At 40.0% G+C, this 288,358-nt stretch overlaps 5 protein-coding genes across 7 annotated transcripts; 4 read left to right on the top strand and 1 right to left on the bottom strand.

Moving 5' to 3' along the window:
* Positions 1 to 7,279: 7,279 nt before the first annotated feature.
* Positions 7,280 to 14,703, top strand: SPMIP4 (sperm microtubule inner protein 4). Its single transcript, XM_058800196.1, is given in 8 exon segments — positions 7,280 to 7,287; positions 8,801 to 8,985; positions 9,095 to 9,102; positions 11,565 to 11,586; positions 11,589 to 11,684; positions 13,862 to 13,878; positions 14,314 to 14,365; positions 14,516 to 14,703. Coding segments are annotated over 8 exon segments (576 nt in total).
* A 9,603-nt stretch (positions 14,704 to 24,306) lies between these two features.
* LOC131557152 (cytochrome c) lies at positions 24,307 to 26,774 on the top strand. The gene is made up of 3 exons (XM_058804208.1): positions 24,307 to 24,435; positions 25,204 to 25,380; positions 25,529 to 26,774. The coding sequence occupies exons 2-3, from the start codon at positions 25,212 to 25,214 to the stop codon at positions 25,675 to 25,677; spliced, it is 318 nt and encodes a 105-aa protein (XP_058660191.1). The 5' UTR covers positions 24,307 to 24,435; positions 25,204 to 25,211; the 3' UTR covers positions 25,678 to 26,774.
* Positions 26,775 to 65,525: 38,751 nt separating this feature from the next.
* Positions 65,526 to 149,674, top strand: OSBPL3 (oxysterol binding protein like 3). Of its 3 annotated transcripts, XM_058817716.1 has the most exons (24): positions 65,526 to 65,641; positions 84,889 to 85,008; positions 106,000 to 106,242; positions 112,572 to 112,691; positions 112,893 to 112,946; positions 113,155 to 113,268; positions 114,013 to 114,183; positions 118,002 to 118,128; positions 118,924 to 119,027; positions 119,172 to 119,264; positions 119,872 to 120,028; positions 122,422 to 122,552; positions 125,027 to 125,134; positions 127,902 to 128,036; positions 128,788 to 128,881; positions 131,900 to 132,150; positions 133,952 to 134,089; positions 136,813 to 136,876; positions 139,900 to 139,978; positions 142,091 to 142,235; positions 143,541 to 143,685; positions 144,351 to 144,477; positions 145,020 to 145,142; positions 146,702 to 149,674. In XM_058817716.1, exons 3-24 carry the CDS (start codon positions 106,150 to 106,152, stop codon positions 146,796 to 146,798), a joined length of 2,670 nt encoding a protein of 889 aa, XP_058673699.1. In that variant the 5' UTR covers positions 65,526 to 65,641; positions 84,889 to 85,008; positions 106,000 to 106,149; the 3' UTR covers positions 146,799 to 149,674. The 3 variants fall into 3 exon arrangements, with proteins under 3 accessions (XP_058673699.1, XP_058673855.1, XP_058673778.1); XM_058817872.1 differs by lacking the exon at positions 125,027 to 125,134 and having other exon boundaries at positions 112,575 to 112,691; XM_058817795.1 differs by lacking the exon at positions 125,027 to 125,134.
* Positions 149,675 to 162,157: 12,483 nt separating this feature from the next.
* Positions 162,158 to 187,795, top strand: GSDME (gasdermin E). Its single transcript, XM_058813316.1, has 11 exons — positions 162,158 to 162,390; positions 163,839 to 163,950; positions 166,196 to 166,426; positions 167,587 to 167,779; positions 175,331 to 175,502; positions 176,486 to 176,606; positions 181,361 to 181,549; positions 183,171 to 183,298; positions 183,415 to 183,601; positions 184,968 to 185,041; positions 186,246 to 187,795. The coding sequence occupies exons 3-11, from the start codon at positions 166,216 to 166,218 to the stop codon at positions 186,474 to 186,476; spliced, it is 1,506 nt and encodes a 501-aa protein (XP_058669299.1). The 5' UTR covers positions 162,158 to 162,390; positions 163,839 to 163,950; positions 166,196 to 166,215; the 3' UTR covers positions 186,477 to 187,795.
* Positions 187,796 to 193,557: 5,762 nt separating this feature from the next.
* On the bottom strand, positions 193,558 to 247,544 carry PALS2 (protein associated with LIN7 2, MAGUK p55 family member). Its single transcript, XM_058808141.1, has 12 exons — positions 247,413 to 247,544; positions 219,463 to 219,581; positions 214,688 to 214,840; positions 206,396 to 206,548; positions 205,666 to 205,893; positions 204,367 to 204,498; positions 202,289 to 202,388; positions 201,707 to 201,775; positions 201,009 to 201,170; positions 198,295 to 198,497; positions 197,737 to 197,865; positions 193,558 to 195,450 (listed from the first exon to the last, which is right to left on the bottom strand). The coding sequence occupies exons 2-12, from the start codon at positions 219,577 to 219,579 to the stop codon at positions 195,274 to 195,276; spliced, it is 1,623 nt and encodes a 540-aa protein (XP_058664124.1). The 5' UTR covers positions 219,580 to 219,581; positions 247,413 to 247,544; the 3' UTR covers positions 193,558 to 195,273.
* Between the last annotated feature and the right edge of the window lie 40,814 nt (positions 247,545 to 288,358).

Raw genomic sequence — 288,358 nt, 5'->3', positions numbered from 1 at the left:
GGCAAAATTTTAGACAGAACTTCTAAGTGAATGCTTGACTTCCTTCAGAAATTGAGAAACAGAAAAGTTTTCTGATAGTCTATGGCACATCATATTCTTGTTTTGGTTCACCATAAACATCAAACTGCTCGGCGTCAAATGACACCAATGTATGGAAATATTCAGAGTATCCTTAGCCTCTAGCACATCTGTGAGAGTGCCTAACACAGCATTCCTTCAGTCTGAACTTAGCTACTAAAAAGTAACATTCTCACCCCTCTCTAGAGATGGAGAGGGTAAGTTTTCAAGGCATAAATTACAAATTCTGAAATCAGTGGGAATTAGATGCTAAAGCTTCCATCTGTGCTATTGCATATATTTGCTGTCCATATGCTGCTGAGAGTGCAGGTATGCATGTGTTGGCATCTGATACTCAATAACACTGCAAGATGCACATGCTGCACACATCTATCGCCTTCTTTCTTCCTCTCACTGAGGAAAAAAAATCACTCCCCTGGGGTCTCTGTTCCAGTGACTGGTCACCCACACAGTGGAGAACCTTCTCCAAATATCTATCCTGAACTTTCCCTGATGGACCTTCATGCCATTCTCTCACATCCTATTATTTCTGGTCACCAGAGAGAGGAGATCATCACCTCTGCCTCCCTTGAGGAAGATACAGACTTTGTGGAGATCACCCTTCACCTTCTCTTCTCCCAGCTGAACAAACCCAGTGACCTCAGCTGCCTCCTGTACAACATCTTGCCCTTGAGACCTTTCACCATCTTGGTCCCCTCCTCTGGACACACTCTGACAGTTTGATGTGCTTCTTCCACTAAGGCGCCCAAACCAGCTCAGAGCGCTCGAGGTGAGGCTGCACCAGGGCAGAGCAGGGCAGGAGTCACTTCCCAGTCACTTCCCTCACCTGGCTCACTGTGCTCTGCTGAGGCACCCCAGGGTACAGCTGACCCTTTCAGCTGCCAGGGCACACTGTTGACTCATCTTCAGCTTGCCATCAACCCAAACACCAGACCTCTTTCCCCAGGGCTGCTCTCCAGCCTCTCATCACCCAATCTGTTCCTATAAGCAGAGTTACCCCATCCCAGGGGAGAGTCCAGCACTTGTATTTGTTAAATAATGCTGATGGGACTTCCATCCCAGAACCATGGCAAGATGCTGTGATGCCACAGTGATAGGACAGGTGCAAGGATGAGCTTGAAACAAGAATTTTCATTGCTCTTGTGTTTGTCTTTTCTGAATATGCAATCTCTTGGATTATTTTTTGGCCAGGCACACTAGTGTAGCGCCCCTAATCAAGCAAAGTGAATCCCATTTGGAAGAAAAGAAGAGGTCCAGAAAAAAGCCATTCCTATTCCACAAGGTGGAAATTGCCCAGGTGGCATGTAGTCTATGTCTCCCCATTCCTACACTCACACTGCAAGCCAGGAGAGATTTTGGCCAACTCAGGCATAGAACCTCATGAGAAAGCAAATGAGTCATTGCAACTACATGTCCCATCTCAGAAAACCAATGTAGCAGTCAGAAAGGGAGGTTAGCAAGCTATTTCATGTTAGTAGCTACTTCATAGATACTACATCTATGATAATGACATCCATTTGCTGGTTTTGGACAACTCTCACAGTAAAATGTTACTGCAGGAGAGTTGCTCAAAGCATACACAGGTACCTAAAATCTGAAGGTGCTACTCAGGGGCCAAGGAGTGTAGCCTTTCCTCCATACTTAGTTTCTGTAAAACACAGAAAACAGGCAAGCAACAGGGCTACAGTAACCCCAATAGCATCAGTTTCACTATCTCCAAACATACCAGAGATACAGGCTAGATATTAATTAAAAGCTTAGTCTAGTGCAAATAATTACAGTGTAAAAAGCTGAAGTGGGCAAGATTCAAATGAAATATTTTCATGTTTGTGCTTCTCATAGTACTGGCACAAATTTCAGTGGAGAAAATATAAGAAGCTTAAATATACTCATGCTTATAATAGAATTTGTAAATAAAACGTCAGGAAGTATCCACAGTGAGAATTAATTAAAATGTAAGGCTTTTTCTAATGCCAGGAAAATCTTACTGACTGTGGCTGATCTTTCCACCTGCATTTCCATCCTTTTCACACTCTCATTTGCTCTCTGTTGTTGGTTTTGTTTTTTGGTGTGGAGCTGTTTTCAGACTCTTGTCAGTGAAAAGCACCATGCAGCTTGGCTGGATTCTGTGAGCCCTTTGGCATCAGGAGGACCTGAAAGTGATCCCAAGAGTGTAGAAATAACTCATTTTAGGGTAAAAAGTTGGAGCCTGTACCTATTTGAGGCATTCCCATAGGTCTTGTTGAGTGTTAGGTGTGTGTGGTAAGGAAATGTAAGAGCCAGGTTTTAACAGGGGGAAAAGCTCAGCATTCTCAGAAATTTTTAAGTCAGGCATGGGTGCTCAGCACTCCTCAAAATCCAGCCCTGCATGATGTAGATTTTGAAACACAGGATAATTTCCACACTGGAAGCATCTATGAGTTTTGATACTAGCAGTCCCCTGAGAAATCAAGACAAAAACATACCAATTTATTTGGATTTTACAAGGAAATAGAGCATAAGCTTTATAAATTTATGTGTTTCCTTTGCACAGAGGCCTTCCTACTGAACAATACCATGATGTCACTCAGCTGGCAAAAAAAAAAAAAAAGGGATGTGTGTATGAATGATGAACTTTAAGTTTAAATTTTCAGTTAACCAGATTGTGAAGTTAGAGAATACAGCAGCAAACTGAATATTCAGTCTACTGTGATCATATGAAGTGCAGCTATGCTATGAAATCAAAGGGCCATGTTCTGTAAAAAGAGATTAGCTAGTAACAGAGGACAGCAAACACAGAAATTCAGTGGCATTGTGCCACTTCAGTTCAAGTAGCTCTTCAACAAGGATCTCTGAGTTTGCTTTACAGGTTGCCTATATTTATCAACTAGTAATACTCAAAAATATTAGCCTTTCCACTTGTTAAAATCCAGATCTGACTGAAGTACATGAAGTAATCATGACACCATATGTATTTCAGTCCATTTTTCTCATACATATTTATACATATGTATTTTTAGAGGAGGCTTGCCAGGGATTATTTTCCTCATTGGTCCTGTTCAAGAGGTATTTGAGTCAATTTGGGTGCTATGGTACTTTTGCAATCCAACATTTTGCCACTTGATGGCACCAGCAAAACACTTGATCAAACTATGCGGATTTTAGATTAAGGTAGTTTGAAGCATAGATGTAAATTCTTCAAAAAGAGAAAATAAACAACCTCTTCTATCAGTATAGATGAGTATATTAGAAACCTGAGAATAATTCTGTGATGATTTCACAGTTAACTGTAGAGGGCTGTGAGGTGCATTCCTCATGACAGGCGCTCGCCTGAATGGGTCATCCAGGGACACAGGCTGAGAGATCCCAGCACCTTTCCAGGGATTTTCTTCCTTAGCAGGAAGCAACCAGGGACTGCTGTGACTCTGTGCCCTTGTGTCAGCTGTATAAGGAGGAAGGAGATTTTACAGGAGTAGGTCAAATTCTGCCCCCGTACACACTGAAAAGTACATAACCTTGGACTCTGAATGTTTGATCAGTAGATCATTAAAATGTTTTCTCTGTTATTATGCACTCACATCTTAACCTGAAATATGCTGGGTCTCTAAAAATATTTTCATTCGTCCTAGTTTAAGCATTTTATTTCCATATAATGTTCTTTTTTCTTGGTCTTTAAAAAAAGACCTTTAAATTGGAGGAAAGAATATATCCTTGAAAGGAAAAAGTAAAACCCACACACAAAAACTCTTCCACGTTCATAGTCCAAGGTCTTTCAGAGCAAATATTCTTCTTGCCATCAGAAACTATTAAATGGTGACAGCCACATGGAACCTTTCCTGAAAAATGCACTCTGAGTGGTGCTAAGCAGACCTACCTGGGAGCTATTAACACCCAGTTTATTTACCTTATAGCCTGTGAGGTCTCCTTTGAGCCATTACTGTCTTTTGTGGGAAACTAATTACAAGGTATTTCCAATAACTCTTTACACTTTCATGGACCAGCAATGCCCTTGCCTTAAAGATGAGCACTATCTATCCTTGTGCAGTTTTGCACACGGGAATCAGTCACTGACTGGCTGCAGATGGGCTTTGCTCAGTGCACTGCCAGTGGGTCACTCACACATGCCCTCCCAGTCAAAGGCACTGGACAAAAGGAGTTGCCTCTTCACTTCTATAGGTGTAATGGGTCCTCAGATTCACAACAAACAAGACCACAAAAATTAAGAAAGGTGATGAAAAACAGGTTTCAGCTTCTGCCAAGAGCCTTAGTTATACACACACGCATCAGGCTAGACCATTAGCAGCTGTCCTCCCACAGACAAGCCACAGCAATACGGCTTCCAGTAGGTTTAGTGACAGCATACAATGAATGAAAATAGTTTTGTTAAGCTTTTTGGGTTGGTGGCAGGGTTTTTTGGGGTGGTGGTGGTTTTTTTGGGGTTTTTTTTTTTTTTTTTTTTTTTTTGCTTTGTGGGTTTTAATATGGTTTTGCTGTTTATCAGGCCACAAAGTATTCACATTCCTCTGGCTGTCTCCCAGCTCCTTGACCCATGGTGGTTCCCAGATCTGCAGATTCCTGACCAAGCAGGATTTAAGGTTAGGCAAGATAAGTGATTGCCTCCCTATGCAAGAATAAAAGGCTGTAGAGAAAGGCAATTTATACACTTGAAACAATTTATTCTCTACTTGTAACTTCCTTTCTGTTAAAATTGGCAGGAGTGATGCATCTGATTCTCTTAATAATTTACAGAATACATGGGAAAGCAACAGGAAAGAGAAGCAAAATGTTCTCTGGCCTGATCTAGAAAAGAAGGTGAAGGTCATGAGGCTGCCCACGCTGCATCCCTTTCAGGCCAAAACCACACTTGAGAAAAGAAACAGATTTTTAGAGGCCCCTAGCATGTGTCAGAGAGTAGGAAAGTAGCACTAAGTGGGACACCCTCATGAAGGTCACACAGGTTCCAATGTCTCTCTTATTACTATCACTGCACAAGTGCCTCTCTCCACTTAAAGCTCTGCCATCACGAGGGAAGCTGCAGAACTACTGTGCAGAAGCCAGAGCGTCCATAAGGATATTCCCTCTCATGTGAAACTTGATTTATGCCTACTTTATAAAAAAGTGATTGAAGAGTGCTCATAGTCCACTCATTGCTAGGGAAATGGGATGGTGCTCATCTGCACAACTCCCTGGATTTTTTTCTGGGCCTTTCCAAACTGGGAGCATAAATCCTGCCACCACGAGCCTTGACTTCTTTTCACTGGACAAACTCCATATGCTCTGTAGACTGAACATAAAGGGGCAGATGATATAATACTGACCAACTTTTCTTCTGTGATAGTGGCAGACTCCACTAAAAGCAAAAGTCTAATAGAACTCCAGTGAAAACAGTGCTAAATTTTAAAAACTGCTAATATCTTGCTTACTTTCCAGAAAAAGCTCTACCTTTCCTCTTTCTCTTCTGCCTTCCATTCTGGGTGGCTTCAGGCCACAGTATGAGTATGAGTTTTAAAAATATAACAAATATTCAGAACAACCATATACCCTTAAAAATGCAAAACTTTGCTGGCTGTTACAAGCTGAGCTCAGAAACCTTCTCTAAATCATGGCAGTCATGAAAATGCATGTTCATCCTTATTTTATTGCTATCTTAAGTTTAGATGTTAAAATGAAAAGTGATATACAATGGTAGTTAAGTAGTTCTGCCATGCCAGAGCTCAAAGCAAATTGACTGTCGTTATTTATGTGTATGTGTATCAGCACTATGTCCAATTATTGCAGTGAAAAATGTAGCAAGTCACACTGCAACACAACAAAACGGAAATTGAAAACACTTCCTAGCATTTGTTTTCAATTCTCATTCTGTTACCATAATACAGCTGTAACAGAATGTAAATTGAATAGAAATACTAAGAAGTATTCTACATATCTACAGCACTGGTAGATATACAGTAGAAATAAATGGAAAATCAACTGGAACTATCTGTGGAATAAACTTTCAGAGATTGCTGGTCTGCATGGCATTTTTATAAAGTATGGCATTTCTATAAAGGCTTCCATTATGAAGACAGATGTGAACTTCGAATCAGAGTCCCAGTTTGTTATAAATGCAACAATATACAAATGGTTGCCAGAATTCAACACTTTAAGTCCTGTTATCTTTGTAGCACCACACATTAAAAGCAGATCTTTTGTTCAGCTCAGCTGAAGCATGAGTTATGCTGGCACAGCAATTTGTGAGATATCACACCTCATGTTGATTGCAGTGAGTCCCAGAGCATCACAGCACAGATTTCACAATGAAGTGCATGACTTGTGTATCTTGTATCAGAATGTGTGAATAAAATTGATCAGGCAGTTGAAGTTTATCTTTAAAACACCCATGTTAGTATGGAAAGAAATAAGCACACGACTGTATTTAAACTCTTTTTTGTGAAGGGACTTATTTCCTCTTTGTAACTCTGCAACGCTTATTTTTATAGAGATCAATTCAGTGATGGAGTGGCCCAGCTGCACCCTGAGTCACAGATGACATGGAGAGAGCTTGGGTGCAGCTCCTATGCCACAGCTATGTCATTAACCAGGCTACTGAACAAACCCCAGCCATGGGAGGATAGAGCCCCTGCAGGAACTGCTAAGGCTGAAATGAAAGAATTCCTGCAGGGCTGATTAACATCCCAACTGTTCTATGTCCTCAAGATGAGGAAGGGGAGGAGCCTTGAAGTTACCATCACCTCCTGCTTGGAAATTAATCTGGGACATCACTCTTCTCATTGAGGAAAAGAAGGGGTTTTAGCAATATGCAGGTTTTGGTACACAGCTTTTGAAAAAACATTGTGTGACAATATACAAATAATAAAGCTTTAAAAAGGGCTCTCATCTGACAACATCTCCTACCCATTTACAATAAATACCCTTTGAAGCAAGGCCTGGAAGATAAGCCTTTCTTATGAAATACACAAAATTTTGGAGCTCTAGGTGAACTACTTAGATTAGCCCAGTAGTACTTCAGGCATTTGTTTTATTTTTTATTATACCAAAAAGAACCATTAAGCAAATAATTACTTTTTCAACCTTAGATGTTTTCTGACTTGGTAAAATTGTCAAGAGACTCTTAGCTAGGCTTAGTGATTAAATTCTTGCCCTTTAAAGTTAGTGGGTTTCTTTGCTTGCCTTGAAATAAATAAGTCTCCAAGGTAAAATATAAATAATGTATTAGCATAGTATGAAGAGGTAATTTCTCTGCAAGTATAAACAGGGTATGATTTTTGTTTTGCATTAATGATAAAAGGAATTTTTTAAAAATTATTTTTGTACTAATAGCACATACCATTGTTAACTAATATAGAGCTTATTACACAAAAGTCTAAGGAGATAGATTTTTTATTCCTTCACTCTGTTTTAAAAAGACATTCCACACATTACATGTTCCTGATGTCTTTTCAGTCTTTGGCACCCGGCAACACAAAACATTCCTCATGTAATGAATAGTGTGAGTAAGAACACTGCCTGCACTGCTTACACATTGATTTGTCCCTGACGTATATTGACTGCACCGATTCAGATAAAGGGTGGGAGATGCAAATGACAGTGGGTCACTTCAGATAATTCTTCCCTTACACAGGCTTCCCAAACCACCAGACACTTTGCCTAGGTACATTTTACCTGTATCTTACCTTTCCTTAATGAAATAAAAGGGCAAGTTGTTGTTCTCAGTCATAATTGCACAGTGCATGTTCCTTGGCAATAAGCAGCAGCAACACTATAAAGCACAAAAATCTCTCTATTGAACAAAGCATGCAAAGATTAGGTTTAGAAGATTAGCACTGTTTACTTAGCACACACACTCTCCTAACAAATAGTGATCTCACTGACTTGCCTATGGGTTAACTGGGTTTTCTTGGCTGTGTTGTTCATGGCTTCTTTACCTGATGTGAGTTGAAGTGTCTAAGAGCACCTACAAAGCACAACTTCTCTCTCATAAAGCAGATTTATGAGAGAGAAGCCTCAGAAAAGTCCAGCTTGGTGAGACCTCGTTATGTCATGACACACAGTTCCAGAAACTGAATTAATCTGGCTCCTGTACAAGACCATGACTTTGCTTTACACAGCAGCTGGGGGGAGGTGTTTGCTCTCAGCAAGCTGCTGTATGCAGTGGTGCTAAAGTTAAATGAATCCAAACAGGGATTCATTTAACAGCCTGCTCTTTCTTACTGGAATAAACTGCCACATTAGTTTTCCTCAGATTTCATGATACTCCTGATTTTATTAAGTCTTAAATTTCTATCATTAAAAATTTATAGCTGAAAAGAACAGCCACAGGAACATGGGCGCTCCATGAAATGCCAGTTCTCAGTATCCCATAAAATCTCCAGCTTAGCTTTATCCTCCTTCCTCACAGAAATAAATGTCATCTTAGAGGCAAGTTTTGATTACACAAGCACAAACTCAGTTACTATTAATTGGAGCTGTGCAAGAATCTTAAATTCCCTTAAGCCACATAAAAGTAAATGAGAATCAGTATGATTGATCATGTAAAAAAGCTGCAAGGGCAGCATCATTGGGAATTCTTGCTTGCAGGGTGCGAGAAAAAGGGGATTAAAAAACTAAGATATCACCTTTTTGATTCTCACATCTCTCCCCGTTTTTGCAAAGTGTTATATTTAATCCAAAGCTCAGTGAAATGTGATATAAGGAAATTTTCTTTCTTTCTGTCCTTCTTCCTGACAACTTAAACTAACCCAAGATCATTGTGCCTGCCATTTTCCCCCTCTTACCCCTACCCTACACACATTTCTAGGTGCACCATGTTCCCAAACTTCAGATCACTTGAGGGTTGAGACACTGGGGTCAATTCAAGCAGTCATCAATCTTTCTATCCCAGTATCTCTAGCAAGACTTTTGACCTGGTTGTTCTGAGGAAGACCAGAGGCAAGAGAGAACTCCACTGGTTTACCCTTTATTCTTGAAACTTACCTAAAACCACTATGGCAGCTGGGACTCATTTCTGCTGAAGTTTAACAGAATCTGACTACACCAGTGGTCAAGGTAAGCAGTTTGGCCTAAAATAAAGCTGTATGTGCTGATAGTTGCAGTCTCAATGGAGGATGTCTCAGCACTGAGAATAAAAGCAATTTGTGGCCCCTTGTAGCCACAGAAGCCAAGAGAGCTATTAGCACAGCTCCCATTCCGCACAAAAGCTGATGGATCTCTTCGTGTGTCTGATATCTTCTGCCAGACAACTAACTCTCCACAGTTCAAAACAGGGAAAGAAAAATGAAAGAAAAAAATCATCAGTGGGACACAAAAGTAGCATTTTTTGAGCCAAAGTCATGCCTGCCACCTGCATTGGGGTCAACAGAAATACCCATGGAACAAGAGCTGAATGATTTAAAACATTTTATCACTACACAAAGAGTAGAACAAGATCCAGAGAGAAAAAACAATTCTTCCTATCCCTTATGAAGCCTGAGACGAAACCCTGGACATTCACCATTTGCAGAACACTATGAAAGTCATCATGAGGTGCTTGTTTTTAACCCCAGCAGCATCTTACCCTGAGAGTGTTTTACATCAAATATTAGAGGAAAAGGGCATGAAATTATTGTTCTTAACTGACAGGTACTATGTTTCAGAAGACTTCAAAGATCATCTTTGTGAACTGATGAGGAGCACTTGGCAGCTACTGACTGCACAGGGTTAGGGGGAATTTGGGACAGGAAAAAGCCAGCACCTCTGTGTGCCATGGCAGTGCTTGTCAGGAAAGGTTTGACAGCAACGGTTTGAAACACAAAAAGCACATGCTGGCGTGGATAAGAAGCTTTTCAGGAAAGTAAAAGCTGATAATGTTAAGTGGGAGGTCAATTTGCATTAATTAGCTGCCATTCCCAGTCAGTACAATGCTGTACTGTTATTTATATAATTAGGTATATGAGTGATTTTTAGTGAAGTATTTGTCCATCCAAAACCAAAATCCTGCCATAGAATATGTAATGCTAGTAGTAGTAATTTTTAGTCAGTTTTCACTGATCACTGGTCAATTTAAGAAACACTAATCGTGTGGAGGTGGATTTACAAAGCCTATTTTTGCACAACAGGAGGATCATCAGAGACCAAAATCTATTTCCAGCAACGTTTAACAGGTTCAGAATTATCAGCTAAGGGGACAGTTACCATGGGCACTAGGGAAATAGTTTAATTTCATTTGCTGTTCCCTCCCTATGTTTTGACTTTCTCAGAGACTGGGACACTCCAGTTCTCATGGCCGAAGGAGAAATCCCTGGTTAAATACAGATAACCCAGACAACAGCCTGGTGACTTTTACGAACAGTTGATTGTGCTTAAAAGCTTTGGGTCTTTTCCACATCTCTCCTTTAAACTCATAATATCTATTATGTAATTAATGCTGGCAGCATCACTGTGAGGTAAATAAGGGAACAAGAGGCAGAAGGACTGGAGAAAGAAAAAACAGTGACAGAAACAGGGTTGGAACTAATTCCATTGCAGTTTCATTTTTAAAAGACATCTAGAAAAACTTAGTTATTCCTGATGGTGACATTAGGAATTCAGAATGAGCATCACAATTCAATAAGTTTTAGAGTCTGCTGTTCCTGTTTGTAAAATCATGCACAGAAAATGAAATAAGAACCTTCCCTGCTGGTGTGTGAATCAACCCAGAGATCCTGCAGTTGGCAATGGCAAGGTGGCCTTCTGCAAAGGCAGCTTTTTTCTGGTATAAGATCGAGCTCTCAGCTGCCTGTCACCACCTCTTCGCCTGAGACAATTAGATTTCCAGATCTAGTGCTGCAGATGATCATGTAGAGTACTTCCACTAAGACTTCATCACACATCATTGGGTTAACTGATGCTGATAAAATAGCTTATCTGGTCTAATCTTGCTGATTTTGTACCAAAAGAGTGAGCTCTGTTTGCACATCCATCAGCCCAGTTTCCAAAGGCAAAAGAGACATTAGCAGCAGCTCACAGAAAGCACCTCTCCCACCATCACAGCTGTCTTTATAGTGAGCATTCATCTACAGCTAAAAATGCAGATCCATCTGTCATTCTGCTCCATGCACACACTGTTTACAGATGTGGCAATGGAAACAACAGGCAGTTCATTTTAAGGCAGTTTATAACTGTGACTACGACAAAAAAAGCTTACAAAGCTTTCCCTGCCTACCATATGTGACTACCATGAGAACTTGGATTCCAAGTTATTTGACCCAAGTTCAGCACAAGTACATACCTGTTGAAACTTCCAGTTGAGTACTAATACTGCAGCAAATATATTTTCCTCCCACCAGATTTAAATTTTATTAGCATTTGCTAAACAAATAACTGAGGGAGAGGAGGGTTACCACAGCTTATTTCAAGTCTTTAAAATAGTCTTCCCCATACAGCACACATATTTATTTTGCACCTTAGCTGTTTCTTCTTATCCTTTGGCTTTCCAAGTTTGAAGAAGAAAATGGTCAAATATATTATCCAAATCTAAACATTATCCAAAGATAGTGGCCCCTAACCCCATTTTAAAGAGCTCAAATATAACTTTTCTCCAATTACAACCAATATGCTACAAAACACTGAAAGGGCTCTGAAGATCACAACATACAGTCAGGTCTTCACAGGTAAGCAATTTTTATTAAATTAATTTAGTTGGGATAGCAATGTGAGACCACAAATTTTTAGGCCCTAAATTACTCAAAGACACTGATTTTTTGTCATTTAGTAACAAAGGACACATAAACTGTAAATTATCTGAGGCTTTTCAGGGGGATTGTGCATTAGTCCTTATTTTCCTAACCCATAAAAATGTGTGACAATAAAACATGTCTCTGTTTAGGAAGAGTTCCAATATATTTCCTTATATAAAAGCAGTTTGCAGATTGGCTGAACAACTAGGTGGAGAACTAATAAATACTGAATTTGCTAAGAATCTCACACTTCCACCACAAGTAATACTGGCAGGAGTATTATCAGAATCAGCTGACAGAACTAAGCCTTCTCTTTGACAATACTTAAGCACAGGGCAAAGCTCACTCCAAAGCAGAGGCAAAAGTTCAGAATACTAAATCAGTCCTGACACAGCAGGCTGACAGAATGGATTAATGGCTTCTTTGGGGTTTGCAGAAGGGGAAGTTACTGTGATTATCTGCTTACTTTTTATCTTACTCTTTTAAGTCGGCACCAACACACAACAGAAATTCAAAAGACCTTTAGCCTTGAGCAGTATGTGTAACAGTGTCCATAAAATGAGCTGGCAGCTGTCATGTGAATGGGGACAATCAGGACAGCCTGACTGAACTCACCAATTTACTATCCTTATTGCATTATGTGTTTGATAAGTGACTTATTACCATTGCAGACTATTGCTTCCTTACTAACCATACCAGTTCAAGTTTGGCAGAGTTTCTATGATTCCATTCCCATGAGTGATTTGCCTTTCTTCCTCCAGGGTGCATCAATAACACTGGCAAATTCTATTTTAATGCCAAGATTTACTCTTAAGGATGTATAAAACAGTATTGAAAAACTGTGTTTGTTGTCTTCAACACTTTTTATATTCTCTGTGACCTGTATAAAAGTGAAAAGATATTATCTGCATTAAATGTTACTCATGCAAGCAGGGCATAATGTGGTATATAAGCAGAGCAAATCAAGTTGAGAGTTGTTTTGCTAACGCCTCATTACTTGTGATGGCTTTATAGACACAGTTCTGATTGATTGCAGCTCTAAGCAATTGTAACTGACTAAGCAATTCTGCAGGTAAAACAGAAGGAGCACATTCCTGCTCTGCTGGCTTTATAGCACCTTGTCCTAGGGTGAACTACACCAGAACACACTTCCAGATTCAAACTGCATGGACTTACATAAAGCAGGGCAACTAAGTAAGATGCTGTCATTTTCTTAGTTATAGTCCCAAATGGCCCTGGATAAGAAGTTCCCAGATTGTCCTGCTTTTCTTCTATTGGATTAAAACAAATCCAAGTAAGGAAATCCCTTCTGATTTACATTTTACATTTTCGGATGCATTTACAAATTTCTGATAATTGAATCTCTGTACCTGAAATGGAAAAGATGTCTAACTTTTTTTTCAGTGTGATGAAGGAAAAAAAAATGGCTTGCTTTATGACTTCAAAGAACACTTTCAACAGTTTGTCTCTGGAAATGAAAATCCAGACCAGCACCTTACATAATTCAAAACTGAGCAGTTTTATTGCCCTCTGGCTTCCAAAGTGTGATTGGCAGAGGCCTATCCTGGGCCATGGTGATTTACCTGAACAACACTCATCTACCTAAAGCATACATATGTTGAATATCAAACACTGACATTGTTCAGCACAGTAACTGCTGAAGTTCATTCTTTGGCCATGGGACTCAAATGTACTTTATGTTTGAACAGTTCCTTTGGCTCTGCACCAGCATCTAAAGCCTCAACAATGTAAAGGATTGATAAAGGTTAACAGTATGTGAGCAGTGGATCAAATTGTGGTTGAGAAAGCTAAAAAGTCACATGCAAGTGAGCATCCTAAAAACCACCTGCAGCTGCTCCTAAAAGAACTTAAAAACACACTAATTCAAGTCACCATTTACACGATCACTCATTTGAGAAGACAGATGCTTATAGAAGAAAGAAAAAAGCACAAGACATTTATACCCATTTATATCTTATGCACCAGGGTGGAAAAGAATATTTAGTTCTCCAAAGCATAAAGAGTGACTCTGAGCTCCCTATAAGACAGAGCAGTAGTGAAGGTCTGGGCTGTTTCTCTTTACTGAGTGACCTCTAACTGTGCCTTTTCAGGGCAGTCAGGGTCAATGGTCTGCTAAAATAAGCAGTCCCTGCTAAGAGACATAGATGGCAGTATAAATCCTGCTACGTTCTTCATACAGAAACACTTCTGCTGGTCTGTCACAAGTGACACCTCCTGAGGGGTGAACTGCATGCTTACTTCAAGGTGAACATCCCCATTAATCAATTCTGCAAAACAATACTCCTTCAGAAGCCTTCACCTGTACTCAGCATTCCCACTGTTGTCACCAGCTACTAAGGCACAAAGCTGAGTGAAATAAAAAGAGCAGCCAGCCTAGGTCAGCAGTGCAAAGTGACAGAAAGCACAGACCAGAAATGGGATGTCAGCCAAGAGCAGGACACTCTGTCTCAGAGATGCTACCAGAAAGTTCCTTATCTTGATTCAAGCCCCACAATAAACCACCTTCTGAAAATCACTGATGTTGCAAAAAGAGGCATTGTAGAGGTGGCAGCTTTCAGGAAGGCCCAAATTTGAAGCCCTTCCAAAATCTGCATGTTCACTTTCCTATGAAGACTTCAAGCCCAGATATTTGGATCAACATACAATATTGAAAAACCCAGTTAGCCTAAGTAAGCCAAGCTTGCCACTGGCTGTAAAGCATGAAGAAAGTGGAATTTTGTTGCACAGACTTTGCCATCAAGAAGCATGTCTGCCTGCATGGAGACCAGAGGATGGGCCAAGAGAGATAACACTGCCTGAATGGATCCCCAGCTGTGAAGTTCCCCAGCTCCAGACAGGGCTGATGGAGCTGCAGCATTCCCTCTCTATGACAGCAGCACAAAAACATGTACATGATTCTGTAAAAGGAGAGAGAGAAAATCCTCACAGATAACACTACTGAAAAAGACACAAGAACTATGGTTTCAATAATTTTTTTATTTCTTTAATTGACAAATTTTTTTAAAAATGGAGTAACAAATAAAAAGAACTTCAATACAAATTGTCTGGCCTTTCCCAGGGAACCATAATAAATTCAAACAGTAAAGAGAAGAGCAATTAGAGTAGCCCAGGACATGTGCAGACCATTTTAGAACACTAGAAAAGCTTGAGCTAGAGGCCATGAAAATATGACTACTCTAGAGAAACACATTAGTGGGAAAAACACTAGTTTGGAAAGAGTTGGTTCATTAAAGGCCAAATGGATTAATAAATGAGCATTACAGTCGGACTGGGAATAAACTTAGGGTGGGTATGACAAGATGATTTTTAATGTTCACAGCATGGAGCTTCAGGAATAGCTGAGGATCAGAAGAGGCTGAAAGAGGAGGATCAGAATAGAGGCTGCTTCCATTTTTGAAAGGAGCCATGACACAGTTGCCAACAACAGCTGGGGACCAGCGTCACTGCCCCAGTAAGGCCCTTTGCAGGCCCTCCCAAACAGCAAACTTCCACCTGAAAAGGATCCTCTGCTACTCTGCAGAGGGTCAAATGCCAACAAAGACAGCACTGCTGCACACACACACATGGGGACAAACATGATTCTTATGAGCCATGGTGTCTCTGTGCACAGAACATTCCCAAAGTCTCCAGCTCTAAGGCTGACCGGCCTCTCCCAACACACATTCCTATATCAGACTATTGTGGCCTGTGTTTCACACTCTACTCTCTCCTTTTTCACTCATTGTCTGAGGCAGGAATGTTTTAGAGAACTGGAAAGGCCACAGAGACTATTTAAACTGAAGGGAAGTCTGGTAGAGGGAGAGTGAGATTTAGTAGTCCTGCCAGGGATTTGAAGAACCTTTAGGATGAAGTAGGAAAGCTACCAAAAACATGCAATCTGTTATTAGGAGTCAGGCCTAAGTGGCTGAAAGTCATAAATATAGTAGCCAGAGATTAATAATGAGCATTAACTTGGGGGTTATAAAAAAATTAATACAAAGAGATAAGGAAAGAATAGTCCTGCTGCCATGTTGTGGTCACAGAGCTGTTTTCAGTTCCTGAGAAGTGTGAACAAAAATCAACTAAACAAAACAGTCCCCAAATACAATATATTTAAATATCTAAAGTAATTTTGTAAATATTTTTGAAAATAAGGAAGCAGCAAAGGAAACTTTTGTGGAACACTATCTCATAATAGTATGCAAAGAATACACTTAAATTGCTATTTTCTGTGTGCTGACAGATTTATGATGCCGCTACACAGATTTCAGGAACATAATATTGGAGCAGCTTTTTCAGGAACAGCTCATATTGGTTCAATGCATATCTTAAGAAGCTGCAGCCAAGTGGGGATTAGAGAAGCAGAAACTGCACACAGACATTCATTAGGGGCTTTTAAAACTTTAAATAAATGAGGAATTATTCAGTCATTTCCTAGAGTGAACATGAAGAGGGAGCAAAATACCATTGTGCTTTTCACTGAGAATTTTTTCATTGCATTCTTTCAAGCTGTCCCATCAAGGAATCAGATATATTTCCCTCTCCCTTCAAGCAAATCACCAGAGTTCAGGAGACTGGCAGGATCATACCCCGAATACAAGGCTCAAACAGAACATTGCTTCCAGCTAATCCTTATCAACTGAACTTGCCCTTACAAAAAAGAGATACCAGCAAAGAATCATGGCACAAATCACTTATGACTTTATTCATGTGTGAGGTCCTCAGGAGGTTAGCCAGGACACAGTGCCCCAGCAGTGCACTATTTTCTGGGCAAGTATTAAGAGTACAAAGGGCTCCAAGGCTACCAAAAGGATACAACTAAAATGACATTGCAGGAGTCAGAGAACTTATTTTCCACTAGGAGAAGATACTCACTTTCTATCCCACCTTCACATATTTCAGAAACAAGGAGACTTTTAGCTGTTAAAACAGAGGTGATTTATGCATTTATTAGGACACAAGGAGAGTACAGGAGAGCATCTAGAGGACTTTGCACAAAAATAACCAAGCAGCATAATAACAGCTGAAATTTAAAAGTGAAGTATGAAGAAACTTACTGCAAAGATCTGCTCATGACAACTCAGCCATAAATGGGTTTTTAGATGGTTGTTACCTCATGGAGCAAATATTTTAAAATAAATGCAGACCTCTGCCTTTTGCTCTGCCTAGTACAGAATATTTTGTTACTTGGATATCTTGCATTTAGTTTTGTTCAGCACACTTCCTAAGTAACAAAAAGCAAAAAAGTTTGGGAATATGATAAAGGCAAAAGGATTGACATAATTTTTTTAAAAGCCTTAGAGATATGTCCTAACATCATAAGAAAAACATCATCCACCCTAGCAGTTTGGATTAAGTGTTCTCAGAACTCTGAAGCTCCATGCCTTAGGATCATAAACTCATCCTGAGTAGTTTACTGTGTCTGCAAAACATCCAGCATTCATCACTGTCAGAAACAGCACAAAACCTCTAATCTGGTCTGATAGAAAACCTGACACATACCTGAAGTCTGATGTAAAAAGAAGCAATGAAACTGGGCTATTAAAATCTGGTTCTAAAACTACCAGCCAGGTGATTACTTGGTGACCAAACTCATGAAAACTTGACACAACAGGCAGCAAAGATCCTTACAGGGAGGAAACCCGTCTGTCCACTGACAGGAACACCCCATGTGTTGCACCACCTGCAGGAGTGACTTCCTCTCTAGGAAGAAGACAATCCATGAATGTGTTGTCTTGGGACTTGGTCAGGCTTCACATTCAACAGAGGCCTCACAGCTCTGCAGAGAGCTGGGTTTACATTACAAGAATTAAGCCTGCCAAAGCACACCAATTCCCTTTCTGTCAGAGAGCGGATAGAAATTCACCAGTTTATGGCCTTATCTCTATTTATGTTATAAAAGGTTTCTCCTTTGAAAATTCTAAGGTGAGCAAAGCTTTTCTTTTTAAGATTCTCATGTGATTCTTGGGATCACACTAGTGCTCATATTTCAGGCAAGGTTTTCCTGTCTGGCCTATACCTTAAGACACAAGAACTGCATAGGCTCTGGTAGATTACATTAAATTAGCATCATTACATAAGGAGACCAACCATACAAATCTCCTTACAAAAGGACTCTTAATTTTAAGCTTTTCTTGGGGCTAAGTTGATGCTTTGGAGACTAATCTCACAATGTGTGAATTTAGGCTGTTGCAGAGGTACTTCTCACTCGACAGCTTGGATTATTCAGAAGACTATATCCTAGCTGATCATGTAAGTGAGAGGACAATAATCCTTGGCTCCCACAGATAAACAAAGCAAATGTGTTATCAATGTAACTAATTATCATCCCCTCCAAAGAGGATATTCCAGAAACTTTTTCCAACAGTTTGATTCATTACAAAGAAAAAAAATATGGAAAATGGGGTAGTTTTGACCAACTAATTGCCATCCAAAAGTTGAAATTGAGGCCAGTAAAAATTACTGTTATCGTAGCATGATTTTTGTCAGATGAATCAGACAATGTTCAAGGACATTTATTATACCTCTATTATTTTAAGCTTTCCAGTAAACTGTGGCAGGCTCCACAATAGCATGAGACTAACTCTAAAGTTAAAAACATAATGGACTGGATAAAAGAATATCCTTTCATTTGCCCTTCTGTTACTGAAGCCCTAAAGTTAATTTTGAAGCTCTATTCCAAAAGAAAAAGTTATGTCCTTAAGAAAAGCTGAATCTTTCAAATGTGAATGTCCTTCTTGGTTAACTTAATTAACTCTGTCCTTGAAATAAAGAAGTTTTTTTTTTAACCTACTTTCACTATGTGAACTGGATTATAATGATTCAGAATTATTTTCCTGATAGTAAACCAGAAGTTGATGCAGTTCCATCCTAGGACAAGTCTTGCATTCAGTCCTTTTTTGCTGTTCTGTGCTTCAGAGCAAATTACCCCAACTTAATGCACTTATGTTTCATACTCACTACTCCTCTGTACTCATTCAAACAAGATGGCTCTGTTGTGTCACTTTAATCAAACCATCATCTTATGACAGAGAAGTTGTATCCCACACATCGTATTTTAAAGCCCAAGGATATTTTTCTGTGAGCCCACAGATAAGAAGGCATCTATCAGTAGATGCAAACAGCTACTGGGGCAAGTGCTTCAGCAGGGCAACCCCATATCTCCACACAGTAAAGGCAGGTATTGAGTCAATGTGCTCAGTTTGGGGTCTGTGTTTGCTTTAAGTGACAAAGTGTGACTCTGAACCCTGGATCTCCTTATCTGCCAGGCCAGATGAATGACAGAGACTTCTACCTATCCCAGTCCTGGGTCGCTTTATCATACAATAAATGGCTGCTGAATAAATCTTCATGCCTGAGGCTTAGAACCACAGCATCACAGAATGGTCAAAGTGCTTTGCAATTTTCACACCTGTTAAACTCATCAGTAAATTTATCACTCAGTAAGCCATGGCATTATAATGGTTGTGCGATTGATTCAGCTAGGAAAGCTTGGCAATCTCCCAGCTTCCCACTCTGGCTGGATTGGCTGCTGTCTCTCCCTGTGCCTCCTGTAGTTTGTTTTTTTTACAGCTCACTGTGATGCTGAGCATCATTGCTTCACCCTCTGCCTAAGTGGAACCTACAACATCCTGGCCAGGCAATTCTCATTACTTGGAACTTAAGAGACATTCTTACGTCCCTTAGTGCCAAGTAGTTGCTTTCACAGTTTAACAAAACTCACTCTCCAAAAACTTAGGAACAGAAGCAAGAATTCCAAGTTCTGCTTTCCTCTGTCAAGACAATTCTTTCAACTGCCACTCTACGCATTGGCTGTGGAAGATATTTTTATGTCCCACTTCCAAATAATTTGTCTTTATAATATAGGAATGGGAAAATACATCAGCAGATCTTTTAAATGTGGGAATAGTTTTTTCCTGTTCAATTATGGCAATTAAGCATTGAATGCAATCTAGATACTCAAGTCAATGTTATATTTGTCATTAAAAAAAACCCCCACAATATTGTCAGAGACGACTGCACAAGGAATAAATATATTGCCACAAGAAATTACTAAAAGCAGTCCTTAAAATAAAACCAAGAATTGTTTGGTAAAATATTACACAAAAGCTTTGTCTTAAGAAGGAATACAATCACCTTTAGGAACTGCAGCATCTCAGAAACTGCCCTTGCAACTATTTAAAGCAGTAGCAAAATTGGCTTCCCTGTCTTAGACTGTACAAAACACAATAAACAGTAGAGATTAGAGGCACACCATTCATTAGGCATTTTTATTTCCTTTTGAGTCTCTAATGCTTTTCAACTTTGTTCCCTTTCTGTTTGGGTATACATGTTCCTGTCTTTCCCCAGAATAGCCTGTAAAAGACATAATAAACATAAGGCCAGCTGTATATTCCAAGTGACAGGACATGTCCCATAAATGTGTTGGAAAGTAACCCTAAACCCATATATTTGCCACTGTGGAATATTCCTTTCTGAAGGATACTAGCATAAAAAACTTTTCAAGCCCAGCCCAGAATAACTCTCATCTTTTTAAACTGGCCTATGCAAAACCCAGGAAGAGATATACCTTTCTCCCAAACACTTCCAAAAGCAAAAATCAGAAGAAAGAAGAAAAAAAACCCTTCAGGTTTTCTGAACTGCTTCAATACAATTTAGAAATCATAATGGTGCAAATCAGTCAGTACTGCTCTGTGATGGGGTAAGATTTATGACTCAGGTCATAACTCCAACTCTTTCTTAAAACCAGCTCACACCACAATGCATCCAGCACAAATCACACACTCCCCATTGCTGGCACAGTCTGCTGATAACCAGCAACAGCTCAGGGTTGTCCCACTTCCACATGGTAAGGGGATGAAAACGAGGTAGTCAAGCTGCTCAGGGATGAGGTGATGATTTCCATAAGAAATGTGTTCTAAGTTATTCGTCAAAGACCAAACCAGAAGTTTAGCCAGAGTGGAAAAAAAAAAAATCACACTTTCTCCTCAGTTCCAGTGTAGGTCTATAATTCAGGGCAACATTTTTTCTTTCATTTGCAGTGTCCCTTTTAAGGAGATCTGGATGCCTCTTTTGACATACTTTATTTGTTATTGGACTTGACACATTTGGTTTATTTTTCCTTCCTTTGGGACAGAATTACATAGAGTTACACATGGAATTCTGACTGCAAAATAACTGTAATTCCAGTGTGTAATGGCCTGAGCTAGGAAAGAGTATTCCAGGTGTAACCAGAGTGAATAACTGAAAGACTAAAATATGAGCCTTCTAGGCAAACCACACCAAGGCAAACAGTCTAATGAATGTTAATGTGTGTAAAGTATAGAGCACTGAAATTGCACCCCAAGTAATTTTCATTTACTCCAGCAATTCAAACCCACAAAACCAGAAAAGTCCTGCCTTTGTCTTCAGTGCTGCCTCTCAAAGTCCCACACCACGCTCTGCCCTACACAGAAAGCCAGATGCAGGATTTCACATATATTTCATACATAACTGCAACGGATGTTGCCGATGCCACATTTAGCAGAGAAGGCAAAAATGTCACTATTAGTTTGTCCTATCACAGAACATTTCAAAAAGCAAACACTGGGCACCTTGAACAACATCCTTTCCTGCACCTTCTACATTACTTACAGGTCAGTTCTAACCACAGTGTTGCCTCAGAATCACCCTTAGTAATGCCCAAGTGGCCTCAAACAGATATGAAAAATCCTCTCCAATTGAGATACCTCTTTTTACTGGTGAAAACACAGCCCTAAGCTACTATCTTGTTATATCAGAACCTCTGCTTCCAGTATTAATACAGTAAGGGAACCCACTAATACTCTGTTTGCATCATTTACACCTTCAGGAAAGAATATTATATCATGAGTGCATCCAGTTGTCTTGAATTAAGCTGCAGTTTTCAAAAAAAGCTTCTTTTTTCTTGGAAAAAAACTAAAAAAAATATTGCTACAGTGTCCCTCCACATCAGAAAGGTTAACTGTGAAACACAACATGCAATTCTCAGCATGGAGCATACATATTTAAAAGGCAAAATGCAACAGAAATTAAGAGAGCTACAGATGCCTGAAGTGTGTGTTCTGTGAAGAAAGGGAGAACCTCAGAATAGATGTCAGCACAAATCAGTCCACAACAAGTGCTTAAAGAGGCTTAAGAATTCACACTGGGGCAATTTCTTAGAGCAGCTTAAAAAGTGCTTTCAGCTCCCTTCTTCTTTGCAAATAGAAGAGACATGATTTTATCACGAGTCTTGTGATTTTAAGCTACATCTGGCCCTTGGAATCATCTAAGACACAGAAGCCTTACTAAATGAAATTCAGCCCCTACAATCATGATAAAAAGTCTAAAAACAAGAGTGAAAGGCACAATGAAGGTTCAAAACCAAAAACAAATACAAGAAAGAGAGGATGCCTTTAGTTTATAAAATAATTTTTTTCCAGTCAACCTCATAATTATGGGAGTCTGACATGATTTGAGGTTTGAGTTGGGCAACAACAGCAGAATTCAAGATCCTGATTTAAAGCGGTTTCATTGCACATATTTCCTCACTTTTCATGAAGTACATGAATTTATCTGTATATTGTAAGCAAAACAGTTTTACTGTGGCCAGTGAGCTGTCAATAAGATTACAGCATAAATTGTTAAAAGTTTAAGAATGCATATTTTGCATGTACCTTGTGATGAAGTGTTAAAACATGCACAAAACCTGTGTCTTGTCTAAACACCATGAGCTTTGGAAGGCAATGCACTGTCTGAACTAGGAAGTGATGATGAATGGTCTTGTGTATTATATACAAAATTCTGCCACCAGAGGAACCCGTGATGTATTTTTACAGTCCTCACTCCTTTCTGCTTCATGTTGACACTTCACATGAGCCCTGCCCCATAGGCAATTACAGGGGCACACCCATACCAGTTCCAGGACAACATAAAAGCACACACAGAAAATAAATGTTTTTCCAGTGCCAGACAATAGAAAATTCTGACAGTTTTGATGTCCATAGTTAAATCAAACAGTTCAACTCTTTTGAATACTGGACATTATTACATTGGGCTTTTCCAACAGCTCTTCCTCCTCCTGGCCAAGCAGAGTGAGATGGCAGTCATGTCTGGAATTCACCATTCAAATTCTGCTTGGAAGGCCACAATGAATATTGGCATGTCCTCTTTGAGCTTGCACCTGTGGCCCACCAGGCTGAGCCTGGGCCATGGCATTTCCAGCACCAGAGGGACTGAGCTGAGCTGCAACCTGGGGAGCAGACTTTCTGAGTTTGTCATCTCTTTTATGGCAGCAGAGTTTTATTGTTTAATATTGCTTAAGTTTTATTGTTTAATAAACAGGTTCTTTCCCACTTTTCTCCAAAGAAGTATTTTTCTGCCGGATCAGTTGGGGGGAGGTACCAATTGAATCTGCTTTCCTTGAAGAGCCCCTTTGAGGGGTTCTCTCCAAAATTTGCCCTGAAGCAGGACAAATACATCTAGTGGACTGGCGTTTGGGATGTTTCCATCCCTCTCAGTGGCAGTCCCTTCAATAACCCTTTCTTTTTTGTCAGAGCAGTGTGGCTGTGGTGTCCCCTGCAGATGGAGGATCCAGCCACACGCCTGCTCCTCTCCAGCCCCTAGTGGGGCCATGGTGGCAGGCATGGGGATTCTCCAGGGGGATTTCCCCTCACTTTGGCTACTACAACACTTCCACATCATTACTCCCTTGGCTCCCCTGGAGAAGGTTTTAAAATTCATGGACAAGCTAATGCAGGGTCTGGAGCACATGCCCTGTGAGGAAAAGCAAAAGGAGCTGTGGGTGTTTATCCTGGAGAAAAGGAGGCTCAGGGAACACATCCTCTGTGCAAGTGTCTGAAAGGAGGCTGTAGCCACGAGGGTCAGCCTCTTCTCCCAGGCAGCCAGCGACAGGAGAGGATCCAGTCTTAAATTACCCCAGGGAAGGTTCAGGTTGGACATCAGGAAGAATTTCTTCCCAGAAAGAGTGATTAGACATTGGAATGGGCTGCGTAGGGAGGGGGTGGAGTCGCTGTCCTTGGCGATATTTAGACAGGGCACTGCGCTTAGTGCTGTGGTATAAATGACAGGGCGGTGTTCATTCCATAGAACGGACTCGGCGACAGAAGCGTTTCCCGCCGTCACCGATGCGGCAATTCCGTCACCGCGCCCTTCGCTCCCGCCCTCATGGCCCGGCCGCCACAGGCCGCCCCCGCCACCCGGCCGCGACTCCCGCCGCGTCACTGCCCAGGCCCCGCCCACCGCCTCGTGCTGAGGGCACCGCGCGACCCTTGCTTCCACTTGCGCTGTGCGCATGCGCCCGCAACACTCTCACGTGGCTGCTGCGCGCCCCCTCGGCAGCAGAGGGACGTCTGACGTCACTCCGCCGCGATTGGAGGGAAGAGGGGCAGGAAGGAAGGAAGTCCGGGGGCCCGCCGGTCGCAACCTACCCCACTAGCTGCCGGCGGCGTGACGTCATTGATTGTAACCAATCAGCACTCCAGAAGCCGGCGCTTGATTGGCTGTCAGGCGGGGAGGCGGGCGGTGGGCGCGCGCAGGGGTTGGTTGCGGCGGTGCCGGGTTACATAGGGCGGAGTACAGCGTGTCCTTGGGCGCAGACGGAGCGGGAGGCGCCGGGTGTGCGGTCACCGTGTCTGAGGGCGCAGCGGGCCAGCCGGGCAGGCAGGTGCGGCCGGGCCCCGCGGGGTGGTGACGGCTGGCAGGGACGTGGGGCGGGCGGGCGTTGCTCTCGGCCTTTCTGAGGGCCGTTCTCCCCTGCCGGGGCCGCGGCCTGAGGCGGCGGCCGGGCTGCGGCGGAAGGTCACCGTGGGGCCGGGCGGCCGCGCCGCGGGCGGGGGTCTGAGGGGAGGCTCGGGGCCAAGCTGGGCGCGGGTAGAGCCGGAGCCGGGCGGTGCGGGCGCCCTTGGGCCCTCCCGCCTCCTCACGCGTGGCTGCCGGCGGGACCGCTGGGGTCATCCCGGGTCACGGTGACCGCCGGGTGCCCGCCAGCCCTCCCCGGGCAACAAAAAAAAAAAAGTAAATGTGTCTGGTGCGCTTTTTCAGCTCCAAAGGAAAAGCCTGCCAAAAGTCCTGTGCTTTTACACGAGGTCGTTCACGACTAGGAAACTCCTGTACAGTTGTACAAGTTATGTTCAATTTGTTCTTCAGAAATTGTCGCCGTACCCTTTAAACAATTCGTTTGTCCGAGGGAAGGTTTTTCCTGCCCTTCAAGCATGTTTAATCACCTTGATACCTTTTGGGTAGTCTCGTGGTTTCATAATAACCTTCAAGCCCAGGAGCTGTGGCTTGAGGTTAGACAATGTGCTGGAGAATTGCCAGGTTCACCTGCTGCGTTTGGTGGTTCAGTAAACCTGCAGGATACTTTTTAAGGTTTCAGCTCAGTTGGTGACCTTGAGGTTGCAATACTGACCTCGTGTGTGTGTTCTTGGTCTAGTATTGACAATGGGAGACGTCGAGAAAGGCAAGAAGATCTTTGTCCAGAAATGCTCCCAGTGCCACACGGTTGAAAAGGGAGGCAAGCACAAGACTGGACCCAACTTGAACGGCCTGTTTGGACGCAAGACTGGGCAAGCCGAAGGTTTCTCTTACACGGATGCTAATAAGAACAAAGGTAAACTTAAAGCTGTCCTTAGGGGACAGAAATACTCAGTTCTTGGGGATAATTTTAAAAATCTGCCAAAAATTGAGCAGAGGACAAGAATATTAGTGTTTATTATTTTGAATTTATTAACTGTTTGGATTTTTTTACCTTCTTTTAGGTATCACCTGGGGTGAGGATACTCTGATGGAGTATTTGGAAAATCCAAAGAAGTATATTCCTGGAACAAAGATGATTTTTGCGGGTATTAAGAAGAAGAACGAGAGAGCAGACTTAATAGCATACCTCAAAGTTGCCACTGCAAAGTAAAAGTTATCTGCTGCCTTATTTATTTCACAAAGGAGATGGCAATGGAAATGTATGTGATGAGATTGGTTTTTAAACTTTCTATTTTTACATGTACTATGTCTAACCTGAAAATCACCCATCAGATAACTTTGCTCAAGGTGGGTCACTGGAGTACACACTTGTTTGGCAGCCACTAACTTAACAAAGACTATGTAATTGGGTTTAGTCATCCTTGATGATAAAAATTAAAAAAAATACATAAACATTTCCTGCCTCTTCATTGTTTAAAAAATATGTAAGTAAACAAATGAGTAATCATCAGCAGCATAATAGCTTTGACAGCTCAGCTCTTTAACATCAAAAAGCAGGGTCCTTTTGGCATCTTCTGCCATACATCTTCTCTTACATTAACAACAAAACAACAAAGGCTATTAAAAAGAAAAACAGTCCCAGTATAATATTTTTCTAAATTTAATCAGTGCTAGGTGTTGCAATATGCATTAATCTGTCTAAAGCTTGTGATAAAAACGTATTTCATCTGATTTAAGTACAATTTGTGAACTGCCAGTTGTGCCCAGCCACTTGTCTTTAATCTAGGGGAAGCATGTTACCTAATTCATCCAGACTCTGACAGCTGCATGCTCCTATAGAGTACAACTCCCCTTCAGAAACATCTCCAGTTTTGATGTGTTATTGGTGCCCTTTGCTCAGTAAATCTGATAACAGCCATTCTTAGCGTGAGAGAAAGCATCCTGTTCTGGGAATACGAGTGCTAGTGGCCAAGATGAGAGTTACCTAATCTTCTCAATTCAGCAGAAACACTCACCTAGAATCCATTGTTACAGGAAGTTTCAGATGAAGGGATGCAGGAGTGAATGTGCTGGTAGACTAAAAGACAAAATCAAGCAGTCTTCCTCTGTGCCTGGCTGTAGCCACCACCATTACTTCTGAAGGTTCTGTTTCACACATTGTAAAGCAGTATTTTTGATGTTTTATCTGCGTTTTTTCATACTAAGTTGTTCAGAAGAATGTATTTACTGTGTACCAACAGTAAGGCATAATTTGGAGCAATCAATACTGTAAATTAAAAAAAAAAATTAAAAGTCTTGCTTGCTGTATGTCTATGAAATTAAGTGAAAAACAATGGGAATACAGAGCAAAGTTGTGTGCCCAGATTTACATCATTAGGAAATGAGACCAAAAAAAGCTCCACATGGAAAAAGGTAAGTTCTAATTGAGTTGGTGGGGGAAGTATAAATGTGGCAAAGTTAGTATTTTGGACCAGAGCCAGCAACCTCTTTCAGGGATGTGCTGTTCAGTAGCATTTTCTGCTGTGCTTCCAGAGTGAGATGGGAGCAAATTCAAGGTAACTGAGAAGTTGTAGGATGGGCTGCATTTGATTTATATGGAGTAGTGTACCTAATGATGGAATGGCAAAGTGCTTTACTCAGAGTAAATGAGTGAAAGGAACTAAGATTACTAACAGTAGTCTTGGTGATTGCTGTTACATGTGTTGTGATGATTTTTTTCTTTCCAGACCAACCTGCAAACAGCATTTCTTGCAGTTATGGATCCACTATTAATAGCATTTTTTTTTCTAAAAAAAAAACATTTTTACTTTATTTGTTAGCAGAAAACTTCAAATTGTAGTAGTTTATTGCTGTTCCAATTTCTGTAAGGAGCGTTTGTCATGGCACTTTTATGGCTATGCAGAACTGAGGCTTTTTCCATGCCAAAATCCTGATAGAGCAGTTGTAGATACAGAATGTAACTGTACCCAGCTCTGCAGTCTTCCAGGATGATGATGGTGATGACACTTGTGACACTGTGTTCTGTTAGCACCTTTGTGAAAGAAGACACTGACCTCCAAGCTGCTCTTCTTTACAGCGTGTTTCTTCTCTAGATCAATTAGAGAAGAGGATTTTTCAGTAAAGTGTGGCAATTTCTGCACAGATTACAATTTGCAACAAGTAAGTTACCCATCCTCAGAAAAGCTTGAGGAAGCAGTTATCCTTTGCCCAAAGGAAGCAGAGGACAAAATTTAGCTTGGCTCTTCTATCTGTGTATGCAAAGGTAAATGTTGCTTCTACATAACACTGAAAACTGAGACAATTTAAATGTATACTCAGCATTCATTCTTGATAACGTGTTAGGGAAAAGACTCTTCAGGCCTTTAAAATTTCATCTTTCTATGTGTATAGCCCTGGACTGCAATGGCTTAAAAGTTTTGTGGTAGGTAATAAGCAGCCATTTGCCACTGGAGAAATGCAATACTAGGGTCTTTTACTAATGGATAAGCAAAGAATATTGCAAGGAGGTTAGATTATCACTTGAGTAAGTGTTAATGCAAGGGCTTGCTTGGGTGGGAAGGAGACATCATGATCAGTTACATAATCAAGGTTTAGTTCTTCATTTCTTAGTTTATATTACAGAGTAAAGGGATGGGGTTTTGCCTATGAAGTATCAAGTTTAGTGGTTTTCATTCTGAGGGTTATACCAGTCTAGACACTTGGTATTTCAGTAGTTCCTTTACAGTTGCCAATTAGAGAATCAAAGCACCACTGCCAAACATTGCACCATCCTGTAAAAATTCTGCTTGGCTACTAGTTCACAACTTTGCTTGGGCATGCCTTTGAAACTGATCTTGTGATATTTTCATGTGTAGTTATGCAAATGAATGAAGATAGTTAATGACTGGAAAAAAGGTGAAATCCAAAAGCGCACCTTTTCATAGTGTGACTTCCAAATAAGTAGGATACTTACAAAGCTACAAAACTTATTAGTTGTACATCCAATTGAAATATAGTGATACAGAAGCTGCCTTGTTTATTTAGAGTCTTAACAATTCAAGTGTAACCACTCTAAAACCAGCTTGAGAAAGTTCCATTTGTTGCTGCCTGTACAATTGTAAATAATTTCTTCAGATAAAGATCTTCATTTTGATAGATTTAGTTTTGTATGGGATTATGTAATGCTTTCCTTTTTTTGGTATAAAATATAGCATCAATTTCTAAAAGGAATGTGGTACACTATCCTCCTCCTGTTTACGAGGGAGAACAAAACCAGCCAATAGGTAATAATTAGATATTCTAGTCTGTCACATATATCAAAGCCCATTGATGTGCACACATTTACCTTTATAGTAAGCCTTGTCATTGGCCTTTATCCAAAACAAATCTCATTTAGGGCTAAAGGCAGCAGAAATCTGTTTTACTACATACAGGATGAGTTGTACCCTTTCAAGCTGATGTCCTGAAAACCAAGTGGTTGTGGGAGGTGAGCAGCCCAGAGCTAGCAGTAGGACATGCTAACCCTGGGAAGGAGTATGAAATCCTGCCCCTTCCCAGTGCTGCAATTGCTGAGTCAGGACTCCAGGTAGATGTCCCTCTGCTCATGATTTAGAGCTTGCATATGAGTACTTGCATGCTTTTTTCCAGGATTGTTCTTGTGATCTGAAATACAGTAAGTGTGATGGTCACGTTTTGAATGATTGCTTTCAGCTTAGAGGTCAATGTCACAGGGTGTGAAAGAAGTGGGTGGTGTTTGCTTCTGTAACACCATTGAGATTCACATCCTCAGTTTCCAGAAAGCTGCAATAACCAACAAACTGAACCTGTGTTCTGGGAAGAAGATGCTCTATGCCTCTGTTGAAGCTGTCATGAAAAAGGAAAGCCAAAAAAAAAAATTAGCAAAAGAGGAGCTAACTATAGCACAGTGTTCAAAATACATACCTGGGAGCAGGGGAGGTGTGTTCTCTCCAGGTTATTTATGCATTTAATTAATTAATTTTAAACAGCCTTGGATAAAAATAAACCTGTCAGTGGGGATCAGAAGTCATTACTCTGCTGGTTTTACATCTCGTTAAAGCTGTTCAATGCAGCTTGCTTATGCAATGTGAGCCACTGCTTTTTTCCTTTCAGAATCACCCACTCTCCAGATACATCTTCCCTTTCCTCTATGTGTTAAAGCATATTTTTGTGTGGAAGGCTGTGCTGTCCCTGTCTTACCCCACCACCAGTCTTCTGGTCATAAGCACTCAAATGAAAAGCTGTTAGCAGAAATACCAAGCTGTATTCTTACCCTTACAAAACTCACAGAAATTGACTTTTGATGACCCCATTCAGTTGTGTGTGTCTGGTGACAATTTCTTTTTAAGATATCTCATGATTCTTAAGATATGGGACATTGCCTTTTATTGGTGTTTTTTAATTCTAAATTTTTAAGAGCTAAGTAAAGCAGGTGGTTTTATGTGGCTTTTACCTGCACTATGCCTCAGGTGTTTTTTTAGTATGAGATACAACATGATTATATGAGCATTCCCTGATGTCTAGTCCTTTCAGATAAGAAAGATGCACACACACTGCATTTTAAAATCATCGTGGTTGTCACCTATGTGGCACCAGTGCCCTCAGTGATCTGGTGCTCTTACTCACCCAGGTTTTGTTGCAGGAGTTTTCCTACATTGACTGTAACCAGCCTTTCCTTGGAAGTGTGTCTCATATTTCTACTTCCACTGTTGATTTTTTGGTTTGGAGAACAGAGAGGAAAGGAAGTCAGACTTCTCCCTACCTTGCCTTGTTTCCTATAACACTGACATTTTATTTCCAGTTATTTAATCAGTTTGTTTGCTATTGATCACAGAATCACTGAATCATTTCAGTTGAAAAAGCCCTCCAAGATCAAGTCCAACCTGTGACCGACCACCGCCTTGCCAGCTGGACCATGGCACTAAGTGCAAACTATGTCCACTTGTTCTCGAACAGCTCCAGGAATGGTGACCACCACCTCCCTGAGCAGTCCATTCCAATGCTTAACAACCCTTTCCATGAAGAAATTCATCCTGATGTGCAACCTGAAACTCCCCTGGAACAGCTTGAGGCTGTGTCCTCCTGTTGCAGGTTGTGTGGGAGAAGAGGCTGATCCTCACTTGGCTACAACCTCCTTTCAGGCAGAGTAGAGAGTGATAAGGTCTCTAGAGAGAATTGTAGAGAGTGATAAGGTCTCTCCTGAGCCTTCTTTTCTACAGGTTGAACACTCTCAACCCCAGGTCCCTCAGATTTCCTTGCATGACATGTTCTCCAGACCCTTCAATAGCTTTGTTGTCCTTCTGTGGACTCACTCCAGCACCTCAATGTTTTTTCCTGTAGTGAGGGGCCCAGAAGTAGACACAGGACTTGTGGTGCAGCTTCACCAGTGCCAAGTAGGGGGACAATAATTTATCTGAGTATTAGATATTAGGTCTGTATTCCTTCCAGTGGTATTTTTAAGGAAAGGTACCACATTTTTGATTCCACAGATTTTTTGCCATAGTGAGTAATTTTAGTTCCAATTCTCATGTAGAAATTGTCGCTTGTTAGCTTGCCCTTCTGGTCTTACTTTTCTTCATTTCACATATTACTGTTACAATATACTTTTCATTTCTGAACTGCATGCAGCATCTTGTAGTTTACTATTCAAATGTAGTATTTATTTATACATTTCTTAACTCTGCAGTGGACTCTAAAATGTACATCTCTAACTCTAATGTGGACTCTAAAGGTAAAGACTTTACTTGAAGAATCCTTCTACATTGTTTCAAAGTTGTTTTTTTTTGCTTTAAATTCACTGAAAGAGGTTCCGTTTCAACTGGATACCTAAGAAAATCCTTGCTTGTGATCCTCAGAAACACAAATAACGATGGAAGTGCTGAGAAATGTCTTTAACTGGCTGCACCTGATCAGTTTCTTGCTTGTGCTCAATGAACAGGAGAGGGAGCCAATGTACAAAAAAAGCTGCAGAGGAGTTGTATCATGTTCTTGAAGGTAATTTTAAAAAAGCTTCAGTTTGAAAGACAAATTTCATTTGTATCCAAAGCAGTTTGAATGCAAGTGCTCAGCAAAAAACGCTGGAGGTGATTATCCAGCTGAATATAGTGATATGTCTGCAATAAGTCTGTGGAATTCTGAAGTCCTAAACCAATTCATGTTTTATATTTCATCAGGCATGCTCAAGTTTGAAATAATCTGTATTAAATTTCAGCTATTCAAATGGTAAAAGATTCAGCTAGGAAGCAAAATGTTTCTTTCTAACTTCTCAAAAGAATCTTAAATCAAAAGTGGCAATCTCTAATGTGTATTCTGGCTTTGTTCCTACTCTGGAGCTCACTTTGATGTCACCAGTTGAAGTATTAAGCGTGAAATGGATATACAGGTAATATAGTTTCTCCACTAGCTGTTAGGCAGAAACATTGTGACTTTTGTTAGCAAAAAATGCACTTTTAAGTCTGTTTTTAATACTGCTGTATAGGTTGTGTTTGGTGACAGTCTCAAATTGCCCTGAAAACCATGATGCTTTACAATACATGTGTATCTAAATACTTGCATTGATTCTATATAAGATCCTAGGAAAACTAAGATTTCTAACATTTAGTTAGCATTTTACTTAGAGATATTTCTTAGGAGGATGTCAATGTTAATTTAAGTATCAGTATGGATTTTCTAGCACATAGGCATGTGCTAGATCATGAAGCCTTTGCAACTCTTCAAAAGACCATGCTGCCTTTTGTCCTGTCAGTTCATGGTCAATGTTTATGTTTCAAGTTAAGCTTGTTTTGCAGTGCCTAACTCTACCAAGAGCAGTCTGATCAGACATTAAAAATTTAGCTCATATATGTGTTTGCTGTCACTCTGAATTCTCAGAAAGATGACATCTCTCTCTGTACCAGCATCCAGTGACACATCAGAAAAAACTCCTCAAAGAGAGATGCAATCAAAGACAGAGCTTTGCAGATAAAAGATACTTCCACATCAGAAAATCTATCAAAAACATAGGGTAGTCTTCTACAAATGAACTGGATCATAGGATGAAAATCAAGATGACACAAATGAAGCAAAGAAAGGGGAAGCAAAGTGGAAATTAAACAAGGTTAGTTCAGGGTGACATGTTGTATGTTCAACAGGGACAAAGAATGCACCTGTGATTTCACCTATTGCAGAATGAAGAGAAAAGCAGTGGAAACCCAGAAGCAACAAAACCCAAACTTGTGTATCTTCAGTTTAAGTTTTAGAGGGAGTGGGTGTGTGTGTTCAGTGAGTATCTCTTTGGTTGGATGCATTTAATTTTGCTTCAGCTAACTGAAGTCATCCAGTTGAGGCCACCTGGCTCCAGCAGTCTGCACTTCACTTCCACTGGTTTTACTGATATATGTCCCACGTTAGCAAATCAGCCAGCTGAGAAATGGTGTGATGTTTACTCAGTGCACACATCAAATGATGTTTTGTGGGGCTGTCAGCTCTGATTCTTCAGGAACACCAAAGCCTAATGTCCCTACTCACACAATATGCTTGAGTTACACTGCAGTTGGTGGCATAGCTTTAAATTTTGCTCCAGCTTCAGATCTTACCTGAAAAATACAGGTCAGTAATCTTTAGTAGATGCAGTGAACATTTTGTAGATGAAAAGGTAACAAGATGGGCTCTAGCAGAGGAGAGAGTTGTACAGTAGAATCAGCATGAAAAAGAGCCTTTGTTCCTTAGCCAGAATATATAAAAGGTATTGATGGGGAGCTTGGCTTAAATTACATTTACATTGCTGATATATTTTATTTTAAATATAAGGATGATAGTTCTCTGAGCTGCTCTGTGCCAATCCAGAATGCAGTTGAAAGTCAAGTCATCATGAAAGTCTCCAGAAGTGAAGATGAAAGGACCAGTGAATCCACATCTACTGCAGTGCCATCTGTCTGGCTCTTTGCCTGTCTGGCTCTTTAACAGCAGTTTTCAGTTTCTAGGTAGTGCAGGCTGATGTTCTGACTGATCAGGTTAGCCAAATTTATATTTTTCTCTTAGAAAATGGTTTTCAATAATCTTTTTTATATCATCTTAAGATTTCAAGTAAACTATTCCTTTGCTAAAGCGGTTGGTTTTATTTTTTCTCATACAATCAAATCAGTGCTGTGCATACAACTGGTGCTATTGCCAGGAAAGCAGGAGAGGGAAATGTCCCCATGAAGGCTTCCCCTGCTGCCTGAGTGAGCTGGATAATCCCCTCCCAGGGCTTCACACCATGACCCAAGGACAGCACTGTCCCAAATTTTGCACCTGTGACATTTTGGTGTCTGGCAGCTGGAGGGTTTTTGCCACAGCTCTAGAAAGCCTTTCTGGGTTCCATGCCCTCTGCTACCGTGGCTAAAAGGGTGAGGGATGGAGGGAGAGATGGAAACTGTTGTCAGTCTCTACACTGTGGTTGCAGTTTGGGATGGTGTGCCAAGAGATGCTTTTCCACCCAGATTTATTTTAAATCTTGATCTTCCCACTGCCCATTTCCAATAATGTCTGCTGCCTCTCACATCCTCTCAGTGCTGCTTCTCTTCCTGCATGGCTGCAGCAGGAACTTCCAGTAACCAGGTCACAGACACTGGTTTGACTCCTTCAAAAAGGGGAGCAGTCTCCAATTGTCTTACTGGTGTGGGAAGTTTTCTTTCTACTGTGTTAAAATTTCCAAACATCCTTTCTTTTTCATTTTAGGGTTACAGGTTTTGGTTCTTACTTTAAAGAACAGCACAGGATCTCAGGATCACTAAGAACAGAAATCTTTACATTTCTCCATGCCTTTGGAGCATTCCAGTCACTCATCTGCTTTAAATGAAAGTGTTGGGATCCTCACTTTCTGTAAGGTCTTCTAAGCTTCGGGGAGTGTTTTTAATTTCTTTTTCCTGGGTGGATTGTTTGTTTCTTTGTTGTTTGCTTGTTCATTTGTTTTGCAAGAGCTACTAATAGGTTTTAATTAAGAGAGTCTTTGAAAGGCCCAGCCAGTCCCTTCCACATGGGAGAAGAATATAATACCATAAACAGGAAGGCTTTTCTTTTATTTTCTATGTGCTTGAATTTGACCCTGAGGGACTTCAAATACAGGGTAATTATTGGGTGAGTATTTCTTACTGCTTCATCTGCATATAATCACTTTTTTGGTGCACATCCTGTGCTCAATTTCTCTTTATTTATGGACCTAATGTAACACAAGAGCTTGTAACTTTACTGAAAGTAATAGTAAGTATAAAGTGTACATTTTATGACAGCACTCGACATGAAAATGTTTCAGAGACAGATTCCTTAACTTTCAGTAGTACAGGTGCTTAATTCTAAGCAAAAGTTTTCTGGTAGCACAATGAGAATCTTTAACTTGGATTTTCATATAAAAACAAGAAAATATTAATGAAATTCTGAAATGTTTGATCCTCTGGTGACCCATCCTGTTTTCTTTTGCTGTCTACAGCTATTACAGCTACATTTTTCCAGGAAATCAAATATATGTTTGTAGTGATTGCTAAAACATTCAGCTAGCAAATGCTTGGTTTAAGCTGTTTTTAGGAGACATTCTGCATAAACACAATAGTTGTTCATTTTTCTTTTATTTTTATTTAATTGAAGGCCTTGGCTCTATCTCACACGCATGGAGGGTAGAAGAGGAAAGAGGGGCTCATGAGCTCTGACTGCTGTATAGAGCTTTTTCCCATAGCTGTGGATGCAATTCATATGGGTGAGACTTTCTTTTTTTCCTGTGACTTGTTCATGCCTGCAGTTTCTTTCCAATCACAGAGAAGGAGACCTTCTCCTTCTTCATGAAGCCACCTTTTAAGGCAAAGCCTGGTGTTTTGTTACCTAAGCCCATCTTTTCCAGTAAATATAGGTACATGCAGTCTGGAGTTTGCACAGTCTTGTGACTTTCTCTGTTTCTGTTGCAAGTTTTAAGTGGTGCAGGGGTTTTATTTTATAAACGGAAAAGTATTCACTCTTCTCAGGAGTGGTATCCACTTACAATTGTAAAATTATATGCTTTGAACTTTCTAGCTGAGGGAAAATATACATTTGTCTAAATTTTGCAAGTAGGTGGAATTTTTCTGTCTTGCCAAGCTTTGAAGGAATTACATAGCACTATAAGCATTTTCTAAGTATTTAATAGACTTTGGTGAGTTCAGAAATGCTGGGGCATTTTTCTTGTGCTTTAATGCATATATGAGACTGGGAACCTGCCAATAACTAACTAATTCCAGAAAATGCAAGTGCCAGGAAGTCTACACAGCATGTATAAAGCATGCCAGACATATGAACTTGACTTTTATTTCTTGTCAGTCTCAGGGAACCCAAGGTCTTAAAACATTGCAGGTGTTGACTATATATCAGTGTGGATGTGTGTCCCACGTCTGCCTAAAATTTGGCTCCTACACCCAGACTTCATTGGATAGGATTTACTCTCCATATCTGCCTTGGTTTTATTTCCCTGCCACCATAACGAAAATTAAAACCTCAGATGGGGTAATTTCACATGTAAACACCACTTATTAAGGCATCTCAATAGGGTCTTGCAAGGCTAGTGTTCATGTATATTTATTTGTTTGTTTATAGGTTTGGGCTTCTGTCTTCCAGCATTGATTGCTTCTGTGATTCTGTGTCTTTTCCTGAATTGTTTCTCTGTAGCTTCAAAGTCTGTCTCAGAAAGGCTTAGAGGCCAATAGCTGTATTTTTTGCTTAAATTCCATATTATGGAAGACATAAAGGAGGCAGCCCAATAATTACACAGAAGTGAATATTTTGCTGCTCTTGCATTGAATGTCATATAGCAAGAAAATCTAATTTAATGACTGAAGCAAAAAAAAAATGGTTAAAAAGACTTCCTATATGTGGAATCCTGGATTTACGTTCTTTATATCCCTAGAGGGATCAACTCTTCATCCTTCATTTATTCAGCATTAAATAGTCCATTCAGGATGAACTTGTCTACCATGAATGGATGCTGAACTTTCCACCATCCCCAGCCCAGATCCTTCTGAAAAAGTTGTGGTTTCTCCATTCTCTTTGAATGAAGACTTGTTTTTGTTTTGCTCTACTGTTTGCTCATTGATTACTATCTCAAATATATATATATATATATATATATATATATATATATATATATATGAGTCTGTGTGTGTGTGTTCTGTAGTCTCTTGCTGCTTCACAGTTTATGAAAGATAAAGATATAGAAGATAATTTTTAGATAATAAGACATTTAACGTCTGCAGCATATAAATTATTTCACTAATGATTACATTAGTGCATCAGATTGGATGCAGTGATGGATTTTTTTTTTTTTAAGTAATGATCCCTAGTAATTCAGAACTCACAAATAGGATGTGGGATAAAGATATGTAGCCCAGGACAACGTTTTCAGCAATTCTGTTTTTGCAGCTCCTTTCCTCCTATTCAGATGCATTTTCTTGATTTTTGTCTGAAGCTCAGGAGGAAAATAATCAGCTTTTGTGAGATTTAGGCATTACAGTGCATCTCTGTTTTTAAGCACTCAAGTAATAAAGGCTTTGTGAATTATCTCCTGCATACAATATTACTATCTTCCAAAATTGTCATTGCAGTTGAGTTTAATGGCTACTCTACAACTTAGAAGTAGCTATAAAAATCAAAAAGGATGGCACAACAGCTACAGACTGAAATGCAGAAAGCTCTAGTTCTCACTCCAAGAAAAATATCAAATGCATTAGCAGAACATGACTTCATTAGCAGCATTAAAAATTATCATTTACGGGAAGGCAAGCTCTACTTTGGCAAGTATTTCAGTGAATGACAACAGCGTCTTCATATTTCAAATAAAATGCATTGACAGCTGGTTTAGGGCAGCAGGTCTAAAAGCATTTAAAATTACAGGAGTGTTCCTTAGTATAAAGAATTGCCACTGCACTAATTTTTTTCATTCTAAAAATACATTTTCTCAAGTGTTAGTGTATACTAATATTCATAAGTAAGTAAAGGCACAGATGTGTCTCCTAGCTAATTATTTTGCCCAGTATGTTCTAAAATATAGTTTTTGAGTGGGGGGGTGGGGGCTGGGGGAGTGTTTTGGTTTGGAGTTTTTTTGTTGGTTTGTGGGGTTTTGGATGGGGGGGGGTGAGTTTTTTATGTCACCGTAGAAAAGGAAACATATTCTACATTTTGCTATTTTGTGACTTAAAGTTTTTCTTACAGTTGACTCAATTTGGGGACTGTGGAGAGTTGTATTTTTTCCTTCTGCTTCTTCTCCATCTTCACCTCTGTACATGAAACCTAAAAATGCTCATAATTCCTTCCTTCAGCTCTGGCAGGATTTGTTTATGATCTCATGTTTCTGTGTAGCCTGCAGTGAGTCCTGCCCTAGGCTGCTGCCACTGCCACGCTGAGGTTTAGCTTTTGTGACATTATCCTTCTGGGAACACTAGGATAGATTTCTTGGATTGCTGCAAGCCACCTATCTGAATAAGAATATACCACTCTGTAGTTCAAAGACTGGTATTGTTTCCTGAGCCAGCAAACCAATACTGATAATATTTCTTAGCTGTTTTGACAGATATTTTCTTTCTCTTCAATCTCATGATTGTTAAAAAGATAGCTGCTATAATTTTGATTTAGGGCAGCATCATTCAATGTTTCAGAAAATCAAGATCAATTTTAATTAGGCTTTTTAAATTATCTTTTACTTACAAGAAAAGAAAATTAAAGTGGGTAGAAATGCTATTGTGTCTTTGAGGATTTCTTGTTTACACATGTAAGGCTTGATTCTCTTCTGTTTTATAGTGACACAAATGAGGCATAAATGTTAGGCACAATGTAAATGTAGACTGGTGCAAAGCAGGGGGGAGGAGAAAGAATTTGGGCTTAAGATGGGCAAAACAGAGAATATTTAGATGCAGGTGGAGTGCATGATCTTCAAAGAAGAGAAGGCAAAGACAGAAAGTCCATGAATCTGAAGTGGACAGGAATCTGAACTCAAATCCTGCAGGGAAGTACAGGGGGTAGCTGGTTTGATGCCCCTTCCCAGTCCTGCAGTAATTGTTTCCAAATAGGCCTCTTCAGACAGCAAGATGTGCTGACAAGACATTTGACACACAGAAGGGGAACATAACCATATCATGCAAGCCTTCCCTGCAGCTCCAGGGGCTGGGACAGGAGAGGAAAGGCAGACACGCTGTTCCCATGTCCCGTTTGGTTCTGCCTGGCTGCAGAGACCAAACGCACCTTGCCATACCCAAGAGTGCCCAGGGGGTTTCTGGAAAACAGGAGAACCTTGCCATACCCAAGAGTACCCAGGGGGTTTCTGGAAAACAGGAGAGCCCTGAGGTGCTGCAGAGCCACCAGCACCTGCCTTTGCTGGGACCAGGCCTGGGAGCAACTGGCTTAAAGGAAATTCCTCTCCCAGGCAGTCAGAGGAGTCATGCAAGCCTCATTTGCTGCCACCTCATCTCAACAGAGCCACGAGCCTTTTCTGTAGTGGAGCTGGATGTTGTGTCTGTCCTGGCTGCCACTTACTAACAGGAGCTTTGGCATCCCTGACCCAGCTGCAATGTCACCAAAACAAGAAAAGTTTCCTCGAGTCACTGAAAAATTGACTACATAATTCTCATTTGGCAAGTGTGTGGAGAGGAAAGAACAACTCATGCAAGTGTTTTTAGTGTGCTCCATATCCAGCACCTAGATGGAGAAATGCATGGGTACTTGTATAGAAAGATGAAAATGCAGTTGCAGAAGGGAGTAAGGGAAATGTGGAAGGGGCTGAGGAGATGGTGAAGAGGCTTTGTGGTAGGAAGAAAGCCCCCAGGGTTCCCATTCTCTGGGAAGAAGGGAACAAAATACTGTAGATAATCAAGGGAAAGGAAAGCTGGTGAAGTGCTCCCACAAAAATTAGGGAGGCAGTCATGATTACCTACATCAGGGAGACAGCACTGAAGGGAGGACAGTCATAGGAAAAGCAGGCAGCTTTTAGAAGGAGCAAAGCAAATACCATTTAAAAGAATGAAAGAATTTCCATCGAAAGAGTGAGACATGAAGAAGACTGCAGAAAGCTTATCCAGACATGAAAGGATGGCGGTGGAGAAAAAGAAGGTAAGAATCAGAGCAGGACTAGGATGTTATTGACTCTGTTTTATTGAGTGCTTGGCCCATCAAGCATTCTGCCCTGTAAATGACTAATAGCTTGCTTCCCTCCCTAGATTCTACATTCAATACAGCCTACACCATCCTCTTTTTGCTTCCTTCTGAAAAGCTGCCTGATCTTGCACTCATACAGCTGAAAGTCCATAAAAATTCAAAAAAGTAATCTTACAGCAAAAAGCAATATTACAATAGAGAATCACTGTGCCTCCACAGGCAGCAGCTGCAGGAATGGGGTCTAATTTTCACTCTGATCAGCTCTTCAGCTGAGCATTTTCATATGCCTATGGTCTCATTCTGTGCAATAACTGAGAGGTAACAACTGAAAACTGAGGAGAAGCTTCATGTTATTAATTATGTAGTTACTTCATTAGTAAGTAGAATATACATAACAGGAGTACATATGCACTGAAACAATTATAAATTATTCAGTTGAAACCATACTTACCAAAATGCCTAGGAAAACTGTGTTCTATTTCATATGGTTTTAAACTTTGTATCTTATTTGTCCATAAGATATGAATCCTCTAATTTCTTTCATTTGTTCTTATACAGAAGAAAAAGAACACCCATGATTCCCCTTTCTTTGGAGGAATTTCAGAGCATAGAATAGCACTGGTAGCACTAAATAGCTCATTTAGCTAAGACTTATTTTCAAACTGATAAAATAATAGTAATTTGTGGAAGCATCTTTCATTGCTGAAATTGATAGTCCTGAAGTGTGATCTTCTGGTTAAAGTTGTTTTGGAAATAAAGAGTAGAGAAAAATACTACCCAAGTTCTGTTGGTGCTCCTTTTAATGATATTGGCCTACAGTTCAGTATTAACCAAAATATTGATTATATGTAAATACATAGAAAGTTTCTATCCTCTGATAATAAATAAAAGTCTTGGACCATCTGAAGGTTTAATTTCAACTGAAAATGAAGTTTTAAAATGGTTTTTGTGCCTGACAGACCAGGAACATTATTGGGTCTTTGGCTAAAGTATTTTAATTTCTGATCAGCTTCCTCTCTTCTTCTTAAATGTGTGCTTAGGAAATGGCCTGGTTAAAAGGATGTTTAGCAGTCAAGTAAAAGCTCCTTTAGGAAGCAACATTTCTGTACTCCCAGGTGGCAGCAGAAATGGGGGCTTCTGCAATTCTCTTCCATTCTAAGCCTGCTTATCTTTTCACTCTCAGAGGTAGGTGCACCTATGCTGTACAATGCAGCACAGTGTACAGATTTCCAGGCTAATTTTAACAGAGCTATCATTGGCAGCAAAAAGAGAAGAGCTGCATTAGCAGAGCACTGCATCAGAGCCAAGTCCTCCAGCTGAGAAACAACCCTGGCTGCCTCCACTCGTTTAGCACTGAGCATCACAGGCAGGCACTGTGTGCAGGCATGGAAACACAGGCAGTGTTTCTGAGGGGGAGAGCATTGACCGCTTCCCCCAGTGATTCACCAGCTCAGCCTGCTTCTTAACAATCCATGCTTGGAGTCCTGTGGCCTTCCAAAGGACCTGTTCAGTCATGGGTGACACACACAGGCCAAGAGACCTTTGCATCTTTGGCCCCCGACCAACTCCTCCAAGGGAGAAGAGGCAGCGGCTGCCTGGGAACATCGATCTGGCTATTGGCTGCTTTCTTTCCCTATTGACTGGTTTCTTTCTCTAGCCTAAGCAGAGCAGGATCCCTCCTTTCTAAGGGAACTGGCTGTGCGAGGTCCTGAGGCAGCAGCATGTGTGAAGTGCCCCTGGGAATGCCTGGGGAGGCTCTGAAGTCATTACAGGCAGTGTTTCATCCAGCACCAGGAACAGTGCTATTGATTTTGCTCTGTTCTCTTGTCTTCAAGCTGAGTCAAGGTTCTGTTCTTCTGAAAGCTGCATCAGAAAAGTGTCAGCAGAGGATCTGCTGCACCTCCACATACTGTTCAGGGAGCTCAGGGGTTTAGCTAGGCCTGGTGTGGTAGGACAGTATATCATCTTTCTGATTGATTGCTGGAAATCTGTTGTTATGCCAGGCTCTGTCTGTCCTGAGAAAGAAGGACTATCGTGCCAAGTTTCATACTGAGTGAGTGCAATTCTATAAATCAGCTTTAGTGCTTGGCTTATTAGAACCAGAGGCAAATGAGAGGCTAAATGAGCAATTCTGGTATTTAACTATGCATGAGATATGATTCAAGCAGCACAAGGCCTGCTTGTTGGATGCACTGTCAGTGGACTCAGTAATGAAGCTCTTTACTGGGGAACACTCACTTTCCCTTAGCCAAATGACAAGAAATGCTTTTTGGCATCATATGACTGTGATACTGCAAAACTTGCAGTGCAGAAAAAACCTCGAGAATCTAATTTAACACTGAGCTGATGACTTGCTGATCACAGGCTGTTAGATTTATCTTTAGGTAAATTACCTTCCTCTGGACAACAGCAATTGATGTTTAGACATAGTGGTATAACGGGCAGTTCAAAAAGAAGAGTAATGTCTTCATCCCCATGTCTCCTAAACTCATTGTCCAAAATACATGTAGCTCTACTTAACCTTCACCAATGTCCTCTGCAGGACTTACTGCAAGTGTTCCAGGCATTTACTGCTTAAAGAATGATCAAAAATATGAGATAAAAATGGTTGTGATTTATTCTTGAAGCTGTTTGTTGCAAGATTTGGACCGAGATTCAGCCCTCCTTAGGGCAGTTTTGTGCTGCACCCTGGGCAGAGTGCCCTTGAAAAGGGCAGAGCTAGCATTGTGTTTATGGACTACACTCCAAGGTGTACTAAGCAGCAAAGGTCAAATTCTGCTTGCTCTGTGAACTTTTTTTAAAAAGTCAGAAAAAGCTAAAGGCAAAAAAAGAAAAGTACTTAGTCTGTAAAGAATATGCTGTCTAAAACCTGTGTTGAGATCATATTTGGGAAACAGTGCATTAACAAGAAATCAGTGTAATTCCTCCAGTAAATCTGAAATCAGACCTTATTGTTGAAAAAAAAAAAAAAACAAACAAAAGAGGCAATAAACCATTCAAGCAATGTTTGCACTTCGGTACTGATGCCAGAAGTGCCAAGCTGTCACTCAGAGTCCAGCTTTACAAGCATAACTCTACCTTTTACCTTTTACTGAAGTGCTCTGTTACATAATAGCATTCTCTTCTTTTTTTTTTTTTTTTCCTGAGATGAAATTTTGTCATCCTAGTTCTGCTAAGAAAAAGAAGGACTCATAGGAAACACCATTTTGTCCACTGGCTTTATCTCATACCTGAAATTCATTTTTCTTCTGCCAGTCTGTCCTGTCTGCATTCTCCTTCCTCCCATCCCATTCTCATTTGTCTTCTTCACCCTTCTCTGTCTCCTTGAGCAGGTATGACCAGACACCTCCATGACAGCTGGATTAGAAAGCTGTGCTTTAAAGAGGCTGAATGCTAATGCCAGCTCACCAGATTCCACAGGCTGTGGGTTTAACCTAGCTGCAAGGGTGCAAGGAGTGCTGCAGCAGCACAAGCCCCATCTGTATCCCCTGCATTTTCACATTGCTGTGTCTACATTATTTTGTTTATGCAGAAACACAGCTAATTTCTCAATGACTCTCTCTTGGTCAGTTCTTCTTTTCTAGAGACTCTTTCCAGACATGCTTCAGCCACTGAGATGATCAGCTAAGGGCATCAGTAAGGATTTTTGTCTCACTGCTGCTAGACCAGACAAATTCACCTTGATACATAGCAAACAAAATTTCCTTTCCTTTCCTTTACACACACAGACATTAATACATGTATAGCCTCCTACCTCATGTTTCTCATCCCTTTGGTCTTGATTGTCACACCAGCAGGCTATATAGAATGATGGAATGGAGTCTCCATTCCCATATGATTACATTGGCCCAGTGACATCCCAACCCATGAAAAACAGACAAGAACCAGAGCAGCCCTCATAATCTGGAGTTTGTGGCTGAGGAACACCACTGTGCATTGGGATTGCCAGCAAATATTTTAATCCTCTGTCTGTGAAGAACCTGTACATCACTGTTTTGCCTGAATTGTCTCACTATCCATCTTAAGGACTGAGAGGACTGCAGTTGTTGAACTCAGCACTCCAAACTGTGTGTAACTGTTACTGTCATTCAGAGATATGAATATGCTAGATCTGCTCATTCACCTGGCCTCTTTTACCACCAAAGTTTGCCCAGCACTTTCCACACAAATATCTTTTACTTAGAAATCATTATATAGTTACATAAGAGCACTGATAGGACACTTTTGCATGTCTAATAGAGGAGGCCAGCACAGCTGATCTGCAGAGCCTGGGGCCTAATTCTTCAACATGAATGAAGCTAAGATGGAAATATCTTCCCACACTTCAGCTCATGCAGAAGTCAGAATGCAGAAAACCTTTGCTGTGACTGATAGCACAAGTAGACCATAGACAATCCCAAGCTGCAGGAAATGCATGCTACAAGATTAGGTAAGCATGTCAAAAGAGTCAAACACTGAGGCAATCTGTATGGTTTCTATCAGTGTCAGAGTTTCTGTTTTCCTCATTGGAAAATAAATGCTTTTGTATTTTCTTCAATGGAAGATTTTAAAACAAGAGTGAAGCAGGTGTGCACGTGTCAGGAATAATCCCCATGTTCTCCTTGCTGCCAGTGTCCTTGGAAGCTGAGATTGGATTGAGATTTTCCTTCCTTAATTATGTCAATTTTAACTTGCTGGCTGCTCATAAGAAGCTGCTTGCCTGGAACAGCTGCTGGGGCTGTGTAAAATTAACCTGAGCCATGTCCAGGGTCTAGCAGATGGGTGCTGCTCTGTACAAGATGACGCATTTGGTGCTGACATCCCATCCTATCTTGAAGCTGAATGCAGAAGGCTGAAAGCTGGATATGCCCTGGAGATCAGCATGTCCTGCCTTCCTCTGGCTTTATCTTCTTAGGCCTTGCAGAGATGGATTTGCAGGGGGAAGTCAGGAGGAATGTAATTCTCCTCATCTCTAAGTACTGCAGTGTGTTTTGTGTCAGATGGGGAAGTGCCCATGGCAGGGACTGCTTTCTCCCTCAAAGTGTCATCATGACTCTCTTACAACTAACTCTGAGTGGTGAAATACCTTTGGGAAACCCTAACTCTCTCCTTTCCACCCTGAAGGACATGACAAAGTTTCTTGAACTAAGGCAAACCTGCCCTGGCTGGCTTCCTGCAGCTACAACACAAGGTGATTCCTAGGGGGTAAGGGTGGTTTACCCTGGCATCAGTGTCTTGTGTGCTGCTGGCCCAGAGTGGCTACCACTGGGCTTTTGCCTAGAAATTTTTATCTCATGGCAAGTCAGGTTAGTGTTTTGCCCTGGTTTTACCTGTTGTCTGAATTACATTATTCAGCCTCCAGTGCTCCCAATAGAATCCTTGGCTGCAGTTTTCCCAAGACTAGTTCTGTCCTGTCACTCTAAATGTTCATGTTTCAAATTCAGCTTGTGTTTCATGGGGAAAATCAGCAACATCATGGTGAGTCAAGGAGAAGTATGAAGTCAGTTGACATGACTAGAAAAGGGAGAAACCTGCACATTGAGATTCTATTCTACAAAATGCCTTTGAATCAATTCAGAGCACTCTTTCATCAAGGACTAAATCCCCAAGGACTGAGGACCACTTTAGTCACATTAGGACCACTTTAATCCTAAAGGAGCACAGCCATTTGGGGCTTAGTGCATGCTGATTTTCCACGGACAGATAAATTGGCTTAACTTGTTAAAGTGTGTCTCTTTGCTTACAAACCCAGATCTCCTTTGTTTTGCACTTGTGCCGTGTCCTACAGGAAAGGAGTGCTGCGTCACGCCCGCTGCCCCACGTGTGCACAATCCTCTTTCCTTCTCTAAGTCACTGACTCATCCCTTCCGGCAACTCCTGACTCTCTTTGCAGAGTTTTGTATGCTGCAAGCTATATAAGGAAACAAATTTTATTCAACTGTATTAGCAAGTAGCCTGGAGGAGTTTTTATTTTGGGAGGGGTGAGGGGGGCTCTGTACAGAAACCAATTTTCCTAAATCTCCAAACTTTCTGATAGACTTGACTCACATTCCTGAGTTGTCAGGACTACTTTGTGGTTGTGTCTTACTTCTTCATTCACTGTGTTCTTTATTCAGAGCTGATATTTTTTCCAAAATTATTCAAATGATGCTACAATTGCCATATTTCACATAAAAATAACAAGTCCATCTATTCTCTCACTGTAATTAGAGATAACATAATGCATTTGAAAATAAATAGCCCAGGCATGAGGTGGTTTTATGGAACAATGCAGAACAAGTGGGTGAACAGGAATGTGGAAATAAAGCCAGGATTTGAGTGGTAAAAATTGGCTCATCTCCCTTAGCTTTCCAGAGCTACAATAGCTTGAACTCTTGCATTTGGCAATGAGTGGTAAAATTATAAAAATATGTAGTATCAGGAGAAACATGTCCTTTTAAGCTTTCTTTCAGTGAATTTCTGCTGGCAGCAGCACAGCTTCAGAACAAATGATCTAAAGTTAGATTTCTGTAGTTGCACTCTTGGATATAACTCATGGAATTACAGCAGAGATGCTGTATAGAATGGGGGGGTGTCTCTGTTATAGTTGGAATGACTGATAATATAAGATTACTCCATATTGTAGTGAACTGAATGACTAAGAAATACAACAGCACAGACCAACATTTTATGATTTGTAATTTTATGTCACTGAACAATGGAGAGTAAGGAACATTGAAAAATTTCTTTGATTTTCCCCTCTTCTTGCTAGCATAGCGGCTTCTTTTCCGCTGGAGGGCTGTTTTTGAACAAAAGACATAAAAGGCTATATACCTTTAATAAAAATCAGGATACAGGTTTCAAATCCAAGGTGCTGCTGGATGTTGTATTCCCACCCTGCCAGTCATCCCTAATTTCATATCACGAGTCTCCTACACCACAGCTTCTGTTTATAGTTCCTTACAGGCAGATTTCTGGTTTGTGTAGATTGGTTGGTCTCCCTTGGCATCTTTCAGAAGATCATAGCCAGTGCTCAAAAAAGAATGAAGCACCTAAAATCTGCTTCAGCCATCATTTTGTTAGCATTAGGAGGAGAAAATTAGATCTTTGTGGCCCAGCTTTCTGGTGCAGAATCTATGGATAGAAAAGTGCATTGAAATAAGACCTTATCTACTTGTTTGTTGCTGCTTAAGGAAGTCAGGTTCATTAAATCCAGTTATTCATATCAATCTTTACTTGAGAATTTTGTCTGTTCTATTTTTTCTACAAGTCAAAATATGACAGCTTAGAAACATCTGATCATAGCTGTGCTATATTTATTAGTTAGGAGTCTTGATAGGATGTGGCCTTATGACTCTCCAAATATATTCTTTCACTCTTTTCAAATAGCACATAAATATCATGAATTTGCAAAATATGGAGCATCAAAGGGAAGACTTACATCATACTCTGTCCTCCCTTATTTCTCAGGCTAATATAAAATGTCATATGCTTGTGTTATTGAACAGGAAACAAGTTGTTGCTTTTCTTAAAATTTAAGTTATGGTAAAAGGCTAAACTCCTACACACTTCCATGGGAAATATCATATATATGAATAAACATCACTGCATTTTCCTCCTCCCTGATGCCAGCTGTAGGGTTTCTGATCTCTCCCAGCAGTGAGATTGTGTTTGCTGTCCCATGCCTGGTAGGATGGCTGAGGTTGTGACCTGTATGTGGCTTTCACAGTTGTTGGCTGAGTTTCACACTTACACTACTCCTATCCTGAAATTAGCAAAAGTATTTACGCAGAGCTCTAGTGAGCTGTTACATTGTTTTGTGTGGCTATCTCAGGTTCCCTACAATGACTGATCCAACACTCCTCTGTATTACCACCCATCAAGCTGGAGTATTGGAGGACCTAAATTCGTTTAGAATTGTTAATACTGATAACAGCTGAGGTATCTGTGACCTTTTAGATGATATCTGCAGCTCTGGGAAGGCTGAGTAGGGAGAAGTCAGAATTGAGAACTTGCTCGGTACCTCCCTTGTCAGACGACAGCTGCCAGGGCTTGCCATCATCACTTATGTGCAGACAGAAGGACATGAGTAATGCTTTGGATGTCACCCACACCTCTCCTGCTGCAGAGCAGTGCTCCTGCTGCTGCTGCAGAGCCACAGTCGCCCCCTGGAATCCAGGTGGCAGCAGGAATGCAGTCCCACTCCTATTTTATACCACTGGGCATAAATGACACTTTGGCCTTGGCTAGGAAGAAATACAGAGCTGATTCTGAGTTTTCTTCCCTAGATTTTTGGTAGTTCTTCCCTTACTTGGAGCAGCACACACCTCCTATCCTTCACCAGGTTCTCGCTTCTGTAGGTTCCATTGAATAAGGATGCTAAGTGTGCACATCCTTTGTGGGTTGTTTTTCTTAGAGAGAGAAAGAAAGAAAGAAAGAGCAAGTTGATTTGTATTTCTCACTGACACATCTTAAGAAAATAAAGTGTATGTCAAAGAGGGATGGCTGAGCAGCCATCTCTGAGATGTGAAGGTCTGACAGATGACTGGATGGGAGCAGGACAGAGGGAGCAGCAGGGGGAACTCAGATGAGATTTCTCTCTGATAGCAGCTGGTTAACCAGTGACTGAGGTCTTCATGTGCTCTTCATACCATGTGTTCATTTGTGCTCATTTGTGCTCAGCAGAAAACCCAAAGGCTGTAAATAAGGGACAAAAGTAGATCTTCGGATGCTGCATGAATGGGACAAGGGACTGTAAGAGGAGTTTGAGGTGAGGAGAATTTACAAGAGACAGAGACTGGGGACATGGTAATGGCAGTACTGCATGAAACATGGTGAGGGGATGGATTACTAATACATGTTAGGGCTCAGGACACACAACACATATTTGTAGCTTGGTAGACTTAGTTTGCTTTTCTGCTAGTGGAATAAGTTATTTCCCTCTTTAGTCCCAATCACCATAGCTTTGTCATTGTATCAGCTCCCCCATCAACAATGACTAGGAAGGCAGACACAAACTTCCACAGCAGCTTGAAAATTTTGTGTGGCAAAAAAGAGTGTTTCCCAGCCAGGGAACATCTCCTGAATAACCACAGTTAGCAGATGGAAGAGCCACAGCTCTGAAGTGTGTGTATGCTTGTGTCAGCACTGGTTCTCTCTTTTGGTGCAGCAATCTCTACAAATTAGAGGCAGAAGTCACTACAGAGCCAGCTCATGAAAGCAGAGCTTACCCAAAGTGTAGTGTTCAGCACCTTTTCCCAGTCTTGGACTTCTGATGTGTTTAGTGTGGGTGTTCTGCAAACATGGATAGGATTTATCAAGCTGTGACCTTGAAAGAGCTGCTGCTGTGCAAGAAACCAGATTCTGCTGTACAATGCCTGTGGAAAAGTCACTAGCAGTCTACAGTAGAGTAATCTGCCACTTCCTTGGTGACTGGATTTTTTTCACCTGGCAGCATGCCTAGTTCAGAGTTAGTACCAAATAGAGACTGTGTCTTGATCTGTTACCTACTTCCAAGAATACCACTTGCAGTAGATCTTATCACTGTTCCCTTTGTCAAGGTATGGTATCACCCTTTTGCAGTTCACTATTATGTTTTCATATGACTTGTGTTTTATGGAAGTCCTAAGGCAAAACACAACAGCAATAATATTTTTGTAAGCCTCCAAGGAAGTAGTGGGATATAAAAAAGTGAAAAGACTTAGGGTAATTACCGCCAGATTTCCAGGATCTGTGTTACTCCTCACGTATGTGATTTGATGTAAAGCATTGTGGAAGTTTGTGGGACCTGTTAAAAAAAGTGTTGTGCCTTGTGAGGAAACCAATGGCCACTGGAAAGCCTGGTGTCAGAGAGTAAACCAGAGGCTTTGCATGGTATTTTTTTCACCAGGCTGAAAGATGCTGCAACAGTATTCTTTGTAGACAGAAAATGGGTCCAGTCTGCCAAAAAAAAAGGTCAGAAAGAGATCACAAGTTTGCTCTTCAAAAAATAAGACAGCCAACATTTTTTATTTTCCTAATCTAGGCCTGTGAAGATTTAGCAGTAAAAGTGAAATGGAAATTGCATGCCAAACTGATGACACCATCTTTTTCCTTCCAAGAGTTCTATCACAGACAGAGTTCTCACTACTTTGTCTTGCTGCCCTTATTAGTAAGTTTCAGAAACTCTCTAAGAAGATAATTGTTTGCAGCTTTTATGATTGCATCACTGGAATGCTGTCAGAAGAAAATGCCTGCCCTGAGCAAGGTATTGAGCTGCCAAAGAAGGTGGCTCTTTGTAATCAAGGAACTAGAGATCTCTGACTTTTCTCAGCTCTGCTTACAAGGCTTGGTTGAAAACAATGAAAAAAACTGCTACATCCACATGGACAGCTTAACATGCCCTTAAAGCAAGTATCTGACCTTCAGAAAGCGTTGTCAAGACTGTGTGGAGACAGAGGAGAGAAGAGAAGCAGATTGCTAATACAAGGCTAGTTCTTATTATCTAGATGGGCTTTAAACACAGGGAGACAGAGGATGTCATTGCAAATCTCCAGTGCTTCACTTCACGCCACAAAAAGGACTTGGGCTTAGTTACTCAGGAATATTCACTGTTAGATGTGGGCAATTCCTTTGAAAAATAAATATTGCTATGACTCAGCCATACACCAGTCAATTTTATTGCATTGTAAATCAATCATATTCCTGATAATTTAATTTTTCTTGCACACATTTTAACAGTTTACAGACTTCTTAATATTGATGAGTTTCCATATTAAATTTTTCAAATTGCATCCAGAAAAGGCCTTTGCCATACACATACTTAAAATACCAGCTTTTTTTTAAAATCAGACCAGTGTCTACTTTTCATGCTGCATTACTTTGGTTCAGGTGCCTCCTTTCAAGGTTAAAAGTGTCAGTGTTCCTTTCCCACTGAGAGGTGTGCTTTGGAGTGCTTTTGTACCAGCTGAGAAATCTTTGGAGGAAAACAGTAATTATATGACAATGTTCTTTTTTTGTCTTTTGTATTACAATAGCAAAGAAATGCACAAAAGTCACAAGATCTGACATCATCACTAGCCCTGGAAATTCAGACTGCTTTAAATAAGGCAATGTCACGGATGAGACAGAGCAAATGACAACCCACCATTGATCCAGGAACTGAGCATTACTTAAAAACCAACAAGACTATAACTTTTACCCTTTTTAATTATTTCATCTACTCAGTCCTACTGTCGGTGTTATGACCTCTAAGTCTCCACTTCCCAGCAGGATCATCACTATTCAACCAGCAAGGCCATCCCCTGGCATTCACCTACACACAGCACCCAGGTCTCCAGGGTCTTCCTCCACATTCAGGAACATCCCTCCAGCTCAGACCTCCACCTTTCTTTTTGCAGACCACCTTCTTTTTATTCAGACCACTTCTTATTGAGAACCTGTCATTTTATCACCAGCTCTTCTTTACAGAATTCAAGGACCCCATTTTCTCTGGTCTCAGTAGTCTGAAGCACAATGAATATGATCAGCCTTGTGACTGGTGGCTCTGTCTTATGTCTCTTCATTAATTGTATTAATTGATTCAGGATGTACCACTTCTGTTTACTCCAGGTGTTACCAAAATTTGCTGTTAGCCTGGACCAGTTGCAGTTAGTAACTGGCTTCTAGGCTGAACTTGATGGTGGAGAAGTTCAGCTTTAGACATTCTCTCCCATACACATACACCCAAATATCTCTCCCCTATAGCTTTCACAATTTAAGTCTTTTTTATATAGTGCAGACAGGACGGAGACTTTCTACCTTCCTCACCCAGTGTTAGCCTGGACCAGGATTAAATTCTTGGGGCAAATGCTTGAGGACAAACAGACACTGAAGAGTATTCTGGCTGGGGAAACACTGCTGAATCCTACCTGGGTTCTGCTGGAAGAGACTAGTTGGGAATAACTTGTACATTTCTATAATCTCTGGCAGTCTGTAAAGGTCACCCTCAGGTTGCCAAACCAGATTCAGCAGCACAATCCTGCAAAGTTAGTCAGCATAATCCTGCAAATTTAGTAATGAGGGAGGTGTTAGGATGAGTTAGACTAGACAATCCCAGAGTTAATAAAAACACTGGTAAAAATTGACATCAGCACACACAAAGAGTAGGCAACTCAGTAGGCAACTCTGCATTACAAGGCTTTTCAAACTAGCATAAACTCAGTGCAATAAGTCCTCGAGTGCATCCTCATGAGACCATGGCTGTATTGCCTCCAGATTCAACCCAGCTCACATGGAGCCTCTGGGGACAGACATCTCCACACTGAGCAGAGTTACCATGCCACCTAGTTCTCTCCCAGCTGACTAGGAGGAGACTGTCATTATTTTGGGTTTTATAAACTCAAGCCCACTTGGCTATATTTCATACAAGCTATAAAGGACAAGAATTAATCTGGTGGCTAAGATGATATTATTTTACTGCAAATCTCCTCCGCATTTGCAGTACTTTCAAGGCAGATTTTATTAGAGACACTCCTGTCTTTTTCTTCTTCTGCATTTCCAGGAGCTAATTCCCATTTGCAAAGTTATTTCAGCTGGATCAGATAGCTAAGCTTCACTTCCTTTAAAATGGCTGAAAATTATTTAAGTCTGTTCATTGTGAAAAGAGTCCCCAGAGTGTTGGGCATTTACCACAGAAAACTATTTTTAGACTGTTTTCTTAAGGAAGCAGTGCCTGTTCAGCCAAGTTGTTTGTTCACCCATCTATCAATTTAGCTCTAATAACTATGAACATCTGACTGATTTCAGGCAGATTTGGCAAATTTGCAACATTCCTGCAAATTGTATTAAAACCCTGTAGTTAGGTAGGAAAAGCCTATTATTTCCTTCATGATGCAGGAAAAGGAGGCACTCAGGCACTGATCTTTTGGGTGAGAGCAGGCTGACCTGTTCATCTTGTTACTGATTGACCAGGTGCTGAGCTTGAATTCAGCTGCAGCACATCTGGCCTCTTCCCTGCCTGGTAATTAGAGGACCTGGAGTGAGGTGAGAGTGAGGTGAAGCTATTGTAGGAGAGCTGAGGGACATGTAGGTGAACTTTGCAAGATGAAGGGAAATCCATGGCTATTGAATTGAGCTTCGTGAGAAGCATGTAAAGAAACAAATCTGTAAGACAGCAAACTGCTTTCATTCTGCTGCCCATTTCATACTGTCTTCTCTTTCCCTCTGAAGTTTCTTACTCTGATTTTTTTTTCTTCCATTTACGTTCAGCAATCTCACCTGAGTGATTCAGATCTTTTCAGCTGCCAGTTTGAAGATGTCTGTCATTGCCATTGAGCCTACATTTGCTGAATAAAAAGACAGTCAGTCACCTTTCTGGGCACCTCCTCCCTGAGCTGCTCAGGCAGACAGAAGTTCGAGCAGCACATCCATTCTTTGCCAAACATTTTGTGTCACTTGCCTTCCTTTTATTTTTTGGGCAGTGGATACTGAATATACAACTCACATTGACACTGGGGACCTTTTATGGTGACAGTTATGATTTGTCATGCTGGTTATGTGTGGATAATTTTCTTTCAGGTGGGAGATTTCAAGAATTGAAAAGATAGAGATTTTTAGCAAAAAGGGCTTTTCAAATTCAGCGTCAAATATATAAGTGATAGGATGGCCACCTGAGGAAGTGAGAGGGGGGAAAAAGGAAAAATAGCAGAAGAATTGTTTGGGTGTGCACTTAATGCATTTGTGAGTCTGGTGAAGGAACAAAAGAGAAAAGAGGGTGATGAAATGAGGGAGTGAAAATGCAAAATCTACCCAAAAAAGCAATGTGGGATGCCTTTGAAAAATGCCTTTAAGTTTCAAGGGCTCTGATGCAGCCTGTTGTTAACTGGCAAAGTGAAAACCAAAGGAAGGCTGCATGGTATCATATTGTTTTGTCTATTACTTTTCATTTTCTTCTTAAAAATGTTAATACTTCACTCACTTCTTGACAATTGCTGAGCACTCAGCAGATGTCTTCAATGAACTGACAGCATGCATTTGCATCCTGAGCACCACAAATTGATTTGACAGCTAAACTGGACAATTTAAACAAAAAATGGTTACAATCAAGACTACAGTTTATCTTCTTGTCAAAAGACACCCTGGAAAACACTGGTTCATTTGATGCAAATATTCCATTCAGCCTCCAAGAAATACTTAGCTCAGAAGAAAAATAGAAGAAAATTTAGTCTAACCCTCCAATTTTATTGTTCCTGCTCCTTCAGTGAGTAAGCTTGTAGTGGGAACCCTAACCTCCTGTCTAAAGCATTTTCTGAGAATCAAGCATTTCCTGACAGGAATCAAGGTTTTTTTTTGTGAGGGAATACCACTAATTAAACACACTGGATTGGCAGAGGCATTAAAGCACTGCATCTTCTTAGGAATAGCTTAATCACTGCCAAGGTCAGGGATTCATTATTTTCCTTTTTATTCTGCCAGGAAATGAAACAATTCAATCTGCACCCTCTGGCACGGCTTATGCTGTGGTAGCCCTGTGGCATTCCCCCATGACATGGGGACTTCCCTTACAGGAAGGAAGGGGAACTGGCTCTCATGCATCTTTTCCAAGTGTTCCAGTTACTACTTCACTTTTCTGAACCTGGCCCTTGACATTTTTTGGGTCTTTTCTTGCTGAAACTCTTTGGCTAGTCAGTTCATATTTGCAAACAGTCTCGAGATGACAGCAACTGCACACTGGCAGTTCTACTGGTGCTTTTTTAATGGTCTTCTTGCCATTTGTGCTCAGGGCTGTCCTTGGAGGTTGCAGTTCAACCAGAGCCCACTGCACACAAGTATGCTAAAACTTACATTCCTTCCAACAAGCCTTATCTTGAGCTTGCTTTCTTGGTGTCCTGATTTTGGCTGAGTCAGGGTTAATTTTCTTCCTAGCAGCTGGTGCAAGGCTGTGTTTTGGATTAAGGGTGAGCATGATGTTGACAACACACTGGTGTTTAGTTGTTGCTAAGTAGTGCTTTCTCCAAACCAAGGACTTTGCAGTTTTCCATGCTTTGCCAGTGAGGAGGCACAAACAAGCTGTGAGGGAGCAGCACAGCCAGGGCAGCTGATCCAAAGTGACCAAAGGGATATTCCACACCTCAGAACATCATGTTCAGTACATAAACTGGGGGGAGTTGGCTGGGAGGTGCAATCTCTGGTCAGGGATGGGCTGGGCATCATTCAGTGGATGGTGAGTGACTGTAGTAGTGTGCATCACTGGGATTTTTTCCCTTGAGTTTTATTTCTCCCTCTCTCTTTGTTACCTCTCTTTTCATTACTATTATTATTAGTAGTATTAGTATTATACTTGACTTTATTTCAATTATGAAACTGTTACTATTTCAAACCACAAGTTTTACCCCTTCTCAATTCTCCTGCCTGTCCCACTGGGGTTAAGGAGAGTGAGAGGCAGTGTGGTACTTAGATTTCTTGCTAGGGTTAAACCATGACAGTTGGTATTTCATTTACAATTATATTGCTTCCAAACGTTTACAGTAGCTTTATTAGATCCATCTGGCACTCTTCATGATCCTCCCAAACTGTGCCAAACCCAAATAATCTGTATCAGAAACAAATTTTACTACCAGACCATTCATCCTGTCAGACTCTGAACACTGCACAGAACAGTGGCTCCAGACAGGCTCCTTGGGGCCTCCTGCTATTAACCTTTCTCCACTTTAAGAGGCAGTAATTTACTCTAGCTCTTTATAGTCTCTCAGATAGTTTTTAACTCATGATGTGACTTTACCTTTCCTGTGTGATTCTCAAGTTCCTTTACAGCTTCCTGGAAAAAGACCTTATTGACAGTGTTTCAAGGCTCTCAATTAATTTCATCTCTTCATCCTTCACTAGCCAGTATTTTAATACCGAAATAATGTTTACATCTTAGAAAATAAATGCTCTTCCTGACATTTGTAAGTGACTTGATTTTGGCTTATCCAAACCGGTGCATGGGAGGCATATTTACTAGTTTTTCGCCCCCTATTGTTATGACTGTTTGCTTCCAGTCTATAATAGTCCCCCCCAGCTGCCACAGAAATAGACCTTAAATTCTTTACCTCAACACTGATTAAAAGTCTATAACCTGTGTGATTCCTAAAATCAACACGAGTTCCATTTTAGAGAGTGAATATTGTGTTTTTTCATTTTCTCCTTGCAAAGTAAATGTTTGCCACAACACATTGTCTTAGCTTTTTGAGGTCAGTTTAACAGCCCATTTAATTCAAAGGGCATTTTTCATTTTGTGGGATGGATTTTTTGAATTCAGATGCTTCTTATTTTAGTTCTTTCTAGACATTCTTATGTCACCTGCTCCCAGTTATGTAATATGATTTAATTCACCTTTTCAAAGATGTCTCCAGGAGTCTTTTGCCTATATTGCTTGTAAAAACAAAGAAACCCCTGAATTCCCCGCAGGCAGTTATTTCCTGCCATTTGATTTTACTAATCACTGTGATAATCATAAAATCTTTAGGCTGGATAAGGCTTTTAAAATCAGCCATTAACCCAGCACTGCCTGTTTCACCTCTAAACCATGTCCCAAAGTGCCATATCTACATTTTTTTTAAAATACTTCCAGGAGTGGTGATTCCACCACACCCCTGGGCAGCCTGTTCCAATGCCTCACAACCCTTCTGGTGAAGAAATTTTTTCTGATGTCCTATCTAAACCTCCCCTGGTGCGCCTTGAGGATGTTTCCTCTCATTCCATAGTTAGTTACTTGGGAGAAGGGGCTGACCCCTACCTGGCTACACCCTCCTTTCAGGCAGCTGTAGGGAGTGATAAGGTTCCCTGGAGCCTCCTTTTCTCCAGACTAAACTCCCCCAGCTCCCTCAGACACTCCTCATAGGATTTTGCTCCAGACCCTTCCCCAGCTCAGCTGCCCTTCTCTGGACACTCTCCAGCACCTCAACGTCTCTCTTGTAGAACGGAGTCCAAAACTGAGCACAGGGTTTGAGGTGTGATCTCAGCAGTGCTGGGTACAGGGGGGAAATAAATTCACTGCCCTGGTCCTGCTGGCCACACCTTTGCTGATCCAGGCCAGGATGCCACTGGTCCTGGCCACATGGGCACACTGACAGCGCATGTTCAGCCACTGTCAACCAGCACTACCAGGTCCTCTTCTGCCAGGCAGCTTTCCAGCCACTCTGCCCCCAGCCTGCAGCACTGTCTGGGGCTGCTGTGACCCAAGTGCAGGACTCAGCACTTCACCCTGTTATGTCACAGCCTTGGCCTTGGCCCATTGATCCAGCTTGTTCTGATCCTACTGCAGAGCCTTCCTACCTCCTGCAGGTCAAAACTCCTGCCCAGCTTGGTGTTGTCTGCAAACTGACTGAGAGGGCAGCCAGTGTCCTTACCCAGGTCATGGATAAACATATTGAACAGGACTGGCCCCAACACTGAGCCCAGGGGGATGATGAGTGTGCATAAACAGGTCTGTGTCTCTGCCAAATGTTTTCCTTCTTCAGTTATGAATGGAGCACTTGGTGTTTTTGAAGGTTATAGTATACACTTCACCCTCAGCTCCTTCAAATGTGTACAGACCAATCACCTCAACGTAAATATTCAGCAAATATTACTGAAATATTATTTCAGTAATATTTGCTGAACTTTTCAACAGCTGGTGAATCTCTATCTATTTGTATTCAAAAATAAATTTTAGAGGTGGCTGACTTAAAAACCTTATACAGATATCTGTTTCCAACACCTCTTCTGGAGGCAGAAAAGTGGAAAGGCAGCTGCACATCTCTGTCGTGGCTGAGACTGAACTTGTGCTAAGTGACTGAGCAGCAACTGAGCTGACTGAGATGACTGAAGAACTGGCTATACCTGGGCTGCAGCTGAGTAAACTTCCCTTCATACCTTTTGCTCATGACCTCTCTATTTGTATTTGCCCAAGGTGGACTGTGTGGGAGGTTTGCTTTTCCTCTATTTTACTTTGTCAGCCAGTGTGTCAAAGTGTGGCACTAGTGCCATAAATGCTCTTGTTCTTCTCTTTCTCAGCAATCACCTTTGAGTTCAATTTTCATTGCTTTGTCATTGTCAAAACTTTCTTAACCACAGAGACCCATTCTCAGCAGTAAACCCTTAGAAGAACAGCATGGATGAAAGGATGGATGCATTGAGCAACAGCCTGTGTGGCACATCTCAATTATCACAAGGCAATAGTGACAGGGAGTACTTGTCTTCCCTGGATTCTCATCAGTATCTTAAGATGCAAGGGGAAATCACAGCCACTCAACATTTTGATCCATTAGGTGAGGCATCTGACACATTGAATTTACAGGATGATTTTTCCATTGATTTCAACAGCTCTAGATATTGTCTGATGCTGCTGTCTGGAATGGTAATGTTACTTCAAATAAAGCAGAAGATTTGATTTCTTGGATGTTCCTTCTCCCTGGAACCATTGCTGACCTCTGGCAAATAAAAAGATAAAGTCTGCTTGGACTTATTGACTTGTTTTGTGTGGAGCCAGGGTTATGGTGTCTGGGAAGACATATTTTTCTGTCAAATAAGGTCCACTAGCAGCAGTAAAAGTGGGAAGTAAGCTTACTAGTATGCATCTGAGCTGTTTTAAAACTCAGGCCATGGCACCAATGGCTGCAGTACAGAAAGAGCAGAGGCTGCTACTGTACCCCAGCAGAACTCAACCCACCTAGCTTATTTTCCCTCAGCTAACAGTAGCTTGGCAGTCAGACTGAATGGTTTTCCTGATGGAAATCTCTAAATGCAAATAAGCAGTTCATTCACAGCAGAAACAGGCATGCTTTCTACAGTCATCTGGTGAAATTCTGACCCATGTACATGTGTCTAGCAGCTGTGACAGTGGTTAGTTTTGCTACATTAAGTGTTGGTGAGGTGCAGGTGTGGGGGGTTGTGCTTGTTTTAGCTGGGGCAGTGCTAATTTTCTTCACAGTAGCTAGACTTGGGCTGTCTTTTGAATTTGTGCTGAGCACAGTGGTGATAGAGGAGATAGTTTTTGTTATTGCTGAGCAGGTCTTGCACACAGCCAAGGCCTTTTCTGCTTTTTATACTGTAATGGAGGTGAGGGGACTGGGGGTGCATGAGAGGTTGGGAGGAGACACAGACAGGTGACTCCAGCTGTCCAAAGGGATATTCCAGACCATGTGACATCATGTATATAAAGTGGGGGGAAGAAGGAAGAAGAGGGGGACATTTGGAGTTTGTCTTCCCAAGTACATGTGGGACATGATGGAGCCCTGCTCTGCTGAAGATGACTGAACACCTGGCTGCCTTGTGAAGCTGTGAATTCCTTGTTCTGCTTTGCTTGTGTGTGCAGCTTTTCCTTGCCTATTAAACTGTCTCTATCTCAACCCATAAGCTTTCTGGCTTTATCCTTCTGATTCTCTCCCTGATCTCACTGGTGGGGCAGTGAGGGAGTGACTGAGGGGTTAAACCACGATAGGGTGAGAGGTATCAACAGGCACAAAGTGGGTGTAACTGTGCCCAGTCTGAGAGCCAGGAGACTGTCTGATCACTGGAGCAGGAAGGCTCTGGAACAGCTCTTTGGTTGGAGGCCAGAAGCCTAACTCTCAAGTGAGTATGAGGAGAGTTGGTTCTCTGTTCTTCTGCTCTGATGCCGGCCAGGAATAACTGTTTGTTAAGTTTAATGTCTGTCAAGCTGGACTTGCACACATTGTCAAGGTCGTGCTTGTTACTGCCATTATTGACACTTGCTGAGTATCACATGCACTCAAATGAAGTACCAGCAATTTCAGGAGTTCACACAATGGAAAACATTGTTCATACTGGCAGGAAATGTACCTTGTAGATCAAATTTACAAGGTTTGAGCAATATAATTTATTTTCCTTTGAATCTAAATGCAAAGGTATCTGTCCCATGGTTTATCACTGGCTGGGGGTATAGGTACAAATCACAAGTGGGATGGGATTGCTGAGGAATGTGCCTTGAGCTGGTTTATTTTTCAGCATCAGTCTCATTACATGGTTATAACAATGGGAAGATGCCATCAGCTCACATCCCAGGCAGCAGACGAAGAACTTAATATTACAACTTACTTTATAAGTTTTTTGACAAATCACACAAAGCAAAAGCATATTGACAGTAGTTCTATCCAACCACTATAAGCATATGTACCCTTGGTTAAAACAATCCTTGCTTATTTCAAATACAATACTACTTGTATGCCTTAAAACACAATGCATAGAACTCCATTATTGAGCTTCAGACTTCCTAATGTCTTGCTAGATAAACTTTTCTGTAGCTTAGGGAGTTTTTCTACAGGAGTGTAAATACACAGACCATTGTTCTACTTGTCCTTGCTTTTCTACTTTTTAAATAATTTTTCTGCTGACCTATCTCATGGCTACTGCTTAGCTCTAATCACAGTTCTGCTGTCTCTGAGGCCTGCCTTTTGCAGCTTTCCCAAAACTCTCTGATTTTGTGGACTCCCGCACCATGGTCTTCCAGATAACAACTCAGTGTCTTATCTTACCATCTGTGTCTCAAAAGAATTAAATAACTTGGCATCAGCAGTTTTTGTGTACTAGTGTATCTGAATTTTTTCCTCGTGTGTATTCAAAGGAAAGGAACAGCAAAGCTAGTACTAATAAGAGAAACTGGGATCCTACTCTCAAAGCAGAAAGCATGACAGTCATCAAAGATTAAAGAATCTGCGTGCAGATCCTCTGAGAAAAGAACAGGGACCTAACCTCTGGGTTTGAAGTGCTCCATGCTGTGTGCAATACTTGAAGGAGAAAGAAGAACACGAGAGGTGTGCCTGGGCCTCACCCAGAGGCCAGAAAGTAAGGAGAAACTTTGGTTGCAATAGACAATATATTAAGTCTTCCATCTGCATCTAGGTGAGACTCTAAAAAGCTGAAGGAGCCATGGGCATGGAGTATTTTGCTAATCCTTTGTGCCCCACAGGAGGTTTCTGTCTCTCCTAGTCCAGGCAGAACCCCTCAGCAGCAATCTGAATAACCAGGCCTGCATCAGCAGGGAGGGATAACCTGGCCTGCAGTGCACTGAATTCCAGAGTTGCCCAATGGCTGCATTGCCCTCTGCCAGCTGAACAGCGTCTGGCTGCCAGATTCTGCAGAGACCTGTATCACATCTCTGTAAACATGCTTTCTAAATATGGTAAACCTCCATGTACTCTGATGTTTTTTGCCTTAAGTAATACAAAAAAAAATTAGGACTAAATTTTTTTTTCCATCTGACTGCCTTTTAGATAAATACTAAAATCCCAGAACGCTGGGACAAATGAGTAATAGTCACCAATGAGGGGGAGGAGGACAAATGTTATAAAACAGCATCTGGTATGTATGAAACCAGCACAAGACTGAGAAATCCAGAATCTCCAATTGCCAGTTTGTTTATCTTCTCTTCTTAAGTACTACAAAAAAAAAAAAAAAATCAGAATAACTTTCTCTTGAAAATCTTGGATTTTCCTCTCATTTCTGAGGCAGTATTAAGTTACTACTTGAAAAATGTCCTTGTCTGTGTGAAGAAAAAATTCAGTGATTCTTTATTCCCTGTTTCTCTAGAGGTCTTGATGTTAATTTTACTCATCCACCACACAGTGACCACTTGACATTCAAAACTGGCTCTCAAATGCAGTAAGCCCGGGAGCCAGACCAAATGCAAGTGAGCCCGCACAGTTTCCCTGGATCTAAGTAAAGCAGACAAATAAAACTCAAATCAACAGCGAGAAATGTACTTTTAATACTCATGATGAACATTACTATTTGGAATTCAGTGACTGCCAAGTCCACAGATCCTACTGTGGCAGGTAATGCACAAAACCACACACACTCACAAAAGACAGGGTTCCTGGGAGTCTGCATTTTGGCTTTTGGGTCTTTTCTGAGCAATATATGTTGCCTGCCTTCTCTATTTCTTTGGTGTGCATTGGTGCCTTCTGGGACAGATCAGCAGTGTTGTGGAAAGAGGCTGTGAAGCCATGTTGTGTTATGTTATCCTGTCATGTTATGTATGTCATGTTGTGTTGTGTATATCATGTCATGTAACACAGCTATACACTATGCATGGTCATTCATGGCAGCCACAGTAAATCTGTGCATCTTTTTAGTGTTTGCTGCCTGGCTCATCCTATCCAGCTCTGTACATTTGTACAGGTCAAACTTCTTTTGACCATTTGGCACAGGAACTCTCTTCCTGAGGGCCCAGCTGGTGGATATTAATTCCTTTTCAGTTTTTCATCTTCCCATTTTGACTTCCTTCTGCCCACCCACCTGCTTTGCCAACATGGAAAGACTACAAGCCTTCCTGCTCTCTCTCTGCCCTCATCTGAATAAGTAAACAAAAATCAATATAAGAAGAAAAAGAGTAAAGGGTGCTGTGACAGCAGGTCTGCTTTCCCCCACAGCTGTAGAGCTCTTATCACCATACAAATGGTAAGGCACAGTCAAGATTGCTAAAAGTATTGCAAAAATTAATGAATTTTGCAACACATATGATATGCTTTTGCCTTGGAGGTATCCAGAAGGACTCCCAAGGGAATCTGACAAGGCTAATTCTAGCTGGGAAGCCAGACAAGTCATGGAAGACCCAGTAACCATGGTCATGTGAAAAGAGGCCTGGGCAGCCCAGGGAGATAAGAATTTAGAAATACCAGCAAGAAAGACACGTGAAAGGTGGTGCCAAGAGCTTCCATACTACCAGCCAGTAAGTGCAACAGGACAACAGCCACGTTTGCCACAGCACTTGTCAGAGGGATAGAGGCTCCTCAGTGGTGACCAAGAATAACACAGAAGGGACTGGCATAAGGACAGACATTACATCATGGGGAGGGCTGGTGGAAAGAAAAAAGCTCTCAAGGACAGATTTATTTTTGTGCATGAAGAAAGATGTTTCTGAATTACAAGATAGATAACTCCTGTCCAGGATTGAAAATATATGTGCATAGTCATCAGAAGAGTTAGACAGATGAATGCAATAACTTTGCAATGTGCACAACTTGTGCTGCTCACATCTCAGCCACACAAATGCCGATAAATATATCCATCTGCTGTAAATGTAGAAACTCTTTGCAAAACTTATTTGTCAGTTGTTCAGCTCAAACCGCAGGACAAAACTTGTGTCTCATAATGAGCCTTTCTCTTTGTGGTCCATATACGTGGAATGGAAGCTGGCTCACTCACCAGACTAAGACTGCTTAAACATGAGACATCATTTCTTTGAGTTCAATAGGGATGCAATAATTATTTTTACCTAATAATTAAAGGAAAAAATCAAGCTGGAAATCAAAAGACAATCCCTTTCATTGCACCACTGGAAACATTATTATGAACTGTCTTTACAAAACCACAGGAAAGAGCAAGCCGAAAGAACACACGTTTTGGTAGAGTTTTAATTCAGACCATGTAATTTAATTCTGAATTACAATAGATCAAAGGGAAATTGAATTAAAAAAATACCTGTTGGATTATGCAGAATGGAGTTCCTCTTCTTAATAGCTCTGAAAAGATTACTGTGTCATGAGGCTCCATCAATCAGAAAACCCAAAGAGCAAGGATAAATCGAAGGTTAAGTGCATGTTGCTGAGGAACACCCTAACCACCTTCCTTTTATGATTATAAACCGGATGAGTTTGTGTTGATGGATCTATTAAGAACAAAAAACCAGCAATCTATATTCACACAGAGGCTTTCTGCCCATACATTTCCTCCAATGTGTACGACCACATTGTATCTTGCCATCTCAGATAATGAACTGCCACTATTTCTCTGTATGTTGCTTTTCTAACAGAAAGAACCTTGTTCTCAAAAGGCTGGTTATTACTTTATTTCAAAACTTTTCTTTAGCACAGGAAAACAGAGCACTCTGATATTTTTTCATTGTTTCTGTGTGACAGAAGGAAAGAACAAAAGGAAAGGAAACAAAGCCCTAAATCCATAAGAAGATCAAACTCCTTCCCAAAGTAACTCCAGGGAAATAATGTAATACAGCCCGTGGATGCACCCAGGCCATATTTTTTACACAGGAACAATAGAAGTCCTAAATATTTCAGGAATCTCAAATAGGCCAGCATCTATACAGAAGGACTCAATATGAAGATTTTGGTCTGGAAGATAATTTTATTTTTGCAGTTGGGGTCTTTTTTCTTGCAGGGTCTGGAGTTTGTACATTTTCAGGTAGACACATGGTTACTTTCTAAATAAAGAGGTGGTCTGAGTTTGATTTCAATGGAAATTGGAAGAGGCCACACATGCATAGGAAACATGCCGTTACCTAGCAATGTGCATCATTGTGCATCCTAACATCATGGGAACAATAGAAAGGTATATGATCAACATATTCCAGGTGTCTAATTTTTCCTTAACTGAATGGATGCTGCAGGCTGTTTGGTGCCTTTAGTTCAAAAATTGTGCTCTTTAAAATGACACACACTGGTAATTTAGTCCTAAAACTGGGATTTATAAAATCAAACTTTTATAAAATCTGAAACCCAAGGAATTGATAAATGTTATTGTTAAACTCTACTTGCTTGCAAACAGATATATACCCTCTGGCAATGCCTGAACTCCCACAGCAGTGACTTGGAGCTACAGTAAACAATACTATGAAAATTAAAACTACTTCTGTTGCTTTTCATTGAGTTTGATGCTAAAAAGTCATTTCTTGAGCTTTCATTGTGTAGGCAGCATCTCCTTAAGCCACAGTCAGTCTGTACAGCTGCAGCCAGCAGCAGAGGCATCAGGAGCAGAAGCATTTCTCCCTGCTGTAGCATCACACAGGCCAGCTCTGAAAGCAGCTTTCAGGGTGTTTGGGTCACGCTGCTGCTGATGGTTTGGGAAGCCTTCCGTGGATGCTGTCCTTACTAAAAGTGATGTTCTGCAGCATCTCTCATGCCCTTACAAGACTTTGTTCAAGGTGCTATGTACTATGCTGCCTTAAGTTCCAGTCTGTAAACACCATTCCTAACTTTCAGGATGTTACTTAAGCTTGCTCTTACAAATGCTTCTGCTCTTTTTTAATGCTGTATGAATGCTATTCATGAAGAAAAACGTTTCTGTTTCCCTCCAGTCGAGAAAAGCACCAAATTCTGAATGGAATTGAGAAGCAGCTGATCAGTTTTGGGCATGTGAGTCTGAGTAAAGAAACCGGGGTGGTTCTTCCCGCCCCCCTCCGTTTCCCCTAAGTGTGAATTAAATCGCACTTTGTAAGTAAAGACGGTGTGAATGGTGTGCCAGGTCACATCCCGTCTACCTCCTCGCAAGCAGTAACAATTTCTGAAAGATTTAGTGCACACATTAAGGGTTCATGGAAGCCGTCCAGCGCGCTTCCAACGGCTTGGATGTAATTAGTCATTCAAGATGTTTATTTTTAAATAAGGTACAGAGAAATTTTATAATTTTACGATGCCGGTTCAGGGAAGGAGTAGCGGGGGAAGGCGGGGAGGGGTGGTTCTCCCACGGAGGAGCCCTTCCCGAGGCGGATGGCGAGGTGGGGCGCGGGAAGCGCTCGCCGTGCGCGGGAAGTGATGCCCGCAGGCTGCTGTGGATGCGGCGATCCCCCGGCAAACCCTCTGCCTCGCACTTCGCCCCTGCGGCGCGGGGAGCGCTCCCTCGGGACCCGGCGGCGCCGGGAGCCATCGCTGCCGAGGCTCCCTCGGGTCGCTGCGGGATCAGCTCCGCGCCTGCCCTGCCCCGCCCCAGCCGCTTAGGGCGGGCTCGGGGGCTCAGCTGCGGCTTAGCCCGGGGCTCCTGTCCCCGGGGCTCCTGTCCCCGCGTCCCCTCGGCTCCGCTCCCCACCTGTCCGCGGGCGCTGCCCCTGACGTCATGGAAACACCCCCTGCCCCCGCCCCGCCGCCCGGGAAGGCGGGCACGGCACCGGCAGCGGCCCCGGGCGGCGGCGGGGCGGGGGCAGCGCAGGCTCCTCCCGTTGGCCGGCGCGGCCGTCACTCGAGCGCGGCGGTCCCGCCGCCGGTCCCGCTCGTGGGTGTTCCCTGCCAGCCGAGCGAGCGCTCCGCTGGACCGGCCCTGTATGCTGGCTGTCGCTCCTGCCGGGCTCCTTCCTTCCTCGCTCCTGCCTGCGGGGCGCCGCTGCCCGGGGGCCATGGCGGGGGCGCCCGGCCGGCCGTAGGCGTGGGGCTCAGGTGGGTGTCCGCCGTAGGGATGCGATGCGGTGGGATGGGACGGGACGGGACGGGCTGGCGGGGCGCAGCGGGAGCGCTGCGGGGCGAGCCGGGGCTCCGCGGGACGGGGCGGGCCGGCAGCCGGCGAACTCGGCACACGGGAAAAGTGTCGCTTTGGCGCTCAGCAAGCGCCTTTCACGCCCGGCTGGCAGCGAGGGCGCCCGCGGCTGCCGGCCGGGGCGCGGGCGGGCGGACAGGCAGCGGCTGCTGCTGCCGGTGCCGCGCTCATCCCGCCAGCCTCCTCCCGCCGCCCGCGGGTCTCCGGCCGCTCTGTCACAGCCACACGAGGCTGTTCCGAGCGACTGCCAACTTAGACACCTCCCCTGCTCCGGGAGCTGCTGCTGAGGGGTTCATGCTCCTGCCGGGGCGCTCCATGCGGCACCAGCCGGAGCGAATTCCCGGTGAGCCGGGACGCACCGGGCAGCCGCTGCCCCGGGGACGGGCTGGAGCCGCTCTCCCCGCGGCTGCGGCTCCGGGGCATCGCCCGACAGCCGGCTGGCTGTGAAATCCCTGGAACTTCAGAAATCTTGGGCGCGTTTGCAAAGCCATCGATCTCTGCTCAATCTTTGGTTCTCTGTGCTCATGTAAAATAAAGAAGAAAAAAAAGCCACCATTATTATTATTATTATTATTATTATTATTATTATTATTACTATTTCTTGTCTCTATCTTAAATAGGTTAATTAAATCCAGCTTGTTTTTAGGTTGATTTAATTTCCATTTGAGGACCAGTTAGACAATATGAGCTGTTACATACTCCATTATTTGAAAACTGTTTGGTGTACAGTACTTCACAGCTCAGTGACAGTGAAGTACTCTTCATTGAGCCTGTTTCGTTTTTACTAGGAGGATATCTAGGACAGCTAGAGAAATGGATATTTGATAAATGTAAGGTAATTTTCTGCCGTATGTTTTTGTCCTAGGCCGCTAATGATGGTAACCGTGTTTTTCTTTCTCTGTTTTCTTGAGAAGGCACAAAGGGAACAGTTGCTTCATGCCTTGACTTTCATCGATTAATCATAGAGTTCAGAGTGTTTCACTCATAGAGTTCAGAGTGTTTCACTCTACTTAATTTCAACAGAGCTTGTAAGTCCGGTTTGGGTATTTAAAGCGTGTGTTTTCATGGACATTTTCTGTAAAGCCCTGGGTAGCGACAGTTTTAATTTCCATGAGCTTTGGGTTTTTATTGTTTAAAATGTTTTTTTTTTAAAGATATATTTAAATAATGCTCCCCAGTCTGCACTCCCAATAGATTTAAACTAGTTAATAGATTAATAAATTAACTAGTTTCCCATTGTGGCTTCTGTCCATTTTCAAAGCAACAGCATTTACAAGTCTTAATTCTCTTTCTCTTTACTCTTATACTGCCTTCCCCACACATTGCATTAGGCCCACTTATGTCATCTCTTTTTTGATTTTGTTTGCATGCAGGAAAGGTGGGAGGGGACTTTTAGGTGTTGGAGATGTTCTCTGTGTGTGCACTGAAGAGTTGTGGTTGTGCTGAAATTATTGGTGTGTTCACCAAGGACAGGAAATGATGGTAAGGCTCTGCTGGAGTCTGCCTGTTGCGACACTCTGTGTGTGGCCAGCTCATTCACTGTTGCAAATGTACGTATGCTGTATTTTATACAAAACCTTATTTGGGTTTTTAAGTAGATATGTGTACGTTGTTGTAGAGAATTGGGTCTTGTTCAAACCACATCTATTATAAACAGATGCGTGTCAGCTTAATTCTCGCATTTGTTGCATTCTCTAGATCTTGTTACATACTGAGGAGAAAATAGAGTCAAACATGGCATTTCCCGGACCTTATGGTTTCTAACTGTAAAGCTGAGTTTTCAGTTTCTACAAATGATGCTCTTAGCTGCCAAATGACAAAAGTCTTTCTATAGAAAAGTTAATTCATATCTAAAGTACTAATATGTTTTAGATTAAATTGAATTTGCTGCAAAGTGCATTTTAAAACCATGCAGTGATGAACGAGGCAGCAGAATGAGTGTGTTACCATGCATGGGGTCCTTTTCTATGTCAGAAGCAGTGTACTATCTGTGTCAGCATATTTTGATCTCATTAAATTTAATCTACTTTAGTGCAGGTAAGATTTGACCTACCGAATTAGCAAAGTTTTGCTCATAAAAGGCTGTGGTATAGATACTGTGATGCATTGCTACTAAGGTAGCAAAGGAACTTCTAGGAGAATCTAATTGCTTTTTTTCTGTATCAAGTTTCAGATAATAGGATGCAGATACACTGAGATCTGACAAACAACTCTCTGGACCGGGACTAATATGTTTCCAAATTTACCCTGCTCTGCTCTTTGAGATGCTGGATTTGCATGTCTGTCTTCTGCATTAGTGATTATGTTCAAACATTATACTTTGGGGGGCAGACACTGTTTTTGGGCTCCTGCAGCTGTCACTTGTGCAACGTGCTTTAATACTGTGCCTTGAAATACATATTTGATTCCTTAAGACTGTCATTTATCTGAAGGACAAGGAGGTTTTGGGTGTTGTAACATTCTGTCCTGTTGTAGGTGGGTAGTTGTCTTTATTCTACTAACATAACACGTATCTCTTCCATGTTAATTTCTAATTACCTTAGAGGGAGGTTTTCTGTCTGCCTTCAAGGTTGAGTGATGTGGGTGTTGATGCTAATGACTATGATAGCCTAGGTGAAGCTGCAGGCATGATAGCTAAGAAAAGCACAGCTCTGGGTCTGACCCTGGGAGGCAGGATATCTCTAACTCCTTCCTTAAATCTGTTTTAGCTTGTTACATGGGCAGAGTTCTTGAAGATGCTTGTGGCTTTCACATAGGGTGTATGCTCAGAAATAGATTCTATTATATATGAAGTTATGACATGAATGAACAGCGTTGGGGTTTTGGAACTCTGTCAGCATGGAGCTCATGCACGCTGTTGCAAGTCACTTGAAACATTTAAAAATAAAGTTGAGGACTGCCTCAGCTGGGGAAGAAAATGGCAAACTTGAACAAATTCTTTCTGATTTTCTGTGTTCAGCTGTTGCAACTAAGATAATTTTTAAATGGTCAGAGCTGTTGTGGCTACTGGGTTTGTTTGTTTGTTCAGGGAGTTTGGTTTTGTTTTGTTTTTTTCTAAAATACAAATTCAATGGCAAGTCTGGTACCTGCCTTGCTGCTAAAAGCAGTGAGGACTCTTGGAATGGTAGCTGAAAGTGGGAAATGTACTTGGCCATTGCAGCTCAGCCTCCGCTGTCCTGCCTGTCTGGTGTGCCTGGCTCAGTGCAAGCTCCTTAGGGTACGAGTCACGTGTTGGTGTGAGGCACTGAGCGCAGCAGGGCCTAATCCTATTGCAGTGTCTGGGCACTCCGTGATGTTAACCATGAAAGTCAAGAAACAGAGTTGAGCTGCTTTCAATCTGGCGGGTGCTGAGCAGGTTTTGCAATGTCTGTTTGCTATTTGCTAATGATTCTCAGTCTTTGAATGCAGGCCATTCTAGACATGCCCCTTGAATTGTGGAAAATACGTACTGATAAGCAAGACTTGACAGGAATCCCTGTCATGTGCAACAGGAGGAACAAATAGAGAGAACTGACTTTCACTGACATCTAAGCCCTAAGCTTAGGGAGTACACTGAGAGCTGCTATATGCATCTAGCTCTTAGAGATATCTCTAAACTAAATAATTGTACATCTGGCCGTGAGACAGACATCCTGACAAAAAGATAGTGGCTGTCTAATAGCATCTGGTAAGTCACAGCAGAAAGGCTGCAGATAGGATGTCTTGTGTGTCTCTGTTGTTTGTCAATATTGTAACTGCTTAGACTGAATGTGAGAACTTGTCCTTTGAAGTCATTAAAAAGCGTACTAGACAAGCTCTGCATTCCTTGTGCAGCCATGAGGTGTGTATTTTATCTGTGGTTTTAGATTTGACATTTTAAAGTCCAGTTGTTAAACTACAAGTACCTGAACTGAACATTTGCTTTCTGGTCTTTAAGTTGTGGGGGTTTGATACCTGAATCATATTTAGTTTGGCAAACACAGCTGCTGCCATGTCAACACTTAATTATTTCCTTCTGAACATTTTCTTTGGCAATTATATTAACAAGAGTGTGCAAACAAATCTCCCTTTCCTCTGCTTTCCAATGTAATGCATAGGCTGAGAATTAATGACATTTTTCTTTTGATTCATCTTTATATATTAGCAGCTTTTTAACTGAATCTTCAATTCAGAATCTTCAGATTCTGCCTCCGTGCTAGTTGAACTTAATCCTGAAAAAATCACAGCAAAACCATGGTAGTATGTGGTGCTATAGCTGTCATGCAGCAGTTGCATGTAATTGCTGTACTAGAACAAAGACAGTAACAAGACAAAGCAGTAAAGGTGAGAAACTCATCCTTATTTGTGTTTCTGTGTTTACTGTAGTGGTATCTATTGAATTTCAGTAGTGACTTTTTATTATCATTGGGGGAAAAAAAGTATTGGGCTTTCTGGCTATTCTGTGTATCCTCTGATGAATATTTTCAGGCTAAAAATTTGAAATATTTCTTTTACTGAATGTAGTCATACTTTTCTCCCATCTTGGCTGCAGCCAATTTTTTTTATTATTGCTAATGATGATACTGCAGAGTCTGTTATCACACTGTAATCTCCTATCTCTTGTGCCAGTCACTTGGGCCACTTCTCTCTTATCTGGTGCCCCTTACTCTCGCCATTCTGGAGGCTTTTCCTAGTCATAGTGAACACTTTTTTACTGCTCCAATTTTAGTCTGTTCCACTTTCATGGAGCTGTTGGTGAAAATGAATGAAGCTCCTGGTGTTCATGGTTCTGCTAAGGAGCAGCTGTGTGGATATACTCCATTTGCCTCCCATGTACACTCTGCCCAGAGAGTAGCTGAAACCCCTGGAGAGACAATTTCTGAACAGCCTGGCAATCAGGGAAAGAACCATGTGTGCTGGAGACTTTATCCTTCTCAGTGCACAAGCCCATCTGTGTCACTGTTAATTCTGCTTGTTACAGAAGGTCAAGTCCTGCCCTTCAAGTTTTCATGTGAGCAGGGTAGGATGTAGGTCTCTGGTACTACTTTTTTCCATCTTGCCAATCACACATGTTAAAAACATTTTGTTGCAACCTCTCCCTCTTCTCCAAGATAATTGCTTTGTCAGTGTGCCTAGAAAAATAGCCTTGAGGAGGGATAGAGTTACTTCATGCTCACAGTTGCTGAAGTGAAATATACAGTTCTTATTTTTACAGGACTTTTTCCATCCTGTCTGCAGTGACAACATACGACTTTGAGACCAGTCTTGCTAAGTGTGTCTGTCAAAAAGGTTCTGGTGCTACCTCAGGCTGTGAGGCATAACCCTGGCAGCTGCCCTGAATATGATGTGGAATGCATCCTGCTCATACTGGCAGCCGAGACTACTTTAACTGTAACTGTGCTGCCAGAAAAGAAGTTTGTTTAATAGTCTGATAAAATACCGTATTCTGAAGGAGGGTGAATGATTCTATCATTTTTCAATATTTCTTGCTTGTGACAAATATGAGTGCTGAGATGCCCTACAAAGCTTTGACAGCATAAAATCTGAATTCAGGTGCAATTTGTGATGGGAGGAAGAGAGGAAGTTTCACTATGAACGTGATTCAGTCACTGGCAGTCTCGTATACCTCAAAAAAGGAAACAGCAAGTGTCTGTTAATCTTCTGTGGTATTCTTGACTGATTTAAAAGAACAACGTGTAAATGATCAGCAGCAACAGCAGTCCTGAAGACAGGCAAGTGATTATGCTCTGTGTGTTTGGGGGCAGATGAAGTGAGCCCCAAAGGAAGTGGCTGCTGAGTCTCTGCTGGTTGCAGATGACTGTGGTTAGGAGGTTGAGGTGGCTCTCTCAGGTTCACTCCCTGATGCCTTGCTGCTTGCCAGAGAGATGCCTTTCCACAGTTTGGTAGCTGTGTGGGGTTTTCCCCCTTATTTGCATGTATCTGTGTCTGTGCAGCACAGAGGCACGTGAGCTCTTAGCTCATGGCAGCTGTGCAGCCATTTAGCTAGCAGGTCCATCTTTTTAGCAATGATTCACTGCCTCCAAGGAAGGTAGGCCACCTAGAATGCATCAGGCTCTTTGGAGCTGATATTTTTGCTGAAAGATTGAAGGTATTTGCTTATTAAATAAGCAATATTGGAATAAAAAATAATAAAAAAGAAAAGGTGTTAAGATTATGCCTGAAGAGAAGGCTTCTCCCTAACTTTTTTTTTTTTTGCTAATGAAAGTAATTAACAGGACTCTGTGGTCTACCCTGGGAACTTGTCAGAACTCCATCTTACATGCTGTTACTGTTACGTAGGATTAGCTGAATCATTCAGAACAGCCGTGTTCAGTTTCCTTAAAAGATAACATCCTGATAACAGCTTTGTCACTTCTTAAGATATGTGAGAGGACCGGAGACAGTGGGCATTGAAACTGGGGAAGTTCCATATGAACATCAGGAAGTTTTTCCTTCACTGGGAGGGTGAGTGAGCACTGGCACAGCTTACCCAGAGAAGATGGAGTCTCCCTCCTTGGAGATGCTCAAGAGCTTTCTGGACGTGATCCTGGATAACCCATTTCAGGTCATTCTGCTTGAGGGGGGGGTTGGACCAGATGCCCTCCAACTGAGGGGATCTCTTCCACCTTGAACCATTCTGTGATAATTTTACTAGGGTATTTTGAAGCTCAGTGTGGTTCAATTCTGCTTTTCAAAATCTTAGACAAACAAATTAATTTTTAAAAGCCAGCCAGGGTCTTGATCTTTTTTTCCAGTTTGGCTGTGCCTTGAAGTCAATGAGCAGCCTTGTGGTTGGGGTACAGGTCATCTCGCATACAGCAGGGTGCATCCATTGTTGGAGTAGGCTTCCTGTGGAGATTGGTGATGTCTGTCTGAGACAATTTGAGTTTTAAAAAGAGCTAGAGCTACTGGGGTTTTCTAATTGGCTTGATACTGAAGTCAAGTAACAGCATTTGTATATGAAGAGAGGAGAATCTCTGCTAGATCTTGCCTTGTTATGGAACTCTAACAACCCTGTTAGGAAAGAAGAGTTAATATTTCTTGTTTGCTTTCTGGTTAAGGTCAAACAATGGAAGGAAAAGAGTTTAGGTGTTGGTCTGCAGGATTTTGTCATGTCTTGGCAAGAAAGATGCTGGTTTTTAACATGTGAATTCAGTAGGTGTGCTCTTACTAGTGTCAACAAATACTATTTAGTGAATAGAATGATGGATGACAAAGATGTATCATGGACCCTCATTTGCTTACAGTTGTGGTATCTGTACCACTTCTAGGCTGAGAAAGCAGCCAGCTGGGTTTAGATTCCAGGAAAATTTCTGTGCCAAAAATATCGAGTCAAAGTATTATGATTGATTCTTGTCTTCCTTAACTGAATGGCACTGATATTGTTTTACTGAGTGACCTAAGTAGGAAGTTAACAATTCATAGTTCTTACACTACTGCCACAGCTGCTGAAATTCAGGAAGTATAAAACAGATTCATTCTTTCCTGTTGTTTAAAAAGAAAAAAAAAAACAAGGTATATCAGTGAGTTCACTTGGAGATTTCTTGCTCTCTTTCAAATCCACCAATTTCAACTGTAAGGCATTAAACCAGAAGCACTCATAATTATAACTTTGTAAACCTTATAAAACTAAGGTTCACTTATCAAATATCTCCCAGTGCTTAGAGAGTGTCAAATTGTTGAGGAAGGAGAACTTGCTGGGGGAGGGAAGTGCTACTGTGGATAAAGTAAGTTCTTGCCTTTTAGCTGATAGCCAGATTGTTTTGTTGAAACAATCTTTTCTAACATCCTATTTCTTAGAACAAGAATACAAATGCTTTGCTGAAATAATGTTTTTTCACTCACTGAATAAATATGGAACTTCAGATTCAGAGATAAGAGATTAGAATTTTCCACAGGATGGCTGAATCGTAGTCTTCTCTCCACACATGGACACAATTTTACAGCTTATTTTCCTGTGTGTAATACTATATTGTACTTTACTACTTGAAGTTCAGCAGGATCAATGCTTGCACTTGAAAATCAACAGCAGAGCTATTGCCAGGATAACACTTTCACAGATGACACTTGCTGTTTGTTTGCTTGTTTTTGAAAGAAGAAAAAGGAAGTAATGTCAGGCTTTTACAAAGTGGCATATTTTATGTGTGGTTTATAATTTTTTTTCCTTTATTGCCAGAATGCTTAAGTGCACAATATCACTTTCTTGTGCCATGTCACATGTGTGCAGTTGTTGGTGTACTGAAGATCCCTTACAGATAATATTACATTTTAAAAGATCAGGTTTCAAGTAATGGGACACCTTTGAGTGTTTTTAAATGAATGCAAGTAATTGTTTCCACCAGAGAAGTTTAATAATCTGCTTTTAGTCCTAGTTGATTACATTGATAAGCTGAGTGGGGAAAATGCAACTTCCCATTTATTTCTGGTTGTAGTATCAGCCACCTCTGTTTTTAAAGTGGATTCCTTAATCTCATAATAATTTGGTGCTAGAACAGTGGCTGTATCTCAGTGACACCAAGTGACTGTTCTCACTTTGGGAGATAACAGCTTCCTATTTGAAGAGACTTGGGAAATCTTGCTTTTGGGGCACAGCTCAGCATTTGAAAATATTGATGTTTTCCTAAGTGTGGATGCCATTTCAGTCCTGGCATTCCAGACATGACAGGTCACATGGAACTACCTAACACTCCTTGTCAAGTGAGTTTGCATTATTTACTTTAATATGACTAGAATGCATGGTTAGCATAAACACACCCTTCTGTTCAGTGCAGGATGAGAGTTATTTGCTCAAATTTAAATTGCAGTTCAGTCTCCAGAGCCCTTCTACAAAAGAATCATCTTTGCTTGCTGTTAAGTGAATTTTGTGTTCTAAGCTAAAAAGAGAAAAAGTTGTCTTTTGACCATTAGAAAGATGCAATGCCTTTCTCACCACAGCCTGTCTCCCAGCACTCACATCTTGCAGAACTAGAATTCTTGAGGGATTTTCTTTCTTAATATCATTACTCAACACTCTTCAAGTGCATTAAGAAGAGAGATGGTACAGGCTGTGCATTTGTTGTACATTAATTTATTGATAAAAACATGTCTTATATTAGTCCAGCATAATGCACTTAAAACTGAGAGGAGCAGTGGTACTCAGTAATGGAACTAGGGATGAAGGGCAGGGAAACAGGATTTTCTATTTTTTCTTAAATATTAATGTCCAAAACTTAAATTCTTCTCTTTTGATTCTGGCTTACCAACTTCTTTTTTATTTCCTTGTGGGTTTTTTTGGCCCTTGAAAATCATGAGGGTGTTTTGAGTAAACACAGCTACGTCATCTTATGAAGCTGTTTTGCCCAGTCTTTGAATGCCACTGACACATTTGCACGCAAAAATGCTTTGTGAAATGTGGGAGTGCAGAAAAATTGCAAGGCATAGATGGGTTAGATTTGTGCTGGGATTGACTTTGAAGAAGGGAATTGTTCTATAATCTCCCACTTCCTCCTTGCATTGAGATTCTGAAGTGCTTGTTTCTCTGTGTCTGGGGAGTGTGGCTGTCTTTGGAAAGGCAAGGACATGCAAAGCATTGACATCAAATCAAGAAGAAAATATGCATAACTTTCATTGTCAGAATTGATGTAATTGAAGCCAGCTATTACTGGTAGTCTAAACATAGATTATAAAACCTAAACATAGATTCTAAAACATACCATTTCTGTGATCTACCACTTTAAAAAATTGCATTCCTTAAAAAATACCCATAAAGACACACAAAAACTTTGCACAAAAGAAATACATGTAAGTGAGTAAAGATGCAGTAATTTTTTTTTATTAATGGAAACCTAAGAGTATTAAAGCAAGGTCAGTTTTCAGCTCAGATTAAATCAGCGATAATAACATTGGCAAGTGATATATAAAGACTTCCTTGCTGAAGCTGGCTGTACTGACACATAATACAACTGGAAGAGAGTTCCTGGATTCTCATGTTCAGTATTTGTTGCAGTCAATGCATTTGTATATTCCCTTTTGCAAAGTTCCCAAGCATCATCTTAAAGTAGCCAAAGCTTGTCTCATTAACAAATTATTTCAAAGCTTATGTGTTTGGACTAAAATTTTATTCCAGGATCCTGGCTAAAAGTACTCACAACCAGCTTGTATGCCCAGTTGGATAAAACTGGTATTTTCTCTCAGTATTTATAAAAGCATTTCCACCCTTTGTAAAGTGGTTTTCTCTCTGTTTGTGTAGGGGTGACTCTCTTTCTCCCAGTCAGTGAAGGAGACTTGCATTTAGATTTGAAGAGATGCAGGGAATCTTGTGATTTGGCTGATTAGGTATGCTTGTGGTACTCATTTCAGAACAATATTATGCTGTCAATCTTCCTTGCATAAACTTACATATATCTCACCTGTGTCTTAGGTGCTATTTTTAAATCTTCTGACCAGATTAGATACTGGCAGTGCCTTTTTTTGATGTTTCCCTACAGAGCTCTGAAGGAAATGCCTTAATTTATGTAATGGGTGGCTCTTTTCTCTTTTCATACCTTCATTAATTTGATAATGTTGATCAGACACATATTCCATGCATGTGAGTGCCTTCCTCTCCTTGGTCACTTCCCAGAGTCTCAGCAGGACTTGTGCTTGGCTTAATCCTTGGACCCTGACTGTGAAAAATGCCAATCACTTGTTTTTAAAATTTTATAAGTTTAATAGCAATAAAATGGTTATAAAAATAGTAATACAATTAGAGTAATAATAATTTGGACAATTTGAACTGGGACAATATGAGACAACAGAAACAAAGAGTTACGGAAGTCTGGGTACCTTTTTTTGGGTAGCATAAGCCTGAAAAAGGACACCCGTTAACAGAGGATTAACCCTTAAAAACAGCAGCCTGTTGCATATTCATACATCTCACACATGATGCATAAATTCCATTCAAACACAGGATTCTGTCTGGTCAGTGTCAGCTTCTTCCTCTTAATCCTGACGGCGTCGTCCTGACTGTGTGAGGCTGGAAGAAGTTCGTTTCTCCTGATAAGGGAGCAATAATTCTCGTTCTCTGAAAGATTTAGGTGTCCTGTGGCTGCTATCTCAGTGTGAGTCCTTGCTTTAGGGGAAGAAAAAAGTATCCTACATAGCATAGTTTCTATTTTAACATTTTGTTATAACCTAAAACTATATTTACCACACTACTTAAGAGAATTAATACAGGATTACTTTCTAACACAACACATTTAATATTCATTTTAATATTTGCGAAAGGCCAATCATAAAATACGCATTTTTCACACTGACCTTGCCTCCAGGGCTGATAAACTGCATTCCCTGTCACTGCTTGTGTTCATGTGGCTCCTCTCACCTGGTGTCCTAGTTGTTCAGTGCATCAGATGTGCCTCTGTGCCTTTTGTCAGCAGCAACTTTTGGTAGACACCTCAATTCCCTTATTAAATAAAACTAGCTCCCAGACAATTCTTGGCAACTTCTTCTGGTGATCCAGGTCCAGCCTGATAATTTTTTATTGTCTGTGGCCAGTCAGTCACTTTGCAATTCTTCTACCAAGTAAGATCCTTACTAACTTTTTTCAATTCAGCTATTGTCAAGTCCGGATGTGATCTAAGATTTCTCCTGTTTGTTTTTAACTGTTTGTAAAAAGTTACTCTGTTACTATGGACTGCATGGTACTGATTGTAGTAGGGCTGATGTCTTTTTACTTTTCTCCTCTCTGTTTCAACTCTAAAGACAGGTATTCTGTTTATTCTCGTGCCATCATCTCCAACTGTGTTTTTTTGTGTGCTTTAGAAATACAGATTGTAGGTTTTAAATTATTTCATTGGCTCAATGTAAAGTAGACACAAAAGCTTGAGAATACATCAAAGTTTTATTTGCAACTCTATGTGCAATCTTCCATTTTTTTTTTTTTTTTGCAGAAATCTGCAGTGGTTTCATCTATTTTTCTTCACACATGCTCAAGAAGATGTTACTTTTAATTTCATGCTGGTTTTTGTAGTTTCCAGGTCTGTTTCATAGTCAACATCCTATATTTCTTTCTTTACTCAGAAATTTTCACTTCCAGGTTACTACTTCTCATAGTTGCTATGAGGTATTGAAGAATTTAGTTTCTAATATCTTTTAAATCAGAATTTTTTTAAGCTGGAACTTTATTCCTGTACTTTAACATCTGAAGTGCAACTTCTTCAATCAACTTGTTCTCTGTCTTTTGGGAGCTGTGGTGAAGTGCTTATCTAGTTGGGGCTGCTGCATCCCATGAGGCATTTCCAGATTTGTTTATGCACATTTAATGAAGCAGCAACTCAGCATTTTCAGTTTAGAGTCTGAACTCCTCAATCTACATGACAACTTTAAACTTCATGTGAGTCATAAGTTAATCTCTTCTAATGCCCAACTCACTGGGATATTTTTCATTCTAATAAAATAAAGTCTGTAGCAATGCTGGTTTCTTTGAATCTACTGCAGACTCTGAGCAAGGCTGTCCTTTTTAAGTGTGCTTGGTTTTGGTGTTTTTTTGGTTTTTTTTTTGTTTTTTGTTTTTTTGTTGTTTTTTTTTTGTTTGTTTGTTTTACTCAGTTGTATTCTGTAAGTTCTCTTGCAATGGTGTGTTTGGGGTGTTTTTGGTTTTTTTAATCTATCACAATATTAAGTGGTGTATATTTAAACACACCCTGCCTCTATGGGCTTTTTTTGAATAGCATGTGCATTTCATTATGTCTTAGCCACTAAGATGCTGTTGTCCCTATGATATTTAATCTTGTATTTAATTCAGGTGCATTAGTTTTGTAGAGGAGGCCTCTTTTTTTGTAAGTACACAAATGCTTTAGAATGTTTTATCTCGTCATGCCTGTTTACCCGGGCAGACTGCGTTTCTGCCTGAACCCTGTTCTAATCTGTGCTAGGACTTTCAGCCCTTTATCAAAACATCAGAGATAAGAGTCCTTCTTGGTCACATTCTCATTTTCCTTTACTTGTGCCTTGAGGTTGGATGTGAGGTTGTGTGGGTGCCCAACGACTCTCACTGCTCACTTTCATCTGTAATTCCCTCCCTGGGTGTGTCACCTTCATGGTCAGTGTCCTTGTCTCGTAACTGAGAGTCCTTGAGCAGGAGAGTCCTGCTGAGTGACTCTGAAATGCTGTCATGTTTCACCCATCTTTCTCTCTGCTCATTATTTTAATGCCTTTTTATCAAGTCACTTGAGATGTAGCTGGATCAATTGTTTGAAGTCTTGCCATATAAATAATCTCTAGAGTCTGTCCCCCCCTCCTTAAGTAACCTTGTACACTCAGATAGAATATAGCTTTGAATCAGCAGGGAAATACTCAAAGAGCAAGAGAGGAGGAGAAAGCCAATACATGTGAAACTGTTCACTTAAATGTGGCTTTTTTATATTTTATAAACATTAGAAGTGCCTCATGTTGCATTTAAGTGAGTATAAATAATTAACTGAAAATTATTATATGTAATTTTCTTTCAGTCACAAGTACAGTAGTAGATGTTGCCCAGGTTGCTATTGCTACAGCTAAGGCAAATTTGCAGGTCATCAGATGCAGAGGAAAACATCTGGTAAATAAATAGATTCTGGAATTTGTCGACATCTGGACTGGTCACATCTGTTTGATTTTTTTTTTTTCTTCCTTTTTTGTTCAGGAAAATGTCTCTGAATAAACTTACTGTGATTAGGTTGAAGCTTCTGCAGGATGGTATTTATTTATGCTGGTGGATGCCATATATTTACTCTGATGGATCTTCGTGTTTTAACATAATTGCTTTTGAATTAATGCTTTCATGACAATTTTGGGAATATTTAGGCCACAACTGTCCTGACCTGAAGCTGATAATGCCTTTTTTTTTTTTTTTTTTGTGGCTTTTTTTATATACATGTGACTCTTAGGAGGGGAAGGAGTTACACTGTACACGTTCCAATTTTGGAGAGGAGAGCAAAATCTCTTCAGTATTACGGATGATGAGAAAACAAATTACCTTTTTGTGGTATCTTTTCTCTCCTGCTAATCCCCAGATCCAGATTTAGAGGCACTGTGTGTCTGTGCACCGTCGCTGCGTGCTTCCTTTCCGCTCTGATGCTGCAGTTGCCTTGGCTGATCTCCTCTGTTCCTCCCTCCCTTCTCTTGTGTGGGTTTGTCGCTTTTTTTCTTCAGAGGCAGCATGTGGTGTGTCCCTGCTCTCTGCACCTCACATGGTGGTTTCAGAAGTGGTGGTTTTGGGACCTGTGCACCCTGGCTGTCAGGCTGCCTGCCCTGCCCCTGCCTGGTTGGCGCTGCCTGGGAGCGGAATGGCTCAGCTCGGACGGGCCCCATGGAGTTCTGGGGCACTGAGCTCTGATCCATGGCAGCTAACACAGAGCTGCTCTAGGACTATATTTATCCACAGTACAGGCATGATGTTTTGTACACTTTGGGATTTTTCAACCTTCATTTGTTCCAAATAGTCTGTTGTGATCAGCAGAGTTTTAAAATAAAAACGTATTCTGTCAGAGTAGCTAGATCTAGTATACAAAGTATCCTCCAGTACTCATCCTTATTTTTGGTGCTATTTATCCAAACTTTGATTTGTTACTTCAGGAGGAAGAATCTTAATGGGAATGAGTGCCATGATTCTGTTGGCAAATGAAGTCTGTGCCTGCGCTGACAGTAGGGAGCCTTTCTGTTCTGGGGCAGCTCAGCTAGCAGCAGAGCACACATTTCCCAGTGCAGAATGGCAACATGACAGGAGACTTGCTTTAAAACCTCTCCTAAACAGCAAACAGACATAGTTCCTTTAACCTGTTCTATTCAGCCTGGTCTGCACCTCACAAATGGTAGGTCAGAGGGCAGAAAAATCAGTCGCATTCTACCTTTGGTCTTGTTCAGTGTTGTAGGTACTTCTTGGCAGCCCTCCAGGCAGTGTCTCTAAAGTGCTTGCACAGCTCTAACACAGCCAGTCTTGGAGTTTTACAGCTCAAGTGAAGCGCCAGGTAATGTGGCATTTGGTGATTCATATGGTCTGGTAAATACTTTATTTTCCATAAGTAGCATTATTCTTCTTTTCCCCACTCAGTAAAGGAGAGAGGGATGGATGAAACCAGGGAGAAAATAGTAAGATGGTCAGATGACAGTTTGGGGGAGAGAGAACAAAGTTTGGAGTTCTGGCCTGAGGGAAAGTGGGAAGACTTGTCATTGCAGCAGTGGTTACTTTTAATTTAACTCCATGGATTGTGGAAAAACTGTGAGCACTTTAATTACATAATGACCTTTAAAATGAAGGTGAACAGAAATGCTGAATTCAGAGAACACATTTCTAAGCTGTCAGCCAAATTTTCTGAGTGAAACCCGTTATCAGCACAGAGAGGAAAATGAAGCTTGCTATATGAGTCTTTTCGTTACATTTTTTGAGATCTTTATTGGGTATTAGAAGGCAGAGGACAGAATTTGATTCATGCCTTTATCAGAGTGCTGCAGTCTCAGCTGTTCCAGCAGATTTTGGAGCCTCTCATGCAAGCTGTGCCCATCCAGTGGCTGCAGGGAAGGGGCAGGCTGTGGGTGAGTGTGTAGCCTTGCTCCTCTTCCTGCCCCATGGTGCCAGCGAGGTGGCACAGGAAGAAGTGTGTGGGCACCACAAAAGCTTGCTGGCAAAGACACATCTTTGACTGGAAACACAGGGCAAGCAAGATCTACAGTCTGCTAACAAAGCAGCAAAATGGCTTAGTTTAAAAAGGTATGCATGCTTCCATCACCTGCTGTAAGTGGAAGCAGAGTGGTGGAGCAGGGAAACATTTGGTCTCTGGAAAAGCAGGAGTTCTGAATGAGTGTTGGAGACTAATGTAATCATCCAAATGGTTTGCTTCCTGCCTCGCTGTGCTAGCATGCCACTCTGCATGCCTGGCTGCTTTTTCTAACAAGAAGGTTTTTCCCTCCTTGAAAGACAGAAAAGCTGAGGGGGAGCTATTAAATTCTGAAAGCTATATTTAGCTGGGAGCAATTAAAGCTAGCACTGTATAATGATACTTGAGATTAGCTTATCCATCAGGCAAACAGTAAGATTTTAATGTTTGGTTTCAGTCAGACTTGGCTTTACTGTTAACTTCTGCTTACATTCATGAAATTACACATTTTAGAAGGTGTGTCTGGTGCAGGTTGTTCTGGAGAAGTTATTTGCTTGCTTACCGTTCCCACTTTGTTCCTACTTCCATTTTCAGTGTAAACCCTGTAGTCCCATGTTGCTTTTGAAAGAGAGAGTTCTGCTCTACCCTCCAGTCAGCAGATGCCTGGTTTGTTCTTTTCATCATCTTTATGCTTGCAGCATGTTGGTGCAGTGAAATGACTCTGCAAACACTATGGCTAAAAATTTGGCTTTTTCCTTCTTCAGTTATTAATGGAATTAATTTTCTACTCTAATTCCTGTCTGTAGTGGTGTTGCTACTGGCTTTAGTAGAACATGCTGAGGGCATAAATGGCTAACTTTGAGAAGGGAGGGAACTGGCTGGTTCCTCCCCAAGAGCCCAGTTCTGCTTGATGCAGGCTTACACCAAATTGCAGTCTATTGCCAGACTGAGTCTTTGTTACACTCCTGGTAGGCTCTTCTGGAAACTGTTAGAAATATTAGTCCTTCCTTAGGACTAATACAGTACAAACCAGCTTAATTAATTGCTGTAGATTTGTTAAAAGGTCACTTATTGCATGTTCATTCTTTTTTTTTCTCTTGGGTACGAAATAATTAATTTTCTCCATTCTGCATTAAATGAACATCCCTCTGTGATGCTCACATGATCTATGGCCATCCACTGCCAGACCTGTTTATTGCTTAGTTTGTTTTTCTATTCCAGTGCATCAGGCTCGAGAGTTTTTCTGGTTTAATGTTCTTGAGTATGTCTGTACAACTATGGGTTACTTTTTTATTACACAGGCGCAGAAAAAGTTAAAAATCAATCAACAGTGCTGTTAAGCTAATCTTGATTTACCAGTTGGTTTTAGAATTTGTGTACCTGTGTTGCAAAATATTCAGAAACAAAATCATAGGTGTGCTTCTTTATGCTCACTGATCAGAAGAGATCTCTTGAGTGCAGTGGTTTGGGGACCAAGGGGGAACATGGAGCCTTTTTTGGACCAGCAAACTGTTGGGGAAATTTCATTTTGGAAGGAGGAAAACTCGATGTCTGTGCAAAAATGGGGAAGGACTGTGGAATGGCAAAGGCATCACTTGGCTTTATGGGGTGCCTAAGTGGTTGATACCTTGGCTTCCTGAGCTGCTGATGGCCTAAGGTGCCCAGTGAAGGATGCTTAGACTGTCTCCTTATGTCTGTCATTTTCCTTTAGGGTCCTTCTAGGGTTCCTCTTACTTCAATACGATATGTGATATACTCCTAGTAACTAACGTAGTTCTTTGTAACCTGTATCAGATAATTTTTTTCACTGTTTTTCTTACAGTGTTCATGCAAACAGCACAGAGAATTCAAGGCACAAATTTTTCAGATCTAGCTTGTTGGGTTGTTTTTTTTTGAAGGCTTTTTGTAAGGTTATTCTGTTGCCTTAGCCATGAGAAGTTTTTAATATATGATTACTTGGAAGTTTTGAATGTAGAACAGCTTAATTTTTGAGTTACTGGGAAAAATGCCAGCCATAGATTTGGGAAAGTCTGAGTAATATAATCATAAAGCTGGTTCATCACTCAAATATGTTGTTATTTCAGCTGCCTCTGCCCACTGCATGTTCCTACAGGCTAAAAATGTCAATAGGCTCTTATATTAATAGCTATTTTAGGACTCTAATCTTAAAAAGCAGTACAATGAAAGAACCTTAGATTAATCAAAAATATCAAAGTTGACACATCAAGTGTTCTTTCTTACTCTAGTTTAAAAAACTTCCACCCTTAATACTTAGATGATTAAAAATACACAAGTTCATGTGTTGACTTATCCTAAAATTAAATCACAGATTTTTAAGCTACAAACCAGATGGGAACAGTGGCATTTTTAGGAATCGATATAGAAGAAGCAAGAAATTGAGTGTAAAATGTGAAATTAGGAGATATTAAATGTAGACAGATGATAGGAGAAGGCAAAAGTATAGCTCAACACTCTGAGTCGAAAACAGGGAAAAGAAATTCCTTTTTCCTTGGAAAATATGCGAAGACTGTAAGAATAATATTAAATAAGGGCAGTAATGTCAATTCAAGAAATGCAGAAGAATTTAATTTCATTACTGAATTAAAGCTGTAGTCTATGACAGCATGTAGAAGTAATAGCTAAGAAAAAGTTAAATGGTAACAGTAACTGAAATTCAAAACTGTTATCACAAGTAATTTGAAGAATTCTCTTTTTCTCAATTTTGGAAAAAGATCAGGAAAGCCTCAGCCTCAGAGAAAGCTTAACAGTGTGCTTGTTTTTATAAACAGTATGTGGTAGTCAGACACTGGTTTGTCTGGGGCTGATTGATTGCAGACTTTTGGAAAATTTATCATCCAGCTGATATGGGAACTGACTCGGGGCAATAGAAATTCAAATCTAATAATTGGAATGAAGAACCATGCAGACCATGAAAATAAAGGCAGACTAAACCATTGTTCCTTTTTAGCTGAAATGAAGCACGCTAAACTTTATCATAATGTCTTTTTGGTAGTGTTCATGTTGTACAGAAAAGTCTTGCAGGCTGCTAAAACTGTAAAATTGGATGGTCCTCAAAAAAAGTGCATTTGACTAAACATCAAAGCCCTGTGTTAGCTGCTTCAAAGCAATGGCTGAGTAATGTTACAAGTTTGTAAAGAGTAGTACCCCGGCATCTATTTCTATTCAGGATTCTTCTTTCTCATTTTAGTGCTGACAAGGTGTTTGGGTGGGTTCCCCACAGCCTCAGGAGTGTTACACACTTGTGCAGAGTTCTGCATCTTTGGAGAAAGGAGGGTTTCTGTTACAAAATGCATTGTTCTCATACTGTATTAGTAGACTAAACACAACTTGCTTAATTATATGCAAGAATGTGGGTAACCTTAATTTTTAATGCATATTTTCCAGGGAAAAAACGTCACCTGTAGATGCTGTAATTTAGGGAAATGTTTTGGGAGGGGAGAATACACAAAAATCAAGGCAGAAAAATTTTCAGCTATTCATATATGCTACTTGTTACTTCCCTTGTGCTTCTCAGGTATGAAAGGACAATGCAGCGGGACGTTTTATTTCTCATCTGATTTTTTTGGTTTGTTTTTCAGATCCAACACAAGACTCATGTGAGCTTGCCACATCTTGCCTAATGGAATAGCTCATCCTTTCACTTCTGTGAGAGAAGAGATTTGGATTCTTCCTGGTGGCAGTGATCATACCCAGTCACTGTAAGTCAGCCATCCTTCTCTCACAGCTGTGTTGCCCTCCTTCTGGGAAAGAAGAGGTTAAATTGCTGTGGAGCCTGTTCTAGCCTAGAGAGAGCATGATCAAAGAAGCAGTCTAAGAAGCTTCCTGGTATGAAGAATCACTCAGTCAGTGGAGAATGGGAGGGGTCTGCAGTGTAGCTGAGAAGGGGCAGCAGTTCATCCCCTTTTGGGGTAAGACGTGGTGCTTAATTAAATGTCTAGAGAAGAAAGTTGCTAGAAGAAAGTAACAAAGAAATAGAATAGGTAAACCTGAAGTTGTGCTAATGTAACCTTTTATTCTGCTTAGACAAGAGTAATTGTTCAAAAATACCTCAAAGCTGTGTTACTTTTGAGGGAAATGGGGAAAAAAATACCATTTGTTGGGTTGTACTGTGTTTGGGCTCCCTTCAGTCCAAGGCTTTGGGGTTTTCACTGATCACCCACTGAGTCAGGAAGGGGGACTCTCACCCATTGCAGCACTGGACTGTGTGGTTTGTGGCTCATTCTGAAATGCTTTCTTAGACTGCAGCCAAATATAGGACTTGGGCAAGGTTGAGATTATGTTATCAGTGACATTGAAAAACTTCCTGTACTGCTGGTGGGATTTTTTGCCTGAGTGTTCACTAATTGTGAGATTTAGCACTGGGAGAAAACTCTGTCCTGAGTCATAATTCCATGGCACTTGTGGCATTTTATCTTCTCTAATAGTATGTAAATGTAGTCACAATGCATTCTGAATACTTAATTTCTCTCTTGGTGTAGGAACGTTGATAATGTATTTGAACTTTCTGGCTAGCTGCTTGGGCTGCATTTCAACTTTTAATGTTTGTATTTGTGCATGTGTTTATAAATATATCTATTCTTGTCCTTTTAAACCTGTAGGGACTAGATTAGTATTTTAGAGCACATAAGCTGGTTAGGATGTTTTAGGCCTTATGTGCATGTAATTTACATATTTTATTGCAGTTTTGGAAGGCTGGGTGTTCTGAACTTTGCAGTTCTTATAGTCCTGTGTATAAATTAATGTTTTTAAAGTCAGTCTTGATAGACTTACGTGGATCTCATACTTGTAGACCAGAATAGAGCACTGCTGTTTGCACTAATTTCTTACTGCATTTGCACCTGTGTTTGTGTAGGCTTAATCACTGTTTAAAGTTGGTGAATTTTTAGGCAGAATTTCTGTTTCTCTTGTGAGCATGGAAAAGGTATCACTGGCTCTGTGGTGCCCAGGAGGAACTTGGTTTCCTCTGGAAAGCTGGAGAGGAGTCATGAGAACTGAAGTACGGAGCAGGCACAAGGACTGAATCTTTGCTGGATCTGACTGCTGTAAAGCACATTAAAAACCACATATGTTTTCAGCTTCTCTAAATTAGAAGCTGTAAAGGTGTCAGTGGAGGAGAGCAAGGAGTGGAAAATACTTTCACTTGGTTGTTTCTGTTGGTAGGTACTGCCATGCTGCTCCAATGGGAGGTGCCCAGTTGCATAGGATCCTTTTACCTGTGAAGATAGTGGAGTTTATCAACACTATTATAAAACAGCTCACTGATAAAGTTGGGAAGTTTTATGTTTAAGTAGCAAGCCAAAGATTTTTTTATTGCCTAATGACTTTCAAAACATTTCTGTACCAGGCAGAAATGAACACAGACCTGCCCCACCCCAGTGTGCAACACGTGGCAATTTTATTTACAGAGGGGGTTCCTGTGGAACATATAGGCTTGTGAATTCACATGGAGTCATGCAGGAAACCTGTGAAAAACTCTGGTCAAGACCTTATCTGCTTGTCCTAATCTTTCCAGTGTTCCCCATTGAAAGGCAACTTGGATAGCAAGGGTGGTAGATTTACAGGGATACAGAACTGACAGCATTTGAACAGTTGCAAAAAGGGAATTTTTCATTGCTCCTCTAACACTGGCAGCAGAATACTGAAATGAGAATTAGGATTTACTTTAACTGTAATACTTCCATTTCCATACTGATGCAGTGCAATCCTGTCGGTGTATGTTCTTGGAATGCATTAACACTTTTGTAACACCCTGTTTTTTGAGATACATTAAATCTCACATTGACACATGGAATAATTTCACTAAATAGCTCTGTGTCTTTTGAAAAAGGAAAGAAACAGTAGCTGGTGCTCAAAGTGAATTCACCTTTAAGGGGCTATTTAAATTCATTTTTACAAGCTTGAAAATTGAATCCATGGCTGTTACAGAAGCAACTTCCATGTCATTGCGCCCTTAGAGGAATTCTTTACTGCTCTCCCAAATATAGGAAAATATAGTGAAAGAATGATCCCCAGTCCACATAATTTTTTTAAAGAAACTTAATAGAAACCTTGTGTATTCTGGTCTTTGTTGGTATCTTCTGTTAGTTTTGCCAACCTAAAGTTCCAGCCTGAGTTCTTTCGTACAAATATTATGTACCTTGACTATTTGGTTTTATCTCACTTGTGAAAGGTATTTAATTTTACTTTTTAAGCTGAATATCAGCAGCTCAATGCTGTCTGCTGCTCTTTACTAATAGCGTTATATGAAAAACTCTTCATACAGAACAAAATTCTCTGTTAAAATACATCATTTAATACTTCCTCTGAAGGAAAAAGAGGCCAAATCATAGCACGCATATGCTTGTAAATGCAAAAATAATATATGTACAATCCTAGTTTTTGTGTACAAGCTCAGAACTATAAATTTAAGCCACTTCTCTCAGATGTGTTTCTTTTGGAATTAGCTATGAATATTTGTACTAACTTGTCCAGTGAATAGTAGCATAGGTAAACCCCCTGCAAAAAAAAGTGCAGGGAAGAAAGACTCTTTGTTAACTTCTTGTTTCACTAGTGGCTATTGAAACAAATCAGTTTTGTTATTTTTTAAGACTAAAACAAACTGTTACAGCTGAGTATAATGGATTGCATCTTTGATTGGGGGAAGTGAATAAGCAGGTTACTTACCTCATGAAAGCATAATTTGTAAATTTTAGTTTTATTCATAGATACTTTGGTCTAAAACAGAAAACACCTGTTTAGACAGAGGAACTGTTTGAAGCAAGCAGACTGATGATTTTATACAATCTCAGAATAAAGTCATTTTTAAAGATTTGTTTCAGTAGAAAATAAGTGTGAAATTACAAAAAGGTGAATGAAATATACATCACAATTTCATTAAGACAGTAGGATATTATTTATCATTTAAATGCATCTTTTAGGGAAAATTGTTGCTTGTGCCAAACGTGTCAAGCTGATGTTTGGCTTGAGGTGGTGTGACAAGCTTGGTGGTGCCAAGGTGACAGACCATTCTCCCTGGATTAAGGGCACACTATGCCACACACATGCAAATTCAGGTCTTTTTAATAGTTACTGTTTCCTGCTTTGGCAGAGACCATGAACTTTAGGTGCTTGAAGCAGCTAATTAGCATAGCCAAAAGTAACTTAGGAGATCATGAGTCTTGTCTCCTGTTATGGAAACTTTTGATTCCTCAAGCTTAAATGCAGAGAAAAGTAGCAACTGCTGTGTGTCTGGTTGTTCCAGAGACAATCAGCTGGGTCACCCTTCCCATTTCAGCAGTGGGAACAAGTTGCCTTCTTACTGACATTACAGTGAGGATTTTATGAAGTGAGATTCTGCATTTTGCTTACAGAAAGTGATACAGATAGTCCCTATTCCTGCACCAGTGAAAATGTTTGCATCACACCCTCACTGAGCAGAAGCATGCACTTTTCATGAACTCAATCCTCTGATGTACAGAATTTTTTGCTTGGAAAAGCCAAAAGAACTTGCATCTTCTTTTAAGAGTAGCTCTAAGAGATCATCTCTGTCTTTTAGTATATGCTTGAACATGTACTTCTGCCAGGCTTATCTTTTTTTTTTAAAAAGATTTTTCCTGTCTTTGCTTATGTAGACCCTGGTAATTTATTTGTCCACCAGCTGAAGAATAAAATAAAGAAATAATAGTAAAGAAATAATAGAAATGATGCCACAGATACATCAGAGACAGAAGATTTGTCATGTTTCAAAGGTGGCCTTGGAAATTAATTATGACCAACAGCTGTATAGCTATGTAGCTTCAGGGCTCTTGTGTGCAAAAGAAATGCAGGAGGATGGAAGAGAAGGTTCCAGTGCTTGGTGGGCTCCTCTAGTGTGGTAATGAGGATGTGAGACTGAATCCCCAATGCTGCCATGTGTAACAGTGAATGAGGGATGGCTTTGGCCTCTTAGTCACTGCTGCTTATTCACTGATTCCTAGTTTATGTGCCTTATACTCACATTTGCTTCAGGGAAAAGGTCATATTCTTGTTTAGTTCATAAGTCAGGTTCTCATAGCACCAGGTACTTGAAGACAAAATGAAAATTAAATTGTTACCTTAGGTAGGAAAAGGCTTCCTGCTAAGCAGAAAAATATGATTATTGAAGTAGTCACTTCTCAAGGAGAAATAAAGATTAAAGGCTGAGTAAAATGTTAACAGTATAATTTTTTTTGAGCTACATGTATAAAGCTGAGTGGCTTTTTCGGTTTCAATCAGTGGGCTTCTCTTACATTAATGTGTTTAAATTTTATCCCTGTGTGCTTTCCCAAGAATCGTAGATTTTTTTGTTGCACTTCTTATCAAACCATATAAGAGGGATGAAAAATGGTCAAACCTGGTGAAGTATAAGTATCAATAGTGATGAATAAACAGAGATGTTTTTATGCAATGTAAAATCTGCAGTATTTAATGAGTTTCTTTAACTTACCCAACTTTATGCATCTCACAAAATGTCTGTTGTGGAGACATGTGCATAGCAAGAGCTTTTCAGAATAGAAGTACATTCTCACATCAGCTTATGTTTCAGGAGCATTAACATTCTGAGAGAAATCCAGGAAAGGTGTTACCTGATAGGGAGTAAAACACACTGTCTGGTAACTTGGAGACACAAGAGTGAGCATCAGAGTAAGGATGGAAATAAATTGATGATAAAATGATGGTGATAAAATAAAATGATGAAAAAGCTTTAAGAAGCCCTCAGTGCAGCAGCATGTTTTACTGTGACTTTCACTGCTTTTACCTTCAGAAAAGTCCAGGTGACTTCTCTGTCTTCAGATCTGGAGGAGACCTTGGCTCTGCTGCTGTATTTTTGAAGGTTGGCAAGTTATTAAAGAAAGGAAAAGTTTTTGATCTAAGACCAGATTTCATATGATGCTTTACTTTGAAAAGTAGCAAAAATTTTCTTTTTTTTCCCATTAAGTTCTGCCCGTGGTGTGTTTGTACCCTGGAGTTTTTTACTTCCAGTGCTTAAATATCTGAACAATTTGATGACTGTCCACAGGTGTGCTTGAACTTACTTCAAGATGTATTTTATTTTAAACAGCAGGAATTATGCTTTCAGAAATATCAAAGAAACTCAAGGTATTATTCTACTATAGAAGTCTAATAATAAAGGATTAATCAAAATGTTGACACTAATCTTTCTGTAGCACAGCATTTGTTTGGAACTTCTGACAAGCTGTCAAATGCTCCAAAAAGAAATAATTTTATTTATTGGGGGCACTTACATTAGCTAAAAGGCAGAAACTCTCAGCTGCTTGAATGGTCCAGAGGTAGCAATACTCACTGTGGTGACAGAAAAAAAGCTGTGTGTTTCTGGCTGAGGGACACCAATGGAATTTGGTGTTGGTGATGGCAAGGAGGACTGGAGAATGGCCCTGTCCCTTTGTGTGTGATTTTTTTTTTTTTAATGCCAACTTTTACTGGGCATTTTTTTGCTTCTAAAGATTTCAACTGTTAATGTTGTTTCTAACACATTGTAATGAAACCTGCTTGTTTGTTTTTTTTTTTTTTTTTTTTGCCAGCACTGGACAAGATCATAGTAACAGGTGGTTAGCAAAGTAAAATGTACTCTAAGAAAAGCTGGTTTATAGTTTTACCCTTAATACCATTCAGCATCTGGCCAGCAGCTTTTGAGGGAAAACCTTTTTTTTCAGGAGAAATAGGAAAAGCATTCATTGTTTAGTTCAAGCTTTGGGACTCTGAAGGAAATTGGATTTTCCACTCTATGGAGTGAGACAGGCTGTAAAATCTAGAACTTAAAAGTTCAATGGATTTTGATTTGTCATGAGGGTAGTATAAAATAAACATTTTCTATGCCTGTAATTGGCTGTTTGTTTTATCTTACACAAATTATAGTTTATACTTCACCTTTAACATTTTTACATGTGGTTTATGTTTTGAGCTAGAATTGTTGGGTTTTTGTTTGCTGGGTTGCCTTTTTTTCCTCTTTTTGTTGTTTTGTGGGGTTTTTTTCGTTCCATATAGCTATTGAGGAAATCTAAAAGAAGGCACTAATTAAGAGGTGGCGCTGGCAAAGTGACAGCTGGTAAAGGCATGATTCAGCATCTCCTGCTACAACTAGCTTCCCCTGCAAGTTGTGGAGTCTCAATCTATTCTTTCTTTGCAAAATCCTTGGTGAAGTGCAGGTAACCAGGGTGCAGGGGCTGCCACAATGGCTGTGTGGTGGGTTGGCAGCACCTAAGCCACCCTGTCACTCCCCTCGGCTGGATGGGACAGAGAAAATGGAGTGGAAGGCTCATGGGTCAAGGTAAGGACACACAGAGATCACTCAGCAATTGCTGTCATGGGCAAAACCGAGGGAAAGGAATGTAATTGAATGCCTGTCAAATATGGGGTCATGAGAAATAAACCCAAATCTTAAAACACCTTCCCTTCAGCTCTCCCTTCTTTCTGGGCTCAACCTCCAAATCCTCTCCTAGTGAGCAGGGAGTGGGGAATGAGGGCTGTAGTCACATCATCACACATTGTCTCTGCTGCTCTTTTCTCCTCAGGGGAAGGACTCCTGACTCTCTTGCCCTGCTCCAGGATGGGGTCCCTCCCATGGGAGACACTCCTCCAGGAGTTGCTCCTTTCCATGCACTGCCGCTCCAGCGTGCAGAGCCACAGAACTTGTGCTGTACTTCTGAAATGGGTTCGTGGCTTTAGGCTGGAGGCCCTTTTAGCAGTACCCTGTAAGAAATGAGGAACCACTAATGCAATCTTTGCCTCGGTGGCTGGCTCTGTGTGGGATGCTCCAACTGTGCTCTACAGGCTATTCACTGCAGACTTGGACTCAGTGATCCTTGTGGGTCCCTTCCAACTCAGAGTATTCTGTGATTCAATTGTCACTTGTGGGAAGATAAATTCATGGGTTTTTTTCACTTACATAACCATGCATCACATTTCATTTAACTTATAGCCCAGAAATGTGACTGTAATGCACTCGATATGATGTGTGCATTTAAAACACAAAGGCACTGTCATAGAGAAAATAAATGTGCATATTAAGACTTGATTAAAAAAGGGATCATTAACACTTGAACAAGGTGCTAGTATACTTCAGATGCATATATAGAAAACATGAGTATCAATATGCAATATACCAATATATCACTATACCTATACATAGGTATACCTATGCATAGGTCTTGGAAATGAAACAGTTTTATCATCACCAAGAATTATGGGGTTTGCCATGGCAAGTGCAGCAGAAGTTCTTAGCCTGATGGATGGAACAGAGCTGGTGAAGGTGTATTTGGAAGAGAGGAAGGCTGCAGTCCCCCTGAGTGCCCACTTAGGCAGATGGCAGGCTGACTGACCTGGGTACAGGGGCCAGCTCAGAAGGCCCAGCCATGCAGGTGCTGAGGGAAATGTCCAGATCTGAGTCTCTGCAGTGAGTCAGGGCTCAGGGGCTTCTGCCTTTGCTTCCAATTGTGCTGCCATCAGTCTGGTGTAATCTAATAGGCAGGGACCTTTAATTGCCTTTTGGCCTTGTGGCATCAAGCTGCTACTGCCACAAATGACAATTAGGAAAATTCCTCTCATTAGACAGCAGTGAACAAGGGTTAACATGATAGGAAGATGTATTTTCCTTTATAAAGGATATTTTATTGCTATCACAAAAGCATCCATATGACTGCATGTGTTTGAATTTCAGAGTGTTCTGAAATGATTGTGAAAACTGGCATTGTTGCTACTTATTTATTTAAGTTAGCAGTTGCAAAGAAGTTCTGGTTCAGTATGTTAAAAGGAAGATCAAATGGAAGACTGTTCTGTGGTTTTGGATAAATTGTGGCAACTCAGTTTGAATTGTTTGCTTTCACCTGATTTATTTAATTTGCTACCTGTGAAATACCCTGTTTCTTTCCATGGGCACATGAAGGCTCATTTTTGTTGTTGGAATAATGTCTCTCTGTTTGCTCAGCTGAAGAAAAATCAGGCCAGCAGCATCCCTGAAAGTGGTTCTGAATCTAAAAAACAGTGGTTGCTTATGTACAAAATGTTAATTGTCACTCTGCTCTCTTCAGACATAACTAATGTGTGACTTAATTTAGATATGTTAACCGAGAATCATTATGTTCACAGGGGAAGTAACGCATTTGTCACATGTATTTACTTTCTCATGCTTAATGCATGACATCCAACTTGACAATTCCTGCACTTGTTGGTGAGTTTAAGCTCCTTAGATTTACTGTGTAAGGTGGTTAAGCTGCTGGTTTTAACTTCCAAATGCCTAATGCTTTTTCCATGTCCTCACCTAGCTCCAGAAAAGTATCCCTGGCATGGACAATGGGGCAGGGAGGAAGACAGAGAGAAATTGAGCTCTTCAGACTGGTAAAAGGAGATGTGAACTCTGAGCAATTCATGAAGTCCCCAGGCAAAATTAATATAAAGTCAGATTCCTGTGCACAAGGCAGCAGCATTTATTGGAAGCTTTAATTATTTTAAAGCACTGTATGCTGGATTTGTATGAACAATCTGTAAGAACAAATAACAGACTTGTCAAAATTAGTTGCTGAATGCCATGGGGAGCAGAAGCAAATTTACATTCCAACTTTGGGAATAATACTGAAATTTTGACTAGATTGGCAGTTGGTAATAGGTCAAAATTTCTATTTCTGGAAATGCTATCATTTATGTGAAAGAAAAATGTGAAGTGTGAAAGCTTTTCCTGCAGGTTTGGGTCTAAATGAACTTCACCTTAGGGTGGTTGTTTTAGGAAGCACGAAGATGCAATCAGCTTTCACTGGATGCTGTTCAGAGCCTGGCATGTGGCTACCATTTGTCCCATTTTCAAAATCCTTTTACAAAAACCTAATGTGCTGAAAGGAGAAAAACATAAGGAGAGGGATGAGAGCATTCTTCTCAGAATAATTCAGTAACTTTTTTGTACTTGACACAAATATAAATTATTTATATTTTTATGTATGCAGTTCAAAAATGAACTGTTGTGTGGCTCTAGTAGTATTTTAATTCAATTGGCCAAAATGACCACTTGGAATACAGCACCAGGTCCCCAAGAAATGCTTTATGTTGTACCTTTTAAAAGTGTGGTACCCATTCAGCTTGGTAAGCAATCTATGCCCAAAATCATCTCTTGTGATGCTGGAGGGTGGCAGGAGATCCTGCTGGTTTTGTCACTGTTTTTCATGGTTAAATAGTGACTTGGAGCAGTCATCACCCTCACTGTGATCTGCCTAACTGGTATTGTAAAATCACTCTAGAGAACAATTTTTTGCTCTCTCACCCTGGGAGCCATATGGGAAGAGTTCCAACAACACCTCTTTTATTATTCCCACTGTTAGTGTGAGTGTCGTCCTCTGGAAGAGGATTACAATGAGGGATCTCATGGGGCTGGTGAGCAATCAGGTGAGTCAACAGGTTAGAGAAGAACCTGAAATAGGAGCTGGGGCACTTCCAGCTCCCGTGGCCACCTTGTTTGTTTGCAGCTAGAACAGACAGTGGGTTGATTTTCTTATTTTTTGAGTACTGAAGAGAGGACTGTCAAACTTCACATGCTGATAATGTAGCTTCTCCAAATGTCATGCTTCCAGCTGCCATTGGCCATTCCCAGATTTATTTTTCATGGGATGTTGCATGTAAATCCTTGTTATTTTGGTGCAACAACACTAAAGATTTTTGGCTTTTTGGACATATTTTATTATGTGATCTCAAAAACAGTATAGCATGTTAGGAGAAATAATATGGTACATTTTTGTATGGAAATCTTAGGGGCTTTTTACTTAAATTACCATTCACTGTAAATTTTTTCACATTTCTCCTCCAGCTCCTCCTTTTCTACATATATTTAATTTTTTTACCTTTTCACAATTAAACAGGTAGAACAAAAGAATGAAAGTCAGTTCAATGGTTCTGGTTTAACTGCCTGTATTGCACAGGTGTATTTTTTTCTACAAGGCAGTGTGAGTTATGACAATGCTTTAATGTCTCCAAATGTCATGTTTTCCAGTCAAGGCTGGATGAAAACTTTCTGAATAGAGTTTCAATGCTGAACAGCCTTTGAGAAGACAATTTTATGTCACAAGTCAAATTTTATGTCCTGAGCGTTGTAAAGGTGTTTTCCTCCTTTATGCATTCTATATTTTATATTATTAGAAATATGTTCTTGAATAAGTATCTCAAAGCTTTAATGCTAAAAGTATTACTTGGTGGCAAAATGGTAAAAAAACATATTCAATGAAACATGAATATTAGTAAAAGTTAAGAGAAAAAAATGTAGGTCAGCATGGGTGAAGTAGGCGTGAGTGCCATCTGTTAGGAAAATAGCTTGCAGTATTATGTTTCCTGCAACTTCATATGTTGATATTTTAGTCATTTTAGACATTTTTATTAAAAACCCCGAACCTTTTAATGTCTTCCTCTAAGAAATTGCTTTGTTCTACTTTCCTTTTCAGAAATTCATCAAGAGAGTTACATGAAATAAGACTTGTTAAGTATTGTCAGTACTCACTTTATGCACTGTCCATAATTAACCACAGCTTTGATTTGTTTTTGTGTTGCAAGTCCTGATGGTCTAGCAGAGCCAGTGCCATATGTCAGCAGCTTAAAAACTAACACAAAACTGATGGAGGATTGGAAGGAGAGTAGAGAGAGAAAGGGGAGTGACTGGTGGAACTCTTTCAATATTTAGCTATTTAAGGGGAATCTACATCTCTTGTGAAAACTTATGTTTATTTCTGGTTTTATAGCCTATAATTAAAATCCAGCTTGCTGGTTGCTGTTCAAGTACAACCAACCTCAAGAATGCTATGAAGTAACAAAAATGTTGGACAGTACACATTACAAGACTTACTGTTGTTGTCTGCCATCTCTATGGCCTGCTTGCAGTGACTGGAGCTGAACTAAAAATTATTTACTAGAATTGTTACTACTTAGAAATAAAAAATCTGGATAGTTTATTTGTACCACTCTTTCACTGAGCTCAAATAAATTTCTATGTAAATTATTCATTCTCTCATGTTGCTGAGGCATCCTAATTAAAACCTTCCATCTTTTAAACCTCTAAAAATACTTGAGAATCAGAGCATAGCTAAAGCTTTTTTTAATCACGGAGTGTTTAATTTGTATTTAATTAAATTCAAATAGATAGTTGCTAGCTTGCACTAACCAGAATCTAAATGTAAAACTGGGGGCAGAACTGTCTGGATCAATTGAAAATAACACTACTTCCATTTTCCAGCTGGTGATGACCATCCCAAAGCAAAGTGTGGGAACTACTTGCTGTGACAAAAATCTTGCTTTACTGAAGTGGAGCAGGGAGGGCTCCTGTGATTTTTTTAGTTTTGTATTTGTTTATTTTTTTGTCAGGGAAGCTACTGATCTCCAGGAAAGGACCGTAACAAATTGCTTGGGAGCAAGAATTACTTTAATTACTTTGGCAGATTTGAAAGTTAATATGATTTTGAGCTCTAACCCATCAGTGGAGGCACTCTGAGCTGCTACTGAGACCCACAAAAGTTCTCAGCAGCTTTGTGTTAACTCTGAGCTCTACTGCTGGAAGCAGGCCATATTTTTACATTGGGACGTCATATTGTAGTAGACTTGTATAAACAAACTTGGTGCATTAAAACTCTTTGGGTCTTCCTTGTTCTGGGCTGTCTGTAATAGTTACATTACTACTTTTTTTCTGGCTAATCTCTGAACTTGCTTTTAGATTTTGTACCCTTGTAGCTAGTCAGAGGTAGGGCAAGATCTGACATGAAGTCATTCACCCTGAGATGGACCTTCTGATCTTCTCAAATACAGATTTGCAATTTCTGCAACTTCATGTTTAGTTTCTTCCCTTTTTGAGGGCAGAAGTTCTCTTACCAGCTCTATCCAAGTTGAGCCTTTGTGGTAACCCTAGTTGGATTTGTCTTCCCCTCCTGTATTTCAGAACTTGGGGACGTGGTGGTGGGATTGCATCATTTGAGGTGGGGAGAGGATCCCCTGTTTGGTTCTTTGCTGTTCAAGAGCTGCCCTGTTAACCAGTCAGAGACCCTCACTTCTGGCCTGCATCTTTTTTGTCTGACCCAGCTGTTGTGATTGATACTTTCCCATTTATTATTAATTAGGCAAAGCATTGCATGGAGTCATTCAGATTTATAACCTGCATTCCCACATCTTGAATCTCTCTGCTTCTTGGTCTCTTCCAGTTCATCTTTTCCCTATGCCATGAAGATAATGTTGCAGAAAACTTGATCCATGGAACCATCTTCCTGGTTCCCATTGTCAAGGTGTTCATTACGAGCATAAATATGAATGGATTTAAGAGCAGATGTGATGCAGAATCTTCCAAGAGTGTGGTGCTGGCATCTGTGACTCATGGTTCCTGTCATCTGCATACATGTATGTGGGTCATGTGTTTCCAGGGAAAAGGACAGCTGCAGGCATCCTCCTGTCTGTCCTGTAGGAGCTCCTGCTAGAGCCCTAACAGTTTTAATTTGTATTGAAAATGAACACATTTCTCTGGGAGATGTAGATTAGATATTCAGAAGAATTTCTATTAGGGTGGTGAGGCACTGGCACAGGCTGCCCTGAGAAACTGTGTGTGTTCTAACCCTGCCAGTGCTCAGTGCCAGGTGGGATGAAGCTCTGGGCAACCTGGTCTAGAGGAAGATGTCCCTGCCCATGGCAGGGGAGTTGGAACTGGGTGATCTTTAAGGTCCCTTCACACCTAAGCCATTTGATTCTGTGGTTCTCTGTATACTTTTTTCCTTCATCCAGGCTTTTGGTTTGTTTCTTTTTTTTTTTAATTGAAAACTTGGAATTAGCAAACTCCTACCTTTTGGCATTAATAATAAAATTACTTAGCACCTGTAGTACTAATTGTTCTCAGGACGCTTTATATGTTATTATTTTCCACAGTGCATTTCTAAAGTGTTGATATTTGTTTGCACATTGTGTGTTTAGAAACACAGCATTAAGAAATTAGTGGCCTCTCATCTAAGGTGGTGTTAGAGTTAACACTGATCTGCTGACAACTACCTGCCCTTGTTCAGGACACCACACACCTCTTTTGTGGTTTCCAGCTCACTTAAAATGAAGGACCTTCTGGAAAAAAAAATCTACATAATATTTAAAAGAAAGCTGCAGTGTTACATATATAAATGCTAATGCTGTAAAGTACCTAAAAAGGGTGTCCTGGAGTGGACTTAAGAGACAGAAGCCTCTAAAGTTATGTTAAGTTGATCAAGAAGAAATACAAGATTTTTATAGCTCGTCATCATTGCACTTTAGAAAATGTGTAAACAAATTTCCATGCATCCTAGGAAGAACTGAATCTTGTTACCTCAGTTATTAAAGTTAATAAGATTTAAGTTTTGAAATAATAGGCCTGCTTACAAAGGAAAAATATGAAACATTCTCAAAGGAAGTGCTGGTTCCTTTGTACCTTTTTTCTTTTAGCAATTAGTGATATACAGGGCAAATGACAATTCCCATGTGTCATAGAAAAACAGGTTTCTTAGTGGGGGATTAAAATTTTTGTTTGGTTCATTTGGTGTTTTTTTGTTTGATGTTTTTCATGCTTTAGTTTGTTTTGGGTTTTTTTATTATTTAGAAAGTAGATGATGCCAAAGTATGAAAGGTAAAAAAGCTCATCAAAGAGGACAAAACAGGATCCTGCTTTGTTGGATCCTGCTACTCTTTAATGAACATGTCTAGCTCTCCTGCATGAGATAAAGGATAGGTAGTGTGTTTGCTCGTCATAGCACCCTCATGATATTTTCCTTCAGACTTTGGTCAGGATCATGCCTGACCAAAACTCTTCAGTATTTTTATTTGCCATTCTACTTGAAACCAGAGGTGACTGGGTTTGTGTTTCTTTCTCTATAGTTAAAACCAATAAATGTCAGCTGGTTTAATAAAATATATTGTTTAATGTTGGGCTTGATGGATTTATGGATCTCACAGCATTATGCAGTTCATGAGGTCACAAAGAGCCAGTCTGATTCAAAGTTACACTGATGCCTTCAATGATTTTACAGAAAAGTGGTGTCTTTTGCTTGATGTGCAGACAGTTCTGTCTTAAGATCATGATCTACTACATGCTGGCAGACTGACAGAGCTGACATTGTGCATATCAAAACTGAATCCGGGACAACAAAGTGTGTATTTCACTAACACTTTAGCATTAGTGACTGCAGTTTTGAAAAGGAATAAGCCTCAGGGCACAGTGAAATGTCTTTGTTTCAGTGAACAAAGCAAAGCTTTATCTAGTAAGAGCAGAAAAATGAAAGACAACCAAGCTCCTTCCAAATGTTTCCCACTCAGGGATGTTATCACTAAGAGATGGACCTTTCCAAGGTTTTTAGTACAGGCTGTAAAGTGATACCATGTGCCTGTTCTCCTGTTCTTTTCCTTTCTGAAGATGCTAAGAAGCTTGTCCCTCTCTTTTTTCTTGCCTGATCATCTTTTGTGAGGTTTCTCTAGCTGAGCAGCAGTTGAGTGCAAACAGCCCAGCTCCTGGTGTGTAGTTTGAGCAGAGCGAGGACTGCACCTCCTTAACCCTGCCCCTCCTAAGCTTCTCTCTCTTTTCTATTGCCTGATCATGTTTTGTGAGGTTTCTCTGGCTGAGCAGCAGTTCAATGCAAACAGCCCAGCTCCTGGTGTGTAGTTTGAGCAGAGTGAGGACTGCACCCTGTTAGCCCTGCGGTGTGCAGCGCACCTGATCCCAGCCCAGGGTTTGATCCCAGCTCAGGAGCTGCTGTTTTATGCTCCACCCTCTCGGCAGAGAGGCTGTGGACGCCTCTTTTAGTGGGTCACAAGTTGTTTCTGGTGTCCCTCAGCTTTTGGGTGGTTGGGGAGGTGTTGAGCCCTGCCAAGAGCTGGACGGGGCGCATGCGGCTCCCTCGGTCCTGCTGCTCAGGCCTGAGCTCAGGCAGGCCCTTGGCAGGACTCCTCCTGAAAGGGACGGGGAGAGAAAAAGAATTTTAATCATTTAGGACCTGCCTGTGGGCTAGGTTAGACCTGTTAGTTCTGATTCTCAACCGTGATTGAAAGTTGTGTGGAAAAGGTAGTAAGACAGCTGACTAATTATGTAAAAATACTGCTATTACCGCGTGTATTTTCTGTGTCACTTGTCATCAGGACTTTTAACATGTCTCTCTAGTTTATATTCCCAGTAAGTTTGGGTTTTTGGTACAAGTGCAATCTATCACAGATCTCCTGGGGAGATGGAAACAGTGTCAGGAGTATGCATTTAAAATGAATCATGTCATGTGCAATATTATAGACAGTTTCTGTGGCGGATGTGAGGAAAAGGTGGTATTTTTATATGTACTCATATTTCAGGATGCTGAATGACCCGTTTCTAAATTTAAATAAGATTTTTATAATGTAAGGATTGAATTATCTTGGATATCTATAAAGCAAGGATTGACTTATTAGTGAAACAGCAAATATTTGCTTTGCTGCCAGAAGGTCAAATTAGATTGACATTGAAGCATGTTCTTTGATGTCTTGGGATGTTCTACTGGATTGTTTTTGGGGTTTTGCTTTGTGGTTTGTTTTCTGTTTCTGTGGTTTTGGATTTTTTTTGCTTTCTGTTCACTGAAACATACAGGATTTTCTTTCATCAAGTGATGAACATTATACATGATAAGCAATCTCTCCTTAAATGCAGTATGTTTGTTGTTTGTCCAGCTTTTCCCCTTTCCCTCTCTGTCTGTCTCTCTTGATTAGACAATTAGGAGAGTTTTCTTTGAACTAAATTTTCCTCTTTTAGGTCAGTGACACAGCATGATTAAATTACTACAAAAGCCTCCTTAAGGAGACGGGCTAGATTGAACTGTTTCTTTGCATCACAGACTGCTTCCAAGTAGCATTTTTCCATGGCCGATGAAAACATCTGCGCAAGAGAAGTTGTGATTTGGGTGATCACTTATCTGATGGAAGGCAGTTCTGAAATGCTTCCTGTTATTGTTAGTCTTCCTAAGCTGTTTGAACCTTTGCTTTCAAAGATAGGTTTAATAACCTATCAGTAAGAGTTGTTTTAAACTGCTTTGTGTTTGTCTCTAAAAGTTTTCTTTAGTAAAGAGAATAGCCAGTAACAGAACAGGATTCACGTGCTTTGACCTTCAGTAGTGTGAATCTTACAGTAATTGAGGAACAGCAAATACCTGCCTTGGAAAGACATCTCCCATAGTTGTACGTGGTTCATCTGTAGCCTATAAATAAATCTTTCGTATCTTGAGGTAGATAAGACACTGGGATAGATTAAAGCTGGCAAACTGAACTATAACTGAGAGAGACATGAAAGCAATACTAGGAAAAGACTATTGCTTTGTTTATCCAGGCAGATGTGAGTGAATGTAATTTAATAATAGCTGCAGAGCAAAGGTTTCAGCACAAAGTCTTTGTTAATTCTGTGAAAAGTCACTCAGCATTGCTTGCAACTCTGATTTGGATTGCTCTGTTCCATGCTTGCTGTATCCACCTGACTCTCATCAGGCTTTATGTTGTTACTATTCTTCTATCCAAAAAAACCTTAATTGACTACAGAATGAGATGTACACTTCCAGTCTTGCTTCTCAAAGTCTCTAGTGTTCCTTCACTGCTGAATCAGCTTTGAAGCAGCTGTTAAGGCTTTACTTTTCCTCCAGAACCATGGCAAAAATAATTGCATAATGTTGAGGGGGTTTTTACTGCAGTTTTACATATTTTTTTTCTGAATTTCCCTTCTCTTCTTTTGTGAGATGTGAAAAATCTTTGATTTTGCTATAAGCTTATTGTTTTCAGAGTTGTGAGAGATGAAATGATACTGCAAGGCTGCTTTGAACCTGTGCAATTTTAAAGGTTTGAGGACAACCTGGGATGGTACTTTTTTTAAAAAAAGAATTGTATTCCTGTTTTACATATTAACATATGTTTACATTATCTTTAGTTGATATAGAATGATAAGGCTACTAGTAGCAGATGATAAGTAGAAATAAGTGCTGTTTATCATCTTATGGTGTAGTAGCTCTAACCAATATTTGATGCTCATGTATTTTTAATTCTTCAAAACGCACCTGGTGAGGTCATTTGCAGAGGCACTCTTGGCCTACTTTTGCAGCTGTTGGCTTTATAGAAAAGAATTAGGGCAATACTTAGCACTTGTGAAAATTACTGTCCTAAATTTATTTGGATTTGCCTCAGCCTCACACCTTTGAGTTGTCTTTGTTGAATAGACAAAAGTGGCCCTGTGTGCTCCAGAGAAATGTGGGAACAAATACAGTTCTGAGGCCACCCTGTGGCATGGAAAGGAGCAAATTTTAATGAATCTGAAGCAATTGTATCATGATGACCTTAAAAATCAGTTTTAGTTGCAATCTTCTCTTCATTAGCATAACACTGCATTTTATGCTCGCTTTAATGTTGTAATTGCTTTTATACCTGGTGACCTTAATTTCCGCAGGTATTGCAAAATATCATTTGCCCTAGAGAGGCCCAGTCACCACTGCTGTAAGCCAGTCAAGTTGGGATGCAGGATCAGTGTTTTCTCACCTTCCCAGAAGAATGAGTGTGTTATTGTTCAAGGGCAGCCACAGTTTTCTTTTTTCTCTTCTAAACTTGAAGAAAATTTTTTAAAAGGAGCACAAAATTGTTGCTGGAATACATAGCATTTTATGTAGAGGAGTTGGGGCCGTGATAGTTATTCACATACACTTTTTCATGCTCAAATCTGGAAGTCTCAAGGTAATAAGTTAAATTATTACCTTGAGAAACACCTATAGAATAAAGCACTTTGGAGAGAAGACATATTTTTCACTCCTGAATTCTTCAGGGCTGGTAAGAAAAGCCTTTCATCCAGCCCATGCAGTAACTCATTTGAAGGAATAAAGGAAAATGCAAAACCCCACTTTAGAAGTAGACTGACAAAATACTTCAGGTGCGCTCTGCTGGATTTACCTCACCTGTCACCTGCTCCTTGTTCAAGCACCTCTTGTTGGGTAGTGAGTCATCTTCAGCTCATTTGAATTCTGGAAACCTGCCCATCACACTCTTTTTGATTCCAAAAGGACAAATGACATTGCTGTAGGAGATCTTAAGAACTTTCTTAGTGTCTCTGACGTCAATGTTAGCAAGTGGAGCAGTGCAGTGAAGCTGGATCCTTGTAGTCAATCACTTTGGAAGAAGACCTAACATCAGCCCCTGCATAAGACTCCTCAGCACTAGCTCTGGTCTGGTGTTGTGCTTTGAGCACTGGATGCAGTCCTGGAGCACATTTAATCCAAAAGAGATTCAACCTCCATGTTCCAAGACTGCCCTGCAGTGCAGACCTTGTTACTACAGGAGATTTGCAGAGGAAGCCCCCCTCTGCTCTGCCCTAAAACATTGGTGTAGCCAAACCTTGAGTTCCTTTGGACTCCACACCAGAAACATGATGATAGAAAGATTCCTCTGATTATGTGGCTTCTCTCTGTGCTGAAGTCCAAGAGACCGCTAGGGGTATTTTTTTGGGTTATTTGACACTTCTAGGACATCACAACTATTGTGCTGTGTGTTCAAACAAGCAAAGGACATTGTATGTTTTAAATTTAGTGTGTCCTGGAGATATACCCAGTGCTTTTTGCTGCAAAAGTTTCCAGTGCTTTTTGCTGCAAATTAGAGCCTGTTTCTTGCCATGAGCTCTGCCAATCACTGCCAAAATGCCAGATAGTCACCAGTGAAAGCTGGAGGGGCTCATTCTGAACAAGAGCAGTGGAGAGAACAGGGATTTATCTGAGCAAAGTGTGTTTGCTCAGAAGCAGAACACTTGCTGCCTAGTTTCAAGGGGATATCTGAACAATGTTTGCAGGAAGAGTGTTTCTGTTCTTGTAAATAGAGACATTACCATTAAACTGTCTTGCTGAATGCATCTTGCAAGTAAGGAAGAAAATTATCCTTTATATTTACACCATAGTAAAAAACCTGAGATGCTTCTACCTGCTTTAAAAAGAAAATGGAAATGAATCTAAACCTGTTAAAAGTATTTGTTCTTCATGAAATGCCACATAAACTTATCTTCCGGATGGAAAATGACCATACCTTCTCCAAAATGCACTGCTCCTAATCTCAGTCATAACTTCAGTCTCAAGTCCCTGTGTTGGGCCCAAATCACAGAGACCTTGCTTGCCACAGTGCTGTTCTGGGGTTTATTTTGGCCTTCATTGTGCTCACTGTGTGATGGTTCCTGGAATATTTACCAAGCTGACTCATCTTCACTCCTGGAAGAACTCCAGGAGCGTTGATTTCTCACCTCACTTGTGGAGGTTGGCGCTGTAGAACAGATTTGTTCTGGAGGTTACAGAGTATTTCTAACTAGGTAAAGTAAATGCCATGAGGAGAGGTTGTGTTTCAGGTGAAAAGAGGGCATGTTGATTGAAATGTTACAGCAAACTGTATTGCCAGAAAGCCATGTAGGTTGGAAAAGGTTTCTGTTCAGAAGATGGATGCTTCAGACTACAGCTGCAGGGAGAGAGGTTTTCTGCTGCAGAGTGCTGTCTTCGTCTTGAATATAGCACCTGGTTTTAATTTTGTGTTCTGGATGGTTTTCCTTGTCTGTGGATTTTGATGTATTTTTGTTTTGTTTTTAAGGAAAATGAATTCTTAAGATGCACAAAATATTTTACTAGGGATCTGACATTACTGCTTCTCTTAGAATAGAATTTAAGGCTTTTCAAGGAAAAAATGAATGGCAAACTTCAATAATCAGTGATCCCAGCTCAGGACTGTTGTGACAGTGCAAGTGAGGGAATTGGGAAGTAGTGCCTCCCTGTTTCAGCAATGAAATCTCTCTGTGGAAACTTCCTTACCTTTATCACTGATTGTTCTTGGACTCTTCCTAATTGTGAATTCTTTGTGTGAAGCAATAAGATTTGAAATGTTACACAATTTATATTGCCACCTCAAGTTTTGGAAAGCATGACTCTTTTGTAATGTCCTCTGTTTGTGTGTTTTGGGGTTTTGGGTTTTTTTAAAAAGTATTCAGTTACCATGACAGCTTTTACCCATGCTGGAGCTCCGTTACTGGGAGCTCCTGGCATGGCTCGTATTTGCATGTGCTGTGGGGAGCACTGTTATTAAACAGACTGCTAATTATTCTTCTAGTCACTTGCTGAGACAACTGATGTGAGAGTAGATAGAGCTTTCTGATTCCAGGTAAAAGTGCCCATGCACAGCTCTAGGCAGCTAAGTTTTCATGCTCACTACTTTTAGGAATTACTCTTTTATGTAGAGGGGGTTTTCCTTATAACATGAATCCATGCTTAGTTGTTTAAATTATCAAGAAACAGAGAAAAAGAGACATTTATTTAATTACACCATCATTTTTTGGTGGCAATTTATTGGATATTTGCCTCTTACTTTGGATCTATTTTGGGCCATTTCATATAGATATTTATGACTTTCTTTGTGAGTTTTTATTAATTTTTTAAATTAATTTATATCTGTAAAAAGATGCTTGATACGGTACTTTGTCCTCGGAATAAATAGGAACAATTAAAATGTTTTTGGCATTCAAAATTTATATAATTCCTTTTTGAGACTTTCAAATTTATCTTAAAGTGGTTGTTCAATTTATTTCTTATAAAATACAGTAATGTGCTCAGCTTGTGTTAACCAAAGGCTTTATTATGATTCATGCTAGAATGTGGCAGCAAGAGACCGCATCTGATAATCTGTTGTGTTTTTTTTCTTTTCCCTTTTAGGAGTTTCCATGGGGTACAGATCATGCCACTGGACTGCATTTGGATAAAGGATGAGTTTGGTGTTTCATTGAGGAGTCTTCCAACACATTTTCCAAATTACCTTTTAATGGTGTTCTAAGTGAGCTTATGTGACACAAACAGAATTGGATCATGAGTGAAGAAAAAAACTTTGGTGCATCCCAGAAGATGTTGTCTCCTTCAAGAAGTACCAGCAGCTGCTCCTCCAAGCAGGGAAGTCGACAGGTACTTTTTCACCAAGCTGAAAGCATTGCTAAGATTGGCTGTTACTTTTTTTCTTAGATATCTGCAAATCTCTCAAACCTTGTTTTCCTGTTGCTTGCTTGTTTTATTTCATCACTTCTTTGCTTTCCTCTCTCTCTCTCTTTTCTTTTTTTTTTTTTTTGTTGGTAGCAGCATCTTGTTTTAAGTCAAATGCATTAAACACACATTACTGAATAGCAGGCATGTGTAAAACTGGGATGCTTACAGTGAATTTTGATTTCTATCTGTATCTTTATAGTGAAATAGAGATGCTGTAGCATCTTGGTCTCAGTAGTTTGATCCTAAAATACTAAATCTTTTCTGTTAGGCACTACTTTTGTGCTAAAAAATTGTGTAACTGCTCTGTTTATTTCAAGTTTCCAAGGAAAAGTGTGCATGGATGTGTGAAAGATAATTCATTTTTCATGAACGTGACACAGGGCTTCTTTGAATGCCCTGGTTGATGCTGTAGAGCTGCAGATAGCAAAATGAGCATTTGTGTAACACGATGCTTCTGCGTGCCAAATGTGAAGGTTGCTTTGTTTCCTGCTAAGAAGTTGCTTCTGTTTTCTGTAAACCTCTCAGTTTCAAAAGACCTGTCTACAAGTGTTTGCACCTGACAGGTGAGGCTGCTGAAGACAACTTTGTTTGAGGGCAAGAGACGCTGACCTGCAGCTGCACTGAGAATTAAATTTAAATGTGCTCAATCCATGTTTGCAAAGTCATGAGCAAAGTGCTCGGCATAAACTTTTATCTGTACAAGTGCTGGCTTAGTGGAGCTCTTGGAAGCTGCCTCAGGCAGATATTTTAATTGGAATTGAGCATCCCAATCCCCCAAAAGCTTTGGAGCCCTCAGCTGTGTTTTGAAACAGCAGCTGCTCTTCTAGGACTTCTGGCTCTGCTCATGCAGTTGGCATGGCAGACAAATGTCTGAACAATTTATGACTTTTGAAGTGCTGCACTTGTGAGAAATGCTGTGCATTACTGTACAATAAAATTCTTGCTCTCAGGATGTCTTTTTTGTTTTCCTGCAGTACTATTTTTTATATGCTCCATATGAGATTACCTTTGAAAGTATAATTTAAAAGATTTGGTATTGTCTGTTAAACAGTTCGTGTCTATCAAGTGTTATAATTTATTATGTAAATAATGGGATTTACATGAGTATGACTAAGTTCACTGGTGTGTAGTACAGCCAAGGTAAGGAAACATAATAATGCCATTTATTTGCCCTTTCCATCTGTATATTAGTTTAAATGACAATACTTTAGGTGTTCCATTAAAACAACAACAACCATCTAAAGTTGTATGAAATGGTTAAGAATCCCCTAATCAAAAAAGGACCACATGTACAATAACCTTCAGGAGCTTTTGTTCATTTGTTTGGATTCGTTTTGGTGTTTGTTTCAAAATCCGGTAGAATAGTGGGATGTAATACTGTTACTGATACTTTTTTATTAAAACTATCCTGAAAGTTTAAATGATGTTGCCAGGTGCTGTGCAGGTTAGGGAGTGACATGCAATGATTTTGATATTCTTTTCTTCATATTCCAGCTCCATGGAGGGCTTCTTATTCCTCCTTCAAACACTGGCATCCCTTGTGCTCATGGCTCATGGGTTAGTGACAGATCTTCCTGAGGGGTGCTTTTCTCTGTGCTGCTGCTCTGATGCAGTACTTCTTTGAATCTGATTAAGTAGAAATAAGGTCTGACCATTGGGAGGGGAAGAAGAGTTGGAGCAGGGTGAGATTTGCCCAAAAAATAGCAGGATCTGAATTCTGAGCCTCTCTGGATTTCCTGCATGCAGACTTTATTGCTGGTGTATGCCAGCACCAAATAGGTGACCTGAGGCTGGGATGTGGAAACACAGTAGTGCCAGGCTGCTGTGTCTGCTAAAGTTTAGTTCCAAGTTGGAGGGCTGTTTGTGGGATTCCTGTGATGCAGAAAATGAGCCACTGTGCTAGAAAGGAGTTGACTTAAGCAGGGCTGCAGGACTTTGAGGGATCCACTCCTCCCTTTGCTACATTTGGTGCCCATTTCCAGCCTGATTTGGTACACTGCTGTGTGAACTGAACAGGTGAACACTTAATCCTCTTCCACTAAATTCACCTTCACTTTGAAGCCCCGTGGAAAGTTGGAGGCTACTGCCACTTCCCACCTCTTTGCTTTTCTGTTCCCCTCTCCTTCAGTTATGGAAAGGGATCTCTTCCACAGAGACACAACTCAAATTCAGTTTTGTGAGGAAAGAAAACTGGTGTTGACCTTCCTTAAATTTAAATTGACCTGTAATCAAAAGAAGGTATGTTGTGCTAGTTATTTTTAAATCTAATATGTTAACTAACTTTTAAAATATATCCACCAGGGAAAAGCTTTGTGACAGGAGAACTGTTTTAAAAAACCTCCTGTTCCATAAAAGAAAATTAAATCATTTCTGCCAATTTTATGAACCGTAACAAATGCCTTAGTTGCAGCTGATGCCAACCCTTATCCTCCACAAAGTAGGTTTCTATTTTTGGCAGTTTAAAATATTTGGTACAACTGACTGCATTTTGCACTGAAAGAGAGTGTGGCACTGTCATCTGTTTCCTTCAGGGAGCTGCAACTGCAAGCATCAGTCTGAGAGCCATTCAGTCATTACTTCATACTTTCCCCTGAAATTTCCTTAAGGAGCAATATGGTGCAGAATGTTGCAGAAAATGAGAAGGCTTTCATTATATTAAACAAATAAAATGAATACATTTACCTAATAATGGACTTATCTCTGAAGACCAAAGTCTGTGGGTATTTTCCTCAGCCATAGACTGAGTATGCACCAAGGAACGTGTACAGAGGAATTTTTCAGTGCCTATCTGAAATGAGCACCTCTAGACCTGAGAAAAGCAAAGATTTTGTTCCTCCCTTAGCCTCAAGTGAAATTTCTTCCTGGGCAGCAAATACAGTGTTGATAATTTTGTGTAGATTTTGGCCCAAAAATCTTTTGTAGCATCATAATGTTAAAACACAACCAATCTAGACAGCAGACTTATGCTAGAATTGTTAATGCCATTCATCTGGGAGTTTTGGGGGTTTTTTTAGGGGGGAGTGCAGTTGTTTTATTTCAAGTTAGTGCCGTGTTTTGGGCTATCTCTTTCAGTTCCCTATTGTGGGGCAAGAATAAGCAGAAGGGAGTATAATCTGAATGCTTTCAGGAAATCCTTTGTCTCCAGTTTGCTCCTCTGCTATTTCAGAGGGATGAGTAGAGATGATAATCGACCAGCCTGATTCATTTGCCTTCATTTTAGAGAGTAAGCAGTTTTCTTTCACTTCTGCAGCTGCTCCCAGGAATAGCCAGCTGACGCTTTTTCCTCATTCAGTGAGGTGTCAAATCTCTCACAAAGCAAAAAACCTGGTTAAGATCTGTAAGGTCTGGTGGAAAACCAAAACCAGTCACAGCAGCAGTGTTTTTGAAAAATATGAGAGTTTGTTCAGGTGGGAAAGGTTGGATTCATCTGGAAGGATGTATATGGAAGAGGACCAGATTCTGTCAATGCATCATGCCACCTTGCATCTGTCCAGCAGGTCCCCAAACTGTTAATTCTGTGAGATTTTAAGAGGATCCATTTCTAATTCAACTCAGCCACCTTTATGTATAGCTGACAATTGAAGTGTGAGATTCCCAGGGTAGAGAGATGAGTAGCAGACTTGCCTTCTACCTGAGATTTGGCAGGGTGTCCAGCCTGCTTGAAGGGAAGCAGTGCTTCCATTTCAGATTTTCTTCCCATTTTCACACTTTTTATTTGAGAAGGCACACTCTAGGACACATTGCTCACCTGGAGAACTGTGATAATATGACTTTCCTGCAGCAATGTGAGAGACACCTTGTGTCTGGACTGCAGGAGAGGTTCAGGCAAAATTGGAGTTCTAATGTAGGGAACATTGTATTCTGTACTAAAAAGAATTTTAAAAAAATTGTATTCTGATCAAAACTATTAACACTGTGTTTATTCCAGATGAGTGTAATTGGCTGAACTATTTCTCAGCTGATTCTTCTCACCTCACACATCCAGTATCATGGGTCTGTCTCATTTCAGGAGTCCCTTTCTTTCTAAGTTTATCCTTACAGAAAGATGAGGCTGCATGATGACTTATTGAAGCCTTTTTGAGTACTTCATGCAGCAAATAAAAAAGACAGAGAAGGCTTTTTTACATAGTGATAGGACAGAGGGGATTGGTCTTAACCTGAAAGAAGAGAGATTTAGATTAGCTGTTAGGAGATTTTTTTACTGTGAAAGTTGAGACCACTGAAGGCTGCTCAGAGAAGTTGTGATGCCCCAGCCCTGGAAGTGTTCAGTGCCAGGTTGGATGGGGCTCTGTGAGCAATCTGGTCTAGAGGAAGGTGTCCCTGCCCATGGCAGGGGGGTTGGAACTAGCTGATCCTGTAAGGTCCCTTCCAAACCAAGATGATCTATGATACTGTAAATCTTCCTTGACTGAGATAAAATTTCTGCTTGTCTCCTTCAATCAATGATGTATTCTGTTTATGCTTAACCAAACTGTGGAAACTTGATCCCAAAACTGAGAAAGTTCTTTGGTTAGGTACAACACTAGAATATTGAAAAAGATCCACTGTTCACTACTACCAGATTAATTCTCAGTGGAAAAATTACGTGCTTGGGTAATGCAGTTTAATATATTTTAGCATGACAAGAGAAATTGCTTGCTTGGTATTTGGGCAAAGCAGCTTTAAGTTCTTCTGGATACTTTCAAGAAGAAAGAAACAAAACCATTAACAGAACATTTTTCTTAATCTCACAGCTGTAGCTGTTAGTTCTTAATTAGAATTATATGACAAAATGTGTTCCCTCATAAAAACTTTGGTTAGGACAACTGCACTTCTGGCTTGTGTTGAGGTAGTCCAACATCACTGGATGGTCTGTAGGGTGTTGGTTGGCAGGAGCTGCCCAGCCCCACAGTCCCACTGCTTGTGGCTCATTGTGTGGTGAGTGTTGGCAGGCTAAACTCCAAGCAGGAAAGCAGAGCAGCTTACCAGTTTGTTCTATTAAATGAGGCACAAGGAAAACAACAGAAATAACAGAGTGCCACCAACAGTGTGGTGGAATTATTAGATGCTTTTTCAAAATTGACTTGCTTGTAATGCCTTATTACATAAGTAATGAGCGTATTACCTGATGTCATTTTTTCCGAGTTTATAGAGATTAATTTTAAGGATCCTGAAAATGTGTAAATGAGGAGAGCTAGCACATTTGCTGATTTTTTTTTTTGTAATTTTTTTTTCATTTTTCTCTTTAAGTTTGTTTTTTTTTTTAAGCCAGCCAAGGTATTTTTGGGAATAATTCACTATGTATTTTACAGGGAGCACCATGAGTACTTACCTATCTAGAATAGTTCTCTTCTCCCTAATGTGCTTCGTACTTGTCCTTTTCTGTTATCATACTCTATGTATTAAAGTATTCTTTATCTTTTTCAAATATAAGGGGATGGTACTAGCACACACCATTTCCTGTCAGTTATTTATAATGCTACATCTGCCAAGTCCTGGCAATAAATAATTCATGAGATCTCTCATCAGAAACCTTGAAACTCATGTTACATTGTCATTTGTAGTTGTTCCATAAATAAAAGCTATAAAAATACTGTGAGATTTAGACTCTTCTGGTTTGTTGCTGTAGGGTCTTTCATTTAAGAGTTCCTGGTGGCAAAAAGAGTGATTCGCTTTTAATTAGTTTTATCTGATGAAGGGTGACTTCTGTTTTTCTTGTAGTTTCTATTTATGTCATATTCCTCACAGTACTTCCCTGGCTTTTTATATTGTTTTTAGTTTAGTTACCTTATTATTTTTACTTTAGGGAGGCCGCGATTTACACCAAACACAAAACCTTGAGTTACTGAGTAACAAAAGAGTTTCATATTAGAGATCTTCATTTTTAATGTCTTATTTTTTGCTTCATAACCTACAAAATCTATCCTTTTAACATAGAACATTTTCTGTCTCTGATGACAGAAGGTTTTTTGCTAAATTGTAACTATGCTATGGTTATGCACTGTGTGTATGCAGGAAAATATACATAAAAATTCAATGGAGGATGGTGTAATAAAAATTGTGTTTTGTTTAATGATGTTGTTTCCATCAAAATTAAAAAGAATCTTATCTCTCTAATGATACATAACAAAGTGTCGAGATGGAACCTTGGTTATATTTCAACATCAATTGGGTTTTGTCTTTTTTTCTTATAGCCTTCTTCTTCTTGAATCTCTCTTAAAAATTCAGTTATTTGGAAGAAATAAGATCTACATTTGGATTTTCTGTTTAAGCAGGACAGCTGGGAAATTGTGGAAGGACTCCGGGGAGCAATGAATTGTACCCAGGAGCCACAGAAGCAGGAGGGCTGCTTGCTGAAAAAGAGGAAATGGCCTCTGAAAGGCTGGCACAAGGTAGGAAAGGAATGTGCATCTGAAAGCTTGAGTGGGACTTATTTGGTGTGGTTTTCTGACAAAAAGGTTACATAAAAGCAGAGAAAGTTTTCTCCAGAGTAATGGAAGCAGAGAGGATGTGTTTGTGCTATTTTTCTGATTGTGGCTTTTTCTTTTTGTGTATGTTTTGTTTGGTTTTAATTCTCTGCATTTCTTTTACAGAGATACTTCTTTTTGGACAGAGGGATTTTGAAGTATTCTAAATGCCGAGCTGATGTAAGTGATCTGAAACCCATTAAGGCCATTACAAAGTAACAAGGATCCAAAATAACAAAAATTCCCTACTGTTGGCAACGACAAACAGAGTTTTCAGTAGTTCTAAACAGTAGGTTGAGAGGGGAAGAAATGCTGATTTCAGAAGGTAATATTTATCCTTTTGCTTTCATCTGGAGTGATTGTGGTTTTACTTTTTACTTTTTTGCAGATAGAGAGAGGAAAACTTCATGGCTGTATTGATGTTGGACTTTCTGTCATGTCTGTAAAGAAATCAACAAAATGTATAGATTTGGATACAGAGGAGCAGATATACCACCTGAAGGTAGGTCTTCAAGATTGTTATAACCTTGCTCCCAAACTACTGCCATTAGCTCTGTAGCTTGGAGCACTTTTTTTTATAGCAAGAGGTTTCTCAATTGCACTAGTAACTTTTTAGTCTCATCAGATTAGTTTGCACTTAATAATGGGAGAGGTCCTATGGCACTGTTTTAGGGCCCAGAATCAGTAACCGTGTTCTGAACAGAAACTTTGAAGATGCCTCATGTTTAGCAGTGCTTTTTTCCTTTCTTGCACAAATTTTTTTATTTTCAGTATCTTCATCCTTGTCTTATCTAGAAGACATGCTTCCCGTGGTCAAGTATGAGGATTTCTGCTTGCAGAATAAATTGTTTTGAAATACATCAAGAAAATAAAATTTCTGTTTGTAATTAATTAAACACTGACCTAGCTTTAAGTATGGTAGTTAAGAAATGATAAATGTGAGGGGCTTTATTCAAATTTTAAGGGTTTTTTTAATCTGTAAGTTGCTCTAATATTGTGTTCTGCATTGGAAGGCATAATTACTAACTGTAGTTTCTTTTTTCCCTGACTTTATCTTGTGATTGATTTTCTGTCATGCCTAAGCTCATAGAGTTTGCATTTTGGTAGGAGCATCCATAGAAAAAACTTTCCTGATACTTTGCCAGTAAAGGTCAGCCAGGCTAGATGTCTGATGAGCACAAAATTCCATCATTTCTTTGTTAGTTATTTCGAATGTGAATGTCATCGGCCCTGAAATTTTGTGCAGGTGAAGTCTCAGGAGCTGTTTGATGAGTGGGTAGCAAAGCTTCGCCACCACAGGATGTACCGCCAGAACGAGATCTCCATGTTTCCTCACGACGCCAACAACATTTTCTTCCCCGGGTCTACTACCACGGACTCTGTCCCAGGTTTCTGTGACTCTGCACCAGGTAGAAAGGTAATAGTTTTTATTTATAAATAATGAGCTTCCATAAGGAAGTAAATTAGTCTAATTTGTGTTCATTAAATAAAGAGCGTCATGGAAGTTGTTGGTGGCACTTAAGTTACGTTGTAAAATGTCAAGAGGAAAATTTATTATTTATTGGTTTACACTCGAGCAGTTTCCTTTATTATGTTGTTAAATTTTTAGTAGTTTTTCACTATTTTAATCCAGTAAATTGTACTTTCACAGTGAATTTCAAAACTGTATATTGAGTTAGAATCCTCATAATTTTTGGGACATATATCAATATTTGTCTGATATGTCCTGGTGATTATTAGTCACAGAAGACCACTCAGCTAGGTTTTTTTTTTCCCTTTAGCTTTTTGCTGTGTGTCCTTTAGCTTATAAACCCTCTCCCATTTTACATGAATGAAGCTGACTACTTAACTAAGGAGTATGTAGGAATTATGCAAGAACTCACTATTATACAAGAAATTATATAGACAAGGAATATATATTATACATATGTTATACTATTTATATATTATATATTATATATTATATAATATTGTATATAATAATATACATTAATATTAATATTTATATATTTATATTATGTTAATTTATTTAGTATATTATATATTTTAATATATTATATCTAAAAGGAATTATACTGGAAGACCACTATTTATATTTTAACTGAGGCAGAAGCTTTACTCAGACCAATCCAAGGGCTGTGCTGTGGGTGGATATGGGGTCTGGATGGGTCCAGTCTGCAGTGTACTTCTCTTTTGGTAAAGTCTGTGAATTAGTTTCACAAATGGCCTGACAAATGCTCAGTCCAACCCATAAATGACCTCTTTGCAGTTTCATGGAAGATGCAGGGTGTTCTGTGCCTGAGCACAGCCTCTGTGCCTGGAGCTGTCTGTACATTGGCTGGCTGACCTTCACCCAAAGCAGCTCTTCTGCTCCAGTGTAGAATCACTGGTTGCTTTTGAGAATCAAAAAAAAAACCCCAAAACTGTTCTGTGTTACTACAAGTGAGATGTAGTAACTGTTTCTGTCAGCTCCAGAATGACTCCTAAGCAGCTGTGCCCTTCTTGTTCTCCTTCTGCCCAAGGCTTGCTTTTCCCTGGTGGAATTACTTTATGATCTGAGCAGGCTTGTTCTCCAATACCCACCGTTCCTCACCTTATCCTGTGAGTGAGAATGAGTTGTAGCAAACACGGACGTGTGTCTGAGCAGCTTTTTGCTCGTGGTGGAGCAGGATGGGGGTCAGGGTGAGTGGGCAGCTGAAGGAACAATAACTCACCCTGCGGTAACCAGGCCGCTCTGCAGAGAATTGTCTGCAGCACCTCGTGTGCCAGCAGCAGCTCCAGGGCTCTGACAGCCTGCTCTCCTGACAGCCTGCTCTCCTGAGGCACTGCCTGCCAGGGAAGGGCAGGTCTCCCATGGACATTCAGTTATTTTCTCCTGAAAGACAGCAGGGATACAAGCAGGGGAGAATATCAAGGGCAGAAGTGGAACATAGCAAAGTCTGTGGTATATTTATGCTGGTGCCCTCAAAAAAAAAAAAAAAAAAAAAAAACAAACCCAAAAGCCCACACCAAAGTAACCTATGTGATCAGCGTATCTAAAATCTATTGCTTACTGTCAGGAAACTAACCATTTCTTCTTTGGCATGAAAAGCTTTAATTCAGACTATTAATCCAGATTTGCACTGCAAAGAAGCCCTACTTATTTTCATGTGAAAAATAGAAGGGGATAGTTCTTAAGCTGCAGTTAATCACCTTAGCTGTGCTCAAGCTAAATGGAAGTCTGCCAATTTACACCAGCCTTAGCTTGGTGTTAGTTGATATCACTCCAGCACTTAGGTTATTTTGAGAAATATATATCAAGTGAAATTTGAGTTGCATTTTATTTGCTTTTAGCAGCACCTGATTGGTTTCCACATTTTTTTTTTATTGTTGTTGAGAGACAGGTGTAGTTATCTACACATGTTTATGTGGAATTCCTGGATTCTAAAGCTTAACTGTGCTGATCCAAAGCAAAACTATGAAAACTGGAGCTACACAAGCTCTCTCTTGTCTGCTTCTTGGTAATCCCTACTTCCTTCTTTCCTCATGCTCACCTCACTTATGTATTTGAGTTCTGGAAAAACTGGTTAGGTGAGGCCAATTAATGAAGAGGTAAACGTGAAATTGGTTCACAAAATGCCAATATAATTGCCCATCATTAAATTCAGTTTACTTGTGCTTTTAAAGGTGCTGATATTATTATTTGGATATATATGTGTGTGTGTATGTATATGTCTAAATATATGACTAAAGCTGGGACAGCTTTATGTAGGAATAAGCCAGCTAAGCTGCATTGATTAATTTAAAAACAAGTGTGCTCACTGATGCTTACTGCTATTGCATACTGACAAAATACCAAATGGCATTACATGGATGGTGTATTTTATTTTATTCTGAAACTCAGGTTGGTGGTTATGCTGTAAACTTAAAAAGGCCAACTAAGAAACGTGCAGCTAACTGAGATGTAGATGAAGTTTCTTATTAATAGATTTAAAATTACTACTATTGGAGTTCTGATATAAGGTGAGCAGCAGGTTGTAACAAAGTTTGTAAATTGCATGCTTCAGAGAAGAGCCAAACAATTTAGTCAGCTTTATTCATGACCATAAGTAATGTGGCTGTGTAAAGGCACTAGGACGAAACAGTTTAAAACTGATTATTAACAAGATGTTGACAAAGCATGTGATTTGTGCATCTTCCTACCTGGGTTTTTTTGAAAATGAAAGGTTTAGTAAGCTGTACAAATAATTAGGTATTTGAATGGCTATTATTTGTAGTTAGGTTAGAGAAGAAAACAGCATAGTAATAGTACTAGTACTGGGTAAAAATTTCTTGCCATTGGAAGCTATATAATTATACTCCTCAGTTAGCTCTTATGCAGAATTTCCATCATGTTTTGGAGCATCTGATGATGAGTACTGTTGTAATTGAACTAATGTGGAAATGTTTACTGAGATGTTGTCAAAGGATAGTTTTTACCAAGATAAGGTTTATGGCCATCCCTGTATTAAGGACTGTTGAGCTAAATTCATGCTGAAGCCTTTCAAACTTGTGTAAAATTTTAAATGACATCTAGCGTCAAAATTTTAAATGATATCTTGTTTTTACACAGAAAAATAGCATTAACAAATGTGTTTGTTACATCTCAGCTACTTTTGGGGCTTCTTTGGGAAGCGTGGAGGAGGAACAGAATGTCTGAATTTGGTCCTCTTCAGATATAGTACTTTGATTATTTTACACAATCAATAGGTTGGAAGAGACCTTCAAGATCATTGGGTCCAACCCATGCCCCAACACCTCAACTAAACCATGGCACCAATGCCACATCCAGTCTTTTTTTAAACACATGGTGACTCCCCCCACTCCCTGGGCAGACCATTCCAGTACTTGATCTCTCTTTTAGTAAAAAACTTTTTCCTATAATCAACCTATATTTCCCTTGGCGCAACTTAAGACTATGTTGAGTTGACTTAACTTATGCATAACTTTGCCCTTCCTCAAAATTTAGTTTTCAGCAAATTTTCATGGTTCCTTGAGTTTTTCTGCTGTTTGTGGACAGCAGTTACATTAGTTATCATGCCATTGTGCTCAATGACTGTATACCTAGTCCAGATCATACACTTCTTCCCCCTCCATGTAATTGATGCCTTCAGTCCTTGTCCATGATCATGGTCCTCAACTGCTGGTTGTCAGAATTTGTGCATAAAACATTAAAATATTGTGTGTTAATACTTCACTCGTTCTTCTTTGGAACAGGCAGGCAGCTTGACCAAACAGAATTCAACATCAACTGGAGGTAATTTGTCATTTTCTTTTTCGAGTAATGAGTCAAGGATTTCATCTTGGCTACAGTCTTCTGAAGACATGGAAAAATGCTCAAGAGGTAATTATATTTTAAGAAAATTGAAAGTAGCCTAATATTTTCCCTAGTTTTCCCTTAACAATGAGAGTATTATACAGTAAGTAGTCATTGCTGTTAGAATTTTCTCTGAAACTGGAGGGAGGAAAGATGTGGTTGTCAATTAAGTGGTTACTCACTTTTTTTTTCAAAAGAACTGGTAATTTTGGAAGTGGGGGTATCAATTGTGGGCAGCTCTTCAAGAAGCCAAGAGCATTTCAGTACATTTTCTTTTATATAGGAACATCATGTTCAGTAGTAAGATTTGAACATCCAAAACATAGTAACTTAAAAAGCACTAAGTCTTTGTACTTCAAAGTCACCTTCTGCTTTCATGCTTTACTAAGAGCAGGAAGATCTTTCTCATGTTGGCAATGTCTATGTGATATTTGTTTTTTAAATTTCTACCTACCAATGAGCTTTGTCTCTAATGCAGAGGAGCCTCACCTCTAGGTCTGAATGTACAATTCAGTGTTGATGCCTGTGGCATTGTTACCCTCACCATGAGGAGCTCTGACAAATCTCAAACTGCAGAAATTGTTACATTATTCTCATTTTTCTGCATCCAGCTAGGAGAAGATATCATAATCATTATACACACCACATAGATGCATTTCAATATTTTGAATTTACAATAATTTTATCCAGCAGTCTAATGCTTTTAGTCAATGAATAACTTAAGCTAGCTGCAATCAAAATAGGCTTAACCTCCAAAGAAAGAAAACTGTCAGTGTGTCTGTTACTTTAGGGCAACTGAAAACATTCTCTTGTTCCAAACAGACCTCTCCAACTGTCACACATATTTACTGGAAATGAACCAGCTGTTACAGAGCATGGATGTTCTTCACAGGACATATTCAGCGCCTGCTATAAATGCTATGCAGGTTTGTTGTTTAAAAACAAAACCAAAAACTATTTTCCCTTTCAATTCCAAAAAATAACCCCAAATCCTAAAGAACTGAGGTGTTTCTTAGCGTTATTGGATTTATGGCAGTCTCTATTGCTTTTGTCCTGTGTGTTGTTAAAAGGTTGGACCTTTTGAAAGCCCAAAGAAGGAAAAGAGAACACACAGGAGGTGGCGATCCAGAGTTGTTGGGAAAGAGGCTAAAGGAATGTTACAGGTAACTTCAGTCCTTTCAGAGCCCACCTTCCTCCAAACCTTAGTTATTGATCACTTCTTGGCATGACCACTTAAGGAAATATGAGTCCTTTTTAATAGAGTCCTGTGTTAGCTCATTTTAAGTGGTAATATCTCAGACAAAACACAAATGTGGTGTCATTGATATCTGTAATAAATATCTGTCCTGTTACCTTCAGACACTGGTTGTGTTTTTTACCCATTGTCAGTCTTCTCTAATTTGTTGGGGTTTTTTGTTTTTTTTTTTTTTAATGAGTACAGATTTTTGCAAATTCCCTAGATAGCTTTGTGCACATTTGCATCCAGAGGCCATGTGATTAGATACTTATAAGGGGGGGAAATAACCTAGCACATGTAACAGATCTCAATGGGCTTGTTTTTTTGAGTTTGGGAATCTCCCATTATGGCACCTTGGGCAAAGTTATATCTCTGGTTTCATTTGCCAGGTGTCATCCATTCAAAGTTTCAATTGATAATTGACAGTCATTTTTTTCGTTTTTGGTGTCTCCAACATGGAATCCAAGTGGGTGCAATAAAACAAGATTTTCTTTTGTTTATAAAACCATCACAAATTACTATCCTACTTGCAGGTGCCTTCAGTATTTTCTGCCCCTATGAGACTGCATGCTTCCAATCCAAACTTATCTACAATAGATTTTGTAGAGGAGAAAAATTACTCTGATGGCTCTGAAACATCATCAGAATTTACTAAAATGCAAGAGGACTTATTTCACGTTGCACATAAAGGTAAATGAAATTGTCTTTTATAAATGGTTTTATATCATCCCAGTTTAGATAATGATATGACTTCGGAGAATGCTTCCTGTTTATTGTTTAGAAAACACCCTTCCTTTAATTTTCTTGAGGAATTGCAAGTGTTGAGATCTGGAGTAGTTTGAAAAAGGTGGCTTAATCCCCACTTTTTACAGTTTTTATTTAATAGAAAACTACTCCTTATTTTATGTGCTAAAAGCCTAAATTGTTTAATTTGTTGCCAAAAGGTAAATTACCTAAAATCAGCTGCTAGAAATACATACAGCAGACTTTACTCTCTTGTGCTTGCATGCCTATTTGTGCATAGGGGCACATTTATGTTTCTATATTCTGTGTGCTTCACTGTGGTTCAGAGTCAACATTTGTTGGTGATGCAAGGGTTGCTATGGTAGTAACCTATTTTTAGTGAATACAGGAGAGTAAATCATGCAAAGCAGCCAGAGGGGGAGCTTGACTAGAAATATTTCTTCCCTCAAAATCATTTTTCATTTAGCAATGCTTTGTTCCATCACCCTCTTAGCAGAAACATTTTTATTGTTTAAGTGATCTTGGTGAGGGAGGCACTTAAGCATTTATAGCTGAAAGGCTTTTGGGAGGATTGGCTTTGTCCCCTTTGGCACAGATAATGGTTGATGGTATCAATAAGCATTCTTTGCTTGCTGCTCCCCTTTGGTGCTGATGTATCTTGATTCTGTTATGTAAGGAATGTATGCAAGTAGTAAACTTCATAAAGCCAATTACAGTCAAAACTGACGTATGTTTTCCTGAAGAAGAGAAGAAGTGAGGGTGGGATGCAGTAGGAAAAGCTGCTGTTAAGCAGAGCAAAGAAATCACCTACTCAAGATCATCTTACTGGAATTGCCCAAGACAGAAATTTTGGTTAGATTGATCCACACATTTGAAGGGACAATTAACTTTGTTGTAGTGACTGCAGAATCATTTTACTAAGAGGATAAAGAAGATAAAGAATTTTTCTCTTAAGTTACTTCATAGCACCCCTGTTCCAAGAAAAAGTAGTGGAGAAACCTCTTGTGTCACTTTTTTGATACAAATTGCATAAAATGTAACATCAGTCATTTAGTAGGCAGAAATTCTTGAAAAGTAAAGTTAGTATACAAAATATGAAATGCCATTGAAGGTCACTGAAGATTCTGGTCATGTTGTCTATATATAAAAGAAAGCCTAACAGAATAGATCACAGTGGACATATTCCCTTCCCCACCCTATGATACTGTTAAAGATTTATTTGGGTAGTATAAGAATAGCTTTGGTAATGGTTTGCAGTATTGGAATATACCTTAAGAATAATTTTTCAGAAGACCAAGTTGGGTTACATAACTACTGAGTGAAATGATGAAGATTCAGGTTAACTCAGAGTGGATGATCAGGAGAGAGAAGTATTAGGAATTTCTTGTTTGCCCTTCTCATGCATCCATGCTCAGATTTTCTATCATTTTCATTTCCCTGTAAAGGAATTCATTTTGCATTTGCAAGTCTCATGGCTGTATTACAGGGCTTGATTAGGTCCTCAGAAGTCCTCTAATGCTCCAGTCAGATGAGTGTTCAAAACCTACACCAACAAGTACTGCTCAAATAAATTTTTATTCCCTGTGATTAAAGAGAAGATGCAATGTCGTAGTGGTGAAAAAAAATTCTAAAAGTACATTTCCCCTATAAACTCCCCTGTAGTGATGTTAAAATTGCATGATCTGTTGTCTGATTTAAATGTATTGGGCTGGTGATAGTGCCTCAGGAAGGAGCAGAAGTAGCAGCACAGCATGCACATCATTCAGGATCTGACCCTTTGAGTCACTAAATCATCTAACAAGCTGAAATTTCTCTATCACAGAAAGAGATAACAAAACATAATACCACAGTTGACTTGCTTGTGGGGAAACTACTAACCCTATAGTTGTTGCACAATATGTGTTAGAACTGCCTTTTTTTTTTCCCTATTTGATTTTTTTCCTTTTGTCTCTTCTTCTCTCCCCCACTGAAATTTATAGAGGAATATGGAATAGACTCATGACCATCTGAAGATTCAAGCTAATTGGGAAACAAAAGCAAGTGAAGAGCAGATGTGGTTAGTTAGCTTTGTTGCCATCTGTCACAAAGAATCAGAGGAATTTTGGCTGTGGCTAATATAGTCAACACAGTAGCCTTCACCATAAACATGTCTCCTACGAAAAATCTGCCCTATAGCCTTGATTAATATTTCTTGGTTTTAGTAACCCACTCTGGATCTCTCGAACTAAATTCTTGCTTCTGTCACCATAAATGATGCTTTATTGGAGTTTTATGTAATTGGTGTGTATACAATTGGCTGCTACTGTTTTTAACTGTCTCTTTTTATGAAATGCTTCCAGTTTACTTCACCTTGAGGTCAGCTTTCAGCACCATATCTACAGAGAGAGAAAAGCTGAAGCAGATGCTGGAGTACGATGCATCCTCATCTCCATCTGCACAAATAGTGGGCTTGAAGAATGCCTTAACATCTGTAAGTGACATGTTGAAGCTCACAAAGCTTCATTGTCATCAGATACTACTTTTAAATTTTAGAGTAGTTAATTTGTTTCTTTAGTGTCAGCTGTGTGCTAAAATTTGCAGAATTTAATCACAGTAAGTTATTCTAGATCACATTTTTCAGAGACTTTGCTAAATGTTAAAGGTATTGGCAAATCATTGGAGTTTGATAGATGGATTGATTTAGGTATGTAGTCTAATTGTATCATTTGAGATGGAGAATCAGAGGGCTGCTCTGTGACTATGAGTATGCTTTCTTTCTGAACATGCTACTACTCACTTCTGATGGGTTGCAGGTTTCCTTTTCCTTTTCTTTACCTAAACAGCACTCAAATATTCTGTATATGACTTGGCATAAAACAAAGGTGATGGTGGCTGAATGCACTCAGCTGTCCCTTCTAATGCACTAGAGCTTCACCATGCTGCACCGAGACACTGCAAAGCAAATTCAAGTACAACTTGCTATATTGACTTCCAGCCTCAATTATCTCTCACTCCTCTAAAAGCAGCAATGGAGCTATTAGGGCAGAGTTCTAAATGACAAAAGATTGTGCTCTTTAAAAAGGTAGGGGTCTGGTTGGTGTGCTTTATGTAATTGGTAGAGATCAGAACTTTTCAGCTTGGTCATGCTTAAAAATGACAACAAGACTGATCTGATTCCAGGGCAATGAGGGCAATCATTACCAGGGTCTTAAAATTTCAGAGTTTATTACAAACACCACATCAGGGGCAGGGAAGACTCTCTGGCACTGATCAGTGTGATGTAGATTCTCTCTAGAATTATTTCAGTATGAAAACTTCCCTTTGCTTTACAAAAGCTGCATGTGATCACAGTTTTTAAGAGTATGACATGCCTCTTTGCCTGGACATCACAGAGGCTGTGATGTCTCCACAGTGTTTATAGAAAGTTGAAGTTGTGTAACAACTCATTCACTTGCACTTCTTTTGTTTTTGGCTTTCAGATTTTCCACTTATGATATTTGAATAGGTGACTTTTATTTTTTCAGTGTTACTTGTTTACCATTTTTTATCAGAAAACCACTTTTAAGATTGCTGAACTTAGTGAACACTCAGCTTAGCATGAATTATTTTGTTTTCTGGGCAGTGAAATGTGGTTGTCCATCTTCATCCTGTACATGTCTAAAAAACAATTCTGTTAAGTTTTATCTGATGTTTGATCAGTCTTGTAGCCCATCCAGAAGTCATCTGTGAACCTTGGCTGTTTCAGCAGGGTAATCACCTATGAGGGCTCTTTTTAATCTGCAGATCTGTAAAGTCTGTTTTGCTCCCATCAGCCTGGCAGTGGAAGAAAAATAAGCAGCTTTAAAGTGAATAAACCACCACAAAACTAGCACATCTGCCTCTGCTTCCCCTCATTAAGATAGTAGCCTTGACCTACACACATTCTAAGTAAGGAAATACAGAATGGGAAAAGATACAATATTTCTGGTTTGGGGTGGAGGAAAAGCCAGCAGAAAGAAGAAAACATTTTGTAGCAAATAATGAAAATGGAAAGTTGTCATTACAGGTGAGCTATTTTGCACTTGCCTGATGAGGATTTAACACAGTGCTGAGCATTTGACACGGTAGGGATATATAAACCTTTATGGCAAATTCAGACCACATATAGCTAAAGCCAGAAATAAGTTTTCTCCCCTCCATCATCACATTGAGCTTTCCGGCTTTCCTGCACCCAAGATAATTTCCAACACAAATTACTGCCAGGAGCAGAAGCATTTGTGGGATAAAGTGTATGTGTAAACAGCAGGGTTCTCCACATCCTGCTATTGATTCAGATCACTAAAATGGGATGTAAGTCTTCAATACTGTCCCAAAATTAATAATACAGTCTTTTATTTTAGAGACCTTTTCATTGCAGAGTTAGGCTCTCTTCCTACAAGTCTACTCTAATTGACATCTGTCTATCAGATGCACCCAGAATAATTAAATAACATATAACAAACATGAGTCTGCAGTAGAGGCTTTTTATTCTGACCATTGCCATTATAATCTGATAGGACACAAGTTGTACCTGTTACCTGTGTGAATTTATGTCTTGTTTCTCTGTCATTGAAAGGCAAAGGAAACTGCCAGTATGGGAAAATCAAATGGTTTTGGATGTGGCAAGAACTAACGTTGAGTGAGGCTATGTTGGAGATGGGAGTGAAGGAAAGGAGGTGTAAAAGAAAAATATCCCTGCCATCTTTGACTTTTTTCCTCCACTGATGTCTCTGTTTCCTCACACTAGAAAAAACAGTTTTAATTTGACAGATAAGGAATAAGGTTTGAAGCATTTATAATAAAGGATTTGCGGAACCAGTAAAAAAGGGATGTGGTGGTGTTTTATATTACACTTTAAATAGTCTTTGCCCCTTTCTATACAATAAAGCCCCATTTGAGTTAGCTGAGAGAACTTTATATCCCCAATATTTTTGTTAAATGTTCCAGGCAATAGCACAAAACACAGATCTTAAAGACCGGTTACGCAGAATACATGCCGAATCTAAGATCATTGATTCAGCATCTAATGCAAAATCAAGCCCAGATTTGGTGAAGGTGGGTATGGATTTCCTCTTTCAGTGATGTCCTGTTCCTCCAGCCCCTACACCTAGACAGTGCTGCATAGCTGCCTCTTGTCTGTTCTTGGTGTCTGCCCCGTGGTGTGGTGTGTTAGCAGAGCCAGTCTGCTTTCCTGGCTGTGAGTCATCTCTGGTGATGCATTGTGTGGTGTTTGGTTTCAAAGACTTGCCTTGTGAGCAGATTTCCTGAGCACATCTTCCATTGCTTTCTGCTGCTGGTTCCTGGTGTTCTCCCTCGCCTGCTTCTCATTCAGCATGTACAGAGCTGCCACCTGTCACCCTTCGTGCCACTGTTTCTCTTGCCCATTTAATTCTTTGTTAAGTTATGTAGATCTTCTGTCACCCATCCAAGTGCTGTTAGCCCAGAATGTTGGCTACCATTGTGGATCATGTAAGGTTTAGAACGATTTTCAGACATTTCTATTAAAGGATCAAAGTAAATGGGACATAAAAGAGCCCTTTCAGCCATTTAGTTGTCTTTGTGTGAAGCCAGGGACTCTTCTACATCCAGTTAGCTGGTTTGAGATTCCACTGATGTTCAGACAGTTTTTTGGCTCGCTGCAGAATGCATGTGAAAATGGTGTAATTATAGGTCATAAGATGTGGGTGTTAAGGGTGTTAGTGAGGGAAGCCAGAACTGTGTTATTTCTGATGGATTTTCCTAAATGTTAACTCATACAGAAACCTCTGCTGTGCTTGTAGTATAAATCTTTCATTAGAACTTGAGGGCATGTAATGCTGGGGCTTTTACATAACTAATTATTTCCTTTTATTTTTAAAGACAGTTTAGTCATTCCAGAACAGATTCCATCTGTTCGCTTCTGGTTCAGTTCTGGTGTAGTGGAGCTGTGTTTTGGTCATATTTAGCTGTTCAGTTTTGGGTTTTTTCCTTAGGTAGTTGATCATTCTAATGCCTTTTGCTTTAAAACCCACAAGAATTTGAACAGCCCTTAAACTGCTATCCAGAAAAGCATTAATGCATTGTTACTTCGTTTCAGGAGTTATTTTCTTTTTCAGTGGAGGTCCTTGCAATGACAGTGGGTTATTTTTGAATCTTGTGCTATGTGCTATACACACACAAAGAGACACACATGACAAAAATAGCTTTCAGAAGGTCCTTTGAAGGTTGCATTCACAAATTCCCTCTGGCATGGCTTGGGCTGGAACTTGAGGATGAAATCACTTATACTGGAGAAGCTTCATTTTAAGACTGTGTGAGGACTGTGATACAGTAGTGCTGCTTTGAGGAAGACAGGGCCACTGCACAAAACTTGTCACTAAATGATACACTGGGTGCTGTGATCCACCTGTGAAAATTGAAGCAGTATAAAGTGGCATCTCAAGCCTTTGCATAAGGGAAAAGTTTTGTTTGTCTGTTGGGTAATTTAACTGTAGTTCATCATGCCAATGTGGAACAAGAAAAACTGAAGCTTATGTGTTAGATATATAAACCTGATGCTCTTTTATGAGCCTTTCCTGCTTGCTTTCCTTCTCAGATTCAAAATAGTATTGGAAATAATCCCAGTAGCAATGCTTATGTGTGTAAGGTTGTTTTCTTTTTTTTACTTGTAGGCTAGTATAACTGCCTTCCTCCAGGAGGAACAATGTTGAGGTTCTCTTTTATCCCTGCTGTAAAAGGAGGGATTTTTCAAGTATTTTTTATAGCAGTTTGTTTTCTTTCCATGTCACCATTATCAGTGTGTACCAAATAACATTCCATACCACAGCACAGCCTACCAACAGAAAAGCTTTGAAAGAAGTTTTGTCAGCTCGATTCTGGGCTTGTCAAGTTGTTCATTATGTTGTTCTGAAAATAAAATACTACAATTCCTGCAAAATTATGATGTGGAAGTCATGGTTATAAGCTAGTAAAGCATCTCATGCAGAAAATCTTGAGAGCAGCTAATACACTCATTTGGGCCAGCATAGCTCATTCCCTTTGCGTTGGTGGAGTTATCAGGGAAAACAGTAGCACACAAGCTTCTGCACAGAATGAGAGGCCTCACTGGTCACCCCACTTTTGCCAGGCCACCCACTGGAGCTCTGCTTGCACCAGTGATCTGTAGTGCATCCATGGGAGGGGCTGTCAGGATCTCTGTGGCAGTCAAATGTGCCTCCAGCAGCAAAAGCAATTCTGGTTATGTGGCTTTAATAATATGTTGGTTTTGGGTAACGTGGAGATATCTCAGGTGTGGATATGAAGGAATGACTTCAAAAGCACAGCATAGAAAATTAGGGAATAAAAAGAGCTAGGAAAACATACTATTATAAACAAAGCAACTTTACCCCTCTGAGTTTTATAGACTACTCTATGGCAGGCTTTGCATTAAGCAAAGCTTGAGCAGGAAAAGATTTATTAATTTCCTAAGATCAGGATGGAATGTAAATCCAGGGTGTAATATAAAGAGATGGGAGTTTTGTTCTTTTGTGGGCTTTTTGATGATACACTTGGATATATCTGGTTAAATCATTCAAATAGCAAAGCATTTTTATATACAGCACCTTAGGTGATTTAATTAATATGCATTGCTTTCTTTTCCTTCTTTTTCCTTCTCTTTGGTCTGTTTTACTTTGGTTTTAAATCCCACTTTGAAACACATGCTATCTTTCACATAAATTGAAGAGGAGCATGTGCAATCTTCTCCCAGTGTTTTACAGCCCTTCAAGTTAGGAGACTGTGGAATTGCATGCCTGAATGTTGTTTGTGCTTCTTCCCTGCTCAAAACTTTTTTTCTTTTGAACAGGAAAATTCAAGAGAGGAAGGCAGAGGTCTGGTTCACCAGGTGTCCAATGAAAGCAGACTGTCTATTGCTGACTCTCTCACAGAATTCTTTGATGCACAGGAAGTCCTGCTGTCTGCTAGTTCTTCAGAAAATGAGGTCTGAGCAAGGAGATTGATGTCATTCAGATGTATTTTCTTATCTGCTTATTGACTGGCAATCTTTCTGAGCCTTAACTGTACATCAGAAGATTGCCAGAAAATCTAAATTTTCAAAACTTTTAGAAATTAATATGTCATTTATATTTATTTGTTGTCATTGTCTCTTCACTGTAAAGGGTAGCAAGTATTATGAAGAAGTCTTACATACACAGTGAGGGAGATGGCAATTAAGGAGCTTGTATGCAGATACTGCAGACATGTAGTCTGCTTTGAGTCCATTATACAGGTGCCCAGGGAACTTGTATTTTTGCACCACAAAAAAAGTATTTTGCACCAAAAAAATACTTGTTCATACCTGTCCTTGTGGTACCTGGAGGTGCCTTGAGGCCGATGTCAAGCATATTGAAATTTATTAGATCTTTGTTTCCTCTCTTGAGTTCCATAAAAACCTTGAGTTTTGATATGAGGAAAGCCTTCTTGGTAGTGAAGCCGAGGAGAGGAAGCATGTCTCCACTGAAGTTAAAATTTCAATTATAGCAATCTCTCCCAAACTCAAACAGAGTGGAGCAAGGACTCCACTCTGAGAACATCTTAGCACTTTGTAGTACTTTTCTATAGCATTGAAAGACAGCTTGGACAGTTCAATTATATTAAAACAGTAATTGCAGCTGAAAGTAATAATGTCCACATGCACTTGGGATTACTTTAATGAGTGATATATCTTGCTTTTTTCCCCACCCCACACTCAGGTATCAGATGATGACTCATATGTAAGTGATATCAGTGATAATGCCTCAGAAGATAACCTAAGCAATGACATGGAGAATGAAAGACAAACTTTAGGTAAGTTCAGTGAGGTTTTTATGCCATGTTTTGAGAATTTTGTTTCTGCTTGTTTTGGATATTTTTTTCTTCTCTTACTAGATAATTTGATATTATGGGTTTTGAGATGTAAAAAGTCTGTGTTTTTTTCTCATATAGACTGAGATTGGTTTGGAAGAGCAGATTCCAGGTAATCTGCTTATCTGGGCACTGTTGATTAAGCAGGATGATGGATCTGTATCAGCAGGGAAACACCTCTTTCCTTGGCTTCTTTGAGTGACTCCCACTCTCTCTCAGTTTCTCATGGCCACAGGATTTTTCAAAGTAGTAAGGACCAGCTGCTTTCATTTTTTCAAAAAAGTTATTTTTCCTTGTCACACTGTTTTTTTCAGTCTGCAATTTAGCAACTGCATTCAGAAGTCCTGTTGTTTTAGAAGAACTCAGTGTTTAAAGGAACACTGGCAGCTCTGGTGCATGACCATAAGAATTTCTCTCTTGCTTGTATTACTCATGATAGTCTTGAGTAATACAAGCAAAAAAGGTACAGGCATAAGTACTTGATAATACCTATGCTAATATTTCCTCCTAATGGAAAGAGACTCAAAAAAAGGAGAAGAATTGGTCATTACAACCTATTTGGCTTTGTGCCTTCAACTCATTTCAGCTAACCACAATGTTCTTCCCAGTCTAACAATATATTTTTATTTTCAAAAAATGCTGAACAGTGATTTCTCACTAGCAGCTGTTTCCTGATCATCTCCAAGAACCAGCAGATTCCCATTAACTTAGGTAGTTTGATATGTATTCTGTAACTGGTCAAAATGAAGAAATTTCAAATTTTTCCTTTAAAATAGGAAAGGATACAAATGAATTTATTTCATGATCTGGACCATAGAAAGCTGTATTAATGTGGCAGTTAATCTTTTTTTAACAAAGGCTGTCACTGAAGCTCTTCAGTATAAGAAGCACCTCTGCATGCTTCTGGTACCTGCTATTTCTGTGCTTTGGGCAGCCTGCCACTGCCAATAATAGAAACCTGGATGTCATTTTCCTACAGGGCTTTAGCTGCACCATAAATTGTGGGATTATGACAAAATCCTCTGGCCACTGTAATGTAGAAGGTCAGATCAGATGTTGATAATGGTGCAGTTTGGCCTCAGAAGTCATTGATTCCCACTGGAGGTCAGATGTCTAAACCTCCTTTGGCATTCATCCTGTCTGTCACAGCTCCTACAAACCAGAACTGCCTGGGCCATTCTGTGATGGAGACTAGGCAAACTTCACTGCTTAGAAAATTTGGTATCTGAGTACTGAAGTTCTTGCTCCACTCTGTTTTTTCAGCAGCTTACCTCAATTAATGGACTGGTCCAGAATACGTAAATGAGCCAATTTGCATTCTGTTTTTGATCAGAAGCTGTCAAAAGACATAGCCAAATCCCATTTCTGGGAGCTCTTTTAAACAAGGATTTTAGCATTTACCTCATTCCTGAGGTATCTAAGGGAACATCCTTCCTTTTGGCCTCTTCTGATATGAAATAAATTCTTCCAATAGGGAAGTATAGAAGTGAGGTCCATAACTCTCAACAGTATAATTGTTTCAGGTAGGTTTTTGAACCCATAGTGCCCATGCCATTTTTTAAGCAAAAAGAAAGATAGAGGCAAGGAGCTGCAAATGGTTCATCTGACCTTGTTAGAGTAACTCAGTCATATGAGGTATTAGGAACTGGAGTTTGCCAGTGGTAAGAAAGATGGAAACTCCTTCCTCAAAACTCTGATGCTACTGATTACCTTTTAAATGTTCCCCGTGAGGCAGGGGCTGGGAGGCATGGCAGGCATGGAGAAGTTTGTCCTTGTGGTCAGCTGTCCCTGCTATAAGCACTGCTGATACCCTGCTTATGTCAGTGGCATAGAAGAGGAAGTACTGGTTAAGTGCATTTAAGTGCAGGGATTCTCCAGGCATGCGTAGCTCAGAAGGAGATGTGCAGCCCAGTGCGGGTTTAATTCCTTCAAGACAGAGCTGTGTGAGGAAAGCCAGAAAAGGACAGGGCTTGACAGACTGAGGTTATGCCTGGGTGTCTCCAAATAGTAACTGATCCTAAGGCAGGAGCTTCCTAGGTGCTCCTGAGGATGTGGAAAGATAAAATATGTTCTTGTAGTGGCAAACACACTCTGAAACAAAAGTGATGTACAGCTAAGCAATATAATCACTTCAGACTAGTGCCTGTTGTGGAAGCTTGTAGCTCTATTTGGATTTTGCTACAAATCCTATCATGGCACACTTAGAGCTATTTATCCTGTTCTGACTGCTTTGATACAGGAACACAGAGTTCAGATATTCATGTCAAGGACTCTTGACTTGAGTCCTTTTTTTTTTAAATCTTGAGCAAACCCATAGCTCTACAGTTGCTTCAGTTTTTGCATCCTTACAACATATCAGTTCTCCATCAATATATGGGGGGTATATCTCAAAGTAACATCACTAAATTTAAATGCTATGGGGAGCAATGTGGAAAAGCCTGAATGTAAATTCATGGTACAGTGAATTTCCCTGGTAGGAGTATGCAAAGAAGTAGGAAGAGATCAGTAGGAGTAGTTATTATCCTTGCATCTGTAAGTTACATCTTGCCTTCTGAGAAGTGTCAACTTAATTGAAGCTCTGTCAAGGAAGGAGGTTTTATATCCCCTAAACAGATAGGAATCCATCTCCGTTACAAATAAAATGGTTATAATATTTACTCTTTCAAATTCAGTGGAAAGCCTGAGCCTTTTCTTTCAGACTTTAAGGGAAAAGAAGGTCATTTTTATGCATTTCTTGTACTTGGCATTTTACTTCCGCTAATGCACATAAAATGTGATTCTTAATTTTGTCATTTTTATAACAGGCTATCTTCAAACCACAAGTGAAATACTTAAATGATTCGTGGGTGGAAGGAAGTTTTGACAGAAGGAAAGATGGTTGCATTTTAATGTATGTTTGCAGAGGGGGATGAAACTAAGAAAATGTGAATTTAATTGTTCTGCCACTTCCTTCCTTTTCAGATTGTATTTCTGAAAGCGGAATCGGATGTAATTCTAAACGGAGAACGTGTTTACCAGCTCCATGCCCTAACACCAGTAACATCAGCCTGTGGAATATCCTGAGGAATAACATAGGGAAGGATCTCTCCAAGGTGGCCATGCCTGTAGAGTTGAACGAGCCCCTGAACACGCTGCAGCGCCTCTGCGAGGAGCTGGAGTACAGCGAGCTCCTGGATACAGCGGCGCACACGCCAAACCCCTTCGAGCGCATGGTAAACTCCTGATTCCAAACTCTCAGAACACTCAACAGAGTGAGAATTAACATAAAAGCAGTGCTGAACAAGTGAAGATGTTCTAGTCCGTTGTTTTGTTTCTCTCAGCTGAGAGGCAAACTCTCCAAATGTCTGTACATACTCACACAGCCGCTATTTTTGACTATTCTGTTCCATTTCTGTTGCTTTTCCAGAAAGTCTCTCTCTCCTCAAGTACCTTGCTGTACTGCAAGTTTAAACAAGAAAGGAGCTTAGTTCTGTTTTGCAGCTCTTGCTCTCTAATATTAAAAATTACAACAAAAAGAGAGTGTGGGATTGAACTTAGTTCCCTCTCAAAGATGAAAGCTACAATAGATCTTTTTCAAGGGTGTCTGATGTGGTAACACATTTCTTCATAGAGATGCTGGATCTTCCAGCCTACATGACTGTGACATCTTTATATTAACTAAATGAGCTCCATTGTTTTTGTTAACTGGTTTTCTGAAGCTTTTGTGTTTATCCAAAATGTTCAAGATCTCAAAACCAGGCTGTATGCTGTATGTTGGGTACAATAATGATGTCATCCTCTTCCAGTGCAGAACCCTGAATTCTGCATTTGGCAAAAGAACAAGAGAGAAATGCATTTGTTGCTCTGCTTCCAGGTGTACAAGAGCTACTTAATATGCAATCCCATAAATAAAGGATTAGAAGCTCCCTAAATTCTCTTAAATGAGAGATAGAGATTTTCCCATAAATTGAATTAAGCCTTTCCAACTGAATGTATCTTATCTCAAAATGAGGTTATTAATGAGAGTAGGTAATCATGTTGAAATACTACTTGAAAAGTCTTTTTCCTCATTCTGATACTTTCAAGGGTTACAATTTAGGGCCTGTTCCCATGGTGTGGTCATTCAATGAAGGTTTCAGTCCACAGCATTTTGTGTTCTCTTGAGAACATATGCTAAAAGGAAAAGGAAATGAGCAGTAGTTGTTCAAAAGGGAGGGAAAAGAAGCCTTTTCCCTTCTCCCCACACCCAAGCATCTGGAAATTATCTCAGACTGGTGTATTCTTTGCCTTTGAGAAACTCCTCAAGCAAAATTTAATGCTAGCTGTTGCATAGTAATTGCAATAGTTCATAAAACAGCCTATCCTCAGTGGATTTGTTTTCTGAAACTGTGAAAAGAGAGTATCTACACTTTCACAAGATGAGGAAAAGGGAATGAAAAGAGGAAAAAAAGTGTTACAAAAAAGAATCAAACAACCCTGAATTCTAATTTCTCATGTTGTGCTTGAGTTGACAGCAAAAATTTGGAAGGGCTACCTGTGTGTCAGTCATGATCAACAGTTTCATGATTAGATAATAGCACCCAGTAGATAAAAAGCAATTTAAGTCAAACAGCATTAGAAATAGCAAAGCTGGTGAAAAATCATCCAATACTGCCTGTGCCATGTTTATGAAAAGGATAGTTGGTACTTTTATTAGTCACAGATGTAACTATAAAAACCAGTTATACTAAATTTAACAGTGACTTTAAGGTTACTTCTTTAAACTGTGTTGCAGAATGCTAAACTGTTTCAAACACTTTTCAGTTGATGAAATTTGCAGTATCTGACCCTAGAAATTCTATCCCTGACCTATTGAATGACTCTGAAAATTGAATAATCCTCTAATGTGTGAACTAGGGCTTAGCTTGCTGGAGGCATGCATGTCCGTAGCCTGCAAATGAAGGGGAAAATACAGAATCAGGATAAAGTTTGTTTTTATTTGTTTTGTGTCTGTTGTAAATTAATTAACCTAAGTCCCAAAAATGTACTTCCCAGGTGTACATAGCTGTCTTTGCAGTCTCTGCCTATGCATCCAGTTACTACCGAGCTGGAAGTAAGCCATTTAATCCTGTGCTTGGAGAAACCTATGAATGTATCCGTGAAGATAAGGGTTTCCAGTTCTTTGCAGAACAGGTATTGTATGCTGCAACCCTTAGAATTGCTACTTGATACACTGCTGAATTCTAAATGTGTGCCTGGAATTCTCCAGAATTACTGGCAAAATACAAGATTACTCTACATTACCTGAGCCCAGCAAAACCCAAGGGACTTTGCTGAATTATAAACAAAGGGAAATGTTTTTTGAGGAAAGTCTGCTAAATTTGGTGTGGAACATCACAACCAGCAGCTGACACTGGAGGAGCACAGGCTGGCAGGCTGCCTGCTCCAGTAACAAGATATCTTGGTTAAGTAGAGTGCAATTCCCCATGCTGAAATATGATCACAACCACAACAAAAATTTACATTCTTGTCATTTTCTTTTGTGTGTGATCATTAAAAATACTGTATCTTCAGCTGTTTAATGCCTTCTTTTATAACAAATGTATCCCTTGTATAAGTCAATCAACCACAAGTATTTCCAATGGCACCATGACTCTTTGTGCTTCCAAATACTTAGTAGGCTAAGCCTTGAGAATTTGCTACCACAGCCGAGTAGGTGAAGGATTTATACAGCACATCATGGTCTGAGTGTTTATGAAGATAATTCCCCAGTAGTAGAATAATTATTAAGTATGAGTGAAAAATACTAAATTCTAAATTTAAACCAGCCAAGCTACCAAAATTGCTTAACTTGAAACATATGTTAAAAAGATAAAACTCAAATACCTGGTGCCTGGTAGCAAAGTAAGAATGACTGAAAGCTGTCTCATTCTGTCTAGACATAAAAAAAAATACAAAAAGTGCAAGTGGGCAAAGGTGTGCAACCTAGAAATTTGATCAGAGAAAGACTTCTCAGAGGCTTCCTTTAGGAAATGAAAAGTGCTTTTTACTGCCTGTGAAGCACTTTGCACATTATGTTTTAGAATTGACAGAAAAGAATGTTATGTGATCTTTCCTTAGTCTCAGGAAATGTCACAGGCAAGAGTAAAAATGAGGGGGAAAAAAACCCAACAGGAAGTAATACAGTCAAAGCAAAAATCAAATTTAAAGTTCATGTATCTGGTTCATCACTGTGCTACTTCAGTACTAAAATGATGTGTATGGAGCATTGCAAGTATCAGCACAGCATCAAATTGGAGTAGCAAAGTGGTGAATAAAAGTTAGCGCTGAGTTTAATGTTACACTGAATTAAAGGAAGATATTTTCACTTGAATATTGGGTAAACCAGTACAAAGGCTAGTTTTTATTAAGAAGAATTTTACTACTTGAGCAGGCTTGTGCTATGTACAACTGTTGTTCTAATACGAGAAATAAGCGAGGTGAATTTAGAGTGGTAAATTTATTGTAAGAATATGGGGTAGAGGAATATTAGGAAGAGAGCACAGTATGGGAAGAAAAAAATTAATGCAGCTTGCAAGCATTAAATATTTCTCTTTACATCAGGAACAGTGGCTTATTGCTTGCACTAGCATTTTGGTGCTTGCTCCAGATACCTTGTTAGTGCAGGCAGAATGTAATTAATGGCACAGACTGACAGAAGATACAAAAGTAACAAAGATTCTGTTTTATCACTAGAGGGAGTTTAGAATAACTCCTGTAAGCACCATGACCTTACTCTGGAATTATAACAGTTTAACTGAGAGCTAAATTTAACCCACGTATTACAGTGACATCTGGGGTTAATCTGGGTACAGTATGTAAGAGAGAGAGAGAGAGTGTTGCTCTTGCTGAATTAGGCCATAGCTGAAAGTAATTAGTACTTCTTTCTTTTTTTTTTTAACCAAATAGAGGATGTTCAATAAATAACTGGATGCCTGTGGGAAAAAATGCTTAGTAAGAGATTTGTGAAATGAGTAATAAAAAAAAGTAAAAGTTGACTTAATTTTTTTGAGGTGATTTTTCATAGTGAAAAATAGCGGTCTGACTTGAAAATAAAGTTGCCCAAGGAACAGCAGGCATTGCACATCTTAAGAGCTGGTGCTGGTCAGTTGTTAATTGTGTTCACCCAGAGGGGAGAATTCAGGTTGAGGAGGAGTGGCTGCTCCTCCTTTCACTTTGTGCTTTTTTATTTACTGTTGCATTTTAATAGTCTGAATTGTTTATTTGCTCACAGTCCCTGCTTTGCTGGTTTGGTGGTTGCCCTAATTTCGGCACATGCTGCTGCCCAAAGGTGATGAAATGCAGTGCATGTGGTTAGAGTTTCACCTAGAAACACCTGGGGTGTCACTGCGGCACTGGTGGGGATTGCTGGATGGAATTTCCTGGCTTCATTTCTTCACCCCTGACCCCTTGGAGATGCTGATCACCGTCTGCTCCCTCATACTCAGGGTTTTGTGGTTATTCACTGTACAGGAGCTTTTGGCCCTTTCTTGTGTTTTTGGTTTTTTGAAAATTTTTGTCTGTGCACTCAAAGTGTGGTTTTTGTTAATCTGTTAAGAGGTCCTAAGGGTAAATTTAATTGTTACCTTAGAGACAATGTACAAAGTATATTGCTAGATTTTCACTGGAACAAAATCTCAGGCCTTTTAAAATAATTGTTTGCCATTTCTTTCAAGGTTTCTTGGGTCTGAGAGCCTTTATTAATCTCACTGCCTCCCCCTTCAGGACACAACTGCAAAGTGAAAACTAATGTTCAAATTGTAGATGCCATATGGGAATGAAGGAGAAAACGAACAAAAGAAGCCAAACCAAAAGAACTCTTCAAGTGTTCATATGTTAATCTGTTTTCCCCCTCTCTTTTCATGTCTTGCTATTAGGTCAGTCACCACCCACCTATTTCTGCATGCCATGCTGAATCTGTGAATTTTGCTTTTTGGCAAGGTAAGTCTTCAGTCTGTCATTTACTTTTACAATGTTCATAATGTTTTAATTGTATGTCTAACACAAAGTATCCAGAAATTAGGAAAAGTTGAAATTCCTTCCTTAAATTTGTATTAGAGTGGTTTTATGAAATCTTAGCCTATCCTTACTTGCATGTTTCTTACTTGGATCTTCTGCTATTATAAAAATTCTCAAGAGATTTTGCTTTGTTTGGATTTTTTTCATGTAACATTAATTGATTATTACTTTCATGTACAAATATCTGTTCTTCTTTAAAATCAGGTTTGTTTGGGGTGTTGGGGAGGGATGTTGTTTTTTAATAAAAAAGAATTGTATGTCAAGCTATTTATAAAACAAACAAGCCTGAAGACAGCATGAAAACACTACAGGTTAAATCCTGAACCTTGGCAATTCTTGTAAACCTGTTCTGAAAGCAATTTTCAGAAATGAGCATAACAGCAAGGGTAAATACATTTACCTTCTCTTTCTCTGCTGGCATTATTACAGTATGTAAGATTTTGTGCTATTTGACTACTGTTTTTTTTCCAAAGATGTGTGTTGGAGCTTTGTTTGCTGTGTACTGTAGTGAAGGTGTCAGCCAGTAACAGCACCTGTGTGATTAGATAATTTTGGAGTGCACACAAAACATAACCATGCCTTTTAACTCTCTTAAAATCCTTCACCCAGGGGTTTGTCAAATCACAATGTGGCCATATTGTCATCTTTTTTTTTCCTGATTGGCTCTGCTGACTTGATTATAGTTATTATAGATGGAGCCATACTGAACAGATATTGGAACCCATTAGTCTGGGCTTTATTATTCTGTGTAATTCTTTGCTTTGTAAATAAATACAGGGACACAAGAATCCTTTTGTTCATAACCCAAAAGCTAAGATGACCAAAAATTTATTCTGTAACTTGAACACTGTTTAAATAAGATCAGATAGCACCCTGTCTTAATAAAGATAAATGAGACTGATTTGTTTAACAGATTTTGACAACTCTTATCATTCAAATATTTTAACACTTCCATTTAGAGAATGAAGTTCTTCTAATGAGAGCTGAGAATCTGATTAATGTTAGAGTCTGAGATTTGGTCTTGATGGGCACAGGACATTCAATCAGGGTGCAGCAGGATTGGGGATTTTTGCTTGTTTTGTTTTTAAATATGGCTGGCTGAGCTTATGGGAGGGCTAGACAGTGACTTTTTTCCATTGTAAAGGCAATTTTAAAATGCTTTGACCTCTTGTAATGAGGCTACATTAACTTACATGGAAAGATTAACACCAGTTGAATCATAAAGGCAGCTCGTCAGTGAGTTCAGTTCTTTCTGTGTGCAAAGACCTTTTCACTTACTGTGTCACCTTCTCAGCTCAAAAGGAGACAGCAACATTGCCAGGGTAGTGCTGTCAACCCACCAGGCACTGACCTTAGTTCATGTGTTCCATCACCAAGGAATCTCCTGATCACATCTTGTGAACTGAAGACTGGGCTCTCACAGGCACCAATAGTTTGGAAATAGCTTTCCATGACTTAGGAAGCTGGCTCTGCTTTTGCAGAGGAGTGTCAACACATGAGCAGTGGAAATGAAGGAAGTTTCAGCTATTCCAGCATCTATGCATGAATTAGTGTGAGCACAGCTTTGAAATAACACTTTGCTTTTTCTCTTCTGTCCTAAAATTCTTGTGTGATCAAGTTGTACCCTGGCTCCCAAGATGTTTCCCACATCCTGATCTCTGTGGGACAGCTTTGCCATTTATGACAGCACAGAATTTGGCACAATCTGGTGATGCATTTTAACTGTTTAACTTCGTAGGGTGTACCCTTGCCCTTTCTCTTCCATCCCACTGCAGAAGAGAGACAGCCAGGACAGAATTTGCCTCAACATTACCATACTGGAAGTAGCTTTGGAGAACTTGTGCAGTGTAGGAATCACAAGAGAATCACTGTCACTGAAGATGCTGACCCAGCACCAGACTTCAAAGCCAAAAAACTCAAAAGGTCCTTTTCTCACATGATAAGAAAAGTAACTTCTTTGTGTGCAGAATTCTGCCCTATATCCCATTCTAGTCTTGGCAATGATAGGCAGCCCAGTGGGGCTCATTCCTCACTTGCACATACACACTCAGGGGATACCTGAGTAATTTCTTAGCTGCGGTTTCAGCATCCATCTCACAACCAGTGTAAGAGTTTCCCCCAGAATTACACAGGAAATGGTGTTTTGTTTTCCTTCTGTTATAACTAGCATCTTTTTGAGACTAGAGTTGAAGTTTCCCCTCTTTTTTAGGTTGGGCAGGGAATGGAGTTTCTAGAATCTAAAATAGGAAAGGTACTATTCCCTTGAGCTCTGAAGTTACTGTGAAAGTCACTGCCTGGTTATCTAGCCCAATTTAACTGTACACACATTTTGCCATGCTTCTCTCTGTTTCTTTCTCTTCCAGGTGCTTTAGCTCCATAAATTTGGCTAAACTTGCGTTGAGTTTTCTTATCTTTTTTATATTTTTGAAGAAAAGGCATGAGACTTGGACACCTCTTTCTGTGATTCAAACAAGATTTCAAAAGACCAGTTAAACTTACAGAGGGTGTTGGACTAAAACCCTCTGCCATTTTATGCCATTTGAAACCTTCTTTAGCCTCTTGACTGTGAATTTTCTTGTTATATTTTTGTATTTGAAATTCTGCTTTTGTCTTTGAAAATGTCTGCATTCATTGAATAGCAACTGAATTGCAGACAAGTATATGCTGCCTATGGTTTATTCAAATTCCTTTATTTTAAAAAAAATTTTGAGAGGACTGTTAAACATCTGTTACTTTGCTATTTAAATAACCAATATTATGATGAAAATCAAAAAAAGCAAACAGCAACAACACCAAACCCACCAGCATGTATTTGAAGGTCCCACAACATTCTTTGAACGCTTCTGTTGCACTTTGTTATTTTGAATTTCTTGAAAATAAAGTAGAGCCCAGAAAGAGAATGATTCACCTACCTGTGACTACCTTTTTTTTACTTCTTGTTCCAGATGTCAGATGGAAAAACAAATTCTGGGGGAAGTCCATGGAGATTGTTCCAGTTGGCACAACACACGTAACTCTTCCAGCGTAAGTGCTGCCACTGGGCTCTGCTGTTCCTGCACAGGCACTGGTGCTTGCACACACTGCAGCCACGCTCATTCAGAGGACAGCCAGCTCTGCTCTGCCCTTTGGAAGGACTGGGGGCTTTGAATTCATTTAAAGAGAAAAGGGGAGGAAGAAAGACCCCACCAAACCAAAACCAGAAGTGTAAATCAGAAGCACTGACTCTTTCAAAAGTTATGAAAAACAAACAATGAAAAAACCCCTTTACTTTTGTGTACCTTGAAAAAAGAAAATACCTTTTCATACTTTCTTTTTGAAAGTATGAAAAGGTATTTTCATACTTGAGTTGAATTTCAACTTTAATACATTTTAAACTCATGGGAAAAACTGTAGGGTAAAGGAAACTATGAATTATTTTGCTTGAGTATGGGTTTGGGGGAAGAGGTGGTGGTGTTCCTGTCTTTTTTAACTGTATTTGTAGGGACCCTGACACCATGGGATGTTCTGGGCTGTAGGCAAGGCAAACAACCATCATCACTGCAGAAATAATGACTGTAAGTGATAAGTAGAACCACTTACGTATGTGGTGTTCATTATCCAAGGAGGCAGCCACTGTAGTGAAGTGTCAAGTACAATTGGTTTGTTTCCTTTTGTTTTTTTAAATAAAAATCTGCAGTGTTTCAATGCTGGCTTGTCAGAGTGCCCATTATTGATGAGCAATTAAAATCCCTTAAAATTTGGCCTATATCCATCATGTTTGCAGAACCAGAGGTATAAAGATTGAGTATTGTTCCAATTAAATCTGTTTTCCAGTGAGAAAGTACAAAATTAATTAATCTGCTGTCCTGCCATCTGAAAAAAAAAAAAAACAACCAAAAACAACAAAGAATTCAAGTACCTAGCACTCATCAAATCAAGTATGTCTTTTTTTTTTTCAAGTGGATAAAGTTGTAGTCTAGTAAGATAGTATCCAAAAGGTGATGTATAAACCATGTTATGTTCATAGCACCTGCCCTAAGCTTTGAAATGAAAGGATGTGAATGAGTGCTCAGAGCCAAAATAATTAATATATTAGGGCCTATGATGGGCTGATGAACTGAGAAGCAATCTGATTCATGTGTGATCTCCATGTGTTGATTTGTATCCCTGTTTATTTGATACAGAATTGGGTACAAAAAAGGTGCCCAGGCTATGGGGAAAATTAAGCATTAGTATTAAGGTTCATTTTTAAACTAATGGATGTTTTTAGCATTTATGATAAGATGTGACATGCATAGGTAAGGGCAGAAAAACAAGTTACTGTGGGATAAATTGGCTGCATATCTGCAAGTCTGTACAAACTGTCCTTGTGTGTGCCCTTAGAAAGCAGCAAGTGAAAGCAAGTGATTAAGGGGAGGAAGGGAAAGATTCCAGTAACTTCACAAGGAAGTGTGTGAGGCACTTGCTGTGGGGCAAGTGGTGCTTTGTAAGTTTATATTTTACCTTACCTGTGGTGAGTTGGCCATCCACACCCAGAAGAAATTGTAGAATGTATGTCTTCATGAGACTTTCCTTTCCTTGATGCTTTATAAGGCTGTTTTATAAGAGCATCTACTTCCTTCATAGAAGGTGAAATGTTGCATTCACTATTGGTACTTGTTTATCTCTCCCTGTCTGCTGTTTCCCAGTGTGCAACTGCATCTTGAAGTGCCTGGTGAGAACTTTGGCTCTTGCCTAAAGCACACATCTTAGGCTCGGCCTTGAGGGCTTGAGCCAAGCTTATTTTTGAGCCAAGTACATGTTCTGGTGGCCCATGTCCTTGTCACTGTGTTACAAGCTTGGATGGGCATCTCAGACTGTAGAAGATACCAGAATGATTACTTCTGGAAACTTAAAACTGGTTAGAAGGACAAGTAGATGGAGAGAAAACTGAATTCAAGACCAAAGTATCTAGCAGAAGTGAAAAGGATTTTCGGGGAGGTGGAATTGTTGCCATAGGGTTTGTTTTTGAAAAGATTTGGAACAAGATGAAGCAGTCTAGTAAAAAAAAAAGTTTATTTGGTTTCTCTAATCAAGTTGCCTCCAAATGTTTTTCCTCAAGCCTGAGCTCACTTGAACATGGCATGACAATTTTCTTGTGTGTATTTTTCCTTACAGTTTTAAAGACCATTTTGCATGGAACAAGGTGACATCCTGCATCCATAACATCTTGAGTGGGCAAAGATGGATTGAACACTATGGAGAGATCATCATAAAAAATCTAAATGATGACACGTGCCACTGCAAGCTGACTTTCATAAAGGTAACCACAGCAGTGCTGGCTCTGTCTTTTCTAACAGGCACAGCAGTGGGAGGATGCTCCCTGCTGAAGCTCAGTACTTCTGCTTACAAGCTGTAATTACCTGTGATTCCTTGAAAACTGTGACTTTGAAGGAACTGCCACTCACTAGACACAAAAGAGAAGCAACAGGTTTCTTGAGTGATTCCACTGGAAATGGAGGAATTATGGGGAAAGGAATATCATGGAATACCTACTCTGGGTTTGATGAGAGACAAAGGCACAAGGTGGCTACTGACATTGGTTACCACATGCCTCCTGCTGGCCCACTGGCACATGCTGTGCTTGCAGCCATTCAGCAGCTGTAGGACCAGTGCTTATGCAGGGTGTTTCTCCTGATGCTCTTTTCTAGCCTTTTGCAGGTACTCAGAGGAGTTTAAGTAAGAGGCTGGGGTGTTACTCAAAGCTTTTGCTACAGTACAAGTACAGTATATGACTTCTTCAGGAATTGTCCTTATAACTGAAATGAAATTCAGTTTTTGGCAATAGATTACTTTGTAGTAAATGAAAATCAATGAAAATGTCAAGAAATGCCAAAATTTCTAACCTGAGAAATACTTTTATAAATCATCCTAAGAGACTTACCTTAACCTGCATTTTGTGTATCTCATTGATGGAGAAAGGCTCTGCTGGACATAAAACAGACCATACAAATACAAGGGATACAGTACTTCAGTGTACCTATGCAGCATGGCATGCTCCCCAGCAACTTTGGGGTTTTTAAATTTGTTTTCCTGAATACTTTGTGCTTTCTAAGAAGCATTAGGATGACTTTTTTTTCCAAATACTTACTTGAAAGTACTTTCATGTATTTTCAGAGCTACTCTGGATGCTCAAAGTTCAAATATTTAAGGCTGAGAGCCTGCAAATCTCACACCTTTGATATTGTAAAGTGTTTAAAGTGGAGATTAACGTATGAATTCCTTCTCTTTCTCTTCTGCAAATTTGGGAGAGATGTAGATAACCAAGTCAGGACTCGGGTCAACTGTCCTTGGGCAAAATTCAGGGTCAGCTGCACTTCACCTCATACTGCTCCTAAAAAAGGCAAACAAAATAAATACAATTCTCAACATCAGTATTTTAAAAAGCTAACATACTAATAGGTTTGTATTTTAATGGTACTAACAGTTGTTGTTTGCACTTGACATTGTAATGCACACCTAAATGAACAGTTCTCATTGCTCTGCAGCCTGGTGCTGCTGGCATGGCAAAATAGGCTGCACTTGAGCTCTTATGCACCTTCTTTCTCCTTGTTCCTTTTCATTCTAGGCAAAGTATTGGAGTCCAAATGCACATGAGATTGAAGGCAGTGTCATGGATAAATCTGGGAAAGTTGTGCATCGACTCTTTGGGAAGTGGCATGAAAGTTTATACTGTGGGACAACTTCATCTTCAAACTGCATATGGAGAGCAAGTTAGTGATCAGAATTGCTCATGTACACAAACTGGGATCTTCAGTATAAGCTTACTGTTTTCATATCTTTATTATGCCCCAATTTCTTGTTATTTTTCTGTAGAATATTAGATTTTTGTCAAGCATTTAAAAGTTACATCAGAAGAATATATAATTTAAATAATATGAGAACTTAATCCCATGGCTGAATTTTCTCCATTCTCCTTCATTTTCATATTTGGGCATGAAGTGAGTATTGAGGACTCTAGCAGGAAGGGGAAAAAAAGGAACAAACTCCTACTGCTTGTGCAGAGAAGTGTTGTTTATTTCATGTGTTGAACACTGCAGGATAGCCCACAAAGCTCAATTCTGTAATGACAGTGATAGCTGAATTTCTCCCAAGCTTGTGGGGTTTTGTCTACTGTGTTTTGAAAAAACATTATGATAATAGCATGGCCTTCATCACAGTTGTGCTGTGATTCAGCTGAGAGAACAGAAATCTGTCTTGTTGCAGTGCAATTATCAAGGGGGATGTTCTCTTTTGTCACATTATTAAAAACCTCTTGTTCCCCCAGAATTGACACTGTGGATCAGGCATAAACAAATGACTGGAGGGAGCTTGAAATTTTCTTTCTCAGTGTAATAGCATTTAATTGGAATTCTGAATGTACTCTTTTCTTCTGTAGATCCAATGCCTAAAGATTATGAACAGTGGTATGGATTTACACAATTTGCACTGGAGTTAAATGAACTGGACCAACAAACTAGGTCATTACTCCCATCCACTGACACACGTTTTAGGCCAGACCAAAGGTAAGAAGCTTTAACTCTGAAATATTTTCCTTAAATAGTTCTTAATCTTCTGTACACTCACTTTACCCTGAACTCAGACTATTTTCTGTGGATAACTGCAGTGTGTTTCTATTTTTACATTAATGTGCATCTGAAACAGACATTGTAATCACTTATTGAGAAATGGTCTAGTTATTATGGAAGTGTATCCTAAAATTGCCTCTTGGATGCTTCTAGATAACTGTCTTTCCAAGGATGTTAAAACCTCAGTACTTCAGGTACTGGATGTTGAGCATACAGTATTTGAGTAACCTAAAACTGAGACACTTGAAACTCCTTTCTGCAGTGAAATTTTAGCTTTTGCAAATTTCCAAGTAGAAGAATCTAATTTAACTGTGACTCTGAGCTTCTTACAAGAGTCAATTTTCCTTAAGTGCTTTTTTTCATAGTGCAGTTGTCTGCAGAGGTAGCTGTTTACCTTTCAAACACTGTGAAATACCTGCTGGAAAGATTAGATTCTTCTGGGGGCAGGAGACCAATTGTTTATATCACTGCTGCTGCAGGTTTCTGGAAGAAGGGAATATTGAAGGAGCTGAAATGCAAAAGCAGAGGATCGAGCAGCTACAGCGAGAACGACGGAAGGTGCTAGAAGAAAACAATCTAGAGCATCAGCCTAGATTTTTCAGGTACTAGATAGCATAATAATTAGTATATACTATCATTTATTGAAATGCTTATTATAGATCTGATTCTGAATTTCCATGTGAGAGGCTCCAGTGTTTTCCAGGGCTCCCCCATATACTTTGGGTTTGTACTTTGGTAATGTAGAATACTCCCGACTTGGTTAAAACTCAGTTATGTATTAGTTTTTTATTAGTGCATCCCTGAATTTATTTTTTTTTTGCCTTGATGGCAATTGGTCTACATTTGAATTTGCCTGAGTGAATGTAGCACCTTTGATTCTTTGAAGCAAACTGGAGTAGCTGGATTTAGCTCAATTACCTCTGCTGAATTCAGTGGGATTGCCTGGTGTGGAAGTGTGCAGAGTTGGAGCCTTTCACTTCCAGGGCTATTTTTGAACATGCTTCCCCTATCTTATGGGGAGAGAATTATTGTTCTGAGGGCACTTTATCTCTTCCTATTGTAAATCAGTTAAACAGGAGACTTGAGGCATCAAAACACAAAAAGGAATGCTGGTCAGGATGTGGTCTTTTGCCCCTAGTTTCTCTGTCCCCCTGCAGTGAAAGAGTTGGAGGCAAGATAAATGTTGTATGGGCCTATTAGCAGATCTAGGATCCTATTTTTTCTGGATATATCTATACTGTACTTCTGAGGAACACTGGAATGGTTTAAATAGGTGCAAAAGGGAATGGCTTACACTACTACATCTGACAAGCTGGTGAGCTAACTCATCACATGCCAATCACATCTGCTAACGGGAAGCAAGATAAAGGCAAAGTCTAATATTTGATGGTGTTCACAGGGGTCTCAGGTTGAGGGAAGAGACAAGGATTTGACTCCATGTTTCAGAAGACTTGATTTATTTATTTTATGATATATATTACATTAAAACTATACTAAAAGAATAGAAGAAAGGATTTCTTCAGAAGGCTAGCTAAGAATAGAATAAGAAGGAATGATAACAAAGGTTTGTGGCTTGGGCTCTCTGTCTGAGCCAGCTGGGCTGTGATTGGCTATTAATTATAAACAAACAACATGGGCCAATCACAGATCCACCTGTTGCATTCCACAGCAGCAGATAATCAATGTTTACATTTTGTTCCTGAGGCCTCTTAGCTTCTCAGAAGGAAAAATCCTAAAAAAAGGATTTTTCATAAAAGATGTCTGCGACACTAATACTTTGTGATTGTATATTCACAATGAGAATTGTGAATAAGAATGTGGATTTGAATCCTTACAATGAGGATTTGAAAGCTGAGATTTATCCTGTAGATTTAAACGGTGGAATAAAGAATTTAATTATTATATAGCAAAAGTATTAGAGCAGATAGGAGTTAATGCATTTGGCTCTTTAATAGTGATGTTCTCTGGTGAACATGAGATTGAGATGCCTCTCCTTGGCCCACTGCAGACACACCAAGCTGTACTGCCTTGTTTGCAGGCTGCAATGAGCTGCACTGCTCCTGGTTTGTGGGCTGGATTTGGTATCTGTGCATGGTGCTACACTGCATTACACAGCATATAGATGGAAAATATAAGCTTACATTTGTTTAATCTTTCATAGGAAATCCAGCGATGACTCCTGGGTGAGCAATGGAACCTACATGGACCTTAGGAAAGAACCTGGTTTTTCCAAACTGGACAATCCTGTCCTCTGGTGAAAGAGGAGCTAAGTGAAGACATTCTGTGCTGTATTCTTGAATCTGATTTAAAAGACATATATATAAAATATAACTATATATCTATATATACACACACGTACAGAATGTGTGTGGTGTGTGCATATGTGCAAATCTCCAGAATCATGCTTAATTTAGAATCTGATAATTCATTTGTTTCCTTTACTCAACTATTGCAGTGATTGTTTGAATGTATAAATATCCTAACTTCCTTTTATAAAATATTTAATAAATAGTACTGAATGTTAACAGATGGAAAAGAGAGGAGCTTTTACACTACTTTTTCAATGTGTAATAATATCAGTTCTGAGTTAAATTATGCCTTACTGAATTGCATTGGAGACAGTAGCATCAGCATCTCCTAGCTGTGCTGAGGAAGAGTGCAAGCCTTAGTAACTCAAATTGTAGGTAGGCTTCCACAGTGCAATGAGTAGTTCAGCTGTCTCTGGGCTGGTATAAATTGCTGAAACAGATTATCAGCTGGTGCTGGAATCTGACTGTGATCTTTTGCTGTCTGCAGGAAAGATTTAAGTAAGCTTTTGTTTCTATTAACTTTCTTCTGAGCTTTGTGGAAGAGGTAGTTCTGAGCTTACGTCGGTGGTTCTACTGCCTTATACATAAACTGTACCCGGTTAAATGTAGTGCTAGAAAGTCAGGAATCGCCAAAATTTTCCACTGGGAAAAATTTTCACTTCAAATTTATAGCCCCCAACAGGGCAAAAAGAGGAGATCATTTGTATATACTGCTTGAGCACTGATTAGATGAAGAAGCTCTCTCTTTTTCCAGTAAGTGAAATCTTATACAGAGCACGAAATCCTGTGCTTCCTTAGCTTCATTTGTTTTTATTCACTTAAAAATTACAACAGTAAGACTTTTTAAAAAGTAAGCAAACTGATTATTTTAAGCTAGAAATTTTTTCCTAGTATTTTGATATTTTCTACCTCTTCAGAAATAACGTATTTAAAATCTTATATTTAAAAAATTACCATCTGCCTTATGGAGAAGTGTATGGAGTCTTTGATCTTCCTCTGTTTGTTTGTTAAGTTCAGATAGATATTTAAACGTCTTGCACTAAATCAATTGCATCCCTTTCCTGTAATTTTATACATATGGTTCAATTTGTGAAGCTACTAAACCATAGGTCAGAAATTTAACAGGAAGCAAATGTAGCAGAAGCCTCACTTTTGAATGAAGATTATAGAGATGGGTAGTATTGTTGGGTTTTTTTCATCAAATCACAATGCCACAGTCATTAACAGACTAATTTAAAAGATAGATCAGAAGATAAAAGATAGATCAGTCACACATATCTGCAACCCAAGCCTGATCCATGGTTCTTCAAATCTGCTCCGTGTGTCTGCAACTCTCTGGCAGCAATGCAGTTTTCTATGTGATAGACCTGCATTCTGTCATCACACCCTTTTCTTTTCTTTACATGCCACTGTAAAGACACAAAACAAACCCAAATGCTGGGTTTGTTAAATTGGCTTATGGCTGGAACAACTGGATATGGTATGGATAAAGTAGACTCCTAGGAGGACAGACTAATAGCTTAGAAAAGCTTGCACTTTACTGCAATTGTGCTGCATTGTTCTAGAGAAAATCTATTAAAAATGGATCTTTGTATTATATGTATCATGAAGGAAATACTATGAAGGCTTTAAATTTTAAACAAAATCTGTGGTGTCAGATTAGATGTATATTTGTACTTTGGTTTCTATTACCTTGAGGCCTCATTGTCTCAGAGGCAGATGAATGCTTTTTCACCATTTTTCATTTTGCCCAGGATCTGCCTCACCATCATTTCCATAATTTATTACCAAAGAAGTTAGCATAATTATATCTAATTAATATGTCTTCAAAAAACTTGACTACCATGCCAGCAGCTTTAAACAAGGCAAGGTTCACACTTATATGAAGACAAAATCTGGGCTTTGATTCCAAAGGAAGTCTCAAACTTTGGGGGCTGTTTGGCTTTTCAAGAAAAATGAGGTTCTCTTCATGGCTTGTTCCCTTCCTGTCTTTTATCCTTGTATTAACTGTCAAAACCTGGCACAGAAATGAGTTGATAATTGCAATTATCCTTGCTGTTGGTAATTACAATTTATACTAAAATTAAGGTTCATTTAAAAACAAAAGAGGGTAGAGGAAATAAAAGCTTTTAAGAAAAGGAGCAAAATTTGTGGAGGCTGCATTAAGCTTGCTTATTGTCATATTTGGCAGCTACTGTGATACTGCCTGATCTGATTGCTGAGTTTGTGTGTTCTGTGTGTGCAGGGGATTCCCCCACGCAGGTATGAAACAAAACAAGTCTCATATGGGGTATTTGAGTCAGGATTTTTGAGAAATCAGACTGGCAGTGCCAAGTCTGATTTCTCTAACACTCCAAACTCTCTGAAACACAGACATGGGATGAATGACAAGAAGCATTGGGCTGAGCAGTGCCTTATATAAAAATTTCTTCATCAAAATTTCTGTAGCAAGAAAGTAAACTCCAGAGTTTTAGCACTGTCTCCGTAAAAATGCCTGAGAATAATCTAGGGTGTTTCTTAAATGCATGAAACAAAATCATTGAACAAGTAATTGCTCCTTTTGTAAATCTCTAGTACACACCTCCAAATACAATGTAACCAGTTGTGAATGATCCTCTGACCCCACATTTCCAACTGCAGTATAGTTTTCCCTGCTTACTTTTGTATGAAACAATTGGGTTTAGTTGTTAAATTTCTGTTATCTGTATATTAAGAAGTGGAAGAAATTTGTCTTGATGTTAGTTCTGTGTATTTCTGCATGTAAATATATTCAACATTCACAAAGTTAATATATTCTATAAAGTTATTCTTGGTAAAATCTGAAATTTTGGTAATTTTCTTCCCCAAAACTTCAGCTGTGTTAATGGGTACAAAATTTATATTAGCTTTCTGCAGTATAACGAAGACAACTGTTATTCTTAATAACTGACACTGAGGGACTTTTTACCCACTATTTCTACCCTGAATGGTAAAAAAAAAAAAGAATGCATCAGGCAACTTAACTGCTTCCTTTCATACACAGCTGTGATCCCCAAGGTGTGTGGCTCTATGGACCCGTGTTAAAATTTCCTGATGACCCTTGCCTGCTGTTGTAGCTGTCTTATTTCATGACTTTATAAACACTGCTTAATATGAATTTGGAGGCCAGTTTGAGAAGCACTCATGCAGCTCTGTCTTTCTGTGTGTGTCTCTTCATAAAGAAAACCCTCACTATAAACTTCCATCAAGGTGATGGAGCAGCTCAGGCCTTTGGGCGTTGAGCCCCTGTGTCATTATTCAAGTTGTAAAGCATAGAAAGAAAAAAAAATCCAGGGAAATATTATACATAGGAACAGAAACCCACAGCTCTGCTTTCAGATTTGCAGTCTTGATGCTTAGTTTCTGATTTTGTGTAAATTTGGGATTACAAAACAGCATCACTTGCCCAGGAGGCAACTGTGGGTAGTGTAAAGTGCCCTTTAGACCAAGTGGAGCTAGAATGCACCATTAATGACTGCATTCCTTTCTGGATCTCTGTTCTCTGAGATATCCTCGATGTGGTAGTTTGCCAGCACTGAACTACTTCTTTTAGACACTTTTTGAAGTACAGATCCAGCAGTCTGTACTTAGATCCTTTATGCAGAGCTTGGAAAGTTAGATGCCTGGAAGGAATGCAAAAACCAGCCCAAATTTTGATACGGAAACATCGTGGAGATCTGTTCTTACACCAACCAGTTTTCTTTGAAGGACTGGAAACAGGATTGCTGCTTTCTTTTAAAATCTGGCCTCTGAAGGACATAATAGTTGCAAACACATTCACCTGTACTGCCTGGCAGCTTAGTGTTGAGTCCAGATCATGGTACAGAAAGAACACCAACTCACGGGACCAGAAATTAGGGCCCAACCAGGGGCAGGTGGTTTCACATTGCACAATGGTCCAGTGCTGGTCTCAAAACAAACAACCCCCCCAAAAAACCCAACCTAACAAAGACTTCACACCTTTCCATGCCCCCCACTTTCCCTCAGCTGTTTACAGTCCTGCTCGGGTTTTCTTTGTGGTCCCTTATTCAGTGTCCTATTTTTCTCTTTATTAAAATAACCTGATGAATAGGAAAACAGTCCATAGCAACAAATGATAGATCATACCTAGAGGCTGTAGTTAATTTTTTTCCCCATAAATTCCTTCTGTATCTTTTCTTTGACTGTGAATAAGACTTTCTTACCAGTCAAACCTGGTAAGGGTAGTGTGCTATGGAAATACGCATCTATACCTGCTCAACAGATCCTAATTACAAATGTCCTTGCATCTGCTTTTGTGTAATCTCTTGTGTTGTCTCTCCAAATGACCAGCTTGGCAGAGCAGGAAACTTTCAGCAGATCCTGCTTTGTTCAGTATGGCTTCTTTTTTGTGTACAACTCATGCAGAGGGGGCAAGCTGAAGAGGAGTGCAAAACTTGGCCCATGGTGCATTTTAATAGCGAGAAGGATGACATCCAACTCGTCCACATATCTGAATACATCTTGCAAGGGCTAGAAGAATGAGATGGTGCTATTCAAATGAGTGACATTAAAATTACAGGGTTTTTTTGGTTGTGTTTTCATTCCTGAATTATTCCTACAATAAATAAAATTCACAGTGTTCAATAATTCATCCTTTCTATTTTCTAGCTACTGGTGGGTGCAACTTACTCCAGCAGCTGTGGGCTTATAAGAAACTGCACATTATCTGGCTTACCTTTTGAAACTTAGTACATGCTGTAACCTACCACCAAATGTATTACTGTACTGCTCAGTTCTTAGCTACTGCTCTTGCTGCAGCATTTTGAAAGCAATAAGAGAAATTTTCCCTGTAAGTAGTTGCCATATGTTCAAGAATAATTTTAAATGGTTCATTTTTTTTAAATATAAATTGTGGATTTGGTGTTTTAATGTGTAAAACAAAACTGAATTAAAGCTTATGAGAATGTTTGGGATGCTGATCCACAAGAGGTGATGATGTCCATCAGCTCCACACATTGGAGATGATTGGCATCCCTGAGAATCTGATCTTTGTGTTAACAGTATTTTCCTAGTTCCAGTATTGGAAAACCATCTCACATGTATGAGGTATTACATAAACAAAGCTGCTAAATGCTGAATTTGTTGTTTGTCTTGATAGGGCATTAGTGATTTCAGAATGAGGAAAGGTATCTTATGTATTAGAATTATTGCTGACTTTCAGATATTTGAGAAGTCTCTCTGTAGTCAGGACCATCCCTGTTTTCTGCTTCACTCCAAATATTTGTAATAACATTGGAGTACATTGATGCACAACTTGATTTATTATTTTTGTCTCTGTAAGCAATTTAGTTGGATGTTAATAAATCATATTTGCAAAAGGTCATAGAGCACCCTGACTTTTTCCCAGGGGTTGTAAGCATCTTTCTTCAAAGTTTGTTAGTGGCAGCTGAAACAAATCTCACTGCTGTAGTGATCTGTGCTTTTTACACTTTGCAAAATGGCAAGTAGGAAAGAGCTTCCATCTGCTAGAACCCTTATTTATCACTCTAACAATCTGTCTGGAAGTTGTGCAGTGTTCCAGTTGTACTGCTCTGCACAGCTCTGCTGCACAGCCAATGTGCCAGACACTGGGACAGGAAAGGGGGTAAGCTGATGGAATCCATTTACAGCTGGAAGTTTATTCTTAAAAGCAGTTTTTAGCATACAGATGTCCAGCAAAATATTATGCTTTTTTATGAGTGCAGAAACCACAAACTAAATGTTTTCCATAAAACAACTTTTAAAAACAAGGAAACGTGATATTTACTGGGTAAAATAAATAACTGGAAAGAAAGGATAGAAATGTGGTAGTTTTCCCCTTAGAGATGGTGATTCAGGACAGCTCTGCCAATCAGACCTCAGTGATGTCTCACAGTCCCACCATAGTGTATAAAATGCAATATGGATGGACTAGGATGAGAGTACAGTGAGTGTAACTCCTGACCAACATGAAATTCCTGACTGCAGTTCTGCAGCACTTTGCAGCCTCAGTGTCTGCAAAGATTTGGTGGGAGGGAGCATGGAGCATTCAGAAAGAGCCGGGAAAACTGGATCTATGGGTTTGTTACCATGCCAAATATCCTCAACTGTGGTACATGGCAGAATCAGGATAGAGGCCAAAAGCAAAACAGTCTTTACAGTGGGCCAGAATCAGCTCCTGGATTTTTGAAATCCAGCCATTTTGGTTCTATTGGGTTAAGAACTTTGGAACTTTCTCATCATGTCAGGGGGAATTACTTCATTGCTGATTTATTTCATAGAGATCTGATACTGTTTAATTGGTATCTAAAATAACTAGCATTTAATTCAAGTTGCTGGGAAAGTTCTGGTTTATAGAAGCAGTAGTATTTTTAAATTGCAAGGGATGCTCATTATTGGTGCCCTACTCATGAGCACCCAGGGCAGCAGGAATTTCTCTTGCAGAGTGAATTTCTCATGACTGCCCTAAAAGTTAATACCACACCAAGTACCCACAGTGTGGTCAGTGCTCCCCAGACAAAACAGGCTGTTCTCCTCTACAGAAGTGCAACATAAACTTGGCAAGTGTAGAACTTGCATCCAATTTGTGTTTAAGAGCAGCTGTCTTTTCATTTACAGTAATCTCTATTTTAAAGTCATTTTGCTTACTGCAAAATGATTCAGACCTTCATAGGGTGAGGAAAAACACTGACAGCTGAGCAAAGCTTGCTCTACATAGTAACCAACACATCTTGGCTTTTTGTTGTTGTTTTTTTATGGTCTATAAATTCTATATTATATATAGAATATATAATTATATATTACTTATATTGCTTTCATGTTGCAAATGTTGCTGTCTGTGCTTGGTTTATTGATTTTTAATTTAGACCTCTCTGTTTTATGCATAAGAATTTGTGGAGTTACTGTTTTTAAATGGGGTTAAAAGCTGGCCAGAATCGAAATTCTGATGTATACTTAGGAATTTGTATCTTTGCTTATTCTGTACCAAGGGAAATATTTGAAATTACTTTGTGCAAACTCTCATTTGAGGTAAATCAACATTGCTCTACTGAGCTGAATGTAGCCGAGACTTGAGTTAACTGAGAATTTGTCTCTGTGGGCTCACTGATGTAAGTTTTTACAGGCTCTTGAACCAGTAATGAATTCCTGGAACACAAGATGTTGTGTATTAACATCCGCCATTTCTGACTGTAATTTCAGACTCCAGGAATTATTGTCTTCCTCTAAATATGAGGGTACTACTTATCCTTGAGGATTTTATGTGCTGATGTTTCACATGCTATTCTAGTAAAACCAGCTGTTAAAATTCAAAAGTACTTATTTTTTGCTTGCTTAACATTTTAAAACTTCTTGATAAAAATCGTTTTCCAAAATTACAAATTCCTTACTTTTCAGCTTGTGTCAAAAAAAAAAAAAAAAAAAAAGAAAAAAAAAGAAATAAAGGCTGCAGTAAGGCAACTTTGAATTACTGCAGTACAGGCCTTGAAAAATCCTCTCCTCCTTTGGTTTTTATGAGGATGTGTCTGCAATGCCTAGATTGCTGCCTAAGGCAAGGAAGATTATGTAGATTTATCAATAGATGAGAACCTGTCTAATAGCTGAAAGAGATTTACAGTTTTGTTTACTGCAAGGTTTGTTATAATTTTGGCAATTGACAGAGTGAAGATGGAGTGAAGTCAAGAGGTCATCCTACTTGTATTCATTGTTTGCTACTTGCACTTCAGTCAATGAAGCAAACCCTGTAAAGGCAACTGGAGCTATATAGGGTTTTTTTGGATGGAAAAATCAATTTTTCTTTCAAGGTTTAAAAATAGTGCACCAAATTATGAAATTCTTTGGTGGGGAAAATCTTTTACTAAGGATTTTGCCTAAGAGAGGCACTGCAAATAGGTCAGTTAGGGCAAGTTTCACTTTTCTGATTTTTCTAGTTACTAAAGAATGGTGAGCCTAGTCCTTCCTTAACACGTCTTATTTCATTCTGGAGACAGACTAAAGCTTCAGTTAAAGGTGATGCAGGGTAGAGTACTCCAGGATATTATATTCTCATCACCTGTGAATATCAGGAACTGAAAAAGAGCATAAAAAGAGCATGTGCCACATCACAGGGAAAATAAAAAAGCCCTAGTAGGAGCTCCATTGTACTTTATGTAGGTGCAAAGCTTCCTAAAGCTGATGCTCGTGTGAATGCTTTGGTGTTGATAACAACATGAATTGGTTGTTTGACATGGTGGGAGAAAGGAATGAGAGGAAAGAGTGAATGTTGAAATATGATTCTCAGTATTGAAGTGTGCAGTCATGAGGTCCTAGGAAAAAGGAGTAACTGCAGTTCATGCTTTCCCAGTACCAGCTGCTCATTGTTTCCTTTCCTGACAATGCTCCCTCTCAGGATACAGCTGGTCTTCCTTCTCTTTTGGAAACTGTATTGCTCACACTGTGGTACGTCGGCATTGGCAAGGCTGGACAACTGGACAATAACTGTGGAAGAACCAAATAAGCCCCTGCAAATAAATCTCAAGCTGACAGCAACTGGTTCTGCAGGAGAAGCACAATCCCATCTCCCCGCTGCAAAGAGCTGTCTCTGGCAATAAGAAAGCCACCCACCCCAGGGTACTTGCATCATCTGTTACAGATGCCATTCACCCAAATCACTGCACCATCCAGATAAACAAGGGCAGTACAGGCAGCAGGGACACCAGTTTTAGTCCTGTGATGAAGCAAATAAACTACATTTTTAACTGTCAGAGAAGACACCAGCACTTCATTTCATACATGAGGTTCTCTTCCAGCACAGTGAAGACCTGGTCTGCATGTGGAACTGCAATGTAACAAATAGTGTCAACAACCTGGAGTTGTGTGACTCTGTCCCGGGCCACCATCAGTATAAATCTGCAGGACAATGACTGCTCTTTAGTTCCCACTCTGTTCAGAAGGGCAGCTGCAGCCTTTTCACAGAATCAGTCAGGTTGGAAGGGACCACATTTGATCATCTGGTCCAACCTCCCTGCTCCAGCAGTGTCATCCTAGAGCACGTGGCACAAGATTGCACCCAGACAGTTCTTGAGTGTCTGCAGCAAGAGACATTCCACATCCCCTCTGGGCAGCTTGTTCCAGTGTGGGGTCACTCACACAGTAAAGAGTGACCTTTATGTCACTCATGTTCAGGTAGAATTTCCTGTGCAGCAGTTTCTGCCCATCATCTCTTGTCCTATTGCTCAGCACCCCTGAGAACAGCCTGGCTCCATCCTCTCTGCACCCTCCCTTCAGACACTGACAGACATTGGTGAGGTATCAGACGACATCAGTCATCTCTTCCAGAGGCTGAAGAGGCCCAGCTCCCACAGATTTCCTTGAAACAGAGATGCTCCAGTCCCTTAATGATCTTTGCTGGACCTGCTCCAGGAGCTCCATGTCTCTCTTCTGCTGAGAAGCCCAGATTGGGACACACTGCTTTTATATCTACCAATCTGTTTTGACCCAAAGCACCCTCTTTATGGTACCTGCTGTCCTTTAGGGCAACACTGTTGCATAATATATAAAGAGCTCCCATGGAATTACCAGCCCACACACTTTTTAGCTGCTTGCCAGCCCTTGCTCCTTGTTTCAAAAAGAAATGTGTTCCTTTTCCATCCTGTTCTCTTTTATGCAGAAAACCCGGGTATGTTCTTACCCACTGTTCTTACCACTGCCTGTAGGACATTGAAAAACAAACACTTCACATGCTGAAATTAGGGGGAGCAATAGCAAGCTGAAAAATGAAGTGACTAAGAAGAGATATGAGGCCTTCTTCTTGGTACCCAATGGGGCTGTCACCCCAGTGGGAAATGGGATAGGATTTTAACTTCTGTCCTCCTCTGAGTGTGTGTTTCTAGAGCAGAAGATTCAGACAGCTCCTGGCAGCTCCTGCTGCAGAGCCCCTGGGAAGCTGCAGGAGTCCCGACTCACTTGCAGGAGCAAAGCAGCCTCACCACTCCTCAGGACCCTCTGTAGCCACTGACTTCTTTGCTGTTTGTGGTCTTCTCCTCAATCTATCTGCCACTTTTATGGGCCATGGCTTGCTTCAAAGACTGATAAACAAAATCCTCAATTTCTATCTTTGTGGGCACTTAAAACTACTTTTTAATTTTTTTTTTCTGTTTTGTTCTGGAGAAACCCCTTTCACATTGTCCTGGAACAGGAATTTCTGCTATTGCTCCTGCAAGAGAGACTGAGCTGACAACAGGTAATCAGAAGGGGGATTATGGAGTTGCTAAACAACTAGAAAAGAAAACAAAAAAGACACAAAAAACCAAAAGGGAGAGAGAAAATTTGTTTTAAATCACAATAAAGCTATTGCTACAAATGTAGTATATAACATGCATCTGGTGTTACTCAATGAAATATTAATGTTAGCTTCTGAACATTTTGCAAGGTTGGACTATGGCCATACTCCAGTTCTGCAGCAGCACAACACGAACACCATCCAGCTGGCTGCCCCATGAGGGACTGCAATCACATACTGCCCATTCTTCAGAAAATTCTGCCCAAATCATTTGCTTCCACCGGTGGATAGTGAGGTTTCTTGAGGATGCAAAAGGAATTGCAAGAAGCATAACATATCTGGAGAGCTGATCAAAAGCAAATTTACAGCCAGTTTTTCTCTCTACAGGCAGCTTCAGCCATGGGCTCTTTCCCAGGGATCTTTTAACTCCGTTTGTTGCTTTTGTTGCTTTGCCAATTTTGTCCTAAATCTTCTATGCATTCTTTAGATATGCTTTCCTTAGTATTCCAGTAACTTTAGGGTTGTCTATAAATAGCAAAATCACTAGGAACTGCCCCAATATTAGGGTGACATTTTTACTGATCTGAAAATTTAACAGTAGAATAATTATGAGTGGAAGTGCAATTTATTAAAACAATGTATATTATGTAAGCATTCACAATCAGTTGCCTAGCTGCCCATAGTAGTAGGCACTGTCCAACGCTGAATGGTGCCCTGTGCTGCTGCACAGTTAGATTTCAGAGCAGTGCCAGAAACCCTGACAGAGTGCTTACAGTCTGAAAAGTGTACATGTGCAGAGATGAAGGACTTCATTTTTTGGAGGCATGGTGACAGGTATTCTCTGTTTGCAATGTTTTATTGAAAAACAAAATTCTAGTAATTTTTATTTAAATACATTTTGTCATTTTGACTTTGTCACTCCTGTTCCAACTGGCCAAGAATTAAACATGTAGAAAAGAGAAAAAAATTAAGAAGCTTGAGGAAGAAGCTAAATTTTATATTTTATTACTGATACATTTTCTAGGCTTTGGAAATTTAGTGTAGTCTAATACTTTTAAAATAACTGTTTATATAGGACATATATGAAAGTTGTTTGGGGCTCCTACACAATAGTTTGAAAGCCATTCTTTTTGGCTAATTTATGAGCAAGTTTTACTACTAAATAGCTTGAACAATACAGCAGCCAGATGGTATTTGATAAAACATTAATGAAACCAGATGGTTTCTAATAAATTATTATGGAAGGCTTTTGAGATGTGTAAGAAATGTTATCTATTCCTAAGTCTTCATTTATCACTGTTGTAAAAGAAATAAAGTTCTGTGTCTGGCATCTAATCTACAATTTAAAGTTAGAAGCAACAAGTTTATACAAATTCATGCAAATTTTTCTCCATAATATTATTGGAGACATCACAGAATCATTGCATGGTTGGACAGAGTGACAGAGGGGAGCCCTGTGCCACAATCTGTGCACTACAGAAAGGTGTGGCACTACTTCCCCCCATGCCAACATGAGTGCTGAAGGCAGAGCTCTGACTGAGCTACAGCAAACAAGTTGTACTGAACACATCTGTCTCCTGCATCTCACCATGGCACTCTCCAGTGGTCCTTCCAAGGGACTGGAAGGTCTAGAAGTGAACTCTGTTTTCCTCATATTGGTCTGTAAAGGTAGCAGAGTTGAACCTGGCAATACAAGATAGCCTCTCAAGAGTGGCCAAAGTGATCTCACAGCAAAATCTTCAGATGGGTAAAGATGTCACCCCCCCATCATCAAGAGCAGAATGCACAGAAGCTCACAGGAACGGGTAGGGGAGCACAGCAGAACGGTTCTCTGGCTGTTCTGAACTCACACAGCCCCTCCTGGCTCACTGCACCCTCCCACTCATCCCCCCTTCTCAGGACACGGTCCCTTGCTAAGCCTGTCACTTGCTGCTGGCACGGTGGCAGGGCTGTGACAGCCGTAACAGCAGGAGAGGGAGAAAGCTGTTGTGTGCAACAGGAAATGTTTCAGAGGACACAATGATAGAGGCAAAAAGTACAGAGCATCCCAGCGAACCAGGACATGAATTTCAATGTGGAAGAAAAATGCGGCTGGTTAGTTGATTTGAAAGAAATGCAGAAACAAACAAAAACTGTTGCTCAGATCTTCTATTCTTACAAAAGGAAGTGGAGAAAAAAAAAAGAAATTAATTCTTTTGCTGGTGATTTGGCTTATGTTGCTGGACCCTCTTAAAAGATTTGCTACCCCAAATATCCTTCTCTTGTAAATAGAAGCCCAAAATAGCTTCACATTTTCTTCCTACTTCCTCCACTAAGGTCAGATGAGCCTTCTCCAGCCAACATGAGGGTTTTATAAAGGCCTAGCATGCAGCAGCAGAGAGCTCTGGATGACCTCTGGACACCTCAATATACAGGCACAATTTTAGTGAGTGCTTTCTAGCCAGGCTGGATGCAGCCTGAAACAACACATTGATGGCTACAAGGTATTATTGGCCATTAGTACTGCTGTTCATGCTGTGAAAGCATTTTTTAAAGTTTTTAAGATAGAATTAATTCAAAAAAGCCATTTAAGAAGTTCTCCCTTGCAACTAAATTTGGACAGACATCATAATGTCAATGGTTGAAAAAAATAAAGCCAGATTATGCCATCATACAAAACCAATTAAATTAATACCAAATGCATATAGGATGCAAAAACCTTTTCTGTTTCTGGCAGGAATAACCATTCTGCAATGCTGACATCTTGTGGTGGCATGCTCAGTGACTTTTTTAAGTGTCATACCTGAGGAATTTCACACAGCCATACTCAAAAAGCATACAGCTATTTTGCTGGGATCTTTTTTCCCTTTCAGATTACTATCTTTTGTGTTATTACTCACTTATTATGTGCATTACGTATTTTTAAAGTTGTGGCTGTGAAGCCACTTGCCTCACTTCACTTATTTAAGAGGTAGCCAGAACTTGCCCCATACCAAGAGCAGTTTGTTCCAGAGGGAAAAGTTTCTGGTTTTCTCTCCTCTGCTCCTTCTCCAAGATGATGTTCTCAGGCAGGAGCAATGCAGAAGGATCTTCCAGGACAGCAGTGATGCACTTGATGCTTCAGCTCAGGAGATGGAGTCTGTGGCTGACAGACCACGCTGAGATTGTGTATTCCTCTGACTCAACATTCTCCCTGCTGGCATCCCAGCTGGTCATGGAGTAACCACGGGCTGGGAATTTTGACTGTGCAGTGCACCTGAAGAGTATTTCCATGAAGACTGAATGCTCAAGGTGGGTGTTCAGTCCTAAATGTCTCTTATTTGCAAGCACAAAGTTAATTGCTGCATAGCCCCAAAACTGTTTGCTAACAACCTGTGTTTCTGTTTCTTCTAGTCAATGAGACACATCTGAAAATTACCCTATATCAGCTGGTGCCATTCAGATGGATAGAAGATTTCTGTTAAAGACTTTTTCTTAAAAACATTTAAATATTCCTGGTGTGGATACTCTCTGGTGTGCATGCAACTGCTGGTAGTGTCCTTAAAATTACCAGCAAGTTTCACTGGTTTTATTTAAGTCCCACCTCCCCAGTGGATATTTCCATAGCAATGTGGTTCAGTGCAACTTCCTCCCTATTTCTCAAAATATGCTTTAGCAGGCTCTTGCATTTGAAATGATCACACATTGCCACTCCCTGGAAAAACACATGATAGCTTATGAAACGTGTGCTATTACTGGCCAGATTATTACTGGAGCTAGCAATTCTGCAGCTCAGTGCTGATCCTAAAAAAGAGATCTCCCGAGGATGTGTGGGTACTTTTTTCTCAGGCAGGGACTCTAAGAATGGAGCTTTATAATATAATTTCATTAGTTCATAAAATTTAAACTATCACAAATACAGGTACTTAGTTCCGTTCTGGCTATTTGTTCAAATTTCTGTAAGCAGGTGCAACCCCAGAATGAAGATGTTTTATCATTGAATCAATAAGGATGTCACCTGGGGAAATCAGGAAGGGGTGATGGATTAAAATCAGCTGAAAATCATTGGAAGGTTTGGATGCTGCACGTAGCTAAACAGAAGAAATAGATCTACTTTACCTATGTGCATCTACTGTTCTCTTTCACCCAGGACTGTTCATTTAAAAACATTAAGCTTTCACCTTCCTTTTTTTCCGAAGTCAGGGCGTTAGTCCATTACAGTCTGGTGATGTGACATTTGTGACTTTACCCCCAGCCTCAAATGCTCCCTGTTCAAACCACAAGAGAAGTACCCAGCCTGCAGCATGGTTCACTCGAAAAAGATTTATTTGGTATTTATTATAGTGAAAAAAACTATTCTTTGGGTTTTTGCAGACTCATCTGTTTCTTACTGGATCATTCCTTTGGCATCATGAACAACCAAGTTTTTTCATTGTAGTGTTTTGAGACGGCTGAGATACTGTGACAGCACTCAGGATTTCATACTGTGGTTCACCAACCTGCCCCAGGCTCCACTGACCACACTTCTCATTTTCCACACTGCTGCCGTTCAAGGTCCCTGGACTGGGGACCTTGACTTGGGAGCTCCCGTTCGGTGCACGGCGGCTTCACAAGGCCCGCAGTGCCAACCCAGAGCTGCAAACTCGCAGCCAAAATCGTGGCAGCGCTGGTGCTTCCAGCGGACTTGGCACCGGCCCCGTGCACTGCTGAGCACGGGAGACCCGAGCCGGGCTTGAGAGGCTGTCACAAAGATGTCCTTATCGCTCGTGTCCTAGAACATCGCTGTCACGCAATTAACTGGAGGGAAGGACACCTGCCAGTGCTATCTGCCAGGGTGCACCATACAAAACCGTCTGTCCCATCCCAGTGGGAATTTTCCACTTACAGGGCTACCCCACACGACACCTGCCGCAGGGGGCCTGTGCCGGGCCACCGCCCCACGCAGAGGGACACCTGCAGCGCTTCGTTCCAACCCTCACGGCAGAACGGTCAGCGCCCGAGGGAGCTCGGGCAGATGGGCGGGATGGCGAGGGAGGCAGAAGCCGCCCCCAAGGCTCGCAGAGCATTGCCCTGCGCTGGGCGGCGGCTCCGCGCCTCAACATGGCGGAGGCGCCCCGGGCGCGGCTCCGACCCACCCGCACGGCCCGGGCACCCGGGCGGGGCCTGCGCTCCCCCCGCCGCGCCCTCCCGGCACGGAGCCCCCGCTGCTGCGGGACCTGCTCGCTGAGCTTCGGCCGCGGCCCCTCGCCAGGGGCGCGGCGGGCTCGTCACGCCCCGCGGGCGGAGTGCGCCGCATCCCCAGTAGCAGCGGCGAGCGCCGGGAATGCCGTGAGTACGGGAGCGGGCCCGGGGCGGCGGCGCGGCCCAGCCCGGCCCTGCCCCCCTCCCCCGGCCGCTGCCACTCCGCCCTTCCGCGGCGTACGAGCAGCGGCTGCGGCCTCCGTGCCGCGCCCCTTTGTCCGCCCGCTCCGCAGGAAGCGGAATGGCCGTGGTGCCCGTGCGGTGGCACGGCGGGGCCGTGCTCCCCTGCTCGGGCCGCTCCCGGAGAGATGGGCGGGACCCAGCGCGGGGCCTTCCCTCAGCCCTGGCAGCCCGCAGGACGGCGCCCACGGCCGGGGAAAGGCAGGTGCCGCATCCCTGCGGGGTGCCCGAGGCTGCGGCACCGGTGTGTGCAGGCACGTGCTGCAGAGCCCTCGAGGAACAAACAGAGGGCTTCAGCCAGGGCTAAAACATTTTGGAGGTGTTTTTGGGGACTACGTACGTTCAAAACCTGTAATGCATTGTGTGGGCAGCGCTGCGAGGCTTTGTGTATTAGCTCTTAAGGGGTGCTTTTTCTTTTTCTTTTTAATTTTAATTTTCTAGAGAGGAGGTGAAAGTAACTCTGATGTTCTTTAATAAAACATGTAACGTGCATGTCGTCACTTCCATGCTCCCGTTCCCTTCCGATACGGACTCATACTCCTGTAGGATTCCAGGGCCATTACTACTCCTACACAGTGGTTAATGCCTAACAGCCCTTCTAAAGCTAAGGCTTTAGTCTTAAAAAAGCTTCCTCTTTGGCTTTCAGACATTGCATTTCCTTACAACTTGGGTCTTAGGTTAAATGCAAAAAAAAAATTGTGTTTTATGTGAAAGATACAGAATGTAAGAAATATCAGGCAACTGTTTGCTTGCTTTTTTACTGACAAAGGCAAATAGCAATTGCTCATTAAATGTCGCTTAGGATTTAATGTCCCACTATACTGAGTTAGGGAGCTGTAAAGCAAAGCAGGGATGAGATTTGTTTAGGTAAATGGTGAAATAGGTTTCATTGTCTTCACTTGTTCTCATTCTTGCCATTAAATAATCCTCTTGTAGTCCAGGTTCAGGCTAATTTTAGATTTTTTGGTAGGCAAGGAAGGTACTACTTCTTTTCTCTTTCATGCCTAGCTATCTGCAAGAGTGAATTCACTCTGACAGGCATTTCCTACCAGCTTGATACCTTCCCTTTTATTTCTGTCAAACCAAGCGCAGCTCTATTAAAATTTGCAGGGGAAGAAACTCCCAAGGCAGAGCTTTCTTTAAGCTGGGTCTGTAACTGCTCCCTGGCCATTGGTTCAGGATGCCACTGAGCCTTGCGGCTGTATTAAACCCCTGATGTTTGGGGGCATAATTGCTCTGTGTCTTTGGTCTGGGAAGTAGTGAGGCAAGGTATTTGGGGACATTGTCAAATTTGTGTGGAAGGTGCTATATCCAAAGATAAACAGGAATTTGGATAGAATATTCTTGATTTGCAGGTACATCTACACCAGCAAAATATGCTCCCTGCAAAGACATTACCAGCACAGCAAAGTGTGGGAGACACTGCCATCATTTTAAGCGTGAAAACTGCCCCATCTCTCCTGCCTGGTGAGTCTTGCTAGTCCTCAGAAGCACTCTGTCCTCTTCCCTGGCTGTTCCTTTTGCTAGTCAGGAGTGGTGATGGGGAATGAAGGCAAAACACTGTGAACTGGAAGTTTTACAGACCAGTGCAGTGGTTCGTCTCATGAGATTTAGTGAGTTTGTAAGAATGCCAAATATTAGGACCTGGTTTTGCAATTTGTTTTATTACACCACCAATATACTCAGAAATTGGTGGCCTTTTTAATTTTTTTTTCCCAGAGACTATGCCTGTGTGAGCTGGCTATGTAGCAAGGGGATCAGGGTGAGTGAGCTGTCCTGTAAAATACAAAAATGTTTGTAGAAGGTTTTGCTGGGCAAAGGCAGCTAATGCAGGCAGTGAGAATTTTTTTGGTGGTCCCCTACATAACAAATCAGTCACTGTCTGGCTGTTTGCAAAATACAGACTCCTGCAAAAGAAGTCCTGTGGATGAAGAAAGCTAGTTTTTGTTTGAAGCTTTATTTGGTTTTTTTTCCTTTTTTGCTGCAGTGGATCTGCACTGCATTATTCTGTTAAAAGTGTTCTCATTGAGATTAAAACCAGAGAGATTAAGGAGGAGACATAAGAATGTAAAAACTCAGTCTGAGTTGAGTTTAAGAGAAGGTCAGAGAGCAAGAAGTCACTGGAAATACTCCCAGTGCCCACAGCTGAGGTTGTGCTGCAGGGTTTGCTGCAGTTGCAGTGAAAGCTCCAGATGACTCCTCAGTAAAATGCTATGTGACTTAGACATTCCTCAAATCCTTTTGACGCAGGTGTTGTTGGAAAACACCTTTTATTTGTAACACAGACTAGGCTACAGATGATTCATGAGGAGGTCAGTACCTCATCATGAATTGGTAAATACTATGTGGAATATCTGAAATGGGACTTGGGAAAAACTAATGAAAAGGTTAAGTTTGCTTCTGCAAAAAGGCTTTTTTTGCCAATAATAAAAGAGGGAGCCTGTGGTCCAAGCACTAATAATCTGTATTCAGGTTTTTGTGTTCTGTCAGTAATCCTGAGTGCTCACTGCAATATCAGTTTTTGTTTGAAGTCTGTCCTGCCTTACTCTAGTCTGTGTTTGTAAATGAGAAATCCAAGATCTGTGTGGAGCAAGACAGGTAATTAATCATGGAAGTGTGAATACCCAGCTGAGATGTCTTATGATCTTAGTTGAACTTTCCAGTCAGTGTCAGCTGGGGGACTTAAAGGAAGGCTGCTGGATTTAAAAAAAAAATTATTTAATTCTGGAGATACCATTAACTCAGATAACACAGAGTTGAAAAACTAGAAAGACTCTTTAAAAATATCAAATATTAATTTATTAGAATTGTTTATTTGGCACCTGTGAATGGTTGTTTTTACCATTTATTCTGTGACTTCAGCCAGTCTCCCTTACTGGAAGACATTCCTTGTAAATACAGTAAAATACATTCCCAGGGATAAGGAAAACCTTACCTTATAAGAGATGCTGGTAATTTTTAATTAAAATCATTGCAAAGCAACAGTAAGATAATGTATGTAGTTGTGTAGGGGATATGAATAACAGTTGTGAATAACAGTTGCAAATAATGTATGTTCAATTTAGCTGTAGTTATGCAAATGAAAAAATAGAAAATTGGAAGACATTGAAGGTAAAAAAGAGTTCATAAATAAAAAAATTAATTGGAACTTTCCAGGGGTGTAGTTCAGAAACAAAATTTAGTAACAAAGATGCCAGCTCACGTATTTGGTGCTTTTTATAGAACAGTTGTTATTATCCATCCTTGTGTTTACTCCCTATTAAAAAGATCAAGATAATTTGTGTGAGTAATACCTAATTGCCTTGTGTGGAGTAAGTTTTATGTTAGGTAATAAAAGAAGGATCCTGTGGGGAGGCAGAAAATCCTCTGCCGTTGCCCCAGTGCTCTCCTCATCACAGCTGGTCTCTACAGGGTGCTCATTAGTAGATGCTTTTTCATAGAATTTCAGGTAAGCTGTGTAAGTTTTTCCTCCCTGACAGATTAGTAACCTGTGAATGTTCCTCTTAACTAGAATTCTTTTATTAGTTACTGAGAAAACTTGCACTGGGACAAGTAATTGGAACTCCTTTCCAGCTTGGAGTTGAGAAGATAGAGTGAAAACACCATGGTATTCCTTTGTTAATACCAGTTCTGTGAAGGGCTTGTTAAAAGGACAATGTAAATATTTATAATTTCCAACTGTAGTTGTTTGAAAACAGATGCATTCTTTCAGGCTTTAACTGATTTCCCACGATGTTTGCAAAAGCAACGAAGAATTTTGTGAGAGAAACTGACAGTGGAGGTGACCTGATCCCTGTCTCCCACTTGAACGCCTCAGACAAGCTGCAGCTTTTGAGCTTAGTTACGAAGAGGAGGAAATTCTGGTGCTGGCAGAAGCCCAAGTATCATTTCTTGACAGTCACCCTGAGTGATGTGCTTACTGAAGACAAACCAATAAAACCAGGTAAAGCCATACTTGGGCAGCACTATTACTGCAGATAAAAACAGTACAATCCCTAACCTGTTCTGTTATTATTCTCAATTATGTTATTAGAGGGCTCCTTTCAGAGGAATGTTCTGAAGGAATCCTCCATCCATGGGAATGAGATGAATGGATCTTTTCTCACTTGACCATTTATGTAACTAAAACTGGTAGTAATAAATGTTGGTTAAAAAAGGAAGAAAGTTTTGCCTGGGTAGAGTTATTAAATTAAGTGCTGAATGTTGTCAGGCTGTATAGTCCTACTGTTTAATAACAGTAGCTGTCTTGCAGCTACAAGAATATCCCTAGAATATTATAGGGGCTTGTATGTGATAGTAGTGTGAAACTGTACTGTAGTAGTGTGAAACTGTACTGTACTTCAGGTCAAAATCAGTGAATAAACAGTGTCTGGTTGGTGTTAGTAGCCCGGGGAATGCTTCTAGGACAGGCCAGGTGAGTTTTACCACCCATTCTGTTTGTCTTGCACAGACTGTTAAAAAAGGTTGACCTTTGTACTTTTTTCTTCATCCAACTGTAGCAGTCCCACCCATTTTGTAAGATTAATGAGAAGGAATCCCAAATTCTGGACATGTCATAATTCCATACAGTAAAATAGATAAGTGCCTAACCTAAGGTCTTAATTGTAGCTGGCTTGGAAATATAGCTGATTCTGAGTCAACTCTCTGGTTTTTAGGTATATAAAATTCAGAGTTGTTTTAAACCAGTTAGATTTTTCCGTTGGTTTTCAGTGAGCTTTGGGACAGCCCTATGATGAGATGTGTCAAAATAATGCCAAAATACTAGCACTGTTGTACAAGCAGGTCTGCTTTGTAGTTTTCTTTGTAGCTGAAATAAATTTAAATCATTCTTTATAAATATTTCATAGTGTTTGAGTTCAGCACTTCAGTCACCTTATGTTTTCCTAAAATGGCAAAATACTAAAGATAGTAGGGCAAAGATGATGAAAACATGAAGAGAGCAGATACAAGAGTTGCAGAAATGTAAATTTTATTATTTACCTCTTCATACTGTTTCTTGGCTTTGCTAACTTGTCATATTTTCTGTAAGTGTCTGTTTCTCCAATCACTTAAGGACAGTTTCAGCACTTCTCTTCACAGAAATTACTGTTATTGCTTTCCTAGTGATTGTGGAGTCTGACTTTGCAAAATACATGGGGAAGTTTGAAGATTTTGTTCAAGGAAGTATTGAAACATCATTTGTGAAGTTCAGCCTGGGAGCTGGAGGGAAAGGTTACGTGGAAAACCAGTCCTCATTTGGAAATCTGAGGAAGCAGGAGGTTGACTTGCAGCAGCTCATGAAAGATGTCAAGGACAGGTATGTTCCTAATGTGGGTGTTGTAGTGGCCAGGAGAGATTACTGAGCTGAAAAGACTTGGACCAGCTGTGGTCACTCACCAATAAATTTTGTGGTGTTGCCACAGTTTGAAAATTATTTTCATTGTAAACTTTCATATTCATGACAAATAATATTTACAAAAGTGAAATTCTCCATATTTTGAAATCTTGTTAGTCAGACTTTTCCCTTTCTTGTTTTAAAAACATCTCTCTGTTATTTCATTTTACATTTTTGCATGAATTACCAGCTGGGACAAGAGCCAAATCCTCCCTTCTTTGGGGGACTGTACTGAGGTAACAATCTGGAAAAAAAAAGAATTAGTTCTCTGTGTTAATGGGGCATTGAATATGGAAATTGAATTCAGAACTGCAAATGTTCTTGTAAGCAGGCTTTTTAATTTCGTGTGTGTGAGTGACCATGTTAGAAAATGAGATTATTAGAAGTTAAAGTAATAGCAAAGGTAAGCAAGCATAATCAAGGTACATTCTACTAGCTGAAAAAAATATAGATATGTTGCTTCCTGTTATACACTCTATTAACTGAGGGGAACCATGTTCTTTATTTTCCAAGATATGTAACATTTCCTCACTTCCTGTCCTACTCTGAAATCGGATCTATTTAATGTTGCAATGGAGTGTCATGGACCAAAGCCTGTTTGGCAGCCAGCTGACAAGTCAGGGGTCTGCTCTCTATTGCAGGTCAAGGCTCAGTGGGAGATGAAGGTGCTTTATTTGTGACAGCATTGTACTCTACATCTGTGGCAGGGGCTGTAATGAATTTAAATAGCCTTTGCTGATGCTCTGAAGATAAAGATGATAGGTTTTTGCTATCAGTGCAGAAGTTGTCAGAAGCAATGTAAATTTGCTTTAGATACACTGATGTTCTAGAAATAATCAATTCTCCATTTTCATGGGAACAAATGGCTGGTGTGCCTCTTATTGTGAGCATTCACAAGTCAACAAATTTATTCTAATAAGGCACCTTGCTCTCTTTGTACTAAGTGCCTTATTAAAAGCGGAAAATACTGGGCCAAATGTGTATACCAAGCCTGTAAAATTAATCTGCATCTAATACCAAGACAATAGTATCAGTCAAGATTTAGAGTCTTGTTTGTAGCACTAGGTAGAGTCCTATGGAGAAACAAACTACAGTAACTTTTATTTAGGATCAGTAAGCTTTTACTTGAAGTTACCTACTCTGTTCACAAAAAGAATCCTCCCACAGCAAATCAGCACATCTTGGAGTTACAATCCTTTATGTAACTAAATACTCAGAAATATATTACCTTCTTTTGAGTGTTGAAAATCAGTAGCTGTACACTGATCTGTGTGTGACTGTTAACTGAAGTTGATGTGTGTGCCACTTTATGTGAGGCCGTAGGTCTTAGTTCATAAAAAATATGCTCATAGCTTATTAAAGCTTATGATGCACAGTGTATAATTGAAACTAAGTCAGTCTGCTTTCTGCCAGGTCACTGAAAATGATGAGGATAGCAGAATTTTTATTTTTTTCGCCAGTGTAATGCAGAGGCTCACTGGAAATTGTTGGCAATGCCTTGTAGATGAAATTCTACTTACTTGTTCCTAAATATTCTATGATTTATGATTGATTGTGTCCGAGCTTCAAACTTTCATCTCGTTCATGAGTATTGTGTGAAATTCACAAGTGCTGATGCCTACAAGTTAGTGCTTTTTGGATGCAAAACATAACAGTACTTATAAGAGCATGTTTACCTGTCAGGCCTTGTGAAATATGAGGCAGCAAACTGTTCTTGATGTCATTTAACAGCACATGGTGCTTTTGCTTGTTTGATCAATCATTGTTTCATTTAATATTTCTACATATATAACCTAATTAAGTTGCATTTTGAAAATGTTCTTCTATTAGGCTGATTAAGTCAAAGCTGCCTATTAGTAGCAATAAACTCTAAAAAGTCAAAGCTGATGAACCTTTTAAAATAAGTTACGTGAGTCTTCAGAGTTGAGCAGGCTGAAAGTGCTCAGTGGGCAGCAGATCAGTTTCCTGTCACTTCTTAGGTGAACCTTCTGAAGGAGAATCCTACTGATCTTTTAATTAGATTCCAGATGCTGCATTAGCTCCTTTTTCTGAAAAAGGGTGGAAGCTGAAGGATGTGGGCTGAGATGCTTCCTGATTTGCAGAAGCAGTGACATTGTAAATGCAGAACACAGTAATTAACATAATATGCAATACCTAAAGTACAGTTAAACGATAGTTTTAGGTACACAAACTTGGCATATTTGCCTTTACATTATTTTTGATTCTGTATTACATAGTGCTTGCTAGTTCACAGAGCACTGTAACATGCTGATACCTGATTTGGGACAGAGTCCTGTGCCTTTAGCTCAATTGATTTGTTATGGATTTAAGATATTTATATTCCATCTTCTATTTTAAGGCTTTCAGTACTGTCTGCCATCAGGTCCTCTTAGAGAAGTTGATGAAGTATGGGCTGGATGAGCCACTTTTCAGTGGTGCCCAGAGACTCAGCAGAAAGCAGTAGGCACAATCTGAGACACAGGAGGCTCTGTCTGAACATGAGGAGACTCTTTTTCACTGAGAGGGTGGCTGAGCACAGGTTGCCTGAGGAGGCTGTGGAGTTCCCCACCTTGAGACATGATCCTAGGCAGACTGCTCCAGGTGGCCCTGCTAAAGCAGGAAGTTAGGCCAGATGACTGTCCAACCTCAACCATTCTGTCTTCTTCCCTCCAGTAAAAAGGATTATGAGGATATTATCATCTCTGTACTTCTCATACATTAACAGATTTGCTTGTTTCTTTTATACCATTTCACTAGAAGTCATGGAAGGTGATTGAATGAGAAGTTCTGAGAGGACAGGGCTAGCAGTCAGGCAGTTTACATCCACTGCAGAAAAAAATGCCTGTCACATTTCCATCATTTTGTGTGAATGATTCCTAACTCTGTGATTAGCATGTTAGGAAAAGAGTTGTGTTTTTAACAGCATGCTCTGGCATGCCTGAAAGATACTTTCATACTGTTGCATATTGCATTTTAGTTGAATTAGTGAAACTGCATGGTATTGTCCATCCAGAGACAAAAATAAATATCTATTCTTAATCTGAGTACAGTGGAAATTCAGACCATTTTGTGATTTATTGTTTAAAACTCTTTGAGCATTTATGAGTAAGATGAGAAAACCATTCAGTTTCCTACCTAAGCTGCTACATGAGATAATATGAAGTCACAAAGTGTTGTGAGACAGGATTGAATAAAAGCAATTGTGTGTGCCTGTGATTTAAAAAATAAGGAGCATGTTAAATAGAAAATAGAGAAACTACCTTGCAGTCTGAGATGTTGCTGTTATTCTTAGGGAAGATGTTCTGTGAAGTACATGTCAGGTTATTCTGTAGGGAAAATAGTGAAATGCTATCAATAAGCTGACTATTGCAGATGCTGTGTTCTGTAAGAAGTAGGTCAGAGAGGTTATATTTGAAGTGGATTAACAAAAGAAATATGCATCTGTGCTTGGTGGAAAATGGCAGAGTGAGATTTTAGTCTCTGACACTCATCTCTATTAGAGCAGGAACAAAGCTGGGTGAAGGCTCTCACTTGCAACAAGCACTATTTGTATGGAAGAATCAGACTGCTGCACATTATAAATGAAGTGGAGAAGAAGCTGTGAGCAGGAGCTGCCTGTGTCTCTGCAGCTGGGAGAGGAGGTGTATTGAGGTGACATTGCCCAGTACAGGACTGAAAAGGTTTTTTACTTGTAAGCAGTTTGGACCAGTGAAAATTTGTACAGAGAGGCAGCAGTGCTGATTTCAGTGTGAGGATGGAGAGTACTCACAACAATACCCAATTCCTACAATACTCTCGGTATTTGGAGGAAATTGCCAAGTTCCTTGCTTTGAGGATTTGTGGGTGGGTTACTGAGACGGTTAGACAGGACTTGATGGAAAATGTTCTATGGCCTCTCCTTTGTGGGAAATCACGTCAAGCTCCATGCCTAAAGGAAAGACCCTCAGTCTCAGCAGTGGGGTTTGGAGCAGGCTCGCACTCTCTACTTTAACTGTGAGAGCCTGCTATGTTGCCAGGTGTTGTCTGTTTTTTCTTGTCTTTACTTGGTTTCTGCTTTTCTCTTTTCTGACTCCAGTCGGCAACAAATTGCCTTTGTGTCTCTATTGTCTACTACTTTCCTAGTGTGAGAAGAAAAATCCTCAGTGAAGGTGAAAGAAGTCTTTGCATTATAGGAGAATAGAAGTGTTTAATCTAGTTAAACATGGAGTGAGACCAAAACGCAAAGAAATTATTTTATTTACATGTTTGACCTGTAAAGCTTCCAGCATAGTAAATCATTGATCACAGGAAGATTGTTTAGGCAGAACAAATAATCAAGCAAAACCCCTAATTTGTATTTTTAAAATAATTTTTATTTATACAGACTTGTACTCTGTGTGTTTATAATGGGACTTGGCAGACCAACATCTCATTATATTTTCTGTAGTGTTATTTTTGAGTGCTTCAGCTCAGCTCCTTGGGGTGGGAATGGCAATGGTGATGTAGTACAGATGGCACAGGGTTGGTGGGGGCTCTTGTATAGTAGAGTGTGAAAGAGGTGGTAGGAGCCATGGTTGTAGAATAGAAATAAAAGCTCTGAAACATGACCTGTAAAATAAAAAAAATCAATGCAACTTATGTGCCTTGCATGCATATATTCTCAGGGATTTAACTTGGCCATCTTGTGTTACTCAGATATTTTCTTATATTCAGTGTTATGCTGGCAAATAAGTTCAGTTCTTGCATATACAGTCATAGACTCAGCAGCCATTGCCCTGCAATACTTGAGGCCCTGCTCTGATTATCAAACTTTAACCCTGTTGTGGATTGCTCTTGATGACTGTTTTCAGTGATAATTTAGATAAGATACTTGCTTACCTCGTGTCATCTCCTGTTCGAGTTGCTGAGGAGAGCAGAATATTTTGCCTTCAACAGGCTGTGCCCCAGTACTAACTCATGATGTGCACACATGCAACCCCAGAGCTCTGTTTTATGATGGAAAGTTCAGTGCCAGAAGTCTAGAGGAGAGCACTTAACTGTGCTGTCCTCAAAGAGAAGGTTTCTGTTGCTGTGGGCAAGGCTGTGTGTTTGAAAGCTCTGAATTTGGAGCTCACTGAACTTACTGGGCAGAGGAGAACATTTCTGACAGCTTTACAATGGGACACATCCCACTGAAGTCATTTGAGCCTTGGGGCTGTGGCAGTGGCTGGCACACATTCAGCTCTGTGCAGGGGATCCCAGGGTCACCTCTGGGCACTGCCTGGGGAGTGCTGCTGCAGCAGGTAGCTCTGTGTGTCCCTGTGTGTCCCTGTCACTCCACAGCCCTCAGTGCTGCAGCAGCTCCTCCAGCGTTGCCTCCAGGATTTGTTCACTGCCCCTCTCTGCAATTTAACATCTTCTGACTCTGCTGCTGCTTCTGCATCTGGGCCTCAAAGCCAGGAGTGTGGCAGGGTCTGAGCCAGCCCTGCCTCAGGCAGAATGCTGTAGAAGCAGGTGGAAGAAAAAGTCTCTTGAATTTGTTTGGTAATTCATTTGCATAGGTCATATTCTGTAGGTTTCTTCAATTAACACTTACTCAGAAATAGCAAATCTTTATTTAATAGGTGTTTTTCTACCTTTGTTTGAAGGGCTTTTTTTCCTGTAAATTTTGGAGATATCCAGCAAGTTTGTCATCCTCTTAAACAGTCAAAAAATACACGTGAAAGCAAATGACAAATCGTTTTTGTGCTTCTTCACTGTTATTTCCCCCCTGTGGCTCCCTAGGTCAAATGTTAAAACTGCAAGTTCTTAGTGCATTCATTTATATTTTCAGGATGTTTAGCACACCACTTTAGAAACATAAATAATTATTGTGAAGTGCATGATAGGCTTGATAGACTGTAACTAATGGCTCTGGTTTGGCAGACACTTCTGAGAATGGTGAGGTTTGTGGTTGCTTGATGTTTCTTGAATTTTTACTTAATCCAAAGGTTCATTGCATTCCAAGCATAAAGCATGACTTTGCACCAAATGAAAAAAGGTTATATTAATAATCTCAGGAATGTTTGGGGCTGCTGCATTGCTTCAGAGATATTTTCTTTCCCTTGTCTAAACAATCAACTTTAAGGTTTTCAGACAGTTCATTCCAACTGATTGAACTTTCATATAAGCATGTAACTCTCCAAAGATCAAAAATTGCCTGAGGATATTTTTAATTCAATAAAAACCCCAGCTGACTTCAGACTTATACAGACTGCATAAATTCAGAGCTCCAGAATCTAATAAATCTAAAACTTTTTAATTAAAAGTGGAGATATCTCGATTTAAATGAATTGGTGTCAGACATGTCTTTCTGTCACATTTTTGGGAAATTGCCATTTAGCTCCATGAATAGCCATTTAGAATAAAAGGGAGGAGAAAAGACTGAATAATTTGAGTCAGGGATAGCAGTCCTTTAATCTTCCAATAGTTTTTCTATACCTGTTCATAAAAAATATAACATCTCATCTGAGGACCTCCAGTGAATATTTTGCAAAAGTATAATATAATTGATACATTTTAATCAATTAAATACAATTAAGAAATTGCTTTAACGGTTACCAGAAAGTCTGTTAACACCCCAGAAGAGAAGGTAGTAGATTTTGTAACATTTTCTTAGAAAATAAATCTCCTGTAATGTTTCTGTCTTCTGCTCATTCTAAGAAGAACCTAACGTTAGAATCATTTCCAGCAGCATTTAAACAGATGCTGAATTGTGCTGTGGAGTAGGGATGGTTTATTAAGTTGGTGCCTGGGCTAGGGTTTTGAGCCCCCCCCCAAGTTAGTTTTTCTTTTGACTGTGGCAGTCCTGGTCACCAATTTTGAATTTTGTGTCTATACCAATAAATAACACGGGATTTTGAAGCAGGTGAGTAATCCCCAGTCTCAAAATCAATGATATCTTCTGTTTTCTCATTCAGCCCTTTGAAATACTTGGTCAGTGGTGCTGATCCCACTCAGCCTGTTTGGGGTTTAGGTGAGCGCTGAAGCAGATCCACAGCAAGCAGTGGGGGTTGGCAGTGAGGGATTGCTGTCCTTGTGTCCCCCAGCCAGCACCCCCGGCCATGGCCATGGCAATGTCAGTGTGAGCTCACAGTAGGAGAGGATTCAGTCCAGTGTCCAAGAGCTTGACTGGTTGGTTTTGTATTACCCAGGAAACTCGAAGTTGCCTTTGCTTCCCTCTTGCTTTTTTCTTTGCTTAGAAAGTATCTGGACAACTTCCATTTTTGCTGAGACTAGGGAATCAAGAATTCAGTATATATTCAGTATGTATGTGAGGATTTACTGTGGAAAACAGATATTTACTGCTGCCAAATAACAAAAGAAGACATCGTAATTTTAAGGAGGTTGCTCATACAGAAACCATTGTCATTTTTGCAATAAAACCTTCTTCAATTAAGAAAATGTGGTTGGTTTTGTTTTTTGGGGCTTTTTTCACAATTATGGTATTGTTAATAGTGTATTTTTCGTTTTCAGAACAATAGACCTAAACAGTAGTTTGCTGCAACAAGTAATAGAAAGAAAACGTGAAGTGTTGTGCATCTTGAGAGAAAAGATAATCACAACTCAGAGGTGTACAATATCTGAACATATCCAGACAGAAGAGAAAGTCAGTGGTGTGGTGGGATGCACTGCAAAAACAATAAAGGTAAAAGTTCCTAAAAATCTGCAGAGATCAGAACATTTGCACATTATCTGAGAAGAAATTATTTCTCCAAATGGAATTCAGAGTATTTTTCGTGCTTTCCTAATGTGCTGAACAAACTGCAGTGCTTGATTGTGAAAATTCTGTATGGTAAAATATTTTTTCCATTGCCTTTCTGGCAAAAGGTGCCATATTTTTGTATGAGCCTGGAATGTAGTTTCCATCAATACTATCAACTGGGTTTCTCTGTAGATTCCTGCCTACAGCAGAACATGAAGCAAACCTAAAACTATTCATTGCAATTGAATAGCAAAATGCATTGCTGAATCACATTTATTTGAAAAGCCAAGTAATCATTCATCACAAATGGTTGCAGTGTCTACTGAGTTTTCATATTTATTGGGAAACTATTTGTTTTTGATCATGGGAGTAGAGATTAACTGCATTATGAGGCTATCTGAAAAATTGCCTGTGGATTGAGAAGGAATTACTGAAGTCAAAACATGCTCATTCACTGCAAGTTGTTTTTTTTTTTAAAGCTGGAAATCACTTGTGTGTACACTGTGTCTCCAATCGCAGGAATCTGGGAATTGCAGTGTAACAGCCCCCTTTGCAAGTGCCACCTTCCTGGTGCCAGCCTCCAGCTGGGCAAAAGAAATGTCACAGTGGAATTGGGCAAGGCAGGACACTCAAGTGGGTGCCCATTTCCCATTGACATGGGGCTTCATGTGTGACAAAAGCTACGCCTGGAGCTCAACTTTGTGCTAGGACAGGGTAGCTAAGAGTGTGAGAGCTGCTGTTGGCACTGTGTTTCTACCTCATTCTTCATCTAGTTCCTTTCTTAGATGCCAGATGGAGGGTGTAACACTTTGATGAGACATCATGGAGAATAAAGGATATTCTCCCTCTGTATTTTTCACCTTAATTACATGTTTAAGCTATGCAGTAGCTGAATCAGATAAATGGTGAATAAATCTGTCTTGTAGGTTTCAGTAAGTGAGAATGGAAGTCTGATGAAGGATTCTAGCGTGATCCTTGAAATTCCTCCTGCAACCACTATTGCCTATGGTGTAATTGAACTGTTTATAAAGCACAATGGCCAGTTTGGTAAGTGAAAAACTTTTTTTTGTGGCACACAGTTCAACTGTGGACAAAGCTGTTTGTCAGACAGTGATTTTTGTGTTTCCCTGTGTGTGAAGGTGATTATGTTGTCCTTTGCCTTGATAGTTATTTGTGCTAGAGATGCAGATTTAGTAAGTTGAAAACTTTGATATAGTAATGCTTTTTCAGTGGCTTGAATACATTGTAAACTCAGAGTGACTTAGGTTTCAGGGAACCACAGGAAATTGTGTAGCTTGAGCCTCTGCTTAAGGCAAGGCCAATTTTTGAACTCTGATCTAAGTTCAGTTAGATCAGATTGCTCATATCCTTATCTATTATAAAGTTTTGATTTATCTTCAGAGATATCATCACTCCTGGGCAGCCTGTTCCCATGTTTGACCACTGTGGTAGTGAAGTTGTTTTGCTCAGTATCTGCTGTTTGCTAGATAGCTCCAGTCTGTGAATGTGGGCCTTGTTCTCAAGAGTCCAAAACTGGACATAGCACTCTGAATGCACTTCCCCAAATTGAAAACTCAGTTCCATCAATCCACCAGCTACAGTCTTGTCAGTACAGCCCAGTATGCAGCTGTTCTGGTTTAGGGCAAATTTGAGAGCAAACTTCAATAACTGCAAGGGCAAGCTACTGATCCTCTCGGATTTATTGTCCACGTCTTTCACTGCAATTTGCTTCCAGCCAGCTGGCCCTTGGCCTGGGCTATTCCCTGTGCTTGTTGCAGAGAGTGACCTGACTGTAAATCAGATATCAACCAGGAGTGTTTAGACAACAGTCATGTTAAGAACAGAATCCTACATTTGGGACTGGAATTTAAACTTCTCTAGCTTACACTTGCATTTAAAGATTGCCCTCAGAGTGGTTGCAGAAATGCCCTTGTACTGTTGTCTGGTCATGCTTTACTTATGTCAAGTTGAATATTTTTCAGGTTAAAAAAATGTTGAAATTGGCTTTGGGGGGAGTTGTATCTCTGCTCTGCACAATCACTTGGGTTTTCTTTCTTGTCTATCCTCATTTAAACTCATGGACCTAAAGGAGGTTTCAGAAGATGTTATGCAAGGAGGAATAAAATCAGATAGTAGAGGTGGAAGATGGGAAGGACTGATGTGGAGAGAAACAGGAGATACACTGAAGAAATAATTGGAGTAGAGTTGAGATTTGAATCTGGGATGTGCTTTACTCAGATGAGAAATGCTGAAGATTAACTCTCCATCATACTCCTTCTGATATAAAGAAAGTCTGTAGGCTCAAGAAGAGAAGTAAATATTATGTAATCTGTAAAAAGTTTCTGAAAAGTGGAATTGCTCTGATGTAGCCCGAACACAGAGATAGTAGCAGAGGATGTTGACGTCATGGTTATAATGGAGCTGTAATTCAGAGTAATGAGGTGCAATTAAGGCTGTCTGACTGCATAGGTATATAACTGATAGCCTACTTAGATTTTTTTCTACATGAAATTATGATGTCCTGCTAGCTAAGAATACATAGGTCTTGTTAATGATGTGTATTTCTCTGCTCTTTTTCCTCTTCTGCTGCTTTTTTCACTTTTTTTTTGTATTTAATATTAACATCTTTTAAGCTTCAAAACCAGTTTGTTTCATGTTTTATCTTAAACAATCTATGTCCTGCCTCTTTTTTTTTTTAATTTGTGCTATTTTCCCTTGCCTGAATGACATTGAGAAGGTAAAGGAGAGGAGCTGACAACAAAATTATGGGTTTGCCAGCAAGAGTAAGTATAGTGGAGCCTAAACTTCAACTTGTTAATGTCTGAGCAGCAGGGATCAGTGTCTGTTTATGGGAATAGAAAAAGCCTTTGAAGTTAAATCCAAGAAGTAATGTAGTCCTTTCTCATGAGACTGAAAGTGACCAATAGCAGGTGTAACCTAATGGGATTCTCTTCACAGATAATTATGGAGTAAGATGCATGTAAGCTTTTTATTGTTTCTGTTTCTTTTCCACTGCCAGTACCTGAGTTATTCTGTTAGGAAAAATGGTATATATTTCTTCTAAATGTTTTGACTAGTGCAACTAGACATATTTGGATATTTTTATAAATAAAATAAATTAAAAAAAATAAGAAGGATCTTAACTTTTCTGATCCATTTACCATTGTGCTTTCCTGTAATCATTCTCTTTGATTTCTACAGGCTAATTTTTCACTCCATGTAAAAGCTGTTTCTGCTTAAGGCTTTGCAGTTTTGTGTCTCTAAAGTTGTGCTGAAGTACCTCTTGTTCATGCTTTACAAATCAGGGGATATAAAAGCACCCAGCTGATTTGTTTTGTTCTGTTCATGGCTATATGTGTGTGGTTTGCTTTATCTTAAATGTCTGTAAATTAAGCAGTCCCAATATATCCACTTTTCCACATAAAGGAGTCTCTTTGATTGTTTTTGTTGATCATCTCTGGTTTTCTTGCATTTTTGTTAACATTTCTGAGTAACTAACAAGCTCGAACTGCACTGTTCTATGTTTGTCATTGATGAATGTAATAGAATTCAATACAGAATTTATTAACAATCCTCTTAATACAGAATTTTGAGACCTGTGTTTTCCTGTGAATTGAGTCCTGCTACAAGATTAAACAACATCATCTGAAAAGTTCTATTTCCCTTATTAGCATCATTTTGCCTCAGGAGGGGAGGCAGTGTATTAGCAGAGTTTTCCTCCTCAGGGTTCATGTGAAAGCCTTGTTCTTTTCAATGACAGTAACATGAATGAGTTGGCCTTGTGGTGCCTCAGCTGCTGTCCAGAGTTTTGTTGCTTTGGGAAGTTCTCAGCTTGTGTTAATCACTTTCTGCTCCTCTGTAGCTCCTTCTCTGTGAAGGGTTATGCAAGCATAAAGGTCTGTCATCTTTCTTTCTCTATGGCAGGGATTTCTTTGTCTGCTTTCCCTTTGAAAAAGCTTTTTGCTGATGGAGTGCTCTCCATGCTTTCTCATCTGCTTTGAATGTCCTTAATTTAGTAAGACAGACTCTTACAACTGCAGAAAGGTTATATTTAGGTTTTGTTCCTGGTACATCTGAGCACCGTGCTTGATTAGTTACATTTATTTCGCTTTGCTGTTAGGTATTACTTTAGAATTCAGTTTCTCTTGCTAGCCTGCCTGTGTTCTCCTCAGACCCACTGCAGAGTGCCATAGGTACACATTCAAATCTTGCATTTGAGCCAATAAAAAATTATCAGAATCTGCACAAGGCTTGACTGTATTCTGCGTCTTTAGGGCATGGTGTTGGACACATGAGCCCAGAATTTGATACTCCAGATTTCTCAGCATAACTCTTACAAAGGCTCCTTGTACCTTCCAGGAAGCCCTTAACTTCTGGCTGGGGGCACTGGGATGGCAGGATAAGGACAGTCCTGTTTGGGTGACTTTGCCAGTGCTTATCACAAAGATGAGGCAAAAAGGGTAATCCAACCAGGATTTACTGTGATGTTACTGAAGAGAGACAGTTATTGCAGAGTGATTCTGTGAAACATCCCTGGGTGATGTCCTTTAGAGACTCTCAGAAGTCTCCTGTTGTCCACTCACCTGGAGGACTTGAGAATGGACCCGTGGCTTGGCTGGGAAAGAGGAGTCTGTCAGTGCCATGACCAGCAGAAGCTCTGTGAAGGACTCTCAAGAGTTTTTACAAATCTCAGAGAGTACTTTCATGTGTCACCTTCATGAGTGGATCCCCTTTGCCTGCATTTCAGCATGTCTTAGAGGTAGAAAAAGTACAGAATGGGGAATGAGAAGCTGGAGAGCAGTGCCATGGAAGGCAAGGTGAATCTGACTCAGCAGTGCCCTGGCAGCCAGAGGGCCAACCCTGTCCTGGGGTGCATGAGACACAGAATCCCCAGCTGGGCAAGGGAGGGGATTGTCCATTCTGCTCTGAGCTGGGGCAGCCTCACCTCGAGTGCTGGGGGCAGTTTTGGGCCCACAATGTAAGAAAATTCTTAGAGAGTACCCAAGGAGGGCAGTGAGGATGGTGAAAGGCCTTGAGGGGAAGCTGTGTGAGGAGCAGCTGAGGACACTTGGGCTGATCAGCCTGGAGAAGAGGAGACTGAGGGGAGACCTCACTGCAGTTACAACTTCCTTGTGAGGGGAGAGGGGGGCAGATGCTCATCTCTTCTCTCTAGTGACCAGCAACAAGAAATGGCCTGAAGCTGGCTCAGGGAAGGTTTAGGTTGGATATCAGGAAAAGGTTCTTTACCCAGAGAGTGTTTGGCCACTGGAATAGGCTCCCCAGAGAAGTGGTCAGCACAAACCTGACAGAGTTCAAAAAGCATTTGAACAGCACTCTCAGGCACATGGTGTGACTCTTGGGGATGGTGCTGTGTGGGACCAGGAGCTGGATGTGATGATCTTTGAGGGCCCCTTCCAACTCAGCTTATTCTGTGATTGTGTGAAAACATCAAGAATTCCTACCTGCGTCTCCTGTCTGCAGCATTCTGGTTTCCAGTGTCAGCAGGAAGTTTTCATGTTATTTTCTGTCTACATTAATTTAGTTCACAGGAGCTGGTGTCATGTTCTCTAGGAAGCAGCTGCACCACAGGTCTTGTCTGTACACACTGTACCAAACATCAGGGCTGCAGGAATGCTCAATAATTCACATGCACAGCAACCACGGGCATTCTCTCCATCTGGAAGAGACAAGACACGGAGAAATGACATGCGAGAACACTAGCAAAGACAAGCTATCATCTCATTCAGTAATTGCTCATCTATTTTATTAATTATTGTTTTTGATTGAATTTCTAATTACAGAGTTCTGTCTGCTAGATGAACAGCAAGGAGGTTTTGAAAAAGAAAGTACAGAAGGCTCAGCTTCTCCCCATTCAGTTCAATTCAGAGATGCTTCGTTCCTCTATCAGCCAGATGCTGTTGATAATGAGATGTACTCTGGGGCTAAAAACCTCGTTCCCAGTGATGCTTCTATAACTATATTGAAACAAGGTATTACCAGAAATGCTTTGCATGCTTATATTACAGTGCATTAAATAACCTGATAGGCAGAAATAATCTGGTACAATAGTAAGTAAGAAATCTTGTTAGTTCATTTTAATAGCTCTTTTCAGGAACTCTTGGGAGAATGCACTGAAAGGATATAAAAAAATCAGTTTGCAGTGAGTGTATGCAGTGGACTCTTTCTGTGAAGATTCTGAATCCATCTGTCATAAATATCATCTTACAAAGTCAGATGGCTCTTTTGCATTCCAGATAACCTCTGCAAGTTTAGTGATGATGCATGCTTTCATTCAGAAGGGGTCACTGAAAATAGTTTCTCATTATTTGAAAAATACGCTCAGTAAAGCATCTCAGTTACAGGTTAAGTCTCAGAAATAGACATCTCCCTTGCCTTCACTTAGCCTCGTTATTTTCTGAGAAGCTTTGTAACTGAGAAAATCAAAATGTGCTTTAAAGGGAGATTTGCAAATTGGTATAATGGCCCAGGTACAAGTTTTTATTGTAGGAATGTGGAAAGAAGAGGCAGGAATGTTACTGGTGGAATGGAATGGAAGAAGGGAAAACCAGTCAAGGTTTCAGAACACACTGTGCTTTTCCTCAGTTCTTGGTGGAGTTCTTACAGCTGGTTCTCCTGATGAATATCGCCCTCTTGTCTCTAAGTTTCCCCCATGATAAATAAACAATATGTAAAAAACACTTGTGAAAGAATGGTATGCCACTGTTCTATTTTTTGTTTTAGTTTGACAGACCTATTTGCTTTTCTTGCTTAAAAGGCTCGGAGATTTCTTTAAATAATTTAACCTTCCCTGTCTCTTGGAAAATGAAAAAGCTAAAAAAATTGTTTTTACTAAAGAATTTGGAAGTACATTTCATTTTCTGTTATTTGTATAGACAAATTCATACCATTGCATCATATAAACAAAATATCTGCCTGTGGATGGGCTTTTTTTTTCCCCAGTGAAGTAATTTTTTAGTTATAAAGGACGTCTTTAAACAAAGCGTGTTTCTTGACTGGAGTGACATGAAGGAAAATTTCTTTTAAACAAATTTGAGAACACTTGTATGCCCACATTTTTGGAATGTGGAAAAAAGAGCCATTCCAGCCTTCCAGTTGGCATTATTGATTTGAAAGCTTCATATTTTTTAGCAACATGGTAATTTTATGTCACAGAAGATTTAATTTCAGTATCATAGTTGAATTGTGAGAGAATGAATGCAGAGCATTCCCTTGTACTTAATGAGTACTCTTCATTCTGTCTTATAAATGAACATTCTCTGGAGATAAACTTCAAAGTGGAAGACCTAAGATGTAGTTAGTTTGTTAACATTAAAGTATTGAATTTCAAAACATTAGAAATACTATACCCCAAAATGTTGATTCTTGGTAGCTGTTCTTCTTTCTTAATGTTTGCATTGAGGTTTCATCAGCTCCTTAGGAAATAAAATCAGATCTGTTCAAACCTTGCATTTTAACTTGTGCTGGTGGAAATCAGGATGTCAAGGTGTGGTGACAAATGAGCTTGTGAAACACATAGCAAAATGTTATCTGGTTTTACTGGCATTTGTGTAGAAATACTTAGTTTTATTTTCCACTGCTTTCTTGGGAAAGATCTGTCACGGTTGAAGACCCAGTTCCAGCCCTTTGTGAAGCTTCCTGAAGACAAGCAAAGAGCTTTATATAAAACCCTTTGTGAACTCTTGCTCCATGAGGAAATGGTGACTGCCTTGGGGGACATGGTAAGATGAAGAACCTTTGGATTTCTTCCTAAAAGTAATTTCAGAATAGTACTGGCATTCCCCTTTGCTTGGATTTTTCTCTTTTCAAGAAGTTTTGCTTATTCTTTTGCTTTCAGTTCGATGATATCTGCGCAGGAGACAAGCCAGATCTGGAGGAGTTAAAACTTGAAGAACAAAGAGACCTCCTTGACTTCTTGCAGCTCTTAGGGTGCAGTTTAAAGAGTGAGCTGTTGTTGCAGAAATGTCAGCCTCAGGATGAAGAACTTTTCTCAGCTGCTCACCTTCTTATCAGTGCTATATCTGGTATGTTGCAAAAAGCCCTTTTAAAAATTTTGTTTTCCTTTTAGAAGCTCCCTCCATGTTAAAGCTTTTATGGCTTTCTTTGAGCAGTTGGTGAGCTGCATGAACATAAATTTTTCTGTTCCCTTTTTATGAGTTTGGTATACTATGCTTAGCATTCCTGGCTGTGAATTAAATTCAGCCCTCAATCACTGACAGATTTTGTGTGTAAATTACACATTCCCCCAAGACTGCTCAACTTTGCTTCTGCTGAGTGTGAGCATTTGCAGTTTGGCAAGCTAATTTTTGTACTTACTGCATTCCAGAGTCCTTCCTGCCTAAAGGCTGAGAATTACAAATTAGGTGTTGTCTCCTGTGTAACAGTGTATATTGTTCAAGTGCAAACTAAATTTAGCAAAAATGAGTTTAACACAGAGACACTGCAATTAGAGGGCTCTGTTGCAGCTGCTGAAACAGGAGATTAAACATAAATGTCAAACAAATGCCATCCTCACAATCTAGTTGGCACCACAGTGTTAATTAAAAGCTACCTGCAAAGTCCAAGACAGACAACCCTGGATTTTTCTCTTCTGTCTTGTATGTAAAGAATTCCCTGACATTAAGATAATGAAGGAAAGTCCAGTGTAAATTGTGGCACCGTGCAGCAGAATGTCAGTGTGCATCCATATATGCACAGGACCCAGGTGGGAGAGCTTAACTCATTTGTGGAGAGAGAAAAGAAATAGAAAACAGAAACCTGCTGATGTGGTATCAATTGTCAGATGCCATTAACAGCAGGGCACAGTTAATTGAGTGTGTTGCATTATTACCTGACTTTGGACATAATGTCTGCTGCTAAAGTCCAGACATAAAGGTAGCTGGATCTAGATTCAAAAGCTGTTTTATGCTTGTTGCTTGTGGTAGGAATTACAGCCTCTTTGTTCCAGAGTTGAAGGGCACCACAGGGATCAGCTAGTCCATCAGTCCATCTCCCAAGGCAGTCTCAGCTCTGCCATTCCTCTCAAATTGGGCATGGCAGAAGTTAGCATCACCTATGGATTTGGGAGCATAAGTTCTTGGTTTATTCAAGGCCTAAGTCATTCATGCAGATTCCAGACTCAGAGTTAAACACTGAGGAGATACTTAGGGAGAGGCATGGTGTTGGGGAGGAAACCTCCTTTCCTACAAATGCCTGTTCTCAAGGACAGAGATAGTCAGACCCTCTGCCCATCCCATTCTGTTCTGCTGGCAGGAAGGGGCTGGATCAGCCCCTTGCAAACATCCAGCTGAGGAGGAGCTGTTAGCTCCCTGATGAAGCTCCAGTTCCAGCAGCCAGCCTGGTGCAGGGCTCACTGGAAATGACCTTTGCCTGTGCATGTGCCCTCCACAGAGCTGCCTGATGACACCCTTGCCCTGCTGCGTGCCTGCTGCGATCTTCAGCTTGTTCCAGCCTTGTGTTGTTTGGTGAGTAATGGACATGAGATGTGCTCGTGGGCACAGCAGCAGGAGTGGCTGTGTCCTCTGCCATATTTCTCCCCAATAAAGGAAGAGATGGCAAGCTCCAGTGGGAATTTCAGCTGTAGGCAGTGCTTAGCCAAGGTCAGAATCTGACTTGGCAAATGCAGCACGTAATTTACTGCACGTGGATATCTAACTTCTGATCATTGCTGCATTTGGGAGATTTCATGGTTTAGTAGCAAAAGAAAATTGTGACTTAAGCTCTGTTTTTGTTATAGTCCCACTGTTTTAAAGTCTCAGTAACAGTAAATCATCTCTCCTTGGGAAACAAATTTCGCTATGATAGCAACTGTGCTTGAGCCTCGGCAAACCCTGAAGTCTCAAAACTCTGAGGCCATTTATTGTAACTGCAGAAGGAATGGTGCAGGGCATTGGAGTAATGGAGCACCTGTCCTGTGAGGAATGAGTAAGAGAATTGGATTTGTTTAGCCTGGAGAAGAGAAGGCTTCAGGGTGACCTAATTGCAGCCTCCCAGTACCTGAAGGAAACTTAAAAAAAATTGAGAGAGACATTTTACTAGAGCATGTAGTGACAGGACAAGAAGGACTGAAGGAGGGTATGTTTAGATGGGAAGAAGCTCTTTACAATGAAAGTGGTGAGGCACTGGAACAGGTTGCCCAGAGAAGTTGTGGATGCCCCAGCCCTGGAAGTGTTAAAGACCAGGTTGGATGGGGCTTTGAATAATCTGGTCTAGTGAAAATTGTCCTTGCCTATGGCAGGGGGATTTGAACTGAATGATCTTTTAAGGTCCCTTCCAGCCCAAAACGTTTTCTAGGATTCTGTGATTTTTCTAACCTTTTTAAAGTCACTTAGAAAAACAGTAGTAAAATCCTTTAAATATGTAGGAGCAGGGGGAGTTCTTTTGTTTGCTCAGAGTGATAGGTAAGTGTGATATGCAGTGAGAGAAGTGGAACTCAGGGAATGACACAGTAGGAGAGATGTTTCCCCTTAAATTGTGCCATGGAGCTTTGGTTGTGGATCAGTACATCGTACTTGTCAGGGCTAATAGCAAAGGAAATCTTGACCTTTTGCTGCTGCCTTGTCAGCTCTCCTGTGGTTTTATATGAAACTGAGCTGTGCAGTGGCAGGAACAGCAGTGCCTGGAAAATGTTTTAATGTCTCTGTCTTCTGCTGTCTCTCCTGAATGCAGCCTAACATCGCTTCAGCCGATGGCACTGTGGCGCTGAGCAGTCCTTTGGTGGCCACTCTGGCTGACAGAGGAAGATTTGAGGTCGTGCAAAGGCTGTTTGCTTCATCAAACATTAATCTGGAGATGACAGAGTCTTCTGTAAGAGTTGTAACCATGAAAGAACCGAGATTCTTCCCACTTGTTCTTTATGTTGCACTGTATGGATTTCATGCTTTAGGTGGGAATGTATAGGAGCTGTACTGAGTATTCAGTTTTTGCGGTAGCCTGTTGCTTCTTTTGTAGCTCTGTGATTTTGGTGTGTTTGGGATCAGCAATAGAGCTGTTCTTTTGGTACTTAAGGCAGCACAGCCAGGAATTAGGGTGACTGGGGACTCTGCAGTCTCAGTGGAAAGTACATAAATAAGGGATGAAGGGGAGAAATTAAAAAAGAGAGGCATGGGAGAGAAGCTGAACATAGCTGCTCTGGTAGGTGTCAGATCTGCAGGGCAGTGAAAGCCTGATTGCTTGCATTAATATGCATGGGAGAAAGCAGCTAAGTACAAACTGCTTCTTGTAAGCAAGCAAACAGGCAGACCCTGGAAACCCAGGGTTCTGCAATGCAGCAACTGCTTTTCTCCTTAAGCCTGGGTGTGCAGAATGCCTTCACTCTGGAGCAAGTGCAATGGAGGGCTCTCGAAAGATACTCGATTAGATTCTCTTAATTATTGTTTGACTTTTATGGATATGAACTGCACACTGCAGGAAATAACAAACCCTCTTTTTCAACCACCAAGACCCACTTCAGGGATTCATACCTCTGTACAGCATTCTGTTTTCTGGTATGTTTTTACTTGTGTTAGCATGTTTCAGCTGCATTCTGAACTTTGGCGTGGCAGTGCCTTCTGGTGTGTGCACATGAAGGGTCCCTGCTGCACACCACAGAAATCATCATTTTACCATATGACATTTTCAATGCAGATATTTTGCTTGTTTCTTTGACTGACAGAAAAGTATTAGTAAAGCACTGTGTGCTTGAACTATTTTGCCTGTTTTTTCATCATAATCTTTTATAATCATGGGTGGTACAGAAATGCAGCAGAGATCACTGTAAATGTGGGTTTGGGAAGATGTTCCAAGTAGGTGGAGTATCAGTTGAGATGGCTGAGAGACAAACAAGCAGGCACCTGTGTGGGAGTGATCAGTAACCAGGCCCTGCAGCGTAGCCGGTGGGTAGGAGTTCTGCTCACTTTCCTGCTCTATTCCCTCATGGCCTTGAGCAGATTGTCTAAGAAGCCTCTAAAAAGTCTTCAGTTCAGCTTTCCTTGAGGACATGGACTTTGCAGGAAAGCACCACGGTGCCTCTCCACTGCCTGGGAGCTCAGGGTAGCTCTGCACGCTGGGCCGTGGGTGTTTCTGCAGCGAAGCTGTTCAGTGAAGCTGTTCATGGTGTTGCCTGAACTTTGTGCTGGTGTAGAAGGAAAGATCCTTGAGGAGCTGAAGCATGGAACTCTGCTTCTGGGAGCTGTGTGTAAGTGGGACAGTTGTCTTTTACCTGTCACTACTAAAAGTCACCTCTGTAATGAGTTTATAAAAACTTTCCATTAAATGCTATAGAAAAAAACAATAGAATAACTTACACGTGTCATTTCCATTGTTTTTCTTTTGGGGACTACATCTTTGACAAACAAGCGACTCCAGGCTGGCCTCACATGGAAAATGCTTTTCAAGCTTAGATGTGGTCTTCCCTAGCAAAGGAGGGGGTAAAAGACCCTTAGGGTGCTTCAGAGGAGGCTGAAGCTGGTCTGATGAAGGGTGTGATTTCACACCCTGATTTAACCTCCCCAAAGTCCTGCTTCCCTTTGCCTTGCCCAGGAGGAAGGTTGGAGAATCCATACCTTTGCAATGCAGGAGGAGGTCAGCAGCCTTTCAAGGAGTATGTGCTGCCTGCAGAGGCCAGCAGGCTCTGCCTTGCTGCCAGTCCCCAGCACCTGCCTCCTTCCAGCTGCCCAGATCCCTCCCTGGGCTTTGTCCACTGGCCCATTCCAGTGTGGGCCCAGGAGATGGACTCCCTCTGAGCTGCACTGCTCAGAAAATCACGTGCCCACGTTCAGCAATGACGACATTCCCAGGGTCTCCCTGTGCATGGAGTGGGGATTTGGCACATTCATGAACAGGGAGATAAACAAGACTAACTGAAAAGCTGCTTTTATGTAAGTGGAGCACCAAAATCCAAAGATAAAAGGCAGATTCAAAGACTGGTCCTTGATACCTTACGTGGCTTAAATGCAGACTATGACAAAAAAAAAATCAGAGAAAAACCCAATTACATTTTTTCAATATTAAATCTTTATTATATACAAAAATATTTTGTTGGGAATTAACAGAATTTCATCATTTGTACATTAACATTTTTATGTTTGGCTGTGTTTATTGTGAAAATATTAGCTGTGAAAAAGACAAGGTGGGGGAGGGTCTTAGAAAACAAGTCACAATTTAAAAACATCCCACATAGTAGCTGACTTTATCAGTATGAAGTCACAATGCTAACAAGTCCCATATCCTAGGCCTGCTCTACAGTACTGTATTCAAACAATTAAGTACTAAATAATTTCCAGGTTTATATTAAAAAACTCAGCTAATTCAGGTTAAGATTTTTCTTGTAGGAAGTTTTCAGCTAAAGAAACTATTTTTTACAGGAGAGCAGTTTTGGAAGTTTTACAAATTCAAATCCAGGTTAATTTAATATACTGTAGAAATAAAAAAAAAAAAAAAAACAAAAAACCCACGAAACAAAAAACCATGAGAGCTTCCAACTGGCAAAACCAGTTGTGAGAAAAGCAAGGTAAGGAAATGCCTGGTGAGAGAGCACTAATACACATTTAAACCCAAACACAACCAAGATCCTACAGTTCTTAGCCTGGTGTGAGGGTGGAGAGCAGCAACTTTCTTGTGTTTTAAGCCCCACAGAAGCAGTTCCCCTCCCTACACCACAGTGCACAAATGTTACATATGGGCAACACAGGGGGAGTGGGGAAGGGATGCTCAACATGCATTTTCCTAGGGGGAAACAATATATTTAAAGAGTTATCTCCACACATAATTGTGTACAAGACCTAAACCCACAAAAATCAGTCAAAACCTTTTTTTTGCCTGTACAAAGCAGCACTGTTCATTTTGCTTTATGCTATGGATCATGTGAGAAGTCAGGTAACAGAGAGATGGGATTTTTGGAAGAGGCTCTGCTGTACTCAGGTAAATGTTGGCTGCTTGTGGAGTAACCAACAGTTGGCTCAGCCATGGGAACAACCAGAATTGCATGGAAAAGTATTAGCATGGAGCTACTGACATGAAAAGGAAGAGGCGAAATGGGAGAAAGTGTTTCCAGGACTACTTTAACTCTGTTACCTGACCACTGTCCTAGCAGCAAAAGGAACTCCATACCCAATGAGCAAAAGAAACAGTTCCAAATACCAAGAAAAAAATTACTTCAAGTGTCACTTATTCTATAAAATATAAATATTGCTGAGCCCCTGCTAATAAATTCCATTTGTAGGTGAAGCTACATCACAGCCGTCACCAAGCTGGGGTTTGTTTTTAGGCCTGTACCAGTAAATCCCAGCTACAGTACCAGCAAATGAACTGAGAATTCAGCAGCTGACAATGTAACTGTGGAACAGGATCCCACTGCAGAGAACTCAGGTAATTCAGTAGACACTGCCTGAATTGTTTGCAGCATTTACCCCGAAGTTTTATTTATATATGTATATATATGGGTGTTTGTGTGTGTGGGCACAAGCACGCTTTTAATACGATCAGAAGCCAAAGCTGCCTGTAAAAATAACCAAAACTGATTATTTTACAAGTGTTTTCTATTTTTATTTTTAGGATCTGTCTTGGGCCTAAAACCAGTAAGTTATACAAGTCCTAAATACTGATGTTTTTGTTAACTACTATTTCCTCTATAAGACACAAGTTGAGAATCCCAGACAATTTCCACTAGCAAGCCTGTTAAACATATGTGAAAACTAAGAAGTACAGGCCAAAAAAGAAGAAACCCAGGGAAAACAAAAGGAAGGGCCAGGACTTCACTTCAGCACTGTCAGTCACAACAGTCCACCAGAGAAAGTAAATTAAAGTAGCCTTAAGGATAGAACCCCTTTCAGTGGCCCAGGAGAAGTTTTTATTGCAGGGAGAGGAGGGTGCTGGGAGCTGAGGGGTATTTAAGGCAAGAGGCCCAGCAGACTGCGAGTCTTTGATCCAGTACCCACCACACAGACACCAATAAAATCATCTCACCACTTCTGCAAAGTAGCATCATGAATTTTGGCAATAACCATGTGGTACTTGAACTCTTTGGACTTTGGGTGAGGCAGGGAACCCCGCATGAAGCAAAGAGCCTGTACAGATGTGCAGGACATGGGACAGAGCCCAGCTGTTGGTTATCCCAGAGCTGCCCCCACAGGCACAATGGGCAGCGGGGCAGCTGCTGCAGGAGGCACTGTCCATGCACTGGGACACGGCCTCAAGGTTCAGTAGGAGCAGAGAAGCAACAACCTCCAGGAAGCCTGGCTGGGAAACCATGGGAGAGGTGAAGGGAGTTTATGTTCACATGATTGGCTCATGTGTAAGCACAGGTAAGAACCCAGTTCCTGATCTCTGGAGCGCTCTGCTTGATCGCTGTCCGCTGGTCCTTGAGCATTGCAGAGGCCCACTGGGCTCAAGGGGGTACCTAGCCAGGGATTTTCTGTGTTTCAAAGAGAAAGAAGTTTCCTATTTCTTAGCTGAATCACCCTCTTCAAAAAACAAACCCAAACCCAGGTGACTTCCTGAGCGCTGAGCTGCAGGCAATTTGTAAGCAAGTCACTTAGGTAGGATTTTAGAAGATGCAGCGAGTAGAGAGGATGAAAGAAAACGACGTCACAGTTTGAGCTCAGCCAAGATGTGACCGTTTATATAAACAGAAATTCAAAAGCAATGAGCTGATCTGCCATCCTGCTCCACAAAGCTTTTGTACAACTAAGTACACAGAGCTGCCCTGAGCCGAGAACACGGCACAAGTCACAGATACTGCCTTGGCTATGAACTTGATTTTCCTTGCCTACGAAGATCTGTGATTCTGCTCCATGTTTATCTTTGTTGCAAAGGTTTGCAGAACATTTTGAAAGACCTTTATAAATCTATGCAAGATGATGTATTCCATTATAATTATCCCACTAAACTTGGACTGCATCTTGATGCAGAACCTAAAGCAGACCTGCTATAACACTTGGAGACAGCAAGGTCATCACCTGGGTACACAATGCACCACAGTATTTACAGGAGAGTTGAGACTGGTGCACACTTAAGTGAATTTTTGGTGAATTCAGGGAAATAACTTAGAGGTCTTGGCATACCGACTGTACTTCTATGTATAACTTTTCATTCACGGGGCAACTACAGTGTTTCTTCTATAAGTCTCTATATGTACAGAATTTTACAGCACCTCATGCACTGTCCAAAACAGATAGAAATTACAGATAAATATAGTTTTTTTTTTTAGATTGAAATATCTGTATATTTAGAAAAATATACATTAGTAAACACAATAAACCAGGTAGAGAAGTGTACCAGTTCTAAAGTCTCACATGCAGGTAACATTTCTGGATTAAGTCGTGGTAGCTTAGTAATGTGATAACCAACATGAGCATTTTTTGTTTTACCATCCACATACATATACACAGACAACTATTTGATAATTTACTTTTCCTAAACTACTTAAATATTTATCTTGTGATACATACCACATATCTTAAACATTTAGCAGCATCTTCACCTCGCTCAGACACACCTATTGTACTCTTTAACAGTCAATGTAATGTTTTCCTGTTAGAGTCTGGAAAATGAATGTTTAGTACAGAATGAGATAACATGAAATCCCAGTTATTTTAACTCCTCCCAAAAAGCTCCAAATAGCTGTTTTATGAAATGTTTTTGCTTGCTCAAAATGAGCCTCTCATAGTGTCTTCTCCCCTAATTGCACAATGTACAACAGCTGATGCAGCACACCCTGGCAGGTAGGGACTGTCACAGCTGTGGACGTGACTGAAACAACACCAGCATTTCAAGAACCTCCAAGAACATCCCTTTTAAAAAATAGTAACTGTTTTTCTCATTCCAGTCATTCTACCAGGTGGGGACAAACTAAGCAAAGTATCTGATGAAAATCTGACTATGCCAAAACCCAAAACTACCACAAAGAAACAAAGCAATCTCCCTCCCCCTCTCACCATTAAACAATCCAATGTGAGCACTCAAGCTTTAACACACAGATGCACAGGGTGTGGTGTTTGGGTTTGGGTTGTTTCCCCCCCCAACCTGGAACACAGACAACCAAATCAGACCTGCAGATACTTCCACACCATCTTTGTGCCAACCCAAGCAAGTCACCTTCTCTTACTGCTTCAGAACTGCACTGCAGAATTGCTCACTGCCATCTACATCACCACCACCACCCAAAGCTCAGCCACAATACCCCACCTCCTGACTTAAACCCACAGAGTGAACCTGAAGCAAACATTCAAGCTTTAGGCTTTAGCAAATATGTGACTATTCTGGAGATTGCTAACTAGGGAGACTTTTGACAGTATTCTCCCTGGGATGGAAACAGAATGAGCAGAGAGAAGCTTTCCTGACTACACCTTGGTGGCTGTGTTTCATGTGTTTGGTTCAGTAAATTTACAGAAAAAAGATGAAAATAAGTGATGTCTGCAATATGAAGTACTGAGGTGTGTAAACTGAAGAATCTTCTCATTCCATTCATTGGGGAAGAGTGAAGTCAGCCCACTTTTGGCATCAGAAAGAAGGGTATATTTCTAACTCATAATGAGAAGGCATCTTATCTGTCCAGACAGCCTATCTTATTTACAGCATATGGAGGACTCCCATGACACAGTACACAAACACAGTTCAGCCATGTTCAGCACAGTGCCAAAAGCAAACCACTGAAATAGCCAAGCAACAGCCCTGCTGTCATTTGCTGCTACACACCACACTCCATCCACTTCTCAAAGCAGCCTCTGAGCGACAGGATCACAGAATGTGTCTCCTGAGAAAGAAAACTGCAAGTCCCATGCTGGTGCCACAACTGAGAGCTCTGCCAAACTTAAAAAAAAAAAAAAAAAACAACAAAAAAACAGAGAAAACACATCCTGGAAAGCATAACAATAAAAAAGCAGTGGTACAAATTTTCCTTAGAGAATTTCATGTTCCCTCTGAAAAACATTTTGAAATCTCAGTATTAAGTGCCAGGAAGATCTCCTGTGCTACACACAAGTTTAACTAACATTTTCCACACACACACTGGGATTTCAAGCCTCCTCTGTCCCTCTTCCCCCACAACAACCAACTTTACAGGCTGTGTAAAAACCATCTGTTGCATACGGGTGTTTTGAGGTTTTTTCAAACAGTTTTCCTCTACTGCATCCACTCAACTTTTTCTTTTCCTTGTGCACATAAAAGTCTTTTGAGAGCCACAGGAAGCAATGCTGTTTTACAGTGCCTAAGCCTGTCTTCCTCCAGAAACAGCTCTGAGGAAGATGCCTTTTGATAGCATTCTGGGTCACACTTTGGTGTTGAAAAGGAATCCAGAGCCAGGTGCCTGTCACCAGATGGAAGAGGAATTAAACAGATGACTTCAGTTTAGACACCTAAGCCAGTAGGTGATGGTGAATGTGACTATATACAACAGCTGACAACGTCATATAAAACATGGTCACAAAAAGAGCTCATTTGAGCAACAGGCTGTATTCTCCTTCTGTTCCCATTAATTTACATCAGCTTAAGTTTTGATCAATGAACCTGAACCTAACCTAATATGAATTATATCAATGAGTGTACTGAGGGGAGAATTGTCACTGAAAAGGAAATACACTGTAAACGAAAAAACCTATAAACAACATTGCTTTTTAGCAGTAAGCTTCCAATTCACAAGCTATCTAATGAAAAAATGCAATTAAAAACAATGTAAGAAAAAGCACAGAAATGCCATTACACAACACTCAAAATACAGCAGTTGATCACACACAAATATTTAAAAGATAATTTAGAACCCAGCTAGACATCACAGGAAATGAAGCCACAGATCACTACACAAATACAGAACAATGTCCTAGGAAAAGAAAATGTCTTTTTTTTTTCTTTTTTTTAAGCAATGTGTTTTCACAAGTGTGAATAAATAGTCCTAAACATTAAGTGTCACCTACAAGGCTCCACATTATCAGGTTCTCTCTCAAGCTACTTCACCATTATTCAAATTGCACTGAATTACCTTGCCTATGACTTTCTAATGTCAGTACTTCAACTGTAATGGGCTAACAGGTTGGCTCCCAAGAAAGCATAATAAGCAGCTTGCAAGGTATTGCTCTATGTTATTTTAGGAGACAGATAGAAGGGAATCTACACAAAAGTTATCTAAATCAAGAGATATCAAGAACTTTTGAAACATCAGGAATGCACCAACATTAAGCTGAAAGCAGCTGGAGCAATGGACCTGTGTTTTTGTTACTGCTTTGATTATTTAAAATTCTGCTCCCATGAAATTATTATTTTTTGAAGAAGAAAAAAACCTCAAAGAAATTAGTGTTCCTTCCTAATAAGAGCTATAGACTTTTGATCAGTTAAACACTGACATTAACAAATTTTACAAAAATTGTTTCAAGTATCCTTTTTTAATCACAGTGAAAATGTAAGACCAAGATGTAAATGTTGAAGTGAATGAAAGTTTCTTAGATGAAAAAGGCAAAGATACTAAATCAAAACATAGAAAAATGCTTAAACGCATTTCCTTCATGTGATATGAATAGAAAGGTTATCTGTAAAAAGTTAGAAAAATTAAAATAAATTACATATTTAAGTACACTTTCTCTTCAACATTTTTATAAAAATTCAGAACAGTGTACTTTTGAATATACACAGAGTAAAAATGCACAGGTGCTGTAGGTTATCATCAGTATCTACATGTCACGTTTGCTGCTGCTGACTTTATTTGTTACTGCAGCTCCCTCTGGAGCACTCAGTAGACCCAGCTGATGGGGACCCACTGGGGCTCCAGCCTCAGTCTCTCGATGGCCGTCTGCAGCTTCTCGAAGGCTTTGTCCAGGTTGTCATTTACAATGGTCAGGTCAAAGTAGTGGTTGTACGCTCGCTGGATCCGCGCGCTCTCATCCACTGTTTTTTTCAGATCAGTGTCCTGTGCAAGAGATTTTTAAGGATTAGTGAATCTAAATCTTACTAAAGATTTAAAGATAAGACTTGGCAAATCCTTAGAGATGCAGGAGAAGATCCCTTCAGTACATACTGCAACTGACTATTTAAAGCTAGATACCACCTACATTTTAAAAATAAGGAAAGTTCATTTATAATACATTCACACAGAAATTGAGCTAAAATACATTGCAAGGGCTGAGAAAGTTCTGAGTGGTGTCAATAATGTTAAATATGGCAAGCAAATGTTTGCCAACCTTACAATTTTGAAGAAAATCAATAGAAGCATGTGAACTTGGGCTGGTGTGCACAGGGAGTAGTTAATCACTTTGTAAGGGCAACTGATGATCCAACCAGAATAAAATTAATGCTTTAGGAATGACTGGGTCAATCAGTTTTGTAAATATATTTGTGTCCCTTTTATTTCCATAGAAGACATCAAAAAACCCCCAAGATTTTAAATTAGGATGAAATGAAAGACAATTTCTAGCAGAATAAAGCTCTAGAATACCTTATGGCTCTTAGAGACAACATTTTAGCCTAGCTCACCTGACATCAGTCCCTCATTTGTAAACTACTGCAACATTACTGTAGTCCAGACCTGAGCTGCAAAGTATGCAAATTTATTCCTACATGATGAAGCCTTTATAAAGTGCCTACATTCATTAAAAATTCCTCTCAATTTTTGTGCAACAGCAATTTTTTGGAAGTAGTTTTGAGATTTGTCTCCCTTTACAGTAATTATTTCAATATTTTCAAGTCCTTATACTGCTGTCAATATAAAAACCAAAATGAAAAACCAAGTTTGTCAATAGCCTTTCCTTCACAGTGAATGAAGGAAACAAGTAAAGGTATGAACCCAAGAGCCAGACTTTTTGTAATGGAATGGGTTAGGATGCTAGAAATAATACAGCCAGGTCTAACAAGTAAACTGTAATACTTTAAATGACATTTGTTTTTCATTTGTTCAGGAAGCACAAGAATATGAAATAGCAAATCATACTCCATATACACGTGCAGGGATGCAATGCAAAATCCATAAAAACACATAAATGCATATCTGAAATTTAACGACCCTCTCCATTATTTGTAAGAAGTAATACAGAGCCAAAGATGTCTCTTAGGGAATCAAATATTAGGAAGTGCAGGAAATTATTTTTATACTTGTCTGGATAGTTTAAACCTTGCCTTCCTGTATATGCACCATAAAATTCAGGGTTCATTTGGAGCAAGAAAGAGGGATGACTGAGCATCCACAGAGATACTAGAATGCATAATAACTAGAAGCCATGACTAAAAATTATACAATAATTTAGTGGAAATACTAACCCCCCCCCACCCCATTTTATAGCTTTGAGTGCCCTGTCAGCATTTATTCAAGATATTCCTATGAAGCTGCAGCACTATCATTATGAGGCATCAGAAAACACAGCTTTTTTTCTGTTGGGGAGTTGAACTGCTCAATCTGGCTTTTTTTCCTTTGCTCCTGAAGCTGGGAAAGTTCATGCCCACACGGAGTGTTTATGCTTAGCTGCATTGGAGGAATCGTCTTATTTCCCTCTGCTACACATAGTGTCTAAGAAAAGGAGGGAAGATCTAATGAACAAAACATGCCACTTCACTTTATATGACAAATCCAAGGAACAACAGGGAAGTTGTTCAACACTTCTTATTCTGGCAGCTGTCAGCCACTCTCAGTGCAGCACATGATGCTGCAGCAGTGAAAACAAGGACAACCTGCATTCTTGGGGGTTTTTGTGGGTTTTTTTTGGGGGGGAGGGGGTTGATGGTTTGTTGGTTAGTGAGATTTGTTTGCTTTTTCCTTTTTTGACACAAGCTGCAATATCTTTCCCAAGCATTATAGATTCCATTTTTAAAGCACACACATATTTGACAAACAGGAACAAAAATTTGGGTGGGGAGGGAGATGGGAAAGTCAAGGAAAGACATCTGCATAAAAGAACAATTGCAACCATGAAATATCTACCATTTGCTGCAAATAATCAAAGGTGACAGTTCCCAAAGTACACATTACAAGTAATTTTTGTAATCAACACTTCTCTGTAAGAGGTCTATTTTTAAGAAAGAAGCAATCTCCTTTATACATAGTATTTGATTAACTTCTACTATGTAATCAGCAAAAGTCTTGCCTAACTTTTCTTAAAGACATTTGTTTCAGAACAAATTCCACCTAAAATAAATGATAAATTTTTTTTAAAAGATCTAAGAACATCTTGTTCAAAGAAAACTAAATAGGAAATGATCTGCTTACAGTGAGAAGTTTGGTTGTAATTCCAGCATCTACCACAGCCTTGTGCATAGCTCGCAAAGTCTCTAACTCTGGAGCAGCAATAAACACCACATAGGGCATGAATTCTGAAGTCCTCAGTATTTTTAGAGCCTAGATGCAAAGAAAAAGAAAAAAAAATTTAAAAACCACCAAAGTTTGAGAGTGACTCACCACATCTCCCCCCTTACTTAAGGGACACCACAAAACTCATCTGTGATGATGGGCAGCAATACATAAGTGAATATTCTTATTTCTATTTTGGAAATTCCTACATTCCTTTTGAAATGCTCAGCATCATTCTTTCCTTGGCTAAAAAGACTATTTATTACTCTGCAAGACTCCTCTTTCATGCAGAATTTAAGTTGGGTATTTTCCATCTTTCTAATCCATTCCAAGTAAGTGCCACAAACACAGGAATCCAGCTGATAATTGTAACCTTGAAACCAGATAAGAAGCCTTCAAATTTGAAGGCATCTCTCTTCACCTCTTCAACATTATAATCCCACACTTGTTATGATAATAACATTATAAATCACATACCTGTGGATTTACATCCAAGATGCAGGTCCTTCCTGTCTGAACAACTTCAAGGATGGAATCAATTTTGGTGCCATAAAGATTTCCTTCATATTCTCCATGCTCTAAGTATCTGCCAGCTTTAATATCCATCTCCATTTCAGCTCGTGACACAAATCTGTACGCTTGCCCATCTTTTTCATCATCCCTTGGCTTCCGTGAAGTAACTAAACAAAAATTAAAAATATAAATTGAATGTTTTCATTTTATATTTGGAATATAAATATGAAACTGGACTGCATATTAAGTAGGGAGACTATAATACACATTGTTATACAATTGTAATTGCTCCATGTACAGGTTTATTCTTCATTCTAGATAAATTTTAGAACTGAGCACAGCCCCTCCTGTTCCCTTTATTTATATTTTTTCCTATATGGTGCTTACCCACCCATTTGCCTGTTTCCTTTGCCTACTCCTTTACACTATATAAAATACTCATTCATGCAATCTTTTTAAGTATTCACTTAATAAAATACTTATTTAAGTGACTTGGAAATCAAATGGAAGTTTAACTCTCAAATGCCAAATGTACTTTTGAAAATAGCTGAGCACAACAAGATCTGTCCCATCCCACCCCCAAAACCTTTGCCCTCTGTATTTGTCCTGTTCTTCAGGGTAGAATTACATGGGCTAGCTATAAAGAAAGTTAGTTTAAATATCAGAAGCAGCCCAGCCACCATAGTAGAATCTTAGTGGAAGCCAGCTAATGCTGCTTTCCAGGACAACTTTCCTTTTAAAGCAAGGCAAATTCTCTGCAGAAAGATTAAAGCCAGTATTTGAGTAAATCATTATCAGCTATCCTGGGTATTGGCTACACTGTGCAGTATAGACATTACTTAGGCAAAAAAATAAAAATAAGATTTTAAAAAAGTAAAATAAAATATAAGATCATATTATTATTGACTTTGCTGCCCTATCCCCATATTAAGTACCTGCTACTTATATTTAATTAGATTTGAACTCTAGAACATGTTAAACCTAACAGTCAGTGCATCCCTTTGGTAATACTTCTATCATCATTTGGTGCAACTTGTTGAGACAAGTGGAAAGCAATCTTTCCCTTCCAGTAATTCCTATTCACTTCAATCTTATAGAAAACACAAATGCAAAAAACGATCATCTGAAGCTGTTTAGAATACACATATTACTAGAACATCTAGTTTTAGTCAAGATTCTATTGAAAGATTAAAGCTGTAGTGGTTAATACAATACATTAAAAAGAATCACATATCAGTTTGCAATTAATTTTGGAGAGTAAGCTTTAACATCTTACAGCTAAGAGATGATTTAACAGTTCAGTTATTCACACTGAAGAAAACCACAGCACCACGGGCTGGATCAGAACTCAACACCAAGAACATGCTTCTCCCCTAGAGCACTGGGTCAGCTCAATCCATTTCCCACCTCCCAAAACACATCCTACACAAATCTCTTTATGAATAACCTGGAGAATTTTCTTCTAATCAAAGACCAACTAAGTTTACTGATTCTCCCACTTAAAATCTGAAGGAGAAAAAAAGGTTCTATATAAAATAAACTGGGTATTGCATGTGCATGATTAGACTATCAGATTGGGGAAAGTTTACTTTTATGTCTTTGAAGAATGTTCAACAACTGTGCTGCATTACTTACATATATTCAAGCATCTATATAGCATTTTAGAGAAATAAGTAATTCTGAAGGCTTTTTTGAAATAGAGTAAGAATTTTAGAAGCAGTAAAAAGCCTCTTACTATTTTGCCAATATAAAATGGAATTCCCAAGAGAAGATTTCTTTTTAAAGGTAACACTGAGAAGTCAACCTTGTAATCAGGCCCATCAACCAATTTTAAGTGCCCTGACCAGTTTTGATGATAGAGATTCACCAAATGAGAGAGAGAGACTGGTTCTCTCATCTCGTACAATTCATCTTTCAGACCTGTCCCTCCTCCTATTATTATCAGATCTATTTCTTGCCCACTGGAAACAGAAGAGAACAGACTGTTTTTGAAATTCTGAAAAGCACATGTCAGGAGAATAATAATGTAGCTAGAGTGGGCTTCTCTGGTCAGCAGCCAAACAGGAGGGAGGAGTTGAAAAAAAAAAGGTTAATGAGCAAAGCATCTGAAAGAAAGGCAAGAAAACATGCTTCAGGTAAAATAAGTTTTTTTTCTGCTATTTATAGGGGGAAAAAATAAAAGATTGTGTGTTAAGGCTAGATATATTAAAATACTGTTATGCAAATCTTGGAGATCACAAACACTTCAGTTTTATTGGAAGTTTGCTGCTTTTCCCTACATTTCTAAACTAAAGCAACAATTTATAATGCCTAGTCCACAGGTGGAAAACTAAAAGGTAGACCTGAGAAATTCCACTGGCCGTTCATTACAGAAGGCTACTGGGAACTTATGGAATGACCTCAGTAATGGATGGTGACTGACACTGAGGAAACCCAGATTGAAATACTGCACAGACAAAAACTGCTATTCTGCAGCATCAGCACCATTTAAGTGCTAGTTACAAATGTTTTCATGGTCATATGTTAGTTCAGTTTTCTGAAAACAGGAAGTGTTTTCCCACTCTCCACAATTTTTATGCTCTGACAAAATGACTCCAACACTGAATCACAAGGATAAACATCACATACTTTCCAGTTAATCAAAGGATGATGTTAAGATAGGAATGCTGAGAACTTACATGGCACTGTAGTTCCAAATCTAGTAGGATTCAGCACAATAAACCTGTTCTTCAAACTCCTTCGCCCCACTCCTTGGGCCCCAATCAAGACCAGGGTTTTCCTCTGAAAAGGAGGCATTTTGGCTACCTCCTCATATATCTGGATTTCATGGCGATCAAATTCTACATTGAGAAACGTACAAAAAACTTTAATACACACTCAGGGCTGTAACAAAAAAAAAAGGAGGTAGTCCCTCCCTTCAGGTATTAGTACACATTGGTGAGAGCTGCCCTGAGCCTCCTCTTCTCCAGATTGAACATTCCCAGCTGTCTCAACTTTTTCTCATGGGTGAGATGCTCCAGTCCCTTCAACATCTTTGTATGTCCACATCTCCCTTGCACTGTGGAGGTGCCCAGTACTCTTAGGAGTGGCCTCATCAATGCTGAACAGAAGCGAAAAATCACATCCCCTCAGCCCACTGGCAACAAACATTTCACTGTTTTTGCTTAGCACCCAGTTTTTCTCTGATTTCCACCCACCAAATTATGTACTCAGCACAGCCATGTCTGCGCTGATCGCTATTGTTTTTAAACCATAAAAACTATCTGATCTATCAAACTTATAATCAAATGTTTTACTGCAAATCTTTAGCTTTGGATACACTACACTCTGCAAGTTTTTACACCTAAAGAACGTTTCATGTAGTATTAAGAGATACCTGCATTTCTTGTAGTGAGATACATCATCTTTTTCTTTTTTTTGCTGCTTATTGTTCCACAGAAAGGCCCTAAAAATAAAAAACTAGATGAACTCTCAATTTCTGTTTATTTCTAAAGCTTATTTATATGAATACATGAAACTTTAGATTAATACATTTATAAGGACTATTCTAGAATTGTATATATCCTAGGGCAAGAAATTACATCTATTTACAAACCCATCAAATGGTACAGGAAGAACTGAACACAGAAAAAATTATTTTCCTAGAAAAGAAAGCAGTTGAAAAATTCAGTTTAGCTTATTAACTTTCAGTGCATACCATACAAAAAATTTTTTAAAAGTGCACACTGCCTGTTCCACCTCATTCAGCTTTCCATCACCAGGTGGCAAAACTGATTCATGTATCTTTGAACACTAAACAGACTTCACCCTTTGTCCTTCAGCAAAAGCCAAAATATGAAATTCAGCATTTCACAGTAATCTGTGTAATCTCACATAGCAGTTTTTCTATTATTTATGAAGGCAGGAAAAGCAAAAGGAATCAGAACAAAATCTACTCCTGAAATTTACTAAGTCTCACCTGAGTTGTCCCAGTCCCTCCTAACAAAAGCCTTCCTCTTCTCTTCCAGGAACTGGCTAGGAATTAGACCTGCACTTCCTCCTTCTTTGACATGACTAGCCTGGGAGGGGAAAAAAACCCAAACAAATAATTATATTTAACTTGCAAGAAGCATTTTTCTCATCAAGATGGTGTTGACTGACTTCCTCGCTGCCAGTTTCTCAGTGGTGAGTGTTGATACATTTACTACTGAGATTTAAAAATTCAGAGTCAGATGTAAATATTAAAATTCTCTTTTAGAGAAATAGTGTCTTGATATTGAGTATTAAAATTCAGAAAACTTAAGTAAAATAGATGCAAGTTCCATTACTTGTTCTCATCACGTTAGTACGCTCCTCCAGACATAAAACTTTGGCATAAAATTCCCAAGTGTAATTCTCTGGCTCCAGACACTGTAGTCTCAGGTGACAAAAGTCAAGTTTTGCTAGTATCCAGTATACTTATTTTATATTCTTGAGCTGCTCCAAACAGGCTTCAGTGCAGTTTATTAACTGTCATTTCCCAGTGAATGCAGTAACACATCCCTAATCACGCCTTCAAGCTTTTTGCACTAAGCAACTACATATTTAAAATCTTAGTAACTTAAGCATTCCTAGTAATGAATTGGCTAAAATTCTCTATAAAATAATTTCATGGCAAGCTCAATTCTCAGCAAGCTTAACACACACAAACACAGTTATGAAGTGTTTAATTCTCCATAAATCTTTTGCTTGCAATAAATCCTTCTTTTGCTAACAGGAGATGTTTGCTTTTCAACTGGTATGCTTTTATCTATGACTAACTGATTTTTTACAGTATGAAGTTTCATTAACAGTCTAGCATTTCTAGAAAGCATGAGGAAAAACTAAACTTCTTTTTCCTGGGGCATGATCTGCATAGCAATACACTATACTGATTTAACACATTTCAATTTTGCCAGATTGAGTGTTGAAGATTTATTTCTCCAGGACTCCTACAAGTTACAACTGGAGAGATTGAAAGGCAATACAGAAGTCAGCATGAGCTAAACATCAAATTCCTCCAGAGTTTTGGAGTGTCTACTACTGAAACTAATTAAGTTGGCAGCAATAAATTCTCAGCCTTTCCTCACACTTTTTATTGTCTTTCTTTCTTTTATTACTGTCACTGAGAAGCAACAAAATTCAGCAGCTACTTAGGTATACTGGAATATTTCTGTTGCTTTTAAAGAAGTCATATATCTTGTTCTCAGGTAGTCTGGCTCTCTTCTGCTTGTCACCTTGCAAAGGGTGAGCAATGTAGGGGTCGAAAGAGAAATTAATAATACTCTCTGCCAGCTTTGAGGATCTCAGCTGAGAAAAGGGTCTTAAAAGTTCGCAAAATGGTCTTAAAAGTTCTCTTGTCCCATTTTCAGAGGCACTGATAATGTTTAATTCTGTGCATAGTGTCTTGTAAAAAATAAACATAGCATGAGCATTGGATTACATTTCTACTGCAGGACTGAATGTAGAAATACCACCTTAAAGCAGGATGAATGGTTAATATTTGAAACAGTGCCAAACACTGTGACTATGAGCATGCATGATACACAGCTCACAGACACTGACCACTGTAGAAATAAAACATACACCCTCTCCAGACAGCTATTCTCACTCCCTTCAAATCCACAAGATTAATTTCTCTCTCTGCATCTCTGACCACTCAGGAAGGGGTCCACGTCTTCCACAGCTGCTGTCAGGGAAGGCTTACCATAATTATAGTCAAACTAAGACCTTTTTTCTAGAAATTGTCCACCTTAAATTTATTTGTGGGAATGTCCGGGCTTATGATACAAGAACAAAGAAAAATAAACACAACTAATTGTAAAATGAATGTTACATATACAATTTAAAACATTACTTTTCTTTTAGTATTTCAACTTCATATCTTTATATTAGCTTGAAATTGGATTGCAGTATAAATATTTTTTTCATGTATCTACTGTTAAATGGAAGTAGATAATAATTTAAAGAGTTTATTAGTAAGGCACCTACTGGTGCTTTTCAGTTTTTTATTTTACTTATTTTAATCTTTTTACCAACCTGCCACCAATTCGGATCTTCCCGGTTTACAATCTGAAGAATTTCTCCTTTAGAAAATTTCAAACCTGCTTCTTTGCATGGGATGAGGTTGTCATTATATGGATTATAATCAAAATGACACTTGACAAAAACCTGAAATGTGTAAAAGTAACAAAGCTTAAGCATTATAAAATACATTCTGACTAATCTATCTGTCAAACTGAAGTAATGTCTTTACCTACAGCATAAAAACCTTGACATGATCAAAGCTGCATTTGGCATGTAAAATACAATCTAGGGGGAAAAATTATTCACTAACTGGGATGGAATAATCAATGGTACAAGCCTTGGCTGAATTAGCTTCATGATAAAAATTTAAAAATCTGTTCCATTTGGGCATGGTATTACAAAATGGTCATTTCTGCATTTCAGCATATACAACTCAGTTAGAATTTTGACTTTCAATTACTTAAAAATACAAACAAATTTTTGGAATATGAGCACTGTATTTAAGGCTGGTAGAATCTTAAGAATTACTTTTAAAACATTGAGTTCATGGCAAAAATAACAGGAGATTGAGCTGCTTAAGACTCAAATTTAATGCAGGGGAAGAAACAGCAGGTTGCATGACTGAACTGAAAACATCTTTGACTCTCTTTGTACCAGGCTGGGGAGCAAAGGAAGCCCCTGCACCTGCCTCAATAGAGCACATTCCCTCAGCCTCTACTCAGTGGAAGCACAGCTTGTTACAGTCACAGGCATTAAGACCCACTACTTGAAGGAGCATCTTATAGGCTGTTTCAAAGCACTGATTCAACTCAGGAAGTCACTTCTGCCATGGAGAAACTGACAGCCTACAGCAACAAAAGGATAAGGAATAGCCACCATCCAAGTTACCACTGAAGTCAAGAGAGTTAAAGCTTGTCCGATGAATTAAACACATACCTGCATCCCGTTAAACTGATTATTTTGACACTAACCACGTTATAAACACACACACACTTTACTGCATGAAGTGTGATTGTGGTCAGGACATCAGAGGTCACTTAAGGTCAAAGAAACGTGCTTTATATGTAGCATACAAATGCCTAACAATTTTAGACACTAATCCAAGTTTTCTAAGCACACATATTAGGTGAATAAACTAATTTCTAAAATGTCATTAAAGGTAAATACAGGTATCTACATTTTACTCTTCCTCCTAGCATTATATTCACAAAATAATCAAAACATGTCTAATCCAGAATATTAGAGAATCTTACACAATAAAGTACTAAGCAGAAGTTCTTTTCACAGAATCATCAGAAATGTGCTCCTGACCTGTTGAGGAATGACAGTGTCTCTGTAGCTGGGGAGAATTTTCAAAGTGACACTTCCACTGATGTTTTTCAGCAGTTCTTGCAATTCTTTTGGGTTGTTTCCAACCTCGTGGCCATTCACCTCTTTAATAATGTCCCCCACATGCAGAAGACCTTGCCGATCTATCATTCCTCCATGAAGAATTCGGGCTATCACCAGATCGTTGTTCTCCACTCTGAACGTGACTCCCTGAAAGAGGTACAGGACACCCAGTTTACCACTGTTTGAATTTCAGTTTCATTTCACCATTACCTCAAGCACAAATACACAGCTGTGGGATATTCCACTCCAATGAAAACAGTCACAGCTACTACAGTGTTAGAGCTCCTGATACAGAGAAGTATCAGGTGACACATTAGTGCTTTCACACAAGATTTTCATAAGACTGAAAAATTACTGTTGTTCTTGATTGCACGCAATCCTGTCATCTTTTATCAAGATGTTGTGTTAGTCACTTATGCCAGCAGTCATTCAGGCCAGTGACGCCTAATAACTATCCCATTACTTCTTGGAGAGAATGGGATGGAGTACATGAAAGTATCTTATTTCAACCTCTCAATACTGAGCTTATCACCCATTAAATTACACAATATAATGAAAATAATTAAAACATAATGCAAGAAATCAGGTAAGAGCAAACATTTCCACTAGCACTTTAAAGACACACTCACCCTCACCCTCAATTACTTACCAGTGGCTCTCCTGCTCTTTTGTGAATTCCAAGGATGCGAATAGCATCTACTGGAACAGCCTGGTTGTTCACGGAAGAATTATTGACTTCTGGGCTAGAAGGAGGGGAATCATAACATTTTGAAGCCACAATATCATGTGCTTCCAAGAGTGACTGCAAAGGAACAGAAAAAAAATCTTTTTTATAGTCATGAAATAACTTTTTGTGAAAGGATTTAGTGCTGAATAACCACTGAATCTGTCCTTTTGGGATCAGGTCATAATACCATTACTTCACATGAAATAAAGCAAAAACAGACACAATAAGTGCTCACATGAACTGATAAGCCTATTGCCTTGGCAAATATCCTATCTTGTACAGAAAAATGCTGCTTCTTAAGGAAATATAGGAGAAATGTAACTAAACTGGGAGTAATGTGTGAAGGGAAGAAGGCAGAAAAAGGAGTACCTAAAATAGTCTTCCACCTAATGAGACAGTATCTGAGCAAATGGTTACAGTAAATGAACAGCCCACTGCAAAAAAATGAAGACAACTCATCATTAGATACTTGTGTTTAATGCAATAAAATTTTCCTCCACAGTAATTTGGATAATGACAAGTATGCAAGGATTTCTAGCTATCTGCAGAATGAGTGCTTCCTGTTTGCATAAAGCCAAGACAGAATTCTAGTAATAAATTAATCCAAGCTTACAGATTTTATTTTCTGGAAGACAGGAGCTCAGACCTTAGAGTTAACAGTGTTTTCTCCAGTCCACATACGTAAATGCAAGGTAGAAGGAGGAGGTCCAAATGAATATAATCATGTTTGGAAGACAACGTAATTTAGGCATGATTTTTTCATAAAACATATCTTAGGATAAAGAAAAATGTATAAGACAATACATACAGGTAAACCAAGATCAAACTTGTGCACTAAGACAGAGGAGAGACTTTCAGACTTTCTGTCTTTCTGTCACCTTCTAGTGTAAGGTGTCCCTGCCCGTGGTGGGGGATCTGGAACAAGATGATCTTTAAGATCCCTTCCAACCCAAACCATTCTGTGATTCCATGAGAGGAACAGGGACGCCCAATATCCATCATACACAGTAGTCCAAGGTAAAGCATCCTACAGCACAGGGAGTCACACTGACAGATACACAGAGAGCAGCAGCAAGCAGAAGAGATGCCTACTGGGCCTCCAACTACACAGCTTTGTTTCCAACAGTGACTGGTCAGATATGGTCTAAAGGCAGGTCACTGACTATGTCACAGAAGTAGCTAAAAAAAAAGACACCATGGGACTATCAGTGATACTGACATGCACATGCCAGAGGAAGACAGCAAACTACCAGAAAGCAGAGCAGGCAAGCAGGTAAGAGTCATGACTTGCTATGCAGTCTGCCCCATCCTTCTGTAAGCCACCTCTAAGCTAAAGGCTGTGCAACCACATTAGGTTAGTGCTAAGCTCAGCATGCAAGCCCTCAAAATGTCACAAACCTGAACAGTCATTTTAATCTGCCCATTACACGATGAACCTGCTGTTATTTCAACTTGAGGTTAGAAGGAAGTATTAATTCACCGATTTTGCCCCTTCCATTAAGACTGTAAAGACAGCTGCTTATTGTGGCTGCTCTGATACTGTGGACACAAACCAAATCAAATTAAATAGGAAAAACAATCATTTATTTAAATCAAGCAGCTGTCAGATGGTAGCAATTTCTAATTCTTCACTATCCAAGATACATCCAATCCAGAAACCAGGAGAACAGATCTCTCTGCCAATGTTTGCAAGCAACATATTTTTGGATCTTTCTGCATTTCCAAAATGAAACTAATTTGCATCAGCAACATATTTTTACAGATTAGTACTCATAAAACCAGGTAGATACAGTGGTATGAAACGGACAGTTTTCTTCTGGTCACATGCTAGAACAAATTGTCCCTGAAGTTTCTGACCACAACTCACTATTATACTTCTCATAAAGCCTCACACACCTGCCTGGACAGGTCTCTGCCCTTTAATGGTAATGCAATTTATAGATTATAATCTGATCCAAAAAGCCTACTAAGATAACAGTCTGTGTCATCCTTTTCAAATTAAAATGCTCCATAAAATTCTTCAGTTCTTAAATCTGATCCCATTTCACATTCTGATCCTTTTTAACCACTCAGTTTTATGGATAAGCATGAATTCCTACAACAGCTACTTAACCATCTCTCAGTCAAAGGATCTTTGTCCGATTTCATTTTACACAAAGCCTGAGTCACAGAAGGACTATCAGGGACTGCCCTCAGCTCTAAAGTGTTTTCTTTAAAAAAGTAGTTCATTGGTTTCCTGAAGGCACAGTCAACTTATTACTGTCCCATACCCAACTCTCAGTTCTGAAACTCAAGAATCTGTACCAGTTTTATGAGCTTGTTTCCAGGCAGCCAGGTCATGACCTACAGTCCTGAAGAACACTTAAGTACAGGCACTTGGCAACAGGTCCCTGTGTCTGTACCACTGCCGGACTACTGGCCAACACTTGATGTCCTAAGTTACTTTCTTATTTCAGGAGCATGGCTGAGAGAACTGAGAAATACAGTTACATTTACTTCTCTTGTTTCTTTCTTGTGATACCCAAAAAAGTTATATCCTGTGCTCCTGCAACTCCAGAGCTCTACAGAAATCTGACCTTTCCATACTGGTGCTGGAACACTTATAAAACCACTGCCAAAGTCTGCAAAACAACAGGGACTGATCAACAACCATAAAACAGTTCAAAGTTTCCTCCATACAAAATTTCCTCCTGTAAACAAATCAGCTGATCATTCAAGATTGGATAGGTGTAGAAATGTTGTCATGAAAAAATGCCAATATTGTCCAAAAAAGGCACTTAGGAGAACTGCTACAAATCACAAGAAGTAATACACAGTCCTGTGGATACACAGTCCTGTGACAGACAGTATGGTCTCTTTATGCAAGACACTGTCAAAAAACAATCCATAAACTTAGAAGATATTGATCTCTTTACAGTAGTTTACTGTGACTGCATATATTTGACAGGTAAAAATATTTTAAAACATAAGTGAAAATTCAGTAAACAGAGAACCATTAAACATGCAAGGCTCTCTGCAGAACTGAAGCCAAGTTCAAACTCAACATTTGTTTTTCATTTAAAAAATTCTCAACACAATCAAAACATGTTATGAAGCACTGCCCTAAATAACAGAATGACCATTTCTCCAATTCTGATCCAAAAGAACAGTTAAATTACAAAGTGGGGGCTGTGGTGGGAGGGAATATACAAGAGTAGAATGACTCTATAGTCTTGAATTCAGGCCTCCTTTCCTAACATTTTAGGCCTAGAAGTATCTAAAATATTTCCTTTCCTCTTTTATGCACTAAATGTGTGCTAGTCTTCCCCGATAACCCTGTTTAAATATTAGAACTTAATAAATAGACTAGAGACTCCTAATGTTCATGTGAAAAGAACACATTGTAAAGGCTCTCCTGGAAAAGTGAGGGAATCATGACCTTAGAAAAATCAGAAGAGATGGTAAGAACACAAGAATATGTAGGGAAAATAGCCCTATACATTAATATCTGTCTAGGATACAATTTAAGGTCACTTTTTCTAAATGAAACATTTAAAAAGTATGATCAGCCCTTACAAACTGGCTGCTTTTCAGATTAAGTATTTTATTGCCAGCATAATCTATTTAGGATGAATGGTTTAGCTAATTCTTGAAGGGTGAAAGTAACAGAACAAGCTCTTCCAAGAGGAAGTAGAAGTGATTCTTCTGCATGTTTAACCACTCCAACAGTGTGAAAATTTTTAAATGCTGTTTCTTTCCTCAAGGCAACCTCTCTTACCACTCCTGTCTTCTGCTCTCCAGCTACTGTCTGGTAAGATTTGCTACAGCCTTTTTCATGCGCAGCATGTGCCAGCTGGCTCTCCCACACATACTGACCTACTGGCCAGCCATCAATACTGTGAAACTCATTAGAACTTTCACACTTTGACCTCTGAAAAGTTCAGTTAAAACTAAAAAGGGTAAAGAGTGGAAGGGATGAAAAAACAAGGAAACAAGAGGAGAAAAGAAAGGGAATAATAATACAGCCAGGCATGCACCTGTACTCCAGAGTTAGTCCTTCCCAAATGCTCTTCTACAAAAATGTGTAGAAAAAATGAAGTCCTGTAATTTGGTATTTCTAGCACTAAATGATCCAAACAATCTACTGCACTGATGCCTTGTATATCCACATTTTATACTTGCATGCCAAGGCAGGTTACAACTGTAAGGTGAGGCTGTGATAAAGTGGAACCATTCATTTGTAAAATACAGTCAGCCTCTAACCAATTACACAGTACTGTCCATGGAACTTTTAAAGAGTCAGGTTGAGTTGTTAGCACTTTTACTGAACTGGAGAAAGGATGTAAAAGACTTTTTCTATAAATGCAATTGACATTGTATTTTTCCTCTTTCCCTTCTTGCAGAATTTGGAATATGCCTACTTGCATCAAATGAGGCAGAAATGATAGCACTTATTTATTGAGTATTTAGGTAATTTTCTGTTTCCTTTTTGCAGGAGACACACAGCTTTCCCAAGCCTTAAAAAAAGATACAATATCTACATTTTGGTCTGCAATTTGTCCTAGAAGTACTTCCAGAATGGTCTTAACTGTGATATCAGTTCAATAAAAACAGTACTTTGACCTCAGCTGATTTTGTTGCTTGCACATGCGTAATGGAAGTACAAAATTAAGGGCTGAAAATTCTCCCTAATTTTCGGCTTCAGAAATGAATCACAGCAGATATACTTTGAAGAAGTAAGTAGCTAGCTAGGTGCTTTTGCCCATACACAGCAGCCAAAACTGCTCATTGTTTCTGCAAATGAGACTGAATGCCTCACAACAGGCACACAGAAAGTAAATTTTAAAAATACAAATTAAAACTTCTTCAGACTTTTTTAAAATGAATTCCAATTCTGACAGAGTGATGAATAGGCAGCATTTAACTATCTTAACCACCTATTTTCTCTTCCTTTCACACTTTTTTGTCCTTTTTCTACAATCCAGATTTTGCAGCAAACAAAGTTGCACTGCATTTTTCTTACATGCCCATGACTCACCCAACACTATAGGGAAAAAAGCAGCATGTAAGCAATAACCATGACATGAATATTTAAACTATGTTCCAAGGAAGAGTCAACAAACTGCAAAACTAAGTGTGACGCTGATAATAAACAAATCAGAAGTCTCCATAAAACCCAGAATGACTGGACAAAATGGATCATGGGAAAGCATCAACATGCTTAATAAAGGAAGTTATGCTTCTCAAATCTAGTCAGATTCCTTGGAAGAGTCACCAACAAGCATGGCAACAAGGCAGTTAGAGTTGTTAATGTAGAACAACTTCCATAGCCCTTTGGCAGAAGTCTTTCAGAAAAACAAAAATATAACAGGAAAGACAGTAAGGCTTTCATATGGAAGAAAATATTGGTTAAAGACAGAAAAATTGGTGTCAGGAATATGGAATTTTTAGTTTTCAGAATTCATGTCATCAGGTGATTTCCACAGGCATCTGGGCTCAGTTCTACACCTGCCAATATAGTGACATGTCAGATAAATGGCCTAGGAAATGGGGATGAGAAATGAAATGACAGTTTGCTGATGCTGATGCACTACTCAAGGACTGAAACAACTGCCTGTAACCTGCAGAGGCACCTCATGAGCAATAGACTGAGAACAAGGCAACTTAAATTCAACACAGACTACAAGGGAAAACACAATCCTAGCTTTATGTATTAACTGAAAGACTCAGAAATGGTATTTCAAAGATGTAAACAATACAAAACCAAACTGAGCCTAACAAGCAATCCACCTCTACTCTCCCTGAGCCTAGAGATACCTCTTCCTTACTGACAGGGTGGTCAAACACTGGAACAGGCTCCTTCCTAAAGAGGTGGCTGATGCCCCATGTCTGTCAGTGTTTAACAAGCATTTGGACAACACCCTTAATAACAGCCTTTAATTTTCAGCCAGTTCTGAATTGGTAAGGCAGCTGGAGTGGATGATCACTGCAGGTGCCTTCTAACTGAACTTTACTGTTCTATTCATCAGCTGTTAAACAGGCAAACCAAGTACTAGGAACTTTTAGGCCATGAGTAGGAAATGCAATGTAAACTATGACACTACTTTAGAAATCCATGCTGCATACAGCTTTGCTTCCCTTCGTTTTATTTATTTGACACAGAGAGACACAATGAGGTCTCTCAAACCACAAGTAACATGGAAAAGCTGATTAAGAAAAACTGTTCACTTTCTTCCTACACAAGAAGACAGGAATATTAAGTGAAATTGACAGGAGACAGTCTCAAAACCAAAAGAGCACAGTCTCCACTCAGATGGGGGATGCTATGAATGACAGATTTTCATATGGGTTGGAAAACACAACTGAATAAGCTCATGGAAGAGAACCACAGGTGGATGACACTACTTCTCACTCAGAAGTCTTAGCAACTAATCACTAAATCTTCACAACACATTTTGGAAGGTATCGTTGTTGGAAAACAGAAGAGATGTTTGCTAAATGGACCTTTAACATACAATTAGGAAGCACTAAACTGAACAAAACTGTAAAATTAAGATAGAATATATGCAGTTTCATGTCTGCTCCTTGCTCATATCAAGCAACAGAAAAGGTACAAGAAAGAGCATAAATACTGACACTCCAATTCATCAGCTATTTTGGAACTTTCACACTACATGTTTAAGTTGCTCAAGCCTGAACTAATGAAGTATCTGACACCAAGATCACATTCTGCCTCTCTGTAGATCTGACCACAGAACAGGAATAAATGCTGGGTTTGCCTTAGTGTTGGCTATTCACCCAGTAATTCTTATTTGATTCTTAATCACCCAAAAATTCTTATTTGATCTGTCTCCTACAGGCCATCTCCAGTTTCCACCCCAAAGATCCTTTTCCCAAGCTTGTCTCTGGCCTTTGCCATCTCTCTCCAGAGATCACTGCTACTGAGCCTTTCAAAGTGCAGCACTTCAATTGTTATGCCCTTTTCATCTTTTGATTCATCATCCTCTTTGACTTTCAGCTTTATTTTCTCTGTCTAACACAATAGACCACTGTCAGGTCTGTCAGTGCACAGCTGGCCCTCAGTTCTAGTCCTTGTGCATTTTAGCCATCAATTCCTCCAAACTCATCCAGTCCTTTCCAAGTACCAATTATTTTCTATGGGACCAAAGACTGATTTGCAGGTTTATGCACCAGTAAGTCTCCAATCATAGTTTTTCATCACTCTGCTATGATGCCTGTCTGGAGAAGTAAGAGCACAAGGGAGGCCAACACAGGAGAGGCAGAGGAATTGCCAGTACTCAGAAAAGCTACTGCCCCAAAAGCTGAGTTCTTGAAGCAATTCCTTTCCCAATAGGACACAATACAACCAAAAGCATTTTCAGTGTTTATCCATGTTAAACGGTAATATATCTCACTGCTATGTTTGTAAAACATGTAATGAAAAACCTGGGGGGAAAGTGTGTTTAAACTCATCTATCCCAAAAATGCCTACGACTTCATAGCTGTCTGCCAAAAGAAACCCACTTATACTATGGCAAAAAGTTGTTTATGTTCTTCTACAGAATACCTTTAGCTTAGTAGCAGTCTCCACTGAAGTAGCAAAGTCCACTGAACCCTACCTAGAAAGGCAGAATCCACAAAGCATTTTCAAACCTTGATCTTTGAGGCTCAGTACAGAAGCTAGTCATAGAAACAGCAAAATGGAAAAACATCTGCTTTTGACAAGCACATGTCAGCACTTCACTTAAGCAGAGCAACAGTGAGAGGGCTGCAGAGTGTCAGCTTCAGCTGCAGTGCAGATCAGCTCACAGAAGAATCACGTTCATTCACTCTGCAAACCATACATCTTACACACGAGTATGAGTGCAAACAGCTCAACTGAAATGCACAATGCTCATGATCAGAAACTGAGATCACCTGAAAATGTTATGGATGAAGCAAGCCTTTGGGGAATTTTTATGGAAACTCCAGTCATACAGGAAGTAAAAGCTTGTCCAAGCTTTATAACAGCAGAATTTAATACAGTGAGTAAAGGTAGTTTTGAAATTATATCAAAGAATAAAATCATGTTTATTTTTAACACGGCTTCTGATTTACCTTTTATTTGGAGTAAAATCCTTTACATTACAATCCATTACATTTTGTTATAGTTCAGGTTTTGTTTCATTGTCATTCCTAAATCTGTATGTGGACACTGATACAGTAAGTTGGTAACATACAGTAAAAAGGTGGCACCTGAAAATGAGGCTCCTTGAGTATTCCAACCAATTCTGCAACATTTTCATCCTTATTTACTAAGGGACTGATGTCTTCAAGAATTTCATTCACCAGCTCCAGGTTGTTGTCACTGACAGCCTCAAGCTTAGAATCTTCCAGTCGCTCATGAGCCTGTAAGATTAAATACACAAGACTATAATGTAAATAAGTTTTGAGTGGTTCAAATCTATAAACTTTTCAAGTAACTTCTCAGTGCAATATTCAGCAGAAAAGCCAGAAAAATTACATATAGGATAACCTGACTGAACTGCTGAAGGATTTTGCATGCTCAACTACAGGACCCAATACACTTTATAAGCAGCACATACCAGAGAGGCTTTGAAGTGCATATCTCCTCTATGCTACACACACCAGGCACTGCTCTAGCAACAGCACAGCACCTCAGGACCTTTCCTGCTTTGGAACCCTGGACAAGTACACCTTTTAGAAGAAGGGCAGAAGAGGAGCTATGGGATCTTTCAGAGTTGGCAACAAAAACATTTAGCTCAGACTCCTCCCATTCAAACACCTTCTGAACAGCACATTCTACCTGCTAACATCTGCCTAACTGAAGGAAATGCTAAAGAAAAGTTGGAGTCAAAGGCAGCCAGCAGTAACCTGGGCTGCATTGAAAGTGTTGCTAGAACAGCTAGTGTTACTCAGCACTAGTGAGGCCACACCTGCAACACTCTGGACATTCTGGAAAGAGCTCAGTGAAGGGCCACAAATATGATGAAGGGTCTGGAGCACCTCACATTTGAGGAAAGGCTCATCAAGCTGGACTGTTCTGCCTGGAGAAGAGAAGGCTCAGGGAAATCTCATCAATTGCATATGTATATGTGTATAAAAGGTATACTACACAAAGAGGACAGGGACAGCCTGTTTCCAGGGATGACTGGTGACAGGACAGCAGGCAGGGGCATAAAATGAAACTCAGGAAGCTCTGTCTGAACATCAGGATACACTTTTTCCAGCGTGAGGGTGACTGAGCACTAGCACAGTTACCCAAAGAAGATGGGAGTTTCCAACTCCTTGGAGATACCCAAAAGCTGTCTGGATGTGGTCCTGGGCAACCATCTCCAGGTGGCCCTGCCTGAGTAGGGAGAGTTGGACCAAATGCCCTCCAGAGGTCCCTTGCAGCCTCAACCATTCTATGATTCTTTGATAACATTTCATCTATTTCTAGAGCTATTCCTGCAGACATAACCATTTCCTGAACTCTGCAGATACTGAAATTCATTGAAAGGTAGGTGCTTTGAGCAGGAAGAGAAGCATCTCTGAATGCTTAATTTATTTATTACAGACAGTGCTCTATCACAGAACTAGGGTACAAGGAGGCCAAAAATAACAGATTCTCAATTAAAAGTTATTTTCAACACTGTAGCAACAAGAAATTTACAAAGGAGCAATTACTTTGGTATATAAAAACCAAATACATAATAGATATAATTCAGAGTCATCTATATATACTTCCCACAGATATAATTTGAAGGTATGTGAGCACTTCTGCTCTCTTATTACTGCTTTAAAACTGACAATAAAATAAAATTTTGCTAAAAGCACAGAACTTTGCTTCCTGAAATCATCTAAGTATTAAATTGTTCTTCATATCTATAAAATGCTGTTTCTGCAGGCCTGATGGCTAAACTCTGGAAAGGTTAACTTAACAGAAAGGCATTTCAAACATTCTCCAACACCAACACACACAAACCAAATGACTGTAATTCCAAAGTTATAGGAAGCTCAGCACCTACACACATTCTCCTTTATAAGGAATGCTATTTTGTATAGAACACACACAGTAAACAATATCCTTCTTTTAAAATTTAGTTCTTTTACAGCAAGTAAAAACACAAATCTAGTGATTTTTAGTCATAACCCAACTGCAAAACCTTTTTAAGATTAGAGAACATGGGTTACCTTTTTTCTCACTCATTGTTTTCAAAAAAACACCACTAACACTGAGTGATATAATCTAAATGCAAATATTCTCACCCTTCACTCCAAAATCAAGGCCATGTATATACTGGGGAACATAAAGTTTTATCAGTAAACAATCTCTGATCCTGTAATATGTTGAGGAGTAACAGGATATGGAATGGTATGAGTAAGTTAAAAAACAAACAAATAGGAATACCTAACTTGGATATTGCAATATTTTTTATTTCAATAGAACATTTCAGAAATATTGATACTGAATTGAGCCTTTCTGTGCATTCAGTATATATCATACCTGCCAAATGTTCAAATAGTAAGGCTTTTACCTCCAACAATCTGACATCTTAAATACTGGACTAAATGCTTATAGATTACTCCCAAGATGTCTCCTTGGCCTGGGCTGGGCATTCACCTGTAGGCTGTGATATAATGCTAAAAGCAGTAGTGTAACAGCAGAAGGAAGATAAAAGTTTTGAGGTTTGAGAGAACAGTTAACAATCCAGGAGAAGAAAGTTTTGATACCACAGTTCAGCAGCAAAACTGAGGAGAATTCATGCTTGTTCCAAGTTCAACAGTTATTTTCCAACAGTTATTTAGGACAGGGCATCATGATTTTAAACTAAAAGAAGGTAGATTGAGACTAGATATAAGGAAGAAAAGTTTTAGGATGGTTGTGGTAAAACACTGCAATAGGTTGCCCAGAAAGGTTGTAAACACTCCATCCTTGGAAACAATCAAGGTCAGGCTGGATGGGGCCCTGAGCAACCTGATCTAGTTGAAGATGTCCCTGCTCATTGCAAGGGGGTTAGACAAGGTGACCTTTAAAGGCCACTTCCAACCAAAACTACTCTATGATTCTATAAACATCAGTGACAGGAAAAAACATTTTACAATGATAATAGTTCTCCTTTCCTCTACCACCTACTGAAAAGTGAAAGGTTCAGTGAAAGAACCCTATCCAACAAAAACCTCTGCAATTTCTACCTTATTACCTTTATTCTATACAGGAAAAGTGTGAAATGAATGTAACCCAGTTTTAAAAGACCAGCCAAAATGCACTGCAAAATACTGCAAACTAACTACTGTACTTATCATTCACCTTCATTTATTTAAGGACCAAAAGGAGAAAACAAGTTTGGATAGCTTTTGGCACATTTTCCCAAGTTTTTTATTGTCCTTTTTGGTGTACTTTACATAATGATTAGTCTTAATAACTGGCTAATAAAGGAAAATGAAAAAGCTTTTGCATTTCTGGCTTGCTTTGAAATGATTCTGCTGTAACAATGTAACCATCTCAGAGAACTGAGATGACTGAGAACTGAGAACCAGCTCTTCTAATAGAAAAGCAAGTTTATGTATTTTTAGGGACAAATATGTGAATTACATACGCTTCACCAAATGTGTTTTGATCTTATCCTTATTTAGCACTGCTTGTTAAGACTGAGGATTTTTCCAAAATAATTACTAAGAAAATATGAGTGCAGTCACACCATGTGAACACAATTAAAACCTTTAAGCATTCTAGATAAAGCATGTGTATAGTTAAGAATCTGTTTCTGTTACAAGCACTTTTTTTACATCTGCTAGTCATTAAATTCCACCTAATTGTTACTACTGGCCATTAAAGCACAAATTCTTTATAAGAAAAAAAGGCTTTGCAGTGAACATTTTCTTCATGATAAATATTAAAGATGACTTATGCAGCAGACACTTACAGTTGTTCCCATTGTCAGTAAAAAAATGCTTTTACTTACTCTAGTAAATTTAGTACACAAATCTTTCTCTCTGCAGTCATCTCACCAGCAGATAAGACACTTCTATTACTTTTAAGTTTATTACTGTGCCATGTCTTCAAATTAAAACCAGTTTTTTAAACAGCCAAACAGAAGTAGATTCTTATATGAATTCTCATGAGATGTTTTCCTTTCCAGATTTTTATACTGAACAAAATCCATGGGCAACAATCCTTTAGCTTTACAGAGGATTTCATACCTGCCCAGAGGGCACTGCTTTCATATGTCTATTCCTATTAAAGAGACAGCTGTATTTAAGTTAACTGGGTTTTCCTCTTGAAAGGAGCTTATTTTTATGAAGTAAGATTAAGAACATATATAAGTGATGTGCAGTATTTGACTGCATTTCCTACTGGTAAGACCAGCTACATTTTAATTAAAGAGTCCAAAGATTTTTTTGCAAATATCACCTCACATATTTATAATTGATTGCTACCACCCATACATAAAAGATTTTTGTAATCCAAGAACAAAAACTTAGGATAATCCATGTTTTAGAGAGCTGAGAATCAAAGATAAAATTATTAGTCTGAGATCCAGTAAAGGGCATGGAAAGAATATTTTCCTGGCATATCAGAAAGTAGTTTTGAGCTGAAGATGAAAAGAAAACATTTTTTTGCCACAGGATAATGAAGGTGACTGTTCTCACTTTTCATCTCTGGCAAAACCACTAGAAGTCAGAAGGCATATGAGTTATGCACACAACAGTGGTTACAAGACTGTGTGGTTACATTAAAATCAGCTGCTTCTAATTCCAAATATTATGATTTTTCTTCCTAAATAATGTAACCGCATTATTTCTGTAATCTCTGAATTTTTTATCTTCCTCTAGATTTTTCCATAGAACTATTAACCAGCATGCACAGAAATCATGAACTCTTCACCTTCAAGCCGGTCTTCAAGTCTTTTAATAAGATGAACCAACAACGTGTTGTGGATACCTCAATACACACTCAATGTTCACAAAATAATGTAAGAGTTAAAACATTTCCAGATTCTACTCAAAGTAGCAAATTTAAATACCTTAGCAAGCGATCTTACGATGGGGTTTTCCATAATTCCTTTAAGAAAAATCAGGTCTATTTCTTCAGCGCCTGTCGATGTCGGCAGATCAGTAAGGTTGTCTAAGACCTGCTGCATGGCTGCTGACAAAACAAAAACAAAAAGTAAATACTGACCAAAACAGGCTTCCATAAGGAGCAAAAGCTCTGGGAAACACCACAATATTAACTTTAAAGATGTTAAGCAGTCAAATACATCTACTGAGAACAAGGGGACAGAACAGAAAAATAACTTTTTTTGTGTGTACGTCTGAAATGAAATACAGGTTGCATCAAACTGAATCCAGGCCGAGCACATTCCTTCCAAGATTTGCTACTAAGGACTGAAAAAACAAACAAGTATAAACTATGTATAAAGTATGTATAATCTTCCAAATACAGAAAAATCAACTCCTTCAGTACTCTTTTTATTTCATATTTTTCAGAAGTTTTCAGCCCTCATACATATAGCAACCCACAAGTTTTACAATGCCTGTAGAGTCAGATTCACTGTTGTAAAAATGACCACGTAGTTCCAAACCAATTTTTTTAAACCAAAAATGTGCTTCCAAGGCAGCTCTTACTGTGGGAGCACTCGTGCCCACCCCAGCAGCCCTTTACAGCCAGCCCTGACCCACTGCACTGTGGCACTAAGTGCACTAACACCAGCCTGGTCCCACAGCACACTGCAGTAGTGGGAAGTACTGCAATGAGTGCAATGAGTACCCTACAATGAGAAATGCGTCGTGCCTGCCTGCTACCCTCAGACTTGCTGAGAGAACCACTCTTGGCTGAGAGTCAACAATGCTGCCCAAGGAAATGTCAGGAAATGCCACCATCCCAGCTGTCTGACCCCCTGAAGTCATCGAGGTGAATTAAGAGAATTTGTTCTTGTTCTTAACTTTACTCTTTTAAACTCCTGCCATATATAGATATGCATGCTCAAATAGACACGCACACAGGTGTACTAACAAAATCTCCTGTTGAGATCCCCAACAAGCCCAGAAGCCTTGGAATAACCACTGTGTTCTGCAATGCTCTGCATGTTGCAGAGTAGTATATATCAAGAGAATTAGAAAAGCCTATATGCCCCTTCTCCCACACAGGAATTTACCCTTAAATTTCCTCACTGCTTTATAATGAAAGCTATTATGAAACTGCAGAGTAACAGAACAAACTGCATTTCTCAACACCTACTTTCTGACTCTAATTCTTCCTAGAAAATTCCATCGGAAGAAAAAAAATTCTGGCCATTCTTTCTGTTAAGTGGAACTGACTTTTCAACAAGTAAATCAACTCACGTGCAACATTTTAACTACAGCAGTACATGTTGAAAGACCTGTATTATGTTAAATGTTTTAACCACACTTTTCGTTTCAAAAAAAGGGAATTTTCTGTGAAGCCATGAGTAGGAGGGAAAATAACACTTTATGTTTTCAGATTTTGAAGCAGCATTATTTCTACTTTGTAACAGACAAAGTGCTGTCAGCATCCACACATTATATAAAGTCACAAAATTACCATGCAAACAGTTCACAACTTCCCCAGACTAGGTAGGTCCTACATCCTGACTAGTTCAGCTGCAGATGAAACTGCCTTCTTCACATTTTCTCAATTCCCAGTTTCAGACTCGTGACTTTTAATGTAGTCACGCAAGCTGTACTATCTGCAGAAGTGGGCAGATGTTTCTGGCCAATTTACGTCATAGGTGCTGCATAATAATGCAAGTGTTAGAATAATAACCTTTCTTTACATTTTTAACAGTTATGCAAATTCTTTTTTAAGGGATTTCAGGTTAGCACTTTTTCTCCTACAAATAATCGGAGAAAATGCAAAGCTTCCTTGAAGTCAAAGTATGCATCACAACCAGCAGCTGCAATTCCAGCATCTGATGGTGACAAAGATATTTATAATAAACACATTGGTCATATTATCTGCATGACATTATCCTGTTTCTTACTTAAGCCTTTCAGAATTCTGCCTTAGATCAAATTTTAAAAATAGTCCCTAATAGTCCCTTTATCATCAAAAAGAAAATGTTAAGAGCAATGTTAAGCTTCAGAAAAATGTCTTCATGCAAGTAGTCAGGGTATTTTCAAATGAATATTTTATTCAATAAAGGTTTCACAAACATCTAGCATCAGAACTACTTAAGTATATTTCAGCATTTTTAGAAAACAGCAACCAGCTTTATCAACATGCAGAATTCAAAATATTCACAAAGGCAGACTTGCATTCCAGGTCATCAAAACTAAACCCAGCTGTTCTCAGAAACAGCTTCCTACAGTTGAGTGTTGGCTGTCTCATGGCACAGCCATCACAGCAAGAGTTTCTTAGTTATAAATAGTGTTGTCTCAATATTAGAAAGCAAACCAAAAAGGCAGGATAAGGCACCTTTACTCATACTGTATTGTTTATGTTTAAACACAGTATGAGGCTCAATATTGCCTCAGTGTAGATAGTTCCCCATCTTAAAGGGAAAATCTTTCAAAGTAGTTGAATAAAAAATAATACCTTCAAGTATGCCTGTATTTTAATCAGTTACAATGTTAAGCAAAAAAAATTTAGACTGAGAGAAAGGTTAAGCTTCAACAGTTTTTGCACCTGTTACCTAGCACAGGGTAGGCAGAGGAACATTTATATGCCTCACCATGTTTCACTACTTTACACTCACCTGGCAAAATATGCAGAACATGATCGAATGTTATTTGCCAAAAAAAAATATCAAGAGCATATTCCAACAGGAATTATGTCTGCTGGTTTATTCAAAAAGAATAGACCACAAATATATGGATACTTTTTTTGATGGACTAGACAAACATTTTAATCTCAATGTTTTATGTGTATTATACAAGTCATGGGCCACTTTCAAATATGGTTCCTGTTTAATGTGAAAAGCTGGTGTTTGTTCACATGTGAAAATAGCTTTGAAAGTCTAAGCAATATACTGACTACATATGCCTTAGATATTCATACATGTACTTCCAAAAAATTTGATTTATCTAAAGACTAAGGGCAGAGGTGGGAGGAGGGGAAGACACTTTGGGAAATGTATTATGGAACCGTTTCTTCTGTATCTATTCAAGAGGCTTTCCTTTACTCATTTCTAGGGTCTATTAGACAACAAACAACAGGAGATACTTTGTCTCCAGGCTTAATTATAACAATCTCTCAGAAAAATGTAGATTCACATTAAATTTTAAGCAGCACTCATTTAAACAACTTCACTTTTTTCTTTCCAGGAATAAAGCCACCTTAGCACTTTTGAAAAAGCATCTTATCTTATTCCTGAGCAGCAGGAATGAAAGCAGAAGATGAAAGTACTTAGGTAGGAAAGTTTTACTTAAAAGATCAGCTCCTACCAAGCAAGAAACAGATGGAACTGAGGAGTTTTGAGACTACCAAATATAAATATCCCATCAAGAATTGCCTTTTGGGGTTCACATCTCTTTTGCAGTGAATCTGCCCCTGAAATGTTGATAAAAGTTACTCACTGGGGGGTAGAAAGCCCTGTAGAACTTACATTCAAGTCAGGCATACTGAAGAACTAAGGACTACATGAACAAACTGCATAAACCAGGTTGTCAGAAGTGCTTATAATTATTGTGTACTTTGGTGTACAATAAAGAGAAAATGTGTGCTTTTCCAGTGGAAAACTAATTGGGTCTCTCTTCCCTCTCTTGTCCCATTTTTACAGTAAAATACTAAGACTATAGTGACTTTGAGAGCTCTACCATTCACCTCCCTCTCTCTGAAGACAAGGCTGTTTCTATATTCAATAAACCATATCTGGGAAAAATGTTAAACTCTCATCACAACACATAAGGATTTGTTTTAGTGAGGACACCATGAGACAGGCATGGCTGACTACAATGGTTTACACAACCACCTAGGAACACACACATATTACAAGAAACCCACTGACAACAGCCTCCACACACGCCAGGAGGAACTGGGTGGCAGAAACAAACTCTCAGTTGAGGCGAGAATCCCTGCTGAAATACGGGGATTCTTAGGAAAGGGTGACAACAGAACTGAGTCTGAGCTGGGACTCCTAAGAAAAATGAGATTACAACTCCAGCCCCCGGCTTTCGTGACAGGGAATACACACAGAATTAATTTCCACAGTCAATTTTCAAAGAACATCTTCATAACCGCAGCAAGTTTAAAGCCTCAAGCAAGACTCAGCAGGAACATACTGGTCTGCTGTGTACATGCACTGAACAATTTATTCCTACTATTCATATGACCTCGCATTCAGGCAAACTGGTTTGTCATTTGAACTCCATTTCAAAAAGGGAAAGGGGGCAAAGAGATGTTAATTGATCTCTGTGGCAAACGGCATGCATCCTGAGGTGTGGGAATACAGAAATCCCACTTCCTAATGCAAAATTTACTAACCAGAACTATATCCTCCTAATTCCCACAGAGTTCTTCAGACAACCAAAGGATGTTTCAAAGGTTTAATCTACACATTGTACCTTACAATAGCAAGTTCAGATCAAACAGACATAAAAGATACCCTGATAACTTCTTTCTTCTTGTAATTGTAACAAAAAAGCAAGTTTTCACCAAGCTCTCAGCTGTTATTCTTCTACCAAATTTGATTTTTATTCTTTCTTTCAGCGCCTAATTCTTGTCTACATTAATTCTATGTAGAGGAAAGAGGAAGCATACATTTAAATAAATTTTCCAGATTTGCAGACAGAAGACAAATGTGTCACTCGCTGGGGAAAATTAAAGCTTTTCAGAATGAATATTTTGCACAAATTTTTTAGCTCAGCTTCATTTTATTAGTCTCCAAGCTTACAAAATAACAGAAATGAAAAGAAAATTATGTATAATATATTTAAATAAACATGCATATTTATTTCCACATGGCCTACTCATCTGGATAGAAAGTTATAATAAATACCTCAAGGACTACTAGAGAGGCAGGTACTCCACACAAAGTCTAGAAAGTTAGATTAAAATCTTGTCACATACATAAACTTCAGAAATAGTTTCTTGTGTAATTTGAAACTTTTTCAAGAGGGATATATTGAAGTTTCACAAGACACACAATAAGCTCAGACAAAAGAAGATTAATTTTTAACTTTGCCAGCCCTTAACCAATGACAACTCTGTAACTTTTTTCCCATTTGTGTCTAAGGGTTTTAAATAATGATCATTATGCTTAAATAAAAGGCAAAGGGGAAAAAAAAGTTATTTTGTCTTGGCCACTTCTCTCCCCAGTCACAAATTACAGCATTTTTGGCAGTCTGGAACATAGAAAAGGAGTACCTATGAACAAGTTAACATTCTGAGAATATTTCACAAGTTCATTCACAAACAGGCTATTGACCAAGACTATAATAAAGGCTGACAAAGCTGTCTTACTACTGCTAAAGGACACTTCAGAAGCCATATTTTCAGTCAGAAGTCTGGGGAAGCACTATGCAGTGAGCACATACAATATTATGTTTGTGTTTTCCCAGCCAGCAGCTGCATGCACTGAGCAGGATCGCTCTCAGCAGCAGCTCCAGAGCAGTGAGTGCTACAGGAGGGCTGGAGCTCTGCAGTTCCACCCCAGGCTCCTCTGCAAATCAGGCACCTGCCCCACAGCCACTGCTGACTGCAGCAGGGTGCAATGAGAGTCCTTCAAACACCCAGCCACACAGCTTGCACCTCTGTCTGACACACACTGCCAAGCAGGGAGCGCTGGGCCAGCCCTGGACAGCCATCTTGACTCAGACATTGCTGGGCAGCGTTCCATTGTAACACCACTCAGACACCTCTTCTGAACAGGACCCCTTCCCAGGCAGCAAACACAGCACATCTCCTCCAAAAAGACAGTAAGACTGATTAATGAAGAAAGCTGTTGTCTGCAGCATGAACACTTTACTGACTGCAGAATCACATATGGCAATGAATTTTTAAAGGAAGCAGGAAAAGCCTAATTGATAAGAATGAATGTTCCTCTGGATATTCAAATTCTGCCCACTACATTTCTGCACATTGAAAAGAAATAACATAAGTGCTAAGAAAAGTTTAATAATTTTTTTTTACTTCATTTTCTCCAAGTCTACTGCCAAGTCAAGATGGAGCTATTTTAACACACCTATAAATAGAAGCTCAAGCAGTCCCTACCCTTATCAAACCTGGCTCAACTATATCTTTCATGCCCATGTTTCATGACTGTGAAGGTCACAAAAGCTATAGGGAAGAGCCAACAACCCTTTCCCAGCTTGAACACTGCAGACATACTTCTTTCAGGCTGAGAAGATTGTCTAAAAAAAGACGAAGCACAAATTTTCTGACGAACAGATGGACCTCACAGCTGCATCTTTGGAAAAAATAAAAGCACTATTTAAAAGTAATCTCAGCAAAGATAAAAAGGGAACAAAACATCCAAACTCCAAAACTAGCAGATTAAAAAGCTTAGGTCTTATTTAAATACATGTATCATGACCAACAACAAGACATTGAGGACAGATACACTAAAATCTAGTTTTAAGGAAATTATGTCAGACTTCTCTTTCTTAAAAGATTGCCAAGAAAAATATTTCCCAAAGTACAAAGGCAATTAACTTCATGCTAACTAAGCTTGATGCTTTGAAGATAAGCCTATGTAAGTGTTAGGTATTACCAAGTTTTCTGACCTTTTTTAATTAGAGGAAGAATGATACAAGCTTCAAGCACAGAAATTATTAACTGAGAAAGGACACACATGCACACAACACACAAGAATACAGAAAAAAAAATCTTTAAGCACCATACAGCACAAAGCAGAGCATGTACAAGCAAGTCAACTAAAAGTTTTTTAAAAAGCTGAATTTAATTTTTTTTTTTTGTGTTTTTACTTTTTCTCTACAGATATTAGGAAAGTATACACTGATGTCACGCAAAGAGTACTGTCCGTTAAATGAGTACTAGGACGTGCCCCAGGAGAATTTTCAATTTTGGTGAAAAAAGACTGTACTACCCTTAGTTCTTCAACTACCTGAGTAGTTCAGGTACGGGAGAATATATTTGAACAGATTTTTAAATGAAGGCAAAACATTCAGTGGATAGACAGTCTAAGATTCTACTTTGTAATCAAAGGTTATAGGAGAAACTCAACAAAGTTTCAGAATGCATCCTGCACTCCACTCAAGTTATACAACAGGCTGAGATTATTGCACACATCCATCATTCTCCCTGGTATTTTGCAAACAGTAGCTGGATGAAGAAACCTGCATTCTCTGCAGACCTCTGGTAATTAATGCCAGTTTTTATGAAGACTAAAATGCCAGCAAAAGAGATACAACAACCTAAGTACAGCTTTTGAAGTATTGCTTTCTCTAATGCACACTCTTCCAAATGAATCAAAAGCTTTGTATCTGCATTTCTGCCACAGTACCCAGTATTATTTATTTGTTGCAGTACTACAGAGCCTGAAGAAAGCAGGACTGAAAAAATGCTAATATAAGTAAAGAGGACTGTTATATAGCAAGGAAGAAGTCATGTGTAACAAACAAACAAACAAACCCAAACAAATGTAAGAATCAGTTTACTGTACCACTTTTCTTGGTGAAACACTTGAAGGAAAGCCATGCAGAACCATCTATTGTTTTATCCCATTCACAAATTCAGCCTAAGGACAGCTGGAAATCAATTAAGGTTTCTTCCTCAATTAAATCTCTTCTTCACACAAGTAAAAAAAATCAGACCTGAAGAGAAAATAATGAACACCTTTCCAAAGGGATAGCAGACTTCCAGTCCAAGAACATACTTTCATCTTGTTGCTGGTCTCCAATCAACACTGTCATAGTGGATAAAGGCAAGCTGCATGTTGTGTCCCACTTCTGAGACCAGGAGCCCCAGGAGCAACTGGCCCAAGCTTGGCCAGCAGCATCTTTTTCCAACCATTTGCACTTTCATCTAGGAACACTGGATAGGCATTTTTTCAAAGAAAGGTAAAATTCACAAGGCTTATAACGTGCTCTATTGTCAGTGCAAATGAAACAGTTCAGAACATTAGTCACAGAGCTGTTCTGTAGCGTGCTTTGTGCATGTCTGCAAAAAAGACAAGGTACTTCAAATAAACAAAATTAGATACTCCACTGTGTAGCAAAGTAACAACACTGCACCTCCAGAGATCTGTGGTGAATCTTATTACCAGGGACGATGTTGGTTTCACTGCAGTTTGCATCCCAGGGGCGTCTGCATCCTTGTGTCTGAAGGCACCTGATCACTCAACAGAGTATCAGGAGGATATCATTAAAAACAATCCACACTTCAGATATCTGGGCATTTTCTTAATCTTGGTTAATAGAAAATCTAGATTAAACAATTGTCTCTGCTCTCTGTCCTTAATCCAATTTTTTTTACATCTAGAAAGCACAATGTCTCAGTTTCCATTATTGGACAAGTCTCGTGAGTGCCTTGCACGACACCATTAATACTTCCCTCTCTAGTGATAGGGAGAGATAATGAGATCTGTTTTGACCTTCTTACAGTTACATCATACTGTCAGCTCAACCTACTGGTCTGTCACTAAACAGTACAAAGGTACACTTTAAACATCACTCTCCTCCAAAATGAAAAACCGTAACTGAACAAAAAGTCCTTTTTCTTCAGTGAAAATACTTCACATATATTTTGTCCCACTGCTATTACTCTAGGTTTCAAATTAGTTTTTGGCAATTTGTTTTTGTGTTTTGGCACTTTTGCTTTAGTGAAAATGCTTAGACAAGGAAATGCACCAGAAACCACATATCATCCAGATACTACTGTTGCTTTTAACACTACTTCCTTTTACAGCTTCAAGCATAGGAGACACTCAGGAATTCTAACAAATAAGAATTTTATAATTAAGAGTTTTGATATCAAGCGAAATAACACTGTCATAATACATTCTCAGAGTTATTTTATAACAACAGAATGCTTTTTTAAATTAAAGCATCCAAACTCAGCACTTTCAAAATCTGATTGCTCCATTATGATGCAGCTGTAAAAAACTACACCTCTGCCCTTTTACCAGTCACACCCATATGTTAACATTTCATGCATTCACTGTTTCAAGCCTCTGCTACTGGGAAGTATTTATTGAATTATCCCTTCCAAGGTAATACACTGGAGTATTTAAATTAGAGCTGTACCAGTGCAGACATAAAATTATTTTTGAGGTTCTACTATGGATGCTACACAAGCATTTTAAAGCTGCTCGATAAAATTATATGGAGAAAACAGAAATGCAAGACAGCTTTTTGGAGCACAAAATAAGTTAAAGCACTTTAGAAAATATTTAGACTATGTCAACATATTCTTTAATAAAAAAGAAAAAAGATATTTACTTACACTATTATTATACCTAGCCCATTTTTCCATCAAAAGGAAAAGAACTACCATAAAATGCTTCCATAGGGAAGTGTTCACTTAATCTCACTCAATTTTCTACTGCATCCCAGTCTGAAGACAAAAAATTTAGCACAGGAGTGAATCAGCAAACAGGAGTGAATCTGCAAAATTTATAACATTTAAATGAAATTATCTCTGTCCCAGGACCTCAGTTTTCAATTTTACATGATCACCTAATACATTTTCCAAAAATTTCACTTGAAGTTCATCCCTAAACTCTAGTGCTCCCACTTCCACTAAACTAATCTCTCTCATGCACACACTCCCATTTCTGCCCAACAAACTTATTTGGAAGCAGTAAATGCAATTCACTAAATGAATAATGCTCTAGTTCAGGGTGACTTGCAACAGAAAAACAATAAAAAAAAAACATTTACTTCACTACCTTTGTCATATGACACAGTTCTTGCTTATCTTAAGAACACAGCTAAAGCTTTACCTACAAAGAAAATTTCCAAAACACGGTTGGAATGTTAGTAGCGATGTAGTGGATAGAAAATGGTTTTTCAAACTTGTTTGCCAAAAAACACAGCTTATCTTTTTAAATAGTGAAAAATGCCACATAAAAACTTTGTGTTTTAATAAAGAAATGGCAAAATATGGCATGTTAAAGGCTTACTTGACCTTCAGGAATGCTCAAACTACATCTCTGTCACTCCTAGTGAAGAGACTCCACCCTAAACCTTTCTTTCAATTCGATGCAGTCAAGATTAACACAATTGCCTATTCATTACCCTCAACAGTTCTGTTCCTTTAGTCCTGTGAAGGCTGTGTTCAAGAACCCTGGAAAAGGAATAAAAAGATCAGCTTGACACTTGTATTTTGAAGGGAACTGAAAAACTTCATGGAGTAAGTCACACTGCCCTTAGTCATGTGTTTTACCTCCTGGACTACTTCCCCACGTTATGTTATAAGGATTTATTCACAATTGCCAATATTTAATGAAAAGTGGGAAATCTAACTTCAATTTAAGAAAGTCTAGGCACAACAACATCAGGAAAAAATTATTTCTAGTGGTCTTGGGGTAGCTTGGATTAAGAACTACATGCTTTTAAGGAAACTGCCACTTTGAATACTCTCTTTGAATGTTTGCCACCTTCGCTTTAAAGCTACTGCTGTAAACCCTGAAGACAGTGTTCTGTCTTGTATAAGGTGGGCACAGGCAGTGAAACAGCAAAGGGTGTCTTCAAAACTGTGTGTGATGCATACTGACATGTCTGAAGTTTTCTACTTCATTTCCTCAGAATACCAAGTTGGGTTTCATTAAGTTTTGCTAAGAACTGAATTTTCAGTCACGTACCCCACCCCTCCAACTCAGCAAAACCAGAGATCTTTCAAGTAAATTTTGCACATTTTTCAGGTAAAATGTCTTGGTTTAGTTTTTTTTGGTTGGGAGGGAAGGGTTGTTTGTTTGTTTTCAAAAGAAGCACTGGCAAATGCAAAGACAGCCGAACTTTTCTTCTTGAACAGTTCACACCACTGCAAAACTCAGTGAAGAATAATATCTGTCAGGATTTTCATCCTTTTCTGAGACAGGCAAATTGCTGTAAATCTGAAAGGTTTGAAACAACAACTTCTACTGATATGACATCATCTTTTATAATGGCTTCTCTTGTAAAAAGTTCCATGATGGAACTTGCTTTTTGACTGCATCTGAGCCATGACAAAGCCTACAGAAGGGGGGAAAATTGTAAGATAATGTCTTTCTCAACTTCAAACTGCAATTGCTGTTTCTCAAAAGCAGTTCATACACATCTTCATATGCTAACTCTCTTCAAACCTCCTTATGCTGAAACAATAAAAGCCACATTATCTTAATTTTCACTCAAGTCCTTTGTTCTGTTGTTTCCCACACTTCTTAGGTGTCTCAGAGAAAGGAGCTGGGAGAAGAGAGGAGGGTACTAGTACAAACAAGTACTAGTACAACCCTTGTTGGGTTTTGACTATAAAACCTCTCAGATCTGCACAAGTTTTAAGACCCAGTCACCTGGGTAGCAGCAGTCAGAACCACTTCTAATGCCATCCACAGAAAAGGAGAGGATTCCCAAAATAGCCAATTGAAGTCCTCCCATGTACAATCAGAAATGGTAGGTTAGGGATCATGGGTCTCTGTCCCCAACCTTGGAATTTCACTGCAATAGATAAATAATAATTCCATGTTAGAGCTTTTCCCCAAGAAGGTTTTATGAAGTCCAGGTCCCGACCTGGAAAAGATTAATTGCTTTACCAGCCACCTTCAGTGTGGCACTTGAGAGGACTGTCTCATCACACCAAATGAGTTCTCAGAGCAGTCAGTCCCATCCATGGTTGTTTCTGCTTATCTTACTTCCCCACTGAATTCCTCTTTCTTTGAAGAGTATTGGGCTTGAAAACACTACAAAAAAGAGAGCAATGTAACCTCCTATGGATAAATTGGTTCTTCGGATACAACTAGTTTTAAGATTGTGGAATAATATAACATGAAATCACCTTCAAGTTCCCAAGAAAACCTGAAAGGGCTAAGATGTCTTTTTACATAACTTTCTGGGTGTTACAAGGTCAAAATTACATTGTTGCCAGTACTTATTAATGTTATTTAAAAAAACCAAGTCCTATCTCAGCAGACAGGTTATACAGCACACAAGGTAGCAAAAAACAGATGGAGTAGTCATTGTCTCCACAAACCTGACACATAAGTGAAATGGCCCCACTCCTCCTCAAGATTTTGAAAGGTCTGAAACATCATAGTCTAGGGATGCATTTTCAGAAGTATAAATTCCTCTTTGCAGAAAGAATATCAACCTGTTAACTTATTTTTTCAAATAATCATCTCTCTTTCTTTCACTTTTCACTATACTTTTCTTCAAGTTGCGCCCAACACCAAATGAAACTTTGATCCTGTTTCAGTTTCTCAGAAGCCCTATCAATCAACATAGCCCCCAGAAGACCTGCACACATTCCACTTGTCAAGTGGAAGAAGAAAAGTCCTAGACTCAGGACAGAACCTGGCTGACGGTCTCTACTCAAAGAGCAGCTGATAATTTTAAGCAGTTCAGGCTTGCACTTCCCTAAGTCAACAGATCCCGATTCCTCAGCTACATGTATCCTAAGAGTCAGCTACACATGTGTGCAAAGTTGTAAAGACTGCTGGACTCCAAGGACACATGCTGGACTTTAGCTTGCTTTTTGGTCCAGTGAGCAAGGAAAAGCAGCTTGAAGAACCAGATCTAATAAAGTAAACCACATGCAGGTAGAGTCCCAAACACCCATCCCTGGACAGACCCAGTGGCACCAGCCCAGCAGCCTGGTAAGCACTTACTGGATTGCTGATCCAGCCTACTGGCATTAGTTTGTACATTGAGAGATCCTTTAGAAACATCAGATCACTGGGCCCAAACTTCCTTTGGAATACTGTTTGTAACAAACCTCAGCAGTACTAACACCATATTGCTTGGAAAGGTACCTTTTTATCTTCATTAATATCCTTTCCATAAATCAAGCTTACTGATGGCACCCAGTATTCCTCTACACTAACTTGCCATAGTTACAGCAATCCCATTTGATCCTGTAAGAAGGAATTTGTGTTCAGTGACTGAAGCATTTGAAACATGAAAGAAGCTTTCTCAGCTGCAGAAAATCTGGCAGATATTCTGTTTTTCCAAAGACAGTGTCAGGATTTAAATACCACATCACTTCTCAGCGTAAGTTTTCAGACCCAGACAAGCCAACTTTCACACAGAAGGAATCAACACTTGTTTTTTAATACCAGAGAGACTGCTCTGAATCAGCTCCTGCCAGTAGTTCAAAAAAGAAGCCAAGTCTCTGTATTGAAAAAATCTTTTCACAAATTAATTACCATGCCTCTGTCCAGAACAATGGACATCAAGAGCTATGAAGGATAAAGATTCAATCAGGCATGCATTATGTTGGCTCAACATAGGATTAAATTATGGCTGAAAGGTTAGAGAATTAAATAGTCTCATGGTAATTTTTTGATATACACTCTAAGTACTCGAAATTCACTCTACAGTTACATAAATTTCACATGTGCTCAAAACTGTGATCTTCCTGTGCTTAACAAACAAATTGCTAGCATGTCAAACAAGTTAGAACAGAGCACTCCAAGAAGACCTGCAATTTCCTGGTTTTGTGTGCCAATCAGAAATTTAAGCATGAACAGAAAAACATTCTCATCCATGTTAAATACCAGCAGGATACTGCAGAACCCTTCCCCTACAGGATTTTTACCAGACTTACACTGTTGATCAGTTTTCCTAATTCTTTAAATAAAGTCCACTGCTGCCTCACTCTGCAGGCAGTTCTTGTTCCAGAGAGATACCCAGAACCTGAACAGCTATCTTTTTGTGAGAAAGGAACACTTACACAGCGCTTTATCTGCACACATCAGACCTCTCATTTTAAATTATCAGAAAGACTACCTTAAGTTCAAGACTTAATAAAATGAATAAATCAGTATAGTAATTTTATCAGTCTCGCTCTTCAGTTCTGAGGCTTTCCAAGAACAGGTGGGCACAGATTTTTCTGTATGACAGATACAGAGAAACAATGCAAAGACTGATGACATGAGAAGTTTATAGCACAGCACAAATCTGTTTCATACAGCAGAGCTGCAAGACTCCACCATAAATTTGAAGCATGGAAATATCACTGCAACTGCATCCCAGTCATTCTTGCTTCACCAAACATTTTTACTTGAATCTCCTGTGCTAACAGCACAGCAAAGCCACACAATACACAATGTCCTATGACTTTCAAGATTCCATAAAAGACACATATAACATAACAGGACCCCAAACATATTCACAGACACAGCACTTCCAACACCATGTACAAATAATCCTCTATAAAAACTCGCTGACTTTAATCTTCTGAAGACTTTTGTTGGATTATATTTCAGGAGGGGTAGAAAATATATTTCAGTGAGTTTAATCACCACCAAGATGCACAAATTCCAAGATCATCTTAGTGTCAGATTATCTCTCATGGGTTTTTTGCAGTCATCATACCAGCCATCAGAACACAGGCCTGTGCACATACACTGACATCAGAATTCAAATCATTTAGCCAAAGGCCCTACCATACACAGAGAAGTTGGTCATCTCTCCATCAGACATAAAAGTAAAATTTTGTTTGAGAGCTAAAAGACCTGAACACTTATTTAATAGTAAATTATTTGAAAATGTATCTAATAAAAGGGAAAAAAATGGCTGCAAAGTAGGCAACACATTATAATGAACTTAGAAAAACCAGATACAGCAAAAGGAGTAGCTCAGTAGGAAAAACAAAAAATGTGAAATGTCTTATATATTCCAGCTAATGGCCCAGGAAACCACACCTCATCTGTCATTTCTGTACACAGTCTAGCACTACCACATGGTGCTTACACCATGCTGGAAGGGGTAGTGTTTAAATGGAACTATCACCTGCTCCACCTGTCTTCATGTACACAGACTGGCACTCGTGCCTGGAAGATGACACTATGCTCATTCACTGATGTCAAAGAGAGGCAGGTTCCCAATGCTGAGTCCCTCACTGTGCCCCTCTTTCAGTCTGCTGCCTTTAAAAAAGTTTGTTAGACAATATTCCAGAGAAGTAGAATTTGCAAAAATATTACTGAAAAGGATTTAAGTGTAAGTTTAGCTGAAAGCAGGTAACCAGCCCCAGTGACTTCCAAGTTAAGGCATCAGTTAAAGTTGGTTTGGGAATTATGTCAAAAAAAAAAAAAAAAAAGGAAGTGACCTACTTGAATGAAAGACTCATTCAGAGGTTTATATGTTCAGATCCCCTCAAAACAGGCTGACAAGAGGTATTTGCATATATTTCCTTAAGTACAAACTGTGAAATGTCACACAGTATAATTCTTGATTAATCCATTAGGTTCATACAGACTCGAGATTTTTCCACTATCTTTTTATTCACTGCCTATTTCTGTTTACACAAGAAAGTACCCCTTCTGTTTCCTAAGTATACCCAAATGCTTAAGAAACAGTAGATACTAAAACTAAAATGGCAGCTTAGCTGCAAAAAAAAATGAGTAGCTTGAATAAAAGCAACCTGTGCTATAGACATTCAGAGGTCTTTCTAACATTTTTGAATTCCAATTTAAAGTAGGATGGTCAAGATCTCAAGAGTCTCCTTATGAGTATTCACTTCTTTAGCCTTTCTTCATCCTTTTAATTCGCTCAGAAGCTGCCAATGAACTCTAAAAACTACGTAACAGAAGCTTCAGCAGGATTCTAATTTTGGTCACAGATAACTAAGTAGAGCAATTCTAGATAATATTAGCTGAGATTTATGATGCATTCAACATCTTCAGATGCACAAGAGTATTTTTGGGCATCACTTGGAAAGACAATATTCAATGTACAGCTGGTAAATTTTACTCCTTTTTTTCTCCTATTTCGCTACAAGAAGCAAATTCATGCTGCACTTTCTCTCTTTATTTTTTTCTTTTTTTTTCCCAAAGGATCTATTTCTTCAGCAAGAGAAAACACAAGTCTGGTCAAGTCTCACTTGCAATGTATCAAGATGATGAATCTATTAGGTTCTATTACAGCTGGTTTTGAGAGTAGAAGTTAGATAAACCTTTGTCACTTCTCTGAGCAAGATGTACCAATAATTAGAAGAAAACCTGCCCTCTTGGTGCAACTCAGGACAAGAAAGGTCAGTCAATTTTTTCTCAACTCCACATATGTTGTGTTATATCTTTTCCATTTCTGTTGCATTATTACTAAACTAAAAAAATAAAAAAAAACTTTACATAATGATCTGTTTTATCTACCACTATCAAAATCTCTTCTCCAAAGAAGAAAGAGCACCTATAGAAGCCTAGATCAAGTTCTTGGTAATGGAACTGTTCTTATTTTTATACGCTTCTCAATTTCTGTCAAGCCTGAGAGCTTCCACATTCCACTCAGGCCAAACTAGGGGTTTGTCAGTGATTATACTTCCTATTAAAATATAAGAAGAAAGTCACCTTGAAAAAGTACTTTCTAAAACCTTTCTAGAGAACTGTCTTGGGACATTGCTTCGTTATTGCCTCTTTAAATGATGAAAGGATCGAACACGAGAGGTGTGACCTTTACCAATGAGTGAGAAGATGACAGACTGGAAAGTTAAGGGGAAAGAGCTCTTTACATCTCTCTGAATCCTTGGCACCACATTTCCAGCAGGTAATACAAACTATTTCTATAACACTAAGCCTTTAGTCTGTATGGAAATCACTGCTTGGATTCTAAGATCTCCTATCAAGCTGATTTAGCTCGAAAACACATCTCCAGGTCACTGCTAACACAGGATGATCTAGAACACCTGACTCCATTCCTCTTCCTTATATCACAAGACTGAACCTAGAAGCTTTAAAGGCACTGCTTATTGCTGTAAAACTGAAGTGTTTTCCAAGTGGCACCAAACCTAAAAAACTGCTAGCTACCTGTAGAATGACTGAAGTGAGGGAAAGATGAGCCAGTTGCTTCAGCTTGTTCCCAATTCTGCAGATAGATACAGGACAATGTGAAGGGGGATGTTAGGAAGGATGTTTTTTAATCACAGCAATTGAGACAGTGATATTTCCTTATAATCTATGCATTTCCACGATCAGTTGAACATGCTTCCAGGCACAGGATACCATACTGTCAGCCTAGCTTGAAAGAGCATTTCTATTGCTAATTGAGAACCCTCCCCTTTAGCTTCAGACAACCACCTTTTATCAGCTCACACATCTAAGTATAAAGGACTCTGTGACCAAACAACCCAAAATTCAAGCTATTAGAATGTTCTTCCTTTAGCCCCACACACTTTATCTTTCTGTGTTTATTAAAACCCCACACTAAAAGCAGAAAACCCTTAAAGCCACACCAGGATATTTGGCAAGGCTAGGTTTACCTTATTCAAGGTGCCTGTGTGGAAGCCAGTATCAGAAGGAACATGTCACACGGCAGCAGTCAGATTTCTAGAGAGCAGGTAAATATGTAAACAGGCTTGCAAGCTCCAGTGTTTGGAGGCTAAACAACTATTTCTGTTGTTTCACCTGGACACATCATTAGGCAGAATGGAGCAATGACCCACCAAAGACCAACCTATGGGTATCCTGGTCAGTCTGACATGCTTCCTCAACTCAAAGATGGGTAATCATTAACCTGCTGCAAACTTGCCACCAGCTCTGTTACCAAAACAAGAACTAGCAGTGGTTCAATCTTCACAGAAGGCTACAACGCTGCACGTATCATATCTCAGTTATCAAGCACTTCAGTGAAAATCCATGGTCAATTATTTAAAGAAACTAAACAGTAATCCAATCCAAGGATAAGAGTTTCTCATGTTTAATCAAACAGATCTCCAGTGCACACTAGCAATTTATGTATGAATACAGTCCATTAAGGAGTTGAAACCGGTTTTGAAATAGAAGCGTCTTGAATGGTAAAAGCACTCAACCCAAATTACAAAAATAATCCACAATCTAATTTAATTTAAAAAATCTTCAGGTTAAATGTTAGCCAGATTCTGGGAGATTACCTAGAGAAAATGTCATGTATGCGTACTTGGTATTTATGCTTTCCTAGACAGTTTATGGATGTTGGGCTTTCTGTTTACAGACAAGTGTTCTTTTTTTTTAAGATACATATGTATGCGTATATATACACCCACATACATCTTAACACACACATATAAAATACTGCATTTTATTAAGAATTCCTTCTTTTTCTGTATGTTTCCATATATGTATGGAGTTGCATGCACACATAAAAAAAAAAAAAATACGTGTATTTTTAAAAGACAGACTGCCACTTCCAATCCATTACTGGTATCAATCCTGTCCAGTTCAAATGGGTAATATCCTAACATAGAGGAAGATATACCAAAACAGAGAAAGACCCTGATGCAGGGTCTTTCTTCGGCGCAACATTAGAGTAGGAATCTTCCTCTTACAGGTAGCCACACCCACAGCTAACGTGTGCCTGGTATTTCAGGTCATCCTCTTGCATTTATACTGGCTCCCTAATGACTTGCAGAAGAGCAAGAGAAAAAAAAATGAATGGCAAATGAGTAATCTGTTCTCTACTCAGAGATGGACTTCCTGGAGCCCTGCAAGTCTTACGCCTTTAGCATTATCAATCATTCTGCTGTCTTAGTTTTCAATCCCCTCTGCAAAGCTATAAGATCGTTTTGGAAGCTGCTAATTTGCAGGCCCAGGGCAATTACATAAGATGTTATTTTAGTCATGAACAATGCACTAATTTTTGGAATCTGCTGCTGTTGCGCATTAGCACAATGAATTCTTCATCGGTTTTTGGGTGATGATGTCTAGGCACTTGGGGACCATGCTATGCTTCTTTATGCCTATCTGCAAGCTGAATTTAGGGTTATCCAGACACTAATTCTTCTGGCCCCAGCATATTCTCATTAAGACACTTCCATATCTTCTGTCTTATTGAAAATCTGCTCAGGGATAACACTAATAGGGGCTCCTGACAGATTCTGCATGGTTTCAGATGCTGCACTGCATGTTAGAAAAACGAGCTTGATGGAACTTCAGTCTGACCCCATGACAGAACTTATTATTTAAAACCTACTGTATTCAATGGGACCCAAGTACTTTCAGGTTTGCAATGGACTTACATGTTACTTAGCTAGGCTGTAGGACTTCACTGACAACGCAAGTAACAAGTTTCACCCTTTAACATTGTACTACTTTTGCATTAGTACACAATACTCCTGCACTTGGATACCAGATGCCAACTACAGAACTAAAATTACTGCCTCTACAGATATCCTGGCTGGTCCTGTATTCAACACAAACAGGAAGTCATACTCTGAGACCTCAAAAGATTTCCTTCTATTTCAAAACAGCACTGTATTATTAGAAGGTTAATTTGCAAATTAATCTCTGTAGTCTTCTCTCATCTACTGCTTAAGTGCATTGCTGCTTCTTAAAGTAAGTAAAATCCAAATACAAACAGGTCATTTATATAAATGCATTTGCATCCAATCATGGTTCACTATCATCTATCCAGAGATTTGCCCTTCCTGCTGAAGTTCATGAAAAAAATAGGAAAAACATTTTCCTGACTATCTCCCCTGACTAACTCTGCTCCCCTGTTTATTTCACACTAACTGGGTTTCTGTCCAAAGATTTTGTAACAGAGGTAAAAGTAGTAACTTGCTTTATTCATGAAGCTTACTGTCAAACTACTGGAAAGATTTCAAACCCAGAACTCTGGAAATACAGATTTAACAAAAACATTGCTCTAGCTAGACTTGGTTAAATGTCACAGTTGAAAGATTTAGTGTGCTTACTCTCTGCTTATTAAGTAAATATTTCCAGTATTTCCAAATTAAGAAACTCTACAACTGAGACTAACTAAACACAGCATGAGCTGTATGAAGTTGAGGAGCGGAACAGATACCTACCTGAAGGAAATTAAGTTATAGATGAAAAAAAGTTAATGTCATCCCCTCAAATGCAAGTATTCTTAGCTTTCCCAGTCTAGTTATAAGGAAGAATAGTAAGCCTTAAAAGTGATCTAAATTTTGAAGTAATTACAGAAAAATAAAGCTCAGTGTATTAACTCACCCTGGAGGAAAAAACAGAGTAATCTAATTCAAACTAGTCTATGGCTGTCCAGAGAGATTACCTCCTGGAAGTACAGTAATTATATTTGTAAAGTAAAATCATTTATGCCTGGGGTAGGGAAGCCCAAGGGATTTTATTTTTTTATTATTATTTCAAATGTGTAAAAGCTTTATAGTGACACCCATAGTGAGAAAAGTGCTTTGTGCACAAAAGTACACTTTCTGTGTAATGGGTTCATCAGAAGTGGTAAACAGATAACTGGTATGACTGTATCACACCAGATGTCACATATGAACAGATACACAGTTGCACTTTTCCATATTGGGCCCATACATTCTAAGCTAAGTAGCAGACTGTTCTGAAACTTATTACACATGCATTTTTTGCCAAATTTGTAATTAGATTAATTCTTACAATTCTTAAAAAAGGATTCTTAATGGTTTCACTGAATATTCCTCTATGTAGTTTTTTTGCTAGAACCTTACAAATAAAATTTCTTTGAAAAATCCAACCAAACACTACATTCTTACGAGCTCAAACTTACTTCAAGTGTCTTAGTTTAACAACTCCAGTTAACAGCAAGATCTAACAGTACCATTCTGGCAGTCACACTGTCATATAAAAGACTTGTGGTTTTTGGAGAAACAAGGCGTGTGGTCAAACAAGGGCTAACTCAGGTCTTGTCTACAAAAGAGAATGCTATCAGGAGCCAAAGTTCATGGTTTGAACAGTCAAAGAGAGCCAAAGTAAAACAATACTAGAAACTTGAAATCATCTATGAAGCAGTTATCTCAGAAATTTCAAATTACAACAATGTGCCTTGAGACCCTCCACCTTACGATGAGTCCACCTGCTGAACAGTCCACCCTTCTCTTTTCCATTTCCTATTCATTAGTGCCAAGGAAGTTCTTCCTTCTGAAGGCCCCAGCTGCTTTCCCGAACAGCATGGAATCTGATGTAAGACCGAGAACTGTGTGCTAAACTTGTTAAAAACTACACATTTCTTTCTGCTGCTGTTTAGTTAGTCTGTGCTGTTTGCAGAGCTATTTACCAAGATTTGACTCAGTTAAATGTGCACGCTTCAATTCATAGCTAATAAATTCCATTCAGAAGTAAACCTGCCTGCTTCCAGGCGTCAGCACAAAAAATCCCAGCAGAGACTGCAGCAATCTCCCCATTTAATAGACTGCTGGATGGGACAGTCCTTTTTTGACCCAACTCCAAGAGCAAGATTCCTAACTGAATCAATTTTTGGCAACAGCAGATTTTTTTTTTTTTACGAATTTAGCCACTTATTTGTTAAGAAGCGCCAGCTTATTTATCAGTGTGCTCAGCTAAGCAAGCAGCCATCCGCACGGCAGGAGCTGGCTGCTGTCACTCACCGGCGCGGTGGCCCCGACGGCCCCGAGCCCAGGCCGGCGCCGCTGTCCCGGTGTGGCCACTGGAGGGCGCGCTTGAGCCGCCTTTCCGAGCCGGCCCGGCGCGTTCGGGCGCCGCGCTCCAACTTGCAAATCCTTACATACAAAACCCTCTTCTGCCCCTTTTCAACAGCAGCCGAAGCCTCTTACCTTCTCACCGGAGTACACACCCAGTTAACCTCTCATTTCAATGGCACGATTTCTAACAACGTCTGGATTCCTAAGACTTACCCGTTGGGTGTGTGTGTGGCAGACACAAAGATGGATGGATTTTTTTTCCTATCAAATTATGTGTCAAACTCAAGACACAATTCTACTCTTCGGTGCTCCCATACCCCCTTCTTTTTGTGTATTTATAGCCTGTCCTCAAAACTGCCCAAACGTTTCTCCCCTGCAGCAACAGGAACATGAAACAGATGTGAGGGCTCTCAACCAACAGTGAGAGCAACTCAAGCACAGTCATTACTGCCCTGTGACCAGGTAATGTTACAGACGTGCTGATTAAAACCCAGCAACACAAGTTACCAGTTTATCTTGCTTCCCAAAGCACAATGACTTTGGTATTGGTCCAATTGGTATTGGAATGGTAGTGTGTCCATTTGATCCCTCTTGAGACAAGACACCTGTGAGATTATTGCAGAGCTAATGATGGACAACTCCTCTCACACAACAGGCTTACACCAAGGTTGAATTCTATCCATGCAGCAAGTGGGCCACCCCACATAAAGCTATGAAAGAATAAAACAAAATTCACAGAACTGAAACCAAGTGTTTCACTTGATAAATAAGCTGCAGTTGAACACTGCCTTAAATACCACACATAGCAGTGTACACCCAGAGTTTGTCCTCAGGGAAGATCATGTAAAACAAATGCCAACTGCAACAAGTTCCTGGAAGTTGTTAAAATACTACAAAGATTAAATACGTATAAAGGAGCTTCACTGGTCAGAAGTGACTGAATCAGGCACTGCTCATCCCATTTTGCTGTTCTGTACCAAATGTAGTGTAAGCAGCAGAGCCGCACCAGTAGATCTGAGAAGAGAGACTGTCTGTCCGATTTGAGTTCAGATGACTGAATGCCCTACACACTCCATGAACATGAAGTTTCACTTACCAACTTCTCCCTGCCTGCATGCTCTTTACCAAAGAATGCGTAAACTGAACTTTCAGTTGTTAATTACAGCTCCTTCTAATGATCTGAGGAATGTGTGAGAAGCTGTAAGCAGCACTATGACTACAGCAAAATTAATAATGTTCAAGCAATTTCTGTGCAGCAGCCCTGTCCTTTTCCACAGCACAACAACTCACAATACAGTAAGCCAGAAGAGCTTGGAAAGGAGAAATTAACTTTTCTCTCACTTCATTTACTAGAACATAGTCTGTCTTCCCAGTCTGAGAACTTCTGCTGCATAAGCAGTTTCATCTTGCCAAAAAGACCTCTGTAAACTTCAACAGAGGATCAGGAAAGGAATGGGATGGAATTTTAATAAGATATGTAAAGGCTGACTTACCAACTGGCCCACTGACTTGTTAAAAAATAAATCAACATCACATAAAAAGTTGTTGACATGTTTTACATGCCAAACCTCTGACATGATCCCTACAGTCAGATCTCTGAACAATTAATGAATGAACATTGAACAAAATATTTTTTAAAAATTTATCCATTGGAATGGAATAACACAGCCAGAATGACTGACACATCTTTATTTTATTCTCCTGCTGATTTACTTGAGGGCTCCCCTACCTTGTGTTACTAGTCTTAAAAGAAAAACTTTATCCAATCTTTTTACCCTCAGTCTGTTTACCCTCAATCTACTTTCTTCCATCCTGTGTTTGGATATTTTAAAAGGTATCACTTAAACTTTTCATCAATGCATATTTGACCAGTGGGTGGAAATAATTAGAAAATTAAACCCAAACTATTTGAGTAGCCACTCTCAATACAGAAGCAATATTTGAATGCCACAGCTCTTTCAGTAAGAGCATTAAGAGTAAACTATCTTAAAATAAAAATGTAAACATTTTCTTACTTCCTAATTTTCATTGTTTTAATAGTATCTTGATAAAATGTTTGCAATCAAAATGTAAAGGCTTAAGCTTATTTCAAATCAACAATTGTCTCCACCTACTGGAAAAGTGAATTTAACTGAAACAGTAATTTGATCCTTTGGGATTTCGGTAAGCAGACTGCAAGAGGAGCAATGTTTTTGTGTTAGATACAAAGAATTTGTGTGTGTCATGTGTCATCATGTTTTGTGTCCCTCTTCCCCAAAAACAAGTTTATAGAAACCACAGTCATTCTCTGCAGTAAGCGTGGATTTCACTGAGTCCCTGCTCTCAAACAGTTCCTTGTCAGAATGTAAAACTAATCAATACTCTTAAAAATCATGTATAAGTAATTTATTAAATAACATTTGTTTGTTCCTAGTAAATCTGAAATGTCATCTGATTTCAGTATCTTTCTAATTCCCACCATGGTTTCATGAGACCTGGGCACTAGAATGAGTTATTTAAAGAACTGATGCGTAAAACCCATGGAATAGTTGCTAATATGAAACATTGTAACATTACGAAACACTGTATGAAACACCTTTTTCTTTTAAGCCACAGACATTGAAAATAATTAGAACATGATGATAAAAGCAGCCAACATCCCATTTTTCAATTCTTATTGTTATTATTTAACAAAGGTTGTGAAATTACTGTAACTTCAAAGACTCTAATGAACCCAAAATGAGAATGTAAATGTTTACATATGGAAGAACCCCTGTCCTAATCTCTCTTTCTATCTTCTTTTTGGTCTCTGTTATTCTTGTAGGAGTGACATCAGCCACAACTACATAATTCAGGCATGCTTTATTCTGAAAAAAAAAGCAATTTTAAGCCCCAGGACAGCCCATTACCATCACCATGCTTTGTTGCACTACAGTATTGCTGTAGTATGAGCTGAGACCCAACTGCAGATGCTTACAATGACCACAGAACCATACAAGCCCTGTAACAGAATTTACAGGGTAAATGTAAGAATGCAGAATGTACAGATGTGAGCAGCACATCTGTATTTCAGCCTGTCTCTCACATATCACACCCAACTAAACTCACCCCTCTCCAGCACCTCTACGAGCTCCTTCTCTTGTGTGGGACAGCAAAACCACTTTTCCCTCTCACAGACTCGCTCTTAACCCTGCCAGCATATTCTGTGTCATACTGCCACACAATAAGTCCAATAGTGTTTGTACCACTCCAGTTGCTGGGTGCTTCTAAAAATTCAGGTTTTTACCACAAGTGCAAGGCCAAGCCTTCCAGGTTTTATCCATTTCTAGTTTAAGCACACAACATGATGGAGCATTTTATTTTCACATATGTGAGCTTTTCATCCTTTCAGATCTTGAGAGTATTATTCCTTCCACATCTGCATGGAGGCTGTCACAATCCCAAGTGCATACCTGTCTCTTGAGCAAAAAGAAATTCCTCCCACTCCCTCAGCATGAGAAAGGATTCACTGATCAGTGTCCTGCACAGAGGATCAAAGGGCACTCACAAGCCCGGGACAGTCACACTCAGTGAGAACTTTAAATCACTCAGCAGAAAGTATGGGTTTAAAGCAGGACACTGAACTTCTAGAAAATGGCATTCAACCTACAATTTCTACAAACAAATACCTTTAGAACAACACAAGAATTCAGAGACTGAGTCACTCTACAAAGAGACTCATACTAAAGAGTCTTTTGCTTGTCATTTTGGTATTATAAAGTTTTCTGCAGATCACTGACCTCTGTTTCTGCACACAAAAATACCAAACACATGGACTTAACAGCAAGCTGGATCTTGACGCTGACCAAAGATACCCAGTGTTTGAGGATAATGCTCTGATCACATCCTTAACAACTTAAAATAAAGCCAAATTATTTGATCAATTACTTGGTTTTCCTGCTTTTACTATGGTTAAATATCAACTAAAAATGCCAAAACTACTAAGTCATACCGCCAAGATTTCTGTTCCTTTCTGCCTCCCTGAGGTTTACAAAGCCTTTACTTTTCCTTTTTTTACAAAAAAACAAAAGGAAAATAAAGATCAGATTAAAATTTTATGCTCTAAGTAAGAAATGCCCTAAAAGTCAGGGTTCTTGCAGATATTCATCCCATTAGTGTTTGTTAAGACTCTTTTGTATTATTGAGGTGCATTTTCATTACTTCCTTTCTTATTTTTCTTTTATTAAAAAAAAAAGTAAAAAAACCCCATCATGATTTAATAGCTTCTACTATTTTTTTAAAGGGAAAAAGGGCACAAGAAAGAGGCAGCTCAAAAAAGGTCCAATTGCACATATGTTGCAACAGCTTTTCAATCATTCTAGAGACTTAGAGTACGCTGTTGGCCCACTAATAGAGCAGCAGAACAGACACCATTCCACAGAGCTGGTACAGGATATTTGTCAATAATTTCCATATTAATTAGTTCTCAACAAGACAAGCTGAAAGAGCAGTGATCCATAAGATCTAAAATAAATGCAAGCACCCTGAATTCAAGGAATGTAGATCCTTTTGGTTAGGTGTCAAATATTCCATTAAAAAAAAAGAATAAAAAACTCCAAAACCTAAACAACTAAATAAAAACCTAGTAGAGCTACCAGCATTGTGATGCCATAGCTCAGTACTGCAGATTTTTCCCAGCAACAGAGATCTCAGGTAATCTAGCTAGTGCAATACTTTCAGAACAAATTAAGGACATAAGAGCATCAATTCCAAGCATTTCAAGGGAGGGAAGAGGAAACTAAAGATTTCTCTGAAGGGTCATTTAAAAATCTCATTTAAATGAACTCAAACTAGACTCCAATTGTCAGCATTTCATTTAAATGAGAATTTTCTCTATGTCCTTTTCAGGAAGAATTTTCTGGCAAATGTTGTATGGTCCAGTCAAAGTGTTAAAAGTCAACCACCTCAGCAGAAATAAAAGGAAACATTATGATGCTAGCGTCAACCCAGCCAGTTTAACAGACACTATCTGTTCAGAAGCAGCATGCTAAGATTTCAAAGCCTCCTCTAGTCTGACATCTATTTATAGGTGCCCAGTCTCCATACAATTCCTCACAGCCTCTTCTCTTCTCAAAGCCAAGTGGGAGAACTTTAACGGATCTAATCCTGGGCCTTGTGCTGCAAGATGGCCAGATCTGTAAGTCTCCTCCAGCAAACCCATGTGCAGGGAGACCAGGTGTTAGGAGAGACTGGTCGAACCTACGCAGGAGTCAAATACATGGGATAAACCTTCCCCCTCTGTCTGAGGAACACACGCGTTTTTCCTCAGCCAGCAAGTTGACAGTCATGAACCACATCAGCATCAGAGCTTCAGCAAAAGGTACCAGCCTGCTTCCTCCTCAACACCAAGCAACAGCCTAAGCCAGCTGCCTTTCAAGCCAAGACAGAAGCTACCGTATCCAAGCCAGCTCTGACCCCCAAACAGCAGCAATGTCATCCAAGCACCTTCCCACCTACAATGCTACTACCGTACATTGCACCTTCCTCAAAGAAACTCAGAGGCTGCTGGCTTTTTTTCCGTGCAGCCTCTACCACCCAGCACCCATGCACGTCTTTATAAAGCACTGATCCAGGTCGGCTCTCCTTCATCTCCACCAGATGTAACATCGCAGGAAGGGTGCAGATATTTCCCTGCATACGGAGCTCAACGCCACAGGCTGAACTCTGGTCCAAGCTCCGCACATCCATCCCTGCTGCCTCCTCTCCTACACCTACATCCACTTGCCTGTAGTACTCGTACAACGACCGAGGAGATGACAGCACTGCTGGAAACTCCTGCCCTCCTGATCACAACCACATTTTCGCCCCTTTCCCCAGTCAGAGGCAGACGGAAGGGGAGGGTTGACTTCCTCAGGTAGAAAATAGGCAGGGAAAGGCCGGGGCAGAGATCAGGAGAGGAAGAATCACCCCAAAGGGAGAGCAGATAATCCCCGAGAGGCGAGGCTGCGGAGGAGCATGAACGCGGAGGGAGGGACAGCGAACTGGGGGGATAATCCGGCAGGGAAGGGGGAGATAATCCCCTCGGAGGGGGGAGCTGGAGGATCCCGGAGAGGGAGGGGCGGGAAACCTGATAATCTCCAGGAGGAGAGAAAATACCGGGAAAGAGGGTGGGGGGAAGGAGGGTGGGGGGAAGGGGGGTGGGCGGGTGGATAATCCGGAGCGGCAGATGAAGCGCGAGTCTCCCGGGGACGCATCCGGAGGCGGGAGGAGGAGGGTTAATCCCCGCTCTAGGGGCAAAAATCCCTCTTCCCGGACTCCGGCGCTGCCATGTTCGCTCCCCTGCAGGCCCGCCCGGCCCCGCTACCTGCGGACGGCTCTTCCCGCCTCACGCCACACGCACACGCGGCGCCCCCGCTCCCGCCGCCGGGTCGAGGGGCTCGGCCGGGATGGCACCGGGACCCCGCCTCCCACCACCATTTCCCCGCCGGCTGGGAGGGACGGGAGAAGCGAGTAGCCGGGCGGGCGAACCCTCCCTCCTCCCCCCCCCCCCCCCCCGCGCACGCGACCTCCCCGCCGGTACGGGACCTCACCGGCCGGCACCGACTCCCGCTGCTCCCCGTCCCCTCCTCCCTCAGCGGGCGCCGCTCGGCCCCATGGACGAGCGCGGGGCTGCCGGAGGGACGGCGCGAGCCGGAGGTGCCGCCGCTCTGCGCCCGCCTCGGCGCGCGCCGCCGGCGTGGCTGTAGCACGCGCTCCCGCCGCCGCTCCTCTGCCCCGCCCACCCCCGGCCAGCGCGAGCGAGCGCGCGCGCGGCCTCCGCGGCAGTGGCGCGCGAGCGCCTCCCCCGCAACCGCCCGGAGGGAGCGCGCGCGCCTTTGCCTCAGCGCCCCCCCCCCCCCACCCCTTCCCTCTGTGAGTGTGAGCGAGCGAGTGTGTGAGTGAGTGTGAGAGAGAGTGAGAGTGTGAGTGTGTGGGTGAGGGGGCGAGAGGGGTCGGCGAGTGTGAGAGAGCGAGCGCGAGTGTGTGGGAGTGCGCGTGACTGCGCGTGTCACCGCGTGTGTGCGAGGCGGCCGTGGGGGGTGGCGCGGGGCCGTGCGGGGACACGCGCGCGTTCGTGTGAGGGCCGCCGCGGGCGGGTGCCGAGCGAGCGAGGGGGTGCCCGTGTGCGAGCGTGCCCCCGTCCTCTCGCCGTGTCCCCGCCGCTGCCCCCGGACGGGATTCGGGTCCCCCCGGTTCGTGTCCGGGACCCGGTCCCGAGTCCCGCGAGGGGACACGTGGCGCTGCCTGCTCAGTCGCCGAGTGCGAGAAACGCTAGCCGAGAAATCTCACATTTCACTGGGGAAAGTGGGGAGTTTCCCCTGACGCCAGTAACCTGCAAGACCACTCAAATGGAAATAACACTGGGAAAGCGATTTCCCCGCACTTCTGGTCTCTGTTCAAACATTTCGTTTGTTTTGATCAATGATTACAGAGCAGCTCTCGCTTTTTTTTTTTTTTTTTTTTTTTTTTTTTCCAGGAGAGACTCTCACCTTTGGATACTCATGGACTTAGGAAGATTTGGGTTGCACACAGTCAGTCCTGCATGCAGAATTCTTGCTAACTAAAGCTGGACTTTTTTGGTTTTCACCTAAGGGTAAAATTTGCTCCAGAAACGAAATGCTCATGTCCAAAACAATCTGTCATTCCTCAACGTGTTTTCATTCACTTATTCCTCCTCATACCGACTTTCCTGGAAAATTTTTAAATCCAAGCATACACTTCAATTGCAATCTGTATAATTATGCTGTTTTAAGAATACCCAGTAGCCCAGTGTGACATAAGGTAAACCTTCATAACAAGCTGTCTGCAATTCATGCTGGCTTTTTCTTAGGAACCCATTGAAGAAAAAGGAAAGTCAGAGCTATGAGGGAGCAGAGTTCTAACAGAAAATCCTCTAGTTACCCATTTTTATCTTAATGGGTTCAGATTCTGCTCTCCTACCAGATAACGACTAAACTGATTTCTATGCCACCAACAACACCAAAAAAGCAGCTGATATTTATGATGGGCATAATTGCAGAAACTGTGGAACAGCAGCCAGCAGGTGAAAAACCTCTCTCAGATTGTCCAATAAAGTTGCATCAAGTAAATGAGGTCTTGTGCACCTCATCTTAGGAAAAACGTGTGTAAAATTCCTTTAGGAATTATTTTTACTTACTCTTCAAATTACAGTAGCTACCCTGTGCTGAGAGCTTCATAGGCATGTGGAATTTTACATCCCCAGGTCGAAAGAGCTTACAGCCCTCCTGCAATTTCTCAGTAAAAAGTCCAAATTGAACATATTTTTGGTAAATTGCTTCACAAACAGTTATCTTTTCCTTGTTAAACTGAAAGGAAACTTAAAATGGCATGAGGGATTCTAGGCAACATAATGACCTGTACCACCCTTTCGGTGTTTGAACCCCTGCAGCTACAATGGAAAAACTGACAGGCAGAAAAAAATCCTCACTCCCCAAAAAATAACTTCAGGTCGTTTTCTCTCCTTTGCCTGTAATTTAGTTTTTTGGTGATGTTCTAATTGAGCCAGAGCCACAAAACCCATAAGTGCCATCTCATCCTGTATTTCACAACTCAAGATCTTGTTGACTTCTTCTCTCACAGTCTCTGCATTTGTGAAAACTGAACATTATTCTATTAAGGAGAAAGGGTTGTAGCAATTTATGCTGACATCTTTCATGATATCCTGACTTTACCTTCGTGGCCAATGAAAGAAAATTGCTTTGCTGCAAAACTTAGAGGTTCCTTATTACCGTTCAGCTCAGAGCTTGAATCCAAACCTGTGAAATACAAGAGCCCATTTTTGGCTGCAACAGAAATATCTAAACACGAAGTACTCTGACTGCTCCACAGTTTTTCGAGCGTCTTCCATTCTGGCCTCTGCAGCTGCTATTTGGCTATTAAAGCCCTCTAGGGAATGTGTCCCAAATGCTCACACACCATTTTTTGCCCACTATTTAATGCATTTGATCCATTAGGGTCAAGGAAGAAATAGAGATGTATTGTTTTAGAGAAGAACTTAGAAATTGTTGTTTACCCTCTGTCAGGAATTGTCATATCCTTTGGGCTTTTTGCTACTTACATTTGCGTGCTGCTCATCGCAGAATTACCCCGTACAAGGATGGTCCTTAGGACCCTGCTGGTGCTGCTCAATCGGAGAGCTTTGAACCATTCCCGCAGTGCAAAAACGACAGTAAATCTCTTTTGTCCATTTAATGGGCAATTACTGCATCTCAGCCAAGCCTCACCCTGTTCCCAGTTTGTGGCAGAGAAGGCAGGACCTGGCCAGGGCTGACTTATGTCCCAGCAATTTCTGGCTGGTGATCATGGTCAGCCAGGCATGGGTTAGAAGAGTGCCAAACCCGACTTTCTTTATGCCAGGGATTATCTCAGTCTCTGTCTAACCACAGGATTCAGGCAGCGTAAGGACTGTGTGGCAGGGCAGCCCCAGCCCTGACACTTTTGGGCTGATTGATTTGCATTCACTAGAACTGGAGTTTATGACTCCTCAGAGCTTTGAACTCAGCCTTTGATGATACAGATCTCACTTGAGCGCTTTTGCTGTTAAATCTTCTGCTCCTTTTTGTAAAACTGCAGGGACCAGCGCGGCTAACATTCTGTCTGTTCTCTGCTGATGCTACAATGAACAAGGTAGAGGCCTTTCTCCAGGGTCTTTAGGTTTTGCTAGAGCTCTTACTCTGAATTTAGAGGAGTTAGAGGAGCAGACATTCCAGTTTACAGAATGTGGAAAGGAGAATGTGGTTTTCAGTCCCGTTATAGCTCTGGATGTACACAAAACCAAAACCCTGTAATTACCACAGCACTGCCACAATAGTGGAGAGGTTATCGGCTGGCTGGGGTCAACTGTGCCGAAATTTTCTTTGTCTTATTCTCTGCAGAACTCTGGGTTTGAATTCCAAATTCTCTATCATTGTTCTGATGACTACTTTAATGACAAAATGAACAGTTGTACCCACAGATGAGGTACTTCTTAGAGTTCATTCCCCTGTCCATATTTATTGTGGCAAACTGGTGTTGAGTGAAAGACTTTGGGGTGGTGTATTTTTGTTAAAGAAGATTTTAAGCTGATTGCTGGCATACTCAGCAAGCTCAATGTTCTGCACACTTTGGTTAAGCAGTGTCTAATTTGGATAATCATTTATTATGATCGGTCTTAAGACAGACCTAACTTTAGACTACTTCTTTATTTGATAAGCACCAAAATATGCTGTCTTCAAAATCTGAAAAAGTTAAGATAATGTTTCTTTGCTCTATTTATCACTGTTTGGAGATCTTATGATGATAACTTATGTATAACTTGTTTATGGATGGTATTTACCTACCATCCAAATTATTTTTTACTAAGATTTTGTGCCAAAGAAACAATCTAGGGAATTTTTAATTATCATTATTCTTATTTATTTTTTGTATGTAGTTTGTTTTCATTTCTCCATGCAAGATATCATAGAACATTTTAAAAAATCCAGCAAATACAGCAAAATTTCTAAGAAATTATGCCATTTTCCAAGCTATTAGTTGCTCCAGAGTAACTCATTAAAAGATCACATAGGTAATTACAAATATTGATGGTAAAATAACACCAGGTTTCTTTCAGGAGCAGGTGATCAAACCCACAGTATTTAGAAGAATGTTGATTTACATGGAAGGGTGGTATGAAAGAAGAAAAGAAAACAGTACCTACGGAGTTAAAAGGCTACATGTGTAATTCCTGTGCTATTTTGATCACTGAGGTCTGTATGCATGTGGAATTCAACTCCATAGAAGGAGATAATAAAGACAAATAGTATGGCTTTATTTTTAAAAGGGGTGGATAATTTCATGGCAGCTTACAACATTGGTAACTGGGCAGGCTAAGATAATAAGGCTAATCAAATCTCATGCTTCACAGCACTCGCTCCCTGCGGGGTCAGGAAAAATCTTTCCACTGTATACAACACTATACAATTAGCAAGGTTATTATTGGGGAGCAGAGGTACAGCCTTCTAAAGCAACAAGCTTTTGCCGTTATCAGAGAACAGAGGCTGTATTTGACCCAACAGAAAAAAGCATTATTTTCTTGTGCCACTTCTGCTTCTCTGCACTGACAGAGTTTTGTAATTATAATTCTTGGGGTTTAAAAAAAAAAAAATCCCTGGAACCTGATTACCTAAGTGCATTACTGTCTGAAATCTGTCAAAAAACTCTTCCACCTGTGACTGCTTGCCCAATTCAAAAATAGTTGTCACTGACTGGACACAGGAATCACATTCATTATGCTGTTGCAGGTTGCAAGTGCACATTTCCTTCTCATTAGGTCAGTAACGTTACAGAATTTGCATCTTTGCAGCAGTGTAGGCAGAAAGACATAGTCCCAAATGATGATGGGTTTTTAGCTAGGAGCTGAAATGACATATTTTTTGAATATTTAGTTTGGGAAGTACCCTTCATTTTCTTTAATTGCCTGAACATATTGTTGTAGGTGTTCTGTGTGTATACTTGTAGTTTATTTCCCATCAGTGTGTGCATCGGAGAAATTATATTAGATGCAATTGAAAATATTTAGCTAATTTTTTCTGCAAAATTTATTTCTTTATGTGATACTCCTTGTGAGTTGGTGGGGTTTTTTCCTCACAAGGTGGAGGAAGTATGACAGCAGAACAACATTATTTAAAAACCCCTGTTATGAAAACAAGTCTCTTTTTATGAGCTATACCTCAAAGACAAAGACGGTTATTTCAGAAGTGCTAATTATTTTCAGGTGACCTATACTTTTTCCCTGTGCACAACCTATATGCATTCTCAGCTCTCAGCCCACACACTGTTCAGAGCAGGGAAAAAAATCCACCAAAACACAACCTCATCCCCATCTTGAAATTTGGACTAAATTAAAAAAATCTAAAAACTTAAGAGCTTGCATAAAAACCATTTCAAGACTTCTTCACAGGTGCAAAAGTGCTTATCTTTCTTATACAAGGAATAACCAACCCCTTTTTTCACTAGAATGTGTGGCCATGAGCTGTAGAAGGCTCAGCTAAATGAAATTGAATCAAAAAAAAAATTTTTGTTTCCTCCTTGAGTCTCAGTAACAAGTTCACTAAAGGATCTACTGTCTACAGTATCCTCCTGAATACAGTTAGGCACAAATAATCCATAGAGCTGAACCATGACAATGTTCTGGTACTGAATAACTGGGGTGATTTAGTGATGGCAGACTGTTTTAGGTGCTCAATTCCTTTTTTCCTTCATTCTTCACTAGCAAGGTCTTCCAGCCTTCTGTGCAAGGAAAAAGAGAAGTACCAGCAGTAGATGAAAATCATTACAGGGATTACTTGCAAGAACTCAGCTCATGCAACCCAGATGGTTTGAACCTGAAGGAGCTGAGTGGGCTGGCTGGTGTCTTTACAAGGCTGCTTTCTGCAAAGTTTGAAAAGTAATAGAGATCAAAGAAGGTCCTTGACAATCAAAAAAAAAAAGACAAATTTGCACCCATCTTCAGAAAACTCCAACAGGAAGATTTGGGAAACTACTGGAGAGCCAGGCTCATTTAGGTAAATGGTAAAGTCCTGGAGCAAGTCCTCTTGGAACACATTTCTAAACACATGGAGAAGATGACCAAAAACAGTCAGCAGGGATTTACAAAGAGTAAATTATGTCTAACCAGCCTGAAACATTTCTATGGTAAAATGGCTGGATTTTTGGATGTCAAAACCTAAGCAAGGCAGAAAAAATCTTAATAGACTACAGCAAGATTTCTGACACTGACTGACAATGTCCTTTTACCGAAGTTCACACGTTTCAGTCTGGATGAGTGGACAGCTGGATGGATTGGATGGTCAGGCTGAGAGGGCAGTGGTTAGTGGACCATGAGGACAGTAGCCAGAACAACAAGTGGAACATCACAAGGGTCTGTTCTGGAACATGTCCTGTTTCACATCATTAACAATGACCTGGAGGAAATGTCACAGTGATGGTTGCTTAGTGGATTTACACAAGAGAGCAGGTTGGGGTACAATTAAAATGCTGAGTGGGAGGGCTGCTCTCCAGGAAGACCTTTGCATGCTGAAGGAATGGGCCAACACAAACCTCATGAAATTCAGCAAGGACAAAAGCCGAGCCCTGCATCAGAGGTAGAGCAACCCTTTGCACTGATTCAGGCTGGGGGGAAATGTGTCTGCGTGGTTGGACAGCAGCTGTTCTGAAAAGGCCCAGGGGTGTTGGTACACAGCAAGCTGAACATGAGCCAGCCAGCGGTGTCCTCTGGCAGCAAAAAAGATCAACAGAAACCAAGGCTTTATTAATGTAGGAGGAAAGTCAGTATATTATTGCCCTGTTATCTTTGCTAGACCACATTTAAATACTGTGCCCACTGGGGGCCTTTGGGACTCCCAGTGCGGGAAAGACATTGAATGAAGTGAATCCAGTTCAGCAGAGGGCTACCGAGATGGTTGGAGGCTGGAGCACTTGGCCAGTGAGGAGAAGCTGGGGGAACTGGGCTTGTGCAGTCTGGAGAAGGGATGGCTTTGAGGGGGACATGACACCAGTCTGGCAGTGCCTGCAAGGAGATTACTGGGGAGATGGAGCCAGGCTCCTCAGTGATGCATGACTGAAGGATAAGAAAAAATAGATAAAATGAAACCAAGAGAAATTCAGTCTGTAGACAAAACCTGTTTCACAACAGGAAGCAGTAGAAGTGTTTGCCAAATAAGTCATACACTCTCCATCCTTGGAGGTTTTAAAGACTCAGCTGGATAAAAGCCTGGAGTAACATGGTGTGCTCTGACAGTGCTTTCTTGGACCATCAGGTTGAACTAGACACCCCCTGGGTTCCCTTCCTATATGAATTACTCAATGATACAATGATTCAATGAGTTCACAGAAACTATTTCTACAGTGAATAAAGTTCTGGTGTGTATGGGTTATTCAATACAATGATAAATCTTAAATTATACTGGGAGCATGGACCAGAATCCAAGCCACAGCTGCCCAGCTGTGCAGGAACAAGCTGGCTGGAGTTCCATGCTCCCCAGTGTTTGCTCTCCTCTTGGCCTCACCAACTGTGCACTTCTGGTTGCTCTGCTTTAGGAACAAAGCTTGCATGCTTGGAGTGTTTTTTGGCCATGAGAAAATGTCGTAGTTTTTTTTTTCCATTTCCATAGCCTCATTCCCAGAAAAGGGGGCCCCCAAAGTGAAAGAGAAAAATGAGAAGATTATGAAAATAATGTTAATGAGTTGTCTTGACAAGATACTCATATCTGAAAATAATTTCCTGAAAGAAAATGTAGAAATTCTCTTATTTCACCATCTTGTCAAGGCACACAAAGATGAAATTCCAGAAAAACAGAATACAGACATCCTAATTTTCCCAAAGGTTTCCTTTACATTGCTAAAATGATGTCATTTTACACACTCTTAAAAGTTATTTTACACTATGTGATAGCTCTAAAGGGACTGTAGTTTAAAGAAAAATCAAGTCCCAAGAAATTTTTGTCGCATTCAATAAAATCAGAGTACCAATGAAGAGGATTTTAATTAAAAACTTCAAATAAACTCCAGGGAATCAAATCATTTGTGAACCTAACCATATCAGAAAAGCCACAGCTCAGCAGCCTACATGAGTAGACTCAGCTCATTTCCTAACAGTGTTCTCCTTACAGAGTGTTGCCAGAGAGGCTCTGTATCCTCGTGCTTCAAGGCCAAATTTATGGTCAGCTGAGTGCAGAAAGAACCATACCTTACAATAGAGAAATTAATTTTACATGAGCAGCTTCTACTGAAAAATGCTCTTCCCTAAATTGTTGTTGCTCTGTAGCTACAAAAGCACCTGTAGCCCTGGCTACAAAAGACAGCTCTTTCCCCAAACTCTTTGGCTGCAAATCTTCTCAAGACAAAATACACGGCTATTCATGCCTCCAGCCCAGTGGGATGCCAGCAAAAAATTGTGTCTCCAGTGAAAATCTAGTAGAAGATAAACAGTGTCAGTAGGAAGCACTGCTGCCTGTTCCCTTCTCTCTGCCACGGCAAATTCATTTCACAGAACCCACAGGTCAGTCTGGCAACGGTGACAGCAGCATCAGAAGACACTTTGCTGTCTGAATGGGAGAGTAAAGACTGAGTACTGAAGAACAAAATATGAGGTGCTTTTAAAAGATACATGGATTGGGAAGGAGAACAAAGAGGAAAATAACTGCTGATTGGGTATTTTTTTTTTAGAAAGGACTCATTTGACTTCGAACCATATTTGTAGATCAAATTCTTATGACAAATATGATACCATGGGAAGAGCAATTCAGGAATTGTTCTGCCAGTATTGATCTTACATAACTTCCATTTCCTCTTTAATTTTCAAATGCTTGTAAGACTATAATATGTAATTTTAAGAAATTGAGCCAATCCTAAAAGTCCTGAAAGTATTTGAAAGAATTCTAATTATGGGCACTACAGCAAACCAGGCTTTTTAAAAAACAATTTACTGTAGGCACATGTAACACAATATCTCAATTTAAAGACTAATTACTTGTACTGCATGGTCTAAACAGACCCCAAATTTGTATTTTTTGTTCCTGCAGTTAATTTCTTTCACAAAATTGCTTATCATTTGAGAAAAGTTGGCTTGTAGGACTAATGGCATTCTTTTGTTCCGAGTTTTATGTCCAGTCAAAACACCTTTTTTGCTGTGGAGTGGATTTTGGAAAGCCAAGGGAAAATATGGCCTCCTGAACCTCTTTGTGCAATTTACTTTGGTAAATGTGGATGGTTAGAATGCAGATGTATGGAGTTGTAAAATACAAATCTGTCTGTGGGAGCTACAGAAAAAAAAAATCTCATTTCTTTTGCGTCAGACAAATTTCTGGCAAAGGAGGCAAATAAAAGCAAGCTGACTAATATGGGGCTGCACCTGCCAAAGGGGAAGTACAGGCTGGTTACTTTTGCTTCTCACAGGACAAAGGCTGTTGGCAGGATTGATTTTCTGTTCATTGTCCACAGGGTTGTCATTTTTGTTTTGACTTTCAATTTTAGGAGATCCCTTCCTAGGTGTTCTTGAGCATTTTTATGCCTTTCAAAAGCTGTGTACATATCACAGGTCTTCTTCTCTATTTCTTTAATATTTTACTGAGAATCTAATAGTGGGAGTTCAGGATTCTTTTTTAAAGCAAAATTTAGAAGCATCAATGTCTGGAATACTCAGCTGAGTTAGTCCTGTCAGATAAGGGTAAAAATCCCTTATTTTTTCTATTCACAGACTGCCATGGATTTTTAATAGCACTTTTTTTTCTGTCTGGTTAAGATTTTTAGCAGCGCTTTTTCCTATCTGGTTACTCATTAAAGAAAAAACTCCAAAGCAAACAAAAATAAAACAAGTCTTCTATCAAAATTGGAAGTTGGCAGCAGTACTTTCCCAGGCATAAGATTACTCAAAACAAAGGTAAATAACAGTGGTAGCTGCCTGTAACCTCATGGTGCATTGGACTTCTACCTTCTATGGTCCTAATTACTTTATGAACTCTCATATATGTTTTTCAGCTATACTATTTGTCTATTAGTCAAACACTGGAATCTGGAGGGGGGAAGGGAGAAGGAAAGAGGACATGCCATTGATATTCAACAATGCACAGCTGTTTCAGAAAAAAAAATTAAGAGAAGAAGTAAAGTATTCAGCTCTAGGCTGAATTTTTGAAGATGGTGTACACAGAATTTGGCCAGGTCACAAGGCCATGTGATTTCTTCTAATCACAACCTGATTTTTGTTTCAGGTTTTTGAATTTTTATCTCATCTAGATTCCTATCTGTGTCTGAAGAATGCAAGACAAGGCTCAAAGGCAGGACAAAAGTGACTTGTAGCAAGGCCAGGTACAACCATTCTACACATGCATCCATTCTCAAATCACCAGTACCATTGCTTACAGGAGTTTGTGTTTACACATTCTACTACTGGTAAAGCCAGTGGTTGAGGTTGTGTGACAACTAAAATGCTTGGTCCTCAAGCTGGAAATTAATTGCATTTAATTAAATGCAAAGCAGTCAATGTCAAAATCAGGCTTACAATGCCAAACTCCAGATGCAGGTATCAGCTCTTAAAAATATTGAAGTAAGTTCTTAGAAGTTTGAGTCCATCCAAGGTTCACATTCTTCCCCCAATGGTGAAGGCTGACTTCTGCCACTTAGAGCAAGCACAGCCCTTTCCTGTGCCCTTCAACAGCCTCAGGAGAAAGACCAACTTTAGGAAGAAAGGAGTGTCAAATCATCATTGGGAGTATGACATAAATTAGTCCTTTCCGGGTGAGAGAAGTGTTTCTATCTGGAGCCAAAAGCCAGCACAGAGCTGTCAGTCCCTACTGGGGATCCACCCTGTTGCCACAATATGCAGCTGTCTTCTCTCTTCCACTCAGAGAAGCAGAAGGGAGCATATGGTTTTGTACATTTATCTTCTGTGGCATGACCTTTTTACCTCTGCATAAGGGAAAAGGAATGTTGAGAAAATCCTACCTTTTTAGTGCTGTATTAATCACCAAGTGCAAATTTGCAATCATCTAAGCTAAACACTTGAGTTTGATTTCTATTTAACAGAAATCTTAGCCCAGCAAATATGATTTCTGATTATCACTTACATTTCCAGGATACTATTTTAAAATGACAGCTTTAAAATATCATTATAGAGTGCACTAGAAGCCCTCTCCTTTTATAGAAATATTTTCCATAAATAGGAGTATAAACTCATTGAAATAGATTTCATTAAAATGTATGTTTATTGATAAATATTACAGAATCAAATTACTATAGAGATAGCACACAATAAGGCATATATTACTTGACCATTAGTACAGTTTTGAGTAGCTGATGTGTCCCAATCTGGAGCTTTTTGAAGCACAGTATGTGCATTTTAATAGGCCATTGAAACGTGGCATCTTGTGTCTTTCTGCAATATATTATGGAGCGAAACAAGCTGCATTTCACTGAGAACATATTGACTGCTTTTGGCCTAAAAAATGGATGAGAACACTGTGTTCCATACATGTTGGGAGAACTGGCAAATTGTGGCATTTCTCCCTGATGACACAGAACTTCATGGGAAGTTGTGAGTCATATGAGGTAGGAATCTTGCCTAAACTAAGACATTTTTGACACTGCAGGCAGCCTGCATGGTGTCCAGCTGTCTCTCCAGAAGGTGCCAGCCTCTTCTAGATCTTCCTTCATCTTCACTGTAATTTCTACACAGATGTCTTCCATACTTGGTGTCATCTGGTGGACTTCATATGCTTACGTGTTGGCATCTGAATGGCTGCTATTGCAACCTCTATCTCCCATAATAACCCAGCTAGACTAGCACATAAATACTCCAGCCATGAGCTAGGGATAGAGAGACATTTGGATAGACAGCTGCATAGGTAAGCTCTCTCCAGACTTTCCATGGAGCTTCGCTGTTGAGGTATTCTCGTTCTTCCCAGATGATGGGAGATAAGGAACAGAGCAGCCAAGTCAGCTGAGCCAGCTGATGCATTTCTCACCAAGAGCTTCTGTGGCCTCAAAGATTAGTTCCTGCAAGGCTTCTCCCTGAGCTCTTTGGCTTTTCTTCAGAAAAGGTAGAACTAAGAAGAACTGCCTACTAACACCTCACAAAGCTTCTCAAGTGTCCTCTCTGTGGATATCTAACAATGACAGCAGTTTCAACCCAATGCATTGAGTTTCCCTCATCCAGTCATGATTCAGTCAGTCTTACAGAATTCAGAATGACATTGTCACAACTTCTACAGCTACTGGAAAGAGAAAAACTAAATATTAAGCCAGAACAGATTAATTTAGAAATGTTCTAAATTTACCCGCTACTCTATTGGTCTCAATACTTTTTTTTGTTTGTTTAGTGTATGAACTTTTAGATGTTTACATTTGTGTCTAGTACTTTATCAGATCTTAATGAGCATATAACAATAAATTATCCCAAACTTGTGTGCTGTGATAACTTAAAAGTATGGCAAAGCTTTTGAGTTTTCTAGTGCATTAAAAAAAGATTACATTAGTGCTTCAAAAATAGAGTGAAGTAAATAAGTTATGACAGTATAAAGAAATGTTGGAGAGAATAGAATCAAGTTAGGAAAAGAGCATCTCTGTTTATTCAGAGCAGAGTTTGATGTGCTAACTGTTAAACATTAATGTATTATCTTGATGGATTTTGTACCTACACACTATAACATCACAGATGAAAAAGCTTTAAAAATAGCTCACTGTAATATGTGCTTCATTTATTAAAAATGTATGGGAAAAATAGATTGCATTTTTCATCGTCTTCACATTCTTGTCATTGTTCTCACAGTGAAAATCACAAATTCTGTTTTGAAGCTGAAAATGAATTGCAGCTGTCATTAAATGTGGGTGTTTACAGATGTTATTAATTGACAAAATAGTACAGTGTTCTCAGCAAGAGAATGCTTCATTTATACTCTAGAGAGCTACAAGCTGCCCTAAGAAGGAGAGAAGAGCACTTAGAAGCTTTTGAGACATGAAGAACATGGCACATGGACATTATCTGTTTCTTGCCTTTTTTATTGATAACCTGCAATAGTTTTTACTGTGTTTCAAATGTCTTTTATCAAGTTTCGCCAATAACTTCGACAGCCAAAACATGGTTCTAATCCTTCTGGTTTTATCATACCTCTTATGAAATCTTGAAAACTGGCAATATTCAAGGTAAATAAGATGAACAGCATCCAAAAGCTTCTACACCCTCTGTTCCCCTTCTAATGCTGCTGGAGGCCTAATCCACGGAGTCACAGACTCACAAAGGCACAAAATTTCCATCAGCTTTCATTAAATTCAGTAGGAGATTCAAACTCCATCCGTTTTTCAGGATCAGGAAATTAATTTCCATGAGAAATATTTTATGTAAAATATATCTGCTCTAAAATAATCTTTCCTATTTAAGAAGCATTTTCTCCAAATTTTTTTTAACTGCTTTGCATCAGTGGAAATCAGAATTAAATGAGTTTTAAATTATGAAAGGCAAGATTGACCTGTAATTATCTTGCTCCTTCCAAAATAACCTGAATCTTAATAACACACAATTGACTGCTGTGTTTCAGGAATCAAAATACTGGTGATTGAGACCGACATTCCAATTAAACAACTATGTATGTAGATTCTGGTAGGTAATAAAAAATTGGCAAAGTACAGAATGAACAATGCCTATGTTTAATTTTCAAATTAACCTGTTAAAATTTTTCAAAATGTTTCTGTAGTTTTAACAGGAAAATGTAGAATGAATTTTGTGGTCAAAACATTAACTTTTAATTCCCTAGTATGGTGTCCTAAGCCAGCATACTTTCTCTATAGATTTCAGTAGTACCAAATAGCATTACTGTGACAAAAACACACACCAAGATGTCCCTCACAATTTTTTCTAATATGTATTTTTGTTATGTCTTACTACTTTTTGAAAGACAAATATAAAGGCAAAAGTGGTCTATGTAAAAATAACCAAATGAGTTAAAAAAAAAAATATGATACTGCAGCTGAGATGTATAGCTCATATCTGCACTGCTTCACACTGCAGAACCACTTTCCAGCATCATGGTGTTTTATAAATATGTGTTTGACAGCTCAGTAGCAAAGTATATTCCCACTTTGGGTGGAACATTGCAATTCTGCAGGATGTTGATTCATCGTGTGTTAGTCCAGTTGGCAAGTTAATTAATGTCAGTCAAAAAGAAGAGTTATAAATATCTCCATACACACTGCTCTTCCTTTTGCTTCTTCAGCCCTACTACATATGATGGTTTTGACCCAGGCATGATCACTAGGTTAGCTTGAATTGTGTCTTGCTTAAGTTGATCTTTTGAATAGTTAACCCTTGCTTTAACACAGGAGCTCCTTGCTGAAGGACACCTCAAAGCACAGCCCTTTGAGACTCAGCAGGAGCTTACAGGCAGATGGTGAGTGCTTTTGTGCTGAAAAATGCTTGAAAACAATCACACAACAGACTGTTTGAACTAATTTTCCACCTTAGTCACAACATATTTCTTACAGGATTCTTCAAAAATATTTTCCAAATTGGGGGTCTGCTGAGCATTGTGAGGAAATGAGTCTATTGGGTTTGCAAAACGCTGGAAAAGAAATGTGATTGCACCAGAGCAGAGTATTCTTCTCAGATAAGATGCCAGCAGTGCAGCGCTTGTAGGGCTGGAGAGGGAGGAGCACTGCAATCATGTTTTGCAGCAGCACTGCAAACACATTCTATTTGCATTTGACATTTTGCAGGTCCTTGATCCATACCAACATCTGCAGATGACATGTGCATCATTCTGCACCGCCGAGGGAGGAGGTACCAGCTGAGAGTCTACGACTGCACCCCTGAGCTCAGCCAGCTTGGGCTTTGCTTCAGCTGAAAGTGACCATTGAAGTCTTCCTACATCCTGTCTGAGAACCCACAGTGAGCTTTTTAAGCTGGTTTCTTTCAACTGAGACTTTCCTCTCCACAAATTGTTTTCTTCCTGGTGCCTCTGTCTTGTTGTAATGGAAAATACCAGGTGCTGCTCATGTCCCTGTAAACCAGCCAGAGACACCTGGGCAAGGGATGTGAGCATGTGTGAGAAAGACTGGTGCATGGCCCGAGCATTCCCCATCAGGTGCCTTCCAGCTCTCTGTTTACTGCTGCAAATCCTCTCCTAGCAAGCCGTGTCTGCCCCACACTGGCTTTAGGAGCTCAGGTGTTTATCACAGAGCACAGTGCTTATCACAGAGCACAGCCTTTCACTCTCTGGGCCAAGTTCAGCAAAGACAGACATTTCAATGCCTCAGCTTAATTACACACATTATTTATTGGCTCCCACATCTTTCCATTGATTGTTATGTCAGAACCTAATTTAACAGTAGTGGAGTGGCAAGGAACAGAGGGCACCCAGGGGTTTAAGGCACTTGCATTTTTTTCCTAAAATATCCTGAATCATGCTGATATTTTCTCTTCTCTCTAAGAAGCAGGAGAATATACACTAAAATCATAACTAAACATTTTGACACATGAAGTCAAGGAGAGTTTTGCCATCAGCTTTACACAGCATGATTGAACCATAGCTGGACAGCTGCTAACAGGGTAAAAAGCTGTCCATGTGTTAATACATTTTCATGGCATCCAGATGTATACATTTACAAGCCCAGGAAAGGGCAGCCTTGCTAATTTGAGTTGTAATATGTATTTTCTAAATTGACAGAAATGTTTCTCTGTCTGCTACTCTTTAATACATGGTAGATCCAGTCACCTGCCAGAAGGATTTCTAGTCCTATACTCCACTGCTTATTTGAAATATTTATGTCTCATAATAAGTTGGGAAGAGCTTTGTCAGTAGAGAAACATAAGAAGCAGGAACATACAAGTCTAAAGATGCAAATTCCAAGGAAAAGCCTAGATTTCTTCTGAAGGGATCAGCACAGAGCAGCTGAAGTCAAATTGTTAGACATTTGAATGAATGAAGAGTTTCTCTTGCTCTGGTCCTGTAACCCAGCAAACATCTTATGGGGCATTAGATGCATGACCTTCCCACTTGAAAAAATTCAGATTCTTCCATGTCCTGAGGTTAAGATTCTTTCATTTGTAGATAGAATATTGTGTCATTTTTTTGGTTCCTTACAGGAAGATGAGTCATTAGGAGAAATGAACATGGAGAATGCTTGACACTCTGACAAGAGGAGGACAGGAATAACAAATATGGGTGAGGACATGGGAGGAGAAGGCAGAAGAGATGACTAGAGTGTTGATATTGCCTGCAACTGACAGCCTCAGAAAAACTAATTAGGGCTGAGGAAGCTGAAGAATTCCATATGAGAAAATGGAGTTTGAATATTAATAGGCTCTTCTCTATTATTTTCCAATTTTAAATCCATTAAAATTGAAGGGGCTTAAAGTTTGGGAAAACAAATTTCATTTATTCTTGTGACATGATGAACAATGCTAGGATTAGAAGATAATGGTTTTTGCAAGGGTCCAAACGCATGTGTATACTGGGGTTAGCACACAGCTAATGCAAAACTGAAGTTGCACTTACATAATTCCCTCTTTAAGGGTTTCCATGAAATTTAATGGTAAAGCAGGCTCTGTTTCTGAATAAGCTTGGCAATGTCATTCAGTATTTGCCGTCAGACAAGGAAAAAGCGTTGTACACTATATTTTTCATTTGTTTGGCTATTATGCTGTTTTAAGAATGATTTACCATTGCTTGGCTCTGTGATTCATTTGATTGCTTTCCCTCATTTCAAGATGAATCGTGGTTTTTCATCTGTTTGCTGTCATGTCTCATTTCACTGAAACACACATATTGTGCCTATTGCCATGCAAATAGGTGCTATATAAATAAAATGTATTATTATGATTACCAGAGTAAAAGAACCCATAGTCATCTGTTACAGAGTGTGCTCTTTGCCAGACTCAGTGTTCGTGCTCACAGTCCCTTTCTCTGTTTCTGCTGGCATTTCTGAGCCCTACCAGCTGGGAAGCGTCAGGAGGACCAGAGCAAATGGGAGTAAGGGGCAGATTTATGACTGATACTTCCACAGAATTACAACTTGCTTTCCTGAGGCACAAAACAGTGATGAGAATCCAGCTGTGAGTTGTGAGCTCATCAGACCTCAGGGAATGGAGTTGAAATGCAGTTGAGCATTTGGGTGAGAAGCCTCCCAGGAGCACCTGTAGCCACAGTCTGACAACCGAATTCCCTCGTCTCTCTCCTGCACTTACCTGCTGCTTGCTCTCCTGCCTCAGCTGCCTCCCTGAGGAGTAAAAGCAGCAAGTGCAGAAACATGAGAGCATCCCCCATCTGCCTTTGCCCAGCTTTTCTTCAGTGAGGCAGTGCATGGAAGAGCACACATGGAGATATGAGAAGCAGTTTTGGGGTGGGTATAGCTTGACAGGGTCCTCCCAGTCTTACTAACAGCACTGCTGTAATGCAGTGAGGGTGTTTGTTTGAGTGCTTGAATTGTAAACTGATCTCCTGGAGATATGAATGTGACAGCCAGCCATCTCTTGCTTTGCTCAGAAGGATGAGGATGCCTGACATGTTCACTTCAGAATGACATCTGCTTGCAGATAAGAAACCTCAAGGAATGTATTTTGGAGTGCTGTCTGCATGGGTGTGTTGGGGGGGAGGAGGAAGAGATCTTACTTACATTCTATTAATCAAGTCATTCTGCTATAAACCAGAATATATTTTTGTGCTAAATTAGGCCAAAAAAATTAAATGTGTTTCCTGGATGCCTGGGTGGAAAGGGCTGATCTGTATCTGTTCCAGGGGCTGATCTATATCAGCTCCAAACATACAGTGATTCATTATATTCTCTGGACTCCTGAGAGAGCCTAGTTACCCTGCCTTGGTTACATCTTGCTGCTGCTGCCACTTTCTCTGCTGGCATGTAATGTACCTACAGGCACTAGATTTCCTAATTACTTGTGTTCCTACTGCAAGCCAAGACTGGCCATATTTTATAATGCTCCTAAGGGAATGAATATATTCGGCCTGTTGAAGCTGAATGCTCTCTGGATTCTTAAAGGTTTTCTTATCATTTATCCCAGCCACCAGCTGGGTGTCTTGCAATCTGCTTCTATTGGATTTTTGATGACTGCATGCAGGGACCATACCAGGGAGCTTGCACATACATTACAGGGGTACCTCAGAGTGGAAAGAAAAGGCTGGCCAGGTGTAGGGCACAGGGAGAAGGAAACTGCCAGACTGAAGTAGCTCTCCATGACATGGAAAGGTTATTGTAAGGTTTAGGACAGGACACATAGAGGATTTTAAAGGATTTTTATTGTTCTGGGCAAGGGAGCATGGAAGGCAGGACAGCTGCATAAGGAGGCAAATTTCATGTAGTACAGTCTCAGGGGAATTGTTGACTCTGAAAGGGGAATTAGGAGCAGGCAGGGCAAGAGGTGGCTGAGGTATCTGGAAAAAAGCACAGCTTGAGAACAGAGACTACAATGCGTGCATGCGGTGCCCTTTAACCTTGACCTATAGAGACGTACTCCACACCACCGTCTCCCCTTTCCTTGCAGGAGTCTAACAGCTGCTGGTGGCACTGTCAGGCAGAGAGAAAACTATCCTGAGTCCTGGCTGTGGTATCACATGTCGTGTCAGCAGCAGTGGCAACCTGTAACATGCAACATGTTTACAGAGTGAATGCAATGCAGAGAACTCTCTTGAGCGTACTGAAGGCTGGCAAGAAGTGTATGCTGCAGATAAATCAGGAGACAAATGACCTCAAATACCTTTGTGGTGGTGCAAAGGGGCATGGGGAGCTGCACATCTGATGTGGGCCTGAGGAAAGCTGAGCCCACAAGGCACAGCAGCGTGGACACAACTGTGTGAAGCCAATTGGCACGGTGAACATGAGCGCCTGTGCTCACTGCTCCAAGCACCATGGCTGAGTCACTCCCCACTGAGCTGCTCTCCCTGCTGAGCCTGGCAGGCAGCAGAGCTGGGAACTGGGTAAGAAACAATCCAACTTCTTTGGAATTTGGTTATGATGTGGGTACTGCCTTGGTTCTCCACCCCAACACCTCTGCAGCTCAGGGGTGGCAAATTACCAGCACTGAGATCCTCTGCTCTTTTGGTGCATTTCTGTTCTGACATCTGCTGAATCCTTGAAGAAACATCTTATTATAAGCTGCAGCAGAAATATTAGTGTATTTTTAATAGTGACAGTTTTTATTACGTAGCTGGCAAGTCATCCAAATCCACCCCTGTATTTGTGCAGGAGGGTCAGAGAAGAAAGCTGCCAGCTGACTTCCTTGACATCTCTGTTATTAGTTAACATGTCCCCCCATGTCAGCCTTGTCCCAGTTTTCACAAGTGATCCTCTTTTAAATCCAGCTTTTCATAGCCACTCTCAAGGGTTGTTCTAACTCCAGTGGTTGACTTGTATCAGCTCCGCAGCACCTGTTGCACTTTCCACCTTCCCCATTTCTGTGCTGTGCCTCCCAGCAATCAGGGGACAGTGACTTTTTGCTGGCAATTTCTGCTCAGCAAGGAAGGGGCATCCCCAGGGATGCCTGTCTTGCTGGAGTGGTGCTTGATTCATGCCAGGAGCATTCTGCAAATGTACTGAATTTCATTGATTTGCCAAAGGAGAACGGTAGGAATAATTGTGAACTCAGTCTACTAAAAAACTCTTCCCTCATAAGTAAAACCCAGGGTTTTTTTCTGAGAAGTATCACTACTTGCTTTGATGGGACCTTTAAATACAACAATACAACATTTGATATGTGGTAAGAACTATCAGAGAACAAAATCCAATGGTTCTGGATTTATTGCTGATCTCGACAAACTGACGCTGACTCATGGCCAGCTCATGTGGAACACAATCATAAAAAGTTACAATTTCATTTGTTTTCTGGTTAAGTGAAAAGCCTGGAAGAGTTGTTAATGTTCACTGAGGTGTACAATGTCAAGGGACAGATCAGCAGGCTGCCAGCTGCTGAGCACATGTGAGACATTTATGCTGGCCTGAAGTAACACTTCCTGTCTCAGAAAAAACCCTTACATGCCACAGGAATTGTCTGGGGACCCAGTTTCTCTGATTTTACTGTTTCTAATAAAAAATTGTATTTTTCATTTTTGCTATCAAAAATTGAAAGAAACATCAACAAGAAATGTTGAGACAGTCCCAGAAACAGCCCCTAAGTAGAAAAGCTGAGCAAGGAGAATTTGTAGAAGTTTCCTGATACAGACAATGCAAACACCCCTGCAAATGGCTGTGCCACTTCAGAGCTGAGCCTCCAGAGCCAGGTGCCTTGGGCTTGATGGAAGTGGATGAACTGTGAGAGCAAAGCTTGGGCTTGCTTATGTGCTTGGGTTTCACTGCCAGGAAACCAGGATGCTTCCTCCTAGCTGGAGGCAGAGGATGAGACAAAATTGCAGACAGCTGTAGGTAAGAAGGGAATGTCAGGGAGCAAAGATGCAGCAATGATAAATGAAAATGACTGTGTGGGTGCACCTTCCAACTAGCTCAACTGCTGTGAACCATGGGATCTGTGGGGAAGATAAGGGGGTTAGGCGAGGGAAACAGCTAGTTAGTCTTGGCCTGGAAAAAGGGGGGAGAAGTGCCTTCCTCTGTGACTTCACAGAGAATCCTGCCTCTTGACAAAAGTGGTTATTTGACAGTGTGAAGTGCCTTCCAACATTTCCATTTTATTATCTGTATGACTGAAGAGTCTTTCTTACCTGCAAATGTGGAAGAAGAAGGAGAAAATTTATCTGGAGTTGTTGAACTTTTATTTACCACTGAATCTTAGAGACAACTTGAAAACTGCCGTGTTCCGACTTCCATGACAACTTGCTCAAGAGCTAGGATATCCATCATGAAATACATGTTCTAAAAAAAGTCTTCTGCAGAATTTCAGCTACTTCAGCTGAGTAATTCAGACTATCTATATCTCAGTAACATCTGGTATATGTGTTTGTTGCTCAGCTTTGGTTTGTAAATATGTTTGCTCTTAGCAGCATTTGTTAATATAATTTTCCTTGTATGGGTGGATTATTTTTCACTGTGTGGCACTGTTAGGAATTTCCTATTTGTAACAACATAACTTGGCAGTTCTGTCAAAATACAAACAGTCATTAAAAGCTAATAGGTAACCAGTATTAAATTGCACTGAATGTTGGTATGTCCTAGATTTAAGTAATCCTGAGTAGAGGCTATTGATTTTACTGATCTGTGAATGTTCAGCACTTCTGAGACCTGGGTCTGTAAAGTGGTGTTGTTTTTATTACTGTCCAAACTAATAATCTTAATGCCTAAAAATTGTTCTTTCCTCTCTTGAAAATAACAATCACATTCTTACTGTGACTCTTACACTCCCTGCCAGAAGACCAGAGCAAATGACTGCAATTTCTAGCATACCAAAATTTAAAAATAGCATGATAAGACTGGTCTGTACATCATCTGTCTTTATCACATCAGAGATTGAAAATTCCTGGCAATTTGAGAAAAAGCCATTAATACTCATAGCCTTTTATTAGCCAAGCCAGATTTGTTTTAATTTTCCTTTGGCAATAGCGGTAGCTCCTTGAGGCAGCACAAGCAGCTACACCTGAGCAGAATCCAAAAAGGACACCTTGCTCCCACCACAGCAATGTTAACTCTTGCATCGTGGCTGTGAGAGAGCTGCCAGTGCTTTGGTGGCAGGGCAGTTCTCTGGACAGACACACAGACAAAACTGACTGTCACTTGCAGTACACCCTTATTTTACTCAGTATAACTCATGAGGAGATTCACATTACCACAAGCCATTCCTGAAGAGCTTCTTGTACTTTTCAGAGGCAGACACTCCTGGTTTGTTTTGCTGGGAAAGGAGACACAATGCAATGTCCAAATATGGAATTTATTTGTGCTATGAAATCAGGTACTTGCAGAGACATCTGTAATATCATGAGGTAAAAATTGGACTTCGTATGACTCTGATGAAGCCCATTTCTAGCTGGTTCGTTTTTGAGGACTGAAGGGTGTCCCCCATAACATGATTTTCATTCTGCTTGCCAAAGCTGTGAGCTTGCAAAATCATTCAGGCCCTCCCTTCTGGCGCCAGTTCACCTGAACTGTTGGGTGATGGTGACTCCCCTGACATTTTCCTCCTGAAGGTGATAGCAGAGCTACCTTTCCAGTCTTTTTCCCCACCAACACCAACTATTTTTGTATTCTGTTCTCAACACAATTCTAGTGAGAATCGTGCTTTGCAATCTAAATAGGGGGGGGAAGTGCAGTATGTTTTTATTTTGTTCACAGTCCAACCACACATCTTAAAAACTTTGAGCATTTCATTTTGTTTGAAGCCAGCACATTAAGGTTCATTTATACTTACAAAAATATATATGTTGAAGTTGTGGTTGTTGAGAGCATCTGATTGTTATTCTTTGACAGAGCTGTCACTAGAGGGTCCATTTTGAGCTCATTCATTGAAAGCTGTGGCAGCAACAGCAGCCAGCCTTAGCTCAGCTCTGCCTCCAGAGATTTGCAGAGAAGCTATTTGGAGTTTATCACACAGTTTTGCAAAACACTACAGCCTCAGCAAGCTGTCATAAAGAGCCTCTCTTTCCAACTGGGCTCGTTTACAAGTAGTATTTTATTACTCTCTGCTCTGTTTTACCCTACACCTTGCAAAATCTTTCTTCACCTCTTCTACTCTGCTGATAGATTAAAATATTCTGAAATATGATTCTGAAAAATGCTTGGTATTTTTAATGCAGTTATAATTCAAGAGCTATCCAGCTCTACTTCAAGCAGAACTCTTTGATGCTAAGCTGTTCCATGTCCTGAGCCACCTATACAGGACCTGCAGCTGAGAGCCTTGTGTTGAGCACAGCCACCTCCCAAAGCCACTCTGCAGGCTGTGACTAGTCCCCACGCATGACTGTACCATTTGATGACAATCAGACATTTCCATCTGCTGTTTTCATATGAGAATTTTTAACTGGAGCACCAAAAGCCACTGGTGTCTGAAAAGCAATGCTCTTTCATCCTGTCAGGAGGATAACCAAGCAAATAAAAAAAATCCATGAGGCTGATTTCACTCCTGTACACTGCTCTGTGTACATTGGCTCTGGCACAAATCTGTTTCCCAGGAGAGCTCCTCTTGGAGCCAGCCCAGCAGCCCCATACTCCCCCGTCCTCAGCATAACTTCACAAGGGGCTTGAGGGAGTTCCAGGTTAGAAGTTTAAATTCGGGGTTGTATCAGACTTGTCATCTTAATTACACTGATCTGCGTCAATAGAAACCTTCTTGTGCCCAGCCCATCAGCTCCTGGCACTGCAAGCAGCATTGCTGCTGAATCTCACTGTTTTATCTCAGGGCACATAAACGTTTGGTGCTTTTCCCAAAGTCTCAGCTCCTCAAGTGATTATGTGCACACACCAGCTTGTAAAGGTGAAGAGCCAAGTTCTTGCCACCACTCTGCCCTTTCCAGCAGAGCTAAAATGTCACGGGAAGAGAAGCAATACGCCCTGTTTGAAAGGTAAAATGTAGTGGATGATGTGGTCTTGCAAGCCAGGTGCACACTGCAAGCACATTTCTGGGGCTCTGAGGCACATACACCAGGAACAAGGACACAAATGAAGGGGCTGGGTTTGTGCAGCTGCCCGACCCCCTGGGGATGCTACAATTTTAGTTCCATGTCTGATGCAAGCACATCCCTCAACACCGTGTTTTCCAGCTGAGAGAGGGAAGCATCTGCCACCTGAAAGTTGCTATTTTGCATGACTGCCTGCTATTTTGCATGACTCCCTTCCAGCTCTTACAGTTAAGTCCTGCTCTCTTTTTCTGTGTCTCGTAATCCTCAGAGGCAGTGTGTCCTCACATACTTTTCTAGTAGAGAAGGAACTGTCTTCTTCCCATACATCAGTTTCATCAGTCGTATAAATTCCATGTAAGACTAAAAAACCATTGGCCCGCATGCAATTCTTGTACCTATTTAGTGGCAGTAATTCAGGTGATCTTTCTCTTCCATTTCTTGTTCATCTGCATTAGTGGGTGACAGTCTGTAACAAATGCATTCGTACCTAGTAGATTTCATTAGCATAAATTACATCTCCTTCATGTGGTAATTGATACCAAACACTTCTGTCATTTCATAAGATCATAATTCTGACAACCATTTTTAAACCCATGTAAACAATGATTATTTACAGCTTTGAAGATAAATTACTAAAACCTTCACCTCTTCTTTTTGGAGTGGGCTCTGTTCGTTGTAAAATTAAGTTTCTCAAAACCTAACCAATAATAGTCTATAATACAAAGCAGAGTCAATCAGATTAATTTGTTTTTTCCAAGACTTTGTGGTACTTAAAATAGTAACTCCTTTTAAAAGCATGTATTTGTGTCTTTGATGTCTGTTGATATGGCAGCAATTTCACGGTTGCCAGCAATAAGTTTTATGGGTGATCACACCAAGAGTTTCACCCTTTTTTTGATCAGAGTAACTCAGTTTCCTTGTCTAGCCCAGCCTGGTCCTTCAAATTTTTGCTTTGCCTTCCCAAGCTACCTTTTGTTTCCACACAGCCTGAAGAACCTAGCAGGCAGGTCTGCTCTTCCAAATCTCTTTCCTGACACCACGAAAAAAAAAAAAAAAACTGAGAATATTGTATCTGATTTAGAAAATGTTGCATAGCTTCTGAAACCTACAGTCTCATCCAAGAACCCCATTACTGAGGGCTGCCAGGAGTTCAGCCGTAATTGCAGTTAGTGCTAGCATTAACCAGAATGGTTTGTGTTCCCTCTCCTTCCTCTTCCCTCTTTAATTTCTGCCTAATGAGAAGCAAAACTGATGCTGTTGCTTGCACTTGTGAGAGGAAGGACAGCCTTGTGCAGCAGCTCCAGGCTGCTGCCTGAAGCCCCATCCATCTGGACGTGTGTTTCTGGATGTCTTTCCTCGTGCCCTTTCCAGTCTGGGCAATGTGGTGTCGCGGTGCGCACCCTGCTCCATCCAGTACCCTGTGCCACGAACCCCGGGGCGCAGCTCTCTTTGGCAGGGGCACAGATCCTTAGTGGGGAGGTGGTGGGGACAGGAACCCCAGGTCCCTGGGCACCCCAAGCCTGTGTGACAAGCAAGGGCAGTTGGGGATGTCAGCTGGGGACTGTGGGTGCAGGTCGGCAGGCACGACACCCTCCGCCTGTTTCATGCCGAGTATTGAAGGGCTCGTCGCACAGCGGCTTTTGATCACTACCCCCTTTGGATGAAAGCCAGAGCAATGACGTAGAGATGAAAGCTTCTGTATCCCAAAAGCAATCCCCTAAGCCATCCAAGTCCTTCTAAAGCTCTGATTATTTGCTAGCTGAAGAGTTTTAGGTTGGGTATGTAGCACAGATAAGAGTAAAAACACTCCTGTACAGAACAATAGCATTCCTTTTATTTTGGATGCTCAGTCTGTTTTCTTTCCAAGTGTTTGTTTGCTTGTTTGTGCTTGCTCTACCACTGATCTTTGAGAGATTCGTGCCCATCCTGTAGTAAGGGGAATGGGGCTGGCTTAGCTTCTGTAAATGTGCTACCACCTGTACCTCTTCTTTTAGTTCAAATAAACAAGTCCTATTAATATTGACTCTTCTATTCAAATTACATTGTTATGCTGCTGGAGTTTATGGACTTACATTAGTTTTAATTCTTACACCAAAATAAGCAGTAATATAAAGCTGACAAACTTGCAGTGCAGCCGGGTCACATTTTTCAGCTGATATGCTATGTGGCTATTAAGGATGCTGATATTTTTTTCTATGAATTGTCATTTCTCCTTCTCCCAAAGTCAACAGAGGAGTAATATTATTCTTCTGCCTCTTCATAAAACTCATTGTGTTCAATCATCTTTGGTATAGGGGCTGAAGTCTGCAAAGCACTTACACATGTACAAAAAAAATCCTCAGAACAACTCCCAAAAGCAGCTGATTAAAATCAGACTAATTTAAGAGGCAGGGAATATACCAGTCTGCCTGATTTTAATCAGCCTGTTGCAGAAGATTGCTCTGAAATTCCATGTTATTTTCAAATGCTTGATCCCTGTGCTACATGTATTTGCTATTACAGCAGGGTCACTAATGTGCTGTCTCTGGTGAGAGCAATGGGAGTTTTGCTACTGACTTCAGTGGAATCAGGATTCACCAGAGATGTAGCTGGAGGTTATTTCCTTTTGATTTGACTGCTGCAGCATTCCCCCATTTCTCATACCAAACATGGATATTTGCATGTATTTGCCATCTGTGGATATCACTGACTTTCACCAGATAACCCAATGCAAACACTAAGTTTAACCATTTAATCATTTAATCATTACAAACAGTACATTTAAAATTATTCTACTAGTGAGGGTATAACATGCAAATATCTGTAACTTGTCTCATTTTTGAGCAGATTAATCTTTGTGAAGGGGTTTGATGATCTGTATAAAGGCTGCTAAAATCACTATGCAGGATTTGAGTGAAACAGAGGAACTCAGAGATCTGGACTCTTATGCAACAATTTAAGTTTGCAGAATGAAAGGTACCCAGGAGACCTCTATCAAAATTTCACTTTTTTTCTAATCACAGATAGATTTAAGAAGTATCACACTCCTTAGCACTCTCAACTCCAGATCACAATGTTTAAAAAATGCCTTTTTAAATGCATGCCCAGAAACATGCCAATTCACTGCACGATTCACTAGAGAAAGGAACAACGCAGCTTGCTGCTAAATGTCTTTCTCTGACCTGCCTCTCAGTTGAATCAGACTGGTGTTGCATGCTGTATAGCTGGTAGAACTAGTCTGATTTCCTGGAGTGATAGTTCAGGGACCTTAAAAAAACAATTCTATACTGAAAAGTGTATGAAGATGTAAATAATTTAGAGTTTAGATATACAAGAATCATAAATAGAATTAAATTCATTAATAGCATCATTTGGCTACATTCACAGCAATGTGCAAACCCATTAAGAGCCCCAAGTCAAATTCTAAATAGAAAGTTGAGGGTGGCTCTACATTTAATTTAAAAGCATTTTTTTAAACTAAAAGTCTAACTGCATTGTGGGCGGTGTGCTTCTAACTGCTGAATAATTTCTGAACGTCAGAGCCCGCAGCACTTCAAAAAAGGTGATCAGCACCTCAAAGAACATGGACCTACCTCTAGCAAGCAAGAGTGTTTTTATCATTCATTGTTAATGAACCCAAAATTTCCAGTAAATACTAAACATGCAAATGAAATTTATTATGGTGGCAGTAGATTAATGCGTTATTTATTATTTTTATTCAAGCACTAGTCATTATCTAAAGAGAAATGGAGATTCATAAACAAGTTATTCATTTAAGCTGTTAAATAAAACCTTAGAACTCTATAAATCTCTTTGAAATTTCCTTTAAGTTTACATTCCTATCAAGGCAAGGATTCTAATGAGGAAATGAAAGTGTAAGTATGCCCAATCTGAAGTTTTAATTGAGTTTGTTGACAATAGCAGTAGCACAGTGCAAGCAAGGACTTTGAAACAAAGACAATGAGTCAGCCAGCTGATGGATGGCAGCTTATATGCAATTGAATATATAATCATATAGAATATTTCTTCCTAGCTTCCATTAATAAGAAAGCGTGTGAGCGTGTGTGTATGAGTAACGTCAGCTTGAGGCTGAGACTCTGGAATCTGTATCTGCAGCTGATCAAGTCTGGATGGTGGTGGGGTCCAGAGTGGACTCTCACTAATATATTTTTTTCAACAGTCTTAGTACACAGAGGGATTGTTTAATTCAAGCTGCACCTATGGAGATAGCAACAAGCTGGTGGGGAGATTCCAACTGCCTGTGCTCCAGCACCTGAAGAGCAGTTTCCCCAGAGAGATACTCATGTTCCCAATCCTGCATTTACCTGCACTGTACCCCACAAGATCAGAGGTTACTTTTGGCAATATTTGCTTAAACTGTTTGTTCAGAATTTTTTTTTTTTACATTTGCCAAATCAAATAAGCACATTAGCAAGTGACCTGATGATCAGCTAGTAGGGCATGATGCCAGCGGAGTAAGCTACACAACTGAAAGTGCTACTCCAAAGGGCACATCCAGCCATGCTCCTCTCATCACCCAGAAGGCAGAAATCTGAAAACCTCCATACATTATCTCTGAATTCTGTCATTGATACTTCTCATGTACTCAATGCCAGGATCAAAATAAATTACTGGAAATACCAAACCATTTACAAATATAAACACTGTTAACCAGCTGACTTACAGTTCAGTCAAAGAGGAATCACAGTTTTCTTGAAATTCCAAGTCTTATGTAAAATATGAGCTGCTTCTGGCTTCAGAGTAAATATGTGCTTTTGTTATCAAGCAGCTGACATTTGCAGGATGAATCCTGTGTGAATTTTAAAATAGAGAATGAAAGTGAAAATCCTTCTCATTTGATGAAAGGTAAACTGAGTAGTTCCTGGGAAGAATACAATCTTCTGCTCCTGAAAAGAAGCACCTGGGTATTGTCAGGGCAACTTAATTGTCCGTGTCTAGCTGATAGCAAGAAATGAACACTACAGAGCTCTGTTTGTGTCACCAATGTAGATCACAAACCTTTCCCATAGAATTGGTCACTGCTGAGATAACTCAGAAACAGATTTTGCTATAGGAGGAAATAAAATTCAATATCACATTGAAAACTTCCATGTCTATACAACAAGATAACTGTGAGGAAATGAAAAATAGCAACTTCCCAATCAATTTGATATTAAAATCAAAACTGCAATGTTTACTTCAATCTTTTTGTATTCCTGTCCTCAGAGATAGAAATATTTATTGTTAAACAGATAGAATGAGAACTTCAGAGCTTTAAAGACTGTTCTGAGTATCTCATAAATTTTACCTCATGATCACTGTGGTTCAAAACCATTGCCCATTCTTGGCACAATAGAAGGAATGAGTGCCTGAAATTGCATTTCTGTGGTCTGGAGGGATAATGACCTTAAAGAAAAAAATGTTACTAGTTGCCTCACTATATGACTAACAGAGTTATTCCAACAGAGAATGTGTCCATTTTTTCTGAGAAAACAATTATTTATTTCTGTATTTTTAGGACATAGGAGTGCCTCACTTTGCATTAATAAAACTAGTGTTATAAATGGTATTTTTTGTACTGTGAAAGTTCCATATTCAACCAGAAGAATAATAAATGCAATGAAACAGAACCAGATTATTTTTTGCTGCCATTTATCAGTAAAATTAACAGTGTATTAATGGAAGACTTGTGCACTACAAAAACTTAAGCCCTTGTGACCTGAGGTTAATATTCATGTATTTAGATTGCTGTCAATTCCCAGGATTTAAGAAAAGCCTGGGATTTAACAGAGTGGTTAGAATAATCATAAGAGGCTGCTGTTAAAAACGTTGGATTGAGCTTGAACTGTCAATCACTTTCAAAAGCAATGTACATATAAAAACAAGGTTATCAGGTGACCATGAAATGTCTTTTGCCATCAGTGAGTGAGAGCTTCAAGAGCTACAGTGCTCTCCAAGTGTTAAAACTCACGGAAGCTGGGTCAGAGAAAGCGCTTGGAAAGCCCTGCAGCTTCCCCAGTGTGGACTGAAGAGAAATGTCTGTATTCCTGTCTGCTTCTGTGGCAAACATTGCTCAGTTTTTGTCAGCTGGAATAGTTCTTTAGGAGTGCCTGTTTTAACAGAAGAGAGCTAAAAACCCAGGAGAAAAAACCTTAATGCAGGCATGCATCTTCATGGGCAAGGAGGGAGCTTACAACTTATGCAGCACCAGATAGAAAGCTTCATGCAGGGGAATGGTTCTGTTCCAATTGTCTCACATACCAATATATTTAATAATGCTGAAAAAAACCCAAGGAAATATTAGTGTTCTGGTTTTGGCTGGGATAGAGTTAATTTTCTCCCTAGTAGCTGGTATAGTGCCTGGAATTTAGTATGAAAATATTGTGTTGATGACACACTGATGGTTTCAGTTGTTGCTAAGTGGTGTTTATACTCAGTCAAGGACTTTTCAGCTTCTCCTACTCTGTCACTCAGAGGTGACAAGAGGTTGGAAGGGGTCACAGCTGGGACACCCAACCCAAGCTGGCCAAAGGAATATTCCCATACCATGTGACAACATGCTCAGCATACAAACTGTGGGGAAAAGCTGCTCAGGGACCTCTCTCAGGAACTAGATGGGCATCAGTCTGTGGGTGGTGAGCAATAGCCCTGTGCATCACTTGTTTTGTATAGCCCAATTATTCTGATGTTGTTATTGTTGCTGTCATCATCATCACCATCATTATTATTATTACAGTCATGATAATCATCATTATCATCATTATTATTATTATTCTCGTTCACTCCCATTAAACTGTCTGTATCTCAACCCAAGGTTTCCTCACATTTATTCTTTTGAGTTTTTGCCCCATCCCACTGGGAAGGGGGAGTGAGTGAGTGAGTGAGTGAGTGAGTGAGTGAGTGAGTGAGTGGTTATGTGATGTTTAGTTGCCAGCTTGGGTTAAACCAAGGCAGCTAGAAAAAGTATGTGGAAGAAAAAAAGTGATTTGTTTTCTAGAAGTACACTACTACAAGCCTCAGTATTAAACTGTTCCCTCTAACTTGGAGTGGGAGGGGTGGAAGCCTGACATAATCTGAGGCAGTGGCAGGGACCATCATTCCTCGATTCCACTGTCCCTCCATCATGTGGACAAAACAGAAGATGCCCCAAGGTATTTCAGTGGGCCTGGGGTGATCAGTGAGGTGGGAGGGAGATCAGGAGACCAGCTCTTGTCTGTAGCACTGTCCTCAGCCAACCCCAGGGATTTCTGACTGCAAATCAGAGCTCCAGCTAATGCTGCTTGACACAGAATTAACTCTCCCAGGGCCTCCTCTTTGCTTCTGCAGAGCTGCCACAGAAAAAAATCTGAGTTGGGTTGTGCGCTCCCCACAGGGTTGCACTGCAAGGAAGACTAGAAAGACAGAGGAGAAGTGTGAAAGGAAAATCCCTTAAAAGATCCATCCTGCAGCCCCACAGGATACAGGCTGAGGCAGAGTGCATAGTTTAAAAATATATAAATGTCATATATCTCCCATATCTTGCCCATAGGAATAACAATGGTCTGCAGCAAAAGCAGCATGAGTTCTGTATCATCTTTCATGATGGTGTATTTGGATTGAAACTAGAAAATAAACTTTGTGTTTCATCACTTTTTCAGACTTCAAACATGTATGTAGCACTGCTTTCTGTCTCTCTTACAATTGCAAGATGAAGCAAGTATTTTTTTTTCTGTTATAACCAGTTTATAAGAATATTACAATGATTTTCTCCTCAGTCATTTTATCATCTTACTTTTTAGGTGTGAACCAGTATTTTGTAGATTGGCTAATTTAACATGTACAAATCTGTCCAGTGGAGAATGTTAACAGGATTTTTTACATCTTGAATAATGTGAAATCACTCCAAACTCTGCACCAAGGCATGAAAGAAGCAGTTGTGGTGTGGAGACCCTGGGATTTCCTCAGATCAGCTGCACGGTGTCACAGCAGCCCAGGTGCCCACAGGGGTGACAGGATGACAACACAGGGCATCCCAACCTCACTGGCTTCCTGGGCATGAGTGCCTCCTCAAGCAAGGACAGCCGGTCCATGTGTCTGTCATCAAACAGAGTGCCAGCAGGCAGGCATTTCTCGAGGTTGAATATGGAATATGGCATTTCAGACTGCAAGAAGGAGCCCTTCTCAGAGCCTGGGCTGGCCAAGAGGTGTCGAGGAACCAGGGGCAGCTGAGCCCTTGGCTGGGTGTTTTGTGCCCTTTGCAGTGAGAGTGATGATTTCTGCCCTGTGAACTGGCTGAGAGCTGTTTACAAGAGCTCAGCACAGCCCTGGACCTGCAGCTAACTGGAGCGTGTGAGCCCCGGATCAGCCCGGAGCTGCCTCAGCACTCACGGGGGCTTAACCTTGGCCCATGGAGCCCTGGCTCCAACTTGTTAAAATGTGCAGTCTCTAATGCAACAGCACAGACTCTTCTGCTGACGCAGAATGAACAACTTCTGAGGGATTTTGAGCATGTCATGGGTTAAACATTGCCCTGGGAACACTCCAGGAGCTCCCTTCATACATTGCTTTTTTTCCCCCTCCTGAAAAAGAGGTTTTTGCAAGCCATGCAAATGAGTGAATTCAGCATATAATTCCAGAGTGGCATGCAGCTCCTCTCTTGCCACATACACAGACACTGTTTTTAGTGCACATCATCACATAATGATTAATGGCAACATGGCATTTACTCCAGGGAATGCAGCCAGCTTAAACATGAAAACCCACATAGACTCCGATGGACAGACAGGCATATAAATTCTATTTATTTTGTCAGCCAAGCAAGAAAACTGAAAAAATAAGAATACAAAAATCTGCTCTGATGTTTGCTTTACTCAGGGATAAAGTGATTTAACAGAATTACCAAGCATGATTTTTTCTGAATAGGGTTACACACACTGGCCTGTCACCACCCCTGCAGCTAAGCTGCGCTCAGCACAGTACCAGATGCACAAGAGAATAGAGAGAGGGACTTTCCACCATCTCCTGGTTCCTTTCTTTTGGTGTTCCCAGGGGATACCATGAAGATCCTGGCCCCTGGAACAGCCTCAGCTGTGGTCACAGCTAAGGGGGCTGCTGGGCAGCAAGGGGTCACTGGCCTGGAGTAACATTTACACCCTGCTGCCTCCTCCTCACCCAGCTGCTCCGTGGAGGGAGCTGGGAGGGAAAGGCTCCTCAGGAGATAATTTAAATTGCTTCATGGCCCTTTCTATTCCTCTGGAGTTGCAGAAGTGCTTTATGTTTTGTAAGACTGAAGTTCTGGTCTGATATTTGTGTTTTATCTATATTTCATCTTTTGTAGCCATCAGAGACTATCAATGACAAACTGGCTCTCCAGATACTAAAGGTTTAGTGTGACTGGTACAAATAAATGAAAAGGACAAAGGTTTGGGCCATAAATATGAAATACAGGGTACAATTGAATTAGTTTATTTTTACATCTCAGATTAAAATTGCCCGTTCTCCTTAATTTTTCTGATTGTAACTTAACTCTTTTAAGGTCAGTGGTTCCCAGGTAGTTTTGTGTTATCTGATTTGGTCTTTCCTGATTTTCTCATTGGTGTTCCTCAATAGGACTTTCTCCTACCTTTTTGTCTTTAATACAGGATTTTTTTTTCCAAAGTTGTTTCAAGAAAAGCAAATAAATCTCTTTTTAAAAAAGGTTCTCTTTTTAGAGAAATATTTTTTTCTGTAAGAATCATTCCTTCTAGCATGGTATTGTAATTCAGTTTGCTAGCCATCTACAAAAAGAAGCATTTGTGAATAGGGTTGAAAGGACGTGAGAATAGAAATCAGAAGACTAATGCCACTCAAACGTGCTCCTCTATGTAGCATTTTTTGTGATCACTTTCCCCCACTCTGTTTGACTAGATGGGAGTTTCAGAGGCTAAAAAATATAGATAGAGCATACAAATATTATTGACTATCTAAATCTTAGTTAATGTCCTTTTGAAGGAAAATAAAATCCTCCATTTATTTAGTTTATATGAGTCTAGATGAGCATTTCAAAGGCAACAACACACACAACTTACTCATTTCATGCTGGGAGGGAGGAGCCTTTGTTTTCATCACCAGATATATTTTTAATAGCTGTCCATTCAAGGCTGAATTTCAAAATATCAGATATCCAAGGGAGTCAAAAGCAAACATAAAACCTCTCACACAATTCAGGCACACCCTTGCCATATTCCATGCAATTATTTGTCTGTCTTGGACAGACATTTTCTCGTTTGATGTTTTAAATCAAGCCCATGTAGAGAAATAAGACTAAACAAATTATCACACTGTGTTACATGTCTTTACACAAACATTTACACAATTTTTACTAAAGAACCCCAGATAATAGGAAACAATAATGAACCCCTTTATGATATAAACCTCATATTCTGTGCAAATTGCAATATTGTCAGGAAGCCAAATTTCTCGTTAATATATTACAAACTTCTCAGCTATTTGCATGCAGCAAGGATATTAGAATGATAGTATTTTAAAAATAGACTCACATAACATTTTTTAGTGTAATCAACCATGGATGAGGCCCATCTGTCATATCTAGTCTGTATGACTAATTGTTTGTGGTCTGTAATTGAAATTTAAATTTATTAAATGAACAGAGATGCCATTATAAATGCACTAATTCGATATGTGGAAGGGGGATGGCAGGATATGAAGCAGGGCAGTAGCTTCTGAGCACTGTTTATGTTTATACATATTCAGATGAATGTGATCCTTTCTACAACTGGGCCAGTCCTTCTGCAAGGCACCTCCGAGCTGGCCAGCAGATGCCTGAATCATCACAGACATTCTCCTCCTCTTTTTCCATACTTCAAAGGAGGTTGTGAATGGAAGATGAGCTTGGGCTTGTTGGATGTTTGTATTTTATAGGAGGTCCTGGAAAAAAGAAGAGTTCTTTGTTATCATTGTAAAATATGGTAATGTCCAAGAGATGAGCTGTGGTTTCATACAGACCATAACAGTGGCCAAGGCCAGCAGAGTGTCAAAGAATACACATGCAGACAGCAGAGAGATCTGTTTTACAGACCATGGAAGGAATCTTAGCCAGATTGATGGCAAAACTCCCATCAAATTCAGAAGAGTCAGAATTTCTCTTCTTGGAAATGAAGCGCATTTCTGTGATGTGCTAAGCATCCTCAGCTGCCATCAGGTAAACTCATGGAGAAAGGAGGTCACTCAGCCCCTGCAAAATTGAGTTCTTCATCCCTGGAAAGCAAGGCAACATCTTCATGCTCAGTAAGAAAGTATTTTCAGAATGACTACACTGCTAATTTTTCTTCAGTGGAATAAATAACTACTGAACATAGACAGATGTCATCACCAGATGCAATTTCTTGGTTGGAGTCACTGTAGAAGCAGAAAAACCACCAGTGAGCTCTGCATTGCTTTATTGTTGCTTTTTTACATTGTCACTTATTTTAGAAACCCCATATTTGCTCCACTAATCTGTTTTATTATGGTTGTGTTTTATCTTTCTGTTAGAAAAACAAGGCTAAGCACCAGATTTAATCCCAAGGATATAAGAGCATGCCTTCTGTGAGAGCCTGTAGTTCTTTAATGACTGCAGCACTGACATGTTGGGTATGTGCATGGGCAAGAAGTGGGGCATATTTTTCAGCACTGGTAGCTTCATCCTGCAGCCTCCTTGCAAGTACTATCCTGAGAACTGAGGGCACTTGGTGCCCTGCAGGGGCTGCCAAGGATTTCACAGAACTGGCCCTTTCAAAAGAGTGCAGCTCTGTGTGTTTTCAGAGATGAATTTTGGGACTCCTGCCACACAGAGGTTTTTTTTGTTTTTTTTCCCTGAGTTTTTTCCTGGTTGTTTTGAAAAGAGCTACTTTTAAATATAAGAACGAAACCAAACCCACTCCAAGTGAAAAATGCTCATTTAAATAGATAACCACTTACAGCAGATGTAACAGAGACAAGTGTCAGAAAAAAGGCTGGAAATGCTAAGGCTATTAACATAAGAGGTCAAATCTGACACTGCTCTTGGATTTGGCAGAGGCTCCACAAACAGCTTATGACCAGAGAGGTCTCCCTTTTGATTAGGTATGTCGCTTTTGCTTTTCAGCTCTGCCTTGACCCCTTTCACATTTGCTGTGCAGTTCTTCTTTCCAGAGCACATTTGCAATTAGGGTAGGAAATTTTGGGGCCCTGTTAGGAGACTGCAAGCAGTTTTCACACAGAAATAAGCAAGACCAAGGGCAATGTTTTGGAGAAGAAAAGTAGTTTATGAATATGAATGTTAGGGTGGCTCAGTAGAGAGGAATGAGGAGCCACTCTGGGAAGAGAAATCAGATCCTATCTTTGTCTAAAAACATTAATTCCCTGATTCTGACTCCTAAACATAGAGCAGGATCCACAGCCATTCCATTACCCATAATTACAATGATCAAGCCTGTGTGGCTGCAGCTTAAAAGGATATTTTTATATTCTACAAAACATTCCCACAGTTGATGGGATACATTCTTCTTCACGTGTGAGCAACATTGTCCTTGCAGGTCAGTTGTGGTGTCAGGTGAAACCATGGATAAGCCCTGTGTGTGTTCCCACCTAAGCACCTCACTAGAGAAGGGCAGAGGGCCATGGGCCCTTGCTGAAGAGCAAGCTCATCAAACAGCTTCATTTTCCTGCTCATACCATTCAACTCTGCAACTACTGTTTGTTTTATGGTCTAGCAGGCATTTTGCCCACTTTGTGGCACTCAGCCTTCCCTCCGACACGGAGCTCGTACGAGGCACTGCTCTTTCCCAGGGTGTTCAGGACTGTTGAAAATTGACACATTTGTTATTCTGGCAGCTGGAAGAGAGAAACTCTACCATTTTGACTAATCTTCTGTACATCCTTCTCTGGATACTTCTTGTTGGCTTCCATCAACTTATACAGTTGATGATACCTTTTCTCTGTACACCAGTGTCACAAATGCTAGCAGTCTATCTCTGGTCTTCATTATTGTTTTGTTGCCTTTCCAAAATACAATTTTTCTTCTTGGCTCCATCACTTTCATGGTGACTTGCTCATATTTTGAATCCTAGGATTTTGCTTACTTTATGCTGGCAATGCTTCTTGTGGTTTGCTGCAAATTACAAATTATCAAAACAATATAGTATTTCAGAAAATTGTGTGGGAAGAACAGAGGGAAGAAAGGATTCTGTGTTTGTTTGTTTTAAAAAACCAGTCTCCTGCCTGCTTTTACTGTCTCACTCTTCCATCAGGCTGTCTCCCTAAACCTAAGGCATTCTATTTTAAAAACCTTCCAATGACACAGGAGCAGGACTTAAGGAACTTGAGAAACTTGAGCTAATAATTTCCAACAGCAATTTAAAAATGTTATACTATCAGCCTCACAGGACTGTCCTTGTGTCAGTTCATGAGATCTCCTGCAGTGGGTGTGTACTAATGCCTTTCATTTCACTGAGCTGCATGCCACAAAAATCCATCCTCTGCTGCCTGTTCTCTCCGTGGCATCCATTCCCACTCACAAATCCCCAAGTGGAGGCCAAATTCATCTTCCAAACCTTGCAGACTAGATGCCCAGCTATGTAAACCGGCATCACACTGCACTGCTGACTCAAAATCATAAAAGACAAAAACCCCTAATACTTTAAACTGAATCATCATGAAATATGGAAAAGGACTCAGGGCTGGGAAAGATCTTTTGCCTTATGCCTCAGACCATGATATGTAACTAAGATCAGTGGCATCAATAAGCCATGAATGAACTGTCTGGTACTCTTCTGCAGCTATTTTAAGTTCCTTTTCCCCAAGGTCCCAGCCTGGTTTGCTCTGCCCAAGCCACCTGGTGGGAGGTTGTGTGCTCTGCAGCTTGTGGGCTTTGCGGGCTGTCACCCAGCGTTCCCTGTCAAGAGGACATCAGCATCTTCAGATCTAGTAAATAAAACTGAGGTCAAGCCTACAACATTTTCCGCTGAGTAAAAATACATAAATGTTGGCACTGTGATTAAACTCTCTCTTTTCTCCAGTCCTCTGAGGGATTTATTGCTTGCACGCAAGCTTATCAGAACCGTAATTCACTCAGTTTTGCACCTATGTCTCCTAGTTCTTATCCAATTATTTCAGCTCTCTGGTTTTGTAAACTTTTATTTCTCAGGCTGTGCCCCTTCCCATCAGGAAATGTCTTCTGGGGTCAGATCTGAAAGCAATGCACTATGATTTAGCCTCATGCCTTCCATTAATGTCAGTGGGAATCAGGCTGTTAAACCTTGAACACTGTCTTTAAAATGTAACTCACAGTATTTGAGCTCTTGTGCATTTATAAGCATTTATTCTCGTGTCAGACACATGTGTCGTCAGACTGGCCAGTGAAAATGCTTTTATTTTCCTCCTTTTTTTTAATTGATCTAGCAGTGGAGATGAATGAAAGCCTGGGGGGGGGAGTGCAAATAAAAGGGTCAGACAAAGAAGGTTAATGCTTTCTGTACAATCTCATCACAGGACTTAGGAGTGCTATGGCAGCCCTACGGAGGAGCTTACATGGTTTGGTCAGCAGCATAAACAGCACAGCAGCAACACTGAGCTAATTAAATGAACACAAAGTACAGACAGCTTTCAGGATCAACAACTCGCCTGCTAGCTCATGTTTAAAACTGGTTTCATGTGCTCCCAGTACAGGCAGCTCCATGTAAGATAAAGCAAAGGTGCTAACAAAACTGACTACTACTTCCTTATGTCTCTCCCCCTCTTCTGCGCAGGGTTTGCGTGTGAAAATTTACGCAAAGCATTCAGTCGCTCTTAGTAATGTTTCTGTTATGATCAGCCTGCCTAGGCATCCCGTCCCTCTGCCAGAGAAAACTGAATCAGGGGAAAATACTGACTCAGAGAAATGTGTGAAAAGATTTATATGGTATTTGCTAGCATCCCAATAATCAGCTCTGTAATTGTGCATTTTATTAAAATCCCACATGTTTATTTGAGCTGCTGGAGTTGTTCTACTTAATTAACAGAAGAGAGAAAGGCCAAACCTTGCCTTAAATTCACACATCCAGACCCAAATCCTGCAAAATCCTGTTCAACTGCTTAATTTTCTACACCTGAATGGCCCTTCAGGGGTCAGAGCTACTCAGTTATGTTGTTAGAGAGATGCTCCACTGAGAGATCCACACTGCAGGCTCCTGAAAGGTGCAGCTAAGTTTCTGACCTGGGATGCACTTGGCTCCAGTTGTTTCTGCAGCTGTTGGAATGCTGTGCAAACAGCACCTGCAGCCTGTGGTCACAGGTGTGCTTGGATAAAGCCAGGGAAAGTCAGTGGGATCATCCAGACAAGAAAATCTGTTCAGGGAAGCACAGATTCTGTGGGGACATAGCATCCAGTGTTAAGGGAGAGGACTTAATGAGGAGCCTTGATCAGCTCCTCAGAAGTGTGGCAGAGCACAGATGGTTGTGGTCCATGTGGATAGCAGTTCTGTAGGAAAGGAAAGGCAAGGAAGAGTGGGAGAGAGGTGATGCAAGGTTCTAGAGGTGAAGCTGAAGCTCTGAGGTGCTGACAATCAGGATTTCTATGGAAGCTGTCTCAGAAATGCTCCTGAAACCCACATCTGACAGGGAAAGGGAGGCAGAAAGACAGAACATTTATTGACTAATTAAGAAATAAGGTAAAAGAACTGGCATGTCTAGCCTAAGCGACATCAACATAACAGGCATCAGAATGGAAAGAGGATGGTAAGTGGGATTCTGTAATACCAAATATTCAGCATATAGAGTAAGCCATGCTAGAATCAATAAAATTATCAGTAGAAAACATAAAATCTGTGGGGATTGAAGTTTCAGAGCTAATATGGTATTACCACTATAGCAGGGGAAGAACATTGTGTATGATCCTGCCTCTGTTACCAGGACATAGACACCAGCTGCAGAATTCCAAGGGGGGAATTCCAAGATGCCAGAGAGGCAGGAAGGGCAGTAACAGATTCCAGACTTCAATAATTTACATGCAGATGGTCCAGGTATTGTGCAAGAATGTTATATGAAACAGTCAATAACTATTGCATGGAGAAACTGCTTAAGGATATTGATCAGAAAACAGGCAATTATTGAGTTGGCTTGGAGAAGAAACTTATGTAAATTAAGAATTTTGTTTAAAAGAAACAATGCGACGACAAAGAAAATTAATTATTTCCTGAAGACATGAAGTCTGCTAAAGGATGCTGTGCTGAAAGCACAAGGCCAGTGCACATTGTTCATCCAGTAGGCTTGAAAATGGGCAGTACATGGTAGCTTTGGAAATGGTGAGATAAGGGAGGTTATTAGAAGAATAACTGCAAATCCTTCAAACAGCTGAAGCTGGATCCAAATGAATAAATTAGAAACTAACAGACACTCTGGAAGATTACATGTACAATGACAATTTGACAGCCAAAAGGGGTCTGATGAGTTTCTAGCAAAAGGAATCACAACTAGCAATAAATCTCTTTTCCTGAACATCAGGATCAGGAAGCTTGCCAGAAAATCAGTGGAGCCCATTGATCACCAGAGTTTGAAGGAAGCACTCAGAGAAAATACAGCTATTAGAGAAACTAAATGAATGCTTTAGATTCCCACATCAGAAACCATTTTGGAAAGGGGTGACTCTGTTAGCAAGTTTGTCTGAAATAGCTGCGCCCAGGAACCAAGTCTGGGAATGCTGAAACAAAATGTAGAGCAACAGGTTGCCAAGACCCAGGTGACATCACCCAGGAGTTTCAATGGACCTCAAGGATGAAATAACTCAATGACTGAGTAGCACACTACAACTCTATGCTTAGAACTCCCTGGATATCCAAGGAGTTGTTATCAAATATCAAATACCTGGCCAACTTTTTTAGCAAAGGTTCCAGGGAAGATGGGGGAGATGTGAGAAAGAACAGACCTGGAAGTCGGAAAACTTTACTGTAGGCAAATAAATAGAAAAAGTAATGAATAACAAAATTCATTGACACTTTAATAAATCTGATTTGCTTGGAAAGAGTCAGCATGACCTTTTCCATTTTTACAGATTGGAGTTGTTTGACAAGATCAATGTACATATAGATAAGGGCAATTCAGTTGATACAGTCTACTTGGATATCTAAATGCTTTCATCAAACTTGTTCCTTGATTCCCCACTACACATTTTTGAGGGAGTCCAAAAACTTCCCTATCAAGAGAAATAAATAATTGCATAATAAAAAAGATATTTATAAGATAATTAGCAGAGGAGGGGACTAGAGTAATTCTGCAGTGCAGTGTAGTGCAACAATTGCTGTCAGGGTGTTCATAAGCCTTGGAAAAGGCAGAGGGGAAAGTTTGGTGACAGCAGCAAAATATTTATATTGTTAAGGACAAGGGCTGACTTTAAGAGTTAGGCTTTAGTACTTTAATGAGACTTAGTGACAAGACAATAGCATGATAAATGTGATGCAAAATAGATAAAGGGATATGTAGGGGAGAAAAAGCAATCCTAGTTTCACA

Source organism: Ammospiza caudacuta, chromosome 1 (genome assembly GCF_027887145.1).
Source record: "Ammospiza caudacuta isolate bAmmCau1 chromosome 1, bAmmCau1.pri, whole genome shotgun sequence".
Classification (NCBI taxonomy): Eukaryota; Metazoa; Chordata; class Aves; order Passeriformes; family Passerellidae; genus Ammospiza; species Ammospiza caudacuta.
The sequence above is the reverse complement of the archived record's forward strand: the minus strand, read 5'-3'. Positions and strand labels throughout refer to the sequence as shown.

Coding starts and splice junctions, on each gene's coding strand:
- LOC131557152 (XM_058804208.1), top strand. CDS start 25,212: ATGGGAGACGTCGAGAAAGGCAAGAAGATCTTTGTCCAGAAATGCTCC. Junction 25,381..25,528: donor GGATGCTAATAAGAACAAAG/GTAAACTTAAAG, acceptor ACCTTCTTTTAG/GTATCACCTGGGGTGAGGAT.
- OSBPL3 (XM_058817716.1), top strand. CDS start 106,150: ATGAGTGAAGAAAAAAACTTTGGTGCATCCCAGAAGATGTTGTCTCCT. Junction 113,269..114,012: donor AGCAGATATACCACCTGAAG/GTAGGTCTTCAA, acceptor AATTTTGTGCAG/GTGAAGTCTCAGGAGCTGTT. Junction 119,028..119,171: donor CTGCTATAAATGCTATGCAG/GTTTGTTGTTTA, acceptor TGTTGTTAAAAG/GTTGGACCTTTTGAAAGCCC.
- GSDME (XM_058813316.1), top strand. CDS start 166,216: ATGTTTGCAAAAGCAACGAAGAATTTTGTGAGAGAAACTGACAGTGGA. Junction 175,503..176,485: donor GCACTGCAAAAACAATAAAG/GTAAAAGTTCCT, acceptor TCTGTCTTGTAG/GTTTCAGTAAGTGAGAATGG. Junction 181,550..183,170: donor TATAACTATATTGAAACAAG/GTATTACCAGAA, acceptor TTCTTGGGAAAG/ATCTGTCACGGTTGAAGACC.
- PALS2 (XM_058808141.1), bottom strand. CDS start 219,579: ATGCAGCAGGTCTTAGACAACCTTACTGATCTGCCGACATCGACAGGC. Junction 204,499..205,665: donor ACACTGTCATTCCTCAACAG/GTCAGGAGCACA, acceptor TACACATTTCAG/GTTTTTGTCAAGTGTCATTT. Junction 201,776..202,288: donor GAGGGACTGGGACAACTCAG/GTGAGACTTAGT, acceptor TTTTATTTTTAG/GGCCTTTCTGTGGAACAATA.